Source organism: Lagenorhynchus albirostris, chromosome 2 (genome assembly GCF_949774975.1).
Source record: "Lagenorhynchus albirostris chromosome 2, mLagAlb1.1, whole genome shotgun sequence".
Taxonomy (NCBI): domain Eukaryota; kingdom Metazoa; phylum Chordata; class Mammalia; order Artiodactyla; family Delphinidae; genus Lagenorhynchus; species Lagenorhynchus albirostris.
The window spans coordinates 99081815-99370172 of record NC_083096.1 but is presented as its reverse complement, the minus strand read 5'-3'; the positions used below and the strand labels follow the sequence as shown (position 1 = coordinate 99370172).

The window sequence follows — 288358 nt, the reverse complement described above, 5'->3', positions numbered from 1 at the left end:
CCAGACTGCTGTCCTTTTTGATTGTGAGCCAACAATATGCATGACAGTGTTTGGGGTTTTGGTGGTAACTGATGAAATATGGTAGCTTGTGAGATAGATTCTGGATGATATGAAGAGTTTAATCTTTAATCTTTCTGGATAAATCAAACAGCGTAATCCAGGATATTAGTAACTCACTCAGAATAAATTAGGTGCTTTATCTGTTCCACATTGCTTATCTATACTTACTTATTATATTTTCCCTACTGGCTTATTTTCTATAGTCCCATTAAAATGCAAGTCCTAAGAAAGAGAGAGCTCTGTATTCTGTGCAGGCATACTTTCAGCCTACCTGGTACATAACAGTTGCTCAATAAATACATTTTGAATAGTTGAGTGAATGTCATCTTGCTGTCTATTGAGTCCATCCATTTTAAAGTGTATTGAGTTACAGATGTAGAAAATAAACGTATGGTTACCAGGGGGTAAGTGGGGGAGGCATAACTTGGAAGATTGGGATTGACATATACACACTACTATATATAAAATAGATAGCTAATAAGGACCTACTGTATAGCACAGGGAACTCTACTCAATACACTGTAATGGCCTATATGGGAAAAGAATCTAAAAAAGAGTGGATATATGTATATGTATAACAGATTTACTTTTCTGGACACCTGAAACTAACACAACATTGTAAATCCATTACACCTCCAATACAAATTTTTAAAAAAATCAAGTGTACTGAGTTAAGAATCAATAAAATTGGCAAGAACTGAGCCTGCTTTCTCAAGAGGATGTTACCTGGAACGGTAGCTACAAATTTACCTCAGAACAGTCCCTCCCTTGTCACTGTAGAACACAGTGAGTTAAAATAAATGTCAGAAGCACTAAATTATCTCATTTGCTGCTTCTGTCAGGTAGTGCCCAAGTTAACCTGAGTTTGAGGCTGTGAACTACAAGGTCACGTTGCTTAAGGTCCAAAATAAAAAAGGGAAAGTGGTCCAGCAATGGCAGAAATGTAGAAAGAGAAAAGGTGCTGATTAGAAAAGCCAAAGTCAGGAGCCACAGACACTCATGTGCTTTGGATGATTGGAGGGGTATTTGGGACACTGAAGAAAATTACCAGTTCATCAAAGGAAGCGATGAGATGCGAGTTTAACTGCTTGGTTGCAGCAGCTTCCAAGAGAGGTGGCCGGTATGTACCTCCTCACTGTCATTAGAAAGCAGTAACACAGGCCTTCCCAGGCAGCCTTGCTAGGGATCATTCCTCTTCTTAAAAATTCCTGCTTCTTCCAGAGCGATGCAGCTCTCTGTTGGAGTCCTGGTCCAGTCATCTGTGAAATGCTCCAATCCCTTCTACAATGTTCCCAGTGTCCAAACACCAGCAGTGCTTAATTTTTAAGAAAGCCAAATTCATCTTTGTATAGTTCTGATTGTTAAAAAGTGTTCCTTTGTTTTAATATTTGTTTCTGTATGTTTTATCTTTGGTTTTAATTCTATTCCTTAGGGACTTGTTACTGCTTTACATGACTGGGTTCTCAAAATATTTACAAGCAGTCATTATTCCCCGGACTAATCAGGGTAATTAGCGGTCATTTCAGATAAACCCTGAAATCTCAGTGGCTTAACACTGAGGCTTATTTCTTTCTCATGTGGGTCAAAATGTCTTTCTGAACCTAGTAATTATGCTTTCTGGAACATGGGGCCTTCTGCATCACTTTGCCAGAGGAAAAGAGATTTGGAAACAGTAAAGAAACCAAAGTGACACACATCATTCAATCCACTGACCTGAATTAGTTGTGACCATAACCTAACTGCAAGGGATGCTGGGAAATTTAGGAGAGCACAAGGATATTTGGTCAACTCTGTGTTATCTGCTACATGCTACTCCTAGTTTTTTAAACTTTTCAACTAGCTAAATTTCCCAGAGTCTTTAATTCTTTTCTTTTTTTTTTTCCTTTCAATTATTTCTTATAGGACAGATTTCGAAGTAACCTAATCACCCACAACCTCTAAGGTCAACCATATCATTCACCAGCTGTGCTACACTCTCTGTGTGGTAATTTTTTTCTGTCCACCATTGTATCCAGACACCTTTCCAGCAGATATCTTCCACCTGCCCCATCTAGAACTCATCTCTACTAGGGTTTCTGACTCAGACAAAGGAATCACAACCAACTAGGTGATTTCAACCTACGAATGTTGCAAATAACTAAGCTTCCAATTTGGGTTTAAACAGGACACCTGGATAGATGTGTATTCATCTTTCTCTCAGCTAAAATGTGACCTTATTTTATACTTCATTTTATTTCTATCTGGAGTTCTAGGTATACAATAAACATTAATTTTTAAAAAGCAGGTACAGTGTGACATATAAATAAAACAAAATTTGAAATCATCATAATTACCAAGCACATCTACTGTCTCTCAGATGATCTATCCAGTAATTCCCCAATCTTACAACACTGCTTTGGAATATATTTACAGTTGACTGTCTTTACTTACCAGCAAGAGAAAAATAACAATAATATGGATTAAGTGAATGAAGGGGCCCCCAACAGTGATTTTGCTTGGAGGAAAATTTTCATGTGATTGTCTCTTTAAGCTCTAATCTGGCAAGAAAAAATATTCAAAATAATGAATTATTTTCATCCTGGGAAGATAGACTAAAAGTGTACATATTTGAAAGTAAGTGAAGCACATTTGTTATAAGAAACACCGCAAATAGCACAGGTGTCTTTTTGACATGTATAGGGAAAGAAAACAAAGGTTTATTCTGATCCCCAGAGCTCAAGGTGGAAAGTGCCAACAGCTAACGAGAAGATTGTTGACTCCACCTTTACTACAAATATGGGGCTTTCTTGCTCATAGCTGGAGTGTCAATGTTGATATATTTGTAGGAGAATACCTGCTAAAATTGCAAAGCATAAATATGGCATGCAAACAAAGCAGCCTTTTTACACACATACCTGCAGATGAGGTACATTCACCATCTGCCCGAAGTGAAGCCACGTCCTGCTTGCATAGTTAGAGCTGATCACTCTGGCACAGAAATGAATATCTCAGTGGGAGCCAAGTACCACCACAGAGTTGAAATTCTTGTTAAATTAAGATTATCCAACCCCACTGAGGAGGATAATCCATTTACATATTTACACTCCAAGCTCTTAATTTTCCAGACAGGTCTTAGTAAGAAGGACAGAGTTTTGTACAAGAAAACAAGGAAATTAAACATTTATTGTATTCCTTTCTTTTTTCCACCTAAATTGTGTAATAAATAACAGAACGAAATGGGTACTAATATTCCTAACAGCCTTCAATTTCCAAAGAATTTCAATTTGAAAATTTAAGCTTCACGAGGGCAAGCACCTGGACAGCTTTGGTCTTTGTTAGAGTCTTACCACATACAAAGAAAGTGTTCAGTAAATATTCACAGAGTGAATATATGAATGAATGGTTTATGTTGATTCCACTTTACTTTTTGTCTCCTACAGACCTCTAGCACTCAATCGCTAATTTTATGATACTTATATTCTAGTTAAGACTAGGTTTATAAGGCCAACATTATGTTTCATAATCAGTAGAATACTAGAAATTATTTTAATTTTGAAATATCTATAAGGTCAGTTACAAAAGCCTACACATTTTTGTTTAGATGAATTTTTGATAATACTAAACTTTTCAAAGTGCCTCTGCATTTGATGTCTTAAGAAAACATGTTCAAGGAAAATGTTACTATTCTTTTGTTACTGATTCATATTCTGGCTGTTGACAAAATAATAATCCAACATCATAATTCAAAACATGTATTCAAAACATTTCCATAGATTTTTAAAGATTATAAAGAGAATTTAGCTAATAGGATCTCCTTTGATGTTCACAGGGCTCTGGCTTTCATTGCAATATTTACTTTTAGGGACTTGAGAAGACAGGAATGTGGCATCTGTAGTTATAGGTACTGACTGAAGAAAAGTTCCAATTCTGCACATACAACTCAGCATTTTGAATTCTGTCTGCCTAAATGTTCATCATGCTGGCGGGTCCGCATCAGTGATTTGGTAGCTAATTGACATGAACTTTGTACCTTTCTTTGATTTAAGTATTAGAAAAGGAGATTCAAATCTCTTAGCTATGAAAATAAAGAGTAGTCTTCTTTGAAAAGTTATACTTAACTGAAAATGGTAATCTAGGAGATTATTCAAGAACATGTAGAAGTGTATAGGATATAATGTTAAGGGGAACATATGTTATATAAAAATATAGATGCAAATAGATAAGGATTGGAAGCTAATGTGCAAGAATTAAAATAGCTAGTTAGGGCTCAGGGCTATAGGTAACTATTTTTCCTTTTACACAGTTATATTCAAAAGTGTTGCTGCATTATCATTTTTCTTTTTAAAAGGTAAGACAATACATTCTGGTATCATTATAGGACAAAAAGATTACTCTGGAAATGTGAACACACAGCCTGGGATTACTTTATAGGGATAGGTATGATGTCTTTGGAATTGCTACAGTATTCTGTGTTCTTAGTATAGGCCTTCAGTTCATACTACATTTATCTTCTTATTAAAAAACAAATATTCTTCATTCATGTTATGATAAACTATTAAATCCAGGAGTGTCTAATTTTTAACAGTTCTAAACAAAAATAAGCTATGGATTATAGATATTCAGACACACTACAAGCCTAGAAAACAATAGAGAGAAATAATTATTAACAAAAAGGAAAAAGAAATAGTCACACTCATATTTATTAGCCCAAGTAAATACTAAACGATGTTTGAAATTATGTTAAGAATTCTTCCCTAAGTAATATTTTTCATTTTAAAACCTTACATTTTAAAATGTTTATACTCATGATATACTTATTAATTAGTTTCACAGACACAAATTATAATGTTTTGTGGTTATAAACCTTAAATTCATGTGATATAGTGTTCAATGCATACCTACTGCTTATTTGCAAACAAGAAGAAAATTAATAATGGACACATGATTTATTCCATAAGTGGAATAAAACTGTTTTTCCTGAAATTGCATTCTTCTAAAACAGCATGAAATAGCTATAATGGGAAGTAAGTAAAAACTTTACATGTAAAGTGACATTGTTATTTTTTCTGCTTTCTTATCCAGATGCAGATTTTTACCTTTAGGCAATAGTGTAGTCCTGCCATCATCCAGAATATGAGATTGCCCTGAATCTTCATTCTCAAGAAAATTTGCAAATTACCTTTATACCAAAATGATAAATTGTTCCCTCCATCCCAAATCACCAAAGAACATCATACATTAAAATTTCTATGTCAGTTATCAAATGAGGTGTATTATAACCTAATGGCTACACAAGGAATAGTGAGAAAGGACAATTGATTTTGATGTATGACTGCTTAACCTGGAGAAACTAGGTCCTACAAAGGAGAGCTCTTTTGTGAGAAACACACACATACATACACAGCCAGTAAGAAGGAAATGTTATTATTAAATACACAAGGGTGCCAAATCTGCTCATGTATACTAAGCATCAAAATAACATTCTGAGCATAAAAGATTTAGAAAGAAAAAATATTGTGGCTCTAGAATGAGCAGTCAATAATATGACAACTGTAAAAGGCTTACTTTGGAATTCAGAGATCAAAAAGGAGCTGTAGTCTTTGCAGCTCCATTAGGAATTAGACCCAAACTACTTCCTTTTTTATGACAGTATTCAACTGTGCACTTTAGATCTTCCCAACAGAAAGCCTAATGAGCCCTGTGGAGGCCACACTACCTGCCAAGAAAATAATCCATCCTCCAAAAGCCCCGGCAACAATATTCTTCAATGCTCAGAAAAAGTGCTGAAATGTCATTCAAAAGGCTTTCTACAATCCTCCCTGGCAATCCTGGAGAATCTAATGAGTGAAAAGCCAAAGTACACCAAAGAATCATCATCTCCAAATTTAGAAGAAAAAAAACCAAGTTACGTAAGTCAGAAAATTAATGACTGACTGTCAAAAATGACCTTCTTGGAGTATCCAATGATGACTGTCACGGCTTCTCAAATTACCCGGTAGAAAGGCCCAGGAACTGAGGAGAAACCACAGAGCAGAGATTCACTGCCCTGCTAATGTGCAACCTGTCCCTAACATTTTTATTTCCATTTCATTTTGGAGATATATTTTAAGACTAAATAATTCTTAGGCCAGTGAGCGAGCAAATCTGGTAACGAATGTTACAAAGGAAAGAATTGTCTTTCTTCTTTATTTTTCCTACCTTTCTCTTCCGTCTTTTTATATCTCTCATTGGTTGTTTTTTATTTTTCCCTCTCTCATAAAACATCAACATAACTTTTATTTTTATATTAAAAATAAATAGAATGCTCTCTGGGGCATTTATAAATCAATATTTCTGGAGCTTCCTCCTCTGTGTGGGACCTGCAAAGCATGGGATGGACCTACAGTCACTTCCGTTTCTCCTCCAGTCTCTGCTCAACTTCCCCCCCTTTAAATTAAAGTCTGCTCTTTGCTTAAAAAGAAAAAAAAAAGGAAATCAATTATTTTTGAACCTGAGGTAGGTATTTTCCTGTAGATTGCTAGAAAAAAAATGGGCATGCCACCATGAGTAAGGCACCATATCTGCCCTCAAAGAGCTTGCATTATAGTACAGTAATGTACTATACAGACGAGTACAACTACAAATACATGCTAAGGATGCTAAATGCAACAGCAAAGACCTAAATAATACCTAAAGTGTATACCAAATTTAGTCTTGGAGAATTGAGGAATCTTTCTGGAGAAAATTAAACTGAGATCTGAAAAAGGAGCAGGAGTTGACCACTGAATGTGCACTCTTTGATTCTACAGTAAAGAATTTAGAAGATCAGAGTTGTGATTTCAAATGACAATTCACTTAAGCTCCTTGTGTCTTGATTTTTCTCTTCTCTGAAACTAGTTTTGCCATCCTAATAGGATTATTTTGAGGATAAGGATGTCTGAGACCAACAAACTAAAAATGGGTACTCAGTGACAAAATGTTACTATATATTTTACTAATTATAAAAGCTTATATGGTGTAGTAGGCAACCATTAAGATGGTCCCAAAAGATTCCCACTTCCTGGTATTTACTCCCTCTTATCCTGAAGCATGGCCTGGATTAATTGACTCATTTGTAAAGATAGAATATGGCAGAAATGATGGGATGTCATTTCCAAAATCAAGTGATAAAAAGACTGGGACTTCTGTATTGGGGCTTGGCTCTCTCTCTCAGACCCCCACTTGAGTCCCTGACCTTGAGGGAAGCCAGCTGCCATGTGGTGAGGCAGCTCAATGAAGAGGCCCATGTGACAGGGAACGAAGCTCTGAAAATACCATGTAAGTGAGTTTGGAAAGGGGTGTCCCCACCCATTTGAACTCACCCAGCTGAACCTTCAGAAGACACCTCAGCTCTGGCCAACAGCTATCTCCTCAGAGACCTTGAACCAGATTCAACCTGCTAAACTGTGCCTGGTTTCCTGACATTCTTGTAAAACACCTTGGGATTTCCAGTGAAATGCTGGAGAGGCCATGGGCTAGAAGAAAAGAACATGACCAGAATTAAGGGATTCATCATAGGATTAAAGGCAAAACTAAAATAGTTCCTCCCTAATAAAGTATAAAGTGAGCCTCCATTTGATCAAGGTAATCTGGCAATAATTTAACTGCATTCTCAGACAAATCTCAAAACTATTTGTTTAACAAATAGTTGTATAACCGAACTCACAATTTTCACAAGTATCATCATCTACAGTGTCCAATCTAAAATTTTAGAAAATGTAAACATGGGGCTTCCCTGGTGGTGCAGTGGTTGAGAGTCCGCCTGTCAATGCAGGAGATATGGGTTCGTGCCCCAGTCTGGGAAGATCCCACATGCCACAGAGCAGCTGGGCCCGTGAGCCATGGCCACTGAGCCTGCGTGTCCGGAGCCTGTGCTTCGCAATGGGAGAGGCCACAGCAGTGAGAGGCCCGTGTACCACAAAAAAAAAAAAAAAAAAGAAGAAGGCAAAATAACAAAAGCTATAAGAATTTGTCACTAGCAGACCCACAATACAACAAATGCCAAAGGAAATTCTTCAGACTGAAGCAAATGACACCAGGTGGAAATCTGGAGCCACAGGAATGAGTGGAGAGTACCAGAAGGGGTAAATTTGAAAGACTAATATTCTTTAGTTTTGTACATCTTTTAAAAGCAGTTAAATGCAAAAATAATAATACATTATGGGTTTATAACATATACAGATGTAAAATATGTGGTGAGAGTAGCACTAAAATGAGAGAGGTTAAAAGAAATTATACTCTTAAAGTTCTTACATTGTAAATGAACTGCTACAATATTAGGTTATAATATGTTAAGGATATCTACTGAAATCCTTAGAACAACCACTTAAAAATATGAGGACAGTTAAAAAGCCAATAGAGTGAAGAGAATAAAATGAAATTTTAAAAGTCTATTTACAATAACAAAAAAGTCAGGAAAATAGGAAGAAAAAGAGAAGTGAGGGGACAAATAGAAAACAAATATCAGCAGTTTCTAAATATAAAGTCACATTGTATGGAAATGGAGCAAACACTTCACTTAATAAGCACAGATAATTAGACTGGATATAAAAGCAAGATCCAATTATATAAAGTATTTACAGAAAAATAAGTGAATTTAACAAGGTCAGTATAAAATCAGTTAGATTCTTGTACTTAGTACAAATGAATTATAAAATAAAATCAAGCAATGCATTTTCAACGCTACCAAAAAGTATAACTTATTAGGAATAAATTTAATTTAAAAATCTTCAAGATCTCTACAATGAAAACTACAAAACATTGCCAAGAGACATTAAAGAAAATTTAAATGAATGGAATAATACATTTATCATAACCATGGATTAGAAGACTTAATATGGTTAAGTTGTCAGTTATTCTTAAGTTGATCTACAGATTCAATGCCAAACACTTAAAAATCAAAGCAGGATTTTTTAAAGAACAAACAGAGTATGGGCTCCTAAAATTTGTATGAAAATGCACAGACCCTAAACCAAAACAATCTTAAAAATCAAAAATGAAGTTGGAGGACATATGCTCTTTGATTTCAAGACTTCCCATAAAAAGATAGTAATAAAATCATTGTAGTATTAGTTTAATGATAAAATAAAACAAATAAGTATATAAGTAAATAAACAATTAAATTAATGAATGTGACAGCAAAGAGATTTCAGAAACAGACCCGCTCATATAGGTTATTTACAAAGTTGCCAAGGTAATTCATTGGGGAAGGATAGTCTTTACAACAAATATTGTTGGAACAACTAGATATAAATAAGGAAAAAATTGACCTTGACCCATATTTCACACCATCCACAAAAATTAATTCAGAATGTATCATATACCTAAACATAAAAGCAAAATCTATACAACTTCAAGAAGACTATATTAGATAATTTGTTCTTGACTTTGATGCAAAGATTTTTTATGCTCCAAAAATCACTAATTTGCTTTTATAAAATTAAAGACTTCTGCTCTATACAGTCACTATTTAGAAAATGAAAGATAGCCTTGAGATTGAGAGGAAATATTCTATCTGACATAATGTCAGTATCCAGCATATATAAAAAACGTTTACAATTCAATAATAAAAAGACTAGAAATCAACAGAGTGAATGAAAAACTTGAACAGAGCCTTTACAAAAATAAGTTATGTGAATGACAAATATGCACGTGAAAACATGCTAAATATCATTACCCCTAAGGTAATGTAAATTAAAATGAAAATCAAATACCATACACACACATTAGAATGTCTAAAATAAAAATGATTGACAATAACAGATTTTGGCAAATATGTGGAACAACTGAAACTCTCACACATCACTGGTGGTAGATAAAATAACACTACCACTTGAGAAAACGTTTGGCCATTTCTTATAAAATTAAACAAACACCTACTTTATGAACTAGAAATTTCATTTCTAGATATTTTTCCAAGAGAAATCAAAACATGTCTACAAAAAAACAAGTATACAAATACTCATGGCAGTGCTATTCATAATATTAAAGAAACTAGAAACAATCCAAATAGCAATTTATAGAAAAATGGATAAACTGTGGTATATTCAAAAGGTGTAATACAGCACACCAATAAAAAGGAATGAACTACTGGTACTCTCCACATTTTGGGTGAATGAATCTCAAAATATTGTGTTGATTGAATGAAGTCAGACACAAAAGGATTCTACAGGTGTGTGTCAGAAAATTCTATATGAGGTCTTACCAATCAAATGGAGACAAGTAAGAATATAATGCTGAAATATTCAAGTGGTGTATTATAGATACATGGTCTTTAAACTGGGAGAGACCTTATCTTCAAGTCCTTTTTTCTTCTTCTCCTCCCCCTTCCCCTCCCCTTCCTCCTTCTTCTTCTTTTTATAATGAATGAAGACATTTAGAAAAGTAAAGGTTTGGATGACTTGGCCAAAGTCACTTAGCCCACACTAAATAACTAAAAAAATTAGACACGTACTAAGTACTAAGCTCTGGTGATAAAAATTATGGGACTTCCCTGGTGGTCCAGTGGTTAAGACTCTGTGCTCCCACTGCAGCGGGCACAGGTTCAATCCCTGGTCAAGGAACTCAGATCCCACATGCCATGCAGAGTGGCCAGAAAAAAAAAGCAGCGGTTACATTTGAGGATGGGAGTGGCTTTACTGGAAAAGGGTAGGAAGGTATTATCTAGGGTGATGGAAATATTCTGCATCATGCTTGGAGGTAGTGATTACAAGCATATAATACATTTATTAAAACTCAACAGAAAAAAAACTCAACAGACTGCAGACTTAAAATTGTGTATTTCATTGTATGTAAATTATACCTCAATTTTAAAAAAAAGGAATCAAAACTATGAACTTGTTGAAAATAAACATTTGTTTTTGTGTTAAAGAAAAGGTTGACCTATGAGGAGCTATTTACAATAAAATATTTCACTTGAAAAAAAAAGGTTGAAATTTGCAACATAATACTGTTAATCTCTGTGGAATTGTTTTATGCAATTTTTGTTCACTTTTTTCTGTATATCTTCTGTGTTCTCAATTCTTTTTTTAAAATAAAAGTGCATTTATTTTTATTATCAGCCAAAAATCATTAAATATTGTGAAAAACTTAGGAGTATTTATTAAAATTGTTTCTCTTGTGCAAAAGCTTGATTGGAATATCATAAATGCTAATGCTTATGAGTGTGAAAGAGTTAAGACTAGAAAAGACCAGAAATAAATCAAAGGATTAAAAAATACAAGTGTGCATTAATATATTTAGAAGGTACATATATGATCAGCTGGGACCTTGAATTTGCCAACGTGGAGACTAAAACCCACAGCTATAAAAAGCTATCATTAAATTATCTTCCAAGATCAAATGAGAGAATGAGTTGCAAAGTAAAAATCTGGATCAAAATTCAGTGTTATTTTTTAACTGAGAATCATGAATCATGGCAGTTTATAAAAGATGTGTCCTGATTCTAGGTGAGAAGTGCATTAGCCAGACACTATTGACATTTTCCCTCAGAGAATGAGGACATGGCAAGGGATATGTTCTGTTGACAACAACGAGTATTCAAAAATTCTGACCTTTGCTAATCAAAATTGAGTTCCACCTGAATTTGTGGACCTGGAAATCAATGAGAGCAAATGTTTCTCAGCTTCTAATTGGATCTCCTTTTAAGGAAATACCATCGGGCAAAACAAATATTTGGTGTAATTTATGTACAGGAGCAGTATATTTTTACATGACTTGAGAAAAGCACATTATACTGAAAAGCACTTAGACATTTAAAAATACATAGGATTTTAGTAACACCATGCATACCAACTTGACAGTTTGTAACTGGGCTTTGTTCCCCTTTATAGCCGCCTTTTTTCTTGTTGCTGTTGTTTGGTTTTGCTCAATGTGGTATGCTCTCTGAGCCAGTATGGACTTCGTAGACATGTGTCAGAAAATTCTAAATGAAATCTTGTCAACAAAACTGAGAGAAGAATAGAATGCTGAAATATTCAACTGATATATTATAGAATCATAAAGTATCCAAATCAGAGGGACATTGTAGGTCTGTCTTCAAATCCAATCTTCTTACTTTTTCCAGTGAAGAGAAGTGAATGGTTTGTCCAAAATCACATAGCCAGAGAACCAAGAGTAGAATCTTGGTCTCTTTGACACCCAGTTCATATTCATTCAAGAAATAAAATAACAGTTAATTTAAAAACCTTGCCTTTTGGGAATGCCTTACAGTTTAAAAAGCATTTTTTAAATTTATGTAACCCTTTCAGGTAGAAGGGATATAATGATCTTATTTTATAGAGAAATTTAGGCTCAGATTCTTTCTAAATAAGTTCACTGGGAGATCCAGTGCATAGACTCAGGTTAATATTTAATTTGTCCACTTAATAATTAACATGGATGAGGCATCATGTTAGGTAAGTAGTTTCACCCCTTGCTACATATCAGAATCACCTGAGAATGTTTTAAATCTTACCCATACCCTGGCCACACCCCTCAAGAGTCAGATTTAGGATGGTAAACAATATTATTACAAAGATCCCCAAATGATTCTATGTGGAACCAGATTGAGAGCCACCGTGCTATAAGAAAAAAGTACGTTTGTTTATTTGATAGATTTTTATTGAATGCTTGTTATGTGCAAAGCATTGTTTTAATTGCTAAACATGCAATAGTGAATACCACAAAAATATCTGTCCTCATTGTATTTACATTCTAGTGATAGAGACAAATAAAAAACAAATAGAATATTGAAGATGGTGATAAATGAAATGGAAAACAAGCAAAAAAACAAAAGCAAAGGAGAGGAATAGAAAAGGAGATAGATATTGCTATTTTAAATAGAATAGAATTTAAGCAAAGACCTGAAGGAGATGAGTTTGAGGAGAGAGGTGGGGAGGGAGATGCTATTTTTGAATGGAGCTTTCTGGAGAGAAAGAAAAGCAAATGCAAAAGCTTTGAGGCAGGAGTGTGCCTGCTGCACTCTAGGAACAGTAAGATGGCTGTGAAAGCTGATTTAGCGAGGGCAAAGGTGATAGGAGATGAGGTAGGAAGAGGGAGCAGATCATGTAGGACTTGGAGGTCATTGTACAGAATTTGGATTTTATATGAGAAAGATGGAAATCCAATGGAGTATTTTGAGCAGGAGTGTGACAAGGTCTGATTTTCATTTTAAAAGGATTACTGTGTATAGAAAAGATGGTAAGGTGGCCAAGACAGAAATTGAAGGTCCAACAGAAAGCTTTACAGTGATCCAAGTGAGATATATTGTGATTAGACCACAATTATAACAGTGAAGGCATTGAGAAATAATCGGATTCTGGATATATTTTGAAGTTAGAACAAACAGAATTGACACTTTGGATGTGTGGGATTAGATAATGTTATTAGCCCAGATGACTGCAAGTTTTTGGTCTGAAGGACTGGGATTTCAGAGCACCTAATAAGACTTCAAAACACATGAAACAAAATCTGATGAAACTGAAATGAGAAATAGACAAATTCACAGTTACAGACGGAGACTTCTTAACAATAACTGATGAGCAAGTAGACTAAAAAAAATCAGTGAGGATATAGAAGACTTGAGCAACAGGGCCCAATTAATATTTATAGAACATTATAGCAACAACTGCAGGAGACCAACTCTTTTCTAATGCACATAGACTGTTCACCAAAATAGACCATAAAATAAGTATAAATAAGTTTCAATAGAACACCGTATGACCCAGCAATCCCACTACTGGGCATATACCCTGAGAAAACCATAATTCAAAAAGAGTCATGTACCACAATGTTCATTGCAGCTCTATTTACAGTAGCCAGGACATGGAAGCAACCTAGGTGTCTGACAGATGAATGGAAAAAGAAGATGTGGCACATATGTACAACGGAATATTAGCCATAAAAAGAAATGAAACTGAGTTATTTGTAGTGAGGTGGATGGATCTAGAGTCTGTCATACAGAGTGAAGTAAATCAGAAAGAGAAAAACAAATATCGTATGCTAACACGTACATATGGAATCTAAAAAAAAAAAAAAAAAAAAGTGGTTCTGATGAACCTAAGGGCAGGATAGGAACAAAAATGCAGACGTAGAGAATGGACTTGAGGACACGGGGAAGGGGAAGGGGAAGCTGGGACAAAGTGAGAGTAGCATTGACATATATACACTACCAAATGTAAAACAGATAGCTAGTGGGAAGCAGCCTCATAGCACAGGGAGATCAGCTCTGTGCTTTGTGACCACCTAGAGGGGTGGGATAGGGAGGGTGGGAGGGAGATGCAAGAGGGAGGAGATATGGCGATATAGGTATATGTATAGCTGATTCACTTTGTTATAAAGCAGAAACTAACACACCATTGTAAAGCAATTATACTCCAATAAAGATGTTAAAAAAAATTCAAGTGATTTAAATCTTAAACAGGCTGTGTTTTTTTTGACTTCCATAGAATTAAATTAAAATCAGTAATGGTAAGGCATCTAGAAAATCCCCTAAATATTTGGAAATTAAAGAACTAACATAAATAATTTATGGTTAACTACTATAACTTCCTCCATTAGAAATATGTACAAAATTTCTTATCAATATTAGAAATTAAATCCAACAATATTTATAAGAGGTAATACATTACAAAAAAGTGAATTTTATTCCAGGAATGCAAGGTTAGATTACATTAAAAAACTTATTAGTGTATTTTACCATATTAACAGAACAAATGGGAAATACCTTATAATCATTTCAATAGATACAGAATAATAATTTTGAAAAATTCAACACATATTCATGATTTTTAAAACATTCCCTGCAAGTTAGGCATAGAAAGAAATTTTCTTAATCTGGTAAAGGACATCTATGGAAACTCTACAACTAATATTATACTTAATGGAGAACTAGAAAATTATTTCCCCTCAAAATCAGGAAAATGCACTTTCATATACTGGGGATCCTTAGCCAACAAAAAGCCTCAAAAAAGAAATACAACCATAAAGATTAAAAAGGAATCAGTAGTGCTATCTTTATTCACAGGCAGTATGATTGATTATATAGACAATCCTAAACTGTATTTTAGACACACACACATGCACACGTGCATACACATACCCAAATACACACACTGACTAGAACAAAAAGTGGGGTCAGTTTACAAAAATACATTTTATTTCTATATACTAGCAGTAATTAATTAGAAAATGAAATGTAAAAACACCATCTGCAATAGTATCTAACAACAAAGAATACATAGGAATAATCTTAATGAAAGTAATGCAAATTTTATACACTGGAAACTACAAAACATTGCTGTGAGAAATTAAAGACTTAGATGGAAAGATATTGTGTTCATGGAATAAAAGACTTGATACTGTTTAGAAGGTCTCCCAACTGATCCACTGATTCACTATAACTCCAAACAAAATCCCCAAATTATTCTTTATAGAATTTGAGATATTCTAAACTTTATATGAAAATAAATAGGACTTAGAGTAGCCAAAAGAATCTTGGAAAAGAATAAATTTGGAAGACTCAGGCTGTATGACTTTAAAAAGTTTACTGTAGATCTTAAGTAATTTTAAGTGATAAAACCTTGTCAGGTAAAACTTTTCTGGAGTGCCACACACTACTGTAATAACCAAGGTATCAACTCTACTGAGAACACATACTATCTAGCTACAGTAAAACAGACGGTATGATTCCACTTACAGAAGTTCTTGAACAGGCAAAATTAATCTATATGATAACAGAAATCAAAATAGTGTTTACCTATGGTGGGTAGGCTGTGACCAGAAGTGGGCAAAGGTAACTTCCTGGAGTGATAGAAATATTTCATATCATCATTGGCCTCTTGTTATATGGATGTCTCATTTGTCATATCCTCATCAAATTTTATATATAAATCACTGTATATAAATTTTAACCCAGTTAAAATAAAAGATTAATATGAAGATCATAATTTAAAAGAATATATCTTTACATTTGTTGTCCAAAAAATATGCAGACAAATTTGGCAATAAATACATTTTGGTAAGTTATATATTATATATGTAATATATATTATATATTACTTTATTGATATTCGTGACAAGCAAAATCTTTTCATTCAAATTTCCAAAAGTTATATGAAGATTAAATCCAAGAAAGAAAAACAGGGCATGATGAAAAAAATGTTGATATATCCCACCTATTGTCTTTATATCTTTGTAAATTGCCTTAAATCTTTTCAGGAAAAGATGTCTCTGGTTACAAATGCTACATAACAAATTACTCTAAAACTTTCTTATTAAAACAACCATTTTCTTTTTGGTCATAATTTTGTGGGTCATGAATTTGAGGACGACTCATCTGGGCAATCCTTGCTTGGGGTGTCTGATGTGGTTGCAGTCAGATGTGGGCTGGGATTGCAATCACCTGAGGGATTGCCTGGGCTTGATGTCCAATACAGTTCACTCATATGAAAGTGAATTGCTGGCTATTTGCTGGGACCCCACCGGGCTGCCAGCCAGCAAGTCTACAGTGGCCTCTCCAGCATGGTGGTCTAAAGGTAATAGGACTTTTTATATGGCTGCTCAAATCTCCAAGCACGAGTGTACCAGTGAACATAACAGAAGCTGTGTTACCTTTTCTGATTCAGCCTTGGATGTCATGCAGAGTCACTTTGGCATTCTACTAGTTACAAATGAGGCACAATCTTACCCAGATTCAAGGAGAGATGACACAGAGCACAATCCTCCACAGGACCTGTGTCAAAAGATTTCCATTCATTTTTTAAAAACAGCCACAGATGAAAAGAAAATAAATTAATAAAACAAATTTATTGTTTTGTTTTGACATAAAGAGTTAAGATCTATTGAGATTCAGCACATTCTAACCTGAGTGGACAGTACTTTTGAGAGATTTAAATTTTATGTAGAACTTGAGATCAATATTGTTTGTATTCATATAATCTCTCTTAATAGTTTTACCTAATCAATATCCCTATCAATTCAGTAGTAGGAGATGTGTGGTCAGGATTTGGAAGGAATGAACACAAATACGTCCTTTTTGATTCAACAACTTCTTAGGGATGGGAGTATAAATTACTTTTTAGTTCATTTATATAGGAGCAGGATTAAGTAAAAAACATAGAATTATTAAGCATTCTTAAGTTCAGAGGACTTGAGGGAGATTCTTTTTTATTCATTCATATATACACTCATGATGAATTCATTCATCAGTCACCTTTACTTCCTTTTTCTAGGGAGCAAGCAGTTGCCTAAACTGGAATGGCAAGACTCTAGTTCCATGAACTAGAAAGGGATATCAAGGCTCTTTTGTAGGAAAGAATCTAGCTCTGAGGCAGGGCTGGTGATCACTAAGGATGCCTATGATGGGACAAAGGGCCCAATCATTTAGTGCCTACAAGTCAAGCTTAAGAGAAAAAGCTGAGCAAATTTTTTTTTGGCTCTGAAAAAATCCATTTCATCTCATAACTGGACATGGGCTGAGTGCCAGTAGAGACGATGAATGCTACAGATGTGTAGTTTTCATTCAATTTATTTGCTTCAGCCTCTTAAAACATGTTGAATTGGGAAAGGGGGTGGGATCTATAAGCTTAGTCTTTATCTTGAAATTCACCACTGATTTAGGAATGAGGCCTGGGAAAATGCTTATTTAAGAGCATTTGGCTTCCTTCATTCACGCTGAATTGTGTAATAGAATAACAATTTATTTGTTCAGTTCTCTTGGTTCTGACATAATGCATTGGGTAAATATAAAACCATATTACTCGAGCGTGCAAAAAAAATTGATATCACCTCAGTTATTCTCAGAATAATTTTTTAAGCATGTCTCCAGATATAGTTGTAAACTAATGGCTTATACACTGGAAATATGTAGGAAAATTGTTACTTTATGCTTGTGTGCAAAAATAAATGAGACGTCATATAAGCCAATCAATCAGCTCTGTAAAGCATCATCTGTTCTCAGTAATAAGTGGTTTCCTCTCAACATTAGGTTAATTTTACTTGCTCTGATCAAAAAAGTTTCTCTTGAATCCAAACCACAGAATGATATATGGGACTAGAGGCTATGTACAATAATATCATCTTGCTGCTCTGCCCACTTTTTAAGTTGTATTTCAGGTACCATATGCTTTCATTTATTTTTTTCTTTTTCTTTTTAAAATTTTTTTAAAGGAAAATAATAATTTTTTATTAACTGACCCTGAAAAAATGGATATTTATGAATTGCCTGACAAAGAAATCAAATTGTTTTTTTTAACATCTTTATTGGAGTATAATTGCTTTACAATGGTGTGTTAGTTTCTGCTTTATACCAAAGTGAATCAGTTATACATATACATACGTTCCCGTATCTCTTCCCTCTCGCGTCTTCCTCCCTCCCACCCTCCCTATCCCACCCCTCTAGGTCGTCACAAAGCACCGAGCTAATCTCCTTCTGCTATGCGGCTGCTTCCCACTAGCTATCTATATTATGTTTGGTAGTGTATATATGTCCATGACACTCTCTCACTTTGTCACAGATTACCCTCCCCCCCCCACTTTCTCACAGCTTACACTTCCCCCTCCCCATATCCTCAAGTCCATTCTCTAGTAGGTTTGTGCCTTTATTCCCGTCTTGCCCCTAGGTTCTTCATGACCTTTTTTTTTTTTCTTAAATTCCATATATATGTCTTAGCATATGGTATTTGTTTTTCTCTTTCTGACTTACTTCACTCTGTATGACAGACTCTAGGTCCATCCACCTCAGTACATATAACTCGATTTCGTTTCTTTTTATGGTGAGTAATATTCCATTGTATATATGTGCCACATCTTCTTTATCCATTCATCTGTTGATGGACAGTTACGTTGCTTCCATGTCCTGGCTATTGTAAATAGAGCTGCAGTGAACATTTTGGTACATGACTCCTTTTGAATTATGGTTTTCTCAGGGTATATGCCCAGTAGTGGGATTGCTGGGTCGTATGGTAGTTCTATTTTTAGTTTTTTAAGGAACCTCCATACTGTTCTCCATAGTGGCTGTATCAATTTACATTCCCACCAACAGTGCAAGAGTGTTCTCTTTTCTCCACACCCTCTCCAGCATTTATTGTTTGTAGATTATTTCAATTAATTTTTTTTTTTTTTTTTTGCGGTACACAGGCCTCTCACTATTGTGGCCTCTACCGTTGCAGAGCACAGGCTCCAGATGCACAGGCTCAGCAGCCATGGCTCATGGGCCCAGCTGCTCCGCGGCATGTGGGGTCTTCCCAGACCGGGACACGAACCCATGTCCCCTGCATAGGCAGGCAGATTCCCAACCACTGCACCACCAGGGAAGCCCATTTGTAGATTTTTTGATGATGGCCATTCTGACCAGTGTGAGATGATATTTCATTGTAGTTTTGATTTGCATTTCTCTAAGGATTAATGATGTTGAACATTCTTTCATGTGTTTGTTGGCAATTTGTATATCTTCTTTGAAGAAATGTCTATTTAGGTCTCCTGCCCATTTTTGGATTGGGTTGTCTGTTTTTTTGATATTGAGCTGCATGAACTGCTTGTAAATTTTGGAGATTAATCCTTTGTCAGTTGCTTCATTTACAAATATTTTCTCCCATTCTGACAGTTGTCTTTTCATCTTGTTTATGGTTTCCTTTGCTCTGCAAATCTTTTAAGTTTCATTAGGTCCCATTTGTTTATTTTTGTTTTTATTTCCATTTCTCTAGGAGGTGGATCAAAAGGATCTTGCTGTGATTTATGTCATAGAGTGTTCTGCCTATGGTTTCCTCTAAGAGTTTAGAGTATCTGGCCTTACATTCAGGTCTTTAATCCATTTTGAGTTTATTTTTGTGTATGGTGTTAGGGTGTGTCCTAATTTCATACTTTTACATGTACCTGTCCAGTTTTCCCAGCACCACTTATTGAAGAGGCTGTCTTTTCTCCATTGTATATTCCTGCCTCCTTTATCAAAGATAAGGTGACCATATGTGCATGGGTTTATCTCTGGGCTTTCTATCCTGTTCCATTGATCTATATTTCTGTTTTTGTGCCAACACCATACAGTCTTGATGACTGTAGCTTTGTAGTATAGTCTGAATTCAGAGAGCCTGATTCCTCCAGCTCCATTTTTCGTTCTCAACATTTATTTGGCTATTCGGGGTCTTTTGTTTTTCCATACAAATTGTGAATTTTTTTTGTTCTAGTTCTGTGAAAAATGCCAGTGATAGTTTGATAGGGATTGCATTGATTCTGTAGATTGCTTTGGGTAGTAGAGTCATCTTCACAATGTTAACTCTTCAAATCCAAGAATATGGTATATCTCTCCATCTATCTGTATCATCTTTAATTTCTTTCATCAGTGTCTTATAATTTTCTGCATACAGGTCATTTGTCTCCTTAGGTAGGTTTATTCCTAGATATTTTATTCTTTTTGTTGCAATGGTAAATGGGAGTGTTTTCTTAATTTCACTTTCAGATTTTTCATCATTAGTGTATAGGAATGCCAGAGATTTCTGTGCATTAATTTTGTATCCTGCTACTTTACCAAATTCATTGATTAGCTCTAGTAGTTTTCTGATAACATCTTTAGGATTCTCTATGTACAGTAACATGTCATCTGCAAACAGTGACAGCTTTACTTCCTCTTTTCCAATTGGATTCCTTTTATTTCTTTTTCTTCTCTGATTACTGTGGCTATAACTTCCAAAACTATGTTGAATAAGAGTGGTGAGAGTGGGCAACCATGTCTTGTTCCTGATCTTAGTGAAAATGGTTTCAGTTTTTCACCATTGAGGATGATGTTGGCTGTGGGTTTGTCATATATGGACTTTATTATGTTGAGGAAAGTTCCCTCTATGCCTACTTTCTTGAGGGTTTTTATCATTAATTGGTGTTGAATTTTGTCAAAAGCTTTCTCTGCATCTATTGAGATGATCATATGGTTTTTCTCCTTCAATTTGTTAATATAGTGTATCACATTGATTGATTTGAGTATATTGAAGAATCCTTGCATTCCTGGAATAAACCCCACTTGATCATGGTGTATGATCCTTTTCATGTGCTCTTGGATTCTGTTTGCTAGTATTTTGTTGAGGATTTTTACATCTATGTTCATCAGTGATATTGGCCTGTGGTTTTCTTTCTTTGTGACATCTTTGTCTGGGTTTGGTGTCAGGGTGATGGTGGCCTCATAGAATGAGTTTGGGAGTGTTCCTCCCTCTTTTATATTTTGGAAGAGTTTGAGAAGGATAGGTGTTAGCTGTTCTCTAAATGTTTGATAGAATTCACCTGTGAAGCCACCTGGTCCTGGGCTTTTTTTTGTTGGAAGATTTTTAATCACACTTTCAATTTCAGTGCTTGTGATTGGTCTGTTCATATTTTCTATTTCTTCCTGGTTCAGTCTCGGCAGGTTGTGCATTTCTAAGAATTTGTCCATTTCTTCCAGGTTGTCCAATTTATTGGCATAGGGTTGCTTGTAGTAATCTCTCATGATCCTTTGTATTTCTGCAGTGTCAGTTGTTACTTCTCCTTTTTCATTTCTGATTCTATTGTTTTAGTCTTCTCCCTTTTTTCCTTGATTAGTCTGGCTAATGGTTTATCAATTTTGTTTATCTTCTCTAAGAACAAGCTTTTAATTTTATTGATCTTTGTTACAGTTTCCTTCATTTCTTTTTCCTTTATTTCAGATCTGATCTTTATGATTTCTTTCCTTCTGCTAACTTTAGGGTTTTTTTGTTCTCCTTTCTCTAATTGCTTTAGGTGCAAGGTTAGGTTGTTTATTTGAGATGTTTCCTGTTTCTTAAGGTAGGATTGTATTGTTATAAACTTCCCTCTTAGAACTGCTTTTGCTGCATCCCATAGGTTTTGGGTCATCATGTCTCCGTTGTCATTTGTTTGTAGGTATTTTTTGATTTCCTCTTTGATCTTCAGCATTCTCTTGGTTATTCAGTAGTGTATTGTTTAGCCTCCCTGTGTTTGTATTTTTTACAGATATTTTCCTGTAATTGATATCTAGTCTCATAGCTTTGTGGTCGGAAAAGATACTTGATATGATTTCAATTTTCTTAATTTTACCAAGGCTTGATTTGTGACCCAAGATATGATCTATCCTGGTGAATGTTCTATGAGCACTTGAGAAGAATGTGTATTCTGTTGTTTTGGATGGAATGTCCTATAAATATCAACTAAGTCCATCTTGTTTAATGTATCATTTAAAGCTTGTGTTTCCTTATTTATTTTCATTTTGGATGATCTGTCCATTGGTGAATGTGGGGTGTTAAAGTCCCCTACTATGATTGTGTTCCTGTTGATTTCCCCTTTCATGGCTGTTAGTATTTGCCTTACGTATTGAGGTGCTCCTATGTTGGGTGCATAAATATTTATAATTGTTATATCTTCTTCTTGGATCAATCCCTTGATCATCAGGTAGTATCTTTCTTTGTCTCTTGTAATAGTCTTTATTTTAAAGTCTATTTTGTCTGATATGAGTATTGCTACTCCAGCTTTCTTTTGATTTCCATTTGCATGGAATATCTTTTTCCATCCCCTCACTTTCAGTCTTTATGTGTCCCTAGGTCTGAAGTGGGTCTCTTGTAGACAGCATATATATGAGTCTTGTTTTTGTATCCATTCAGCGAGTGTGTGTCTTTTGGTGGGAACATTTAATCTATTTACATTTAAGGTAATTATGGATATGTATATTCCTATTACCATTTTCTTGTTTTGGGTTTGTTATTGTAGGTCTTTTCCTTCTCTTGTGTTTCCTGCCTAGAGAAGTTCCTTTAGCATTTGTTGTAAAGCTGGTTTGGTGGTGCTGAATTCTCTTAGCTTTTGCTTGTCTGTAAATGTTTTAATTTCTCTGTCGAATAAGAATGAGATCCTTGCTGGGTAGGGTAATCTTGGTTGTACGTTTTTCTCCTTCATCACTTTAAATATGTCCTGCCACTCCCTTCTGGCTTGCAGAGTTTCTGCTGAAAGATCAGCTGTTAACCTTATGGGGATTCCCTTGTGTGTTATTTGCTGTTTTTCCCTTGCTGCTTTTAATATGTTTTCTTTGTAATTAATTTTTGATAGTTTGATTAATATGTTTCTTGGTGTGTTTCTCCTTGGATTTATCCTGTGTGGGACTCTCTCTGCTTCCTGGACTTGATTAACTATTTCCTTTCCCATATTAGGGAAGTTTTCAACCATAATCTCTTCAAATATTTTCTCAGTCTCTTTCTTTTTCTCTTCTTCTTCTGGGATCCCTATAATTCGAATGTTGGTGCATTTAATGTTGTCCCAGAGGTCTCTGAGACTGTCCTCAGTTCTTTTCATTCTTTTTTCTTTATTCTGCTCTGCAGTAGTTATTTCCACTATTTTATCTTCCAGGTCACTTATCCGTTCTTCTACCTCAGTTATTCTGCTATTGACCCCTTCTAGAGAATTTTTAATTTCATTTATTATGTTGTTCATCATTGTTTGTTTGCTCTTTAGTTCTTTGAGGTTCTTGTTAAACGTTTCTTGTATTTTCTCTATTCTATTTCCAAGATTTTGGATCATCTTTACGATCATTATTCTGAATTCTTTTTCAGGTAGACTGCCTATTTCCTCTTCACTTATTAGTTCTGGTGGGTTTTTACCTTGCTCCTTCATCTGCTCTGTGTTTTTCTGTGTTCTCATTTTATTTAACTTACTGGGTTTGGGGTCTCCTTTTCACAGGCTGCAGGTTCGTAGTTTCTGTTGTTTTTGGTGTCTGTCCCCAGTGGCTAAGGTTGGTTCACTGGGTTGTGTAGGCTTCCTGGTGGAGGGGACTAGTGCCTGTGTTCTGGTGGATGAGGCTGGATATTGTCTTTCTGGTGGGCAGGTCCACATCTGGTGGTGTGTTTTGGGGTTTCTGTGGACTTATTATGATTTTAGGCAGCCTCTCTGCTAATAGATGGGGCTGTGTTCCTGTCTTGCTAGTTGTTTGGCATAGGGTGTTCAGCACTGTAGCTTGCTGGTTGTTGAGTGAAACTGGGTCTTGGCATTGAGATCGAGATCTCTGGGAGATTTTCGCCGTTTGATATTATGTGGAGCTGGGAGGTCTCTTGTGGACCAGTGTCTTGAGCTTAGCTCTCCCACCTCAGAGGCACAGCCCTGATGCCTGGCTGGAGCACCAAGAGCCTTTCATCCACACAGTTTAGAATAAAAGGGAGAAAAAAATAGAAGAAAAGAAAGAAAGAAAGAAAGAAAGAAAGAAAGAAAGAAAGAAAGAAAGAAAGAAAGAAAGAAAGAAAGAAAGAAAGAAAGAAAGAAAGAAGATAAAATAAAAGTAAAATAATGTTATTAAAATAAAAAATAATTATTAAGAAAACAATTTTAAAAAGTAAAAAAAAGAAAAACAAAAATGGACGGACAGAACCCTAGGACAAATGATGAAAGCAAAGCTATACAGACAAAATCACACACAGAAGCATACACATACACACTCACAAAAAGAGAAAAAGGGGGAAAAATAATATATCTTGCTCCCAAAGTCCACCTCCTCAATTTCGGATGATTCGTTGTCTATTCAGGTATTCCACAGATGCAGGGTACATCAAGTTGAATGTGGAGATTTAATCCGCTGCTCCTGAGACTGCTGGGAGAAATTTCCCTTTCTCTTCTTTCTTCCCACAGCTCCCGGGGTTCAGCTTAGCATTTGGCCCTGCCTCTGCGTGTTGGTCGCCTGAGGGCGTCTGTTCTTCGCTCAGACACTACGAGGTTAAAGGAGCAGCTGATTCTGGGGCTTTGGCTCACTCAGGCCGGCGGGAGGGAGGGGTATGGGTGCAGGGCGAGCCTGCTGCGGCAGATGCCAGTGTGACATTACAACAGCCTGAGGCGCCGTGTGTTCTCCCGGGGAAGTTGTCCCTGGATCATGGGACCCTGGCGGTGGCGGGCAGCACAGCTTCCCAGGAGGGGAGGTGTGGATAGTGACCTGTGCTCGCACACAGGCTTCTTGGTGGCGGCAGCAGCAGCCTTCACGTCTCATGCCCGTCTCTTGAGCTCCTTTAAGTGGTGCTCTGAATCCCCTCTCCTCGCGCACCAGGAAACAAAGAGGCAAGAAAAAGTCTCTTGTCTCTTCTCCAGGACTCCCTCCCGGCTAGCCGTGGTACACTAACCCCTTCAGGCTGTGTTCACGCTGCCAGTCCTCTCCCTGCGCTCTGACCAAAGCCCAAGCCTCTGCTCCCAGCCCCCGCCCGCCCCGGCGGGTGAGCGGACAAGCCTCTAGGGCTGGTGAGTGCTGGTCGGCACTGGTCCTCTGTGCGGGAATCTCTCCGCTTTGCCCTCTGCACCCCTGTTGCTGCGCTCTCCTCCGTGACTCCGAAGCTTCCCCCCACCACCCCTCGTCTCTGCCAGTGAAGGGGCTTCCTAGTGTGTGGAAACATTTCCTCCTTCACAGCTCCCTCCCACTGGTGCAGGTCCCGTCCCTATCCTTTTGTCTCTGTTTTTTCTTTTTTCTTTGGCCCTACCCAGGTACATGGAGAGTTTCTTGCCTTTTGGGAGGTCTGAGGTCTTCTGCCAGTGTTCAATAGGTGTTCTATAGGAACAATTCCACATGTAGATGTATTTCTGACGTATCTGTGGGGAGGAAGTTGATCTCCGCACCTTACTTTTCCGCCATCTTGAAGCTCCTCACCATATGCTTTTAAAAGGCCCTGCTTTAGTGATTACTTTGCTACCAGTTGATTTTTCTTCTCTTCATTTCTGGACCATAAATGTGGTGTCTCTGGAAAACCTCAGATGGCTGGGACCAACCCTAGCATGAATGAGGTGCCACTTCCCTCTTAATGTCATTGAACTGGAAGGCTCAGCATTAGAATAACGAAATAAAGAGGCTCAGAATACTGGAGCGAAAAAAAGATAAGAGTAATTCAACTTAAAGCCTTTGTTTTACCTCTCAGGTCATGGAGGCCAAGAGTGCATACAGTTTTTTCTGAAGTCACACATCCTATGTCTCCAGATCATCAATCAATCCCTTTTCCATTGAACTCTTCTGTTATAAAATATTAAAGCAATTTGGAAAGTCAGTACTATAAAGTGTGATGACCATGAAATATTAGATTCATTTTTTGTATTACTTTTGGTTACTAACCCCCAGGAAGAAAATATTTTGAATATTTGGAACTCTTGGGATAAATTACCAGTTAAAGCTCTCATGATGGTGATAATAGCTTTTGTGTATTTTGTGTCCCCTTTTATTGCTGGACAGAGGAATCATTCTCAGACCTTAAGTTTTCCTCCTTGTCATTTAACTATCATGTAGATTTTCCCTGTTGATAAAAGGTCTTCTTTTCCCTGCCATGGATATGGTAGCCTTTCATTAGATGTCCAGGCCCATTTAGATAAGCTCCTGTTCTATTGCCTGGACCTGTATCTTCCTAAATACATAAGCCTTTAGTTGCATCAGAGACAAAGAGCATTAAACAAATTGGAATTATCTCTTTTGACCTAACAAATAGAAGAGCTAGCCATTTGATGCAACTTATAAAACATTATCTCTAATAAGCAACTTTCTCATTATAATTATTTTGATATGCTAATTCTCATGTATTACTAGCTACCTTTTTGTACTAAATTATAGGGCTCATATTTTTCTTTGATGAAATTTGATGGAATATTTAGATAGCTTTAGAATGTACATATATTAAGGAGGCCTACCATTACCACACAGAAGTTTCATGTGTTCTTTGAGTATAATTTGACCCCTAGCCTTAATATTGCTCATAAAATTAGACACCCTTTTTAAAACCATTACTCAAAAAAATAACATTTTAAAGAATACAAGTGAGAAAACACTTCAGCCTTAACAAGTATATGCCACACTGTGATTTCATCACTTGTTAAGGATATTTAAAAAGAAACAACTTTATATTGTTAAATTATGTAATTTAAAAAATTTACTCATGAAATAAGAGTAAACTCTACCCTTCTGCTGTGACATAATTTTTAGTAAGATAATGCAATGAATTATTTTCAAATTGAATCCAAATCTAAGTCCTCTAAGCAAAGCATTTTCTGTTGACTCCCTTTAATATGGAAGAGCTGGCTCACAGATAAATTAATGTCGGTTGGTGCACATTTCCCTTTGGATAACATTTTTTTTCCCATCCTGAGACCAGCCATAAGCCATTTGCTTGGGTTTATTAGTTCTTAGAAAATGCTGTAACAAACTGGAAGGTTTGTAATATATTGGCACACCATGCATTGCATCTCAATGAATGGCATTCTCAGCACTGGAATTTGGAGTCTCTTATTGTGCAACAAAGATATGTATAGTAGTACTGCTGACCTAGCTAGTTTTGGGAAAAGATACTCTGAAAAGCTAAGTGCTGCTAACTGAATGCTACCTTTGTTTTAATGATATTTATTCAGAAAGATAATGAAAAGTAGAAAACTCAGTCATACCTGGTAAGATCAGACCCAACACACATAGGGATTCATATGTATTATTGAAAAATGGTTGCACTGAGTAATTATATTCTGTCTCATTTATAGCCTCAAACTTCCGGGGTGAGCAGAAATAAATTATGTCAAAAATCTTCAACTATAAACTTAAATTCTTTCTTTAGAATACCACTCTGGAATTCTATAATTTTTATCACATTCCTGAAATAGGGTTTAATAGTATTCTCCTCACTTTTATTTCTCTCTTGCCTCTACCACCAAGTAGGATTTTCTACTGTTGATTATACAAGAGACTGTGGATTTAAAAGTGGCTCAGAACTCCAGAGTTCTAATTAGGAGCCTTGAGAATAGCTGGTTTCACACCCAGACTATACTCTATATCTCTTCTCCATTCTGGACTCACTCCACTCTGTCATTGTGTATAGCTATATGTCTGTGACAGATATAGCTAAGCTATATCTTCCATTTTCATAGCATGAGTTGTTGCTGGGAGTTTTACTGAGCCAGAGACTACATTTCCTAGACTTTTTGCAACCAGGTTAAATGATTTTCATCAGTGGAATGGGAACTGAAGTGGGAGGTCACTTTTGGACCCAGGTTTTTTTAAAAGCAGTTACGCCTTTTCCAATGTCTCTCACACTCTCTCACTTTCCCCTTCTGCTGGTTGCAGGACGACAACACAGAAGTCCTAAGGGAATCCAGGACCACAGGCGAAGGAACCTGGTTCTCTGAATCACTGCATAAAGGAATGTCACATTTACCAAACAAGAACAGCCACCTTGGACTTTTGCATGAATAGGAAATGAACCTCTATTGAGGTTACTCATGGAAATTTGGTGATTTATTTTTTACAGCAGTGAACATTTCCTAACTATAATAGTTTTATATGCTTCTATGAATTTACAAAGAAGTAAAACTGGCTTGTTTATTTTTGAAACTTCTATTTCCAACTCCCACTCAGTGTCTAGCACAGTGTTTTCATATTCAATGAGTAGCAATGAAACTCTCTTTTACTGAGTTCTTGCTATGTGGGCATCACTATGCCGAGAGATTTTCATTCATTATCATAATCATCTTAACATCATATTACAAAATCATTACAAGGAAATATGAAAAAATGTAATGTCTCCATGGACACAGAGAAATCATAAAGCTTGCTCAAGGTCACACAGTAAAATTTTAAACCCATAATATCTAATTTCAAAACATATTTTTTATACTAAACTGTTAAATCTTTTCAAATTTCATTTATTGAGGGCTTTCTCTGGGCCATCTTTATATTTTGCATGAATCATCTCATCTAACTCTCCAACAAGCATATGTGAAATGTAATAACAGAAGAGGTAAGACTATTTTATAGCTTTTGTGCACTTAAGTATCTTTCAAGCACTTGCCCTGTGCACAGTTTTATGGTATGTGAAATCCAAAGAAAGTAAGTTTATTTACTATTTTACAGAGTGGTTAGATAGCCAAATGCTGATATAACCACAACTGAAGAATTTAAGCAAGTCATAGTGGAACTTTAAAATCAAGAAAGCCTGTAACTTGGATATGGAAGACTTAACTAGAAAGATATTTTATTAGTTTGCTAGGGCTTAAACAACTGGATGGCTTAAATCTCAGAAACATATTGTCTCACAACCCTGGAGGCTATAAATCTGAGATTAAGGTGTCAGCATGGTTGGTTCCTTCTGAGGGTTGTGAGAGAGAATCGGTTCCATGCCTCTCACCCAGCTTCTATTCGTTGACTGGCAATTTTGACATGCCTTGGCTTGTAGAAGCCTCACCTTAATCTTTGCCTTTATCTTCACATGGTGTTCTCCCTATGTGCATATCTATCTCCTAATTTCCTCTTTTTATAAGGACTTTAATCATATTGAATTAGAGCCCACCCTCATTTTAATTTGATTACCTTTCTAAAGACCCTATGTCCAAATAGGTCACATTCTGAAGTACTTGGAGATAGGACTTCAACATACAGATCTTGGGAGGACACAATTCAAACCATAACAGATATTCATGCATATACTTAATGAGCCCATGACCACTAAACATCTACGGGGTGCCAGAAACTGCTTTGTGGGGCTGGGGGGAGAGTAAGCAATAAACAAAACAGATAAGGTCCCTGCTCTAATGGCATGTGGTCTCACTTGTACCTGCCTAGTCCAAAGTTCCTTCTGCTGTATCCTACTGGACTCCTTATGAATTTTCTTGATAAATTATTTTAACATTTTAATCCCATATTTTAAGTAGCTAAAAGGTACATATATCTCCCATTTTTCATACCCTGTGCAATAAGTAAACACTTCAGCTGTATTTAATAAATGAATTTATTCCACCTGGGGATAAAATTTGGATGTTAGAAAAACTATTGTTTTTTTTTTTTTTTATGTCCCCAGCACGACCTTCAGTGAATTATTTCTGGCTGTGTATTAAATGACATAACATACAACACTGTAAGCAAATTAATTGTTATTCAACATAACATTGCTTTGCATTAATTTTGCATTTCTAAGCTATTAAAATGCTTTATACACTCTAGGCCTATACTTCTGAAGTTAAGGAATTTGCAAAATGATATACCAATGGCCTTCTAAAATGTTTTTACCACATCTGCTCTTTCCAGTGCAGGGAAACTGGCAGGATTCAGGGAAGGAGATCCTCATGGACAAGAGCTAACAGGAATCAATGCACAGTCTGAAAAGATAAGTGTGGCTTAGGAGTTCTCCTAGAAGAAATTAGGCAACAGCCCTTTAAGATATGAAGTACACAATATAACATTTCCATATCAAGAATATCTGCCAATTTCTTGAGTAAAGAAAAATTAGAAAAAAAAAAGTCATCTTTCTACTCAGATGGCCTCCTGGACCAGTGAGACTCAGAACTATTCTGTTGGCATCTGGGTAGCATCTACTGAGCGACAGGTGTGTTATCCAATGTGGGGGGCAGAGCAGTTCTGAAGAACTGGAACATTCTTGGAAACTGGTTCCCAGCTTGCATTTGTTCTTCTTTTTGGAACATCTTCCCCTACTCCCATCTTCCATTAACCAGGCTAATTTTCTTAGCTGCGGCTGAAAATTTGAGTTACCACCTTTGAGAAATTCTCCTTGATGTCCCCAATTTCACATTAGTGTCTCATGCTCTCTGCCCCCCTGACACAGTACTTACCCCTATAACAGCCCCCACCAGTTTAAGGGTAAATGCCAACCCGCTAATGTGTCTCTTCCACTACACAATGAACTTCCTGAGGCTAAGGATTACATCCTTTTCTCTGCTGTAGATCTGATGCCTGAAATTTAGAGATGCTCAACATGTATTTGTCAAAAGGAAAAGTTAGAATGATAAATATTATATCCAGCTCTTTTTCTAAGAACATATTGTTTAATTTAAGCTAGAAAAAACACAGCATAAAATGAAGAAGCATGTGGATACACAGTATTCATAATTAAATAAGGGATTTTCTGTTGCTGCTCTGTCATTTATAGTTGGATGATATTTGAGAAGTCAATCTTGCTGAAACTTAGCCTCTTCATGAATTAAAAAAAAATAGTCTCATCCACCTCCCAGTGGTGTTGTGAGGATCACCTGAGACATATACGTGAAGCATTTTGTAAAAGTATCAGGTTTGTTATTATTACTAAAAAAATCAGTGTCATAAGTCAGAGTGCATAAGGTTCACTTATGGAAAGAACAAGTACCCAAAGATCCTCAAATTTGCTTTATTGCCAGGAATGCTTTTGGTAAATTTTTCTCTGTATCATTGTCAACAAACGTTTATGGAACTTGTCCTGGAAACCTCATTTGCATTTCTGTGAAAGTGTGGGAGGACTGGCATCATCAAAAGTGTTTCTTAGTTAAATGATAAGTCATTTGAATTCCTTCATTTAGTGGATTGCAACCTTAGGAGTGCGTTTGTTCAGAGTAGAAGCTTGGTGTGCTTACACAAGGCTCAGAGAGGCTTTTGTAAGATAAAGTAGTGAAATCAACCATTGTTTTGACTTCTTTTTGTTTTTCATTCCTATGGCACAATATTAGTTTACTATTTTAGTTTCCTCTTGCTGCTGTAACAAATTATCACCAATTTAGTGGCTTAAAATAACACAAATTTATACTCTTACAAATCTGGAGGGTCAGAAGAATAATATTAAAGTGTCACCAGGGCTGTGTTCCTTCTGGAGGTGTCACTGGGGAATCATTTTCCTTTTTCAGCTTCTAGAATCTGCTTGCATTCTTTGGATCATGGTCTCTTCCTTGTCACACTCCAACCTCTTGTTTCCACTGTCGTTATCTCCTACATCTCATTTGACCTTCTCTCCTCTGCCTCATAAACTCCCTTGTGATTATATTGGGCCCACTTGGATAACCCAGGATAAACCTCCTCATTTTAAGATTCTTAATTTAATCACATCTGTACTCTTTTTTTGTCATGTAAGGAAATAAATTCATAGGGTCTGGAGATTTGAACCTCTTTAGTCCAATGGACATCTTTGAGAGGCCATTCTGTTTACCATGATATCCAAAACCTTTTCTCTTTTTGAACTACTGCTTTTAGTAGCATTGGAGTCACTGTTTTCTGGGATTATAAGTGATGAATTTATAACTTGTATTAGGTATCTTGATCAGGTTGTATTAGATAGCTCTAGTTGCTGTGTAACAAATAACTTCACAATTTGCTGCTTAGATTAACATAAACACACTACTATATATAAAACAGATAACCAACAAAGACATACTGTATAGTGCAGGGAACTATACACAATATTTTGAAATAACCTATAAGGGAAATGAATCTGAAAAATATATATATACATATGTGTAACTGAATCACTTTGCTGTACACCTGAAACTAGCACAACATTGTAAATCAACTATACTTCAACTAAAAAATTCCCCCGGACTTCCCTTGTGGTCCAGCGGTTAAGACTTCACCTCCCAATGCAGGCAGTGCAGGTTTGATCCTTGGTCGGGAAGCTAAGATCCCACATACCTCATGGGCAAAAAAAACAAAACATAAAACAGAAGCAATATTGTAACAAATTCAATAAAGACTTTAAAAATGGTCCACATAAAACAAAAAAAGTCTTTAAAAAAAAATTCCAATTATTCCCCTCCCTTCGGGGAGAAGGTGTTTTTAGAGTACAAGCCCTTCCTTCCCCATTCCTTGATCAATGAATAAAGCTTCTGCTTGCATACAGAAAAACAATTGCTACTTAAAACAACAAGATGTATTATCTCACACAGTTTCTATGGGTCAGGACTACAGTAGTGGCTTAGCTGCGTGGTCTGGCTCAGGTACATTCTTAAGGTTTCAGATGTCCTCTGGTGCTGCAGTCATCTTCAGATTTCACTGGGCTGCAGCAGGTGCTTCCAAGGTCCCAAGGACACTCACAGACACAGATGGCAAGCTGGTGCTGGCTATTGGAGGGAGGCTTCAGTTCGCCACCAAACGGATTTCTAAATAGACTTGTTGAGTGTTCTGACATGGCAGTTGACTTCCCCTAGGGAGAGTAATCCAAGAAAGAGCAAGGTGAAAACCGCAGTGTTTTATGAACTCCCTTTGGAAGCACACACTGTAAGTTCCGCACTGTCTAATTGGTCACCCAGGCCAGCCTTGAATCATTGTGGGAGGGGACTACACAAGGGCAGAAATACCAGGAGGGAAGGATCTTTGAGACCTTCTTGGAGCTTGGCTACCACGTAGGTGGTACCTATGTACTAAATAGGTGTACACAAGTGAGTGTTCTCTTGGTGTGATTAAATGTTAACCACCTGTGAGACTGAAGTAGGTCTCTTTATTAAATCAGCTATATATATAGTCTCCCAAGATGAATCAAGAAAATGATGAGTTTTTTCTCAGACACGAGTAAGAGGTCGGGCATATAGCAGCATCAATGTTGGAATGCCAATATTGTGACTTGAATTTCAAGGATCTTATCTCTAATCCAAGCCACGTTAGAAAAGAAAATTTACTGTACAATCCACTACAAGTTATTTCACTTCATTTCATCAGATAAACGTTAGGAATCAATTCCTGACTGTTGTCTAATAGTCTAGCACGTTAACTCCTAAGAACAGTTTTCCTCTGCTGAAAAACCAATCTGAAAAGAAGAAATGTATGTAGAATTCTGAGAGAGATGAGCATCTGGCCATCGACAGTTTTTCTTCTTTAATATAGTCTTCTGACATTTTCCCAGCTTGAAAGTTTTACCTCTCAGAACACTCTTTGGTTGACTTCAGGATCTGCCACATCCCACTTAGTGTGCTACAGAGTATTAACAAATTACATGCTTTGCTTTTATATTTAGTGTTTTCTGACAGTATAGTTTTACTACCTTCTGCTTCTAACTGTAGCCAAATGAGCTTTAAACTATCTCATCATCTCTTCATTTATCCTCCTCCTCCAAAAGGCAGAGAGAAGGAGAAGTGAAGGGAATATGGGGAGGAAGGAGGAGAGAGAGAGAGAAAAAAAAAAGAAAGAGAGAAAAACCTCTGTCTCATCACGTGGAAACTAATTTTATCATCAATAGGCGTGAGATCTTCAACATTGTCAGCGGTTTGGGGGTTACTTGAGACAGCCAGAGATGCAGCAGTAACACTTTCTTGTAGCACCAAAGGAAGTGTCAAGATAGAGCAGACACTTCAGCAGCCAGAAAAGCAGATTTAGCGACAGCCACTCTCTCCTAAGCTATTTCTGGATAACAGGATAGTTCTACCATTAAGAACAAATTTGAAACCAGAATCTCTTCTGAAGACAATTCTTTCCTGTGTGTCTCTTTTGGGGGCTGTCTTCTCTCCTGCGCCTGTAATACATCAGGTATTAGAGGTGAGACAGGAATCCTGCTTGCTCCTACTGGTCCTTATGGACCTTTCTCTTTCCTCTCTAAACCAACAGAAAACACCCAATGCAGCCCATCTACTAACCCCTCTGCCAAACCAACACCTCCTTATTCCTTGAAGAAGTTAGATCCGGGCTGACTGTCTCTCTCTCCAACACTACTCCTGTCCTAACAGTGGATGATTTCAATATTCACTTACGCTATTTTTCCAAACCTCTAAAATCTCAGTTTAGCTGCCCTCCTCCAGTGATGACATTTTTCTCCTAAACTACCTCATACACCATTTCCACTGCTAGTACCAATACTGAAATCCCTTCGTAACTTAAACCCAAGTATCCTGTCTCTTAGCTCTTCTGCTCACTCTTAGCTCTTCTGCTCACTCATACTATTGCTCTGATTACTGTTTCAATCCCCCTTTCAGAGTTAAAATCCATTGATTCTACCACCTCTTTACTTATTCTTATGTCCTTCCTTCCTGAAATTCCATTGTCAATCAGTATAATCATTTCTTTGAAGATGCCTTTACCTTTCTTATATTTATTTGGCAAAACCCCAATCCTGGTTAAATCTAAATCTCTGCCTACCTTATCCCTGTACCTGCTCAGGTGAAAATGTCTGGGGGAAAGCAAGTAACCACAATGACTGGTCTCACTTAAGCCCACAATCAATAACTTTAATTGGGCTTTTAACATTTCTCAACAGTAATACTATATTTTTTGCTCGATTAATTTTCCATTTCTCGTAAATGACTACTTTATACTTCTTCCTTCACACTTCTAATCTCTAACACCTTCTTCACCTCTCTGAGGAAGCAATCAGAAAAGGATCTGTCAAGTTCTTGCCATTTATATATGCTCTGTATTTCCTCATATTACAATAGAAGAATTGCTTGTGCTCTGAGGTAAGTCCAACCTCTCTCATTTGTGCTAGATCCTATCACCTTTTGCTCATTCAACCAATTCTCTCCTTTTATGTCCAAGTTGATAGTGATTTTCTTTTTATCAGATTTTCTTCATTGGTATACAAAAACGCTATCCTTTCTTCCTTCTTAAAAATTCATCTCTTAACCCAACCTCCCTTTCAGTCACTATTCTACTTTTTTTTTCTTGTCTGAGAAAAGTCCTACTGAAAATAGTTGTCTCTGCGCACTGGTTTACTCTCTGTACTGAATTCACTCTAGTCAGGCTTTCACTCCCACCATTCCACTACAGCTAGTCTTCTCCAGGTCATCAGCTGACTTGCTTGTTCTAAACAAAGCGTCCATCTACAGCTCTCATCTTAACTTAACCTACACGTAGAAGTTTGTAGATTTGATCATTCTTTTCTCCTTGAAACACTTTCACTGGGTTTCCAGAGCATCATAATCTTGCTTTTCCTGCTACCCCTCAGTTTCCTTTGATGACTCTTTCTTTCTCATCTCCCTGGCCACTTAATGTTGGAGAGCCTCAGGGATAAGTCTTACTCACTCTGTAAGTATAGACTGTTGAATTTATTTCAGGTATAAATTATACATATAAATATATATAATCAGGTATATATAAAATGTATATCCTAGCTCCAATCTCTCCCGTGAATAACAGACTCATATATCCAACAGTCTACTGGACATCTCTTGAATAGATAATAAATCTCTGTGGTCACAACTCAGTTCATACTATTTCTCTTCAAAACCTGTTTCTCTTTTAATTTTCTTCATTTTAGTTAATGGCAGCTCCATCTTTTTGCCAAAATTTTCAGATCAATCCTTCTTGACTTCTCTCTTTTTTTTTTCAAACTTCATATTTACTTATCCGCAAATCCTATTGCGTGTAACTTCAATCATATTCAGAATCTGACCGATTCTCACACTCTATTACCACACTCATCTATGCCTTCATCTCTCACCTGGATAAATGTAATAACCACCAAACTGGTCTCCTTTTTTCTTTCCTTGCCCTCTCCCCCTTGTCTATTCTTCACAGCAGAGGGACGCAAAATATTTTCTAATTTCCATTACAAGTTATTCTTTCATCCATAGGTTATTTAGAAGTGTGTTATTCAAGTTTTATTTATTAGAAGATTTTCCACTTTTCTAAATTGATTTCTACTTTTAATTCCATTGTGTTAAAGAAACATGCTCTGTGTGAGCTCTATCTTTTAAATTTATTAAAACTCATTTTTACTGCCAAGCATATGGTCTGTTTTAGTCAATGTCCCATGTACACTTGAAAGCAATGTATTTTCTGCAGTTGTTCAGCATAGTGCACTACAAATGTCATTTAGGTAAAGCTGGTTAATAGTGTTCTTCTAATCTTCTATATGTTTACTGAATTTTCTGCCAGTTCCCACTATAAATTACTGAGGAAAAAGTATGAAAATATCCAAGTGTTATTTGTGGACTTACCTATTGTTTTCTTTTCATTTTTTCTCCATTTTTCCAAGCACTTTGAAATGTGTTATTTGGTTAAATATATTTAAGTCATTATAACTTCCTAATGAATTGACACTTTTTGTCATTAAGAATTCTCCCTCTTTATCTCTGTTAAAAATCCTATCTTTGAACCATAAAGCACATCTGCTTTGTCTAATATCTATATAGCCACGCTGCCTTTTTAAAAAATTAGTGTTTGCATGCTATATAATTTCCTGTCCTTTTTCTTTCAATGTATATGTGTCCTTATATTTAAAATAGATCCCTTGTAAATAGCATTTAGTTGGTTCTGGCAATCACTGTCTTTTAAATAGAGTGGTTTAGTCTGCTTAGGTTTATTGTAGTTACTGATATGATTGTGTCTAAGCTTACTGTCTTGCTCTTTGTTTTGCATATGTCCCATATGTTCTTTGTTATTTTGAAGGGAAATTTAAAAAATAATTTTTGTTTTGTTTTGTTTTTGTTTTTGTTTTCTTTCTGCGGTACGCGGGCCTTTCACCGCTGCGGCCTCTCCCATTGCGGAGCCCAGGCTCCGGACGCGCAGGTCCAGCGGCCATGGCCCACAGGCCCAGCCGCTCTGCAGCATGTGAGATCCTCCCAGACCGGGGCATGAACCCGTGTCCCCTGCATCGGCAGGCGGACTCCCAACCACTGCACCACCAGGGAAGCCAAAAAAATAATTTTTTATATTTGCCCTCATATTTGTCACCTTCAGTGTTCTTCATTACTACAGGTCCAGACTTCTATCTGGAAACATTTCTCTTCAACCTGAGAACCTCCTTTGTACTTCTGTAGTGTGGGTTTCCCACTGTTGAACTTACTAAACACTTATTTGTCTGAAATGTCTTCGTTTTGCTTTCAGTTTTGGATAGACATTTTTTATTGGACATATGATTCTGAATTAAAAGGATTTTCTTTTCTAAATGTTAAAAAAAGTCATTACATGCTCTCTCGGCTTCCACTTCTTTCTGATGAGAAGACAGCCGTCATTTTTATTATTCTACTGTTAATGTGTGTTTTGCCCCTTACTGGTTTTAAGATTTTTCTCTTTGTCTTTGGTATGCTTCAATTTTCACTTTTATGTGCCTCAGTGTGGTCTTTATATTTCTTCATTCTCTTGGAATTTGCTGAATTATTTTCTTCTGTGGATTAATAATTTTAATCAAATTTGAAAAATGTTTGGTCACTATCTTTTCAAATATTTTGTATTTTGTTCCATTTTCTCTCTTCACTCTTGTATGCTAGTTGCATGTATCTTCAACTGTTTGACATTAGCTCAGGTGATAATGGAAACTTTGGCCCGCATTTTTTATTCTTTCATTTTTCTTCTCTGTAAGTCAGATTAGATAACTCCTATGATCTGAATTTGAGATTACTAAAATTTTTTCTGCTTTTTTCAAGTCTGTTTAAGCATCTCAATAAATTCTTTGTTTCAGACAGATTTTCTTTTCAGTCCTAAAGTTTTCATTTGATCTTTTTCTAGAGTTTCAACTTTTTGCTAAAATTCTCCATCTGTTCATACCTTTTGTCCATATTTTCCACTAAATTATTCAACATGCTGATAATAGCTCTTTTAAGTCCCTCACTGCTAATTCCAACCTTTGAATTATTTATGGGTCTTCTATCAGCCAACTTTCTGTTGAGATAGGTCTCTTGCCTCATCTTCTTCCATATCTAGTAATTTTATTATATGCTGAACATTGTGAATGATAATTGGAGAGCTTCTGGATTACATCATTTTCCTCTAAAGAGGGGATTTTGTCCCGATGAATAGTTAAATTTTTGGCAGGTTACTTTGATCTCATTTGCTCTTGGTTTTAGCATGTTACAAGAGTAAGGATCTTAGGCTGCCGTTCTAACTCCTAAGGCATTGGCTTTCTAAATTCTCATCTGGATGCTCAAGTCATTCGTCGAGGTCTCTCCATGTGGCTGGGTGGGGATGCCAATGTTTCCCCAGAACTGTGAGGACTTGGAAACCTCTGTCCACTTCTTAGTCCCCCAGCAGCTCTTTTTGGCTTATCCTCACATATTCATGTCCCACACATGCACAACTTAGAATTTAGCCAACAACATGAGGTGAATATTTTTATGCTAATTTCTCAGACTTATTTTCAGTCGTTTCCTCTCTCCAGGGTCCTGCCCTAACAATTCCAGATGTCTTAAAATCCCCAAAGTCTAACATTCATTTCTTTTACCCACTTACTTTTTCCTATATCCAGCTATATAGCTCCTTTTGCTTGTTCAATCTTCTGAGAAATAATTTGGAAATCTCTCCCAGGCAGAAAACCAGCATGAATGGAAAATTTACCTCATAAGCTTCCCTTCTGTCAAGGATCACAGCCTTGTACTGTCCATTTTTCAACATTTGAAAACAGTTACAATTTTTTTTCCCCAGTATTAACAGTTTTTTATTACATAAGGGTAAGTCTAATACTAACTTCTCAGTTAGGAACTGAACCATAATTTTGTTATTTTAAAACATTTTCAGCAGAGTATTTTCCCTATGGAAAAAAATTGAAATAGCACACACTTTTCAGTCTTAGGAAAATGTGCTGCAGATATTATGAATAATTAATATAGTGAAATCACATTTTAAGTGCTGATAGTGGTAGTAATGGTGGTGGTTGTGGTGGTGATTGTGTTGTGTGTTTTTAGAGGGTAAGTTCTAAAGTTGACATATAAGACAACTACTGCATATACCCCAACTTATCACTGAAAACCACTTGGAACAGAGATTTACATACCACCTTTCAGAAAGTTCAACAGATAGATGGCCAGCTTCTTTGAGCACCAGGTGAAGAAGTTGGCTATATTAAAGCAAAACTTGTATCTTTAAGCACTAGATCACATTTAGTGCTTATACTAGGAGAAGAGACTGATGCTGACTAAAGAAACATCAGATCCACATATACTCTCTGTGGAATGTATTCTTTGAATGAAGTGGTACACTTGGTTTTCTCCATCTTTTTTCCTATAGGATAGTAAATTGTATTCTCTCTCTCCTGTTTTCTGTCACTGTCTCTGTCCCCCTCTCTCTGTCTCTCACTCAAACACATGTCTAGTGGTATTTTTCACAAGTTTAATATGTGGATTGGTCTTCCCCAGAGTTTATGGCCAGAGGGCTGGATAGCTAAGTGGTTTATAACACAGAGCTACCTGTAGTTCCTCTATAGGGCTGATTAGTTTATTTTCTTTGGTTGCCTGACCACAGACATCATTTTGACCCTCATAGTTATAGTCAGTTGGTTTTGCATGAGATCTGTAGAAAATCTATCATGACCAAAAGAATAATCCAATGCATGTATTATGTTAAAGGTCTTCACTTGTGGAAGATGTTGTGCCAGTCTATTAGCTATTTTGCATATTATGTCATTAATTCTTTCTGGTTGGCACAGCTAGCCATCTCTGTCTCAATTTGCCTTAAGTAATTGGAGAGGAAAATAACTAAAAAAATAAGAAGTAATTTGAGAATAATTTCTTCTGTCAATTCTTTTAAGTTTATCAGCATTAATTTTTTAAATTTAGTAGCTAATGATGGTTATTCTTTTCTTTTACAACTTTATTAACATAAAATTGAAGTATAAAACAAGTACACAGGTAGAATGTGTACAACTTGATATGTTTTAACATATGCATACCCTTGTGAAACCACCATCACAATAAAGTGAATGTATCCATCATACCCCAAAGTTTCCTCGTGTCCCTTTGAAATCCATCCCTCATCATCTCCTATCCCCAAGAAACCACTGATTTACTTTCTGTCACTATAGATTAGTTTGCATTTTCTAGAAGTTTATATAAATGAAATAATAAAGTGTACTATTTCTACTTGGCTTCTTTCACTGAGCATAATGATTTTCTGATTTATTTATGTTGCTGCATCTGTCAATAATTCTTTCCTTTTTTTAATTCCTGAGTTATTTTCCATTGTATGGCTCTACCACAATTTGTTTAATTATTTAATTGCTGATAAACCTTTAGATTGTATCCAATTTTTGGCTATTACAAACAAAACTTCTATGAATATTCATGTACAAATACTGGAATGGACATACATTTTTATTTTTCTTGGGTAAATAGCTAGGAATGGAATTGCTGGGTGTATAGTGAATGCATTTTAACTTTTTTACAAAACTGCCAAGACCTGTACTGAAGCCATGGTGACATTTTATATTCTCAGCACTGATGAATGAGAGTTTTACTTACTCCACATACCCAGCAGCATATGATATGGTCAGACTTTTAATTATTTTATCATTTTAGCCATATTAATGGGTGTGTAGTGGTATCTCATTGTGGTTTTAATTTGCATTTTAATAACACCTAAAGATGTTAGACCTTTCTACCCATACTTATTTGCAATTCATTTATATTCTTGTGTGAACTGCCTGTTCAAATATTTTGCCCATATTTAATTGGTTTGTCTTTGTATTATATTGAGCTCTAAGGGGTCCTTTTGTATTTTGCATGTAAGTCCTTTGTCTCAAATGTATGTTTCAAGTATTTTTTTCTCAGTCCCTGGATTGTCCCTTCATTTTCTTAATGGCATCTTTCAAGCAGGGCAAAACAGTTGATTTGACTTACTTAAAATTACCTGGCTTATAAATGTTACATCTGGAATTTGAACTCAAGTCTTTTCATTTCCCCAATCCTACCTCTTAGCCATTGTGCTATGTTGCTAAAGAGTATTGCAATAATTCATTTATTTAGATTGAAATATTTTAATGAATGGCCACAATTTTGTAGTGTCAGTTCTTGAGTAGTGGACCTATGTAAGTGAACAACACATGGTTCCTGTCCACCTTATGATCCCAGAAAAATGTGAGAAAAAACCCTCAAATTTAGAAATGTATGTTGTATGCTGTATTAAAGGTATATAGCACAGACAAGGCAGGGATTTACTAACTGGGGTTGTAGAGAAAATTATCAAATAGAGCTGATGTTTGATCAGAGTCTGAAAGGTACAATGGGTCTGGAGAGCAGAATAGGATGATCAAGGATGTGCCATTTCCATACCATGTACACAGTGTGAACATGGCAAAGTCAGAGAGGGTTGAAAGCAAGTGGTCACTGCAGAATTGGGACTAAATGTTAGATTGTTTGGGAGAAAACCAAAAGATGCCATTTTAAATATATATTAGGATCTGATAATATTGAATGCTCTGATACATAGACTTATAGATAATTAGCTATGAATATTTATCTGATTATGGTAAAACCATGGTCTTAGAATATTTATTCAGGTAGCAGTGTGCATGATTGGAAACATGGGGATGAGACTTGAGTTCAGGAAACAGTTGGAAACCCATTGTAATGGAAAAAGCGAAACTAAACTGATAGGAATTGATTTGGTGAAGAGGAAGGGCTGGATTTATGAGTTAATTTTAATGTCTAATCAACAGTTCAGGTATGGAATATATACCATGCTGTTTGAGTACAGAGAATGGACCAAATTAAACACAATACATTAGATTACTAGCTAAGGAAAAGCCCTGAAGGAAAAAAAAAAAAAACACTCCACACATTAGGCAATTGAGAATCATTATTATTTGATGATATGACTGAGCTATATCAAATGCCAGCAACCTAGAAAGAAAGCAAGATCTGTAATAAAGAATAAACATAGAAAACCCCAATTTAAAAAATTAATATATGACCCAGAAGAAAGACAAGGTTATTTTAATATTCAGTGCTGTCAATACTGCCTAAGGTGTTTACATGAGCTAGAAGAAAAGACTGTAATCTCTATTAATCAAGGGTGCCCGATGACACGTTGCTTGCTCCACACAGTCTGGTAGAATAACGTATCCGAACACAGATGGTCAAAGTCTTGGAGAGCCAAAGGCTGCCTGTGTCTAAGTGGAGTACCCAGAGAGAATCAATAGCTTAGAGTTTTGAACCAACTGCCAGCATGTTTCATTGGGTGCACAGACATACTTATGTAGCCTAAAGTGGTTTATAAACTAAAATGAGTAATTTTCTCATAAAAATCCAGATTTCTGGCTTCTCTTGAAATATTAGAAGATCCAGAGGCTCAGGGTCAACAGCAACATTTGTCAGGAGCTGCATGTTGCAGCCACCAACCCTGTATCTGGGCATGCACCCGCATTTATACAATGTAAACATATTCACAGAAAGACCAGCGATCATTCATTTTTATTATCTCTCTGGCCTTGTGGGCATTTGAGTGTGCAGTCCCTGATTTAAGTTGCAAGTGAAGACTCAAGGGCTAGAGTATTTCATAACTGGATCCAATAAGACCCCTAAGGAAGGCTAAAGGAGTCGGGATTGTTCATTTTGAAAAAATATAATAAAATGTTTCCAGAAATATCTTCAGCATGAAGGCTGACACCTAGAAGGAGGCTCTCAATTGTATTAGATTAAATAGATTTTCTAATGAAGACCTATCTAAAGAAAAATTATCAAGTGGCCAAATTTTATTTTGAGTCAAAAAAACCACCTTTCCCATTGTCCTTTTTTGTCTCTTCAGCATTGGAGTATATCACCAGATTCTTTGGTCTTCATTAACATCTTCTGTAAAATATGTGTGCATGTTTATGTATTTATATTTATGAAACATCTTCTAAAATATTCTCAGTAGCTAAAGAGAATAGAATTTTACAACTATCTCTGGCTTTAACTGCTAGGGTACTATCAAAGTTTTGGGTTTTAGATTCATTTATTCTTTCAGCAAATATTTATTTAGCTCCTGGGGATAAAGCAGTTTCAAGGTTCCTTCTTTCTTAGAGCTTAAATCCCAGTGGGAAGACAGATAATAGATAAATAATAATAGTAAAGAAATACATGATTTTGCATTTTGATAAGAGCTATGATGAATAAAAGCATTATTGGAATGGAAAGTGGCATGGCTGTGAAAGTCGCTATAGAAAGGCAGGTCAGGGAAGGACTCTCTGAAGAGTGACATTTGAATTAAAACCGAGTTATGAGGAGTCAGCCTGGGGTTGTCATTTTCTGGACAGTAGACACAGAAAATGTAAAGGCAAGAAGGCTCTTGACATGTTCTCGAGGCAGAGACAAGGCCAACAAGGAAGAGAGTGGCAGATGATTATGACTGAGGTGCATTTCTCATGTCTGTAAGTTCCTTGTGATTCTAAATCACTTACTGTAAAATAGGGAAAATAACATCTCTTTCACTGGGTTGTATAAGGATTAAATATAATCATGGATAAAATATTAATATGTTGGGGTCATTTCTGAAGGATTGTGGAACTTCCTAGGAGAAAGGAATAAGTAAACAAGCTTCATCCAGCAACAAACACCTCCTTCATAGAAGAGACAGGTTTCTGAGCACAGAGCAGGTGCACGTCAAATTCAGTCCCCTATCCAATTCATGTCTGACTACTGTGGACTATGTGGAATTAAGGTGCTCTTTGGTGACAGGACAGGGTGAACTGGAAGTAAAAAGTTATAAGTGCTATTTACTTTCATTTAAAACCCTTTAAGATATTGGAACACAAGCAAAAGTTTTTGGGGGTCCACATGAGAAAGTAAAAATCTAACACTTCTTGAGAGTTCTGTCTATTTCTACAGAGAACACAGCTGGCTTTAGTGCTTTAGCTTCAGTGGCAACACACCTCTCATGAGATGGCAATCCCCATGGAAAGAGTCGAGAAGTCGAGTGGATGAGATAGTTCCTGGAAGATGTGGCACTCCTTAGCAGACGCTGCTGTAGTGCCTGGAAAATAAGTGGTGCCCAGAGGGAATGGTGGTAATAGGCTGAAGAAGCACAGATGTCCATAGGGACATAGAGATGTCTGGTGATGCCAGAGCCACCTAAAGAGCAGTATGGTACCCAGAAGATGCTGTGGTGGCAATATCCAGCATTACAGCATGATGTTGTAGCCAGACTATCCTGGCAAAAGAGGAAAGCAGAGAGGCAGAGAAAAAAAAGACAGAAGTGATATTGTGTAATAGAGTAACTGACTGGTAGCATGTGTGAAATACAATCTGAAGATTTACCGAGAAACTTGGGAGTTGGATAGCCAGGGACTGGGGATCTGAATGTAAGAACAAGAGACAGGAAAATGCGTGTGTAACACTTAATACTGTGCCAGACATATAGTAAATATCCATATAGAGTTGCCAGATGAAATACAGGATGCCCAGTTAACTTAGAATCTCAGATGAACAGTGAATAATTTTTTAGTATAAGTGTGTCCCAAATATTGCATTGGGGATACTTATACTAAAAATTATCCATTGTTTGTCTCAGACTCAAAGGTAGCTGGGCATCTGTATTTTAGTTTGCCAAATCTGGCAACCTTATGCCCATAAAACTTCATTTGTTTTTATGGTGCCCTATAGCTTAATTAATTGCCCCTTACTATTTGGAAGCCATTTTCTGCAAACTTCCCAGCAGGTTTATTGTAGTTGGGTTTTAAATTATTTACTTAAAACACAGTGCCACCTAGCTGGGACTTGCTATTTAACTATTTCATACCCATTACATGTAAGTTTCATCCAAGCAGCCACAGTATGCGCTATGTCGCAAGATTCAGTATATTTTATTACCTATTGGGAAGAACTCCTTTTATCTAATGGGCATTTTTTCTTGACATTTTCCCCCCTCTAATCAGACTGCCAGCATCTCTTAAATACTTAAGATGTACTCAAGCTGAGAGCTTAGTTTTGAAGGAACGAGGCAGTGAATTACTGTTTGAGGTGGAAGAAGTCATTAGAGGGAAAAGAATTTTGGCAGGGAGGGGGAACCGTGGTAAGGGACTCCAGGCAGGCTGGATTGTGAAGAAATTAAAAGAGGGACATGTGGAAGGAAGCTTAAAACTCAATTTAGTCTATCACTTATATACAGAATCTAAAAAAAATGATACAAATAAATTTGTTTACAAAACAGAAATAGACTCACAGATGTAGAAAAGAAACTTATGGTTACCAAAGGGAAAAGAGTCAGAAGGGGTAAATTAGGAGTTTGGGATTAACAGATACACACTACTATATATAAAATATATAAAGAACAGGGACCTACTGTATAGCACATGGAACTATATTCAATATTTTGTAGTAATGTATAATGGAAAAGAATCTGAAAAATATATGTGTATATATATATATATATGCATCACTTTGTTGTACACCTGAAACACTGTAAATCAACTATACTTCACTAAAAAAAACCCTTAATTTAGTCTCCTTCAGAATTTTGTCTATATTCAGCCCTGGCTATATTCAGGATATACTGAATATATATACATATATATATAAGTATATATATATATAAATATATATATATAAATATACTCAGGATATATATATATATATATATATATATTTGTCTATATTCAGGATATACTGGCTTTGATACTCTGGCTCTAGAAACAAATTTTCCCCTTCCAGAGCAGACACAACATCATTAGAGTAAATCACAGTTCTCACAGATTCCTTTTTTTTTTTTTTGCGGTACGCGGGCCTGTCACTGTTGTGGCCTCTCTCGTTGCGGAGCACGGGCTCCAGACATACAGGCTCAGCGGCCAGGGCTCACGGGCCCAGCCGCTCCGCGGCATGTGGGATCTTCGCGGACCGGGGCACGAACCCGTGTCCCCTGCATCGGCAGGCGGACTCTCAACTACTGCGCCACCAGGGAAGCCCTCTCACAGATTCTTGTTCCTTTGGTGGGGAGGAGACAGATCCCCCTGATTCCTAGCCCTGAGTGGATTGCTCCTTCCATGTTCACTCTAGGTTGCAGAGTTAAGCTGCTTCTGAAGCTGCATACAGTCTCAGGGAGAGCAAATTCAGCGACGGATTAGCAATACCTGCCATGAAAAATGGGAGTTTGGGAGATACGGAATGGCAAAATGGACCAGGAGTGATTTAGCGTAATGCTACCTTTAGGAATGTTTTGGTTTGTATGTTTAGGGCAAGAATAGCAAGAGCCAGGCAAGTTCCCAGGCCAATGTCCGGGACACTCTTGGTAGATCTTGGAGTGGTCTTATCACATGGAGAGAAGCAAATGGGAGTGAGAGCTGGCAGCCCAGGGCTGCGAGGAGCTGCGTTGAAATTTGGCTCCTTCTATACAGCCTTGAGAAGATCCCCCATTCCATGCGTAAGTCTCTAGGCTTGCAGAGGGTTGGTTAACCCATCCACTGTTATCCGTGTAGGTGGATGGAAATCACACGAATAGAGTCCTATTAAGGCATGCTAGAAATAGAAGCCTCAAGGGGCCACAGGTGCCAAATAAGGCACATTTCCCTGCAATTCGCCCCTCAGCAATCGTGCCAGACATTGCTAATCAATCACTGGACTCTTTTCCACTGGAAGCCCGGAAGCAGCTTCACTATCAGTCTTAACTGAGCAACCCAGGCAGCAATTTTTAATATTGATTGGAAACTAATTTGACATTTCCGGTCAGAGACCAGATTCTGAGACAGCACAATTCCACTCTGCTATGGGACTAAAACAAAGATTGGGAAAGGGTGACGGTCAAAGATAAGGATACAAGAAGTCAGGACACAGGTCATCTCCTGAGCTTCATGACTCTGCTCTCAGTGTGTCTCTGAGACCCTTGAAAATGGAGCACTTTGAACAAAGTGCCTAAAAGTGAAGACACTTTTGGTTCTTGGTTTTTGGTTTTGGTTCTTGTTATATTATGTGGTATTTTGATTTTGTCAGTTTGGGATTAGTTAATATTTAACTATTAAAAAGGTCTTTCCCCTTCCAGGTGATGGCATTAGTTGAAAACCAAAAAAAAAAAGAGAAAATTTGAATAATTTCTGTACAACTATGCATTGTGTTTGAATGGTTTTCAAAATTCCTGCCATATAAATTGACTTTTTGTTTAGACTATTTTACTTGCAGGCTGTGGCATATATCTGACTTACATCACAGTTTATTTAATATCCTCTGCCTTTCACAGTCATCAGCAAGATTTTAAAGCAGATATTGATTTATACGATGTAAATGCCAAGGCTTTTTATATTACCCTCTCCACCCTCCAAAACTTCCCTCCCCTTGTCCCTGTACACCAGTTTCTGACTTGTTTTCACAAATGCTGACTATATTGACTCTGTAGAATGTGCTTCTTACGCTGATAGGCAGACCTGATTGCTTAAAATGAGCACCGCATTGATCTCTTAAAAAAGGGGCACACGGGCTTCCCTGGTGGCGCAGTGGTTGAGAGACCGCCTGCCGATGCAGGGGACACGGGTTTGTGCCCCGTTCCGGGAGGATCCCACATGCCGCGGAGCGGCTGGGCCCGTGAGCCATGGCCGCTGAGCCTGCGCATCCGGAGCCGCAACGAGAGAGGCCACAACAGTGAGAGGCCCGCGAACCAAAAAAAAAAAGGCCCACTTTTTGATCTACTTTTGTCAGGCTCTGTCTGCTTTTAGCCTAGTGGCTAAGAGCAGAGAATCTAACTTGGGTTTGAGTTTCAGCTTTATACCTTGTTATCTGTGTCACCTCGAGTAAGTTATTAACTATAAGTGTTATACTTTCCTTATATGTAAAATGAGGGATAATAATATTAATGATAAACGTGATTTGTAGGGATCACATGGGCTTGTACATGCACAGTCCTGGCACATAGTGAGAGATCAATAAATGTTAGCCATTTTATGGTTATTATCTTCTCCATCCCCTCCTCAAAGATAGTTTAACCTTCTTATTCTCCCCCCAACCCCACCACCTATATTCTCTGCTCCTTTCCATTCCCTAAAACTAATCTAGATCTAGACAAGAGATATTTAAGTGGATTCAACATAGACTCTTAGGAATAGCGATCCACTCCTCCCTCCTTCCCCTCTTTCTCCCCTTTTCTCCCTTCCTCTCCCTTGCTTCTTTCTTTTCTTCCTTTCAAAAAACATTTCGTAAGGGTCTTTTAGGAACTATGTACTGTCATAGGTGTAGAGGATAAATGATAATAAAAAGTTGTCTTCTCTTATGAGGAACCAATGAATTAACACTTCTGAAGCGCTTTAGGATAGCCTGACATATAGATGCTCTCTAAGCGTTTGTTAAATAAACCTAGGTTTCTGCTTCATCCCAATGTCTGATCTTAATCTTCTATTTCCACTGGTAATCAGATCCTTATTTGATCCTCATGTTTTCATGCCTGTTGTGATGACAAGTCTATTTTATACTCTGATCACATCAGGACTGAGGTTTGCCTTTATATTTTTCTTTGGAGGCAGGGCAGTGGGGAGGAGAAGAACGTCAGAGGCTCAGCCCCACTACTGCACCCAGCTCAGTGGTTTCTGAACCAATGCCCTGCTTGTAGATATATTCAATGGCAGCTGCCTGTTGGATCTGCACTAGCAACTTGGACGCTGTTCTGTGCTCTTTAATATGTGTTGCTCCACTCTGGGCTCTTCTGAGACAGACTAACATACTGTATTACCTCTTGTTTTCTATTCCCCTGCTATTTTCAGGTATTGTATTATTACCTACCAGATTGGCCTTCCATTTAGGACCAGCAGTGGCCACCATGCCTGCTACCTCCCAGCCCCATCCTTCAGTCAGATCTATCCCATTACAGCCTACCCAGTAGTTCTGATCTTTTAAAGAAGCATGAGGCTTATTTCTCTTCTGTATTCCTCTTTGTCATCAAATATCTCTAGCTCTTAATTAATATATAAAAATATTTATAAAGAGGCTGCCAAGTAGATGTTAGGCATATTTATGAATAACTAGTAACAACCAATAGATGAAGTTGAAGTCTTGATAGTAAAGAATGTGGACTTTCTCTGTGTCTGTCTCTGACTGTGACTTTCAGGTAGTTCAGCAAAAAGAAGATGCACTGACTAATCTTGACAACAGTTGTTTTTTTTTCAATAAGCATTATTTTAAAGTAAACTTTATTTCAAAATATTTAGGTTTACAGAAACTTTGTGAAGATGGTACAAGAGAATTCCTATATACCCACAGCCAGTTTCCCCTATTATTAGCATCTTACGTTTCTATGGCACAATTTTCACAGTTAATGAACCAACAGTCTTTCATTATTAACTGAAGTCCATACTTTATTCTAATTTTCTTAGTTTTTACCTAATGTCCTTGTTCTGTTCTGGATCCCATCCAGGATATCATATTGCATTTACTTGTCGTATCTCCTTAGACTCCACTTGTCTGTGATTATTTTTCAGACTTGCCTCGTTCTGGATGATCTTGATAGCTTTGAGAGTACTGATCAGGTATTTTGTAGAATATCTCTCAGTGGAGATTTGTTTGATATTTTTCTCCTAGTTAGACTGGGTTTATGGGTTTTGGGAAGGTCACAGAGGTAAAGTGCCATTCTCATCACATTATATCAAGGATACATACTATAAACATGATTTATGACTATTGATATTAATTGTGATCACCTGGCTGAGGTAGTAATTGACAGATTTCTTCACTGTGAAATCATTCCTTTTCCTCTCTTTCCATACTGACTCTTTGGATGGAAGTCGCCAAGCTCAGTCCCCACTTAAAGAGTAGAGAGGTATGTTCCATCTCCCTGAGGGCTAAGTATCTACCTAAATTATTAACACTTATGCTGCACAGATTTGTCTATTCTCTCCCATGTACTTATCCAATCATTTATTTATATAAACATGGGATCATTGGTATTTATTTTGTACTTTGGGTTATAATCCAATGCTACTTTATTTATTTGATTGCACAAATTGTTCCAGCTTTGGTCACTGGGAGCTCTTTTAGTAGACCCCTGTTTTTCTTCAACACACCTCCATCACTCTGTGTGTGTGTGATCATTTCCTTTCTTTCCGGCACTACAAGATGATGTCCCAGGCTCATCTTTCCTGCCCCAGTCCTAGAATCAGCCATTTTCCTGAGATGCCCTGCTTCCTCTCACTGAAGAATGATATTAAAACCAAGATGTAGGCACTGAGTGTGCTTGTTGCTATTGGAGTGTCATTGCTTATAGGCCAGTCTCTTTAGCTGCTGTGAAGTCAGAGGGAGGTTTAGATTAATTTGAGCAGTTGCAATGAAGACATGCATGGATTATATGCCAGTTGGCAGTGGAGTGAATGGGAGATAAGAAATTTTCGGTAACAAGTAAAAAAATGGTAGAGGGGAAGTGCTGGCTTGAGGTGGAACCTGGATGGTGACCATCCAAAGGATCCTGGGAATGTTTGTATCTAAAGGCAAGGATCCAATGACAATGAAAGAAGAAATTCAAGACACAGCACAGGGCAGATAATTGATTAAAGAAGCTAGATTATTCTATCTGGAAAATATCAGTAAGGTAGCAATATTTTGTCATGGTTTTCATCAATATTTTCCAGGGAAACACAACAGATTAAAAATGTCAAAAGCGGGACTTCCCTGGTGGCACAGTTGTTAAGAATTCGCCTGCCAATGCAGGGGGCACGGGTTCAAGCCCTGGTCCAGTAAGATCCCACATGCCACGGAGCAACTGAGTCCATGCGCCACAACTACCGAAGCCCACGCACTTAAAGCTTGTGCCCTGCAACAAGAGAAGCCACCACAGTGAGAAGCCCGCGCACCACAATGAAGAGTAGCCCCTGCTCACCACAGCTATAGAAAGCCCACGTGCAACAATGAAGACCCAACACAGCCAAAAGTAAATAAATAAATAAATTTATATAAAAAATGTCAGATGCCATTACTCATAAACTATTGAATAATTGTTTCTACCTTCATTTTTTCTTCTTCTTTTTGGTAATCAACTTTAAGAGATATTTCAAATACATGAGATGGTAACATTTATATGGTACATTTTAGCTCCTCAGAACACAGTCACATTATGTCTCCCATTTTACCCTCAGAACCATCCCATGAGATAGGATAAATATTATTCATCTCCTTTTGAGAGACATGGACATATATACACTACCAAATGTAAGGTAGATAGCTAGTGGGAAGCAGCCACATAGCACAGGGATATCAGCTCTGGTGCTTTGTGACCACCCGGAGGGGTGGGATAGGGAGGGTGAGAGGGAGGGAGATGCAAGAGGGAAAAGGTATGGGAACATATGTATATGTATAACTGATTCACTTTGTTATAAAGCAGAAACTAACACCCCATTGTAAAGCAATTATACCCCAATAAAGATGTTAAAAAAATTATTTATCTCCTTTTTACAAATAAGTAAATTGAGGGATTGAGTTTAAGTAGCTAGCTCAAGGTCATTCTTTTAGCAGTGGAAATAAAACTAAAAGTTGGGTTTCTGTACTGTTCAGCTTGTATTCTTCCCACTGCTTACCCCAGGGTTTCTCAACCTGGGCACTAATGACATTTTGGGCCAGATAATTCTTTGTTGTGGGAGCTGTCCTGTACATAGTAGAATGTTTATCCACATCCCTGGTCTCTAGTCCCTGGATGCCAGTAGCACACTCCCCTCCCCCAAGTTGTGACCATTTCTCTAGACATTGTCAAACATTCTCTGGGGACAAAATTGACCTCCTGTTAGAGAACTACTGGCCTTAGTTAATAATCTGCTTTTAAGCAATAGACATTTCTTTCCCCCCCAAACCTCAACAATTAAGATCTCAAATATCTTAAAATTTAAAATCCACATTTTATTGTAATATATTAGAAATAAGCTCTGGGTGATTGCATCATTCACCAAATTTAAGAATTATATTTGTTTAATATATAGGACATCATTTACAATAGTAATTTAATATAGAAATAATAAAAATGCTAATTTGAGGATTATAAATTAGGAAAGGGTAACATTTGGTCAGATTAGAGCACATACGTGTTAGGATTTCATTCAAGATTAGATCCATGGAGTGCGGAGGCATTGTTCTCCATGGCCCTTTTAATTATAATTTTGAATTCATTATATAAGAGGGAAGAACAAATTACTTTACCCTTTGTATTCTATTGCTTTTGCTACAAGTTAATTGCTAAAGGGATGTGGCCTATAAGCTTAAATTATACATAATGGCCCATCTCTGGGAACACTGTCTCCAATGCAATGAACATTAAGCTAAAATACCTTTGTTTAGCTCACAGGAAGCCTCCTGACCAGGCACACCTGTGAATGACAGCAGTAAGGAAGAAATTAACACATCCCTTCCAGAGTCTGACTGGAAGCAGGACTTTACCCCCTCCCTTTTTAGTATAATAGAAGCCTGAATTCTAACTCAGGGAAGATGATTCTTTGGGACACTAGTCCACCATCTTCTTGGCCTGCTGGCTTTCCAAACGAAGTCTCTATTCCTTGTCCCAGCAACTCCTCTCTCGATTTATTGGCCTGTCGCGCAGCAAGCAGTACAAGCCTGGACTCAGTAACAATTACATAAACAATACTACTGTGAAAGTGCTTGTTAAACATTTGCTAAAGGTAACAAAGTGACTGAAATATATTTTTTAACTGCTAAGAATTTGCTCATTCTAGACTTCACTTTTCTCTGTTCTCTTTAATCTTATGCATTTACATATATGATTTTTACATCACAGTAATTACAGGGTATAATTTGCATCTTTTTTAACTTAAAATTATATCATAAACATTTTTCCTGTTGCTTACATAATGTGTATAATTATCATTTTAATGACTACATAATATTCTATATAGTTGCTAAGCCATAATCCATCTAAGCATTCCCCTATTGCTATATATTCAGGTTGTTTTTGATATCACAAATAATACTGCAACAATCATCTTTGTGATTATTAAATTATATTACTTTTGGAGACAGATTCACAGGAATGAAATTATGGAGTCAGGGTTATGAGCATTTTAGTGGATCATGAAATATATTGCCAAATTGCTCTCCAAAGGGATTTACACTGCCAGCAGAAATATATGCTTGTATCAGTTATATTACATCCTTGCCAGAATTAGGCATTTTAATCCTTTTTTCTATGTTGTATAATTTAATAGGCACAAAATTCACTTTGTCCTCTGTTGTTGATGCTAATGATCTAGGGTGTTGGGGAAAGGAAAGAAACATTTTCTGGGTGCCTACACTTGCTATGCACCATGCTAGGAAATTTATACTCATTGCCTGAAATATTGACCCTAGCACTGTCTCCCCACTCCAGTGTTTCTCAATAGCCCTCGTCTGCTTCACTTTCCTTTGTAACACTTATAAATACCTGAAATTATATTACACATTTACATTCTTCTTTATTTTACCAATTCCTCCAATAAAATGAAAACTTGCTGGACAGAGGGGTTTTGTCTTGTGTGTTATTATCTGGGATAGTACTTGACACACAGTAGAGTCTGTATAAACATTGTTGAATGAAAATATGAAAGGTTTAATTAATTAGTCTCAGTTCATAATCATGTCACTTCTATTGGCTTGCCATTAAGACTGTTTAGAGATATATGGTGCTGTCTTGTCCTTTCTGGATACAGTCTGTTGCATTAAAATATGGTCAAGCATGGTCTATCTGCTTTGGTCAATGAAAGGTGAGCAGAAGTGATGTATGTCTTAGTGGGGTAGACTGTTTAAGAGCCAGGCACGCTCATCACTGTTTTTTCTTCCCCTCTGCCAGAGTTAATGCCTAAGTTCCAAATAGTGTCTTCTCTGCCAGCCTAGGTCTCAAATTTAGGAGGGCTATGAAATAGATTAGAGCCTCCAAGTAATCCTTGGTAGATATACTGTGTGAACAGGAAATAAACAATAATTACTTTGGGCTGATATTTGAGGGCTGACTGTTACTGTAGTAAAATCTAGTGTAACCTAACTAATGCAGAGTTTAGTATGTATACATAGTGTGGTCTGAATCACAGGGCTGGCAGTGGAGAGGCCAAGATTCAAACCTGGTTCTGCCTGTGTCTTTTCCAGTAGCCCAGAGTACTATAGATAGTAAATAGGTGTATTATTTTGTTACGGCTGTGTACTACAAACTGGGTGGCATAAACAAGAACAATTTATTGTTTTACAGTTCTGGGGGCTAGAAATCTGAAATCAAGATGTCTGCAAAGTTGGTTCCTTCTGAAGGCTGTGAGGAAGAATTTGTTCCATGCCTTTCGCCAGCTTCTGTCTGTTTGCTGGCAGTTTTTGGAGTTCCCTGGCAAGTAGAAGCATCACCTCAGTCTCTGCTTTCATCTTGTTTTTCTTTTTATTGAAGTATAGTTGGTTTAGCTCTCTGCTTTCATCTTAACATAGCATTCTCCCTATGTGTGTTTGGCCGTGTCCAAATTTCCCCCTCCTATAAGGACACCAGTCTTATTGGATTGGGTACCCATTCTACTCCAGTTTGACCTCATCTTAACTAATGATATCTACAACTACTCTATTTCCAAATAAAGTCACATTCTGATATGCTTGAGGCTAGGACTTCAACATATTAATTTTAGAGGGACACAATTCAAAAATAAATGCCGTGAGCTTATGTAAGGGTATAAATAGTGTATAACAATTCTATGACTACATCTAGATTAACCTGGATTGAAGATAATTTTCCTTACTATTGCTTCTGTTATCCTTACAATGTTCCTGGAAATCTGTTGAATTAGAAAGAGTCAGCAATAATGAAAAAAAATGGGAGATGAGAAATTGCAATATTATCTTTGTAAAATATATATTGTCAAAGTGAAGAGCGTTAGTCTCAATTGATGATGGTCCACCTGTTATGTCCATATGTCTTTAGCATTTCAAAATTAGGACCAAGTATTCAGAATAAATATAAAGGCATCTAAAATGGTAGGGACGTGATCCCAGATATTGTCACCATATGTATAATGAATTTCCCATTTACAAAATACCAAGTCTATATCATTTGGCTTATCTGGTATAACATACAAGTTGATTTCCTAGCACAAAGCACCATATCACAGATAAAGCAAGCTAGCCAAGAGAGCTTGAAAGTTTCGTAGCATTGAAGTTTTACTTTCAGTCATTGCAATTTATGTTCTCAAAAGTTGAAATTTCATTTATAATAAAAATGTATTAATATTGAACCATATGCTAAAAGAATTTTCTAAGAGAGCAAACATAATGATCTGACATCTGAGTTCTTACAGATTATGACTTAGGATAACATCCAGAAATCTCATGTTGTACTTCTTCACTTTTAGCAGTGAGAAAAAAAATACCCTAATTTAAGATGTACTTATCTACATCACATATATAATCACGGCCCCACTTTTGATGATTGGTGGCACAGCAAATAAGTCAGAGTAACAATAGTGAAAAAAGCCCTCACGTTTTATTTCATAAGAGAGTTGAGTCCACTTTAGTCTAATGGACTTAATTTTACATATAATAGCACTATGATTATCTGTGTTCTGTTGGCATTCTTCAGTTCTTCTGTAGGACACGGCTGCAGGAGATGAAATTTTAAGGCAGTGGATAGCTGTTAGGACCTAAATTGTGTTCTGCCCAAAATTCATATGTTGAAGCCCTAATCTCCAATGTGACTGTATTTGGAGATAGGATCTTTGGGGAGATAATTAAGGTTAAATGAGGTCATAAGAGTGGGGCCTAACCTGATAGAACTGATGTCTTTGTGAGAAGAGGAAGAGATATCAGATCTCCCTCTTTCCCTATGTGTGCACAAAGGGAAGGCCATATGAAGACACAGTGAGAAGGCAGCTGTCTACAACCCAGGAAGAGAGGCCTCACCAGACACCAGTCTTGCTGGCATCTTGATCTTGAACTTCCAGGCTCCAGAACTGTGAGAATATACATTTCTGTGGTTTAAGCCACGCAGCCTGTGGTATTCTGTTATGGCAGCCTGAGCTGACAATACAATAGCAGAATGAAAATGGGTGAGAAGGTTGCTAAGAGAGATAAATTCAAGAAATAATGAGAATTAACAGCAGAGTGCAGAGAAAGCCATAAGAAGGTGAATAGGGAAAAAATATCAACAATCATAGCTTCTGAACTTCTTTAGCTCAAGGGAACAAAGTCCTCTATATAGCTCTTTATAACTCCCAAGAGCTTTACTTTATTAGAGCAACAAAAATGATTCATGTTCGAAAGGCTGGGTGGGAAAATGCTGGGTGGGTTAAATTACGTATGTGAGCTAGAATGTGCACAATATAATTTAGAAAAATTACCTAAATTATCAAGCTTGAGTTATTTGGAAAAAAAATCACTTTTCTTGGTCTCTCTTCTACTCCTTCTACTGAGGAGTCTGAATAGCTGAGATAGCACTCTAATACAAATACGTTTCTATCCACTGATGTGACCAGTATTTCTTAATTTGGTCATATAAAAATAAGTGACTCCCTTTCCCATTGGATCTCTATAATCACAATAAAAAGAAATCTAAGGGGAAAGGGGGTGGGAGAGGGATAAATTAGGAGATTGCTATTAATTTATACACACTACCATATATAAAACATATAACCAACAATGACCTACTTATAGCACAGGGAACTATACTCAATGTTGTGTAATAACCTATAAGGGAAAAGATTCTGAAAAAGAATATATATATATTTATATATACATATACATATATGTATATGCATAACTGAATTGCTATGCTGTACCCCTGAAACTAACACTATGTTGTAAATCAACTATATTTCAATAAGAAAAGTAAAAAAGTTAAAAAAAGAGACCTAATAATGAACAATTATGAGATTACAAAGTTCTTATGTATTAATAAAGTATAGATAACATTTCTTTTAAAAAGAAAACTTTGTGGGCTTCCCTGGTGGTGCAGTGGTTGAGAGTCCGCCTGCCGATGCAGGGGACATGGGTTCGTGCCCCGGTCCGGGAATATCCCACATGCCGCGGAGCGGCTGGGCCCGTGAGCCATGGTCGCTGAGCCTGCGCGTCCAGAGCCTGTGCTCCACAACGGGAGAGGCCACAACAGTGAGAGGCCCACGTACCGCAAAAAAAAAAAAAAAAAGAAAACTTTGTGTTATATATATATTAGGAATTTTAGATATATCTCTTTCTCTGTTTATATACAGGTCTCTATTTAGGTCTCTCTATATAGACAGTTGTAGATATATGTGTGTGTGTATATATATACATAGATAGATAGATAGATAGGCAGTCTTTGTACAGTAGTGTGGGACCATAAAACATAAAATGACCATGCAAACTGAATCAATGCAAAAAGATCTTAATAAGCGATGGGGAATATTACAGTTAATCTGCTACCTTTATTTTTTGGTCAAAACATTAAAAGCTCCCTTACTGTCAATTTTAAATATGTAGGGAAGTGAAAAAATTAGCAAAACTAGTATTTATTTAGTACACTGTAATTTAAAATGATGGAAACATTTTGAATTACATGTTTTATTTCTTTGTAAAAAATTTATCCATAGCGGCCTGAACAGTGCTTGCTGCTTTCTTCCTGTCATATAACTTACTGCATAGAGTGATTATTTTCTCTCTGCCTTGGCTAATTGTCATGCTCCTTTCTACATTTACCAATAATTTATCCCTTGAACTTTCAATGCTGTGAAAATATCTCCAAGAGTTCCTTTAATGTGATGTTTTTGGTCAGAATCACTTCTCTGGGACACCTTCATTTTCATCACAATCTCATTATTTTTGTCAATAAACTCACTTTTACTCAATTTCTCTGGCTGCACTCAACATTCCCATGGTCAGCTATATCTTCTTTTATGCCATTTATGTTTGATTTGAATTTCCTTTTCAGCGTTATCACCTTTTCTTCTTTACTGCCCTTCCGTCTTTATTGGCCAGTTTCCTCTTTGACTTATGTATTTTTGAAAATCTCATGGATTTGTCACTGGGACATAAGGGGTCAACACAACTGCATGCTTTGATGTCTGTGTGTGAACAGAATAACACACGTGCAGTGAACACTGACAGACTTCAAAAAAGTGATATGATTTGTCACCAATCATTATGTGCATGTGTTATTTACCTAGTAATTTATGAACTGAAGAGTTAGCAGAAACATGGTACTTTGTGCAAATACTCAGTTACACCACGGCAAATAAAATTTGAACACTGTTGTTGGCGAAGTGGTGTTATTTACTTGAACCATGTGTTTTATATAGTTTGGGCTGCTATAACAGAATACCGTAGACTGGGTAACAGCAGACATTTATTTCTCACTAGCCTAGAGGCTGTGAAGTCCAAGATCAAGGTGGCTGCAGACCTGGTATCTGAGGAGAGCCATCTTCCTGGTTTGTGGACAGCTGTCTTCTCGTATCCTCACATGGTGGAGAGCAGCAAGAGAGAGCAAGCTCTCTTATAAGGCCACTAACATCAAGAGGGCTCCACCCTTGTGATCTAATTACTTCCCGAAGTCTCCATCTCCCAATACCATCAAGTTGGGGATTCAGGTTTTTATATATGAATTTTGGGGGGACACGAATATTAAGTCCGTAGCACCATGGTAACAAGTTTTAAACATCAGAGTTGCACAAAGCAAGTGCGTGCACGCACACACACATGCACACACGCAAGCACACAATTAATGTATCAGAATATGTTCTTATATTTCAATTAGTCTCTTTCTTTTTTTCAGGTTTTATTCTTTTGCTTCAATCTCTTCCCTACTCTTTTTGCTCAGATGTTTTTTCTCCTTCTCTCTCTTTCTTATGTGCCTACAGGAGAAGAGCTAGGAAGGCTTTCTGGGAGAACCTAGGAGGGCTTCAGCAAGCTCCCCATGGCTCTAAGTACTGGGTGGACAGTTCTCTAGTCAGTTTATTTCAAAGGCATTTTGGGGGTTTGGCTGGAGATTGGGGAGGTGCATTCTGGGTCAGATACAATGAGCTTGCTCTCTATTGTCATTTGTGAGTTTCTCACGCTTATCAGAATAAATCCGTGCTCAGCACATTGAGGAACTCAGTTCAGTTAGGCTCCACTTGAACATTTTTAAGGTCTAGCTGCAGGAAGTCTATGGTAGATTGAATGCACAAATGGCCCTTGTTCTCCACCCATCTTTGTGTCCACCCCTCTGCAATGTGCCTTTGCAGCTCCTCCCTCACTCCTTGGAAAATGGCTGGCCTTGGGACTTGCCTTGGCCCATCTCAACTGAATGAGATGAAATTGATAATGTGCCAGAGCCTTGCATGTTTCTGCTCTAACTTGGCCCCTATGTGAAGCAGCTTAGCTAGTCTGAAGGAGAGACCACGCAGAGAAAATTTCAGTTGTCCCAAGTGAAGCCATCCTAGATTAGCCTACATCCAGATGATCCCCATACATTGGAGAACGTCCAGCCAAGATCAACAGAGCTGTCAACTTGGTCACGGATGCATGAATGAACCCAGCTCAGACTAGAAAAATGGCTCGGCTAAACCATAGATTTGTGAGAATAGTATTTGCTTATTATTATGGCATTTGACTTTTTTTTAAAGCTCAGCAATAAATAGTACAGTGTCATTTATAGAGGCAAAGGTTTTTAAAATTAACTTTAGCTGTTGCTGTAATCTATAAAAATGTCTTTTGCTTAGTCCCAAGAGTAGGTAGTTGATAAACTCCAAGCCAATTCTACCACCTTAACTTTAAACAGACCTCTTAGGGCACCATCAGTGTCAGAGCTGCTGATCTATCCAACCTGGAGGAGTAGGGACCATGTCTCTCTTTCTAACCACTGTTTAGTCGACACACTGCAAATTATCTGGTGTACAGAATCTCTGTATAATATTTGCTGAATGAGTGAAGGCCTAAAGGCCTTTTTGAGTAAGAACAATATCTCTAGGGAAATTTGATTAATACTCAAAATGTATCAGTATTTTGGAAAGTTTTTCTTTTTCTTTTTTAAATATCAAATTTAAAATACACCTCTTTTCTTCAATTTTAAAATACACCTTTTTTAAATATCAATTTTAAAATGCACCTCTTGTTTTCCTCCTGGGAAGAAAAAAAACTTTTTCCCCTTTTCTACAAGTGATAGTATTTCAGTGCAAAATGAAAATGGAAATGAATTTATAAATGCAGTAATATGAAGGTCAACAGGCCAAAGGATGGTGTAAGAATCACCCTCGTTAATATTGGCATCTTTGAGACGTAAACTATCAGTTTTTGTCTGATTGTTGGAGGTGGTTTCATGCCCACTCATCTGTATTTCTTTTTGTCTGGAGGTCCTTGTGAGCAAGTCCACAGATTTGAAAATGGCAGTGTGAGTTTAGAATTTAGATCCTATAATCCATTCATGGCTCACAATCTTGGGGTGGTGAGAGCAAACTTAATTTTTACTACACCTTGATCATGTCCTGAGGCTCTATCAGACCAAGAACCAACTATGATCTAAAGTGAAGGAGACAGGAAAGAAGAATTTGAATACTTTTATTTTTACTTCTTGGAAGAGAATCATTCATTTAAAATCTGGAATAAATTTCCTTAATTGATATTCTTAAAGAATCATAACTCACAAAACTCAGAAAGACCATGCCTGCCAAATATGAGATCAATGTTTGTAAGGTGTAAATAGAACCATTTGGTATATGTCCAGGGAAACTTTTTAGAGTATAAAATAAAAATTTAATAAATGGTACCCTAGAGGCAGGAACAAGTGATACTGAGCATGGCCGCGTGGGGCTCCTAGGCACAAAACCTTTCTGTGTCCCCCGTTTCTTTGATGACAGGAAACAGCCTTCATTCAGCCTCCATGACCTTCCCTGAGTTCCAAGGGGTAGATCCAAGCAGTTGTTAATTAGCGAAGGGAGGGGATGCGAGACCAGGGAGAAACAAACAGTCGAGCAGCCTTGGGGCAAGGTCCTGTTTCCCCATTAACGGATACACACAACAATATCTTTGAACTATTTTGCAGATACTGAAACCCCCTCCAGGTGGGAGAAGTTAACGATTAACGATGGTATGCTGCACACAAGCATGTAGACCCCAGACCAGTTGGACCTGAAGTTGATGATGCTGACTCCTACTTACCTACCCACGAACCCATTAGAAGAATATCCATGAGCTGATCACACCCTTTTTGAACAATTACTATAAAACTTCTCACTGGGCTTCCCTGGTAGCGCTGTGGTTGAGAGTCCGCCTGCCGATGCAGGGGACACGGGTTCGTGCCCTGGTCCAGGAAGATCCCACATGCCGCGGAGCAGCTGGGCTTGTGAGCCATGGCCGCTGAGCCTGCGCGGCCGGAGCCTGTGCTCCACAACGGGAGAGGCCACAACAGTGAGGGGCCCGCGTACCGCAAAATAAAACAAAACAAACAAACAAAACTTCTATCTTCTCCAAGGGGGGGCACATAATTTTTCGAGGCAGGAGCCCACTGTGTCCCCTTTGCCTGGCAAAGTAATAAAGCTACTCTTTTCTACTTCACCCAAAACTCTGTCTCCAAGATTTGATTCAGCAACTGTGTACAGAGAAGCTGAGCTTTCGGCATCACAAGGTCATTTACAACTAGTCTTTAGCATCTTGCTCATACATAGGAGGCAGATTATGTAGTAGATTGTGTACCTGCTCAGTATCCCATATTGTCTCCAGGGGGTTGTGATTTGTAAATAAGGAAGTTGGTGAGATCCCAGGATGGCCCATGGGATGCAGAGGGTCTTTTAGCTGCCCAAAGAACTGGTCCAATCTGAACCACTGTGATCCCCTTCCAAACATTCTCCAGTCGCTCTGGCAATCTGACTTCCATCAGCATAGCCAGCATTCTTTATTCCTCTACCCCCAAGAAAGAATTAATACCTGGGGAAAAAAAATCAAACTTAGTTTTTTTAATTTAGTTTTTAAATTTTATTTGAAAAATACAATACACAGCAGAGAATTATTTCCTCCCCTACTGCTCTTTCACAAAGGAAACTGTATGGTAAATGGAACTGAGATATTTGGCTAGGATAGATCCTGAGAAAAGAGAGGCCCAGTTAGAAGTGGAATAGACAAAGTCTGTCAAAGAAGGTTCACCTCTCTTTTAACATAAAAGATCCTTTTAGATAATCTTAGGAATCAGATAAAACATGTGCAGAATTTCTGCCATGCAAACAGAGACTACTGAAATTTTCAGGCTGACCAATTTATACTGACCTGGGCCCCAAGTAACTAGAATAAAAAGATGTTTTCATCAGAAAGACATGTGTTTGCCTGCTTTCACTAGACTACCTATGTACATATTTACAAATGAATATTTTCTTAAATGAGTTTTATCATTATTCTCAGTAACGGCATCATGGTTAAGGGCTCTTTGCTGACTTTTTGCCTTATGCATGTGTATCCTTTTTATCCTTCTGAATTTCCTTCATGGCAGGATCATTCACTGCACAATCTTGGGTCCATGACATTTAAATATTACAGATGCCCTTACTCTGATCCTGGTTTAAATGTGGATTTCTGAGGAATTTATAACTCCTGCATTCAGACCAGGTTTAACCAGGTACAGAGATACATTTATATATAATATATAGCTAAGGCTTCCAACAAGAAAAATGTGACTAATTGATTCCTTGAAGACTGATGCTAGAACCAAGAGAACAGATCTCTTTAAGTCTTACTTGTAATCCTGCCTCCTAAGATATTATGATCATTCCCTCCACTTTCATTGCCAGTAAGTGAATTCCCCATCACTGTTATTGCCTAAAAAGTCTTTAATGAGGGTCAAAGGCATTCCAAGCTTTTTTTGTGTTCTAAATTTCTACCGGAACTGAATTTTCTAGAGAAGTCTGAAAGGTAGAAACGTGAATTTTCTGTTTGTTTTTCTGGCCCTACTAAAAGTGCTTTAACTCCCACGGTGATGAAAAAGAGTAAGTAACATCTAATTTGGGAGTAATGGACAAGTCTTTGGTTATATTTATTTTCTGATTTCTGTTAAAATCACAGAGAAAATTAAAAGTTTATTTCCTTTAGCTCTATCAAGGTTGGGAAGAATCTTCTCAGTCAATTAACCACTTCTCATATAAGACAAAGCTACTCTGCGTAGCTTTGAAAATCACAAAGTTATTGTTGAGCAGTACATTGAATGGTTTTCTCAGAGTCCAATTTATTTTCCTTATATTATGATTTTCATCCTTAATTCCACATGCTCAGTGTAAGGGAAGTCCCTCAGGGCCTCTCCTGAGGGGTGGGGTTAGGGCATGGGGGTGAGGGTTGCAGGACAGACATCTGATTTAGGTTTTGACTTTACAAAAGACCTCACATCTAGACTCTTGACGTTATTTTTAAATAGGATTATAAATTGGCTAGTATATTGTTGTGCTTTGAAAAGTGTTCGTTCTTCTTAAAACACAAATGTTTAAAATACAGCATAACTTTATAACTTTATTTTGGCATGTCTTCATTTTTTGAAGTGTAGATAGTTGCCCAGACTTCGTTGACCTCTGAAAGGCCTCGATGTGTCCAAAATGATATGGCAGCTGTGGCATATTTAAAAAGAATACTAGGGTCAGAAAATCTAAATTTAAACTTCAACTGCCTCTTACTAGTTGTGTGGAATTGGGCACATTACTTAACCTGCGTTGTCTTTATTTTTCTCATCTGTAACACTAAAGCCAATCTCTTAATGTTTACCCAGGGTTACTGTGAAGATTAAATGAACTAATAAATGAAAATGTACTTTGTAAACTATGACGTACTACACATACGCAAAGTAAAATACATTAACTACATTTCTTACTTTTATATAATTTAAACTGAGCTGTCAGGGTGTGGTTCTTTGCCATTTAAATTATCTGGAAACTTGACTAGTAAAAGAATGGAGCCTTAGACCACTCTTGAGACCATTATCAGTGGAAAAATGCTCAATAAATAGGTATCATTGCTAAGGATTTAGTCACTTTGACTCTCCTAAACACTGCCTGAATTCAAAAACTACAAGTCAACAATTAAACCACAACTGTCAGGAACAAAAATCCAAATAAATAATTTTTAATTATGATACATTACTTATTACAGTAAAAATTGGCATTTTCCCCTTCAAAAGCAGAAGCACCAGTCTTAGAATTTATAGTATGAATGGTATTTTAAGTGAAATATAGCATAATATTATGTGCAAACATTATTTTAGTACAGAACATACTTTCTAAAAGTAAAGTAATTTCACACACTGAAATCTGTTAGAATGGAAATAAGTCATGCTGAATAATGAAATAAAAACCCCCATGACTTTCAAAGTCCACTTCAAATGAAACATGGTGTGCTGCCGAATAGAAGATACATGAAAAATTAAAAAGCTTGACTAGCTCAAAATAGAAGGACTTCTTACACAAATACGACTCGCGTAGAGGTTTCTTTTCACATGGTCTCAGTGATTCTGTGAGAAACTGAAGTGAATGTTTTATTTCAGAATTAATTTTTGTTCATTGGTCATCATTTTTTATTGAACCTACTCTGTGTGAGGCTTTGTCATAGGTGCTGGGGAGACAGAGAAGAAAGACACAGTCCTGCCCTTGAGGAGCTCACAGTCTAGTGGGGGAAACAGATAAGTTGACACTGATTTTTAAATTATAAAAATGATTAGACAACTTGATAAACGTTTTTGTCATCAAACACACTTTGGGTGTTATGAATGGATGGTGAAAAGGGACGATGTCCAATGCAGTGAAAGACCATCTGCTTCAATATCATGTGACTTCTGCGAAGGCAGTGATGTGGTTCTGCAAAAAGAAAAGAATTACAAAGTCAGAGCCCTGGGAAAACTGGCTTTGTAAAAGATTCAGTGCTTTTACAAATAATCATTAGCCTCATATAAAGCTGTAGCCCAGGTATGTTTAAACTGCAAAAGCATACAGCATTATTTAAATGAGTTGTACATATTATTACATAAATTTGGCTGCTAATTATATATTTTATTCAATATTATTAATTAACCAAATAGAGTAAAATGTTATACCTGCCTTATTCAAAATTAACACTGAAATTTGGAGAGATAAAAATGGCAATGCCAGGCATGTTAATATTCTGTTCAGTGTTAATGGAATTTTAATGCTGCATGTTGAAGTTTCAGACTAATTGCTCCCTGTGAGACAGATGGCATAGAAGGAGTGGTGAAATGTTCAGACTGAAATGGCATTTGCTAGTTGACAAAGATCTCCTTTAAACATTTCATTTTTGATGCATGAATCCAGACTACAGACTGCAATCTCTGTTGTTTACCTCAACCAGAAAATTCTTTAAGGAGGTTTTAAATTTTTTTTTGTTGTTGTTTGTTTAAGCAACTGAATTGTGTACAAAGGAACCCTGCGGAATGGCTAATATTTAAATGGTTTCAGACATGCAACAGGCCATACCATGGCTGCTGAAATACTGCAGTGGAAAATCGACATGACATAATTAATCATGCCACATATAGGTCATGTCAAGAGCTAACTTAAGTGACAGCCCCAACCACTAACAGCAGCATTATGGAAGGGTTTTACCATCAAATTACCTGTTTGGAATGTTTTTCATAGTAGCTTGGACTCTTTATAAGTCAAAGACATCATAAATAGAATTTCACATAATGAATGCACGCCATGAGATTTCTTCCATGTATGTGTAGCTCTTTTCAAGTTAAGGTGTTTTAAATAGCTAAAACATTTTCTGAATGTATGTGAATAAGTTAAAATTCATTTTCACTGAATTGAGGCATATTAAACACTAGAAGCATATTACTAACCACAGCTTAAGGCATTATTTTCTAGGTGTGACCCACTTAAGCCTAGAGAAAAACAATATCAGTAAGAATCAGTAGTGAGCAGAGCATGTGGACCCTTTTACTAACTGCTTGACAAGACCTTGGGTACTTTAATTTCCCATTTAAAAAAATTCATGATGAAAATGTTGGCAAATTCAACAGTTCATCTCTAAGTTTTCTTGAGTTTTCCTTCCAAAAGCACAAGCATGACTTTAGGACAAAAAATGTTTGTCAGAGTTATATAATGCACTATGATTGAGTAAAAGCCATAAGAACTGTGGAAACAGTACATCATAGTTTTATTTCCAGTGGCCCCATGGGGACTTGAAATCTGTGAACAATTTGATATACAGTGTTTCAGTACAAAACTGACAGGAGTGCACTCCTCTGGACAGGACCTAGCACATAGTAATTTCTGGAAAGATGTTAAGATATAAATTGAAGATTAATCGGTCAGTGGCAAATGGAGGGTTGGGAAAGGGTGAAGACATGACAGTAAAAAGAAAGGAAAGGAGATTAAAACAAAGGAGAGGGCTTCTCTGGTGGCGCAGTGGTTGAGAGTCCACCTGCCGATGCAGGGGACACGGGTTCGTGCCCTGGTCTGGGAAGATCCCACATTCTGCGGAGCGGCTGGGCCCGTGAGCCATGGCTGCTGAGCCTGCACATCAGGAGCCTGTGCTCCACAACGGGAGAGGCCACAACAGTGAGAGGCCCGCGTACCGCAAACACACACACACACACACACACACACATACACACACACACACACACACACACACACACACAAAACAAGGGAGAGAAAATGGATGCTGTTCCAAAGGCCACTGGCCTAGGTATCAGTGTTCCCTTAACCTAAATAATAAAGTGTCCACAAGGCTCATTAAATTTGCTGAAGATGATCCAAAGTGAAGGGGACAGCCATCACTTTGGAAGATAGAACTGAAATGTTAAAAGACCTTAATAAAGCAAAGAAAGTATCAGAAACAAATCACTGATAATCAGTGCAAGGGAGAACACAAGCAGAGTAAGAAAAACCAAGGGATAGGTACAAGCTGGAGAGAGTGACAAAGAATGTGCAATGACTGACTGCAGGGAGAGCACATAAATTATCATCTAAACCTGGACATAGTGGGGGAGAAAAGGCATGCTAATCATGACAGGCTTAAACTGGGGCTGTCCCAAATAGGGACACGAGGTCACCTTAGAAATGAGACATTGAATGGATAACTGTAAGTGTGCTATTGAGAACCAGGAAATCCTGGATTCAGTCTTGCCATTTAAAAGCACGTTTTGTGGCTTCCCTGGTGGCGCAGTGGTTGAGAGTCTGCCTGCCGATGCAGGGGACACGGGTTCGTGACCCGGTCTGGGAAGATGCCACATGCCGCGGAGCGGCTGCGCCCGTCAGCCATGTCTGCTGAGCCTGCGCGTCCGGAGGCTACGGCATAGGCCACAACAGTGAGAGGCCCGCGTACCGCAAAAAAATAAAAATAAATAAAATAAAAGCACGTTTTGGTGACCACTAGATCTTCCTTTCACTGCCCATAAATTCTGAAGGATATTACCCCTTTTTTTATGCTAAGTCATTACCAGGTTAAACTTCAAGGGTAAACAGTTTGTTTCCAGACTGACTCCACTTTTAGATCCCAGAGCTCTGGGGAAATGCCTGCTTTTTCCAATTAGTACCCTTTCACTTTCACATCACAATTAAGCTCTAATCTCTGAGTTGATTTTTTCTATTTGACTGGAATTAGAAGGGTTCTACTTGGGGCTAATCATTTAAAGATTGTCATTAGGTAAACAGAGGAAAATAAATAACAAAGTGACTATGCAAAAGGAAGAGAAAATAAAGGGGAAATTTAATAACAGTTTCCAAGTACATTAAAGGAGTATACAGAGAGCACAGGGGCCATCTGTTTATTAATTTCACTAAGAGCAAATAAACCCACACCACAGACTGAAAGGGATGGACCTTATATCTCAGTATGCTTTAAGAAATAAGATGAATTCTCGTCTAGCACAGGAGAAGTTTTTCCCTGAAAGAATCTAGAGAAAGGGCAAACTAATTACTTAAAGTCCTTACCATCTATAAGACTCTATGATTCTATATTATAACAATTACATGCATGTAAATACATGATTTGAAATATTCAAATGGTATAATTCCTATGCAGGAAGTTATGACATTGCTCACTTCATCAGCATTTTTCTCAGTAATATTTAAAAAAACAGAATTGCACTTAATATTTTCAGATCACCTGTCTTGAGGAATGGACTCCCTATGAGGCAAACTAGGTGACAAGGATTTTCCCCTTTTAATCCAGCTGAATTCTTAATATGCAATACTAAATCTTATTAGTAGATGATAGTGCAAACACTCAGCAGGCAAACCAAAAACTCATGCATAGAAGCTTAATTCAGAGTCACAAGAAGAAAGTGGTCATATAAATCATCAGTGCAATTATACATACAGAGGATTAGAGTGGAGATAACAAAGCTTGTGTCCAAAGAGTTGAAGATTAGAATATGCTACATCCATTAGAAAGTGTTCATTCAAGTCCACAGCAAATCAGTGAGCAAAATACTGAATCCAGTCCTTGAGTGCAGAGGTCCCATGGAAAAACAAGCGCTTGTTTCTGAAAAGTAGTTTTGGATTCTTAAATTTGATAAACTCTAAGTCTCTAGCATATCAATTTTTGAAGCCTTAAGTTCTATGTGAAAATTTCTGTTTTCCTATTTATTCTATACCCCCAGTTGTATAAATTATGCTTTGGAATTTTCAAAAGTTACTTAAAACAAAATTGTCATTTACTTATGACATGAAAATTTGGTGATGACTTGCCACCTGACAAGATCTGCCACCCGCCATTTCTCTTTGAGAAAACAGAGGGAGATGCAAAATGAGTACCTCAGGGAAGAAAACAAAAAATAGTCACTACTATTAAGGGCTATTTCATTGAAGAACGCTAATTTCCCATTAATGAGTGAAAAAAATCAGTGAAAAAACAAAATATATTTGAATAAATATATACAAAATTTTATATTGAATAAAAATAACAATAACAACCCAAACAATCTAGTATCTAGATCCTTTTTCGTTGTAATGGAAACCTGCACAAAAGGACACGGTTTCTGTATTCGGCTTAGCTTTGAAACCAATTCCAACACCAGTGCGCTCTAGCGCACATACGTTTATTGCCTTAATTGAAGGTGTTCACAGCGGCTGATTCCCATTATCCAGCTGAAGAGCCTTGCAAGACAGCCTTTAAAGGACCTTCCCTGTGAATTTTCTTCTTGACCACTCTCAATAGGTTGGATTTGGGACACCTACAAAATGTGTTTTATATATTATTTCAGTGTTTATTTAAATATTGACTGACTTACTTGGATAAAGTGCTAGTCTATTTAAAGTTCTACGCTGTTATATTGCTGGACCAAATGCTGAGGTTAAATGTTGTTCCAGTTTCTTTCTTTCTGGATGATTATAAACAGCTTTTGTTTTTTAACAGGAGGTTATCAGCAATCAGCTTTTATGCTAAACTTAAGCATAAAATGGGATCTGTGCATATGATGGCTAACTCAATGATTTGTGTACTCAGCTCTATTGGTAAGGAAGCTGGGTGGCACAGTGGACTCTGCAGTCAGGTAGTGTGAATGCCAAGTGTTTGAAGGCGGGCTCCGTACCAACTGAAATTTTCACAAGCAATTTAACCTTTCAGAGACTTAGCTTTCTCATTTGTGAAATGGAAATAATAATACCTATTTGAATAGATTTTTATTAAGATTAAATGAGATGATATGAACAAAGGTCCTTGTCTCTACTCAAACATATCATTATATCGATAGTTGTCTGTAAAAGCCAGAGAAACAAGATAAAAAAGTAAAAGAAAAGAAAGAAAAAGACAGAGGATGAAGTCAAGAAGATTTTTATAATTGGTTGGAATTTCACAATGCTATAGTCTACAATTCTAATATCCAAACAAACTTTAAAACCCAAATGTTTCTGGTAAAATTGGTGCAAATTCATTTGGTGGTAAAAAACAAACCTGAATAGCTGTGAGGCAATTTGTACTCTGTTATGCTGTGGAAATATCCATCTTTGATTACAAAGTGATGCCCAAGATCCTGCTTGTGTAACAGAATACACAGTACTTTTCCCTAAAATATAAAATATTTTAATCCTGAAAAACACCTAGCACTAATGATTTAGGATAAGGAATCATGGCCCTATAATAATCAACAATTATTACAGACACAACCTACATTTTATCAGGGGAAGGTGGATGGATGTCATACTCCCAAATATTGGCTATCTTTATTTTGCATTTGCTTCCTTCCTTCCTTCACTGTGTCTCTTGATGAAGGCAAAATGGGTAGGAGAACAGAGAAGGAAGAAAAGCAGTAGCATATGAAGTGTGTGCTCTTAGACTCTACTTTGTCACATTGTTTTCCTCCTGGTAGGTTGTGAACTTGGTGAGTATTTTAGAAAAGAGAAATGATGTTAGGTCCATATTAGAAGAAATTATTAGAGAACTTCAAACTTGAGACTATGAAACGTTGTAAAGTTCATCTAAGCAATTTCTTGTTTTAAAAAGTTGGGGATGTGAAGACATAAAAGATAAATGTGATAGAACCAGAGTTCTCTCAGGAAAGATGACTTTTGGGGAACTATTTCTTTTTTTTATAGTGGTTCTGTTTCAATTCAGAGTTTTATATTAGTTCAGAGTTTTGTTTCTTCGCAGGAATTTCCTTTTACACCAGTCTGAGAACCACTGCCAAAAGGTACAGAAAAGTGATTAGTCAGCAATGTGAGCACTGCCACGTATATACAATCAATTCTTAAAATATTATTTATCTGGTTAAAAAGAGCATTGCCTAAAAAAGCAGTAATCCTGAATGGTTCTCCAAAAAAAAAAAAATCTCTGTGTTTAAATACTTCTGGGAACAGCTGCACATTATTTCCCTTGCTTAGAACTTCATGGGGCATAAGGTATTGAGAAGATGTGTAATAAACTCTTGGGTTTCACTGTAACTCAATGTTTCCCAATGCACCGACATGAAACTCCATGTAAGTCTATTAATACTAATGTGTTTATGGTCCTTAGTGGATGTGGGTATCCCTGGACTCTATCTAAAGTTTCTTAACTTCCCTAACTCTAAGGACCTGTCTAACATACCTTTAGCCCATATTCACAACTATGTTCTCAACCATCAACTCAATGTACCTCCTGGCCTACCTCCCTCATACTACAAAGTTTCTTTGGCCATTTTAGAAATTTCCCAACCAATAATTGTGCATCTGCTCCAGCTCATCTTGCTTCTTTTCAATTCTATTTCTATTACATTCATTCTGGACCCCATTTGAACTCTCTTTAATGGCATCCTCAAGTCTCTTGCCCCAGTGCTCTTACCTCACTTGCCAAATAAAACCTTGGTGCAAGCTGGTTCCTCTATCTGGAATATTTTTCTCTCCTTCTCCCATGGCCACCAGTCCTTCAGATCTCTGCTTAGAGGATGTTGTAAGCATCGCTAAGTTTGGATGGGTCCCCGTTTATGTGCTCCTCTAGCATAGCTATCATCACCCTGTTCTGAATTTGCTTATAAAATTATTTATAAAATCTATAAAAGTACAGACTCATGAGACTGTAAACTCATGAGTCCTGGGAAAGGTACCATAGTGCTGCTTATTTGATATTTGTTACATATTTCATATATTACAAACCTAGTAACAAATAAAATTTTACTATACATAACAAATGATGGTAAAAAATGTAACTCACCCATAAATTGTACCCATGCCTTCTTTTACACTAGTATTTTAATCTAACTAATGGCTTCTTATTTAATTTCTCTTTAACTTTTTAAAACGCATTATATTTGCTAAATAAGCAGCCCAATGCTACTTGACAGAGAAGAATCAGAGGATGTGGGTAATGAATCAAGTGCATGATAAGTTCTTGTATAACCAGGAGCTGATTAGAACTCTTTATTTAAAAACTTGCCTATTTTCAGAAAGAGGTACCAGTCAATAAAAATCTGGATGAGCTACATCAAGAGTAATTTCAGAACCATTCAAACCCATAAGGGCCATTAGGCATGACACAGATACTTCAGAAAAATTTTGTAAAGGTAAACATATTGAATATATTTACCATACAAACCAACAATCCCATTCCTACGTATTTATCCAAGAGATTGAAAAATATACATTTTCACAAAAACCTGTGCATGAATTTTTATATCAGCTTTATTCATAATTGGGAAAAACTGGAAACAGCCCAAATATCCTTCAATTGGTAAATGGATTTTAAAAAATGGTGGTACATCCTATACAACAGAATACCACTCAGCAATAAAAAAGGAAAAAAAGAAACCAGGTAACAACATGAATGAATTTCAAATGCATTATGCAAGGTGAAAGAAGACTCAAAAGGCTACATACTATATGAATCCATTTATATGACATCCTGGAAAAGGTAAAACTATAGGAACAGAAAAAAGATAGTGGTTGCCAGGGGTTGGGGGCTAAAGGAGGGGTTGGCTACCATTTTAGGGTGATAGAAATGTTCTATAACTTGATTGTGGTTATGATTACATGATGCTAGGCATTTGTCAAAACTCATAAAACTATATGCTAAAAAGGGAATTTTATAGGATGTAAATTATGCCTTTAATAAACCCCAATTAAAAAAAGGAGTACCATTAAGCCACTCTATGAATTAAGTCTAAGGACCAAGTGATGACTAGAATTTGATTTGTCAGTTATTGAACTATTGTTTCAATATTTGTTTCAGTCACAAAAAGTGAAATACAAAATAAATGTATGGGAAGGTATTCAAAAGATGCAAATTAAAATGAGGTACTTCATTTATTTTTGACCTATAAGATTGGTGAAGATTTTTAAGAACAATATTCTCCATTCTTGGTTTGATGTGAATCAAACCAAAAACCTTAAGAGTACTCATCCTCTTTTTTTCCAGCATTTCCACTTCTATAAATGTATCTTAAATAAGTTATTAATTGAACTTACAAATATATCTATTTTAGAGATGTTTACCCTAGTATTGTTTATAATTGTGGGAAATTGGAAGTGGAAGCAATCCTTTGCCTAACAAAGGTAATGATTAATTTATATGGATTAAAGCTTTTCAATGTAATTCTATGTGTACAGCACAGTGATTATGATCTGGAGCTCTGCAGTGATAAACATGGAATATAAATAAAAAATGGAAAAAACAGTTCTGTATTCCAATTTCAGAATGCAGGTTATGTGACCTTGGGCAAATTACTTAACCTCTTTAAGTCTCCTCTGTAAAATCGGAATAACAAGCTACACTCAAATGATTTCTGTAAAAACTAAAATGGCATTTTATGTGTGATGTTCTTTGCATAATTCTGGACACATATTAGGTTCTCACTGAAGATTAGCTTTTACAGTTATGCTTGATATGATGATATATTCATTGAGCTGTGAGCATACTCATGATATACTGTTACATGGGCAAAAGCTGGCTACAGAAGGGAGCATCCAGGGACGTCCTGTACCACACACAAACTCAGACACATACTCATGGGGTCTCGAAGGCTATTTTAAGAAAATATGTCCAGTGATTACTGTGGTAGGATATGGATATTTCCTATTCATTACTGTTTTGCTTACCCAGATTTTCAAATTTTAAATAATGTACATAAGTTACTTGTTGCTCCTTTAACAGAAACGACAAACAACGAAAACTAAATGTGGTTGTTTCATAAGACTGGGAATGGGGTCATTGTTTATTTTCCTAGTTTTAGTCAAATAAAACTGTATTTTCTCTACCAAAAATGTTCATAGTGTCATGGTGCTCTGGACTGATTTTGAAGGCTGCCATAGCTTCAAAAGCGTCTCTAGGACAGTCTACCAAAAGGGAACCAATCTGAGAGAAGAGGGGGATGAATGGGTGGAAGAAGTTTTCCATGTGTAACTAACGATGTGTGCACTGAGAATGATTTTTTTAATCCGTCATTGTCTTATTCTGTCCTTAACTAATGACTGCACGAATCATATAATTTAAAAATGCAGTCATCAACTCTATATTTATTCATAAAATGAGATGAGAGAGCTTGTTTATATTCAAAAGTAATGTACTGAAAAGACGCTTTTATAAAAGGCCTACTAGATACGACTGAACAAAAAAATCTGGCTTTTATTCTTTGTATAGTATATTATGATTTATAAATAGTGTGGAGAAATAAATAATGAATATATGTAAGTACAAATAGGAAAAATGACATATGGCAAAGTAATATCAGTATATGTTAATTTTTCTAACCTAAAACGTTGATGCCTGGTTGGAATTTTTAAGCTTCCATTTTCAATTGCCTTTTTTAAGCAATATTAAATTTAACAAATGAGAACAGAGTACGGCATGTAAACATTGATTCACTTCAAATATTTTTCATAAGTGCTCAAAGCTTAGATTGAAGAAAAAGGCCTAAAATATAAAGATATTTTGTTCCACTAACTATTCCAATATCTGATCACTAATACAGTTGTTTTGACAGGTCCTATGTAACATTTACATTACAGTTCAGCAGCTCTGTTAAACAAAGATTTGCATTATAGAAAAGTAACTGAATCTTAAATAGATTGCCATTGTTATTCAAGCACAACATTTTGAAACCTCAAAAGAATTTATCACAGAGAGCACCGTAACGTATAATCATATTTGTCTTGGCAAGAAACCACAGGATTGTTTTGCTGTTGCTATGACACTAATGTATGCAACATTTTATACTATAAGGTTTTCTGCCACGTGTGCTATGTATGACATAGACGATCTGTATAAATTTTTAAATCCGTGAAACATATCTATAAGGGTATCCTATCCTGCAATAAAATGAAAATCCTATTAAGGGAATCATTATTGTTACAGGAGGGAACTAACTTGTGTTAAGCACCTACCACGTGCCAAGAAGCTCATTTGGGATCTGTTAATCCCAATAATCACTCCATAAGGAAAACATTATTATATCTATCTTTTTGGAAAAGGAGAAGAGGAATAATTTGTCTAACCCCACCTAGTTCTAATGTAGACAAACCAAGCTTCAGACTCAGGACTGCCAGCTGCAGAAGCTTGTCTCTCCAACCTCCACCCCACCCCCACTCTGCCTAAATTTCAGCTCAGGCTTCACCTTGATTTCTGTGATTTTATAATCTGCAAAACAGTCAATGTAAATGTTAATGCATGGGCTTTCCTGGGTCACCGTGAATTCCCTTAGAATTTTCCTATCCATATAGTTTTCCTTCGCAGTTGCCATGGGAATTAAACAAACCATGGTAATTTCTATCTGTATTAGTACACACTCCTTACGCCATTTCTAGATTTTTCGAACTGCCATCACTGGTTACCACTTTCACTCAGGTGATGCTTCTGTTAATCAGGAAGTGCTTTCATACAACGAAGCTTCTTGAGTAGTACAGGTTAGTGAAAAGTCCCTGACCTGATGTACAAAGCTGTCACCTTGTAAATTATTCCTAGCATTACCTTCCCTTCCTTGTTGTTGGCAAGAGGGAATTACCTTTGGTTTAAATGATTAGGTCACATAAACCTAAGAAAAAATGCTTAGGCTTAGATGGAAAAAAAATATTTTTTCTCAAAAAGCATTGCCTATACCTGGCCCTATCCACTAAGTGAGTTCTCAAAGTGATCTCCAATGAGCCAGCCATAAGTGGCTACAGTGGCCTGTTCTATTTGCCTTAATAAAACTATGTAGATTATCAACTCCTCTCAGATTTATTGGAAATATTCCATTTTCTATCAAATCCCATCTATCCTTACATTTATTTTTAAATATTTTTGTTCCCTTGCTAGATAGTGAGTGTCTCTTTCTTTAGATTTGCTGTTTGGTACCAGTTAAAATTGATAATGCATAAGCACACATCATGTGTATGTGCTTACCTATGCAAATCTGAACAGCAGCATTCTGCCTTAGAGAGAGAACAAGCAGAGGGCAAGAGGGAAAAAACAAAAGCACTTAGTGTTTTGTTTCTGGGATGAATGCAGCTTGACCCAGGAGGATCCCTGGAAGGAAGGAAGTCCAGGTGCTCCTTTTCTGTTAGTTATGGCCAAGAGAAATGTCTGAAGAGAGGACAGGAAAACTCCATAGATGAAAGGTCAGCAGGTTTCTTGAGGTGGGTAGGGTGGAGGGATAGTTTTCTTAGTGACACCCGGGTCAGCAGTTAGCCCTTTTTCACTGTAAAGTACTGGTATGGTTAGATAACCCCTGCATATAGACTGAATGCTTGTGTGCCCCCAAATTCATATGTTGAAACCTAATCCCCAACATGATATCAGGAAATGGGGCTTTTGGGAGGTGATCAGCTCATAAGGGCAGAGTCTTTTATGAATGGGATAAGTACTCTTATAAAGACCCTAGAGAACTCCCTCACCCCTGCTGCCATGTGAAGACACAGGGAGAAGATGGCCATCTATGAACCAGGAAGTGAGCCCTCACCAGAGACTGAATCTGCCAGTGCCTTAATCTTAGACATCCTAGCCTCCAGGATGGTGAGAAATAAATTTCTGTTATTTATAAGCCACCAGTCTACAGTATTTTGTTATAGCAGCCTGAATGGAGTAATACAACTCCTCTGATCAGAATCAGCACCCGACCAAGAGAGACTTTGCCAAATGATGCCTGGTCAGTCAATATGGCATAACATGGCTGTACTGAGGTCTAGTCCATGTAATCTTTATCATTTATCTGGATTTTTACAGCAGCCTCTCAGATTGGTTTTTGTTTGATTTTGTTTTGCTGCAGTGTTGCTCTCCTTCAATTTATTCTCCATTCTGAACACGCCACTTCCTTCCTTACACTCCTTCACGGCTCCCCTTTGCTTACAGGGTAAGAACCAACTTCCCAGTGTTGCGTAAAAGACCCTTCACAAATTTTCATCAAACATGACAGAGAGTACTTTTCCATATACTTCATTTTCATTTGCATTTGATCTCTAATGATGTGCTTATTCATGAACTTTGCCCAGTTTTCAATTAGGATGTTTTATATATCACAGACATTAACCCATTGGCAAGTGTGTAGTTTACATCTTACACTTCGTCATTGGCCTTTTTAAACTGTTTAAACTACTCTTGATAAATTTTATTTTAAAAAATGCTTGAACCTAAATTTTTCTAGTCAGTAACGCAAGAATGAAGCAGTAATATTGAGTCCCTCCTTTATAAAATCTACAAATTATCATACTTTGACAATTTTATTAGCATTATCTAAGATTTGTCTCATTTTGTCATTGCTGTATTAATTAATTTTGTTATAGATCTTCTCTCTAAATGAATTTTATAATTTTGCCCTGTTTCTGTCACTGCATTTACCACAGTCAATTCTAATTAAGTCTATATTTAAATGGTTTCCATTTTTCCTGCCAACTCATTCATAATATGACTTTTCAATTTGAGAGCTCTAGATATTGGTGTTTTGCTCAGTTAACTGGTAAATATCTTCTGGTACGAGCAAGTATCTTCTTTCATGAGTAATATAGTTCCTGAATTCTTAAGCATGTGGTGCTTTATGATTATCTTACCACTTAAATGACCTTTTGGGTGCGAATAGAATTCGTATGTCACCACCTTTTTCATGGAAACTCGGAAGACATTACTCCATTTTATTCTGGCATCTAATCCTATAGAGGGAGAAGTCTGAGGCTAACATGCTGTTAGTCTTGGGTGGTATATTAGTTTTGTGTGTATTAGTTTTCAGTAGGCACACTCTATTTTAACCTCAAAAGCTCAGTTGGCTTCCAACAACAATGTGTATATATACCTCCTCATACTACATGTTGGTGGTCAGGTTCTACGGATCTGCCCCAAGCTACAGGTTGGGTGTTGGTCTGCTTCCCATGACTTCCCATTCTGGGACTCAGGATGTCAGAACAGCCCGTATCTGGAACACAGCCTTCTCCTGGAAGAAGGCTCAAGAGCAACAGGGTGGGCAGAAGCTCATGATGGTTCTACAAGTTTCTGGTTGATGGGTTATCTATCAGGTTCACTCACATGTTATTGATCAAGTCCAAAATAACTGGAGCAGGAAGGATACTCTGCGTATAGAAGAGGGTAGTTAATAATTGGGAACAACAATACCATCTACCACAATATTTATAGAATTCTTTCTTCAGTACTGAAATTTGAAAATTTCACTGAGAAATATCTAAATTCTGGTATATATTTTAATTTTCCCTTGTATCCTGTTAACCCTTGGAGCCTAAAGATTCAGATATTTATTTGGAAGGAAAATTTACTTATAGTATTTCTCTGAATATTGCTATAGCTTCATTTGTCCTCTTCTTTAGCATCTACAGTGATTCACATGTTACATTTCTGTGGTATATCCTTCATATCTATTATTTTTACTCAGATCAATTTTATTCTCTTGTTCTTGTACTATGAATTCTGAAACCTGTCCTTAACATAACTGATTTCACTTTCTCCATTGTGGATTTTGTTCTTTATGGTTTCTAGTATTGGTTTTAATCTTGCCATGACATTCTTTTCTTACATTAGTTTCCTAATTGTTCCAGCTATCTTTCATCTCTCATTTCACATATTTTCTTTAATTTCCTTGACAGTAGAAAGCAGATATTATCTACAATGAATTTAATTATCTTGGAATCTTTTTTTCCCTCAAAAACGTATTCTATCTCTTAAAATATGTCTCTCTTCTGTGTCAAGAAATCGTTTTAAAGGATTTAAGTAATTGTCCTGATTATTTATACTTGAATCAGAATAGATTTAGCTCAGTTTATCTTCCTAAACTGAGTGGGAGAAGATTCAAAGACCCCTGAACTGTTTTCTTGAATAGTCAGGGACTCCTTCACCTAGATCTTGAGCTGAAGAGCTGGTGAATGTAGTTTTATAATATCATTTTGATGATTTACCAGCCTGACAGGAGTGGGAGAAGAAGCTGAGGCCATGGACATTTCCAGGAAGGTCACTTTATTTCTATATGAAACTATATAGAAGCTATAATGAAACTATTGCTATGTCTGCTGAAATATCAGGACTGCTATTCTGTTCAGCTTAAACGCTACTACAGGAAGATGGCATAGTCCTTGGAGGCAGCTTATTTATTTTTTTACCCATTTTATGGTACCCATTCAGTTCAGGAAAGGGTTCTTTCATCTGGCACGTGCCCATATTAATGAGAAGCCTGATCAGAGGAAAGCTTCTTGCCTGAAGGCTTTCTTTTGGTGTGTACTTGCCTATCTGCTAACCCTGCTTCAACATGGTGTTGGTCCAAGGTGCTGAATTGTGCTCTAAATAAGTCTTCTCATTCTCTTAAAGGTCTTTCTTATCTCTTGTCCTCACTCTGAAATTTTGGAGCTATTACTGGGATCGTACAGGATTTTAGCCACTTCTGCAACATTGAACTTCTTTACTGGCAAAGAAAAATTTCAATTGTCCTTTGGTGACATCCATCAAACTGGAACTATTTATACTATATCTAGTAGAAATGCCTATAATTTTACTCTATCTTGTTTTCTCTCTGTGACACAGCTATTAAGATATTAACTCCTACTTTGCCCTTGCTAATATAGGAGAGTAAAGCTAATGAATATGTAAATGTTTCCATCTTCATTTCCTAGAAGGAGAGGCAGACTTTTGGTTTTTGGCCTCCTGAGAGTAATTAATGGTGTCTTTGTGTTTTTGGAGACCTCCTGAAGCCAGCACCCCTGAAGATTCTGTTTGGGATGCATGGGCCCTTGAAGGCAGGAGCCAGAAAAGGATAAGTTTGAAGGGGAGGAGTGGTGTGACTTGGCTCCCTGAGGCCTTTGGTCGGTGGGATTTTGTGGCTCCTGAAAATGAGAGGCACCTACACACAGCTCGTGTCAGGGCCCCAGGACAGATAGGACCTGAAATGGAGATGACTGCAGGTGTGCCAAGGACAGCTGGACCCTGGGCGTGATGCATAAAGGCATGCGAGCTACAACCAATTTGGCAGAGAAAAATAAACCAAACACTCTCAAAAGGTTTGTGGGAGTCATAAGGAAGGGACACAGGAATTTAAATTATTCCAGGGAAATTTTTCCAAGGGACTTTGCTCAATCAGAACATATCAACAGTCAATACAAGGAAGCATAACCAAAACCTCCTCAGAGAGCAGCTGAAGAAAACTGAATAATTTTAAAACACTGTAATTATTTTAGTTACACAATTTTTCATAAATATAGCCTCATTACAGGAAGATAAAGAGAAAATGAGAGAGAAAAGGAAGAAAGGAAGGAAGGAAGGAAGGGAGGGAGGGAGGGGAGGAAAGGGAGGAAGACAGACAGGAGAGAGAGAATCAGGTCCACTATGTCAGTTGCTCTCAGACTGGTGTCTGTGGGTACCCTGCCCCCTTCTCTCTCTCATCTATATGCTCTTTTCTTTCCTACTAGAGAGAAATATCTTGTGTGGTGTTTCGCACAACTGGCTTCATCATACACAGACACATTTTATACATATCAACTTACAAAAATTTTACAACATACTAGAAAACTTTCCACATCTTGATTTACCTCATCCATTTTAACTGTGGAATAGTAATAATAATTATAATTCGTAATGATTAAGGGCTTCAGAGGTGCCAGACACTGCCCTAAAATGCTTGACTATTATCTTATTGAACTCTTACGACTATCATTCTATGAACCGTTCTATGAAGGAGAAAACTGAGTCACAGAACATTTAGGTAAGCTGACCAAGATCAAAATTGTCCATAACTGCCAGCTAGTCTACCTCTAGAAACTGTAAGCAGAAGTACCACACTATAATGTACTGGATCCCATTGTAGGAATGTATCACAACTGATTTAATAATTCATGACAGATATACATTTAGATCTTTCATGATTTGATATTACAAACGGCTGTAATAAAGTTACTGGTAACTTAAATAAGTGGGCATTGAGATATGATGGGCTACTTTCCACAGATGATTAATTCTTTTCATAAAACCAAATGTAATGAATGTTCAGATTTATTTAGCCTTCAGAAAAATCATGACTTTTCCTCAAACTGTGGTAATTAACTATATGACAAACTCCCTATAATTAAGGGGTAAATTGCTGGCATTTTATAAGCAAGAACGTTTGCATGCTGTAATTACTCTGTAGTGTACCATCTATCAAACATGTACTTTGAACATGAGGTTATATAAGTACATAACTTCCAAAAGAAACCCTTTGCCTTCTCCATGTAAAACTGACAACCAGAAAATGATAGTTTGGCATAATAATGCTAAAACACTAGGCCATGTCTGTGGACCACACTTTAACACTGGGCCTCCTTTCTCTCCTCAGAGGGCCAGCTTTAAGGATTTAATGTCATTCTCCAACTATCGGTTATTAAGATCAACTTACTGGGGAGCGATTTGCATTCACTTGTTTCCCACTGTGAACTATGATGAAAAGCAATATATTCACTCCAAACATTCCTTATCACAGAAAGAAGAGAAAGCTACTGTGGGCTTCCCTGAAGTGATGGTCTTCTTCCCTTTCTGGCTGATGAGCTCAAATACATGTCCTCTCACCCGCAGAGCTCCCGGCGGAAACTCCTGAGACCCATGCTCTTCCTGTGGTCTATGTGAGTGAGGGCAGCAGACCACAAACTGCGCAGACAGCGTTGTGCCTTGCAGACAGGGATGGAGAGAGCGGAGAGGGAAGTTGGAGCTCAGCGGGGTGAGCGTAAATGTGCTAGGTGTGTGAAGGGGAGAATCAAATTAGATTCCAATCATCTTTATTGCCTGACTACTGGAGTGAAGACAAGGCACATGAATTTGTCATAAACAAAAATATTAATGAAAGAAAGAAGTTAATAAACACGGATCTCTTGCAATCTATGGATTCTAATAGAATATTTTTGCTTTTACCACCTAACATCTTAAAAGTCACTATAAATAAAAATGAATTTGCATAAAATCAAGAACAGAAATATTTTAATAACTTAATATACATAATGATGTAATGGTATATAAGAATATCTGGCAATGCTAGTAGACCACTAAAGAACCGTTATGCAAATAAATATGCTAAAAAGCAGAAGACTGTGTTTTTGTTCAAGTTAATATATTGAGAGCTATATAAAATAAAGACTCTATTTTTTACCCTAACCATTTTCTTCAAAGTATGTTTAAGATCTCTTCCTAAATTCTACTGTTTTCTATATTTAATTTAAAATTAAACAAGATTGAATTTTATATGTATTATTCACTTATATATTTTATCCCATAGGCATGTGTCTTGGATTACTATGTTGTATAATTTTTCTTTGCTGTTTATCAGTGATATGGACTTTTGCAAACTGCTTAACTACTTGGAAGTTCAGTTTTCTTAACTGTATAATGAGGAAATTTATTATAAGAGGGCATCAACTAACCACTGTAGAAAAAAGATGAAAACAATCCAATGACTCAAAGAGAAAAGAAATTTATTTGTTTTTCAGAACCATCTAGGGTATGTATGTGGACTGCTCCATGAGCTCATCCAGAACCTACGCTGTCAAGGAGAGGAGGTCGTCTTTAAAACTTAAAGACTATTCCAGTCATTTACCTTTTCCATTTGGCGAGAAGGAGTACAGAATGTCCAGGACAAGAGTTTTCAAAGAGATGACCCAGAGGTTGTTGCACCTACCCTTCTGCTCACATTGTATTGGTCTAAACTTGGTTGCATGGTCACACCTAACTGCAAGGGAAGCTGGGAAAAAGACTACAGCTGGGCAGCTGTGAGTGTAGCTAAAATTGGAGTGGGAAATTTCAGTAACTAAAAGGAAGAAGGGGAGAAGGAATACTGGTCAACTATTAGCAGTCTTTGCCACTAATAATACTCAGCTGTAAAAATTGTTGTAAAGAACAAAATTCTACTTGTAGAGCACAGAAGTGTTTTTGTGGAAGCAATCAGCATAGTATTTGACACATTCTGAATGATCACTAAATGCCCATTGCTATTTTATTACCATCATCATCATCATCATCATCATCATCTACTGTCTCTATCCTCATCTAAATGCTTGAATTCCTTCCGCAGTATCATGGATAAGTGATTATTTAGCTATTCTTGAATCCCTATAGTAAAAAGAAATTTCATTGCTTTTAAGGTGGGAATTCCACTTTCAGAAAGTTGTTACTACTTACCAGACATTATTTATCTTTCTGCACTTTCATTTCTTTCATCCTAATTGTGATCTCTGAGGCCCCACAGAACAAATCGCATCCCTCTGCCATACAGCAGTACTTCAGATATTTATGGGAAGATATTGCTTCTTTCTTGAGTTTTCTCTTCCTATAAACTAACCATTTTTGTTCCTTCCAGTCTCTTATAATCCATGATTTTGAGTCCACTCACCATCTTAGACACATCTATTTGCTCACTTAACAAATATTTATTGTCAACTTTTCTATTTTATCAATATTCACCTTTAAACCATGTTGCCAAGGGCAGTACACAGTACACCAAGTTGGTCTGAGCAAAGCAAACCGTCAAACCCCTCATTCAGGATATCATTTTCCCTAAGTGGGACTTAAAACCATATTAACTTCTGGAAGACATATCGTGCTGTTGACCCAAGTTGAATGGTAGACTTCTATACTCTCTGAGCCTTTTTCATTTGTGCACTTAACCTAGACGTACCCTACCCTACAGGAACTTTTTTAAAAAGTCCAAATACAAAACACTTCCTTTATTTCTAGTTAATTGTTAGTTGTATCTTTGTTGTACTCTTCCAAGAATTTTTATTCTTTCATCCAATGTATTAATTATCCCTCACAGACTCAGACCATCTAAACCGCCAATTAGCATGTAACTGAACTCTTCATTTAAGATATTGATCAAAATCTGGACGTGGACAGGGCTGAGGAGAAGCCATTAGTAACCCTCTGAGCAGTCATTTAGAGTCTCAAGGAAAGTTATTGTTATCTACCTGCTTCTCTGTTCATTGCTATGCCCAATGAGGCCTTGACCTGCCATTCAAAGTGCTACCCAGTCAGGCTCCCTTCAGCCCAAGCTGACCCCCAGTTCCCCCCCTGAGCAGGAGAGCATGACTGGTGATTCCCTGCTGCCAGAACTTTATACACTGAGGTTCAACAAATATTTACCGAGTCCTGATTGTGTGCCAGTTGTTACACTAAGCAGTTTCTCATATAAGTGAGACATGGAAGAAATGGAATATATGCTATGAAAAACTGCTTATATTCTCAAGTAAAACTATCTTATTATTTTGCCCATGTGTGGGACCACTGTATAACATTCCTATCTTGAAGCTATGGCAACTTACAGAACGCATCCCAGGTACAGACTCAGCATTTAGCGTGAGGGATTTGAAGAAATATTTTCCACGTGATATGCATTTTTCTAAGATGCTGTATTCAGTGACTAAATTCTTGCTAAATACCACATGAGACTCTGAGCTTGTTTTAGTAAATCAAAAATGACTGTGTAGGAACTCTCAAGAGTAATTATTCATTTGCTCTAACAATCACATTTAGAATTTAAATTATGAATCACCTGTACAGATGTTACCTTTTCCAAAGGACTTTCTACTCGAGGAATGCTGATCATTGGCATCTGTGCCATATTATCTGTGTGTATATGCTCATTTTCTGGTTGTCTTCCTTTGAAATTATTTACCACACACACGACCTAAAATTTTGGGAAAAAATACAGTTAAAGCAAAGCCATGCTCCTTATAACTATGACCCTTGTGGATAGCCTGATAAATCTAATCACAGTAATAAAGTATTGGAATTACTTAAATATTACATGTCTATACCTTTACATCCAGATTTATTCTGTGTAAATTTTAATGGTTAATCCAGTGCAAGCATGTTCAAGAACATTCATCAATTAATATGTAGCTCAGTTAATAAGGACAATTTTATTATTCCAAAATTTTCATTAAATTAGCTTATAGTCAATGCTCAAATCAATCCAAATATAAGATCATAACCCTATAAAAATTCATAGCAAGCTAACCTTTCCTTATTGTGGCTAAAAATTCATAGCAAGCTAACCTTTCCTATTGTGGCTAATAAATGCTAATTATTTCCCATTGCTTTAAGATCATTACATTCATAATAAACCTTCTACAATTGGCACTTTCTAATTTAGTAGCATCCTTTAATTAACCTAAGTTATTGTCTGTTATTGTATCCCACGTATATTTGGCATTTCGACAATAGCTTACTACTGCTACCACTGAAATAGAAGAACTTCTACATAAAGGAAACTGGCCCTTGTTTCAATTATCCCACTTATATCCCATAAGTGACAGAATTTGAATTAAACCAGAAGTTCTCATATTCTAGTGTGCATAAAATAAAGTTCTGGCACTTTTAAAAATGCACATTCCGAAGCCCTCTCCTAAAAATTCTGATTTCACAGATGAAGGATAAGGCCTAGGAGTTGCCACTTTTAAAAGGCATTCCTGGTCTTCCCTGGTGGCGCAGTGGTTGAGAGTCCGCCTGCCGATGCAGGGGACACGGGTTCGTTCCCCGGTCCGGGAGGATCCCACATACCGCGGAGCCGCTGGGCCCCTGAGCCATGGCCGCTGAGCCTGCGCGTCCGGAGCCTGTGCTCCGCAACGGGAGAGGCCAAAACAGTGAGAGGCCCGCGTACAGCAAAAAAAAAAAAAAAAAAAAAAAAAAAAAATGTAGGTGAGTCAAACTTTAAGAAATAGTGATTTATTCCTGTCTTACCCCTAGGTTCTTCATGACATTTGTTTTTCTTAAATTCCATATATATGTGTTAGCAAAGGGTATTTGTCTTTCTCTTTCTGACTAAGACAGGAATAAAGACACAGACCTATTAGAGAATGGACTTGAGGATATGGGGAGGGGGAAAGGTAAGCTGTGACAAAGTGAGAGAGAGGCATGGACATATATACACTACCAAACGTAAGGTAGCTAGCTAGTGGGAAGCGGCCGCATAGCACAGGGAGATCAGCTCATGCTTTGTGACCGCCTGGAGGGGTGGGATAGGGAGGGTGGGAGGGAGGGAGACGCAAGAGGGAAGAGATATGGGAACATATGTATATGTATAACTGATTCACTTTGTTATAAAGCAGAAACTAACACACCATTGTAAAGCAATTATACTCCAATAAAGATGTAAAAAAAAAAGTAATAGTGATGTAAACAATTCAGGAAAATTATTTGCTATTATTTGCTTATATTGAACTAATGGGTAAGCTATTCTTGAGTCTTCTTTTTCTGGGTTTTATATTCTATTATCAAACCAAAATATAGAACTTACTTGCAATTTATAACCTAACATTTATTTAAAAAAATAAATGCTTAATATACAAGTATAAATTTACACTGTATATTTTTCACAAATCCTCCATTGGAAAGCCTCTCCTTTAGTAGGGCTCATTACTGAATATTTTCAAAGGCCAATTAGATCTTGGTTACTCTCCAGTTTTTAAATAAAATTTTCAAATCTACAAAATAACACATACTCTGAGACTTTATCTCAGAAAAAAAATTTCCTTGCAAATTGCTATATACTTATTATCCTTCCACTTCCTTGAATAATTACAGATCAGAAGCATAGATCAAAGCCTGATTATTTGATACCTCAGCTTCATCACTGCCATCAAGATGCTTAAAGTAAGGGATGGCAAAGGCTTAGAGATGGGTACTTGATAATCCTTCTATCAAATGTTGACCCTGCAAAGGACTAATAGATAGTGTTGTGCCTGTAATGGGCAGATAGTATATATTTTTGATTTTGCAGGCATACAATCTCTGCAGCAAGTACTCAGCTCTGCCATTTTGGCGTGAAAGCAGCCAGAGGCAATTCATATAGGAATAGGCATATCAGTGTCCCAATACAACTTATCACACGGCTATATTTAAAATGGATAACCAACAAGGACCTACTGTATAGAACAGGAAACTCTGCTCAATAATCTGTAACAACCTAATTGGGAAAAGAATTTGAAAAAGAATAGATACATGCATATGTATAACTGAATCACTTTGCTGTACACCTGAAACTATCACAACATTGTTAATCAACTATACTCCAATATAAAATAAAAAGTTTAAAAAAAAATAAGCAGCAGGCCAGATTTTGCCTATGGGCTGTAGTTTGCCAACTGACTACTGCCAAGAGCACAAAGAATATAATCAAGAATTTTAGCCAACAACAACATAACAAACAGCAGTTTCATACCCATTTCATGACATATATACACACACATGCACATTTCCCTTTTCATTAATATTATAAATTAATGGAAAATCGGCAGATGAAAAACATTGCTACAAATTCTTCTGAATTAAAATTTGCTAAAATAACTATGTACATAGACAAAAGGAAGTCACTAGATGAAGAAACATTCATCTAGAGTTAATATGGGCTACTGAAATTAGTTTAATTGCTTTTAACTCTATTTAGGTTTGGAAAACTCTTTGAAAGGTATTATCAGTTATCTCTTTACCTTAATTGAGGGTCAGGACAACACCCCATTGAAGCAGCTAAGAATTCACATGTGAAATATTTAAATGCCTAACACAGAGTAGATTTTCATTAAAGCATCTATTAACATAATGATTACTCTTCATTACTGTTATTATTTAAATCATAAGGAAGGAAATTACCAAATCTTCCCTAGAATCATATTCAAATATTTAGTAAGTCTTGTAACGTTCACAAGCACGAAACTGATATCCTATTAGAAAAATACTCAAAGAAAAGCAATTGACCTGTTTTTTTGATCCTGAGTCTGTAAGTTCTTGAACAGTCCTCTAGGTCTCAGTCTTCTCAATTTGAAAGTGAAGAGTTTGCAATAGATTAGCAAGTTAGCTCCATTTCTTTGTTTGGCAAAGGTATGAAAAATTCAACAAATGTTCAAAATAAAACCCAAGATGCGCCCATCTCCTGGCCCTACTCCAAAACTTGGATCTTTTTCTGGACTCTCTCAGGGAAAGGCAATACCCCTCACATTCCCATTCCCCTAATGCAGTTGCACGAGGCTGAAAACTTGGACACCTCTTATACTCAACCAGTCACTCAATTTGCTCAATTTTCCTTCCTAAAGATTTTGATTTCTTAAATCTGCTTTGTTCTATCTCCGACACCGACTCCATCGACTAAGCAATCACCACCGCTTGCCTGAATTCCTGCATGGCTTTCTAAAGTCTCCCTAAATCCAATCTTGTCTCCCTCTGATCCCTTCCTACAAAGAAGTGAGAATGGTCTTTCCAAAATGCAAATTGTATCATGTCAACCTTCTTAAAACCACTTTGTGGCTTGGCTTCTCATTTCTCTTCAAGTGTAAACTCTGGCCCACCTTTCAACCTTCCTTCTTGGTTATCTAAACACCTTCTGCTCCCTTTCACTGCCTTTTGCTCGGAATACTCATCTCCACTGTCTTTGGGCACCATATCTTATTCATCTGTGGTATCACCATCTCCCCTCCACTTCCTTACTAGTCTTCCTTGACCCCAGGCTGTTTTTGTTTGTTTGTTTGCTGGCAAGGACCTGTGATTCTTTTCATCCAAGCACCTATCTCTATATGAAATTATACATCTGTTAGCATAGTGTTTTTTTTTTTTTTTTTTTTTTTGCGGTACATGGGCCTCTCACTGTTGTGTTGTGGCCTCTCCCGTTGCGGAGCACAGGCTCCGGACGCGCAGGCTCAACGGCCATGGCTCATGGGCCCAGCCGCTCCACGGCACGTGAGATCCTCCCGGATCGGGGCACGAACCCGCGTCCCCTGCATCGGCAGGCGGACTCCCAACCACTGAGCCACCAGGAAAGCCCTAACATAGTGTTTTGGTTGATGTGATTCTCTTTCAAGGTTGTCAGCTCCATGGTAGCAGACATGTTTTTTTTTCTGATCACTATTGTATTCTCAGTGCCACCGTGAATGAACAGATTAATGAATGAGCATGTATGTATCCAGCCTAAAAATTCTCAAATTTTCTAACGTTCCTGTACAATTTAAAGTGATTTTCTTTTGAAACATTCTATTTTTACATTAGTGGTTTCCATGAGTGTAATTCTACGCTCTCTTCCAAAAAATGACACTCCTAAGTCACCGTTACACATAGATTTTTGTTTCCTTTATCCGGTAGTGATAATAAATTAATCGGATCCATCTGTGATCATTTTCTCTCTTGCTTGTGGCAAATAAAACATCTCTGTTGTATGGGGCTATGTGCATAGGCTTTGGGGTCAAACAGGCCTGGGGCTTAATCCCGGGCTCTTTCATTTACTAACTTTGTGAGTCCAGGCAAGTTACTTAATATAACGAGACCTGTTTCTCTTATCTGAAAACTGAGGACAATAATAATTACATCACAACATGCTGTTATGAGGATTAATTGAGTTAATATAGTAAAGAGTATTCAAATAGTTCCTATTTTTATTATTATGATATCACATATGTCAACCCAACCAGCTTTTGCTTTGGCTCAGTAAACTTGGACTTTTCTGCTGGACACTAATATGCATCTTTGTTGTAAGTGCTTTGAGGCACACATTTTTATAAAACAATACTAGTCAATCTACACCTATTGTTCAACTAGTATTTGCTTTGTATTTTCCTAAGCTTGGGGATTGTGTTCTCTAACTTTGAAGAAAAGGCACGTGAGATAAGAATAATAAATTTACTACAGAAGGTAGTTACTCGTTAGACTGTAACAGGACTGACTTCAAGTGCAGTGGAAATTCAGGAAAAATGGGAGAACCATGTAATCAGGGACACTTCCTGGGGAAGCTGGGATTTGTCTAAGAAAAATCTCAAGTGCATAAAGGATTTGAATACAGTCATCAAAGGTGAAGACCATGATACCTAGAGCCTTCTCTGTACCACACACTCGACTGCCTTTATTATATATGTGATTTCCCTTAACCCTCAAAAGAGCTCTGGAAAGTAAATAAAACAGTTCATTCATTCATTCATCAAATATTTCCTGAGAACCTCCTATGTACCAGACCCAATACTGAGAATACACAGTGATGAAAACAAATAAACACCTTCTCTGTGAGTGGCTTACATTCCAGTGGGTTTGATAGCAAAAAACAAAACCAAAAATATTATATGTGGTATATTAAAAGTTGAATTACGCAGTGGAGAAAAGTGAATAGGAAATGAGAAAAGGAGTCCTTGGGGAGGGGTAATCACTTTAAATACAGTTCAGGGGAGGCCTCACTATTTTAGGGATGATGAGGGGCTAAGTGACTTGTATGATGTCACACATCCAGCAAAAGTGGCAAAAAGAAAAAGTGGCAACAGAAGGATTCAACCTAGGTTTGTCTGACTCCCACTCCTGTTTTGCTCTCTAAACTATACAGAGGAGTGGGTGTTCCAGCTGAGGCAACGCACAGGCCGGACAGAGCCTGTCTGTGTAAGACAGGAAGAAAACTGACTGGATTCCAAGTGCAGGAGTTCCACTGCAACGAGGGAAACATAAACTTGGCCGGGAAGAGTGAAACCAGACTATGGAGGATCCCAGAAGTTCAATGGAAGTGTCTGATTTAATGCAGCAGGAAAGAGGGTTTTGTTTGTTTGTTTTGCTTTGTTATTGGCAATGAATTATGGTATCATGTGTATGAAGCAGAATGTGAGGTATGTGGAGGAGAGTCTGAAGTGAGCAGGCAGCTAGGAACCCGTTGATATAATAGAGGTAAGAAGTTTTGATCTCTAAAATCGAGAGGCTATGGTCAGAACAGTGCAGAAATACGACATGGGAGAAAGACTCTGGTGGAAATGAACTGGAACTAGATCAGTCACTGGGTGTGGGGGTGAAGGAGGAGAGTGGGTCAAAGGCAAACGCTAGACACCAGGTGTGGGTGATGGGGGATGTGAATGCCTTCAACCGACACACAGAGTCTTGGAGTAGGTTACTGTTAATTTTATTTTGGAATCATTTTAGTGATCTGCACACACTGAAGGATCACTGGAAACACCCTAGCATATTGTAAACCAGAGCTGCAGTCACTGCTTGAAATAAATATTCTACTTAGTTGCCCAAGTGAGAAATCCGAGAATCATCATAGATTGCTTCCTGCTTCATCCTCGTCATCTCCAATGTTCCATCAAGCTCCAAAACATTCCACCTCCCAAATACCTCCCGATAGCCTCCCCTCTCTCTGTGCCCTCAGAGGCCCGATTTGTGCCATCTTATTTCCCTGGTTCTGCCTAACTTGTCTCCTCTATCTTCACCTGGAGCTTTATTTTCCAGAAAACATATTTTCCCCAAAGCACAAATCTTATCAGAAAGTAAAAGGACTGACAGGAAACAAACTCTCACTTACAAAAATTATTTCAGTCATCCATGTGGCCATGCCCTGAATATACACACCATTTTGTTTAACCTTTATAAATCCTTATAATAATCCCTTAAGGAGGCTGTTTATAGCCTCCTTTAAAGAGGAAGAAACTGAGGGTTGCTTAACGGCACAAACTGAGTAGATAAAGAAGCTGGGATTCAGATTCAATCAGGCTGTTTTTCTGTTTCAACTCACTTGGACCCTGACAGAGGCTCCCAAAACACCTACGTTTTTAAACAAAAGTCTATGTTATTGTCATAACATACAAGGCCTTTCAGGGTATTCCCCTGTGTGCTCTTCCACTCCCCTTTCTCGTCACTCGCGCTGGAGGTCTGGTACCATTTCCGGGGGCCATGTTCTCTCAGATGCACATGGCGCCTTGGGCCTAGACTATAGGAGAGGCTTCATACATACTTATTTTATGAAGCATTTCGTACTGCCTCTGTGCTCTGTGCTCTTTGCCCCTCATTCCTTATGCCCCAGGCTAGACCTACCTGCTTTACAAACCTTTCAAGTTTATAAATTATCTCCTCTTTCTGATTTGTCCCTAATCCCAACAGGGTAGATGTCTTGAGTATATGTACCTCTACCATTACATTTACCCGCTATAGAACTCTTTGTGTCCACCTTGTCCCACCTGACTGCGATCTACTTGAGTACCTGGATTGTATCTTTTTCGTGTATTTATTCCCAGCACCAAGCACAGTGCCTGGACTAGAATAGGGTCTCAGTAAATGTTTGTTTCATGAAGGAAGAGAGGGAGGGAACGTTTATGGGAATAACCTGACTATTCCTCCCTGACCCCGGAAACAAATTCCCACAGCAGACAGGTCATGCTTATCTGAGCCTCCTTGCAGCCCCAGTTCTTGACACCTTGCCTGGCACCTGTAGGCACTCACATTCATAAACAGTTGGGAATGAATGTATAAAAGCTTGTTTAGCCATTACGTGGTTAAAGCATTTTCACATGACCTTTTTATAAGGTCATTTTCCTGGGTGCATGGGAATGTCTGAAGGGGCCTGTGGAATGTTCTAAATATGTGCAGAAGGAGGGTCTTGAACCCAAGGGGTATCCAGAGCCCAACTCATCATTCACCACATGGTTCTCAGATAAGGAAGCGACAGGGAAGACATGAGGGCTCTAGATTTCACAACGCAGGGTGTCACGACATTCACTGGCAGTAAAGGGAAGATCGAAACAGCCACAGGAGGATAAGACGAAGCCTGATGAGATGCTAGCAAAGATGTTCTGGACCTGCAGAGCTGAAACGCAGTTACATCTGACAGCAGTGTTTTAAAACTTTGACTTTTGGTATGCTCTTTGCCCTGCCTATGATTATTTTCTTAGGATTTATGTAAGATGCTTTTTGTTTTGTTCTATTTTATAAAAAGTTAACCTGTTTCAATTGTGATAAGTGACAGCAAGGGAAAGGTTTTGGCCCAAGCGTGGGTGGGCCCCAGTTTTCCTGAGGCTACAGGATATCTCTGGGAAACGGAGTGGGGTGAGCCTAAGTCTCTCAGGACTTTGGACATCAGAGGGAGTGACATCAGCAAGAAAAGCAGCACAGGGTCTAGAGAGGGATCAGGGGATAGTCACCACTTTACCGCAGGAAGTTCTAGAAGAAATAACCTCCTAAAATGCCTGACACATAGATAGTGCCCAAAGCTTTGGTAGAAGAAAGGTTCATATAAGTTTTTGCTTACTGCTTATGAACTAGTGAAAATAAACTGAAGAAGGAAAGTTACTCTGGAGAAACAATTTAAATAAAATTAAAATAAAGTGTTTCTTATAATGTGTCAATGCAAAAATATGGGTTTATTTTTGTTTTTTTTTTAATTATTTATTTATTTTAGCTGTGTTGGGTCTTCGTTTCTGTGCGAGGGCTTTCTCTAGTTGTGGCAAGAGGGGGCCACTCTTCATCGCGGTGCGCGGGCCTCTCACTATCGCGGCCTCTCCTATTGCGGAGCACAGGCTCCAGACGTGCAGGCTCAGTCGTTGTGGCTCACGGGCCTAGTTGCTCTGCGGCATGTGGGATCCTCCCAGACCAGGGCTCGAACCCGTGTCTCCTGCATTAGCAGGCAGATTCTCAACCACTGTGCCACCAGGGAAGCCCGAAAAATATGTTTTGATTTATACAGTAGTCTACACATTTTTTCCATCTGGGTAATATATCCATACTTATAATGGATTGATTAATTCTACAGCCAGACTGAAGTATATTTTCCAACAACTAAAACCTATAGACATATTCCAAGGGGATTTTATCATAAGAGTAGAGATGACTTCATCAGAAGTCACTACGTATGCTCTTCACTCCTTGGCAAAATCTGATTTGCGCGACGTTGTCTTGGAAACTATCCCTGGGTTTTTAGTCACTGCAGGGAACCGGTTCATCTCACAAGTGAGGTTCACCTGTTATCAGGTGCTGAGACTTGGCGGCTCACTAAGAGTACTGCGCAGAGGCACCAGGGCACTTTGGGATGGTCTACATAGTCCAGGATGCAAAGTGCCATGAGGAAACTTTTAAAATATTCAAACAACCCAGATTTAAAAACCATCTGGGGAGGCATGAGTGTTTTTAGCCCCGTTCCATTTTACATGAAAATATTTTGTTCACCTTTAAATGTAGAATATATTGGGTTGGCCAAAAAGTTCGTTCAGGTTTCCCGTAAGATGTTACGAAAAACCCGAACGAACATTTTGGTCAACCCAATGTGTTTTCTTCACCCCCAAACCTGACTTTGGGCAGAATAAACGAGGGAGCAGGAAGAAACGAATGACTTAAAACATAAATATTTCTATTTGCTATACCACCTTTTGACAACTAAACCCAGTGATTCACACCTGTATTTTCTAATAGGTGGTTATACACGTTGATTAAGAAACAAATTATATTTAAAGAAATTTGTACTTACCAGAAATACTGCTATAGATATTCCAACCAGAAAGCCTGCTATCACATCGGACCAATGATTTCGATATTCTGCTACTCTGTTGAGCCCAGTAAGAAAGGCCAAACACATTAAGCCCAGGCAAAGAACGGGCTTAGCAAGTCTTGTTCCTTTGGCTTTGATTGTGTTGGTAATGTACATCTGAAATAGTAAATGAAAAACATGACTTTCCATGAACGTATTTCCTTGATATACACCTCATATATGTGTCTGTACATATATATATTTATTGACATAGATATGCGTATATAGTTCAAATAATTAACTGAAGTTTATGAATTTTTTGAAAGAAGTTTCTTAAAAGTAGAGTTTAAAAGTAGTGATTAGTTCATTTTACTTACCTTATATTGACTAATGGCGAATTCTTATGTACTAGTAATTATCTAAGATACTGAGTGCAGACATTCCAAGTGACTTTTTTTTAACTTTTAATGTACTTATTCTTGTTTCACCTGAATTTACATTTTAGATCAATACTATTAGAAGGGGAAAACTGATGAATGAATGTTTTTAATGTTTACATTTTTGTATACCATATGGAGAGGATGCATACTTTATAAAAATTAGAAGTTGTGAGTATAGTTATAAAAAACAAAATGGAGTGGATTTCCACTAAACAGATACTACTTTGAAAAAAGAATTTAAAGTTCAATACAGTGCCAAGGTTTGCTTTTATGCTGTTACCTGAAATTGTGAAATTACTTTGTTTTAACCAAATTTTATCAACCAGCATTAGGACAACAAAAAAAAATTAACGATGATGTGGGAAATGTGTCAGCTAAAGCCAAAACAAAACAATTAGTAAACACCTACATTTTTGGCATCTTCACATATGCTAATGAAGAACAATTAAGTGTCAGCTGATTGCACAGAATGAAATGCCTTCAAGTTGTGAGCCACCATGCTCAAAAAACCCAGTCTTTCCCCCAATCTGATTTATTCTATAGCTCAATTGCTCATAACTTAAACCATGTGTTCCTATATAAGTGAATCTGTTGACTGTGAAGGAAATGTGTCAGTTATTATTTCAAGTCACTAGTAAAGTAACTATTAAAGAGATGGCTTTGACAGTGCAATCAGTTTTTATGATATTAATGTCAGAATCTGATACGGATAATATAATCAGAAAAATACTTAGAAATGTATGTAACCACTTGCCTATTGTCCTCAGTTGAATAAAAAATACATTTGCCTAAGAGATTAAACCAAAATCAGCACTTATGCTTTTAGTTCATGGCAGCCATTTTAGAATGCTATGAAATTCAGTAATTATCTTTTCTCTTTTTTTTTTTTTCTGGGCAAGTTTGCAGCCCTGTTAACTGCCAGTACACACTGTATGAATATTTAAACAGTTCATGTTATACAAGGCTTCTACCTAGCCAAGTTCTAGCTCTTTGCAATCTATCCCTGGTCCTGATACTCTAGGGGAAAAAAAAGCTGGATTATCTCCATTTTGGGCCTATGACCTTCAGAGCTATGTCTGTGTATTCTAAGCCTGTGCTTGAAAGAGCTAAATAATCTCAGTTAAGAAGAATAAGTATACATGAGAGGGAAATAGGAGATGAGAAAGAGAAAATGGTGCTTTTGCCATTCTGAGGGAATATATTAAAGAGTTTTGCCCACATGAGTAACAAGGCAAGAATATCACACCACTTCAGGTGTCCAGTGACGTACCTAATAGAGTAATTCCTTATTTGACTCGTGCATATAAACAGGGAGTGAAATTTGAGCTGCTTGTGGGATTTTCTGTAACACAGCTATGCGGCTGATTACTAACTTCTTACCTTTGCATTTCTTCACATCTGTCAGAACGCTAAAGACATCCTATCCTTATTAAAACAAAATGAACGTGAAATGATAACTGAAAAGTATTAATACCGCTAATACTTATTATAGCTATGATTTAATGAGCGATGGCTGTTCAAGGCAATGTTCTAAGCATTTTACTTTACTTATTAAATCCTCAAAATAACCATATTAGTAAGAAATCATCATTATCTGCATTTTATAGATGAAAAAATTGACTCAAGACAAAGCTTACTATGAAGAATATACAACTTAACTATTGGGGGTGGCACTTTTGAGAAGGAGAGATGTCAATGGGAAGTAGGGGTAAAGCACTTTGGTGCCTTTAACCTTTGTTTCTTTCTTGATTGATTTCTTGCCTAGAGAAAATGGCATAAGCTAAGTATCAGTGAATGCAAGGGAAATGAAATGAAAAATACAGGAAAGAAGGCCACCATAGTACATAGCAGTGAGGCTACATCTATACTCTACTATTAGGAAGAAGTAGGAAGTAGTATATATGTGGTTTGTGTGGGAAATCTCCTACAGAATCTGTATGGCTTTGGAAAACATTTGCCTTCTCCTTCAACCCCAGAGGCCATCACAGATAGAGCTCAGCCCTAACTTATCCAAATTGTGTAAGCCTATAGTAATCTGTGACCTTGGGTTACAATCCTCTGAAGTGTCTCTTGAATTTGAGTTTATTCCTAAGATGCTCTATGACTTAAGCATTGTTTATAAAGCGTCCCAAGACACAGTCTGGCCACTATGCAAACTCATGAAAAGGCTTTTATATTAGGAATAGCCTGGGATTTGGCTCTTCCCCCACCAGATCCCCACTTAATGTCCAGAACCAGAATAGAAGGTAATTGAATTTTAAGCGTTATGGGAGAAGGACGACATTTCTTCAAATAATTTCAACTTTAAAGTGGGTCACTATAGTGCTTTATAATGCACAGATTTTTCTGTACCATAATCAGTTGACATGGATGTCACAAAAGAAAAATTTGAGTTTGCACTTATATGTACTAGGAAACTTTTTGGTACTTATGAATGTAAGTGCCTTTTAACCAGTCTAATTGTGTTATCCTTACAGAAGGTCTATTATACCTAATTTGCAGAAGAGGAAATTATAGCATGAGAATCTATTAAGCAAGTTGGACACAGGACAGGAATTGATTATTTATGCTCTCTTGGTTTTTAATTCACTTATGAAACCATCTAGGTTAACCAGATGTCAAAATGTAGCTAAAATAAAACACAAACAGAAGGGTGTATAATCTGAGCAGGATGGTATCTGCTCAGTCCTCAAGGGTCAGTGAATGCTCACTACCTCATAGGCCAAGCCATTTAGCCATTATTAGGCAGTTCTTATTCATCAATCCCATGAGTATCTATTAGCCCCAAGATACAGAGGTTAAAACCAGTCATTTGCTACCTGCTAACAGCGAGGTGTATATTCTTCTACACATTTTTTTCCTTGCTTATACAATATATACAATAATTGACACACATATAAAGGGCTTTTGCTTACTTGTTTGCTTTTACTAAAATATAATCTCAATGCCCATGTAGTAAAGTGAATGGACTCACTTGTGAGAATATTAATCTATCTCTTGGGTAAATGAGAAAGCACTGTACAATTTTAAAACAATACTATTATAAAATAAAAACACAAATGTTTGTGTTTGTTAATTACTTACTATACACCTGAAACTGTTATTCAAAGAGGAGGAATCTAGGTTAGATCCGGAAGGATGAGTACGAGTTCCCGGCAAAGGGGAAATGGGGGTAAAAGGTGTCCTAGACCCAGGGAGAGCATCCGTAACCCTGCTATGCGCTCCCCAAGCACCTGCGTCGTCCTCTCCCAGAACACTTACCACAATGTGTGGTTTATACTCATTTGGGCTGTTCCCTTCACTACAGTGAGGACACAGAAGGCAAATCTGGAGTCTGCACTGTAAGCCCTGAGCTTAGCACTTTGCCTGAAACACAGTAAGCACTCAAAAGACTTACTAGACTTACTAAATAAAAGAACGAATAAATGAAAAATGCAAAGGCACAAGAGAAAGAGTATAGAGTATTTTCTTCATAGCATTTGTCACTATTTAAAATCATGTTCCCCATTTCTATGTAGGTATATCTGTTGCCTCCACGAGAATATTCCATTAGAATAAAACCTCTGTCCATTCACCATTCTACCTGAAATGCATAGAACTCCTTTTATGTAGTAGGTATTCAAAAATGTTGAATTAATGAATGCATGAATGGCATGCTTGGGGAAAAGTGAATTTTTGAACTCTTTTATTGTCAGAAAGTACACATCGCTATCAGAAATTGTCTTGCATATGCATGTGTTTAGTTGCTATTGTCTTTCTCCTCCTTGTCTATCTCATATTGCCTGGATCAAAACCTGGTACAGGGTAGGCACCTGTGATAGAAAGAATATTAGCCCCTAACAATGCCGAAGCTCTAATCCTAGGAACTTGTGAATACGTCACCAAATCACATGAGTCTTTAAAAGTGGATAACCTTCCCTAACTGTAGTCAGAGAGATCTGAAGATGCTATGCTGCCGTCTTTGATGATGGAGGAAGGGAGCAACCAACCAAGGAATTCAGATAGCCTCTGGGAGCTGGAAAAAGCAGGGAATGAATTCTCCCTAGAGCCTCTTGAAGGGATGCAGCCAGGCTGAAACCTTGATTTTAGCCCAGTGAGACCATGCTGGACTTCAGATCTATGGAACTCTAGGATAATAAACTTGGGTTGTTTTAAGTCCCTAAGTTTGTGGTATTTTGTCATGGTGTCAAAAGAAAACTATGATAATCAATCAATATCTGCTTCATGCGTGAATGAATGAATGGACTGGAATTTGTAAAAATGATCCATAAGGGATAACTGTGGCATAGTGATTAGGTTACCTGCTCTGGAACCAATGAGATTTGGGTTTGAGTCCTGGCTCTGTCACTTACTTAAGCAAGTTATTCAACCTATCTAAGCCTTGAACTCCTTATGTATAAAATGATTGGTTTTTTTTTTTGATATTAAGCTGTATGAGCTGTTTGCATATTTTGGAAGTTAGTCCCTTGTCTGTAGCATCGTTTGTAAATATTTTCTCCCATTCCTTAGGCTGTCTTTTCATTTTGTTTATGGTTTCCTTTGCTGTGCAAAAGCTTTTAAGTTTAATTAGGTCCCATTTGTTTATTTTGGTATTTATTTCCATCACTCTAGGAGACTGCTCCAAAAAAATATTGCTGTGATTTATGTCAAAGAGTGTTCTGCCTATGTTTTCCTCTAGGAGTTTTATAGTATCCAGTCTTACATTTAGGTCTTTAATCCATTTTGAGTTTGGTGTTAGAGAATGGTAGCCATCCAGTTTTCCCAGCACTACTTATTGAAGAGACTGTCTTTCCTCCATTGTATATTCTTGCCTTCTTTGTCATAGATTAATTGACCATAATGTGTGGGTTTATTCGGATTGCACCCTATAGTCTTACTCATGAATCTACAATTCATAATCAGGTTAGGATGGATTCTTTAAACTGATTTCCAGGTTTTGACTACTTTGATTCATATATCCTAAGAAGCAATAGGTTTTTTTGGTTTTGTTTTTTTAATAACCACATAGCATTACTACTGGTCATATTGTTTGTAGTCCTCACATGGACTGACGTCCCACCAAGTTCTTCTTATCTTGGATTCCTGGGGTTATTTTTAAAAAATCAAATTTCTTAATTGTTTTCAAAATAGCATTCCACCTTGTTAAAACCCTTTTGGCCTTTGAGGTTGACATCTATCAAATTAGTCCCATTTCTCTCAGCTTCTTCTTAGCACCATACAGATCACCAATAACAAGGCAGTGTCAAGGGTAGAATTCCATGGCACTCCACTGGAGATTTATTTGCAAATTGGTACAGAGACATTGAACAAAATTTGGAGTGTACATTTATTAAGCCAGGTGTGCAGTGTCCTGAAAGTCTTATTATTATATCCATACTTATCCGTGATCATAAATTTGCCAAACTGCAATGTAAATGTATTTGATAGGGTATGTAATAGAATTGTGATGAGAGGTAATGCAGTGGTAGAAAGACCATGGACTTTGTACCAGATTTGTGTCCACATAATTCAGACCTTTCAGGGCTGTGTTGGGGAAGCACAATAAACAGTGGTATATTGAAGCCATAAATTTTATGTACTAAACCTAGATTGTATAGAGCATGCAGCTACTTTTTTTTCCCCTAACTGACCTAAACTTCATCATGGGCATCCATCCTGCACTGAAGAGGAACAGAATGAGGGAGAGAGAAAGTCTGCCACCTTCCCCTCCTATATGTTGGTGGTACCACCCTGTTTATACTATATCCTGTGTACTCTTTATTATTACCTTGTAATAAAATACACAGATCTTCAAATTTTGCTTTTGGTATGTAAAGGTAGCTTTGGAATTTAGAAATTCCTGTTCTCTTTTGACAAAGAGAGATTTGACTACTGAAGCCAAACATTGTCTTCCTTTTCTAATTGGTACTGGCCCATCTCTCTTTTTCTTTTTCCAGTTTTACTGAGGTATAATTGACAAATTTAAAAAATCGATATACTTAAGGTATGCAACTTGCTGTTTTTATATATGTGTACATTGTGATCACCATAATCAAGCTAATTTAATGTAACCATTACATCACATAGTTACCATTTTGTGTGTATGTGTACATTTAAGATCTACCTACTCTCTTAGCAAATTTCAAGTACACAATACAGTGTAGTTACATTGCTATACATTATATCTGTGTGGTATGTATAGATATAATACTATTCAGGATTAAAAAAGAAGGAAGTCCTGCCATTTGAGACAACACGGATCAACCTGAAGGACATTATGCTAAGTGAAATATGCCAGGCGAGGAAAGACAAATACTGCAAGATCTCGCTTATATGTGCAATCTAAAATAGTCAACCCCATACAAGCAGAGAGTAGAGTGGGGGCTGCCAGAAGCTAGCAGACAGGGAAACGGGGAGATAGATGTTGGCCTTTCTCTTATGGCATGTCCTTCTCTGAGACACTGAATAACAGATGAGAAATCCTAGAGTTACGTTGCCCAATATGGTAGATACTAGCTAGAGCTACTGAGCACTGGAAACATAGACAGTGGGACCAAGGGACTGCATTTTTAATATTAGTTAATTTCAGTTTTTAAAACAGGTACTTGCTTTGATTATTAGAAAACTTTTAAACATGTTTGGAACAAACTGGGTATGTGTTTCTACTTTTACACTGTAAATTTTATGAAACCTAAATAGAGATCAAATACTCGAGATGAAAATGTAGTATCAGAACTGAGCTGAATTGCAAAAGACAAATAGACACTGGATTTTGAAAACTTTGCAAAAAGGGGAATGCAAAATATCTCAATTTTTATATTGACACATATTGAAATGTTAAAATTTAGACATACTTGGTTAAATAAAATATATTTTAAAACTTGAACCTTTGTTTTTGCTTTTGAAAAATATGACTTCGAAAATTAATAATCATATATGTGGTTCATTTTATATTTCTACTAGATATTGCAGACATAGACAAGAGCATATGATTCAAGGGAAATGAAAAATATATCAGTTAATATTCAAAAATATTGTTCCTATTTCAGCATTTATTGCTATTTTATTATTTTTATTTATTATATTGGTTGGAGTTGTGTACTGAACCTAAAACCATTTTTTAGGGCACTCGTGTTCTGTAAGACAATAGTTAGCTATATCTTTTAACTATATCTAACTTTTACATCTATTAATATATTACTATTTCAAGCAGCACATAAAGTAATAAAATGATTTTATGGAATTATCTTTAATTTTCAGAGTTAAACTATCACAGTCTATTTTTTCAGGTTCTGATTATTAACACAGCTTTTTTTTTTTTTTTTTTGCAGTATGTGGGCCTCTCCTGTTGCGGAGCATAGGCTCCGGACGCGCAGGCTCAGCGGCCATGGCTCACGGGCCCAGCCGCTCCGCGGCATGTGGGATCTTCCCAGACCGGGGCACGAACCCGCGTCAGCTGCATCGGCAGGCGGACTCTCAACCACTGCGCCACCAGGGAAGCCCTAAAACAGCTTTTTAAAAAACATTTTGCTTCTAAAAGTTAATCGTTTTGTATTTTATTGATATTTTATTTTTTTTAACATCTTATTGGAGTATGATTGTTTTACAATGTTGTGTTAGTTTCTGCTGTATAACAAAGTGAATCAGCTAAACATATACATATATCCCCATATCCCCTCCATCTTGCGTCTCCCTCCCACCCTCCCTATCCCACCCCTCTAGGTGGTCACAAAGCACTGAGCTGATCTCCCTGTGCTATGTAGTTGCTTCCCACTAGCTATCTATTTTACATTTGGGAGTGTATATATGTCAGTGCTACTTTCTCACTTCGTCACACCTTACCCTTCCCCCTCCCTGTGTCCTCAAGCCCATTCTCTACGTCTGTGCCTTTATTCCTGTCCTGCCCCTAGGTTCATCAGAACCACTTTTTTTTTTTGGTTCCATATATATGTGTTAGCATACAGCATTTGTTTTTCTTTTTCTGACTTATTCCACTCTGTATGACAGTCTCTAGGTCCATCCACCTCACTACAAATAACTCAATTTCATTTCTTTTTATGGCTGAGTAATATTCCATTGTATATATGTGCCACATCTTTATCCATTCATCTGTCGGACATATAGGTTGCTTCCATTTCCTAGCTATTGTAAATAGTGCTGCAATGAACATAGTGGTACATGTATCTTTTTGAATTATGGTTTTCTCAGGGTATATGCCCAGGAGTGGGATTGCTGGGTCCTATGGTAGTTCTATTTTTAGTTTTTTAAGGAACCTCCATACTGTTCTCCATAGTGGTTGTATAAATTTACTTTCCCAACAAACAGTGCAAGAGGGTTCCCTTTTCTCCACATCCTCTCCAGCATTTATTGTTTATAGATTTGTTGAAGATGGCCATTCTGACCGGTGTGAGGTGATACCTTATTGTAGTTTTGATTTGCATTTCTCTAATGATTAGTGATGTGGACCATCCTTTCATGTGTTTATTGGGAATCTGTATATCTTCTTTAGAGAAATGTCTATTTAGCTCCTCTGACCATTTTTGAATTGGGTTGAATGTTTTTTTTGATATTGAGCTGCATGAGCTGCTTGTATACTGTCGAGATTAATCCTTTGTCACTTGCTTCGTTTGCAAATATTTTTGCCAATTCTGAGGGTTATCTTTTCACTTTGTTTATGGTTTCCTTTGCTGTGCAAAAGCTTTTAAGTTTCATTAGGTCCCATTTATTTTTGTTTTTATTTCCATTTCTCTAGGAGGTAGGTCAAAAAGGTTCTTGCTGTGATTTATGTCAAAGAGTATTCTTCCTATGTTTTCCTCTAAGAGTTTGATAGTGTCTGGCCTTACATTTAGGTCTTTAATCCATTTTGAGTTTATTTTGTGTATGGTGTTAGGAAGTGTTCTAATTTCATTCTTTCACATGTAGTTGTGCAGTTTTCCCAGCACCACTTATTGAAGAGGCTGTCTTTTCTCCATTGTATATTCTTGCCTCCTTTATCAAAGATAAGGTGACCATACGTGCGTGGGTTTATCTCTGGGCTTTCTATCCTGTTCCATTGATCTATCTTTCTGTTTTTGTGCCAGTACCATATTGTCTTGATTACTGTAGCTTTGTAGTAGAGTCTGAAGTCTGGGAGCCTGACTCCTCCAGCTCCGTTTTTTTTCTTTCTCAAGATTGCTTTGGCTATTCAGGGTCTTTTTTGTTTCCATACAAATTGTGAAATTTTTTGTTCTAGTTCTATGAAAAATGCCAGTAGTAGTTTGATAGGGATTGCATTGAATCTGTAGGTTGCTTTGGGTAAAATAGTCATGTTCACAATTTTACTCTTCCAATCCAAGAACATGGTATGTCTCTCCATCTGTTTGTATCATCTTTAGTTTTTTTCATCAGTGTCTTATAGTTTTCTGCATACAGGACTTTGTCCCCTTAGGTAGGTTTATTTCTAGGCATTTTATTATTTTTGTTGCAATGGTAAATGGAAGTGTTTCCTTAATTTCTCTTTCAGATTTTTCATCATTAGTGTATAGGAATGCAAGAGATTTCTGTGCATTAATTTTGTATCCTGCTACTTTACCACATTCATTGATTAGCTCTAGTAGTTTTCTGGTAGTATCTTTAGGATTCTCTATGTACAGTATCATGTCATCTGCAAACAGTGACAGCTTTACTTCTTCTTTTCCAATTTGGATTCCTTTTCTTTCTTTTTCTTCTCTGATTGCTGTGACTAAAACTTCCAAAACTATGTTGAATAACAGTGGTGAGAGTGGGCAACCTTGTCTTGTTCCTATCTCAGAGGAAACGGTTTCAGTTTCTCACCAGTAAGAACAATGTTGGCTGTGGGTTTGTCATATATGGCCTTTATTATGCTAATTCCCCTATGCCTACTTTCTGGAGAGTTTTTATCATAAATGGGTGTTGAAATTTGTCAAAAGCTTTTTCTACATCTATGGAGATGATCAGATGGTTTTTATGCTTCAATTTGTTAATATGGTGTATCACATTGATTGATTTGCATATATTGAAGAATCCTTGCATTCCTGGGATAAACCCCAGTTGATCATGGTGTATGAACCTTTAAATGTGCTGTTGGATTCTGTTTGCCAGTATTTTGTTGAGGATTTTTGCATCTATATTCATCAGTGATATTGGCCTGCAGTTTTCTCTTTTTGAGACATCTTTGTCTGGTTTTGGTATCAGGGTAATGATGGCCTCGTAGAATGAGTTTGGGAGTGTTCCTCCTTCTGCTATATTTTGGAAGAGTTTGAGAAGGAGAGGTGCTAGCTCTTTTCTAAATGTTTGCTAGAAATAGCCTGTAAAGCCACCTGGTCCTGGGCTTTTGTTTGTTGGAAGATTTTTAATCACAGTTTCAACTTCAGTGCTTGTGATTGGTCTCTATATTTTCTATTTCTTCCTGGTTCAGTCTCAGAAGGTTGTGCTTTTCTAAGAACTTGTCCATTTCTTCCAGGCTGTCCATTTTATGGGCATATAGTTGCTTGTAGTCATCCCTCATGATTCTTTGTATTTCTGTAGGGTCAGTTGTTACTTCTCCTTTTTCATTTCTAATTCTGTTGATTTGAGTCTTCTCCCTTTTTTTCTTGATGAGTCTGGCTAGTGGTTTCTCAATTTTGTTTATCTTCTCAAAGAACCAGCTTTTAGTTTTATTGCTCTTTACTATTGTTTCCTTCATTTCTTTTTCATTTATTTCAGATCTGATCTTTATGATTTCTTTCCTTCTGCTAACTTTGGGGTTTTTGTGTTCTTCTTTCTCTAATTGCTTGAGGTGTAAGGTTAGGTTGTTTATTTGAGATTTTTCTTTTTTCTTGAGGTAGGATTGTATTGCTATAAACTTCCATCTTAGAACTGCTTTTGCTACATCCCATCATTTTGGGTCATCGTGTTTTCATTGTCATTTGTGTCTAGGTATTTGATTTCCTCTTTGGTATCTTCAGTGGTCTCTTGGTTATTCAGTAGCATACTGTTTAGCCTCCACGGGTTTGTATTTTTTACAGTTTTTTTTCCTCTAATTGATATCTAGTCTCATAGCGTTGTGGTCAGAAAAGATACTTGATATGACTTCAATTTTCTTAAATATACCAAGGCTTGATTTGTGGCCCAAGTTATGATCTATCCTGGAGAATGTTCCATGAGCACTTGAGAAGAAAGTGTATTCTGTTGTTTTGGGATGGAATGTCCTATAAATATCAATTAAATCTATCTGGTCTGTCGTGTCATTTAAAGCTTGTATTTCCTTATTTATTTTCATTTTGGATGATCTGTACATTGGTGAAAGTGGAGTGTTAAAGTCCCCTACTATGATTGTGTTACTGTCGATTTTCCCTTTCATGGCTGTTAGCATTTGCCTTATGTATTGAGGTGCTCCTATGTTGGGTGCATAAATATTTACAATTGTTATATCTACTTCTTGGATTGATCCCTTGATCATTATGTAGTGCCCTTCTTTGTCTCCTGTAATAGTCTTTACTTTAAGTCTATTTTGTCTGATATGTGAATTGCTATTCCAGCTTTCTTTTGATTTCCATTTGCATGGAATATCTTTTTCCATCGCCTCACTTTCAGCTGTATTTGTCCCTAGGTCTGAAGTGGGTCTCTTGTAGACAACATATATACAGGTCTTGTTTTGTATCCATTCAGCCAGTCTATGTCTTTTGGTTGGAGCATTTAATCCATTCACATTTAAGGTAATTATCGATACATATGTTCCTACTACCATTTTCTTCACTGTTTTGGGTTTGTTATTGTAGGTCTTTTCCTTTTCTTGGGTTTCCTGCCTAGAAGTTCCTTTAGCACTTGTTGTAAAGCTGGTTTGGTGGCGCTGAATTCTCTTAGCTTTTGCTTATCTGTAAAGGTTTTAATTTCTCCATCGAATATGAATGAGATCCTTGCTGGGTAGAGTAATCTTGGTTGTAGGTTTTTCCCTTTCATCACTTTAAATATGTCCTGCCACTCCCTTCTGGCTTGTAGAGTTTCTGCTGAAAGATCAGCTGTTAACCTTATGGGGATTCCCTTTTATGTTTTTTGTTGCTTTTCCCTTGCTGCTTTTAATATTTTTTCTTTGTATTTAATTTTTGATAGTTTGATTAATATGTGTCTTGGTGTGTTTCTCCTTGGATTTAACTGTATGGGACTCTCTGTGCTTCCTGGACTTGATTGACTATTTCTGTCCCACGTTAGGGAAGTTTTCAACTATAATCTCTTGAAATATTTTCTCAGACCCTTTCTTTTGCTCTTTTTCTTCTGGGACCCCTATAATTCGAATGTTGGTATGTTTACTGTTGTCCCAGAGGTCTCTAGACTGTCCTCAATTCTTTTCATTCTTTTTTCTTTATTCTGCTCTGCAGTAGTTATTTCCACTATTTTATCTTCCAGGTCACTTATATGTTCTTCTGCCTCTGTTATTCTGCTATTGATTCCTTCTAGAGAATTTTTAATTTCATTTATTGTGTTGTTCATCATTGTTTGTTTGCTCTTTAGTTCTTCTAGGTCCCTATTAAATGTTTCTTGTATTTTCTCCATTCTGTTTCCATGATTTCGGGTCATCCTTACTATCATTACTCTGAATTCTTTTTTCAGGTAGACTGTCTATTTCCTCTGCATTCGTTTGGTCTGGTGGCATTTTACCTTGCTCCTTCATCTACTGCATATTTTTCTGTCTTCTCATTTTGCTTAACTTACTGTGTTTGGGGTCTCCTTTTCGCAGGCTACAGGTTCGTAGTTCCCATTGTTTTTGTTGTCTGCCCCCAGTGGGTAAGGCTGGTTCAGTGGCTTGTGGAGGCTTCCTGGTGGAGGGGACTGGTGCCTGTGTTCTTGTGGGTGGGGTCGTATCTTGTCCTTCTGGTGGTGTATTTTGGTGTGTCTGTGATCTTATTATGATTTTAGGCAGCCTCTCTGCTAATGGGTGGGATTGTGTTCCTGTCTTGCTAGTTGTTTGGCATGGACCATCGAGCACTGGAGTTGCTGGCCTTTAGGTGGAGGTGGTCCTTAGCATTGAGATGGAGGTCTCTGGGAGAGCTCTCGCCGATTGATATTACGTGGGGCCGGGAGGTTTCTGGCAGTCCAATGTCCTGAACTTGGCCTCTCCCACCTCAGAGGCTCAGGCCTGACACTAGGGTGGAGCACCAAGACCCTGTCAGCCACATGGGTCAGAAGAAAAGGGAGAAAAAAAAGACAGAAAAAAAAAAAATAAATAAAATAAAATAATTAAAATTTAAAAAAATTTTAAATTAGTAAAATAAAAAAGTAATTGTGGGGCTTCCCTGGTGGCGCAGTGGTTGAGAGTCTGCCTGACGATGCAGGGGACACGGGTTCATGACCTGGTCTGGGAAGATCCCACATGCCATGGAGCGGCTAGGCCTGTGAGCCATGGCCGCTGAGCCTGCGCGTCCGGAGCCTGTGCTCCGCAATGGGAGAGGTCACAACAGTGAGAGGCCCGCGTACCACCAAAAAAAAAAAAAAAAAAAAAGGAATTGTGGGGATTTAATCCGCTGCTCCTGAGTTTACATGGAGAGATTTCTCTTTCCCTTCTTTGTTCGCACAGCTCCTGGGGTTCAGCTTTGGTTTTGGCCCCACCTCTGTGTGTAGGCTGCCCTTAGACTTCTGCTCCGCCCAGACAGGACGGGGTTAAAACAGTGGCTTATTAGGGGGCTCTGGCTCACTCATGCCGGGGGGAGGAAGGGGTACAGTAGTTATAACTGGTATGCGGGGCGAGCCTGCGGCGGCAGAGGCCAGCGTGAGTTTGCACCAGCCTGAGGCGCGACGTGTGCTCTCCCAGGGAAGTTATCTCTGGATCACGGGACCCTGTAAGTGGCAGGCTGCATAGGCTCCTGGGAGTGGAGGTGTGGCTAGTGACCTGTGCTCGGACACAGGCTTCTTGGTGGCTGCAGCAGCAGCCTTAGCATCTCATGCCCATTTCTTGTATCTGAGCTGATAGCCATGGCTCGCGCCTGTCTCTGGAGCTCACTTAGGTGGTGCTCTGAATCCCCTCTCCTCGAGCATCTGGAAACAATGGTCTCTTGCTTCTTTGGCAGCTCCAGACCTTTTCCCGGACTCTCTCCCAGCTAGCTGTGGCACAGTAGCTCCCTTCAGGCTGTGTTCACGCAGCCAACCCCAGTCCTCTCCCTGGGATCTGACCTCCGAAGCCCAAGCCTCAGATCCCAGCCCCCATCTGTCCCAGTGGGTGAGCAGACAAGCCTCTGAGGCTAGTAAGTGCTGGTTGGCACCGAACCTCTGTGTGGGAATCTCTCCGCTTTGCCCTCTGCTCTCCTGTCACTGCGCTCTCCTCTGTGGCTCCAAAGCATCCCCCCTGCCCACGCCCCGTTTCCACCAGTGAAGGGGCTTCCTAGTGGGCAGAAACTTTTCCTCCTTCACAGCTCCCTCCCAGAGGTGCATGTCCTGTCCCTATTCTTTTGTCTCCGTTTTTTCTTCTTCTTTTGCCCTACCCAGGTATGTGGGGATTTTCTTGCCTTTCGGGAGGTCTGAGGTCTTCTGCCAGCATTCAGTAGTTGTTCTGTAGGAGTTGTTCCACAAGTAGATGTATTTCTGATGTATTTGTGGGGAGGAAGGTGATCTCCACGTCTTACTCCTCCGTCAACTTGAAGGTCCCACTGATACCCTTTAAATACTTGGTGGATTCCTTATTTAGTCGGTGTAAACCAGGAGGAAAAGCTGAACTTTAGGAGTTTAGTAACCTGGGCTAAAATGTCAGTCTACCACCGATTATTTCTGTGACCTTAGACAGATTACTTAACTTCCCTGAATCTTAGTTAGATCAGTTTTTAAATGAAAATGACAATAACAGTCTGTAGGATTTAGCACAGTTATCTTACAAGGAGTGTAAGTTTTATTACTGTCACAAGGCACCATGAAGATTTTTGTTTGTTCTGTGCCAGGAAAAAACCTAAAGGATTAAAATGATATATTTGGATTAAAACTACATTTGCTGGGAGAAATAATAAATTGAATCGCCTATCTTATGTGCATGGGAATAAAGGTCCTTAAACATATTGCATTTGAAAAACCAAGGGTGGCCATCCATTTTCTTTACAATATACTTAATGGGTCCCTAACAAAAGATCACATAATCACAGACACAAAATTTATCGTGTAGTTGATGTCCCTGAATGGGTAACGCTAGGGAGTCACAAATGTGATGTAAATTAACAACAAGTTCAGTGTTCAGGACCAGCTGGTACACACAGTTAGGATCAGAATACGCTCAGTGACTCAGCTGCCCCCAGCACAATGGCCGACTGATGGTTTGGCTGTGAATAGCAGCCCCTTCATCACTGACACATTTACTTTATCCTTGTAATGCAGCCGTGGCTGGTTTTACATGGAGGCCATTTCTCTCCAGTATGACCCCCATGATAAATATATTGTACACACGGCACTTCGTCCATCAGCCAGAAGAACAAAAACTCCTTTACTTGACATTTTCTCTGTCATCTATAAAAACATTTCCATCATCTAACAGCTGTTTCCATTCACCAGATAAAATAGTAAGATAATATTTAGATAAAGATAGGCTTCTGTCTTATTTCTGATTGGGATACAAGGAAAAGAAAGCTATGTGACATGTGAGGAGTTACATGCAAGCAAAAGGAATTTGATGCCTGTGATTGTGAGAATTCCATCATCTCTAAGATTTAAAATTCTCTAACTGGTAAGTAAGAAAGTGAAATTAATATGTCAAAGACCAACCTAGAGACCTTTAAATACAACAAAACGTGCACTAGACTGTTAGATGAATTGAGGAATTCGTTTTGGTTTAACTTAAAGGCAAATGAAGAAAGTAGAACCTACTAAACTATTAAAATATGCAAATAAGAAATTTAAGTTTAATATCAGGGATAAGGGGCTTCCCTGGTGGCACAGTGGTTGAGAGTCCGCCTGCCGATGCAGGGGACATGGGTTCGAGCCCCGGTCTGGGAAGATCCCACATGCCGCGGAGCGGCTGGCCCCGTGAGCCATGGCCGCTGAGCCTGCGCGTCCGGAGCCTGTGCTCCGCAACGGGAGAGCCCACAACAGTGAGAGGCCTGCGTACCGCAAAAAGGAAAAAGGAAAAAAAAAAAAATCAGGGATAAGAAGTTAGTGGTAAAAATGGTAAAAGCACATCTCAAATATCTCTGACAAATCCTCAAAACTGTTTAAATTTGTGGTTAAATCTTAGGACTCACAATGTTTCTCAGATTTTCCTTAGCTAAGGAAAGAAGCTATAATTAATGGATAAGTGATTATCCAAATACAGGATCGCTGTATGATATGCACTATGTATAATAATCTATATATCATATGAATTATAAAAAATTAAAGACTAAGAACTGGAGTACAGATCTTGAGATACTCTCTTAAATTATACAATAATAGGAAAAGACTCATAAGACTTAAAAAGAAAATGTAATAATGCAATAAGGAAAAGAAATGTGTGAAGAGAAGGCATGCTCCCCTGGCCTCCCCCAACCCCACACAGAGTCTCATAGTTACTGGGAGTATATAATAAAAGACAGTATATATATGTTTGCAATTAGCAACAAAGTACTTTACCCATTTCACACAAATAATAAATATTAAATATAACAGTGTGAGATTTCAAGGGATATCTTAAAATCTGAGAGTGTGCTTTCAGGATATTGCTGACCTCATTGCTAACCCTCATCTGTGGCTAAATCACAGGGGGATAAGTTTTCCTCTATGGTCCCAAGGGTCTTAGGAGGTGCCTTTTGTTCCCCCATCTCATGTCTTGAGACTTCTCTCCTCCCACCCCTCAATTTTCATTCAACTAAAAGCCGCCTAGATTCATTTCCATTGTGCCCCCATCCGATCTCCAACTCTCACCTCACTCCTCCTCAAGAAGAAGGATTAAATGGAGAGGATGAACCCTATGAGTGGCCTCTCTTCTCCCATATCCCCACCAGCTTTCATCCCGTACCTCAAGAAGGTCTAGGCCTAGGGCACATGAGTGGCTAGATGTTAAAAGATCCCTCTCTCCTTGATGCCTGCCCTGCACCTCAAATCATGTTCCCAGTCTCTGGTCCAGCTGTTGTGGGGAGTGAACTCGTTCTCGTTTTGCTACTAGGCATTTTGTTCATAACAATTATGAAAAGACATCATTTTTGTATTGAAACAATATATGTTTTTCTTCTTTGCTAGCTTATGAGGGATAGAAATATCCTTTCCTCTTTGTCACCTCAGTGGCTAACACGGTGTGTGGCTCACTCTCAATAACTAATTAATCACAATAAAAGTTAAGATCACCTGAATGCTTACTATTGTCAAGGACTATACTACATGCAGTACTTGTGTCAATCATGTAATCCAAATAATTCCACGACTTTGGTACTTAACAGCAGAGGTAACTAAGATACAGAAAGGTTAAGACTTAGGTTAAGGTTAAGTAGCCCGTGGACTTATGGCTAACAGTGATGAAGCAGGGCTCCAAATTCAAGCAGTTAGGTGCCAAGTCCATGCTCTGACCACCACCATGCCATATGCAGTAGCCTCTACCTCTGTCTTGGAGGAGGGCACGGCTTGAGGGGTCCTTCAAGCAGAGGTGAGAGCATGCACAAAGGAGAAACTGGAGGAACTGAAAATCAGTGTGTCAGACTGAAGGTTTGGTTGGTGGGGTGTGGGCGAGGGCTGGGAGGTGACCGCAGAGAGGGGAGTGGCGGGAAATCAGTCTGGAGCGACAGGGATCATGTTTCCAAAGGCTCTGTATGTTGATGGACCTAGAGGATATCATGCTTAGTGAAATAAGCCAGAGAAAGACAAATACTGTATGATATCATTTATATGTGGAATCTAAAACATAAAACAAACAAATGTATATAGTGAGACAGAAACAGACTCATAGACACAGAAAACTAACTAGTGGTTACCAGTGGGGAGAGGGAAATGGGGAGGGGCAAGATAGGTATATGGGATTAAGAGATACAAATGACTATGTAATAAACAACAAGGATATACTGTATAGCACAGGGAATTACAGCCATTATCCTGTAATGACTTTTAATGGAGTATAACCTGTAAAAATATTGAATCACTATGCTGTACACCTGAAACTAAATATTATAAATCTACTATACTTCATTAAAAAATTAGCATATGCTTGTTCACAACAACAAAGAAATAAAAATGGCTTTAAAAAGAAAAATAAACAACAAAAAAAACACAAAGGCTTTGTGTGTCAGGTGAAGGAGTTTGGAGTTTTATTAAAAGGAAAATGGAAAGCCATTAAAGGGACATCAGGAGATGATAGGACAAGATCTGAGTTTTAAAATATCACTTTGGCTGAAGGGGTTCTAGGTGTTGGACCGTCATATCCTGAACTAGAGTAATGGCTGTAATTAAGAACAGATTAAATAAATATTTAGGAAGTTGAACTGGTAAGATGTGGTGGTTAACTGGATGTGTGTGTGTGTGTGTGTGTGTGTGTGTGCACGTGCATTCATGTGGATGAGTGTGAACTGAGTGCAGGTCAGTGGGGATAGAAAGTAAGGTGAATGAGGAGTAAAGCATAATTAGTCCCAGGCCTCAACACAAGGTTCCAGTGAGGAAATCTATATTCCTACCTAAACAGACAATTATGTTCACACATTCACCAAGAATCAAAACATTCTACCTGTTTCATCATGGAAGCGTTGTACTTCATGGTAGTCCTATAGCATTATTAGTAATATCCATTAAGTATATAACATTAAGTATATAACATTAATTAAGGCTTTTGAAGGCTGAGCTAGGTACCAAAACTCCAGGTAAGACATGCTTGCCATCAGGTAAAGTTTCAACAAATAAGTTAAAATACCAGACTGGAACTCAAGGAGAGAGACAGCACCAGACATCAACCATGGCAGCACCTTAATCTTGGACTTATAGCCTGCAAACTGTGATAAAATCAGTTCCTGTTGTTTAAGCCACCCAGTCTGTGCAATTTTATTACGGCAGCCCTAGCAAATTAATAGAACCCTCCCCCTCCCAGCTACATCCAAGTATTAAGCACCATGAGATTAAGGGCTGAATGCCTTTGTCTTTGAATCCTTAGAACATCATGGGTGAGCAATATTTTTTTGATAAATTAATGAATACATAACTGAATCAATTGTTATTGTCAGTGTTTGGGGAAATAAACCAACTAATAATTGTTTCATTGTTTAAATCTAAATTTCTTCTTTAAAATGTGGTACAAGTGCTGCAAATTCATATAAAAATATAGTGAATCAAGATTATTTTACTTTGAGCCCTTTTAGACATTTCTTGTCAGACACTAAGATAATTGATGGCATTGAATATTACTGAAAAGCTGAATCTAGACCTGTGAGTTTAAAGGAAAAGACAAAGGTCACTGCTAAAGAAAAACCTTGGGAATTGTGTGACCGTGAAGTCTACACAAGTCAACAGTGTGATAAAGCAAGCAAGCAGAGAAACCAACACAAATGAACAAAAACTACTGCCATCTTAGGTTTATGTGCACTGGATCAGTTTGGAAGGTTCTTGTGTAAATATGAGATCTTTGACATCCCTTAGTATTTATATTTGTAAAGCATTTTACGGTCATAGAATTATAGAATTGCAAAATAAGGAAGTTTACAGAAAATCCAGATGTTTCTAAATCATATTTCATGAATTCTTAGGAAATTCAAAGAGGGGCTTCTAGATCATTCATGAGGAAGTGTGATGAGAGGATTACATGGTTATATGTTACCAGGACTGGTTATTTAAATTGCAGGGTCCAGTGCAAAGTGAAAATGCGAGACCTCTTGTGGAAAAATCATTAGGAATGTCAAGAGCAGAGCATCAAAACCAACCACGGGGCCCTCCTGGGCATGGGCCCCCGTGTGACAGCACAGGTTACACACCCAACGAAACTGGCCCTGCATGTTATGATTTCCATTTTAGAGAGTCACTTGGAAAACTACGTGAAGAATAAATGGATTACAATGGGCAGGAGGAGAGGCTATTAGGAAAATTTTATTGGTAATCCAGGCATGCTACGATGAGGGCCTAAACCATGTTTGTAGGTGGGATGAAGAGAAGTTTTTCATGCTGAAGTAATACCTCCAATGACTGTTCAACTTTACTATTTAATTTTCCCTATTTTAATTATATTTGTAAATAACCCCAAAGCTATCATCTTAATACCATAGACCTTCATGAAATGAAAATACCCACTAAGAAAACTTTATGGAATAAAGAAAATGAATTACAGAATGAGTTTAAAAGACCCTGTGATTCTATGTTAAAAATGGCCCAAGTGAATTAGTGGGTGTCACCGTAAGTTAGTTAAACCTAATAGCTGTGAATATATGAGCACACTGGGGCCATTAAGAACACTTAAGTGTAAGAAGTATGCCTGATTTACGTGCAGTGGCTATCTTTAGCATTCTGGTAAGTGCACTGTGATTTCTGGCTCACCCTAAGAAACCAACCAGGCTGAAACACCGTATTATACCATTGGCACATGGGAGTCAAAACTACGCTCCTGGGAAACTACAGAGACATTAGCCACCCAGAACAAAGGGCCCCAGGTAAGGGACCTGGATGGAATTCTACACTGTCAGCACTCCAGGTGTGCACCTTAGTTTACTGGCTGTACCGGGGAGGAAGCGCAAGGGAGTGGCTCAGAAAGTACACTTGGGGCGCATTCTGGATTCAGACTCTGGCTCCAGCATACACCGGCTGTGTGACGCTGGGCAAGTTATTAAATTTCTCTGAGTCTCAGTTTTTTCGTCTTTAATTTGGGAATTATAATATATCCATGGCTTACAAGTGTGAGGACTGAACAAGCTAATCTATGGAAAGCACTTAGCACAGTACTGGCGCACACAGTAAAAGCATGTCACTTATTATTCAGCTATTCACACAAATATGTTGGACCCCTTTTTAGGGAAAGTAAGAGTCAAAAGGGCCTTAAGTTTTAGGGCTTTTTTGAGTGTATAAGAAGTATTGTAAAGCTGACTGCTGAAGGGTCCAAGGGGGTGCTGTACCGGGTGCTGAGGCTGTGGTCATCACCCGTCACAGCTCAGCTGCGGACAGGGACCCTACCAGCCAGCATCCCTGTGAATCCAACTCAGCTGCTTTCACGTCCCCAGGCAGTGACAAGTAACTAGGATCACTGAAGGGTGTAAAAAGGACCTCCCCACCCTCAGGATGTGCATGGACCCACTGCAGGCACCATGTCCAATTACGAGATTGATTAAAGGCTTACCCAGTTGAGATGAGAGTGGCAAAGAGACTCCACGGGAGGGCCTTTGGGGGAAATATATAAACGCCAAGGTGTATGCCCATTTCCTCTCTTGGCTCTAATAAAAGTGCCATAGGAAGTGTAAATAAATTATTTAAGGAATTAGGAGGAGTTTCAAGATGGCAGAAGAGTAAGACATGGAGATCACCTTCCTCCCCACAAATACATCAGAAATACATCTACATGTAGAACAACTCCTACAGAACACCTACTGAACGCTGGCAGAAGACCTCAGACCTCCCAAAAGGCAAGAAACTCCCCACGTACCTCGGTAGGGCAAAAGAAAAAACAGAGACAAAAGAATAGGGACGGGACCTGCACCTCTGGCAGGGAGATGTGAAAGAGGAAAGGTTTCCACACAGTAGGAAGCCACTTCGCGGGTGGAGACTGCGGGTGGCGGCAGGGGGAAGCTTCGGAGCCATGGAGGAGAGCGTAGAAACTGGGGTGCAGAGGGCAAAGCAGAGAGATTCCCGCACAGAGGATCGGTGCCGACCAGCACTCACCAGCCCGAGACGCTTGTCTGCTCACCCGCCGGGACGGGTGGGGGCTGGGAGCTGAGGCTCGGGCTTCGGAGGTCAGATCCCAGGGAGAGGACTGGGGTTGGCTGCGTGAACACACTCTGAAGGGGGCTAGTACGCCATAGCTGGCCGGGAGAGAGCCCGGGAAAAGGTCTAGAACTGCCAAAGAAGCAAGAGGCTTTTTCTTGCCTCTTTGTTTCAGGGTGCATGAGGTGAGGGGATTAAGAGCACCGCCTAAACAAGCTCCAGAGATGGGCACAAGCCATGGCTATCAGTGCAGACCCCAGAGACGGGCATGAGACGCTAGGGCTGCTGCTGCCGCCACCAAGAAGTCTGTGTGCAAGCACAGGTCACTACCCACACCTCCACTCCCAGGAGCCTGTGCAAGCTGCCACTGCCAGGGTGCAGTGATCCAGGGACAACTTCCCCGGGGGAACACACAGAGCACCTCAGGCCGGTGCAACATCGTCCTGGCCTCTGCGGCCACAGGCTTGCCCCTCATTCCGTACCCCTCCTCCCTCCGGCCTGAGTGAGCCAGAGACCCCGAATCAGCTGCTACTTTAACCCCATCCTGGCTGAGCCAAGAACAGACGTCCTCAGGGGACCTACAAGCAGAGGCGGGGCCAAATCCAAAGCTGAACTCCAGGAGTTGTGAGAACAAAGAAGAGAAAGGGAAATCTCTCCCAGCAGCCTCAGGAGCAGCGGATTAAATCTCACAATCAACTTGATGTACCCTGCGTCTGTGGAATACCTGAATAGACAACAAATCATCCCAAACTGAGGCAGTGGACTTTGGGAGCAACGATATATAATTTTTTTTTCCTTTTTCTCTTTTTGTGAGTGTGTATGCGTATGCTTCTGTGTGTGATTTTGTATGTATAGCTTTGCTTTTACCATTTGTCCTAGGTTTCTGTCTCTCCGTTTTTTGTTTTGTTTTTGTTTTTTCCAAACTATAGATTTTAGTGCTTATCATTGGTGGATTTGTTTTTTGATTTGGTTGCACTTTCGTTTTTTAAATACTTTTTAAATTTTTGTTTATTTTTAATAATTATTTTTAATTTTTAATTTTAATAACTTTATTCTATATTACTTTATTTTATTTTCCTTTTTGCTTTCTTTCTTTCTATCTTTCTCCCTTTTATTCTGAGCTGTGTGGATGACAGGGTCTTGGTGCTCTGGCCAGGCGTCAGGCCTGTGCCTGTGAGGTGGGAGAGCTGAGTCTGGGACATTAGTCCAACAGAGACGTCCCAGCCCCACATAATATCAAACGGCAAAGATCTCCCAGAGATCTCCATCTCAACACCAAGACCCACTCCACTCAATGACCAACAAGCTACACTGCTGGACACCCTATGCCAAACAACTAGCAAGACAGGAACACAACCCAGGCCATTAGCAGAGAGGCTGCCTAAAATCATAATAAGTCCACAAACACCCCAAAACACACCACCAGACGTGGACCTGCCCACCAGAAAGACAAGATCCAGCCTCATCTGCCAGAACACAGGCACTAGTCCCCTCCACCAGGAAGCCTACACAACCCACTGAACCAATCTTAGCCACTGGGGGACAGACACCAAAAAAAAAACAGGAACTACGAACCTGCACCCTGAGAAAATGAGACCCCCAAACAGAGTAAGTTTAGAAAAATGAGAAGACAGAGAAACACATAGCAGATGAAGGAGCAAGGAAAAACCCACCAGACCGAACAAATGAGGAGGAAATAGGCAGTCTACCTGAAAAAGAATTCAGAATAATGATAGTAAAGATGATCCAACAACTTGGAAATAGAATGGAGAAAATACAAGAAATCTTTAACAAGGATCTAGAAGAAATAAAGAGCAAACAAACAATGATGAACAGCACAATAAATGATATTGAAAATTCTCTAGAAGAGATCAATAGCAGAATAACTGAGGCAGAAGAAGGGATAGGTGACCTGGAAGATACAATAGTGGAAATAATAACTGCAGAGTAGAATAAAGAAAAAAGAATGAAAAGAATTGAGTAAAGTCTCAGAGACCTCTGGGACAACATTAAACACACCAACATTCGAATTATAGGGGTCCCAGAAGAAGTAGAGAAAAAGAAAGAGACTGAGAAAATATCTGAAGAGATTACAGTTGAAAACTTCCCATATATGGGAAAGGAAATAGTAATAAAAGCCAGGAAGCACAGAGAGTCCCATACAGGATAAATCCAAGGAGAAACATGCCAACACATATATTAATCAAACTATCAAAAATTAAATACAAAGAAAAAGTATTAAAAGCATCAAGGGAAAAGCAACAAATAACAAACAAGGGAATCCCCATAAGGTTAACAGCTGATCTCTCAGCAGAAACTCTACAAGCCAGAAGGGAGTGGCAGGACATATTTAAAGTGATGAAAGGGATAAACCTACAACCAAGATTACCCTACCCAGCAAGGATCTCATTCTTATTCGACAGAGAAATTAAAACATTTACAGACAAGCAAAAGCTAAGAGAATTCAGCACCACCAAACCAGCTTTACAACAAATGCTAAAGGAACTTCTCTAGGCAGGAAACCCAAGAGAAGGAAAAGACCTACAATAAAAAACCCAAAACAATTAAGAAAATGCTAAAAGGAACATACATATCGATAACTACCTTAAATGTAAATGGATTAAATGCTCCAACCAAAAGATATAGACTGGCTGAACGGATACAAAAATAAGACCTGTATATATGCTGTCTACAAGAGACCCACTTCAGACCTAGGGACACATACAGACTGAAAGTGAGGGGATGGAGAAAGACATTCCATGCAAATGGAAATCAAAAGAGAGTTGGAGAAGCAATTCTGATATCAGACAAAATAGACTTGAAGACAAAGACTATTACAAGAGACAAAGAAGGGCACTACATAATGATCAAGGGATCAATCCAAGAAGAAGATAAAACAACTGTAAATATTTATGCACCCAACATAGGAGCACCTCAATACATAAGACAAATACTAACAGCCATAAAAGGGGAAATCAACAGTAACACAATCATAGTAGGGGACTTTAACACCTCACTTTCACCAATGGACAGATCATCCAAAATGAAAATAAATAAGGAAACACAAGGATTAAATAACATAATAGACCAGATAGATTTAATTGATATTTATAGGACATCCCATCTAAAAATGACAGAATACACTTTCTTTCAAGTGCTCATGGAACATTCTCCAGGATAGATTATGACTTGGGCCACATATCAAGCCTTGGTAAATTTAAGAAAATTGAAATCATATAAAGTATATTTTCTGACCAAAACACTATGAGACTAGATATCAATTACAGGAAAAAAACTAAAAAATACAAACACATGGAGGTTAAACAACACAGTACTTAATAACGAATAGATCACTGAAAAAATCAAAGAGGAAATCAAAATATACCTACAAACAAATGACAATGAAAACATGACAACCCAAAACTTATGTGATGCAGCAAAAGAAGTTCTAAAACGGAAGTTTATAGCAATACAATCCTACCTTAACAAACAAGAAACAGCTCAAATAAACAACCTAACCTTACACCTAAAGCAATTAGAGAAAGAAGAACAAAAAACCCCAAAGTTAGCAGAAGGAAAGAAATCATAAAGATCAGATCAGAAATAAATGAAAAAGAAATGAAGGACACAATAGCAAAGATCAATAAAACTAAAAGCTGGTTCTTTGAAAAGATAAACAAAATTGATAAATCATTAGCCAGACTCATCAAGAAAAAAGGGAGAAGACTCAAATCAATTGAATTAGAAATGAAAAGGAGGATTAACAACTGACACTGCAGAAATACAAAGGATCATGAGAGATTACTACAAGCAACTATATGCCAATAAAGTGGACAACCTGGAAGAAATGGACAAATTCTTAGAAAAGCACAACCTTCTAAGACAGAACCAGGAAGAAACAGAAAATATAAACAGACCAATCACAAGCACTGAAGTTGAAACTGTGATTAAAACTCTTCCAACAAACAAAAGCTCAGGACCAGATGGCTTCACAGGCGAATTTTATCAAACATTTAGAGAAGAGCTCACAGCTCTCTGTCTCAAACTCTTCCAAAATACAGCAGAGGGAGGAACACTCTCAAACTCATTCTACGAGGCCACCATCACCCTGATACCAAAACCAGACAAAGATGTCACAGGGAAAGAAAACTATAGGCTAATATCACTGATGAACACAGATGCAAAAATCCTCAACAAAATAGTAGCAAACAGAATCCAACAGCACATTAAATGGATCATACACGATGATCAAGTGGGGTTTATCCCAGGAATGCAAGGATCCTTCAATATACGCAAATCAATCAATGTGATACACCATATTAACAAAGTGAAGAATATAAACCACATGATCATCTCAATAGATGCACAGAAAGCTTCCGACAAAATTCAACACCCATTTATGATAAAAACCCTCCAGAAAGTAGGCATAGAGGGAACTTACCTCAACATAATAAAGGTCATATATGACATACCCACAGCCAACATCGTCCTCAATGGTGAAAAATTGAAACCATTTCCACTAAGATCAGGAACAAGACAAGGTTTCCCACTCTCACCATTATTCAATATAGTCTTGGAAATTTTAGCCACAGCAATCAGAGAAGAAAAAACAGGAAAAGGAATACAAATCAGAAAAGAAGAAATAAAGCTCTCACTGTTTGCAGATGACGTGATACTATACATAGAGAATCCTAAAGATGCTACCAGAAAACTACTAGAGCTAATCAATGAATGCGGTAAAGTGGCAGGATACAAAATTAATGTACAGAAATCTCTTTCATTCCTATACACTAATGATGAAAAATCTGAAAGAGAAATTAAGGAAACACTCCCATTTTCCATTGCAAAAATAAGAATAAAATACCTAGGAATAAACTTACCTAAGGAGACAAAAAACCTGTATGCAGGTACAAAACAGTGATGAAAGAAACTAAAGATGATATAAACAGATGGAGTGATATACCATGTTCTTGGATTGGAAGAATCAACATTGTGAAAATGACTATACTACACAAAGCAATCTCCAAATTGAATGCAATCCCTATCAAGCTACCACTGGCATTTTTCACAGAACTAGAACAAGAAATTTCACAATTTGTATGGAAACACAAAAGACCCCGAATAGCCAAAGCAATCTTGAGAAAGAAAAACGGAGCTCGAGGAATCAGGCTCCCTGAATTCAGACTACACTACAAAGCTACAATAATCAAGACAGTATGGTACTGGCACAAAAACAGAACTGTAGGGCTTCCCTGGTGGTGCAGTGTTTGAGTCCGCCTGCCGATGCAGGGGACACGGGTTTGTGCCCCCGTCCAGAAAGATCCCACATGCCGCGGAGCAGCTGGGCCCGTGAGCCATGGCCACTGAGCCTGCGTGTCCGGAGCCTGTGCTCTGCAATGGGAGAGGACACAACAGTGAGAGGCCCACATACAGCAAAAAAAAAAAAAAAAAAAAAAAAAAAACAGAACTGTAGACCATAGGAACTGGATAGAAAGCCCAGAGATAAACCCACGCACATATGGTCACCACTTTTTTCAGAATGGAGGCAAGAATATACAATGGAGAAAAAACAGCCTCTTCAATAAGTGGTGCTGGGAAAACTGGACAGGTACATGTAAAAGAAGGAAATTAGAACATTCCCTAACACCATACACAAAAATAAACTGAAAATGGATTAAAGACCTAAATGTAAGGTCAGACTCTTAGAGGAAAACATAGGCAGAACACTCTATGACATAAATCACAGCAAGATTCTTTTTGACCTACCTCCTAGAGAAATGGAAATTAAAGAAAAATTTTAAAATGGGACCTAATGAAACTTAAAAGCTTTTGCACAGCAAAGGAAACCATAAACAAAACGAAAAGACAATCCTCAGAATGGGTGAAAATATTTGCAAATGAAGCAACTGACAAAGGATTAATCTCCAAAATTAACAAGCTGTTCATGCAGCTCAATATCAAAAAAACAAACAACCCAATCCAAAAATGGGCAGAAGACCTAAATAGACATTTCTCCAAAGAAGATATACAGACTGCCAACAAACACATGAAGGAACGCTCAACATCATTAATCATTAGAGAAATGCATAAAAACTACAATGAGCGGCTTCCCTCGTGGCGCAGTGGTTGAGAGTCCACCTGCTGATGCAGGGGACATGGGTTCGTGCCCCGGTCCAGGAAGATCCCACATGCCACGGAGCGGCTAGGCGCGTGAGCCATGGCTGCTGAGCCTGCACGTCCGGAGCCTGTGCTCCGCAACGGGAGAGGCCACAACAGTGAGAGGCTCTTGCACCGCAAAAAAAAAAAAAAAAAAAGAAAAACTACAATGAGATATCTCACACCAGTCAGAATGGCCATCATCAAAAAATCTACAAACAATAAATGCTGGAGAGGGTGTGGAGAAAAGGGAATCCTCTGGCACTGTTGGTGGGAATGTAAATTGATACAGCCACTATGGAGAACAGTATGGAGGTTCCTTAAATAACTAACAGTAGAACTACCATACGACCCAGCAATCCCACTACTGGGCATATACTGTAAGAAAACCATAATTCAAAAAGAGTCATGTACCACAATGTTCACTGCAGCTCTATTTACAATAGGCAGGACATGGAAGCATTCTAAGTGTCCATTGACAGATGAATGGATAAAGAAGATGTGGCACATATATACAATGGAATATTACTCAGCCATATAAAGAAACGAAATTGAGTTATTTGTGAGGTGAGGTGGATGGACCTAGAGTCTGTCATACAAGACCTAGAGTCTTGTCTGAAGTAAGTCAGAAAGAGAAAAACAAGTACAGTATGCTAACACATATATATGGAATCTAAAAAAAAAAAAAAATGGTCATGAAGAACCTAGGGGTAGGATGGGAATAAAGATGCAGACCTAATAGAGAATGGACTTGAGGACATGGGGAGGGGGAAGGGTAAGCTGGGACAAAGTGAGAGAGTGGCATGGACATATATACACTACCAAATGTAAAATAGATAGCTACTGGGAAGCAGCGGCATAGCACAGGGAGACCAGCTCAGTGCTTTGTGACCATCTACAGGGATGGGATAGGGAGGGTGGGAGGGAGGAAGACGCAAGAGGGAAGAGATATGGGGATATATGTATATGTATAGCTGATTCACTTTGTTATAAAGCAGAAACTAACACACCATTGTAAAGCAATTATACTCCAATAAAGATGTTAGAAAAAAGAGTCTGTACCAACAAATGAAATAAAATTTAAACTTAAAAAAAAAAAAAGGAATTTGACCTGTTTATTCAGAAGGATCAATCCACTGCTTTGTATAGGAACAACCTCTGAGTATCATTTTCTAGATCACTATAATTAGAGATTATAGATTTATTAGGGGGCAAGAGGAAAACATCTATTTAAACTTCGTAGTTACAAATAATGAGCATTTAAAATAGGGTGTAGTTGTTTGAACCAATCAACATATGTTTCTAGTCTGTATTATACTCATGCTACTGCTGGCATTGTGGTGGCTATAAAGAAATGGTCTCTAACCTCAGTGAATTTATAATCTACTGGAGGCAGAAATACATAAATAATAAAACAACTGGGAGAACCTTTACCCTTTTAAAGTGCTAATTTACCAAGGCCTTCCCAGATCAGAACATGAGTGGTGGCATACTAAGGGCAGAGTGGGAACAGCAGTCTGCCCCAGGTGCAGGTAATAAAGGGAATACAATAATAAAACCAACTGTCTAACTGCTTTCTATAATTGCCAGGCAATTCTAAACAATGTCAGTGAATAGGGACTTCTGCCCCCCAGGATCTTTTGTTGGTTGTGGCAGATTGTATTCTTCAAAGATGGCTGCAACAGTCCCGCCATCCCCTTGCTCCCTTGCCATTCCCTCATTTAGTGAAGTCAAATTCTCCTCCCTTTGAATCTGGGCAGTCTTATGACTTGCTTGTAAACAACAAAATGCAGCAGGTGTGACACTATGAACTCATAAAAGCCAATGAACTTCTGCTTTGTTCACTGGAACACTCGTGCTTGGAGTCTTGTAGGAAACCTGACCATCTGGGGCACCCATGCTCTGAGGAAGCCAAGACCTATGGAAAAGTCATATATAAGTAGCCCTAGGCTTCAAGTCCTCCCAGCCCTGATGCAGCATCTGAATGAACAATCCTTCAGATGATTCCATGCCCTAGATATCAAGGCGCCCTTGGAGCCAGCCTTTGAGTCTTGTCAACTGAGGCCAAAAACATCATGTAGAAGAGACAAGACAGCCATGCTGCGTCTTTTTTTAATATCTGACCTACAGAATCTGTGAGCACAGTAAATTGTTTTATTCCAAGTCTGGGATGGTTTGTTAAGGAGCAATAGTAAGTGGAACATTGGTTTACGCTGAAATAATTGATGCTGTTACTGATGAGTGTTAATATATATATTTATATATATATGTATATATGATCTTCAAATCAGCACATTTTGACTACATAATCTCTAATAAATATTGTATTGTACATGGAAGTTAACTTGAACTCCCAGCTATACTTTCGACTTCTGGCATGTGGACTCAGCCACACATACTCATCTGGAGAGTAAGTCTGTAACGGTTGGGAACCATTCAAGCACACTTTGGTCATGGAGTGTCTCAAACCCCTACGGTGCCACATTTAAACAGTAGATTTGAGAGGGAAAAAAAAATGAAGCTTAGTAACTGTAAAGATGAAGAAAAAGACCTTGAATTATTTTGATTCTGCCAATCTACGTGACTACTTGGAGTTTTGATGTTTAACTTAATGAAATGATGTAATGAAATAATAAGATACTTCAGCATAATAAAATCATAAAATAATGGAAAAGCAGAGTATAGTGTTTTTATTGGGTAAGTGCAAACTTTAGTTCATACATGAAACACTTTACCAAATTTTAATGCCTTTAAAATTAAAACACTCTTATTTATCTTAAACCTGAAAAAATGAATCAATAAAATAATGATTATTACTGTTATCATATAACTATTACTGAAAGTAATTTTTCCATTTAAAGGAAGGGATGCTAAAGAATGATGTGCTTTGGTGTCAAATAGGCTAGGTGTGCCACTGAAGACGGGTAGAGTAATTTCAATTAAAAAGATGTGACTAAACTTCAAAAAGGAGATCAACCTTGCTCTAGGTTATAAAGGTAAAGAGCGTGTTTCTTTTTACTACAAAATGTTTGAACCCCCTTCCTTACAGTACACCTCCCATATGGGAAGCACAGACTCTATCCCACCAATAAAGCCAACAAGAGCTGGACAGTGCCTTCCTCAAAGCCCTGGCAAGCCAGCTGCTGGCACGTGACCCACACTCAATCAGATGTACCTGCAGGCCTGCAAGTGACACAGAGAAGCGGATAAAGTGAAATATTCATTCCACCGGGAGCTGCAGTGGAAGCCGTGCTCGTAGAGGCATGGCAAGAGGGTGGCAATGTGGTGAACGGGTCCTGTGGTCACAGCAGTGTATCCTCACCAAGCCCTTCCTGTGGTCAGATTCTGGCTGAGTTCTGGCTGCTCAGGTTCCATCGATTCCTGCTCATTCCCTGAACCTAGTTTTTCAGCCGGTCCTTTCACCTCATTTGGGCTAAATCAGCCAGATTCACTTTCTATTATGTGTAGTAGAGAACTTTGGCTGATACATGAAAAGGTGACTAGAATTTTGATTAGGTGAATATGGAGGTAGGAGGTACTGCAGATACTGTAGGTTGAGAGAGAACAGCAAAAGTAAAAGTATTAAAGTGGAAAAAAATACTGTGGTCAGTAACTGTGGTGATGATCTAGTGTGAACTGAGTTCACGTGACCTGGGAACCGAGCTCATGAAAGAGGGTGTTATGAACTTAGGGAGGTGTCTTAGCTCAAGCTGCCATAATAAAATACCATAGACTGGATGACTTAAACAACATATTTATTTTCTCACAGCTCTGAAGGCTGGAAGTCTGAGATCAGGGACCAGTATGGTTGGGTTCTGCTGAGAGTCTTCTTCCTGGTTTACAGAAAGCTGCCTTATTTTGGTGTCCTCACATGGCTGAGAGAGAGAGCAAGCTCTCTGATGTTTTTTCTTATAAGGGCACTAATCCCATCATAAGGACCTCATCTAAACCTAATTAACCCCCAAAGGTCCCACTTCCAAATGCCATCAATTGGAAGTCGGGGCTTCAATATATTAATATGAATTTTGCAGGAGACACAATTCAGTCTATAGCAGAAGGGAAGACAGGACAAAGAGGCTCTCGTATATCACGTGTAGGAGTGTGACCCTTGAGGGGTTGGTGAGGGGAGACTACGAAAAGCTTTTGTGCAAAGACAGACTTGCTTACACTCATGCTTTAGGAGTGTTACTCTAGTGGCACAGGGTAAAGTGGATGGGGTAAGTGAAGAACTTTCTTAGGAAACTGTTTTGGGAGGCTCCTGCAATAGTCAAGGCAAGTGATTTAAAGGACCCATGTTCAAGCAGAAGTGTGGGGGGCAGGGTGGAGAAGAAGAGTCTGGATTTGAGAGATTTCACATGTGGAACCAACGTAATTCATCAGACATCTGACGTGGGGGTGTGGAAGTAGGAGGAGTTGAGGAAGACACAGGTTTCACTTGGGTAACTGGGAGGGTAGGAATGCCAATAATCAAATCAGAAGATACAAAAGCAGTAGCTAGTTTGGAGCAATGGCAAGGTCATGATTTTCATTTTTGAAATGCTGAGTTTAAGGAGCTGATGAAACACAACATATTTATGTGCAAGTTAGGAATAAACTCTGGAGTTCAGGAGAGAGGATAAGGCCAGGGAAGGAGTTTGAGGGTTCACTTCAAAAGACATGGCAATGGCGATGAATGAGATCACCCTTGGGAGGGATAACAGAGGGAAGAAAAGGAGGTCAAGAACAGAAACCTGGTAAATGCTGGTAGGTGGTTTTCTGACATTGCAGTAAAGCACTTAATGAGACAGAAGGCCAATTTGGAAAATATAATGTTTTCAAAGGTTAAAAAGAGAGAAAAGTTCAGATAGGAGGGGGTGATCAGGAGTCTCAGTGATGTTGAAATGGTCAGAAAGACAAGGATCTGAAGAGGCTTCTGATTAAGACCTCTGGTGGATGAAATCTGAAGAGTGGTTTAGGTAGAGTGTATGCGGGGTGGAGAAGGACAAAACCCATACTGTAACTAGTTTAGAAGGTGAGGAAGTATAAACTAGTCTTTCTAGAAGCTTCTTTCAGAAATGGGATGGTAGTTCAAATTAATGGATGGTTTCTGTGTGATTGCTGGTTTTATTTTTTGGTGGTGGAAACTTTAGCATGTCTAAGGAAATCATATTTCCCTCCATTGTACGTAGCTAATGGCACACATCCCTATATATAGAAAGAGGCCTGATTAGTATGTTTGAGGAAGGAAAGGAAGCAGTAAATAAACTGTATGTAAAACACTTCGCACAGTGAGCGCTCAGTAATAATTATTTTTATACTCTAAACTTCTATATTATTATAAAAGAATTTCTATTTGTTATTTGAAGTCCTTTGTTCTTCCAAGATTTTCTTTAAATGGCATAAACAAATGAAAGGCTCAAAGCAGACTGTGTTCATAGGAAAAGGTGATGTCTTTTGTAATACAGTGGAGGATGTGACAGGAAATCTGGATTTAAACTATATCGTCAGTTTAGGAGGAGCTTGATGACTGAAATTACGGTGTTATCATTTTTTTCCTATACATTAAGGCAATTCAAATGCAAATATATTTGACACAGGGAGGATCACAGAAGATAATACATCACACTACTAAGCCCTTATCTTATTAGATCCTCTCTGAGTTAGAACTAGATAAAAGCTGTGTGGCAGCCACAGAGGTAAGTTGCTCTGATCTCCCCTCAGAAAAGATCAAGCTCTGCTGCTGTTAGGAGAGCAGTGAGCTGAGAATCTCCACCTGTAAAGCATTTGGATTCTCCACAGTGTTTGAAAAGAGGCCACAATCTTCCTGGCCAGACCCCCACCAGCGACTAAGAATGGCAGGGGACCTAAGGCTTGGCCATTTATGCCCAATGTGGGGCTCTTCTAATGGACCACCTCTGCTCAAGACTGGCTGAGACTCTCCCTATCCAACCTTGCTACTTTCCTCTAACTTTTGAAAGGACTGCCTCCCCTCCAAGCTGCCAATAAATCTCGTCCACTTCTTGGAGGATCCTAACTAACGGAGTTGGTACCAGGGCTGGTCTAAGAAAGCAGGTGATAAGACAGGGTTTGGGAACAAATCCTGGCCGGAAATAAGGACCCAGTTCTATGTGGTGTGTGGGGCACAGACAGTCTGCCAGATAGCAATGCAATTGCTAAAAGCCATCAGTAGTGGCTTGGGAGAATGCTCCGGTAGGAGTAGGGTAACCAATTCATCCTGGTTTACACAAACTTTCCCGATTTTACCACTGAAAGTCTGAAGTCTGATAGTTGGTCACACTAGGTGGGAGGAAGATGCTAACCAGGTTGATGATCCGGTTGAGAAATCGGGGAAACGCTGCCTTCAGGGATAATAAAACTGGCTGACTCTTATTAAGTCGTGTTGGTGCCCTACAGAGAGAAAATGAAAAGCTGAGGGTAGTTAACAAACAAATGAAAACTGAGTGTGTCGGCCAGAGAGCCTCTTTGGTAACTTAGAAAGAGGCTGTTTATTCTGCAGTGCGAGGGTAGAAAAAGCTGAAGGCCTAATTTACGACTTACTAGCTAAGAGTCAGGGGGCCTTCAAAGATGACTGAGTGCTCAGCTAAGGCAGGTCTATGGTGCCAAGGTCAGGACCCTGGTTTGGAAAATCTAAGACCTTAACACAAAGGATGGGGACATCTGGCTGGATGTGCCTGAAGACTTTGGTTCACGAAGACTCCTCTAAACCCTCCGAGCCTCAGACGCGGCCCACCTCTACCTACAAAGTGCTGGTACTCCCCCAGTCCACCCATGCCAGGACGCATGATTGTGGCGGAATGAGAAGTCTCTGTCCCCCAGTGCCAGGGGACCCCTCATGATCTGCCCCCACCTCCCCTCCTGGCTGCCAGGCAAATAACTAGGACTCAGTTGCCCAGGATGTGATGAACCTGATGAGAAGCAGATAGATTTCACCCCCAAAGAGCTGCAAGAATTAGCCAGTACACACTGGCTGGAGCCAGGACAGACCTACAGGGCTGGATTTTGAGGGGGCTTTATCAAGGAAGATGAAACCGAAACACGGTAAGGGAGTGTTTGTTGACACCAGGACACGTTCCCTGGGGATGTAGGATTTAACACTCTTGCAAGGCCCCAGGGGACAGTACAAGCACCTTGCTGGGCTGGCCCCTGAAAGCCTAGAGCAAATGGTTCCTTTCTCTTAATGAAGCTGGCATGCCTGAATTGCCTTGGCAGTTGGTGGGGGAACAAATGAAAAGTCTCAGAGAAGTGGGTGTTGCTGGAATGGACATACAACATGATCTCAAAGGCGCACCAGAGTATTGTGTACCATGGGAGGACCTAGGAGCTATTCCTTGAGGCATCAAGAGTGTGCTAAGTGGGAGGGGCACCAGCGTGATACAGAAGTTCAGTGGCGCTTCTCCTGTGCAGGCCAGGGTTGATGGTAGGAGAGCCTATCACAGAGCTGGGTTCCTTGATATCTATGCAGATGATGAGGAGCCTGAAGAAAGAGAAGCCAATTATTATTATGGGTGCTTAACCATCAGAAGAGGGGTGGGGTGGGAGGGAGTGTCTCAATTATCATAATAATGCAGAAGGCCTGAGTGACAGCCAAGCAGACTTGACCAGCAGCAAGTTTCAAAGATGATTTATAGCTCATAGTCTTCCCTAGGGGCAAAACAGATGGGGAGCCAATGAGACTACTTAATATATAATCACAAGAAAGCAAGAATGCAGAGCTGAGAGTGGATGCTGCAATAAAAACTTTTACTCCTTTGTGCAGTTATCAGACCTGAATCAAACTCATTGACTGAAGAGGCAGCTGGTCTCCAGAGGGAAGGACCTGCAAAACTATAGAAAGTATACATTGTAATGATTTTCCCAGTCCTGCCCCAAAAGGACCTGTGACCATTCATTCAGGTGACTACACTAGGGAAAAGAGAATATCCAGATATTCTGAGGACTATTGGACATAGGATCCCAATGGACATTGTTACCTGGACACCTGAATTAACATCATCATGGCCTCATGGTAGAGTAGGGTCACATAGGGACTAAATAAATGAGTCCAGGCCAAAGTCTGGCTCACAGTGGATGTACTAGGTCTGAGAGCACACCTAGTGGTCATTTTCCCCTGGGCAGTTGGAGTATTGGGTAATTCAGTTGGAAGCTTATGAAACTATATTCTCCCAGTCCTGCCAAGATAATAAATAAAAAATAATATTGCATTAGGAAAGGGAAGATGGTGAGGATTTAATGCCACCGATTAGGATCTTAAGAATGCAGGGGTGGTAGGTCTCCTCTTCTCCATTTAATTCACCGGTCTGGACAGATCCTGGAGAATGAATGTAGACTACTGAATCTTCAACCAAGTAGTGGTGACCACTGATTTGTTAAATGTGTTCTTTTCTATCTCATTCAAGAAAGAGGATGAGAAACAGTTCACATTCACATGGAACGAGCAACTCCTTACATCACAGTTTATGTCAGTGCTATGTTAACTCTCCTACTCTTTGCCACATCATAGTCTGAAGTGAGGTGGACATTCTGAACATCTCCCAGACCACCATACTGATCCTTACAGCCAAGACATCATTCTGATCAGGCAAGATAAACAAGAGGTGGTTAGCACACTGGAGCCTTGGGAAGACACATTCCACACTTATGAATACAGTTCTGGCCCGTAACATCAAAGTAATATTGCCTACCACAGAGGCCTAATCAGCATTAAGCATGGCCAGTGGTAGTTAGGTTATTATGTCGCCAATTATTGTACATTGTAAAGAAGTTGAAGATAACTTAGAAATTGTCATTTTAAAAGCAATTGAAGTTCTTTTAACATCTCAAACAATGTGCAGAACACAGATATTCAAAATTAAGGTTCATAAGAATAAAATACGTATTCGCTTAAAATCAAAGTACAATTAAAGTCCAGTAATAATGACCATTTGTGTAACTTTTAGTGTTTGAGCTACCTGGCTGCCTGGAAAATAGGACACAAAACAGGAACTTATGGAATGCATACTTTTTTGACTTTTTTGACAACTTTCCTAATTCATATTGTGGAACATTTCAATTAAAATCAACTGAGTAGTTTTCTTCACCTACTATATGTAAGGTACTGGACTCTGAAGATAACTCAGAATGTAGCTGCCTTCTGTTCACTGGGGCACATCTCAGGAGGTAGTGCAATGTAAGAGACCAAATACTGGCTTTGGAGTCACACCGACCTGGGTCACAGTACCAGCTCTAACAAAAACTAGCTGAATACCTTTAATCACGTTAATTAGCCTCTTGTATCCTCAGCTTTGTTACCTTTAAAATGAAGACAGCCAAACTCATTCCAGCCATTGTGAAGATTAAGGCATAGAGAGTACTTCATATGATGCTAGACAGTTACTTTTTAACAAATGGAAGCTGGGGAACAGGAGGATGGAATACAGAAACAGTTATGAAATACAAAAATTGGGCCCAGGGACTTGGCTCCGTTTAGCCATAGCATCTAAGTAAGCTGGTGGTGGTGTATAAACCCTGAGGTGCACAGCAGAGCATTGGCTCTAGGTCTAGGTCTGACTCCTATTCCTGTGCTCTAAGAGAAAATGCTTAGGGATCCCTCAGCTGCTTGAATCTATACATTCATATCATCTGACTCTGGTCTCATCAGCACTAGGGCTTTCAATCTTAAGGAAACCAGCTGAATTTAAATCCCTATCGTTTCATGTCTGAGATTGACAACCTTAAAATATTCCCTAAGCTTTTAGCTTCTTTCCTTTTTAACTCCCTCTTTACTCTCTATCAGGCCATTTTAAACTTCAGGAGGAGTTGATATCAGTATGTACAGGCTGGATGCATTCTAAGTACTCAAAATATATTTAATGAAACTGAAGTAAATAAAATCATTCTAAAGAACTGCTTCTGTAACGTTATTTTACTCTGTATTGCTTATTAACTCAAGCATATGGCCTCAGGTTGGTTTACAAGGTCTTTCTGATTTATTTATTCCCGCTAATCCTTAAACCTCACAATCCCCCCCACAACACACACACACACCATATACTCCTAATGTGAGCTTCCCCACCTTAGTCCATCCTAATTGTGTCTGCTGTTTCTTGCTCCTGGCCTTTGCTCTCCCTGTCCCCTTACCTGGAATGCCTCTTCTTTACCTATTCAAATCATATTCATCTCCAAGACCCATCCCAAGGACCACTTACTTCTGAAGCTCTCCCCATGGTGCTTGTCAGAAGTGATCTCTTCCCTCCTGGACACTCAGTGGCTCCCACTGTCATTACCTGCTACACTAACAATCATATTTCACTTAGAGCTTTATTATGTGCCATCCTCAGGACAAACTTCTCCAGTAGGCACAGTGATACTTCTAGGGCCCAAGATACTTCTAGGGACCCATGAAACTTCTAGGGACCCATGAAACTGTCTTAATATCTTTTAAAATCAGAAGGAAAAAGTGAATATTAAAGAAAATGTTGAATGTATATTATTTACAAATTTGTTTTTATAGTAATGAGGTCATTTTGTTTTAATGGCAGAAGTGGCCAGTGAAGGCACATGTAAGTGCCTAGGGCCTACAAAAGTCATAATGCAGCCCTGGCTATCTTATATTATATTGCCCAATGATAGTAAGTCCCCTTTTCCTAATTAGAATGTGCAAGTGCCGCCAGCAATCCCCAAGCTGGAGTTTGCTAACACCTAAGAAACCCCAGATGTATGAATGGAATGCCACGACATATTTTTCAATATTTCAACGAACCTAACAGAACAGTATATTTACCCATAATAAGCCCACACGCACTAAGTAAAATGTCAGTAACTCTTTGCTTTTGGCTGGAACTATATTAAGTCAGTTGGCGACACTGGTGATCTCATGCTGCTGAGTGGTTCTGATATGTTGTGGAACGCACAGGAATTTTTGTGATGTGACCAGAAAACCAGATGCCACTACAAAGCCACAGGTCAATCACCGAATACCCAGATATAAGTGTCACTTACAGAAGCCAGGTAAGATTAAGGTGAAGAGGCAGAGTAGCCATGTGTCTTTAATCATTTACTGCTTGTTATTTAATAATTGTATGTGTGCAGTTTTAATAACTGTATTGTGCAGTTTCAAAGCAGCATATTATAGTTTTATTATTATGGACCATTGTTTAATATCTGGGCCTAAGTTGCGAAGGGAAAGTGTTCATGTGTTAATAGAAAATTTAAAGACATGGAGTTCATGTGTGTTAATAGAAAACTTAAAGACATGGAGTTCATGGAGGAGTGGGGGAGAGGGGAAAGGTAAACTATAAAAGGGGTCTGTGGTAGTGAAAATACTGGAACCCCATGGGTGCTTTGCGGATACCTTTCGTACCTTCCCCACCCGTTACCAATAACACACCGCTGAAGGCTGACGGCAGAACCGTCAGTCGGCTCATATCAGTGGTTGTGGCACAGGTAGTCAAGTAATAGCACAGCAGCCACATTATGAGTGGGTGCTCGGTCAATACTTTTTGATATATTATCTAGTAGAATAAAATTTGCTCATTTGAAATCTAGAGCACAGGGACCTTATACATTTCAGTGTTAAATGACTCCCGAGCAGAGAAGATTTAGAGGAATGGCTTTCTGAGGGCAGCCACGTCTCACCAGCCAGTGAAGACCAATTTGTGAAGGCAGCCCAGAGCTTTTCTTTTTACCCACCCCAACCCTTCTTCTCCAAACACAGTCCCCGACCAGTCAGTCTCATGGAGCCAACTGCTGCAAGTAATAGGCATGCTCCACCAAGTTCCTGTACCCCAGAATGAAGCCCTGCTCGTGCCCCTGTGCAGAATTAGGTGAAACATCACAAAAGGAGGGGTAGACACACCAGTGGGCTGTGTTTATTTAACTCTGGTCTTGGCAGCCTGCAAGCAGTCATTGCTGCACGTGGGACCTTATAAAAGATGGCCGTGTGGGAAGTGACAGTAGGATGATACGAATGATCTGCCGACACGAGGAGGAAGAAGAGAAGAAAATGATATTTTAGAGCTTTCTACTAATATTCTGGGAAAAGACTGTAGTAAATTGTTTAATGTCCACAAATTCCTCCTTTCCCAGCATATTCACTCTTTATAATCTGACTTTGCTGTGCCTCCCATCTCTAGGTGGAGACTGTTTCTCCATCCCCATCAATTTGGGCTGGCCTTGTGATGTGCTTGGATCAAGAGAATACAGAGATGGGGATGTTGAACAAGTTTTGGAGCCTATGCCTCAGGATGCCTTACAGCTTGGACCTCTGCCCTTTTGGTAGGCTGCGCTAAGATTCTGTCAGGGAAAACAACCTGTGAGAAAGGCCTCTTGAGAATGTGAGAGCCCAGCTATTGGGGCTGTCCCAGCTCAGTCCACCCCCAGCTGACTGGTCAGCTGAATGCCACCCACGAGAGAAGCAAAGAGGATTGACTACCAAGAAAACCACAGGTCAGCCTACAGAGTCCTGAGGATAATAAATTCTTGTTTTGAGGTTAAGGGTGGTTTGTTACGTGGCAACAGACAGTGGGAAAAGACTAATATTCAATAAATGTAGCTGACCCTTCCCATTTTTAAAAAAGATTTTCAGGTGGCGCAGTGGTTGAGAGTCCGCCTGCTGATGCAGGGAACGCGGGGAACGCAGGTTCGTGCCCCGGTCCGGGAAGATTCCACAGGTCGCGGAGCGGCTGGGCGGGCGAGCCGTGGCCGCTGGGCCTGCGCGTCTGGAGCCTGTGCTCTGCAACGGGAGAGGCCACAACAGTGAGAGGCCCGTGTACCGCAAAAAAAAAAAAAAAAAAAAGATTTTCAGAAAATCTAAGGCCAGAATTGGAAGTGACCTAAAGAGACCATTCTACGACTTTTTGTTTCAATGGTTTATGAGGTTAACTGGAAAGTCACCAAATATTATGTCTCATTCTCAACTCTGGAGTTCATTTGACTTTAATCAAAAAAAGCTTTATCCATTTTCTATGAAAAGAAATACCACACAGCTAAATTTAAATATTATTCTAATGCAACTTAACACTGAATTATAAATTTAATGGTTGAGGGTTAAATAACCTTTAGAATTTTTTCCTGGGAAACCGACAGCATTTGCAAAAATAGGCATAGGATTTTCTTTTTTCCTGAAAGTTCTCAGTAAAGCAAAAGAGAACAACTCTGTGATCAAATTATCTCCAAAGCCTTAATTAAAGTCAGATGCTAAGGGAGAGTTCAAGTTCCTTGATTTTATTTACTAATCCACAAAGAGAAGCAGCAGGAAAATATTCTTCAGTTCTTATCACATAGTTCCTCCTAGGGTTCATTTATTTTTATTTATGTGTTTACATACATTTATAACACCTTCACCACATTAAACAAATCTCTCTCCCTAAATATAGCAATAAGCCTATTTCCACAGAGAATACTTAGTATATGGCTGTCTTCCCCTATTTACCTACACGTCAAAATTCTGGCAAGTGTTTCTTGAGACTGTATTAATTTGAAACACCCCAACATTTCTCTTATATAGTTTCCCCAAGGTGTCTCCAGTGAAGCTGAGAAGAAATATATGTACAGGTTCAAACAGAACAGCAAATCCTGACTACTCCCTCCATCTGCAGTAGGAGTTATATTCAGAGTTGCCATGGCAGCTGCCCACACTTACACACACAAAGGGGTGGTGGAGAAGAGAGAAAAGCAGTTAGCAGAGAACAGAATCTATTGTTAAAGAGACAGCGGTACCCTTCAATGTAATTACAAGCAGGAATGCTGACTTTTAGTCTGAATCACTGTTTAACGATAGAAGAATTCCGAATGCTGGAGTGTTATTAATTTTTTTTCTCTAAACATATCTACCATCTGAACCTTTGGTTTTAACTTTTATGTATGCTGAAATTATGTAGGAACAGGAGGGAACTCAGCTAACCACACACATATTAGGGCTAATATGATTTAATGATTCCCTCTCTGGAACACTTAGAATCATTGTAGCCAGGAAAAAGTGTGGTTCTGTGGATCGGGGCAAGTTACTTCACCTTCTGAGTGTCCTCATCTGTAAAATGTGCATAATAACAGTATATACTTCATGAAGTTGTTATGAGGATTCAATAAATTAATACAAATAATAAGTTATTACAATAATAATAATGATAAATAAAGAACAAATTTTAAAACACATAAATAAGAACTAGTAATGTATTAAATAAATTAGTAAAAGTAAAGCACTCATGCCTGGCATATAGCAAATGCTCAATAAATGTTTGCTAATAATAATAATAATTATTATTAAAACATCTCCAAAGGTTTATTACAGATTAGAACAGTATGGCTTATAATTCAGAAGCAGTTTAAATAAATGTCTTTAAGTAAGTTGCTAAAAAAAAAAAAAAAGAAGTTGCTAAAACAAATGCCAGCAGACACACCATTTTGGCAGAATAAAAAGACCAAGTATCTCACTATACTAACACTTTCACCACCATTGGCACACCCTGATTACACAGTAAAATCTAACATCTATATCAGTGCTAAGATAACCATGTCACAGTATTTGGGGTCAGAGAGTATTCTAAAATTTGTCTAAAGTCATTGGCTTGATCACATGTGTATATGCAGATACATTTACAACTCATACCCAGATACAAATACAAACATCAGATTTAGATGTGATGACAATGGTTGAAAAGTATTTTATGGCTCCTGATTCACTCAAGTTTTAAATCTTCATATTAAGGCTGAATGTTCCATATTCTAGGAGAGGTGGAACACGCAGTCAAGCAATTTAGTGAATAGGAAAGAATACGCATGGCTTAGAAGATTTCATATAAAGTCTACACACCTTCAAGTGTGTAGCGGAAATCAGGAGAAATTAGAGGAACACAGTTGGGAGCAGAGTGAGCGTAAGAAGGAAACTGTAACTGGAAAATTGTACAGAAGTCAGAAGAGAAAATGGATAGGATGGGATTTGATCCTTAACTCTATAAAAATTTTCTTGATGGGATTTTTTTAAAAGTCCAGGTAGTGAAAAGTAATAAAGAGGAGATTGGTTCAAGATGGCGGAGTAGAAGGACATGCTCTCACTCCCTCTTGGTAGAGCACCGTAATCACAACTAACTGCTGAACAGTCATCGACAGGAAGACACTGGAACTCACCAAAAAAGATACCCACATCCAAAGACAAAGGAGAAGCCACAATGAGATGGCAGGAGAGGTGTAGTCACAATAAAATCAAATCCCATAACTGCTGGGTGGGTGACTCACAAACTGGAGAACACTTTTACCACAGAAGTCCACTCACTGGAGTGAAGGTTCTGAGCCCCACGTCAGGCTTCCCAACCTGGGGGACCGGCAACGGGAGGAGGAATTCCTAGAGAATCAGACCTTGAAGGCTACTGGGATTTGATTGCAGGACTTCGACAGGACTGGGGGAAACAGAGACTCCACTCTTGGAGGGCACACACAAAGTAGTGTGTGCATCGGGACCCAGGAGAAGAAGCAGTGACCCCATAGGAGACTGAACCAGACCTACCTGCTAGTGTTGGAGGGTATCCTGCAGAGGCGGGGGCTGGCTGTGTCGCACCATGAGGACAAGGACACTGGCAGCAGAAGTTCCGGGAAGTATTCCTTGGCGTGAGCCCTCCCAGAGTCGGCCATTAGCCCCACCAAAGAGCAGGATAGGCTCCAGTGCTGGGCCGCCTCAGGCCAAACAACCAAAAGGGAGGGAACCCAGCCCCACCCATCAGCAGACAAGCAGATTAAAGTTTTATTTAGTTCTGCCCACCAGAGCAACAGCCAGCTCTACCCACCACCAGTCCCTCCCATCAGGAAACATGCACAAGCCTCTTAGATAGCCTCAATCCTGCAGCCTGTGGAACAAAAACCACATTCACAGAAAGATAGACAAAATGAAAAGGCAGAGGGCGATGTATCAGATGGAGGAACAAGATAAGGTCTCAGAAAAACAACTGAATGAAGTGGAGATAGGCAATCTTACAGAAAAACAATTCAGAATAATGATAGAGAAGATGATCCAGGACCTCAGAAAAAGAATGGAGGCAAATATTGAGAAGATACAAAAAGTGTTTAACAAAGACCTAGAAGAATTAAAGAACAAACACCTAGAAGAATTAAAGAACAAACAAACAGAGATGAACAATACAATAATTGAAATACAATAATTGAAATTGATTCCTAGAAGGAATCAATAGCAGAATAACTGAGGCAGAAGAACGGATAAGTGACCTGGAAGACAGAATGGTGGAATTCACTGCTGTGGAACAGAATAAAGAAAAAAGAATAAAAAGAAATGAAGACAGCCTAAGAGACCGCTGAGACAACATTAAATGCAACATTTGCATTATAGGGGTCCCAGAAGGAGAAGACAGAGAGAAAGGACCCCAGAAAATATTTGAAGAGATTATAGACGAAAACTTCCTTGACACGGGAAAGGAAATAGTTAGCCAAGTCCAGGAAGCGCAGAGAGTCCCAGGCAGGATAAACCCAAGGAGCAACATGCCAAGACGCATAGTAATCTAACTGACAAAAATTAAAAAGAAAGAAAAATTATTGAAAGCAACAAGGGAAAAATGACAAATAACAAACAACGGAACTCCCATAAGGTTAACAGCTGATTTCTCAGCAGAAACTCTACAAGCCAGAAGGGAGTGGCAGGACATATTTAAAGTGATGAAAGGGAAAAACCTACAACCAAGATTACTCTACCCAGCAAGGATCTCATCCAGATTTGACGGAGAAATCAAAAGCTTTACTGACAAGCAAAAGCTAAGAGAATTCAGCACCACCAAATGAGCTCTCCAACAAATGCTAAAGGAACTTCTCTAAGTGGGAAACACAAGAGCAGAATAGGACCTACAAAAAAACTCAGAACAATTAAGAAAATGGTCATAGGAACATACATAGTGATAATTACCTTAAACATGAATGGATTAAATGCTCCAACAAAAAGACACAGGCTGGCTGAATGAATACAGAAACTAAACCCATATATATGCTGTCTACAAGAGACCCACTTCAGACCTAGGGACACATACAGACTGAAAGTGAGGGGATGGAAAAAGATATTCCATGCAAATGGAAATCAAAAGAAAGCTGGAGTAGCAATACTCATATCAGATAAAATAGACTTTAAAATAAAGAATGTTACAAGAGACAAGGAAGGACACTACATAATGATCAAGGGATCAATCCAAAAAGAAGATATAACAATTGTAAATATATATGCACCCAACACAGGAGCAACTCAATACATAAGGCAACTGCTAACAGCTATAAAAGAGGAAATTGATAGTAACACAATAATAGTGGGGGACTTTAACACCTCATTTACACCAATGGACAGATCATCGAAACAGAAAATTAATAAGGAAACACAAGCTATAAATGACACAATAGACCAGCTAGATTTAATTGATATTTATAGGACATTCCACCCAAAAACAGCAGATTATACTTTCTTCATGGGACATTCTCCAGGATAGATCACATCTTGGGTCACAAATCAAACCACACTAAATTTAAGAAAATTGAAATCATATCAAGCGTGTTTTCTGACCACAACACAATGAGATTAGAAATCAATTACAGGGAAAAAAAGTTAAAAAACACAAACACATGGAGGCTAAACAATACGTTACTAAATAACCAAGAGATCACTGAAGAAATCAGAGGAAATCAAAAAATACCTAGAGACAAATTACAATGATGATTCAAAACCTATGGGATGCAGCAAAAGCAGTTCTAAGAGGGAAGTTTATAGTAATGCAAGCCTACCTCAAGAAACAAGAAAAATCTCAAATAAACAATCTAACCTTACACCTAAAGGAACTAGAGAACAAAGAACAAACAAAACCCAAACTTAGCAGAAGGAAAGAAATCATAAAGATCAGAGCAGAAATAAATGAAAAAGAAATGAAGGAAACAATAGCAAAGATCAATAAAACTAAAAGCTGGTTCTTTGAGAAGATAAACAAAATTGAGAAACCATTAGCCAGATGCATTAAGAAAAAGAGGGAGAAGACTCAAACCAATAAAATTAGAAATGAAAAAGGAGAAGTTACAACACACACTGCAGAAATACAAACCACCCTGAGACTACTACAAGCGACTCTATGCCAATAAAATGGACAACCTGGAAGAAACAGACAAATTCTTAGAAAGGTATAACCTTCCAAGACTGAACCAGGAAGAAATAGAAAATATGAACAGACCAATCATAAGTAATGAAACGGAAACAGTGATTAAAGATCTTCCAAGAAACAAAAGTCCAGGACCAGATGGCTTCACGGGTGAATTCTATTAAACATTTAGAGAAGAGCTAACACCCATCCTTCTCAAACTCTTCCATAAAATTGCAGAGTAAAGAACACTCCCAAACTCATTCTATGATGCCACCATCACCCTGATACCAAAACCAGACAAAGATACTACAAAAAAATGAAATTACGGACCAATATCACTGATGAATATAGATGCAAAAATCCTCAACAAAATACTAGCAAACAGAATCCAACAACACATTAAAAGGATCATACACAATGATCAAGTGGGATTTATCCCAGGGATGCAAGGATTCTTCAATATATGCAAATCAATCAATGTGATACACAATATTACCAAATTGAAGAATGAAAACCATCTGATCATCTCAATAGTTGCAGAAAAAGATTTTGACAAAATTCAACACCCATTTATGATAATAACTCTCCAGAAAGTGGGCAGAGAGGGAACCTACCTCAACATAATAAAGGCCATATATAACAAACCCACAGCAAACATCATTCTCAATGGTGAAAAACTGAAAGCATTTCCTCTAAGATCAGGAACAAGACAAGGATGTCTCACCACGATTATTCAACATAGCTTTGGAAGTCCTAGCCACGGCAATCAGAGAAGAAAAAACAATAAAAGGAATACAAATTAGAAAAGAAGAAGTAAAACTGTCACTGTTTGCAGATGACATGATACTATACATAGAGAACCCTAAAAATGCCACCAGAAAACTACTAGAGCTAATCGATGAATTTGGTAAAGTTGCAGGATACAAAATTAACACACAGAAATATCTTGCTTTTCTATACACTAATGATGAGAAATTAAGGAAACACTCCCATCTACCATTGCAACAAAAATAATAAAATATCTAGGAACAAACCTACCTAGGGAGACAAATGACCTGTATGCAGAAAACTACAAGACACTGATGAAAGAAATTAAAGATGATACCAACAGATGGAGAGATATACCATGTTCTTGGATTGGAAGAATCAATATTGTGAAAATGATTATACTACCCAAAGCAATCTACACATTCAATTCAATCCCTATGAACTTACCAGTGGCATTTTTTACAGAGTAGAATAGAAAGTCTTAAAATTTGTATGGAGACACAAAAGACCCCAAATAGCCAAAGCAGCCCTGAGGGAAAAAACAGAGGTGGAGGAATCAGACTCCCTGACTTGAGACTATACTACAAAGCTACAGTAATCAAGACAATATGGTACTGGCACAAAAACAGAAATATAGATCAGTGGAACAGGATAGAAAGTGCGGAGATAAACCCATGCACCTATGTCAACTAATCTATGACAAAGGAGGCAAGGATATACAACGGAGAAAAGACGGTCTCTTTTCCCAGTGGTGCTGGGAAAACTAGACAGGTACATGTAAAAGAATGAAATTACAACACTCCCTCACACCATACACTAAAATAAACTGAAAATGGATTAGAGACCTAAATGTAAGACCAGACACTATAAAACTCTTGGAGGGAAACACAGGAAGAACACTCTTTGACATAAATCACAGCAATATCTTTTTTGATCCACCTCCTAGAGTAATAGAAATAAAAATAAAAATAAACAAATGGAACCTAATGATACCTAAAAGCTTTTTCACAGCAAAGGAAACCATAAACAAGACAAAAAGACAATACTCAGAATGTGAGAAAATATTTGCAAACGAATCAACAAAGGATTAATCTCCAAAACATATAAACAGCACATGCAGCTCAATATTAAAAAAACAAACAACCCAATCAAAAAATGGGCAGAAGACATAAATAGACATTTCTCCAAAGAGGACATACAGATGGCCAAGGAGCACATGAAAAGCTGCTCAACATCAATAATTATTAGAGAAGTGCCAATCAAAACTACAATGAGGTATCACCTCACACCGGTTAGAATGGGCATCATCAGAAAATCTACAAACAACAAATGCTGGAGAGGGTGAGGAGAAAAGGGAACCCTCTTGCACTGTTGGAGGGAATGTAAATTGATCCAGCCACTATGGAGAACAGTATGGAAGTTCCTTATAAAACTAAAAATACAATTACCATATGACACAGCAATCCCACTACTGGGCATATACCCTGAGAAAACCATAATTCAAAAAGACATATGCACCCCAATGTTCATTGCAGCGCTATTTACAATAGCCAGGTCATGGAAGCAACATAAATGCCCATCAACAGACGAATGGATAAAGACAATGTGGTATATATGTACAATGGAATATTACTCAGCCATAAAAAGGAATGAAAGTGGGTCATTTGTAGAGACGTGGATGGATCTAGAGACTGTCATATGGAGTGAAGCAAGTCAGAAAGAGAAAAACAAGTATCATATACTAACGCAGGACCTAGGAAAACGGTACAGATGAACCGGTTTGCAGGGCAGAAATAGAGACACAGATGTAGAGAACAAAAGTATGGACACCAAGGGGGGAAAGCGGTGGGGGGTGGGCGTGGTGGTGGGATGAATTGGGAGACTGGGATTGACATGTATACACTGATGTGTATAAAATGGATGACTAATAAGAACCTGCTGTATATTTTTTAAAAAAATTAAATTAAATTTAAAAAAAAAGTGGTAGATTAGCTTGGATTAAAAACTTATTTAAAATGTTAAAATGCACACACCCTGGGCTTCCCTGGTGGCGCAGTGGTTGGGAGTCTGCCTGCCGATGCAGGGGACACGGGTTCGTGCCCCGGTCCGGGGGGATGCCACGTGCCGCGCAGCGGCTGGGCCCGTGAGCCATGGCCGCTGAGCCTGTGTGTCCGGAGACTGTGCTCCGCGGTGGGATAGGCCGCGGCAGTGGGAGGCCCGCGTACCGCAAAAACAAACAAACAACAACAAAAAAAATGCACACACCCTTATGACCTCCAAAATTACCGTGCCATCGTGAATGTTATGTATGATGCCATAGTTCCTCTCTTAAATTGTCCTTTCTTTAGTAACCTTTATTTCCAATCTCAAGTAGAGGTGTCACAGCAGATATTCTCTCTTTTAGAGATAAACTGACAAGATTGCATCAGGAGCGTTAGAAACATTTCCATAATCAAATAGCTCGTTGAAGGTAAAAATAATTCTGCGTTTTTTCAAGTAATCAGAAATTATCAAATTTGGTTTCAAATTGGTCCTGAGGTCTCATCAATGAGCTGAAATCAGAAGTAGTTATTGGCATTGTTGGACAGGAGAACTCCGAAAGGAAAAATTTTCTGCACTTTTTATTGTAGCTATGGAAAAGCCTTCAAAGCATACTTTTGGGAGTTCAACCTTATAGCTGGCAAGGCACATTCTGGTGATAGAGGGAAAGACTGATGGATATAAATACTGGGGTGAAGAGCTGCCTGCCAAGGCTGCCCTTCTTTGTACTCCTGCCTGTCATTAATGCATTCAGCTTTGACCACTTACTTCCACCTAAATGTCCTAAGATAGCAGCACTTAGGGCCTGGCTCCTACCACTAAAATGATGGCAAATACTCAAGAATAAAGAAAATATATATGATTTTTAAGGGCATTTTGGTTAGTTCTATGAGAAAATATTAAAACACTCATTGAGATATTAAGATGATATAGTTACCAATAACAAAAGAACTTTCTGGAAGAAGAGTGCCTCTTTCCCCGCCTTCACCAGAGTACATTAGAACTTGAGTAGGTGGCTAAGAGGCCTGGGTAGTTCTCTTAATTGCACTATTACAAGTTTATGGCAACTGCTATAGGACAAATTTGTTTCCATTAAGCCTTATTTAATAATAAAGACAAACATATTCTCAAATGGAAATGCTAATGGCTATATTTTTTAATACAACCAAATACCCGCACATAATCTCACGAGAGTCAACTGACTTAATTTTATTCACAGTACAAACAGCTATCATTAAAAATAAATTAAATGTCCTGCAGAAAGCTGTTACTGTGACTTCCATTATGGCAGGGAGAAATAATTTCTGCTTTGGGAGAATTACCAAAAAGACAAACTAAGAATGGTTTCTAACTCTTACTTACTGTCAGATACATAGCTGCATAGACACTGAGAGCCGCTTCTTTGGATGGAAATGTTTTCCTTGCTCTCATGATGAGATCCGGGTTGCCCGTGCAGGCCTCTTCCCCACTGATGAACTGCGTATACTGCTGACACCCAAGTGCCGTGTAGTTGGGTTTACACAGGGCGAGAAAATGTGGAGCCAGGTTTCCTGTAACTACTTGTCCAGCATTTACAAAGATGTCTGTAGCAAACAGTCCAAACGTATAAATTCCTGAGGAAGAAAACACACCATTTTAACTTTTTGGTTTATTGTGGTTAATTTACAATACACCAAGATGGAAATATTTTAGAAACTATAAAATAGTTCCTACATACATATATATATATATATATATATATATATATATATATATATATATATATATATACGGTTCCTTCCATTTCACTCCCTCCAGCTCCTCCCTTTGCTTTCTGAAGTAGTGGGAGTGTTAAATTATTTAACATATTGAGCTGTCTACCACTGGCTACATTTTTATGCACGACAGGTTTATAAGACATATGATAAAAGAAGAAAATATATTCTAAGGCTGTGTTTGGATAATGAGATTTTTTAAATGGAGATGTGTTTCCCTTGAGAGGGTTCAGTCTATCACCTTCTGCTAATGTTAGTAATCTTTATTTTTTCCCTATTTTTGCATTTTTTTTTAATCTTACTAACATTAAGTAGAGCAGTCATCTCCCTTTGATTATGCCTCTTAAGCTCATTCAAACTGATATTAACTCAGCTGGAGGTGCCAATTAGCAGCAAAATCCAATGCCATCAGTCTTCATTTAAATACCATGGAAAATCTTAAGTAAAGCAGAATGTTTTCAGATTAATCTCTATATCGCCATCAGAAACACATTTTTTAAAGTTACATAACAGCTAAGTCCCGCCTTATCTTTTATGGCTTGAGTTTCAATTTATCAAATTTGGGACAATTTAGTAAATAATAAGGCAATTACATTATAATGTTTAAATTATCTTCGCAGTAGTAAAATTTATTTACTTTGTTTACCTGAAGGTATAAAATTAAGTACATAAATTTTTCCCCTTTTGTAAGGAACACGCCAATTTACTCAAATACCAAAAATATTTTCTAAATTCAATGTCATTGGTCATTATCGCCAAAACTTATCTTTCTACTTAGATAGGATAGGCAAAATAAATTCTTTGGCATCATTGTCAATAAACTTACAGATACAATCCGCAAAGATGTGGTATCTATGTAAAGAAATCCGTTCTTTTATAATTTTGGGTAATAAATCCATCAGGACATTTTAAAACTATGCCAAAATAATACTTCCCAAACAGTCGGCTCATTAAAAAGTCATAAAATTCTATTATGATAATTAGATGCTTTTTTTTCTTTGTCATATATTTCTGGATTGTTTGTTTCCTAAGCCTTTACATAATTATTGGCAGTTGTGTTGCAACTCACCAGGCTCAAATAATTTTCCAGGATTAGATACATGACTATCCTTTTCATTTTCAAAATATTATGTAACATTATGCAAGGTTCTTGCACCCAAACCTGCACATAGCAAAACTCTATGTGCATACAAACCACCATGAACCAAAGACCTTAGTTCTCTATTGAAAAAACTTACAAGGAAGCAATGAAAAGCTTTCTTTACATCTTACCAGTATTCCATGAGCCATACAAGTAAATGATACTCAAATCAGAAATCTGGCATAAGCAAAGAAATGGAAAAGAACAAAGCTCAATAAAATGTTACCACCTATACTCTCTCTTTCCAAATCTCATGGTCTAGCATGGCAATATAAATGGCAAGTCTTCACCTCTTTTCTCTTGAAACCTAGGCTAAGAAGTACTCATTTTATTTAACCAAACCATTCTTTTTATCTGGTACAATAAGTTTTCCTGTTTAAAATACAGAGGAATGTGTGATAAGGATATGGAAATGTCTCTTGATACTTGTAACGTTCCCAAATGTGCTTTAGAATTAAAATAGTGCATCAGGCCCAAGGCCAATATTGAAGTTAACTACAAAGATACTTATTAAAGTGAGATCTCATGAGTGTATCCACTGTGCTGACCTCCAGAATAAAGTCGCTATGAAGAGTGATGTCTTATTATGCAGTAATGCTTTGCGCACAAGCTTCCATTTTATTTTAACAAACTAGAAAGATCCAAATCATGATAAACAAGGAAATAAGAAACAAACCAAAGCACTCCTAAATATTTTATAAAATCATATAAGAAGTAAGAAACATGCAGAGACTTAAAAGCACACTTTACTGTGTGCCGTTCAGGCGGACTTCGTTTTACTGAGGTTCGCTTTATTGGGCTTCGCAGAGAGTGCATTTTTTTTACAAATGGAAGGTTTGTGGCAACCCTGTGTTGAGCAACACTATTGGCACCATTTTTCCAATAACATTTGCTCACTCTGTGTGTCTATGTCACATTTCAGTAATTCTCCCAATATTTCAAAGTTTTTCATTATGATTATATTTGTTATTGGTGATCTGTGATCAGTGATCTTTGATGTTACTATGGTAATTGTTTTGGGGCAGCACAAACTGCACCCATACCAGGCAGTGAATTTAACTGATAAATGTGTGTACTCTGACTGCTCCACCAACCAGCCGTTCCCCTATATTTCTCTCCCTCTCCTCAGGACCCCCTATTCCCTAAGACACAACATTATTGAAATTAGGCCATTAAAAATCCTACAATAGCCTCTAAGTGTACGAGTGAAAGGAAGAGTCAAACATCTCACTCTTAATCAAAAGCTAGAAATGATGAAGCTTAGTCGGAAGCTGAGATAGGCTGAAAGCTAGGTCTCTTGTGCTAAACAGTCAGTCAAGTTGCAAACGCAAAGGAAAAGTTCTTAAAGGATGATAAGAAAGCGGAACAGCCTTACTGCTGATATGCAGCAAGTTTTAGTGGTCTGGATAGAAGATCAAACCAGCCATAATATTCCCTTAAACCAAAGCCTAATCCAGAGCAAGGCCCTAACTCTCTTCAATTCTATAAAAGTTGAGAGAGGGCTTCCCTGGTGGCGCAGTGATTGAGAGTCCGCCTGCCGATGCATGGGACACGGGTTCGTGCCCTGGTCCGGGAGGATCCCATATGCCGCAGAGCGGCTGGGCCCGTGAGCCATGGCCGCTGAGCCTGCACGTCCAGAGCCTGTGCTCCGCAACGGGAGAGGCCACAACAGTGAGGCCCGCGTACCGCAAAAAAAAAAAAAAAAAAAAAAAAGTTAAGAGAGGTGAGGAAGCTACAGAAGAAAAGTTTGAAGCTAGCAGGGGATGATTCATGAGGTTTAAGGAAATAAGTCATCTCCATATCAGGAAAGTAGAAAGTGAAGCAGCAACTGCTCATATAGAAGTTGCAGCAAGCTATCCAGAAGATCTAGCTAAGATCATTACTGAAGGTATCTACACTAAACAACAAGTTTTCAACGTAGACAAAACAACCTGCTATTGGAAGAAGATGCCATCAAGGACTTTCAGATCTAAGGAGAAGAAAATGCCTGGCTCTAAAGCTTCAAAAGACAGGCTGACTCTCTTCCTTGGGGCTTATGCAGCTGGTGATTTTAAGGTGAAGCCAATGCTCACTTACTATTCTGTAAAGCCTAAGGCCCTTAAGAGTTATGCTAAATATACTCTGCCTTTTCTCAATAAATGGAACAACAAAGCCTGGATGACAGCATTATCTGTTTACAACATGATTTACTAAATATTTTAAGCCCACTGTTGAGACCTATTGCTCAGAAAAAAAATTCCTTTCAAAATATTACTGCTCATTGACAACGCACCTGGCCACCCAAGAGCTCTGATGGAGATGTACAATGAGATTAATGTTGTTTTCATGCCTGCTGACACAACATTCATTCTGCAGGTCATGAGGAGTAATTCTGATTTTCAAGTCTCATTATTTAAGAAATACATTTCATAAGTCTGTAGCTGCCATAGATAGGGGTTCCTCTGATGGATCTGGGCAAAGTTAACTGAAAACCTTCTGGAGAGGATTCACCATTCTAGATGCCATTAAGAACATTCATGATTCATGGGAAGAGGTCAAAATATTAACATTAAACAGGAGCTTGAAAGAAGGTGATTCAATCATGGATGACTTGGAGGGGTTCAAGACTTCAGTGGAGGAGGTCACTGAAGATGTGGTAGAAATAGGAAAAGAATTAGAAATAGAAGTGGAGCTTGAAGATGTGACTGAATCACTGCAATCTCATGATAAAACTTGAATGGATGAGGATTTGCTTCTGTGGATGAGGAAAGAAAGTGGTTTCTTGAGATGGAATCTAATCCTGGTGAAGGTGTTGTGAAGACTGTTGAAATGACAACAAAGGATTTAGAATCTTTCATAAACTTAGTTGATAAAGCAGCAGCAAGGTTTGAGAGGATTGACTACCATTCCTAAAGAAGCTCTACCATGGGTAAAAAGCTATCAAACAGCATTGCATGCTACAAAGAAATCATTCGTAAAAGGAAGACTCAATCACTGTGGCTAACTTCATTGTTGTCCTATTTTAAGAAGTTTCCACAGCCACCCCAACCTTCAGATGCTACCACCCTGATCAGTCAGCAGCCGTCAACGTTCAGGCAAGACCCTCCACCAGCAAAAAGATTACAACTCATTAAAGGCTCAGGTGATGATTAGCATTTTTTAGTGATTTTAATTTTTAAAAGTATTTTTAATTAAGGTATGTATTTTTTTAAGACATAATGCTATTGCACACTTAACAGACTACAATAGAGTGTAAACGTAACTTCTATATGCACTGGGAAACCAAAAACTTCATGTGACTTGCTTTATTGCCATATTCGCTTTATCGTAGTGGTCTAGAACTGAGCTCAAATATCTTGGAGGTATGCCTGTATATTCTTTAGAAATATGTGCGTAAATGAATAAAAATATTTTACTTAAGTAGGCATAATATAATTTAACAATATTTAGGAAAGTTCAACTTCATCAAAATACTTTAGTTCTGAGTATATTATTGCTTATTTTGTTATTAAATGTTTCTCATGCAAAGATTAAATGGGTCAAGAACACAGTATTGATGCATGTGAAAAATATAACTTTTAAAGTTTCATATAAAAGCTATCCCTTCCACAGTATAAATGAGGGCTGTGGGGATGTATAAGTTGACTGCAATAAAATGAACAGTCTTAGATATGAAGACCTTTCGGCTCCAGAGAGATTTAAAGGCATGATGACATTTGATTAGTCTTTAGTGGGTTTATATATAGATTAGGTGAGCTGTGCATAATATCTCCAAAGTCTTCATCTTGTTCCCATCAATATGAGAAATATATTGAAGGGTTACAGTATCCGTAATCTTAATACTGATCAGAATTTATCTTAAATGTTATTTAGTATATTTAGATGCACTTTTTCTTATTTGATAAAGCCAGGAAATAATAATCTATATTAAGTTTTATTGTTTCAGTTAAAAAAAACCTGTCTTGGCCACGTGTCTTTTGAATTGAGATGATTTTCAGTAATTCGTCAATGTTCATATCATTAGTGCTAGAATTTGAGATTTAAAGGATCAGTAAATCTTGTCCCCTAATAAAATCACCAATTTTTGTAAAAAATGGCTTTTGTACCATTTTTTGGTAAAAAAAAAAAAAACACCCCAGAAGTAGTTCATGGAGTGCTACTTATGATAATTAACAAATACAGCATTTCTTTTATTTGTCCAGCTATTTTGCTTGTCCTTCATGATATTCGATAACCAACCTAGATTATCATTTCTACCTAAGCGTTGTTTCTGAAATTTAATAAACATAGTAAATCATTTCTTTAAATTACACAATTTTTAGTTTCTTTTAGAATTTAAATATCCAAGTGTGGTGGGATTTGTTTTCCTTAAAATAATATGGAAATGACACCACGAAATGGAGTTTTGCAAAACAGGAGAGAAAATAGTATGCAGTATTTATTTTTAAAAACCAAGTTGAAACATTTCAAAGAAAATATAATCTAATATTCGAATACAGTTAATATGCTGGTCATTTTAAAGGTTGGCTTATACATAAACATTGTTTCAGCAACAATAAAAACAATTCAATGAACACATACCAAGAAATCGCACAGTTCTCCTCACCAGTGGGTTTATATAGCAACAGTCTCCAGTTAAAATAGTTTTCTCCTGGTTTTCAAAATCCCTTGTGGCCAGTTGTAGGCAAAACACAGCAGTTTCTCCAACTATTATCTTCCAAGGAAATAAAAGATTAAAGACCATTAGAATTTAACCAGTATAAATGTAGAATATTTTAATTTTTAAAAAAGGACTTCCTTTGAGTGGTAATAATCTCAATATAAACCTGAACCATATTTGGGTAACCAGACCCTTTTTTTTTTTTTTTGCGGTACGCGGGTCTCTCCCGTTGCGGAGCACAGGCTCCGGATGCGCAGGCTCAGCGTCCATGGCTCACGGGCCCAGCCGCTCCGCGGCATGTGGGATCTTCCTGGACCAGGGCACGAACCCGTGTCCCCTGCATAGGCAGGCGGACTCCCAACCACTGCGCCACCAGGGAAGCCCCAGACCCTTTTATTATAACCTTATCCCTATATATATAAAACCCGTATTTCCCTCGATTCAAAAAAGTATTAAACTGATAAATTATGAATAAAAACAGACTATAACATTTTTGCTTTCTAAAAGACTTCATTAGAAGTGAAATATATGAAAGATGCACTCATTTTTTATCTGTAATTGAATTTCAAGTTTCATTTTTAAGTGATTATGTCTCATTTAAATTTGACTCTGCATATCAGAACAAATCTCAATGAAAATAATCTTGGGACTTCCCTGGTCGTCCAGTGGTTAAGACTCCACACTCCCAATGCAGGGGGCCCTGGTTCGATCCCTGGTCAAGGAACTAGATCCCACATGCTTCAACTAAGAACCCGCAAGCTGCAACTAAAAGATTCCGCATGCCGCAACTAAAGATCCCGCACGGCGCAACGAAGATCCCACATGCCGCAACGAAGGCCCGGTGCAACAAATAAAAAATAACTAAATAAATATTTTTTAAAAAAAAAAGAATGCTTTTATTTAAAAAAAAGAAAAGAATCTTGAAAGGATCTGATATAAATATACTAATATAAAATTATATTAAAACTTTTATAACAAGAAAATATAATCAAAATAGTATCATTATTCTATTTTGGGACATCATTAAGAATTGTAATCACTAATATAGTCTTTATACTTTAGTATACATATGTCATTTTAATCGTCATAAAAACTACATGAAACAGAGAATATTATCATACCTCTTTGACAAGGGAAAAAAAACAAGACTTGGAACTCAAATGAATTGTCAAAGGCCACAGAGCTAGTGAGGAGAAAAATTAGGTTCTGATACAGATTCTTTACTCAACTATGTGATTTATGAAAGGACCTGGCTACCTTCCACTGGTGTTTATACCATTTCATTAGTTTTTATACATGGTCTTTAAAATCACCCATCAGGGTATTAGAACAAGTGTCATGTGTCATAATACCATTTTACAGATGAGGAAATGAAAGCTTGAGGAGGTTAAATAATTTGCTCCCCATAAGGCCAGTCAGAAGCCAAGCAGAAATTTCTGACTCAGCCCTAGATCTTCTGACTCTATTTAACACCACAACCACACTAGAAATAAGATTATGAGAAAAGAAACCAGAGCCAATAGCATGTCTCCTAATTTGTCATTGTTTAGGTTAGTTTTTAGGTCATCTTATCAAGGTTAAATAACGCACTATATAGGGAGTCCCTGACATCCACTGAAGAAGTGATTTTGGGGTCTTTGTGAAAAGATATACCTACGATTACCAGATATTCAAAATTATGGGTGGGAGGTAGAGAAGGAGATCACAGGAGACTAATTTTATCCCAATATGTGCAACAGATTATGAGGCATCTCTTAATTTTTATCCTTCCTTCTACCTCCTTTTCCTCTACTATATTTCTTCTTCCCAGTATGTGAGGGTTCAAAGTTTAACCAGAAGATGTTGAACTGAATTACTTTAAAGGAATCTAGTCTTGCCTATCTGGTAAGGTAGAATTGAATTAGGAAAGGCTAGAGTCTATAGCTTTCCAAATCCTCCTGAAATTTTTAACTTTGGCAAAGTCGAGCAGGTCAGCATAAACAGGCACAACAGGTATTTTTTTATGGGTTCATCAGCTGCCACCAGGGTCCTAGGAGAAACTGACAAATAGACAAGCTGTGTGCCTGACACCTTCTTATCGCCCATTCTGAATCACTCTTTCCTTCCTCACCCTACCTTCCTCTCTGCTGCTCCTTAAAAGAAGTTACTTTCTGAGTTCTCAGTTCCAACTTCGTCCAGGTCTGTTTTACCCCAGAATGTTCCAAATTCTAACATTCTATCATCCACTCCACATCATGAGCTGACTGATGCCCCCCGATTCTGCCCTCTGAGCCTTCTCTTCCCCACAGCAGGTATCATAGGGTCTCCACTCCCGGGTTGGCTCCACCCCACAGTACACTGAACCCACAACTCAGTCTGTTAACACACTAAACCCCCTAGACTGTAGTAGATACCCAAGAATTCTTACTGAATGCATGAATGAGTCCCATCCTCAATAGATCGGAAGATCTTAGCCTGCCTCTGACCTTTTACCTGACACCTAATAACCATCTTTTTCTGCCTTGTTCTTGTGAGGAAGGCTCTACCTTCTACCCTAGTTCCTCTAAGCAGATCCTGTATGTTTACTCTCTGACTTGGTTACCCATTTACTTACCAGACTAAAAGCTGCTTTGTCCGGGATACTCTTCCCAGTTTTCCTAATGCTGACCTCTCACTTGTCTGTATCCCTGCAAATTGCATGTTTCTGAGCTTCCTGTTTGTGTCTTGAGCATATCTGTCAACACACTGTCTCAGTCAATATTATTTGGTTGCTACTAAAAGAATCCCACTCAAACTGGATTAAGAAGAATAGGGAATTTATTCTAAGGTTGGTGGGTTATCTCAGAACCTAGTGTGAAAGGGCACAGGATTAGGTTGAGGGGATGGAAATTTCTCAGGAGTCCAGGCAACGACTCTCTCAGTCTCATTCTTCTTCTCTGGAGTCGTGCTGTCTCTCATCTCAGCTTGTCTCTGGATGCCTGACTCATTCTTGTCTTTCTGCAGCCGCTTCTACTGCTTCCTAGTGTACACAAGGGCTCCAGCAGTCTCCAAGAGCCCTGCTTCAACATGTCAGCTCAGTTCAAGGAAAATTCGACAAATTAGATTTACTGAACCCCCATTCAAAATTCCCAGAAGGTTCAGCTTGAGACAGGTGTCTCTTTGGTCCAATTAACCAAGGTTAAGAAGGTGTGATATGGTGTATGAAAACTGCCTGGTGGGTAGAAAGGTTAGTTCTCAAAAAAAGAGAGTTGCCGTGATGTCTACTTCAAACTCCCATCCATTATATCTTGCTGGACCTCCTCCGTGCTAGTTCTTGCCCTTCGACTAGCACTTTCTACCATGTTCTCTGGATACTGGCTTCTGTCTGCCTACCTGGACTTCATCTCATCAAATTCATGTGCCTAGGCCCTAGTGTCTGCTTTCCTTCAGTGGGTATGTCTGCTTCCCATGCTCTAGTTCTCCCTCCCTCACTGTGACATCTGTGGAACGCCTCATCCAAATCATATTCTTTCTTAACTTCCCTCATCCCAACTTCCTAAGTCAAAACTCCCATTGCTACACCTCTCAGATAAATTCAAGTAATGAAAATAACACAATTCTTATTACGATGAATACCTAGATGCCTCTGAGTTAAGGACACTGCACTGATGTTTAAGGAAGGGTTTATAATCTAGTTGGGCGGACACAAGGTGAGATAATTAATAATGGTGCAAGGTTGTAAATGCTGAGTTTTGACTGGTTTGGACAATAAGTGCCAGGAGAACATTTAGGAAGTGTCACTTAGTCACTGAGGCCACCTATGGTGGCCATGAAATGTGCCACTAGGATCTCCTGCTCTGGGCAGGCTTTTGGTCTGATGTTCCCAGTTGTCACTCCTCTGGATCAAATACTGAATCCCTGCTGAGGCCACACTTCCTGTAGGCTCCTCCTGGCAATGGCTAGGCATGGTGGGGGGATTCAGGTGAGTCTATTCCTCTAAGATGTGGGATAAAGACTCCCCACGATTCTGGCCTTTCTTGGAGCTGTGCTGTACTCTGAGGTGCTTCCTACCCAATCCTCCTTCCTTCCCCCTCTCCTTCACAGAGCTCAGCCCTCCATCATAGTCTGAAGGTTCTCCTTGCCTTCTCTGGTTTACCACCCTGCAACTTTTAGCTTTTACAAGTGTTTCCCTTGACAAATATATGGTATATATCTAATCACATTTGGTACCTGCTTCTAGAAGAACCCAAATTAACATGGCATCAAAGAAAGACAGGGGGTGATTCTTACTACGGTTCAAGGAAGGATAGTTCTTAGACAGATGTAGAGGATTTGGATGGAAGCCCTATGGGGAAGACAGTATTAGGAGAGGAAAGGAGATAGCCTTTCTCCTTGTAGCTCTCAACTTGACCTGAACATAAGGCTAAAGTGGACTGAGTTTGCCTTGGAGGTAGACGCTCTGGTCAGTGAACTGCACACCTAAATTCTATGTTCCCTGATTTTATCAGGTTCTTTTTCTCTTGACTTGTCAGAAGCCCTCCCTAGAGGATTTCATTCCTCCTAAGGCTTTACCAACCCCTGCTACTGTAACAAGTCCTAAATATTTCTCTCTCCCCTGAGCTCCAGATGCAGGTCTCCAACCACCTATCAAATAGCAACATCTCAACATGCTCAGACCTACATACTGAAGCCTCAAAGCCTTCCCATCCAAAGTGAAATTCCAGTCTCCCACCCTAAACCTCCTGTCCAACTTGGACACACAGGCTAAAACTCTCACACCCTTATACACCATGCTGAAACCTTCATTTCCCTCCTCTGCCTCTATCAACTGCTAACTTCTATTGCTCTTATATTTTAATATTCTTGTATTGCTCTTATATTCTGAGAACTCACCTCTGTGCTTGCATTTTCCCTGCTCAAATTGTATGCAATCCAAACTTCCTGTTTACAATTTCCAGTGTGTCTTCATAGCCAATGGAGTAACAGGAATTGTTGTAAGAGACTGTTTACAGGTGAACCCAAATCCATCTTTTTCAGCTTCCCTTACAAGCCTCCAGACACGCTATGCTCTAGTCACAGCTAAACATTTTCATTCCCCAACATACCAGGCATTCCCATACATTCTGGCTTGTATACTTGGTCCACGCTTATGATAGGCAATGGTAGGCAGTTCTGTTCTTAAGACATGATTTACATACTGCGTACTCTACTGCAACTCTATTCCTGGTACAACCCATCCCTCCCTCCCTCTCTGTGTTCCAACAGCACTTTGTATATTTATTATGGTACTTTACGTATGCTTTTACAAGTATCAGTAACATCTGTCTCCTCCACTTAATTGAGAGCTTCTCTGAGACAGGGATTGTATAATGTTATCTTTATATTTCCATATTAAAACACCGTGATGGCAATAAATATGAATGGCCACATGAATGAATGAAATCGAGCTCAATCTACCCTTAATAGATAAGGACACCAACCCAGAGAGAAATAAAGAAGTCAAACATGGTTGTTACTGGCACAACCAGAATCTGAATCCAAATTTAGAGCTATTTTGACCACAGCCTTCACCTAGGAATGTGTAAGCTTTTCCTCTAATTTTCCCAGGTTAAGCCAGGTCAGCCCCCTGATCCCTACTGTCGGTCCTCAATGTTCAGGTTACATCCTGGAGTCCCACCATACTCCTAGCATTTCTACGGTTTTAAGGGAAAGGTGCTGGGGCACAAAGCACTTGTATAACTCCTGGAATCTCCAGATATAAGAGAACTGAGTATAGAAAAAGACTTTCCTGATCCTTTTGACACACACACACCAGTCTTCCCACAAAGACCAAAAAAGCTTCACACCACCCTTTCTAACTCTGCCATTATTATTTTGAGGTTCTCTTTCCAGTAAAATTTCTTCATATTTCTACTGCAGGCATTAGGTTCTGACGTGTAACTGAGGACCTGGTGCTTTGGGCATTTCTCACCATTGTCAAGAAGGAGTTCTTAATCTGGAGTCACTGGCTGCCATTGTCAGTAGATTCCCAAAGCAGCCCTTTGGGAAAGAGCATAATTGGTTGCTTTCTGTCCTGAGAGTGGGAGACAGGGAAACATGACAGGACAAGGGCATGGAAGCCATAGATGGAGATGCTAAAACTTCGTAGTTTTCCTTGATAAAATTCCCTTTCTCTGTGAACTTATAAATGAAAGCCGTTTCCAGAGAGAGTTGAGATGATGAACAGTGTTAACTGTGACCCACCAAGAGGAAGCACGGCCCCTCCTCCTGCCTGCCACAGGCTGCAGCGGGCTACAGAGAATGAGAAAGGAGTAGAACATCGGGAAGGACACCTGTGGCTCTGGCGGGGAGAATCAACCCACTTCCCATGGGCCAGGAGTTCATTGGGGGTATTCCTCCCCCACCTCAGCAAAAGCTCCCCATTCACTGGGAAATAAAAGAAAAAAAAAAAAAGACTCTACTGGTAGAGGGGGTGTAGGCTGCCACAGTAAGAACACAGCAGTCAACCCTCACTTCATTCCTTGCATCTGCCTTCCAGCTCCCCTCATCTGGGCTCACTAACCTCATCCCACCATCACGCCTCCCTGCTAAGAGAGGGGAAGGCCCCTGTTCCCCCAGTTCCATTGGAAGCCCTCAAGCAACCTCCCTGGAAGGTTGCTGTCATTCGTGGTCCATGACAGTATATCTGGAATGTGATAAGATGCCCACCAAGGGCTCAGGAGCTGATACTGAAGGGCTGTCACTGCTCCACAGAGCTGTGTCTGAGCAACTGTGCTGTTCCTTGAGTCACAGTCCCCTCCCCACTGCACCCTGACAGTCTACCTCCTTGGAGGAAACAGTTGTGTTCCTGAACTTCACCCAGCCTGTAAATGGAAGCCCTACAGTCCACTGACCAACCAAAATGAAGTCCTATATGCTCCCTATGATACACCACCCTCAGAGTCACTCCATCATGCTTTACTGAACTCAGTGTTGACATTATGAAGCTGCTTGAACCCTACCTTGCTTATTGAGCTGGACCTATACAGTCCCCCTTCCTAAATGACCCATCAATGCCTCCATCTCATCTTTGAACACAGATCTGGTATCCAGTTCTGTTTCTTATCTTTTACTATGTTCGCCAGTGAGTAAAAAGCTCCACGTGACTGATGAAAGCAACCTACAAAAATACAGGTATGAATCATAAATCACTAAGTATAAATTTCCCTGTTATGAGCACATAATGTTGCTCTCACACCTCAGCTTCCAGGGGCTGACCCTCTGTTATCCCTACTTCTTCATGACAAAATACAGAAGTAAGTTTTTTCCAGGATGATAACATCATAGTAGACTTTCATCAAATGTCAAACTCCAAATAGCTTTATGTTTTCACTTATAAAAACCCAATTAGAAATTCCTCTCCCCTTCAGCTGGTGGTCACTCAAACATATCCATGCTTCATTGGTTTGAAATAGCACAGGAAAAATATTTCAGATGGTACTACAGCAGCAGAAATCATGCAATCAGTGTGGTGGTACTGGGCATGTGTCTCACACATTTCAAATATATGTCAAATAATAATAACAACTTTAAATCATAAAAGTTTAGTAATGGCACACAGTTAAGTTTGAAAATGTAGAAGGGTACTGGGTTTATATGTAAGTTCCTATCAACCACATTTTGCATTCTTGGTTATTATACAGACATATATAGAGACAGAGCTCATTTCCCATCTAGCCAAGGAAAGTTCTAAGCTATACTAAGAGGTAAAAAGCTACACTGGGTACTATCTCATTAATTTTGTGTCATGATACAGAGAAACAGGTTTCTTCTGTGTATATATGGATTTCACTCTCTCTAAGTAAGGCAGTTGTTAACATCTTGGAACAGTTTCTGAGTGAAATTGAGGTTAGGAGAGAGGAGAATTAATTGAACTAAAATAGTAATATAGTTAGTGAAGAAGTAGTTGCACAATCCCTCCCAGCAATTCAGAAACTATGGCTATGTCTTGCTATATAACCTGTTTATGTTTCATAATTTGACCACCAAAAACTTGTATTCTCACTTTCATACTATAAAGTAGCTGTGGGAAGTGACTACATAGGTTGGACCAACATTCCCTGCACACCCACCTCTAGGTGATTTACACCAAAGGACGAATTACCTATGGTAGTTTCAGACCAAAAAGGCAAAAAATCAGATGACTTCTCCATGTTCTCTCCCTGCATCTGTTAACTGGACGCAGAGAGATTTCTGGGTCCCTCAGCTGTTGGTGCCACAAGACGGAAGGAGTCAAGGTCCCTGAATCAGCAGCCCTGCGCTGGACTGTTACGTGAGTGAAAAACTCTAGTGTATGAAGCCAGTGAAATGTGGCGGTTTATTTGTTAGAGCAGCTAGAACTTGCTAATTTACCTGTTTTTCATAAAAAGGGAATAAGTCTCAGGCTCGAGTATTCAGCAGAAAATAACTGGCTATAATAAAAAAACATTGGTTTTCACTATATTTAATTTATGGTTACCCTCTATTTATCAAGTGATACCAGTGTTCCATTTACAGTAATAATACAAGTTTTCTTTTATAATAACTTGTTAGCAAAGTAGATTGATTTAAAGAAAAAATAAATGATAGTTGAGGGGATATGCAGTCATGATAGAAATCATGAAGGTAATTTACCCTGAGAGGTAAATTTGGGAAACATTTAACATATAATAAAAGCTAACTTAAAGCTTCTGCACAGCAAAAGAAACAATCAACAAAATGAAAATGCAACCTATGGAATGGGAGAAAATATATGCAAATATGCATCTGATAAGGGGTTAATATTCAAAACATATAAAGAACTCACACATCTCAACAGCAAAAAAGTCAACCCAATTAAAAACTAGGCAAAGGAACTGAATAGACAGTTTTCCAAAGAAGATTTACAAATGCCAACAGGTACATGAAAAGGTGCTCCATATCACTAATTATCAGGGAATGTAAAGCAAAACCACAATGAGATATCACCTCACACTTGTGAGAATGGCTATCATCAAAAATATGAGATAGCAAGTGTATGAGAGGGTATGGAGAAAAGGGAACCTTGTGCACTGTTGGTAGAAATGCAAAGTGGTACAACTACTATGGAAAACAGTATGGAGGTTTCTCAAAAAATAGAACTACCATATAATCAGCAATCCCACTTCTGAGGGGTATTTATCCAAAGGAACTGAAATCAGGATATAGAAGTTAACCTGCACTCCTATGTTCAGTGTGGCATTATTCACAATATCTAAGACATGGAAACAACCTTAGTGTCCAGTTATAGATGAACTGATAAAGAAGATGTGGGTGTGTGTGTGTGTGTGTGTGTGTGTGTGTGTGTGTGTGTATACAGAATGGAGTTCAACCATGAGAAAGAAGGAAATCCTAGTTTGTGACACCTTTATGAACCCCGAGTGCATTATGCTAAGTGAAATAAATCAGACAGAGGAAGACAAATACTGCATGGTATCACTTATATATGAAATCTAAAGAAAAGAAAAAAAGAAAGTCAAACTCATAGAAACAGAGAGTAGAATGGTGGTTTGGTTACCAGAGACTGGGAGGTTGGGGAAATGGAGAGATACTGGTCAAAGGGCACAAACTTCCAGTTATCAGATTAACATCTTCTGGGGGTCTAACGTACAGCATGGTGACTATCGTTAAAAATACTGTATTATATACTTGAAGGGTGCTGAAAGAGTAGATCTTAAATATTCTCACCACACACACAAAAATGTGTAATCATGGGATGGGTTGGAGGTGTCAGCTAGGGCTATAGTGGTGATCATTTTGCAATATAAAATGTATCAAACCAACACGCTGTACACCTTAAACTTACACAATGTTCTATTTCAATTATATCTCAATAAAGGTGGGGGAAAAAAGATTTCAAAAACACATAGCATGTACGACGTTTTAGGGACTATTCTCAGTGCTTTGCAAATATTTACCAATTTAATATTTAAAACAACCCTATGAGGTAGGTACTGTTATTGAAATCCAGTCACAGATGAAGACGATGAAGCACACAAAAAGTGTCTAGGATTGGATATAGAGTGAGGAACCAACCTCTCAACCCAAGACAGCCCACCTCCTGAGCCCATGCTCTTAATCTTTACATGTTAAGAGCAGTGGTTAAGATGTGGGTGTGTGACAACAAGGAGGCCCTAATACCTTAGGGAGAGGACAGATTTAGTGCCACAGTGGGTCAAAGGTAGCTTAGATAGAAGGCTAGGAGGCCAAGAACTAGATTTGTTCCTGTGAAATAAGGTTTGTAGTCTTTAAAAAGAGACTCCTGTTAAAATGCAGATAGCAGGGGATAAGAGACACATGAAAGCTGTCAAACCACCCAATGGATGCGACAATCTTATTAAATCATTTTTAATTGAGAAACCGGAGGAAAGGGATATGGTTTTTTTTTTTTGAGAGTGCTTGATGGGTGGTGATTCCCAGATACGGTCCCCACACAAGCAGCATCAGCAGCATCTGGGAACTTGATGGAAATGCAACTCGGGCCTCACCCCAGTCCTACTGATTCGGCAACTCTGGGCACAGGTTCCAGCCGTTAGTGTTTTAATAAGCCCTCAAGCTCTCTACAGGCTATTTCAAGGCGTCTAAAACTCCTGATTACCGCATGTTTTAAATTTGTCAGGGACATTTTATAAAAGGGGTTTCTAGATATTTATTTGAACAAATAATTATTAGGTACTTGTACTGTGCAAAGAGCTATTCTAGGCATTGTAGTGAAGGGTGGGATTGTAAAAGAGGTTAAATGAAGCCTAAAATGAAAAGAAATCCAATGCTCTCACTTTCCAGATGTTTTACATGAGACTTGGAGAGATGAAGTACCCTGACAGGTCACCTAATGTTCAGCACCCCAGCAGGTCATGCTCATTCTCTGGCTCAGAGTCTACTCACCGCACTTCTCACTATGGCTGAAATGCAGGAGGACATCAGAGAAACATCCAACTTCCCTGCCACTACAGTCACATACACAAGTAATAGTAGTGAATGAACAAAGAAGGGGTGAGATAAGGAGTAAGTGCTGACTGAGGACTTGAGTATGCGAGTGAGCAAACACCCTTGCAGAAAGGGATCCAGTCTAAGCAGTGTGGTCAGTATTAACTCTCTAGGGCCTGAGGACCAGAGAGCAGAGGATGGAGAAATACTACCTGGAATATTTGCTCCAAGCCCGGGAAAGGCATGCCTGTGTCTCCAAGGCAGTACAGTGAACATGGGCTCGAGAACCTGACTGCCTGGAATTGAGTCCTGCCTTTACCTCTTCTTAGCTGAATGACCTTAGATAAGTCACATAACTTCTCCTTGCCTCAGTGACTTCACCTATTAAAAAATAGATGATAGAAATAATGCATCGTGGGCTGTGGTAAAGATTAAATGAGTTAACTGTTACAAAATTCTCAGAATAGGAGCTAGCACAGAGTAAGTACTCTGCACATTTTAGCTATCATTAGATGACCTTGAAGAATCTGTCCAGCTCAGATCTGTGATGGGTTAGTGTTTGTGGTAAGGGAATCTGGGATGCCTGGAATAGCATAATGAAGTGGTTTGATAAGTTGCAATAGTATGAAAGTCCTGCCATTAATCTTGGGGTGCATACGTGTGTTGTGTTGGGGGGTTGGGAGAGCAGCATGAGGATGCAGTAAAAGGAAACACGGTCTGCCTAACAAGACACAAATTTACATGCTATGCTCATTCTTGTTTGTTTTTTTTTAATGACTAGACGCTTGTGAAAACCATTAAAAAAAACTTCTTTCCTATTTAAAATAATAGCTGCTAATTAAACTTTACATGATATCCATACTTTGCCCAACCATTCATATAAGTGTAGTGAACATAAGCTATGAGAAAAATGAATTATAAGAGCACTGTAATATAAATTCATTTTGCATACTTGTAGTGTTTTTCAGAAAATTTAACATATAGGGTCAAATTCTGCATGTTCACAAATCTGTAGGCCATTACGGTTATAGTGTACCTGTCATTCCTCAAAAGAGCTAGCCTATAATTAATAAAAACTAGTATACAGGTTATTAGCTTGCTTTCAAGCTCTTCTAAAATACATGTTTGAATTAATTTCCCCTGTTCTTATCAACAATAAAAAAGCAACATGAGAAAATTTATTCTTTGGGACCTGGAGATAACAGAGTTTTTAGAAATGAGCCTTTGAAGCACAAGCAGTAATTAAATGTCCCTATGTCAGTGCTTCTAAAACTAAGTTCAACAGGATGTAAAGTAATTTTTTTGTTGTTTTCTTGTTTGTTTGGGGTTTTTTTTAGGGAGGTTGGGAGGAGACTCCCAGATCAAAAAAAATCAGCTGAAAGCTGCAAACTCTAACCCCTCCTGGAGACTCACAGTGCACATTAGCACATCAAGATTCATAATTTCCAGCTACCCTATGATGGTATTATTCTACTGTCTCCATTTTATGGATGAGGACACTAAGGTGCAGAGAGGTTATCTGACTTATCTAAGGTCATTCAGGTAATAAGTCAGGAAGTCAGGACCCACTCAGCTCCATGCAGTCCAGTTCTGGAGTTCAACTTGACATTGTAAAGTTGTATTATCTTGCTTTATTTTAGGAAGAAAAGTCTGGTAGCTAAAGCTTTCTTGCCTGAACTTTCTGCATTTAAAAGTGCAATTTCCTCCCAATTAGCTTTCCTACATAACCCAAAGCATGACAATCTGTTAAAGAAAACTGTTAGCTTTCCGAAATTGATGTGATCTTAGCAATTTATCTTCTAGGGACAATCCTGGTAGAGTTGTATCCCAGAAACACTAGGCAGAGTAAGTAAAAGCAAAGTCGTTTTTTTTTTTTTTTAAGAAGAGAAAAATTCACATTTAGGAAGGATTAGCTAGTATAGCTATTTATGATAATTGGATAAAAGAATTAGGGCTCTTTAGAAAAAGTAAAGCTGAGAAATGCTAACTTTATAAAGCAATGATGAACTCATTCACCACTTCCCTAGTTATTAGGAAGAGGAGAGAAGAATGTCTAAAACAAAAGAGACCAAGTAATAAGTCACACGAGAGAGAAAAATATTACTCTGAAAAATGACACAGGTGGGAAATAAAGAGGTTTTTAAGTAGTGTTTTGAGATGTATCTGTGTAGCAGAAAAGCACCCAGGGAAGGATAGTGGGATTTACCTGACCTTTTCAATCGATGGCTAAGAAAGAATGACATTTCTTCTCTATAGTACAGACGAGTTATATGTTCCCTTACTGGACTTCCTTGGAATGCCTGCTGGCAACTGAATCTGGGGAGAATAATCTCAGGACCTGAGCCAATGTAGTAACTCTTCATTACTGTCTTTAGTGGACAGTAATTTTTTTTTTTTTTTTTTTTTTTTTTTGCTAGTTTGAAGAATCTACACTGCTGTTTGGTTAAGATTTCTCCTGGACCAAAATACAAGTTTCTGTTGTACAACAGGACTGAATGATTAGTGGTCACCTTCAAGTGCCTTACCCGCATTAAGGGAATATGCATTCAACAGACTAAACTCTGATACTCTGAGTAACACTCTCTTTTCATGAAAATAGGCTTTTGAGGTGACAGCTCTGCCTGGGAAAGCAGAAATAGTATTCTCTGCAATTTCAAATTCATCATACAGATCTTTCCCTTGAGGGCATCTTCTTCTGGTTTTCTTGGCTTTCATTTCTCTCATCTTTAAATAGACTGCCAGGACAAATGTCTTTTAAGGCCATTCATTTTTACTGAAAAAAAAAAAAAAGACTAGACGTTTGAAGGACTTTATTTTTAAAATACTTTCTCAGGAAAAATAAATGTTGATTACACAGGAAATGCTTCTACTTTACCAAGTCATTAAAAATGCTGATGAGAATGTACAAAGACTAGCATGATTGAAACCCAAAAATAAATGAATGAGATGAATCTTGGAACATAAGCTCATTTTGCAGTCTGGGCTCACTTGTATTTGGTATACGTGTAACTTTCCAGCTTACTGCTCCCAGCTTATTAGGAAAAGGTACAACTAGAACTTAAATGTGAAACCCTAACAGTTCTGATTCCACTGAATTTATTAAGCAAGCCAATGTAAGGTTTTCCAATATATAAGAGGAAATACATTTTAGAAAACTGATTATTTATCCCAAATGCCCTTAATTTAAGCTTATGACACATACATACTTACTATATAAATTCATAAATACACCCTCTTTGCTGTCATCTTAAAAAGCGATATATAGCACTTACCATGGACCGGGTGCTGTTCTAAACACTTTACGTATATCAATTTGACATGGTCCTCACAACTACCCTACCTTACCCTAGGTATTATTATCCCTTTTTACAGATAAGGAAACTGTGGCACAAAAAGCTTTAGTAATTTTCCTAAGGTCTCATAGCTAATGGCAGACCTGAGATTCAAATCTAGGCAGTGTAACTCCAATTTTAATATTATATTCATCATTAAAGATTTTTGCAGGAGTGTAGTCAAAGCGCTTTATAAAATCCATATTAACCTACTTTATCACTCAATGTCAAACTTGACATTGTAATATTTTTTATTATTTAGCTTGATTTTAGGAAGAAAAGTCTAGCAAAGTTTTTCACCTGAACTTCAGCACTTATGAATATTATTTCCCTCAATTAGCTTTTCTGAATAAAGTACAAATACTGGAATCTGTTTTTAAAAAAAAAGCTAGATGAGGCTTATAGATAAGATGTTCTAATGAACAGTTAAGTGCATTCAAATGAAGAGTACAGTCTGTATGGGTAGGCAGAGTGCAGTGGGGCTGGGAATATTAATTTCTGCAATGTCTTCCCAGCCTCCTGCATCTTATTTTTAGAATCAGCCTGTTACCCCGAAATGTCATTTGAAGTACTGGTGATGGCGCAGTTTGGTGGGATGTTCAGATAATATTAGCAGGAAGTTTATTTTAAAAACTTTGAATAGATACGTTCGGTAGCTTACTTCTTTCTGCTCGTGGACGCCGCCGAGTAAGCATCGTTGACGTCTCTCCCCACCCTCCACTGCCGTTATGTCTAAGTCAGAGTCACCCAAAGAGCCCGAACAGCTGCGGAAGCTCTTCATCGGAGGTTTGAGCTTTGAAACAACCGATGAGAGTCTGAGGAGCCATTTTGAGCAGTGGGGAACGCTCACAGATTGTGTGGTAATGAGGGATCCAAACACCAAACGCTCCAGAGGCTTCGGGTTTGTCACATATGCCACTGTGGAGGAGGTGGATGCGGCCATGAATGCAAGGCCACACAAGGTGGATGGAAGAGTTGTGGAACCAAAGAGGGCCGTCTCAAGAGAAGATTCTCAAAGACCTGGTGCCCACTTAACTGTGAAAAAGATTTTTGTTGGTGGCATTAAAGAAGACACTGAAGAACATCATCTAAGAGATTATTTTGAACAGTATGGGAAAATTGAAGTGATTGAAATCATGACTGACCGAGGCAGTGGCAAAAAGAGAGGCTTTGCTTTTGTAACCTTTGATGATCATGACTCTGTAGACAAGATTGTCATTCAGAAATACCACACTGTGAATGGCCACAACTGTGAAGTAAGGAAAGCCCTATCTAAGCAAGAGATGGCTAGTGCTTCATCCAGCCAAAGAGGTCGAAGTGGTTCTGGAAACTTTGGTGGTGGTCGTGGAGGTGGTTTTGGTGGGAATGACAACTTTGGTCGTGGAGGAAACTTCAGCGGTCGAGGTGGCTTTGGTGGCAGCCGCGGTGGTGGTGGATATGGTGGCAGTGGGGATGGCTATAATGGATTCGGTAATGATGGAAGCAATTTTGGAGGTGGTGGAAGCTACAACGATTTTGGCAGTTACAACAATCAGTCTTCAAATTTTGGACCCATGAAAGGAGGAAACTTTGGAGGCAGAAGTTCTGGCCCCTATGGTGGTGGAGGCCAATACTTTGCCAAACCCCGAAACCAAGGTGGCTATGGTGGTTCCAGCAGCAGCAGTAGCTATGGCAGTGGCAGGAGGTTTTGATTACTGCCAGGAAACAAAGCTTAGCAGGAGAGGAGAGCCAGAGAAGTGACAGGGAAGCTACAGGTTACAACAGATTTGTGAACTCAGCCAAGCACAGTGGTGGCAGGGCCTAGCTGCTACAAAGAAGACATGTTTTAGACAATACTCATGTGTATGGGCAAAAAAACTCGAGGACTGTATTTGTGACTAATTGTATAACAGGTTATTTTAGTTTCTGTTCTGTGGAAAGTGTAAAGCATTCCAACAAAGGGTTTTAATGTAGATTTTTTTTTTTTTGCACCCATGCTGTTGATTGCTAAATGTAATAGTCTGATCGTGACGCTGAATAAATGTGTCTTTTTTAAAAAAAAAAAAAAAAAAAACTTTGAATAAAAATTATATATTCATATTATTTCTCAAAAGAATAATGACTATATATCTATTTGCAGGAGTTTAATAGAACAGTAGAAGCCTATAGGACTGATGTAAAAATGTTTCTATTCATTCAACTTATTAAGGGAAAAAAAAGTCTGACTTTGAAGTCCACTATCTCTTCCATACACAGCTTACTCAGTTTCTATGCTATTTTCCTACCACCATTCCCCACTGAGATTCAGATTAACTTTGACATATATTTGAACATACATGCAAATAGGCTGCCCTTAGATAAGAATCCCTGACTTTTACACTTGGGAGGAATTCGATCTTATCCAGACCCTTTACCCTTCAGAAAACTTGTTCAAATATCCAAGCCAGGCATCATCTTAGATTCTGCCTCTCTCCTGAGTCCTACTGCAGGCTGTCAAAATATTTAGAGTCATTACATCTCAGCACTTAACAAGAGTGTTTCTGAAAACATAAAATGCCAGCCTGAAGCCCTCTGGCACCAAGGTCCAGAATTCTGAGCAGCAATATCCAATGAAGGGTTTAGAAGCAGTTTTCCTCTGTTCTGTCCTTTGTTTCATTCAGAAATAAAACGAGTCTTTCTGATCCCTTTTATTGCATGGAATATTTTCAGGTTAATAGTGCTGGCTCCATCTCCTGTTGACCCAGAGGGTACTGGCTCCCTAGGGTCTCCTCACTGGGACCATCTGTGTGGCAGACTGGTCACAACACTTCAGAAGGTTGAACGAGCCCCCATTTACAGAGTACAGTACTAACTACTGTGCAAGGAACACAAGAACTGCTCCAAATTCTCTGGCTTCCACCACTGATTTACCCACAGAGGATCTTGGGAGGTGCTGGGCTTGAACAGACCCTGGGTGGAAAGAACAAGAGTCCTCTCGTGGGTATGAGAAGAGGATTCTCGTTCAGCAGCCTCTCTTTCCAACTCCTCTTGATGCTGCAGGACATTTCAAAATCATAATGTTTTGACCTATTGTTGATTACATTTCATAGTTGGCAGGCATTTTGAGAATTCTGCAATTCAGTGCCAAAAGGTAAACTTGTTAACAGAGAGTTGATATCCTATGAGTATTTGAATCCTATGAATATAGCACTCAAATACTCAGAAAAACATTCCCTCAAAAAGCAACAGGAAATAATTCTACTTAATGAGCAATTCTGAGCACAGTGTTCTGGCCAGCAGTTTTAGATAGCTATTAAAATCTCAATCAAGTTTTCTTTCAAAGTCTTAATTCTAATCTCTCCATACGAACTTAAGCAAAACAGTGTTGAAATGAACCTGCTATGTGCAGTACTGATCATTTTAAAGGTTTATTTAAGATCAGTATTTATAATTCATTACAGCATTAGAATATTCAAGTGAATTACAATTCTTCATATCTTGAAATAAAACTAAAACCTTATTTAATAAACATTGACTGAACCCAAACTTACATGAAGCAGATACTGTTGCTTGCCTAACTAGTGGTAACTAACCCTCTTCCTCACAGAGCCTTGATTTTGCTTTGCTCAACCTTCCCTAATGGCCACGATCTTCAAGGGAATCAGGGCCACCTCAACCTCAGGGGATGAATGATTTGTCAAGTCCTGACGGCCTCATCTGTGACTAGTTTAGGCTGGGCATGTAATGAAATTCTGCCCAAGGAGGGATGAGGTGACTTCTGCTGGGAATGGGTGCTTCTGTAACAGGGATTCTTGCTTAGAGACTCACAGAAAAAATATTCTTCTTCTAGACATCATCACATTTGCATGTGATTTCTAGAACAAGGCTGGCCACTGGGCAATTGTGAGCGGAGGTAGCAAGATTAGAGTAGACGCATAGTATATCAGAATGGAAAGAGAAGAGAAACCTGGATCTTTTTTTTTTTTAAAATAATTCAATGATTTTTTAAAACCACTTATCTACAAATATTAATGTACGCCTCATAAATAAGCATTACCAAAACTATTTCATCCATGCAGTATGAACAATATACAATGAGAAACAGATTGATTATATTCAGGAATGCAGTGATAATAGTCTAGTAACACAATTTACTAAATTTAAATATTAAAACATACAATCATTTCCAAGGATGTTGAAAAAGCATTTAATAAAAGGAGCAACCTGGATTTTTAATCCACTGTTCAGGTACTAAATTAGTCATTTTTGAGCCATCCTAACTTGGCACCCTCTGTTATGTGATACAATAAATTTTCCTTACTGTTAAATGGTTAAGTCAGAGTTTTCTGTTATTTACAAATGAAAGTAATCTAATCAATACAAAAAATAAGGTCTTGAACTTGTAATTTACTATGAAGGATTTAAAATATACAAATAACTACATTTAAAAACAACTACAATACCATGTTGGCAAATGTAGGGGCTGAAAATAGGAAGGGAATACATTAAATTGGTGATGGTAGGGTGGAGAGTGAGAAAGTAAATCTCATGAACGTTAGTTTTTTTTTTTTTTTTTAATATGGCACATGGCTTAAAAGGATAGGGCTATGTTTACCACAAGCAAAGTTAAATAGAGTGCAGACTGAGGAATAAGACAGAGAGAAGGAACAGGAAAAAGAGCTTTATAGGTAGGGTGACCATATAATCTATCATTCAAATTACTACACTTTTGAGTGTGAAATGGGAGCTGAGTAATACTATTATCGAGACAATAGGAATAAACCGGGACTGATCCAGACAAACCAAGACATGTGGTTACCACAGTTACAGGGCAAAAGGAGAATATAAATAAAGTCTCAGAGGAGGGAAAGTATAGGATACCCTTGAGAAACAGTAAGGGGGCCAATCTGGCTGGAATGCAGACTAGATATGGGGGCCTAATGGGAGATTATCTTAGGACCATGATGTAAATGCCTTGAGATCTAAGTGAGAAGCTGGTACTTAATTTTGTTCACAGTCAGAGGCTATAACATTTCTGGGCAGGGGAGTAGTGTGATCAGACCTGTGCTTGAGGAAAAATCAATCTGGAAGCAGAAGAGACTACAGAGAGGGGTGAAAAGCCAGGTTAAGTTAGCTGTTGCAGTAATCCTTCCAGGTAATGAGCCAGGCTTAGAGCCGTGGGGAAGCAAAGGGGCACATGCAAATCATGAGGAGAGGAGAGCAGAGGAAAGAAAAGCTTAAGGGTACCTTTTGAGATCACCTACAACTGGGGAGTGGGAAACAAAGAGACGAGCAACAAAGGACACAGAGCAGGAGTGTCAGTGAGATGGAAGAAAACGATCACGTCAAGGAAACCAGGAGGAGATAATGTCAGGGGGGTGGGGGTGGGGGGTCCTTGATCAGCTGTGTCCGGTGTTGCAAAGAAGTGGAGGAATTTAACGTCCAAACAAGAAGGTTGGTAGTGGTGACCTCCAAGAAAGGGTTTGGTGGTGATGAAAGCAGAAAACTTTTTCACATTGCCTTTGCCTTTCACAAAACCTTGTTAGCTGAATCAACACAGCAATTCCCCAAACAGTCTAATCGTAAATGACCTGACAATGGGTTCAATTTAAATAATGAAATCAATTTGGTGAGGAGTTGAAGGTGGGACTCTGAAATGGATGACAGTGTTTCACCCTAGTTCATTCTTAGCTCTGTACCTCCCCTCGCCCACCCTCTTCACAAAACCAGGGTCATGTGAGTATATTTCTTTCCCCTTTGTCCCCAAAGTTTAAGCTGAGCTCTCCCTGATCTCTGAAAACTCAGACTTTAGGCAGGAGAGAACTACACAACTATAGCACAGGCTCTGTGATTCAATATCAAGTCTCTACTGCTAATTCAGGTTGAACACTCCTGCCTATATTTGATAACGAGATTTATGCCTTGTTCCTGAAATGCAATTTCTACTTCGTGCCTGATTTTTGCTGGATGAGCCCAGTTCCTGAGTCTCTGCCTTGGTCACCTATTTAGCACCCCAGTGCCGCTATGGATGAGACTTTCAGTCCCCCTCTGTCTTCCAAGTAGTGGAGTTCTTCTGCTTAACCATACATGGTGACTAAAGCCCTATTCTCTAACTTAGCAACAGGTTTTCCCCACACCCACCAGCTCCTAGATTCCTGGGAGATGTGTTCTGCCCAATACCAGCACACGCCACTACTCCCCATAGGCCTCCCTGATGCAGACTTTCCTATAATTCCTATCTATCTTCTGTAAGTCCTCTTTCCATAGCTCATGTTCTGCTGCAAGACCAGATGCCCAGAGCACCCTTGGGGTAGTCTACCCTTCTGTGTCCATTCTTCAATTGCTCCCATGCCCCAGCTCTTCCACTGGGTCACAGAATGGCTCTCTGCCTCAGCTGTCCTGACACACGGCATTAGGTGTTTGTATCCAATCTCATCTTTGCAAAGAGCATCCTGGCAAGTGGGAACACTTGTAAATTGGCACTAGAGGAAAACAGATTCTGCAATGTGCCCCTCCATTAACAAAAATCATGGCACGTGATTCATGTACTTGGAGATGTACAGGAACCAGTGAGAAGCTCCGATCCACACACACAGATGAACTGAACGCTGCAACAGTATATTTTTTGCCAGTATTTGCAGTATGAATAAAGTTGTCAACAATGAGATTTTGGTGGCAATACTTGTAAAAGTACCAATATAACCCAGTGTAATTTCAAATAGTAAAGTATTCACTTCTTTTGATATCTATGCAGACTGATTTGATGGCTCTAATAATTGAGCACAAACATGAACATAAGCTTCTCTGGATAGGGGTATTTGCTTGGAGAAAGGATTGGCTGGAACCCAGGAACATTAACATAATTAGCACCTTCAATAAAAGTAAAGGAAAAGAGAAACACTTCCCCATTTCCAAGACATCTGGGCCCAAACTCTATCACACCAACAAAGATTAAGTAATATGTCCTCTTGAGGGTAGTGAAGGACATCATATGTTAATATTTGTAGTTTTCTTTACACAATTTTCCCACTACATTGTGAGAGCCTTTTCATTGTTTAACCTCCATGCCCAGCAAGTGGTCTGGCACTAAGTGTTGTATGAACAAATGAATGAATGAAACAAAGAAAGAAAAGATACATATGACAGAACTGCAGTCTTTAGGGCACTTGCTGCCACCATGTGTGCTGATGATAAGACAAAATCTTATTATTTAAAAAAAAGCAAGAATGTCTTAATGATGCCTTGAATAACCTTTCTCCACATACTTCAACATATACAAAGAACGGGCAAAAGGAAGAGGTGACTGGGGGAGAATCCACACACAGCAATGAATTTTTTCCTCCCACAGCAAGATTCACGGAAGGGAAATCTGTAATATGTCCAGATCCAAGTTTAAGATTCAGAAGTGTTTTAATATTTTCACATCTTTCTCTATTTCTTAACCTTGATGAAAAAGAGTATTTTATTTTTAAAAAGTGTTTTAAAAATCATATTCGAAACAGTTACAGTAAACCAAGTCTTTGTTAATTTGAGAACACTTCTTTAAAAATCTACTCAGGTGTGTCTTCTGAAGCACAACTCAAAATGGTATATATCGGGCTTCCCTGGTGGCGCAGTGGTTGAGAGTCCGCCTGCCGATGCAGGGGACACAGGTTCGTGTCCCGGTCCAGGAAGATCCCACATGCCGCGGAGTGGCTGGGCCCGTGAGCCATGGCCGCTGAGTCTGTGCGTCCGGAGCCTGTGCTCCGCAACGGGAGAGACCACAACCGTGAGAGGCCCGCGTACCGCAAAATAAAAGAAAAAAGGTATATATCAATTCAAAAGTATCCCCTAAAAGCAGAGGAAGAATAGGCTAGGAAACCGCTAAGTTTCTTTAAGATAACAAGAAAAAAATGTCCTGTCCAATACAGTTGTCAATAGCCCTGGGCACTTACTTGGCTATTAAGCACTCATAAGGTGGCTGGTCCAAACTGAGATGTGCTGTAAGTGTAAAACACACACTGAATTTCAAAGACTTAGTACAAAAAGCAATGGAAAATAACTTACAAATAAATTTTTGTATTGATTACCTAGTGAAATAATATTTTAGATGTACAGGGTTAAGTAATACATATATTATTAAAATTAATTTCACCTGTTTTTAATTTTTTTAATTAAAAAAGTGGCTACTAGAAAATTGTAAAATATGGTTTGTATTATATTTCTATTAGATATCACGGGGCTACATTCTATTTTTACATCCCCTGGTCCATCATAATTGCAGATGGCTCGGGAGGCCCTGGGTTTTCAGAGGAGCCAGAGCAGAGGGAAGAGCTGCCAGTGGGTCGCGGAAATAGATTTTTAGGCATTTACTTAGTGTGCACATCTGCTTGATTCTCTAAGGCAGAAATATAAAACTAAATATGAGGAGAGCTTTTAGGAAACTTTTCATCATGTCTCTTTATTACAGTGTTTTGGTCTTCAAAAGATAAAGTGCTCTATGATAGACACCCTACCAAACAACTGAGCATACATTTGAGGATGGATTAAATAAATACACATGAAACTCTACTGTATTGGATGGTTATTTTAATCAACTGTCCTGACATTTGTCATGTTCCTGAATTAGATGCAGCTCTGACGTGTCAATCACATCTGAGGTCTAACCTGCAACAATCAATTCACCATCCATTATTCCTACATGGTCTAACTAAAACAACAAACAGATCAGAGAGGAATCAACTCACAAAATTTGTACCTTGTTGTTGTTTTTTTTTCCTATCTTCCTTCCTGAAAGCAATGTTATTATTGTTTCTATAGACATGTGCTAATGTATCTAGAATTTCTAACTTGGCTTTTCTTGACTATGAATTTTTGCCAATCAACTAGGATTCTTGAGTAAACTTTTTATAGATACCATCTATTTAAATGCAGCAAACTCAATAAATGCTTCTAAGTGAACCAGCTCCTCCCCTTATCTAGTTCCTCATCTTGGCATTATTTAAGTATACCTTTTTCCTGGTATGTTTTTAATCCAGTTTCCCTATGAGTGGCTAATACGTGTGGATATTTGCTAGGGAGCGATGGCTTATACTCTGGTCAGAAACTGGCCTCTTCCATAGAGGAGGCTCTTATGGAACATTCACATCATATATGTTACATACTTAGACTACAGTAGACAGAGCTTTTGGAAAGTACCTATTAAATAAGCCAGTAACCAAAGATAACAAAGATGAAAAGGAGACAGTGGAATAGTAAGAATGTAACTCTCTCAAAATGCTCATGCAAAACTACCTCTGGTGTTATAGCTATGCTATAGATCATGAATGTAACTTTAGACAAAAGTTGTAAAATCTTTTGACAGTTCCAAACTTTTGTCTGCCAAAAGCCAAAGGAGAAAAGCAGGAATGAGTTTTAATTCCTCTAAGGTCTACAATGGTTGAGTCTCAACTACGATTCCTGACTCCTTTACTTATCTATTATCAGAACTTTGCCCAGTTCCTGGCACAGAGAAGGCAAAATATGAATGTTTGCTGTAAAAAGGAAGGAAGAAAGAGAGGAAAGGAGGAAGGGAGGGAGGAAGGAAGAGAGATATAGGAAGAATGAAAAGAAGCTTGGCTCAGTTGAATCACAAACTGAATACCTGCTACCTGAATGAATGATGTTAACTATAACAATGGTAGGATCTCACTGAGACACTTGTGGACCTGACACCATAGCCATGCCCCGGTGTCAATGTTTCATCACCCATCCATCCACATATTCACATACAGACAATCTGTATGGCTCAGAATTTACGCCTTTGCCAATACTTCAACATACTAAAAAATCTTTACTCATATCACATATCCAGTAGCAAGACAGCTTCCTTCTTTATGGTACTATGAGAATCCACAAGCCCTCACATTTACATTTTTATCGTATCTACTTATCTGGGATCCTGCATCAATCAAGAATAATTTGGGAAAAGCAGAATTGACAAAAGGAGATATAAAAAGACAGTTAAACACAAGAGATGATCCCAGATCATACTCTGGGAAGAGACTAATACCCCCCTTTTTTTTCACCTCCATCCTATTTAATATTCTTACAGTTAAGCTGTTTTCTCCTAATTCAAAATACCCACGAGACATAAGTTCTTCTGGTTGTTTAGTTCAACTCAATATTGTCTTGATTCACTCATTGAATATGTTCACACCTTTAAACCCACCTCATCTTACTTTATAAGGGCTACAGTTTCAATAGGCATTTCAGCTGCCTGATTTTCATATGGAATTTTTACCCTATCCTCTAAACCTCTTCCCTCCATCAGTGATAGTTATCGTTGCATTTGGAATTGTTTCAATTGCACATAAATTAGTGCTCTCTTCTCTTGGTTCTAACTCTCTCCTTCTACAAACTCCCTAATACAATCAAATGGACTAAATGAAAGAAGCTCACTCCCTCTTTTCAAAGCTCCCCCTGGAGCCCCTCAATACATCCCTTGCATGTCACTGGAGGGTGCTGGAAAAAGAATGGGTTTTGAGGGCTTCCCTGGTGGCGCAGTGGTTGAGAGTCCATCTGCCGATGCGGGGGACACGGGTTCGTGCCCCGGTCTGGGAAGATCCCACATGCCGCGGAGCGGCTGGGCCCGTGAGCCATGGTCGCTGAGCCTGCGAGGCGTCCGGAGCCTGTGCTTCGCAACGGGAGAGGCCACAGCAGTGAGAGGCCCGCGTACCGCAAAAAAAAAAAAAAAAAAAAATGGGTTTTGGAGCCAGGAAGATCTTCTGGTTTCAAACTGCTTAACTTCATGCAAGTTACTTAACATTTTTTGAGTCTCAGTTTCTTCTTTTGCAAAAGGGTGATAATACAAAATGATAGAACCTTTGTGAAAATTAACTTACACCCCCCACCACCAAATTAACATGTTCCAAGGCACTAGCTTCTGTACAATGAGCATGTGCTATAAGAAAACTGAGAGTCAATGAGGTCAGGTTACCGGCCCCACATTACACTGATTAAGTAGTAGATCCGGGATCCAATCTGCAGATCACAAATTAACATGTTCCAAGGCACTAGCTTCTGTACAATGAGCATGTGCTATAAGAAAACTGAGAGTCAATGAGGTCAGGTTACCGGCCCCATATTACACTGATTTAGTAGTAGATCCGGGATCCAAGCCCCGGTATGTCTAATCTAAATCTACCTCAATAAATACTAGTTCTCTTTCCCTTCCATCCAAATCCAAACAAGCATGTCCCTCACGGAAGCATCCTGTCCTTAGTAGCTAAAATGCCATGTTCTCAGAGAAGCCTTCTTTATAGCCTGAGTTCAAACTGATTATTCTCTTCACTGGGCTACCACAGTTCACTCGATATTCATTCAGACATCACACAGTGGCTGAATGCTTCCCAAGCCCCAGTTGCTCTTCTAGTAAAGGGATGAGTTTTTGAAACGTTAAGGTTATTTCTGCATGAGCCTGGATCCTTGACTAGACTGTGAACTTCCAGAGGTCAGGAAAGCCCTTCTCATTTATCCTCATACCAGCTGTCCTTTTCTCTACTTTCTGCAAAGCATCAGCTCGGTGCTTTGTGACCGCCTGGAGGGGTGGGAAAGGGAGGGTGGGAGGGAGGGAGGGAGATGCAAGAGGGAAGAGATATGGGAACATATGTATATGTATAACTGATTCACTTTGTTATAAAGCAGAAACTAACACACAATTGTAAAGCAATTATACCCCAATAAAGATGTTTAAAAAACCAAAAAACAAAGGTTTAAACACACCAGGGACAGGTTCTAATCTAAACCCTGCCACTGTTTTGACTGCATGACTGTGAGAAAATATTAATTTTCTGAGCCTTCGTTTTATCACCTCTAAGTGATTAGACTATCCATGTCACATGATTGTTGTGAACCATCTATCTGTGAACCACTATCTGTGAAGGATAGCATTTTATGCAAATGTAAGGGGTGATGAGGTTGCTATTGTTGATGTCTCATTGTTACTATTTAATACGTGAATGCTAGAATCAATGTTCTACAGATCACTTGTGTACTAGCAGCTGGAAGGTCTGAAGTTTGGTTCCATATCAAGGCTTTCTGAATTCTATTACCTCACATCTGTTGTTGAGCCTCGGCTCAGAATCAACTTCTGAGCCTCTGATCGCTGCCTGCTGGGAAGGGTTCCTGGTCTCCACTGCTGGAGATCCTAATTTGGGCTGCCAAGCCCCGGTGCCCCGGGCTGTGTGCCTGAGACCTTGTCTCAGCAGCCTGTTCTGTCCTTTGTCTCCTCTGGACTTGCCTATTCTGACCAGCCTGCCTTGTCTCACTCACATGTGCCTTGCTCCACTTCACCACCTCTTTGCTTCCCTGGTGCTGCCCTGCTCTGTCCTACTTCTCAGCGTTCCAGTTCCAGAATGCCATCTTTTCGGTAAGCCTGGATCAGCACGGGTCTCTAATGACCAAGCGATCCTCTGTTAGAACTGCCTGCAAGAAGCCTGCCTGCCTACAATCCAAGCTGCCATCCTTGCCTTGGCTATCTCAGTCCTAAATGTACCACCAGCTCCCCCAGCCTCTGTAGTCAAACCCATATCAGGCATCAGGGCTGCTTTAGATCCCTTTTCTTTTGGGGAAACAAAAACAAACACACACACACATATACACACACACGCACACACACACACACACCAAAATCTTGTGGTCTTTCTGAACCTCCCATCTCTTTTGTCCTATGCCCAGCTTTTCCAGACTTGGCCAGCTTATATATTGCCAAAGCGCTGCTTTGTTCTCGCCATGCCATTAACCTGACTGCTTTTGCGTGCTTCGTTTGCAACCTTTAATGTGTTTCCTCTTTACAAATCCCTTTAAGTTCTCCCTTCCAAGCAGATGAAGCTGAGACACTAGCACACTCACCTCATAAAATTTATGCAAATCCAATTAATCCAATCAAAGCTTGTTTGTGTAAAAGCCTGTCTTATGTGCTCTTTAAAGTCATTCCCCATGAATGGAAATCTTAATTAGATGACTAAATTTAGAAGGATAGAGCATCTTGCAAGAAAACCAAGCACATTCAATCCTTAATGCCATAAACTGGAAAATCTGAGTTTCACCTACCAAGAATGATACAGTTCCATTACACATAAATTTTAACCCGTGCTTTCTAAAAGAATTGCACACTCATGTCCTCACATTTCTAGAGCAACATGTAGATGCATATTTTTCACTTTAGTATCCAATTTAAAATGAGAAGACTGAAGACATTTACTACACAGGTGAGCACACCTGTTATGTAATTTATAAAATGCAAGTCAAAATGACCTAATTATAGAAGCAAAACACAGCAATAGTAACAAAAATATACTAACCAATTTAAATTTTAAATGTGCATACCTACATAAGCTTTCATAATTATACAAATATGGATATTTTAGCATTGTCCATGTTGCAAATACTGATTTAAAATCATGTAATATATGTGTCAGGGGGGTTAACTTCTCAGTAGCTATCTAACAGTTTATTTCACAATGGTATGTTTATTTAAAACAAGGAAAATATAAGTTCTCTGGAACACACTTGCCAGCCAAGACCCGTGTGATGAATATTGCCGTAAAACTCTGAAAAGTACTCTAATGTTTCTCCTTTAGTTTACTAAATAAAAATCAGTCACAGAAATAAACTTACTTTGTAAGACAGGTAGATTTAGATGTCCCATTTTGCAGACAGATCAAGTGAGCCTAAGAGGTTAGACTGTGTATCACAGGTTTACCTCTTCAAGCAGATAAGGGAATCTGGACTTCAAACTCTGAGTATTACTGTAATGTACTTTTTACTAAACATCCTTATGTTCTGAACCTAACTGCCTCTGTGTTAGACACCTTTCCATTCCAGACATTCTTGGAGTTTCATCAAACAAGAAGGTTTCTCCAGCCTAAATGACTTTGTGTTTGTTCTTTGCTTGGAACACCCTTGCGTCACGTCCCTGACTAGCTAACATCACCTGCTCTCAGAACTCTCTTTCATTCCCTTCTTCGCTTTCCCTCACCCCAGCCCACTCACTGTCAGTTATCACGATTAGTATATTTTAACTCTTCACACACATGGGACTGAGTTCCTTGAGGACAGGAATCCTTTCTTCCATTTGAATGTGTAGAATCGCTTACACACACAAAGCCTTGTCCGGGGAGGACTGGTAAATGTTTTCTCAAGAATACATGAAGAAATGAATTACTGAATACCAGGTCATTGTGCTTTAATGTGATTGTTAGGAGACCATTTCATGTGCACCCATTTGATTCAGAGAGGAACTAATTTGCACTTGTTTGATATTTTACTCTAATTGGGAAATCCTGAATTTCAATGAAAAGTATCCATAAACAGTAAAATCCTAATTTCATTTTCCTGGTTCCTCCTGAAGTTAATTGAAGTTGTAAGTGATTTGCCTGCCCCAGCAGCACTGAATCTTTCTTTACTCATTAATGTCATTCTCTAAAGCACCACTAATTTTTATCACTCTCCAAGGAAAGAAACTCTCCTCAAAAATAGTTCCATGTATTGAGTCAAATGTTTCAACTGTTAATCTATGGTTACTAATGAAAATGTATACAGTATGATTCAGAGACCCTGAGTGACAATAAAATCATGACTCATCTCATTCAGAAACCCTGTCAGCCATCTGAATTCTCCTTCAGAACACCAAAAAAGTCTTCCAGTTTACCATACGTGCAAATTTCACACGTAAAATGTACTGGTGGTTTAATTTACAAAACAGAATGGAAGATGATATGCTCTTTAAATCAACCAATTTGTTTTGAGAAAAATAAAGTATTGAAATAAAGAAAATGTCACAGTTGATGAAGAAAGAGCATGTGCTACATAAAAGCTTAAGTAGTGACAATTTAAGTTACAAAAGTATGTGCAACGGACAATTAAAGACATGGGGAATGAAATAGTGGTTACAAAAGCAAAACTTGATGATGTTAAAGATTTTTAAAACAAAATGATAGGTGTTTGAAATATTCTTCATATCAAGTAAATAAGATTTATTTTTAACTACATTCCACATAACTTTAAGTAAATGAAAAAAATGAAGTGAGTGTACATGGGGAAAATATTTGAAATCAGGGATCACTGGCAAATAAAGTAAAATATTAAAGATGGGTTTTGGAAAAATAATTTGGACTTTACGATTTAAGTATCTGTGAATGGGTAAAATTATAAATAATTTTAATTTATGCTTCTCTAATTCTCTTCTAAAATATACAAATAATTACTTATATCTACTATTTGAAAGGCACTCTATTAGGCATTATGTGATGAGCAAGAGTCAAAGATATACGAGACATATTTGCTGTTCTATAAGCATTTATAATCTTTTGACGGCCATAGTATTTAAATGTAATTAACGATAATGCATAGCCATGCAGTATACTACATTGTACATGCTACATACAATTGAAGCATTTTAATAGTCATTTGATTCCAAGAGGGCAAATACAGTTACAAGAGGTTGCCTGGAGTTCTGTCTTAAGGACTGAAAGCCCAGATCAGTCTCAGCTGGTGAGAAAATGCCACAGTCTCTTAGCAATGTCTGCTGTGGCCATGGGAGCAGAACGGTGTACATCATCATACAGGGCTTCTGCCTACTTGACGAAAAGTTTAAGCTACTCCCTTTACAGATGAGATAACTAACCACAAGGTGACTGGATATTGATCCCAAGGCTAATGTATTAAGAAAAATTTTGTATGCAAAAGTCCTGCTCTATTTGCGAGGGGTGAGAGTACACCTGAGACACATCATTGAGTGCTGGTGCCACCCCTTAAAAACATAGGACATCCGAAGTAAAGTCAGATGTGAGTGGCCAAAAGGGTAAAATGGACTCAAATCCGTGCTATGTCAAGATGAAGACTTTAAGTCCCAAGAAAGGAAGATTCAGAGAGAAACCATCTAGGTGGTTCCAGATGGCTTCAAAAGGTGAGAGAGACCACTGAGCAGAAGACAGGGAGACAGACTTTCACTGTCATATAGAGCGTCCTAATAGTCAGACTTGGTTCATGCACAGAAAGAGCTGCTCCGGGGGCCATGAGCCAGTTTTCTGCCCTGGGTGAGGTTCAAACACTTTCAAACCAATTATCTAATGATACAGCGGCGGGAAAGCTACTTGACTTTCTCAAGGTCTCAAAGGTTGAAAGCAGCAGAGCAAGGAGGACAGCTCAGGTCACCTGCCTGTGAGTCCAGTGAGTCACTGCTCCTTTTATTTATTTATTTTAATTTCAGATTATCATGAAACCTGCGAATACAAAATTTATTACCAATTCTCTGCATTCACTATTTCCATAAAAGAGTACATTATTGCTACTGATTTTTTTTTTTTTTTTTTTGCGGTACCCGGGCCTCTCACTGTTGTGGCCTCTCCCGTTGCGGAGCACAGGCTCTGGACGCGCAGGCTCAGCGGCCATGGCTCACGGGCCCAGCCGCTCCGCGGCATGTGGGATCTTCCCAGACCGGGGCACGAACCCGTGTCCCCTGCATCGGCAGGTGAACTCTCAACCACTGCGCCACCAGGGAAGCCCTGATCCTTTTCTTTTGTCTTGCTTTCTCTCCAGCTCCCCATCTCACACCTGCAACAACTCCTGTTTTATGGAAAGTATATAAGGGGAAAGACTTATATTAAAAAAAAAAAAAGGAGTTTATAGGAAAGATAGATTAATATTGACTAGACACATCAAGGAAAGAATTATGAAAGAGGTATGATTGAAGTTGCCCAGATTAAAGAATAGAGATCATTTAATAGATGGAAACAAACAGCAGAGAGAATTACAGAGAGCAGAGAGCTGCACTTTCTCAGGTCACTGCTGTTTCGCAGGAAATGGCACCACAGGATTGAACCAAGTTTTGAGAATGTCTCTAAGTTCCTTCAAAAAAAAGAGAAGACTTCAAAACATATAAATATATAATTGCCTATCCTTTTCTCTGAAATATATTTATACCAATAGTTTTTCAATGCCTCTAACTAGTTGCCAAACTTATGCCAAACTAGTATGCCAAATGTAGTAACTATGTCTTGAATGCAATAGATAGGCTATATATCAATTATATGTAGTGTGATCATTTTACTGTGTTACGTAAAAATCACATTAAAAGAACTTAAAGTCTGGGATGTATGGATGGGAGATTGAAAGGCAGAGGAAGGCCAAAATCGGTATTTCTTCACTACTTCCTTCCTCCCTCCTCAGGCAACACCTCTAACAAGAGCTCTCCTCCATACTTTTAGCTCCCGTGAAACACATCATTTTAGGTTCCAACTTCTGCCCCAAGCTCTGCTAACCCCATCTCCTTCCTTTGTCTCTCCAGCCCTGGCAGTTGTAGTAGTGGCTTTCTGCAATTGCATAAACTCTGGGTGGCCTCACCATTTCCTGTTCAGCTTCTCAACTTTCCCATCACCTGTGTAATCAACTCCCTAATTATATTCCCTCAGTTTTAAATTTAAAAAAAAGAACTTAAAGGTCTGCATATTAAAAATGGTTAGGTTTTTATGATATCCACTTGTGGCAAGTTTCAAATGTAGTTTTACTTTTTGTCTGAAAAGATTTGATGTCAGCAACATAAAAGAAGGCATCATAGAACCAAGTGATTAGGGAATTAAATGCTCTCTTTCCTTATCTGTTACTATGTCTTCACTATCACAGATTAACTAATTGTAAATACAATATTCAGGAAAATGTTTTCAATCAGCACTACAGTGTCATAAGGAAAAAGCTATCATAATAATCACATACTCTTCATCTCTATCTCCCAACTAATATTGCTATGCAGAACGATTTGCTGCAGGCGGCCTTAACCTCTCCAGGAGATGACAAAAAAATCGGTACTGGAGAAAAGAACCATCTCTGTGTTATTAAAAGCTCATATGGAGACATTCTGCCCAGGCATGTCACTTCCTTGCTGTGGGGTCATGGGCTAGTTGCTTAATCTTTCTGTGCCTCAGTGTTCTCATCTGTAAATTGAGATAACAATAGTGCCTACCTCTAATGCTGTGAGGATTAAATTAGTTAGTAAGTGTAAAGTACAACAAGGACTGATGTATACCAAGTGCCCATACATGTCAGCAATTGGTGTAATTTCTCATTAGCTGCATGGCCTTGGGCAAGTCATTTAATCTCTCTGGCCATTCATTTGGAAATTAAGAGATGAAACTAAATGATCTCTAAGGCCTCTTTCATGACTAAAAAGTCCCAGCTACAAAGAAGCATAATCTCTCTCACAGGGGATTCACAAATCTTTTCCAAAAATGGAGTGGCAGAAAATGCCTGACAGTGTGGCTTGAATAAAGTGTCTACTGGATCCCTCTATCTGTATTCTAGACTGAGCCCCAGGAAAAAGGAAAAGGAGACCCCCCAAGGAACCATGTGATGGAGCCAGCAAGAAAAAGAAACAAAGGTCTCTTTGTGAAAGACCAAAAGGGTTGTCACGTAGTTTTGACTAAGTCTCTTCATTCATTTTAGTAACTGAGTAAACCCCACACTGGAAAGGCACGTGTGAAGGAAGAGGTCATTGCCACCAACCCAAAGATAGTGTTTTGTTTTTTGACTGGAAATGTCAGGAGCTCATTTTAAATTACAAGATGAGGCCCCAGGTGCACTGCCTTTATCCAAGACTGCTCAATTTTTCTGTTTGGGAGAACATGGCATTCTGCTTTGATGAGATCTCTGGAAATACAAGATGCTTCTCAGTGTCAAGAGTGCTTCTGTGCACCCCAGTGTGAGAAAAAGCTAAATCTGAAATCTCGATGAAAAAATCTCGATAGAAAAGTACAGTTTCTGCTGGCACTACTGAGAGCACCCTTTCAAAAAAGGGATCATTATGCTAGAAACACAATACACAATTTCCTCAACATAGCAGGGCTGGTTATATCAACACAAATCCTTAGAGAAGAAATGCCGTAAGTTATTTTGGTAATATGCAGATATGTCAGGACTACATTTGTATTTAACCGCCCCATGATTTCATGAGTGTTTTACTTCCTGACACTGCTTTGAAAGATTTGGAAAAGGGGAAGATCGGCTCTAATTCTGGTTTTGGGATTTGGAGCAAGTCAGGTAACTTCTGTAAGCCTTATTTTCAAGGTATGCTACACATGGAAGGTACTCAACAAATATTTGCTCAGGGAAAGAAGGAGTGAGGAAGGGAGGGAGAGAGGAAGTCCGATAGTCACAAGCATTTTATCAGAAAGGTCACATTCCAAAGAGGCTGCTGTAAGTCTTTTTGCTATCATATGTTAATTAACAACTAAATTAGCAATTGTAGGTATAAAATGATTTTTTACTGATGAAAGTAGTGACTTTTAGTTAGCATGATCAGTGCTAAAATGGACTCTTAATTGGTGAAATTCAAGCTATTGAACTGGATTGACTCAAATAGTTTGGAGATACTTCCTACCCTTGAATGATCAGGGTATAAGACTCCAGGGAGGCCTGTAACCCATATCCCAGTGACTTGTTCTCAATGGATAGGAAGGTTTCTGCTTGAAGCATGTCAGTCTGAGGACACAGAATCACACCTTGGCTATGCTGAACCTTTTATACAGGGTTTATACACTTAAAACGCATCAAAGGACAGAGAGCTGCCAATTCATTAAACTTACAGAATAGGCTGTATGGAATATTTTGCCTATTTTAATGAATGGTTATTAAGTAACTGTGTGCTCAGCAGAATTTGGTCATTATAACCTCATCATCACAAACTTCGATTAGTCCCTGGATAAGTTATCCACCAAAAATAACCAAAGAGTTGGGCATGATGAGTCAGATTACAAAACCCTGATTTTGAGATGCTCAAGTCTAGTGATAGAAACATGAATACAATTAAATACAACATAAAGCACAATATAAGATTATTTTAATGCCATAATGTGCTAAAGCCACAAAGGAATCGTAGAGGAGAATGCAGCTACCTCATATGGGAAAAGGATCTACTTAGAGGAGTTGGTGCTAGGTCTGAAAGGATATAGCAGAATGTTTCAGAAATATTATTTTTCCTGAGGGGAAGGGTGGGAGAACACTATAAAGGTTAGAAGCAAGGGAAATAAAAGTGAGTTCATACAAAAAATTACAAATGTATTAAATACCAAACACACACACACACACACACACACACACACACACACACGCTTCCACTCACACATGTTCTCTCAGAGAGAAACGTCCACCAAGACTGTCTGTAAAGTTTTAAATGCACCTGAACTGGAAAAAGAATCTCTAGGATTCTGTTTTTACCAAAAAAAATGGTGATTTTACTGACAGTGGTTCTCAAACTACATCTGTCATAATAAGACTAAAAAAGTAAGCAGCCTGCTGAGTGAAAACTGGCATTCTCAGAAATAGTTTAAATAGTACTGAATATAGCACTCCATTTCACATATTTTACAATATCTCCCATCAAAACGATAGTCTTATGATTTTCCAAAGTCTGTTTAAAAGCTCTTCCTCTTCCTAGGTTAAGATCTCTGACATCAGAACTTGCCTCCTCGAACTGTATGGATGGGAATGTTGAGCTGGGAGAAGCAAGTTCTATTGGCTATTCCACTGGTTTTAGGAACCAATGAAGTTTTGTCTTTGAACACAGATTTTATTTTATTTTTTAAATTTTTATTGGAGTATAGTTAATTTACAATGTTGTGTTAGTTTCAGGTGTGCAGCAAAGTTAATCAGCTATACATATACATATTGAACACAGATTTTAAATTCCCCTTTTCATGTCTGGTTGTAATTGAGCCTATACATTTACAAGCATAAGGACGCTGTAAAGAGCACAATGATACATAATCAATATGCTTTAACTCTCCTCTGCCTTCTAGGAATGCCACCATTCAGGCTATGAATCAAATTAGTGGGCAATGGCAGGTAGCCAAGGGAGCATTGGATTTGAAGTAATAGATTCAGGTCCTAGATGTGGCATTTACCCAGTGGAGGAATTGCGTAAGCTCCCTAGATGTGTTAGTTACCACACATAGTACCTGGAATAGTTAATATGAAGAGTAAATGGTTTACCACATCCATTCCACAGAAATGATTAAGGACACCTGATGTCCTTTTGCTGCGTAGCACCAATAAATGTTACTGGCATTTATGTTAAAAGAGCAGCTATCACTTAATGCATGCTTATGTTTAATTCTTAAAAGATAATGTTAAGTATCATCTCAATTTACAGACAAGAAAGCTGAGGCTTGGAGATATAATTTCATGCATAGTGTTTGAACTCCTGAAGCGCAGTGACTATGCCTCCCTCATTATACAAGTCAAGTAATAGCACTGTGCCTAGCACAGAGTAGATCCATTATCATCATTCCAAACTTTTACAAATAATGACTTTTGGGTACCGTACAAATTTAAAAATGAATATGATACAATGCACACTTAACAGATGGTATCAACATTGCTCCCTGGAAACACTATTTCTTTCAAATTACACAAATGAATGGGATGATTCTTTATAATAATCTTGACAGTAAGAGCTTATTGAAACATTTTGAAAAACGGCATTGAGTATTGGAGTAATAGTCTGTAATAATTAGTTAGGCCATTTCATACTGTTGTCTTTTTATTTTTGCTCTTCTTTCTACAAGAAAATTAAAAAAGAAGTATAAAACCCTTTTCCGTTTTTCTACTCCACAGAGTAAGTGTATTCAGCTGGCAAAGCCATGCTATAAGCAGTCTAACCATCTCCAATGACCAAGCAGCTACACCCATGTAATCTGCTCACATTATGTTTTCCACATATGCATGAAGCGACTTATTGTCTCCAAGGTGCATTTACATCCGTTTGATTCTCAAGAACAGTTCCAAAAGGTAGGAAAGGCAGGAAGGAATAAGTCAACATTTTTCAGATAAGGTAACTGGTGCAGAGAAGCAACAGGGATGATGAGTGACAGGGGATGGAGGGGGAGAAGGGGAGAGGAAAAGGAAGAAGGGACGTGGGAGGAGAAGAGGCAGAAGGGAGGGGGAGAGGCAGGGAAAAGGAAGGGAAAGGAAACACAAGCTGGTTTTCAGGTTCCTGGGCCTTTGCTTCCCCTTACCCCCATCACAATCTCCTAATCAGTTTGCAAAGGGGAGGGGATAAATGAAAAAAGAAAGACCATCAAAGGAATGCAGGGAGGAGAAGGGAAAGAGGGAGGGTGAACATGAATGAATGAATATGAATGAGAATATCTAAGTAAAGCAAGGGCCGAAGAGACCTAAGGAGGAGTTTAAACAGATCCATGAATCCTCAAAGAGTAGTTCTTAACTTTTAGGAATCTTGGGCATTTCTGACAATCCGATACAGCCATGGAGGCTCTCACTAGAAAAATGTGTACATACACACACACATACATACATATGTACATACGGTATTTTATAATATAATTTCAGTGTGTTCACTGCTCCCCCCCCCCCAAATCTAGTGCTAGGTCCCATTTTAAGAAACATGTCTTAGAGACAGAGGTCCCCTCAGCTCTCCGTGCACTGCAGTTTGCAGATCTAGAACCAGAGGGTGGTTCCACAGAAAAGCAGGTGCCTGAAGCCCTGTGCCAATGTGTGCCACAGAGATAAGAAACGCGGCTGCAGATCAGAACAGAAAAATCTCTGAATCCCTCCCGCTGCCACCAACCTCTCCATAACATTTTGAGCTTAATAGGAAACAAAACAATTTCCTACACTACACATTGAAACCACTGTCTACACTAGAACACAAAGTTTCCCATCAAACCAGAAAAAAATGAAATTGAAGATAAAAGTTTTGAGAACAATTTAACCCTTCTAGTATTGAATCCCTATGACTAAATATCTCTAAAGATTTGTTTAATGTGTAAGGATAAAGGTACATAATAAAAGAACTAAATGCACAGGCTCTGACGATTCTAGCACTGTCATTGTGGGACTCTGGACTGGTCATCTCACCTTTTTACATCCAAATCTCCTTCGTAAGTTTATTGTGAAGATTAATTATACTAATGGACTGAAAAAAATTAATACAAGTCTGACATCTAATCTCACTAAACATCCTATTTCTCATTTATAAAGTGGGCTTAATGATAGTGCCTACGTTTTAAGACAGTACTATCATGGTGAGCATTAAATGAAGTAACACATTAAATGTACATTACACAGTGTCTGGTACATAGGAAATATTAGCTAGTGTTAGCCCGCTGAAGAAATGGAGGAGTCGTCAAAGGCAGAAATCACTGACTTGACTGGAAGAACAGAGTTCTAATTGAGTTTTAGTGTTCTTGCTACTCAGACTCCCCAATTTTTGTGGGTGATGAATTGAACTAGGTGGCTTCTGTTCACCTCAAATATTTTATCAGCCCTGGAACCCACTAACAAAGGTATTTTGCTAGGTGCCTTAAATAGGTTGTCTTTTTTTTATTATTATTTCATTTATTTATTTATTTATTTTTGGCTGTGTTGGGTCTTCGTTTCTGTGCGAGGGCTTTCTCTAGTTGCGGCGAGTGGGGGGCCACTCTTCATCGCAGCGCGCGGGCCTCTCACTATCGCGGCCTCTCTCGTTGCGGAGCACAGGCTCCAGACGCACAGGCTCCAGACGCACAGGCTCAGTAATTGTGGCTCACGGGCTTAGCTGCTCTGCGGCATGTGGGATCTTCCCAGACCAGGGCTCGAACCCGTGTCCCCTGCATTGGCGGGCAGATTCTTAACCACTGCACCACCGGGGAAGCCCAAATAGGTTGTCTTGATGAATTATCCCAACCTTGGGAGGACTAACAGTAGCTAACACATATTCAGCTGGGCACTACTCTGGTACTTAAATGTCAACTCATTTTATACTCATAGGATTCCAGGAGTGGAGATGGGTGGAGATAGTAGTGGGCACCCAAGGCAAGGTTCAAGGAAGGAGAGGTCTATGGGAGAGCTTTAGGCTTTGATTTAACAAGATGGACCTCTGGATATAAGATGCAACATCCTTGGTATAGCGGCAGTAGCTCCATGCCTCAGTCTCGGAACCTAGAGGGAGCTTCCTGGGGATGCAGGCATAAACAATCAGAGATGCTCCCTAACCCTCAGTGCTGGTCTTCTCTGTCTTGATTCTGACTCTATGAAGAGGGATGGTCTAGCTTTGTCTCCTTCAAATCATCTGTGTTGCTCAGAGATCTAAGGTACAATAGGGGCTAGTGGCCACTGTATCCAAATTTGGGGGGCAGAAACCATTGTCATCACCAGGTCTTTTAATCAATGAAAAACAAAGATCACTAATTAAATTTATATCTGTAAATTCTGTAGGTAGTGCTTGGGTGAGTGCATATAGATCAAACTGAACAGTACCTGTTTTCAAAGAGTTTATAAACCATGTCATCTTTGTAAATGAGCCCAAATTACAGGTGTTTTCTGAAAACACAATTAAAATAGTAATATTTCACAACACAAAATAGACTCAGGGATTTAGAGTGTAAAATTATCTTACACAGATATTTTAATAGAAGAGCCCTACACTACTGTCCCCAAAATGTCCTAAAACACCACCTATCAGACAAGTCCCTACTCAATTCCCAATAAATGGAGAAAAACTCAGCCTGACATTCCAGGACTCAGCAATGAGACCCTAGTCTTCCTCTTCTGCCATATACCCCTGCATTCCCCACACACCACTCTTAGAAACAAGACAGACCAACCACTGTTTCAAGAGTACAGACTGCATTTTCTGCTACCAAGCAGTCACTCATGTTCACACTGCTGCTTTCTGTGATGTCCTGACTCAAACTCCATTTCGGCCTCTCCTTCAAGTCACATCTCAAAAGCCACCCTTTTCTTCATGAAGTCTTTCCTCTCCTCTCCAAATAAAAATGATCTTGTCCTCTTTGAACCACCAGAGGTCTTTGCGGTATATATACATATATGTAAATATGTATGTACATAAACTTTTATTATGGTGATTTACATTATGACTTTTGGCATGATTACCTAATTTCCCAAATTACTGTAAACTCTTAAGGATTAGTGACCATGGTTTACTTCTGAAATTACCTTTATAACCCCCACTCTGGCTGATATGCTGCTTGCAACACAGGAATTCAATAAGCATTTACTGAATTACTATTTTACTAATAGTGTTAATGAAATAGTGATCTCTTATGGAGTATCAACTATGGGCAAAGGATGATATTTATATATTATATCTCATTTAATATTCAAAATCCTGTGACTTAGAAAATTAAGGATCAAGGACCTATAAATTAGTTGTTCAAGGTTACACAGCAAGCAGAATCCCCAACTCTTACCATAACAGCAGGATGCACTTTGAATCTGAATCCAAACTTGTCAGACTCCAAACATGTGCCCCAAGTCAACACTATATAAAAGTGATAAAATTTAAAGAATATTTTCCTTTTAATTTTTAGATAAATAAATTTGGCAAATTTGAAACAAAACCACAGATTGTGGCAGTGAGGACAGCTACTTTTCAAAATTAACTTTAAGGATTAGAATGAGTTTTGAAGATTAAAAATATATATAATGAAGAATCTGTATCACTACAGTCCAAGAAATGTAAAAGATGGGGAAAGAGACCATTTGAGGCATTTATTTAGAAGAATGATTTATGAGTAAGCTGAATTTGCATATTGTAATAGAAAGGCGCAGGTTTGGGAGCGTGACACAGTAGGGTTAAAATTCTGGGTGTAATGTTTTTAGCCTTGGTCCTCGGGCAAGTTACTTAACCTTCCTAAACCTCAGTTTTGCCAAAGGGTAGGTGACAGTAATAATAACTGCTTTCATAGATAATGCAAGTATTAGATAGGTATAGGGTATATAACCCAACAAATGATGGGTACTACTAACATTACTATTAATAATATTGTTTTCATGCAAAGTGACTGTGCTAAGCCAGTGTTCTTGAGAAGAATGGAAAAGCAGGGCTGCCATTACTGTTCCCAAACTTTCACATTATGAGAGTGTAATATTGGGAAGAGCAGAAGCAGAAACAAAGGCCAGCAGCACAGCTAGCCTGAATATCCAACATTTCCTTCTCTTCAGACTGACTCCCAAATTCTCTCTCTTGTAACTAATGAACTGAAAATCGAAACATGGAAATCACGTTGGATCCTCCCTTTTAAAATCTCTCAAGAATATTCTAGATCCCCACCCAAGCAGCCTTTCTCATCTTCTTTCAGAGAACATGTTTTTTGGAAGTAGGACAAGCAGTATGGCATTTGGCATCAGTCTCACAGGCATCAAACACCACACCCACCATTTTTGTTTTCAGGTGCTTCTAGTTTATTATCTGATCCTCAGGGTCCTCAAATGTTAACTGGAGAGACGATCTCCTGGAAGGGATGCTCTGAGAAGTATACGTGGCCATGACTATTCAGTGCCCAGCACAAAGCAGGTGCTCAATAATGACTAATTAATTCCCTTTCCCCTCTGTGGTTCCCCCTAAGTGGAGAATAATCAAATTCTTTGGGAAAATATGTTATGTCTCTAAATGGCACCTGCCACCATGGATGGATGGTTAGGATCTGAAAAGTGCTATCTCATTTAAATAAGCCACAGAATCGTAATCACCAAGGGATGAGTTACAGACATTACTGATTATGGCTGTACCCAAACCAGTGTCCTGAAAGTGACAGGCTTTTTTCTTAAAAGAAAAAAAAAAAAAAATCCTTGAAAAATCCCTGAGCTATTCAGTCTCCTAGAAAACATGTGTCTGGAAACTCAACATCTGCAGAAAGCAAAAGGGCCCAAGAATGACCAATTTATTTTTTTCTCTTACAGCTTTCCAAATAGAGGACAGAGAACACAAACATGAAGCTGGATTTGGGGTGTCTGATATATTTTAGCAAATTACAACTGAAAAAAAACAAAACAAAACATTTTCTGGTGCAAGGTCTAACACTTTTCAAAACAGTATTCTTGGAGCCGTATTTGACGTCAACTATCACGGTACCTGTGATAAAGTTACTTTGAAGTTATCAAGAAGTTCCTTGGTTTGTGGAATTCCATTATGTGTGTTAGGAACTTTTCATTATTTTGTGAATTATTAACTCATTTCCTCTAAAATCAAAGAAAACATGAATATCCAAACCTAACAGATAAAACAGATATTCTTAACATTCATTATTGCAATTTACACATTCAACCACTGGGGAAAAAAGTCCCTTTCCTTTCCCTCTTCATTTTTACTTTCTTATTAGTTATCTGTTGAGAGAGAGAGAAAGAGAGAGAGAGAGAGAGAGACAAGATGAGCTGTACCACAAGAAGGGAACCTCCAATACTTTGACAGTATTAAAGGAACCATAATAATTATTTTCTGAAAAAACACCACCAATTCTCCTACCTATAACTTTGCACCACATTCACATACGTAAATTATTATACGATTATCATTCTAATAATTACATATGTATATCTGTGTATATATATGCGTGCATGTGCCCGTATAGACACACACACAATCCAAAAGGCATTCTCAGAAAAGCTCTATGAGAAAAGGACTTAAGCCGCCCAGGGAATGGAAGAGCGTTTAAATAAATCCTGTAATTTAGGCACAGCTCCTGCTTTTCAGCAAGCACTGCTACTGGAGCCTCTTCATTTAGGAGAGGTCTCATGTTCTTTTTTAGATATCTGTTCCCTGGTCAGCTTAGTCTAATTGGCACTTCCTTTCGAAAGGGAAGGAGGCGGTAAAAAGGGAATTTGCGCCCCGATTCTGGAAGCAGAAGTCCCTTCCACACCCCAGCAGTTGATCGCCGTCTCCCTCCCGCTGGCCCCGCTGCTGCTCGTCTTCTAGTCGCAATGTGAGAGCTGGCAGCCAGCGGAGCAAGGCCACAAGTAGATGAAGTCAAGATTCAACCGGATAACTCACCTCCTCCCCAGCCCCGACTCCCACCCATTACCGTCTACAGCCCCCTTCCCTCCCATCCCCCTCCGTATCACGCTAAGTTGCAGCCACCGCGGGGGGTAGCGGGGGTGCGGGGGCGGCAGGTGGGGAGAGCTGGGGGCTTCCTTCGGACCCATACCGACGCGCCCTAGAAGAATGTCCTCTGGGGAAGGGTCTGCCGCCAACTTGGAGGAACTTAGAAGGCAAAGGCTGCCGCGCCCCGACCTCAGCGGGGCCTCAACCCTGAAGGCGAGGGGCGGAAAAGGGCAGTCGGGGCGAGGGCGGGCACCCCCGGGCTTACCACGAGCACGGGGACCCCGGCGGCCAGCGAGTAGAGGAGCACGGGGGGCACGGCGCTGCTGTCCTCCGGGCCCGGGTAGGGCTTGCGGTAGGCGCTGTCGTGGCAGAAGAAGCCCTGCACGTTCACAGTGAACGTGTCCGTGTATTCGAAATAGTACGCCAGCATCACCGTCCCTGCCATGATCACCATCTGGAAATAGAGCATGCTGCTGGTGAGCGCCGCGGGCAGCCGGGGCATGCACGCCTCCCGGGCCGGGCCGAGCCGAGCGGGCGGCGGACGGGCCCCCTCCCGGGTCCGCCGAGGCAGCCACCGGGGGCGCGGCGGCGGGGGCGGCGGGAGGACGAGGCGCGGGAGGCAGGATGGAGCCGCCGGAGGAAGAGGCGGAGGCAGGTCCGGGTTTCGAGGCGCCGGCTGGCTGCGGAGGAGGTGGCTACCCCCGGACGAACCCCCGCTCCCCTCCCCGCCCCCTGCCCGCCGCAAGCACCGCCCGCCCGGGCGCGGGGTCGCGCGGGAGGGCGGGGAGTCCCGGGCGGCGGGTCGCGGCCAGGCGAGACACCGTTCGCTATGCAGCTGCGCGGGGCCGAGCCCCCAGGCCCGCCCGGAGGAGAGGCGGACCGGGCGGCGGCGGCTGGGACAGCGGCACCTGTACCCCTCGGAGGGCGGACGCAGTGGAGCAGGCGAAGCTCCTCACAGGGGTAAAAACCAAAAAGGGGGGGGAGGGGAAGCAGTAGAGAAGGAGCTTCTAGAAACTCCCTTCTGAGGCAGCAGCTGGGTGTTTTAGGAAACCCGCGCAACGCCTGGGAAAATGGTGCGCGGACGCGTCTTCGGAGCGCAACCCCGTAAAGCGCCAAGTGCCGATTCCGCGCAGCGACTTTCAGCCGGCGCCTCTTTGGATTCCTTAACCCCGTGCGGGACACACGCCCAGCGCGAGTTTCTAGGCGCAATGAGAAACATCATCCCAGAGGATTTTAGATTCTGAGTTTTTTTGCTTCCCGCTCCAGCTTCCTAGGGCTTTGTATGTAAAAACAGAAATCATAGCTCGGGAGTTCCCGAAGCATCATGTCTTGTACAACGGCCCCTTCCTCGTTCACGTAGTCTCCTCTGGCTCATCTTCTCAGTTTCCCTTTATTAGCTGCTTGTGAGACGAGGCACTGCAGATTCCTGGGACCCAGCAGTGGCAGCCCCTAGGGAAGGGAAAAGGGCCATTTGCCTCACCTCGCTATTCCCTGAGTTCCCAGGTACTGCCGGGATTCCCCAGGGGTCAAGTGAAAGGAGAGGGAGACAGAGGGCTCACACCACAGGCATACAAAACACACCCATACGTTGGGCAGGCACGCGTGTGCGTGGGTATGTAAGTAGCTGTGCAACTGCATGTATGTAAGGAGCCCGTTTCGTGATGCCATATGGGTCCCTGCCTGCAAGATTAGGCAGCCGACTGAGGGGGCTTAGGGAGGGGTGGAGCTTAGTGGAACCTGACACTGCTTACCTTTCACTCCGGAGAGCAGGTAGGAAGCCTGTATGCAAGGCGAGGGGATGAAAATACTCCTAGAGCCCTGCCCTTCTCATTACAACGTGGAATTACCTTAGGAGATTTGTAGAATATTCATGTTAATGGGTTGTAGCCTGATGATTTTTAGAGGTGGGCCTTTATCATCAGGAAAAAACACTTTTAAGCTAAAAAAGGCCTTTTAAATTTGGCAAGTGATTGGTGGTTTAGGGATGAGATAATAATGGCAGTGTGACTTTCTTTAATGTAGAATTATTTTACCCTCCATGTTATTACAGACATCATTTAATAACTAATTACTTAGTGCTTACCAGGAAAACAACACCGAAAAACCTATGTAATAAGCAATTTGGGGCAGTGGGAGCAAACTGTTCCTAAATGGACAAGCAAGACTTATCATACGATGAAAATATAACTACTACAAAGATACATGGTCTAGTGCTACATTCAGAAAATCATTCTAAGACTGTAAGAGTGTTTAAACTGCAAATCTGGTTCTAAATCCTGTTTAATAGAATTTTTGGAAGAATGGTGTTAATTTAAAAGGATAGTTTTAAAATGTAACTTTGGATTAAGGAGAGTCTAACGTAGGTAATGTATTCAAACTGATGAAAACGTGCATTACTTTTGAAATTAAAATGCACTGTAATGCACTGTTCCGGTGTTATGTGTGCCTAGTACTGTTCGTGTAACAAAGCCGGGTCCTCGTCTGTCCTGTTCACTGCTCTGTCCTCAGCATGAGCAGTGTATGGTATACTGTAGATATTTAATCTTTGAATGAATTAAGGAACTTACTCCTCTAAGAACAACAGGGAAGTGTTTTCACGTATAAAATTTACATCGAGGTTAGGGAATCCCAATCTTTATGTCCCCAGATAAACCTAGCCTGTATACTTATTTGGCACACAGGGCAATGTTAGAGCAACGACTCTGGTACTGCCTCAGTTCAAATCTCAGCCCCGCCACTTACCAGTTCTGGGAACCTGGGCAAAATGCTTAACCTCTTCCTGCCTTGGTTTCATCACCGGTAAAATAGGGATGATACTCGTAACTACCTTACAAGGTTGTTATGAGGATTATTTATGCTCATTTCATTATGTCTGGCACATTGTGTTTAAATTCTATAAAGTTTAACCTTTAGTCATACATGTATCTAGCCTGTCTTAACCCAGGTCATTCTAACACCCATCACCAGTCACTTCCTTCTCTTTTTATTGCTTACAAAATGATTCTGGGGCTTCCCTGGTGGCGCAGTGGTTGAGAGTCCGCCTGCCGATGCAGGGGACACGGGTTCGTACCCCGGTCCGGGAAGATCCCACGTGCCGCAGAGCGGCTGGGCCTGTGCGCCATGGCCGCTGAGCCTGCGCGTCCGGAGCCTGTGCTCCGCAACGGGATAGGCCACAACAGTGAGAGGCCCGCGTACCGCAAAGAAAAACAAAAACAAAAACAAAATGATTCTGGATGTATCCATATTTCTGTATATATTTTTCTGTAGATTTGTGCACATTCTATCTTCTCTTTCAGATGGTATCCACCTCAAGAATAAGATATTATTTTCCTTCAGAATTCTCAATATCCCCATGATTTGTTCATTTTAGATGGTCAAAAAGTGTTGTTGACCGACTCATGGTCGACTAACCATCCAATGCTGAAATTCAAGGTTAATAATCTTAACTCACATTATAAAGATATCAACATTAAATTAAACTTCCATGAATATTTGAACAGCTTGGTTATACATAGAAATGGTGTGAGGTGGATGAAAGAGCATGAGCAATATGCCTTTGGGCTGGTTACTTTACTTTCCTGAGCCTGAGCTTCTTTGGGGACAAAATGAACTCATTTTCTTACCTCTGGGCTTTGTACCAAGTAAGTACCAAAGAAGGTACTTATTTAGGGCGTTTCTTCATTTTATTTTCCTGTGAATCATGTAAGCTAATTCTTTTCCAAAATACGTTTTTCAACTTCAAAGAATCCTTTGGAACCCTGCCTCAATTCTTTTTTTTTTTTTGCGGTACGCAGGCCTCTCACTGTTGTGGCCTCTCCCGTTGCGGAGCACAGGCTCCGGACGCGCAGGCTCAGCGGCCATGGCTCCCGGGCCCAGCCGCTCCGCGGCATGTGGGATCCTCCCGGACCAGGGCACGAACCCGTGTCCCCTGCATCGGCAGGCAGACTCCCAACCACTGCGCCACCAGGGAAGCCCCTGCCTCAATTCTTAATGTAACTATCTGTTTCTAGATTAAAAAAAGCACTACTCATATTTAATCTTTTGGAATCTTGCCCAAATTCTTAATTTAATTTAATTCTTAGGCATATCATTGTGCTTTCAAATGTATTGTAGCCGTCAGTCTTTCTTAACAAAACACTGTCCTGTCCAAATTCTCCCCATGTCAGCTCCTACCAAAGTGAGTAATGTAGGTCAAAAGTGCGGTATTTATAACTTTTATTTTCCAACTTCCAGTGATTCATATTGTATTTATCTGTGCATGACTTAACAACCACTCCATCCCACCATGTTTCTCCACCTATAAAACATGAATACTGGACAGATCTTGGGGGAATCATTTATCAGTTCCAATACCTCCCATCTACCCACCCCAATACTCATGCTCCAGTAAGAACTAGTAAGGTGCTAGACTGGCATAAAAAGATGTAGTCCTTGTCTGTATGGTTTATAACTTTTCTTCTATAGGTAGAAGACAAATGTACAAAAAGGCAAGGTGGAGGGGACCTTTAGGTTGGTAGCAAGTGCAAAGACCATTTGAATAATCCTTGGGAAGCCAAGCATTGAATATTTGTGGATAGCTAGATGACTGAATGTATTCTTCTTCTTTAAGTTTGAGAACCTAATGTGCCTGCTAAAACGGAACAGGAGATGGACCTGACTCCTCAGGATTATGACCAGTTGGGTTCCGTACAACAAATCTATGAATACCGAGAGCCAGATTGAGATTCTCTGCTCAGGTTCAGGGATTTGGACCTCATTAGTTTATAGACAGAATGTTTTTGGCAGAGATACCTGAGCATTTCCAAGGACCAAAGGAGATATGGAATTATAAACAATGGTTTCCATGTGTTTCAGGTAACTGAGAGGTAAACCCAGGCATTTTCCTGAAATTTTCTCATTCCATGTGCAAAAACAGAGATAAATAACATTACTTTCTATGCATAGCTGAGATGGTGAGATAAATAATGTTACTTTCAGTTCATAGATGAGATGGTAAGGTATGAATTTAGAAGGCTTTACATAAATGGACTAGGGAAGCTCTCCAAAAGAAGAATAGAGTCCTTCTTTTAAAAACAACAACAAAAATCCGTATTCATAATGCTGAACCTGCACTAGAGATGTTTAAGGAGATTCACATGTGTGACAAGTTACAGGACTTTGTACTAATGAGGAACGTTAAATATTAACATATATTGGTAGAAGATCTCATGGGAATAGGTTTGGGAAAAAAAGGCTTTATATAGGCCAGATAGCTGTGTTCAGAATAAGTAATTCATTCTAATACTTATTGAGCTGCAAAAGACAATATCTCAACAGATCTTTATTGACCTGGATCTAGAAAATCAACAATTGCACTAGTTTACTAACTTCCAAACAATTTGATATAGAGAACACCCCTGAAGCTTGAATAAGAAATAAGATGTAGGGCTGGTTAAGTAATGTTGTACTTAAACACATTCATACAAACTCAAAGAGACAATATCCTCATACGAAAACTAAAGAGAGATAGGAGCATTTGGGATTACACCTTTGACCTCTTTATTTTGGATGTCATAGCATACTGCATCCTCACAGGGTGATTTTCAGTGCTTAATTTAGGAGGTAACTGCTTTCTCAAGAAAACAGGAAAGAAAAACAGCTAGAATAGTAATTTGTATGTCTGCCTTTGAGGTTCCAGCTGTAATGGGATGTTTATCTCAAAGGCCAGATGCTTCTGACCTGAATAAGTGGTACTTATCTTCCTCTAGAACCATGAAGATATCTTTAAAGTGCCTTACTCTGTGACTGTATTACAGCTATTCTATTCTTCTATATTTCCAGTATTTTAAATTTTCACTTTCAAAACAGTTATCACAAATGAAGCACATATTTTATTAGAAAACCTAGTTATATTTCACTGAAGGTATAGGTGTGAAATTGATTGACCAGGTAAAAGAACCCAAATTTATTAAATATTAAAGCAGGGAAAGAACAGAAAAATTTAACTAGCATGCTATCTTTTAAGATTATTGTTATTATCCTATATTAAAAATTTAAATTATTAAGTTAGGGAAAGTTAATTGGGACATGCTGCTACTACTTAAGCTGTGTGGCCGTGACAATCACTTAGCCTCTCTGAATCTAGTCTGCTCATCTGTAAAACTGGGTTAGTGAATCTTTACAAAGACATCGAATGACTTATATTTATAAAATGTTTCATAAATATTAAAGCACTGGACAAATCTACATTAGAAAGCATCCTAATTAGGAGGAGAGAATACCTCATCTGAGTGGGTCCTGGATTTTCTCCCCAGCACTGAGTTTCAGTTCCCCAAAGCTCAGATTAATTGCTTCCTGCTCTGTTGCCATGTCTGTGAATATGGAATTGTTTACCATATGTTTCAGTGATAAAAAAAAATTGTTTTGTTAAGTATAAATCTATGAATCCATAACATCAGGGGAAGTTTCAAAATATTCAATTTCCCTAAGAATACCTTTAAACAATTGTTAAGGATAAGAACATAAGAGTGTGTCAGTTAAGTATGATGGGTAAGCCTGAGGACTGGGGATTACAGAACTGACTTCATATCTTTACTCTGTAGATTCATAACTGAGGGACCTTGGCCCAAGTCATTTTAATTTCTGTAGTGTCCTAAAATGAGGATAATGTTGCCTACTTCACTAAGATGTGATATAGAACCTTGGCCATTCACCACAATAAGTGATCATTACGGTTATTGTTACTCTTCTGGTATAATTAATCCTGCCACTGCTGGATCAGCAAAACTTTTATTGATCCATTTGGAAAAGTGCCTGCATAAAATTCTGCTGAACTGTCTTTGTAACTTCATGTTACTTGAAGACACCTGAAAGTTGTTATGTGAGCTATGATAAATGAGAACCGTCCTACTAAACAAAATCACAAATCCTGCTAACACCTTGAGAAACAGTTTCTTTAGCAGCAGTATGGAGCCTGTGACGCCAACTATGCTGATGACAGCTGCAGGTCCTTTGTCAAAGATTCAGCTTGTGAATGCCAATCAGCGTTTGTTTGGCTGTCCTTCAATGCACTAGGTAATGATTGAAGCAAAGATACAACAGAAATTAGACACTCAGAATGGTTCCTTATGTTCACACATGGACCATGATCAACTATTAGTACTATTAGTTTAAAATCAGATGATTTTGGGGCTTCCCTGGTGGCGCAGTGGTTGAGCGTCCGCCTGCCGATGCAGGGGACACGGGTTCGTGCCCCGGTACGGGAAAATCCCACATGCCGCAGAGCCGTTGGGCCCGTGAGCCATGGCCGCTGAACCTGCGCGTCCGGAGCCTGTGCTCCCCAACGGGAGAGGCCACAACAGTGAGAGGCCCAAGTACCGAAAAAAAAAAAAAATCCGATGATTTTTGGAATGCTATTTTAGTGAGAGCACAAAGGCTTCTGGCATGATGAATTTCTGCCCTAAATTTCATCATTCTTGAATGTGTTCATAAATTACTGAGCTTTTTCCACCTACAAGTTTACATCTATAAGCATGGAAAGTAATTTTTTGGCCACGTAAAGAAATAATGCCTTAATTGCTGAATTAATTGGAAGCTAGTAAGTAGCAGAAAAATTGCCATTAAAGTATAATTATTTATAGATTGTATCACTTTGAAGGAAAGTGGGGGAAGTATTTGGAAGAGAAACATCACTGTGCATATTGTTTTGTTACTCTTGTGATTATCACCCTTTGTTATTAAATCGGGTGTGATTAATCATATTTCATTATTTATCAATTATGTTATTATAATCAATGCTTCAATGTGTAATGGGGCCTTTAATGTACTTGATAAGGATAAAATATTTTACCTTGTTTTCCACTTACTGATGACTTGCTTTAATACTTCTTTTGTCTCATACAGATCGCCAATAAAAATAGAAGAACATGAATAGTAAAATCTTAATTAACTTTAGAAAGGCTCATGAAATAGGGTATCCTGGGGAACTACTGCTTTTATTAATAGAAACCCTCTAACGTTCTTTGTCAGAACTCTTAAATTAGTAATCAAATTGTGCTGAATGTACTACATTTTTCTTTGATGATCTGACATAGGGGTCATTATTTGGAAGCTCAGCTCTTACTGTTTATTATTGTAGTGATTCTAGATGTAGGAGATTGATTTTTGTAAGTGCTGATGGTAGGATAAACTCTGGACATTTTGCGAAAAAAATGCCTGAAATATATTTTTATTTATTTGAAACCACAATACTGTTTATTGAGTGACTACTATATGCTAAAATATTTCTAAGAATCTCTGATTCTTAAAACTACACTCCCCCCACTCCATTTACTGAAGAGATATGACAACATCAGTCTTCCAAAAAGTAGTATGCAGAATACTACCACTTACTTGAGGGTGCCAGTCTATGTGGAGTCCAGTTTGAGTAAATCAGGTTTTTACTAATCAAGATACCTATTTGTAATTCTACAGGAGCATAAAACATAAGCTGCTCCGAAATAACACAGAGTTTTCATTTTAGTGTTTAGTGGACCTGTAAATGAGACCATAGGCTTGAGGAGTAGATGCCCTATGTCCTTTTAATATTGGATAATCCAGCTTAGCTACTGAACCAGGAGTGAAAATTTTGGGAGGATTGGGGATTGACACCTATATCAGTCTGCCTGGGTGGCCATAACAAAATACCATAGACTGGGTGGCTTTAAACAACAGAAATTTTTGTTTTTACATTTCTGGAGGCCAGAAGTTCAAGATCAAGGTGCCATCAGGGTTGGTTTTTTGTGAAACCTCTCTATCTGGTTTGTAGACAGTGCCTTCTCACTGTATCTTCATGTGGCCTTTCCTCTGCCCTCGCATGGAGAGGTAGCTCTTCCTCTTCTCACAAAGACACCAATCCTAGCAGATTAGGGTCCCAGCCTTATGACCTCATTTAACCTTAGTTATCTCCCTTTTAGAGGTCCTGTCTCCAAATACAGTCACACTGGAGGTTAGAGCTTCAACATATTAGTGGTGAGAGGACATAATGCAGTCTGTAAGAGCAACCCACTGCTCTCCCAATTCAATATATTAGAATGCTTCATTAGGTTGAACCGTATGAAATTGGCAACTGCAAGTGGATCAACCTATACAAGATCAATTGCTATACAAGATCAAATAAGCTTGATTGCTGAAATATCCAGGTGATTATTTCATAAATTGTAACGTTAGGAAAAAATAAGTTATATTTCCTCACTGTTTAATGATGTCTGTGCCTCCCAATCTGATGGATTTCCAGTTGAACTCTTTAAAGTTAAGTTTGAGACCAAGTAAATTTTTACTACCTCATTGTAAAAGTCAGAAAACATGAGTTAAAATTGATTCAATGGTACATAACTTTAACGATCTACTTGGCAATACAACTGCTCTGAAACCCTCCTCAACATGATTTTCAGACGATAAATGTTGGTGTCTGAAGGACAGTCTTACTCAGTTGTACAGCCGGAAGTATAAAATGAATATAATATGGGAGTCTGGGCTAAGCACACACATATTTTTTACCTTTGGGTCAGAAATTTAATTGCTGCTTCTTGCTCATATTGATAAGGAAGCCAAATGCTACGCTCCAGGAATTGCAACAAATCAATTACTGACAGGTAATGGAGTCCAGTATCAAGTGAGATAAGAGTGCTTAGAAATCAACTTCATCAGAGGGCTTTATCAATGCTCTCTGAATCACCCAAGCCTCCTTTGTATTTAAATATTGCCCCCTTCTCTCCACCTGGCTATGTATGACTGCAAGATGAGGAGCAGATAAAATATGCATCTTGGGCTTCCCTGGTGGCACAGTGGTTGAGAGTCCGCCTGCCGATGCAGGGGACACGGGTTCGTGCCCCGGGCCGGGAAGATCCCACATGCCGCGGAGCGGCTGGGCCCGTGAGCCATGGCCGCTGAGCCTGTGAGGCGTCCGGAGCCTGTGCTCCGCAACGGGAGAGGCCAGAGCAGTGAGAGGCCTGCATACTGCAAAAAAAAAAATATATATATATATATATATATATTCTGTTATATATCTCATCAGACTACATGGACCCCCAGTTCTGCTGGTGCTGCTCAAAACAAGTTTACCAGATTCCGGTCCTCTAGAAAATTATTCCATAAGATAACCTTGTACTAGAAAAGCATGCAAACTAGTGGTTTGCATTTGTTTAGAGACATGTTTATTAAGAATTTATGCTCTGCAAAGGTCTGTACAGGCATAGTAAGAATAGATTACCTCCCATCTGCTCACAAAACATTACAATAAGGTCAATATTATGACCTTATTGGATCCATTACAATAAGGTCAATATTATGAGTTTCCACACCTGAAAATCAGGAAGACAAAAATTTCTAAAAATATATACTATGCTACCTTAACTTAGTGGCAGATGGGAGGTAATACAGACACGTTTGACTATTTACTATGTGCCAGACACTTCACATGTTTCAATTGTATGTAGTTAATTCTAGAACCCTGCAATATTAAGTACCATTACCTCCCACTTTGCCAAATCTGAATCTCAGAGATACTTTCCTACTGGCCCATGATTAATAAGTAGCAGAACTGGTGTTTGAACCTAGATCTGGCCAGTTCCCAAGAAATTTCTATTGCATCATGTTGACAGTTTTTAATATGTTGTACCAATTCTACAAATACCATTTATATTTAATATAAATATATTAAAAGATATACTTGAATAGATTAACAAGCTGTGGTATATCCATATTAAGGAATACTACACAACAATAGAAAGGAATAAAACTCCATAACTTGGGTGAACCTCAGAGACTTTATGCTGAGTGAAGGAAGCCAGTTTCAAAAGGTTATATACTGTACAATTCGATTTTTATGTCATTCTGGAAAAGACACATCTACAGTGATAGAGTACCGAACAGTGGTTGCCACAGGCTAGGAGTGGATGTGTGGGTGACTGTAAAGAAATAGCACAAGGGAATTCTTTGGGTGATGGAGCTGTTCTGCATCCCAATTGTGGTGACAATGATCTGAAATATACATAGGTTATAATTCATTGAACTGTACATAAGACATCAATAAAAAATTAAAAAGGAAATATTTAAAGTGTGGAAAATTATAAGAAAGACATCATCATACTAATAAAACTTTTGATATCTTTGTAGTTTTGTTCTTACACATAAAGGTGACATGTTTTGTGAGAGTTTTTAATCCCATACAGAAAGGTATAAATTATGACTTAGCTGTATTTGAAAGATGATAAAATATGATGTTTAGAAATAATGAAGACTGATATGTACCTGCAACAGTCTTTTGGAATATATTTTCTTATATATATACACATATATATGTCCTAAGGAATATTGTGAACATTTCAGACAAGAATTCAGCGTATTAATGTAAACATCCCATCCAATATCTGAGAAGAATGTAGATAGGGTTCTTCTGCCAGAGTTCCTTCTCATGGTAGCAGCTGGCAGAAATAGGCACCCTGTCCCGATGATTAAGGAAAAGCATACCAATTCCCATGAAGAACTAGAGAACTAGGAAAGAGACATTGGAAAAAAACACATTTGTGCCAACTGAGCCTAGAAAATGGAGTTGAAAGGAGGCTGGGGCTGGTGGAAGGAGAGTGCCAGAATTTAATCTGGTCATATCAGAATTTCTCTGGCCACATCCACTGACCATGTCCATGTGCCATACCTAAATGTAACAGCTTAGTCAGGATTGACTTAGGAACTTGCATCACTGAAGGTTAGTGACAGGCTGGAGGAGAACTGGCCCTTTAAATGGTTCTTCTGTAGCTTCAAGAGGTTATTGAGCTTTCCCAAGATGTCAGACATGTTATTAAATGAGTTAATGTCAGAGAAAAGTGTGTACTATAAATTGTAAGGTACCACAGAAGTGTTACTTATTATTAACCTTAAAACTGGGAGACTGACTCAATGGAGTATATTAAGCTAGAGGAGGAACATCTGTAAGGTAACCAAGATACCAAATGCTCAGCCTTTGAAATTTTTAAATGTGCATTTCTGGTGGGCACAATCCATATGTGCCTGTGCATTGTGCAAATATTCATACTGCACATTAATAAATACATATAAATGAGCTGAAAATTGTGAATTACTCAGTAAAACCACAGCAGCCCATCTTGATGAGATTACCCTTTCAGAAAAATGCATTAAAATGCAAATATGTTAAATAAATCAAATTTGGGAGGTCAAATTTTCTGGGAAAGTGCAGTCTGTTAGCAATATTGCATCTCTACAGGATTTCCATCTGAATTGTACTAATGATGTGCAGACTGGGAGTGCAATGAAAGAAAAATTTCTAAGACTGTGGGCTTCAGCTTTAGCAGATGTTGTATGTTCTGATAACTGAATCAAAAGGAGATGGATAAAAACCTTTGTGTGCTCTTCTCAGCCCCATGAGGGCTGAATCCATGGTTTACCTTTCTGTTATATCTCCACTGCCTAAAACATTTCCTAGCACCTGGTATGTACTTAATAAATAGTTGTTGAATGCATGGATGATAAATAAGGAGTAGAAGAGAGTGGTAGATGTACAAATTGAAGAGAAAGGATGAGTACGAGAGACATTTTGAAAGAAAAGCAATAGGAAGAAAGGAGACTCATGAATTAAAGATGATGCCAAAGTTTTTTGTCTGGATGACTGGGAGTGGTATTGCCATTGGCTATAATGGAGAAGAACATGGGGTAGAGGCAGGTGAGTAAGTTTCACATTGTAAAGTTAGGCATACATCAAACTCAGAGACAGAATTATCTACATAAAGATGATGATTAACATAAGAATGAAGAATACCTCACACTCCGTGTATATATAGTTCCGTATTTCCTTATGGAAAAACCTGCACTAGAGTAACACTCATGATGTGTCTTAATCACTTCTCCCCAAGAGGGAGCAGTGATTTATTTGACTGGGAGTGCAGTGACATTCACTAGTTCACATTTTTCCACTGGGTAAATCTTATCTATTTAAAGCCTGAAAGATCTGGAGATTCATTTCCCCCTTTTTGTGGGAAGCAACAATTCTGGGTAAGTATGTCTGCCCTACAAAGCCAATTTGTTTCCTTGAATAGATTCCTTCAAGCTCTGAGCTTAGGATAAGTGGAGAGACAAAGAATATTAGCATCCCTTTTTGGCCGTGGATCTATAGAAACAGTTAATATCCAATTGCTGATCTCCCACATTCAGTTTTTCACTTGGTTCAAAATTATGCAGTAGAATCAAGTGATACTGTATATTATCCTCCTACAGGCCCAATATTCTGGAAAGTTTTAGAAAGAAAAGTATACGAGTAAAGAAAAATAGAGCAGCCAGTGCAACAGGGAATTAATGGTTGAAAATGTTTGAAGATATCAAGGATTTCCCAGTGTCAAGTAGATCTTGGAGGGAGAGTTCACAAAGGATGCGTGAGGAACACAGATCAAATCTGTCGTGCAGATGTGGGGCATGAGGACAGAGTCTGAGCCACTAAATGTGGTGATTAGGTACCTGGTCACGTGTACAATTTTATTCGACATGAAATGGTCAAGAGGAAGCCAGGATTCAGAAGGCAGTAAGGAAACAGAGGCATTGGGTCCAGATTATTTGTTCTTGTAGTTTAAGAATCAGTAATGTGAGGGGAATAGAATAGTGGCTGGAGGAGGTCACAAGGTAAAAACTTTTTTGTTCTGTTCTGTTTTCCCAAGAAAGGAACAATCAGCGCACACATTTGATGGCTGAGAACCAATAGAAGTATGAGTGAATAAGGAAGCCGGAGGGGAAGAACTTGTTTTTGATTTTGAAAGAGACAGAAAAGAGTGAGAAGGTGAGATGGGCAATAGGGTCAGCCTTCATGGAGCCATCTTCCTTCACTGAGATGGATGGAAAACAAAACAGAATAGGGAAGTGGATGAGGTCCTCTACCAAGGGGAAGTTGAGAGAAAAGAGCCAGTGAGAAAATCTATCAATCAAAACATGATGTTCTCAAGAGGGTTGATGGCTCTCACTTTATCTAAAAACAAGCGAGGTCTCTTCTTTAATTTAGCTCCGGTATCAAAGACTCTCTTTTAGATTATAGAGTAAGTGAGAAGTGTACTAAAATAGAACACAGTAACCCAATTGAAAAAAGCAGAGGTTTAGAAGAATATATTTATATGAAGGGAGCTGGGCGTCCCAATCTGGAAACCCATACTACCATGGGAACAAAGCTTAATCTTGAAGTCAAAAGGCAGACCTTAAGATTCCTGCATCCAAGAAACATGGCCCCCACTCCCTTGACTCTTTTTTATCCCACCAACACCCCTTTCTTCCCTTTCCCCTTGGGAAAAAGTAGCAAGGACACACTTTTATTTTTCTCTTTTATCAGCTAAAATATCTCATGAATATGACTCCTTTTTAATGAATCCTATATCAGAGCAGCTGAAGTTGTGTCAAACCTACTGATTGATCCAGTCCCATGTTTTGAGGCTGAACTAAGTCATGGGACACATTCAATCAGCCTAGCATGGGAAAAACAAAAAACAGAAAATTAACCCCATGAGGTTTTTCACGTGGTCTAGCACTTGTTAGTGAAAATCAGTAATATGTTATGTCCCTCCCTCTTTTTATGAGAAAGATGAAAACATTTCAAAATGTGGAGTAAAGCAGTTTTGTATTAAACACAAAAGACAAAAGCAATGTGGTCGATGGCAAGATTGGTTACATATAAAATCATTATGTTGCAGTGATTTTCTTCAGGTAACTTGAAGCTGAGAAAAACAGGTTTATTAATTATCAATTTTCATTTGTTCCCTTTTAAAAAATGAGAACCAAGAGGAATAAGATAATTCAACAGTTTCCCTTGAATCAGCAAGTTTTTATCAATGGAAAATAAACTTTTTAACATGAAAGCAGGAATAAAATGAGTTATAGAAAGGTGCTAGCTACTTTCAGGCTGTGATAATAAAAAGAAGTCCAACTTATGTCTTTTATGTGCAAGGCATTGTACTAGCTGCCTAATTTTTTTGCATTATTATTAAGAAACATTTCAAACATTCAGAAAAATTTATATATATAAAATTACAAACTTATGGATTTAAAAGTGTTTGATGTGTTTCAAACCATTAGGTTGTTAATCTTATTTATACTCCGGTTATCCTATTTTGGGCCAGAGAGTGTCTTCAAAATGATTTCCTGGGTCTTTTGGATAGGTAGTTTCCTTGCTTTTGGTATGATAAGGTGTTCCAGAATTAACTTGTACATGTTTTTCCCCAGACCTAGAACCAGCTATTTTTCCAAAATAGTTTGGTTCCTGTTAGGGGAAAATGGTATTTACAGACCAAAATCTGATCAATAAGGGTTTGTCTATTGCTACCAGGTTGGTCTTCATTTCTAGGTCTTTTCAATGGATAGAGCTAACTTTTTTTTTTAGAGAAGACACACCATGAGCTCATACTGACATTTCAATTCGAAGTCAGGAATACAAGATTTGTACTTAACCTCTTTGGTTTCATATCTGTACTTCTTTTTCCAGTTCTGAAATTCCTTCACTTACATAACCTCATGTACCTCACACTCAACAAATTCAGAATTAAAGCCATGACTGCCTCCCATCTTATCCACACCTGATTTCCCTTCTCATTCCCTATTCCAGTGAAAAGCAATGCTTTGCACCCATCAGGTATCACACTGGAACCTTGGAAGTTATTTCATTGTTTACTGTCTCTTGCACACAATAAGTCAGGTCCAAGTGCAATAGATTAGACCTGCTCTCTCTGAAATCCTCTCTCTCTTCCATTCCTTCAGCCACCATCTTAGTTCAAGCCTCATGGTTTCTTATCTGTTTCATGAAATAGACATGCCCTACCTCTCGATGTGTGCCTGTCAGATCTCTTCTCCACATTCCTTTCAGAATGAATCTCCCAACATGGGAACAAATCATGTCACTTCCTTGCTTAAATAAGAATCTTTAATGCCATCTCCTCTTGGTATGCTCTCCATCCCTCTACCATCTTTTAAGACTGCAGACCTCTGTATGCTATACAAGCCCTTCCTGGTCCCTCTTCTTTTACCTGTTTCTGCCCATGACACATACTTCCATGTATGCCTACTGAATTATAATCCTTCAGCAGCCTTCCCTGATAACTGCCATGGGGATTAAGACCCTTGATGGGTGTCCACATAGTTTTTTATGTTTATCTCGTATTCCATTCATTTTACTTTCTATAGTTACTGATTTTGTGGTCTCATTTTTCTACTATATTCTGTGCTCCTTTAGGGCAGAGACTGTATAGTTAAGAACCAATCTTTTGTGTTAAACACATTTCGGCTTACATTCTAGCTTTGTCTTTTCCTAGCTGTGCAATTTGGGGCAAGTTAACCTCCTCTCTGAACCTTGGATTCCTCATCTGTAACCTTTATGTGGCTGTTGTGGGGATTAAATGAGGCAATGCCTGTCGAGTGTTTGATATAACTCCTAGCTCATTAGAGCTTTCAATAAATATGAGCAGTTACTACTATCATCTATGTCAATAGAGGATGAATGAAGGTAAAATGAGGACAAGGTTGGCCTCCAAGGGAGGCAGTCTTACCACCAAAGGCAGTACTGATGCGAGAAGAACAGAACTCAGGGGCCACTGGGGACAGAGATTGCAGGTTCAGCAAGAGACTCCCCTAATTAGTCGAGGAGTGACATCTAAACCAGACCCAAGAGGCAACTCTCAATTGAGGCTGTCAGGAGATAGCTGAGAAGCTAGGTACAGAAAAGTAGGACGCACAAGAGAACGTTCTCAGAAAAGTGCTTTCTATACAGCTCTTCTGGGTTGGGAGATTTGAAGTTACACGGCTCCTTTAAGGAGAGGTGTTAAAAGTAGATGCCTGGTATTAAATGTGGAGTTTTGTCTCCCCAAAATGATATGTTGACATCCTAATCCCAAGTACCTAATTTAGAAATAGCATCTTTACAGAGGTAATCAAGTTAAGATGAAGTCATTAGAGTGGGCTTTAATCCAGTATGACTGGTATCCTTATAAAAAGGGGAAATTTGGACAGAGAGAGAGACACGTGCAGGGGGAAGATGATGTAAAGACACCTGAGGAGAAGACAGCCATGTAACTGGAGTAATACATCCCCAAGCTAAATAATGAGTAATACATTCCTCAAGGCTTGCCATCAAACACCAGGTGCTAGAAGAGGCAAGGGAGGATTCTCCCATGGATCCATCAGAGACAGCATGGCCTTGCCAACACCTGGACTTCAGAGCTGTAGGCTCCAAAACTGTGAGACAATAAATTTCTATTGTTTCAAGTTACCTAGTTTTGGGTGCTTTGCTGCAGCAGTCCTACTAAGCAAATACATCTGATGATATAAAATAACAGCCAGGTCTTTTGAACTCTGCATTAGACACTGTGCTAAGCACTTTTCACGAGTTTTCACATTCAATCCTCACAGTTCTATGGATCGGGCACAACATGTCCATTTTATAAATGATCACACTGAGGTTTAGTGAGGTTAAGCAACTTACCTGAGATAAATGGCAGAGCCTAAATCTGAACCTGCTCATACCTGCCTAAGAGCTCATGCTCTCATCACTACATAACTCTCCACTCCATGCATACAATAACACACTGGAGCTTTACAGTAAATACAGAGCGACACCTGAGTTCAAGGGTATTGTCATCTTGATAAAGGACAAGTGTCATCTGTGTCTGTATGCCATCTTCCTGCAGCTGTGGTACCATGGAAAAGAATAGAGTTAGATGGTCTGGGCTCAAGCCTAATTTTGATTAGAATAGATGTTTTGTTTGGGGCAGATATTTAACCTCTCAATTTCCTCTTATGCAAAAAAAAGCCTCCTGATGCTCCAATTTCTCCTTTTATCTCTTTGTAGTTATTTATTCATTTGTTCATTCAACAAATGTATCCTAAGCAACCACTATACACCAATGAACAAGGTGAGGCATTGGGATTCCAAAAGGGAAAAGACAGACTCTGCCTTTTAGAACTTCCAGTCCCCATTTCAGCACTTCTGTTACAGTATTGTGGTTTCTGTATATGTCAGTTATCCTGGGTGGACATTAGGATGAGTCAGATTTTTTTTCACTCTTTCCTCAATCTGTATAGAAATTAAGAGTATGATTAGGAAAAGACAGATCTGGGTTTGAATCTTGGATCCCCACATATTGTTTATGTGACATTTGGCAGGTTACTCTCTACACTTAAATTTTCTCATTTGTAAAATGAGAATAACAATACTTATCTCGTCATTTTGAGGATTAAATGAATAAGGTGTGCAAAGCAAATAGTTGAATGCTTGGCAAATCAATAGGCTTAATGAATCTGGTATTATTAATCATTTGGTACATTTTCTGGAACATAACAAATACTCTAATGATGAATAAATTTATGAAATAAAATAATATAATGAAAGCATTTTATCAACAAGCATTTTATCAGGTTATAAAATGTAATGTATTTCCTATAAAATCTGCATATGTACTTAATCATTCCATTACCACCTTTTTCCCAAAGGATAAAATTGGAAAATGGTTTGAAAGGCTGATAAATTTTAATTTTCTGGAAATATTGGTGACAAAAACAAACTGTCAATATTTGTTCCACAAGTCAGGAAAGGCAACTAAATATGAGTAGCTGGTGCATTGAGAGCTAACTTGTATGCAAGATAAATTCAGGGTTATCTCACTGACTTGAATCAGCTGCATAGTTAAAAATTAGTCTGACTCATAATTTCGACGGATTAACATAAATAACGACAATAAAATACAAAATGGATCAGATTGTTCGAAATAGGCATTGCTGTTTATTTACTTCTAACTTGACTATCTCTAAAAGTCTAAAATAAATCTGTCAAAGGCCAGCCTGAATGATAACCTCTTCCAGAAATCATTTACAACCACTGGCCTAGAGTAAGCACCAATCTGTTTTTCTTTTATTCCTTTCACCATATGCCACATTGAAGCAATTATTTGAGCATGGGTCTTATTCTTTTTGTTGTTGGACTCTATAGTCCTTGCAGGAAAAAATAAATCTATATGTCAGTACCTTCGCTTCTCATAGCACTTAATGTAGTGCTTTGCATAGAAGCAAAATCTGTTACATGAATGAATTTAGAAAATCTAGAAATGAATACTTGAATGAATAAATTAATAGTTGCATTTCTGAGTCTTTATTCAGAAATACTTGTCATAAACATTACCAACATTTTGAATGTATGATATTTCCAAATTTCAGAAAAATTGGTTAATGTATTGCAGTGAGGCCTACATGCCACCATTCACTCACTCATTCTGTCAGCATTGTTTGTTGACTACCGATTATATACTAGGTATTATACAAGGTAATGAAGATCTGTTCTTCACCTACCAAGAGAATGTTCTTTCTAAGGCAAAGTCTACTATGTTTCACCACTATCTTTCAGAAACGTTGAAAAATTTTTAGCATGACACAAATATATCTGCCTACATCTCTCAACTTATACTTTGCTTTGTGGACCCCTTGCCCTCGTAAATCTATTCTCTAGCCTCGGAAGTCCTTGCAATTTCTCACCATTATATAAACTCTTATGTCTGTGCTTGTCCAGACCTTTCTTATCCATTCTGTAATAATCTCTATTCAGTATTTAAGACTCATCTCAAAGTCACCTACTCTTGGCAATCTACCTGGGCAAGCAGAGTCATCCTGACATCGCTTTATGAAATTTCTCTTTACATCACTTATTTGTTTCTGTCATCACATTTAATGTAATCTGTCATTATTGTTGATTTACTAGTGACTCTTTTCTACTGGATTGTAATTTCCTTGATAGGAGGCTATATGTCTCACTTATTCCTATGTGCTCAGTACCAGGAAAATCAGAGGTACTCAATAAATACTCTATGAATGGGGGGAAAAAAGCAAAGGACACTTTAAAACTAGTCATTTATTATAATTACCAAATTCTCCATTCTAATGATCATATGTTGCCTAAAATATGTTAATAATAATAGTACGTATATTTATATAGTGCTTTATTCTTTCCAAAATGCTTTTGAACTGGTTTAAACTGAAAATTTGTATTTTAAAAAAAAGTATATACACACATTGCTTATTCAGTTCAGGGTGAGCTAGTTTTAAGAGCACTTGTGATTTGTAATTTTCCTCCTTCCAGGCACCTGATGGGACAGCACTCTCCATCCCTTTGAGGTTGTGCATAGACGTGTGACATGCTTTAGTCAAAGCATTGTGAAGGTAAGTTGAGCGGGCCGCTTCCAGCTGGAAGTCTTTGGAAGACACAGTTGTTTGCCATCGACATGAAACCATATTGGCTTGTACGCCCCACCCCACAAAGACAAAAAGGAACAGAGCTCACCACTGACCTGAGATGAATATGTTGCAGGAATAAGGAAGACAAAACAAACAAAAAAATCCAAACCTTTTGTCACTGAAAGCCACTGAGATTTTAAAGGATTTTTTTTGGGGGGGAGGGGTGTAACCACAACATATTTTAGTCTATCTTCAATAATACTCAGAGTATGTTCACATATGAGAATTACACAATGGTATTTTCCTATATAATTTACTCTCATTCCCAGTCATTATTTAATCTTCGGAAAGATTAAGAACAGTATTATAGTGTGATGATCATGCTGGTTCTGCCTGTATCTTTAGCAGGAATGCCTAGGGAAGGAAATTCAGACCATCAGCATCAAAATCATACGTTTTGGTGAGAAAAGGAGAATAGCTGAGAGTGGTGAGGAAGAAGATAAGTGTGTTTGTTTTGGAAGAGGTTTACATCAGAAAAGAGTCGGTGCCTAAGGCCTCACTGGCTTGTTACTCATACTGTTGTATCTTTATCAGAAGATAGGGAGAAGGGGTAACTATATTAATACGTAATGCAATAAATCTGACTATCTTCAGATCAGAGGACACATTATTTTCAAGTACGGACTGCGCAGCTTTCATTAGTGCCATGGGGTCCAAAAGGGACCATCGGACGAGGACCCCTGCTCTCTGGGTTCCTTGGGAGATCTTTGGATCATGGATTTCAGAACTCTTTGAGTCAGGTTCAAAATTTATTCAAACTTGTTTCCCCAACATTTGCATGTAATTGGTGTACAAAATATTTTCTTGAAGATGTTAATTGGTTCAAGTGGACTCAAATTATTCACAAATAGATGTTCCAAGGAGAAGGGGAAAAAGGTAAGTTGACTAATTATTTATGTGTATGTACAGATTATATACTGGAGGCACACCTATTCACACAGACACACATAATTAAAATAGCCCCGAAGTCTTGGAAAGTTTGAATTCAGAGACCTTAATAGCTGGTCAAATTCTCGCACTGATTAAAAGCATTATATATATTCCCTTAAAGGGGACAAACAACAAACTAACTTCAACAAACTAACTTGCATCAACATTTGTTGTGTTTTAAACAACTATTATTTCATTCCATGCTTTGTGTGTACTTATGATACTAAAACTTTTCTGAGATGTCATGGTACATGTTCCTTACTCTCTATAAAACTCAATATATCCCAACATGATTTTCTCATACAACTAAAGCATTCACTACAGGCATCCTTTAAATAGTAAGCTCCTGAAGAATTTAAATGCTGACAGTTCATCAACTAATTGACAGAATCTTGAAGGGCAAAGAGAGGATGAAGGTGTTATGAAGGACTGCCAATTGCAAATCAATCAGAAATGCATATAAAATAGCTCTTCTAATGTGAGTCAATGTTATTAGATTTGCCCTTATTTGATTTGCATATAACTTTTCAGAAATTTACCTAATGAATAAAAGACACATATGCATAAAATTAATTCCAAAGTTCAGTGCTTGTATGCTCTGCCTCCAGGTTGCAAATTTCTCAAATTAATTTCTAAATTTGCTAAAACAAGTTTTTAGTCAAATGAGAGTAACCTTTCTTTCACAAAATTAGTTGCATGAACACATGAAAACACTTATGCATTTCCAACCTCTGAAAATTCCTTTGCCACACCGGATCGTCCAGCTTCTGTGCTGAAACCTTTCATATCTACCTTTCCTATTTTTCCCTGCTCTTCAGACTTACCTTTCCAACTCCAAACAGAGCACATTCACTAATCCTTAGACTCAATATAGAATGTATTCTTTCAAAATGAATTTATAGAACACCTACTTTGTAGGTACTGTGTTAAGTGTGGGAAGACAATACTAACCAAATAAAATTTTACTAATATTATTTAGGTTCCAACCTAAAACTAATTCCAAACTACCTCCATTGGATAAAAACTCTTCAATTGTTCCCATCACTTAAAAAACATTCTACGTTGTATTCTCTGGAATCATTATTTTAGTTTTATCTTACTCCTGATTATTTTATTATTTATTTATTTATTTATTCATTTATAATTGAAGTATAGTTGATTTACAATGTTGTTAGTTTGAAGTGTACAGCAAAGTGATTCAGTTATATATATATATATTTTTTTTTTCAGATTCTTTTCCCTTGCAGGTTATTGCAAAATATTGCATATAGTTCCCTGTACTATACATTAGGTCCTTGTTGGTTATCTATTTTATATATGGTAGTGAATATAGGTCAGTCCAAACTAATTTATCCCTCCCCCCTTTTCCCCTTTGGTAACCATAAATTTGTTTTCTATATCTGTAGGTCTATTTCTGTTTTGTAAATAAGTTCATTTGTATCATTTTTTTAGATTCCACATATAAGTGATATCATATGATATTTGTCTTTCTCTGTCTGCCTTTATATATATATATATATATATATATACACACACACACACACACCCCATATCTTCTTTATACATTCATCTGTTGAGGGACACTTGGGTCTTGGCTATTGTAAATAGTGCTGCAGTGAACATTGCAGTGCATGTACCTTTTCAAATTATAGTTTTCTCCAGATATATGCCCAGGAGTAGGCATTTTTTATATTCAGTCTGCTCCTAAGGATCACTTTCTTCAGGATTTTTGCAATATTTACTCATTGATTTATCAAAAAAAAGTTTATTGAGCACATATCATGTGTCAAGCACTGTTCTAGGCTGTGGAAATACAATACTGAAAAAACAAAAAGATTACCTATTGTAGAGATGAGAGAGACAATAAATAAAAATAAAATGGTTAGGAAAACTAAGAAAAAGCAGTGCGTGAAGAGGATTAGGGAGTATCATTGTGGATGGGTTAATTTTAATAACCAAGGAAGATCATCTGTTGCTCTTTATATAACATAGAGTATTCCTGGCCCCTTATCATCTCATGCTTTAATTAGTACAATCTGTGGTCTCCCTGACATCACATCTCAACTTTCTGTTCATCTTTTTTAAACTTTCCAGGCTATTCTTCAGAAGACACTGAGCGTAATTATCACATCACACTTTTTAAAAAATGACTTTCAATGAATTCTCTGCTGAACATATCAATTCCATGATTTTTATCATTGTCTGATCCTCCTTAAGTTATCTCAAGCAACTTCCAACTCCGCCCTGATGTCAACTTCCAAGTTTTATCATCTTTCTATATCCTAGGTTCATACAGTTCCCTGTCATGGAATTCTCTACCCTCTTCTTTTCAATATCTTTTCTTCCCTACACTTAAGCTTCAACTCAAGGCTCACTTTTCTCTGGATGTTTTTCTGTCTAACCTAGTATTTGCAGATAGCCCTTTTCTCCAAAATGCTATAATAAGATGAGTGAAAACCAACAATTTAGTTCTTCATTCTATCCCAACTTATATCACTCTCTGATTATTACATATTATTCTCCAGTCCTCCTCTTCTCATAGGGTTCTTAAAATTGACAAACAACAGTGCTCATCATGGGATATTTTGTCCTCTCAAGCAGGCATAAAGTTTTCTCATTCTCTTTTATATATCCCTCATCGTTTACGTCAAAGGCTCCATAAGAACAGTCTTTTGATTGTATGTTTGTTGATTTTTTTTTAAGACAGAAATACTGGAATCTCTTTCTTAGGTTTATAGGTCACTAACCTGCCTTTTCTAATTAAACCTTGAAGCCCTACTTGAAATATTCTACACTGTGTCGATTGCATATATCACTATCTATATCCAGTGAATAATATGGTTTCCCACATCAGAAGTTTCCACGAAATAATGAAGCTGCAAAAATGTAAACCCAGAGAACATTTACATTATTTATTTTTATTTGCTGTGGGAACTTCCTTTAATCCTAGAGTGCCTTCTATAATGTATACTTGGTTTTAAATTATAACACACTATAGTTTGTATCAAAATCCATCCATTACCTTCTTGTGCCAAAAATCCTGAAATAATTATTTTTAATTTTGTATGGAACATTTTGATGATATTTTGTCATCCTTGATACTCAATCTATTCTTTCCTGACACCCCAGCACGTGGTAAGTCTGTGGGCCGCTATCTGCCTGTCACCCCTTCACTTTCTGAGAAAGATGAGGCAAGTCCATCTTCATCTGGCCCAGCCTTCTGTAACCACAGAGACTAAAGAATCTAAACAAGGAGGTGCCCTCTAACTGGGTACATGTGTCATGTTTTATGTAACTAATCTGTTCTTGAGTGAATTCTCTTTGCCTAATTTTCAAGACGAACACAAATGAAAAGCTGTATTATTTTTATTGTTTTCTACTGCTTCAGCCTAATAATATCACATATAGCATGTTTCACAGAAGCACACAGTTTAAATCGTTTTAGGGCTTTGCCTAGGGAGATGTTGTATGCTTCTTTTCCAAGTCCACTGCCAAAGCTTCAGAATCTCCCCTTTGTTCTGGGTAATATACACAGAAAGAGAGAAAAAACTGATCCTCTGCTTTATTTAGGTTAAATCCTGACAGGCATGATTAAAAAAATTCTTCCATTTTGTATGTCAGTATTTGTGCCCAACTTAATTTAATTATTGCATTTGAGTTTCAAAAAGGGAAAAAAAATACAAATACTTACAAAGCATATCTTTGTTATTGCAAATCCTGTTTATTCTAATTCTATGTGAAGTGCACTGGTCTATACTAATTAAAAGAATGTGAGTGACCTATCTCAATCATGTCTAACCTGCATCAAGCATTTTGCCTAGAACATAAATCCTTGAAAGGTAAATGCCAAATGAATAAATAAATGAATGAATGAGTGCTAGTTTTGTTTAAATTTAATGTTTCTATATTAATGGCTTTTTAGATTGTTTTTTTCAAGTATATACCAGTCATTAATGACCATACTTGAAATCGGGGGAATATTTTGAAGCATTTTACCACTAGCAAACTTTAAATAAATTATGAGTTTTCAGGTAACATATGTACATTTTAGAACCCAAGGCTATGTCTGGGTTAACAATAAAAGGAGCAAAGGTGATCAAACCATGAAATAATAAGTTGTCTTAATGTCCATATCAACTAAGCACTTAGATTTTTGTATCAATCAGACCAAGGTGAAATTTTTCACTTAGCAGGATAATTTTATGCCCATTAAAATAATTATCCTGATTTGGTCAAATTGAGTTAGCTCCTATATATACTTTCTACTACTTTACTTCTACTCTGCTTATGTAGCTTTGCCTAGGATTCCCTTATCCCATCTCTCTGTACACAAATCCTATCTACCTTTAATAACAGTTTCAATGGCATTTCTTCTATGAAGGATTTCAATAACTCTCAACTGAAATAACTGTTTTCTTCATAAGATTTAACTATTTGGTTATGATACTTAGCATAATGACCACTAACTTAAAATGCAGAAAGCCTGTTTCATTTCAATGTGTACTGACTGAATGGTCAAGAGTAGGTCACTATACCTTCATGTACCTCACTATACTGATCTGACAAAGAGGAATACTAGTACTAGTAGCAGATACAATTCTTTTTGTTTATTACATGATTTTCTTTTTACGGGCCCATAGAAAAACAACATTTCCCAACTTCTTTTGGATTTGCATTCAGGTCGTATAACTGGTTCTGATTAGGAAAATGTAAGCAGCAGAAATGACTTGTATTGAAGAAATAAAACAAACTATTGAATAACCTAAAAGAAACAGACTCACAGATATAGAGAACAAACTAGTGGTTACCAGTGGGGAGAGGGAAGGAGTAGAGGCAAGTTAGAGGTAGGGGATTAATAGGTACAAACTACTATGTATAAAATAAATAAGCTGTCAATACAAGGATATATTGTACAGCACAGAGAATATAGCCAATGTCTTATAATAAGTATAAATGGAGTACAGCCTTTGAAAATTGTGAATCACTATGTAGTACATCTGAAACTTGCTTAATATTGTATGGCAACTATACCGCAATAAAGAACAAAAAAGAAAAGAAATGACTTGTGTTGAGATGGAGGGAGCTATCAACATTTGACCTCATTCTGTGCCTTCCCAAGTAGCCATGTGTTGAGGTGGAGGGAGTTGGATTGAGGTTTAGGACTGGTAACCGTGGTCAAAGATTTTACTGCCTCTGATCCATGCTTGAAGGAGAGCCCTTGCTGACCAACATGGCACTTTGCATGAGTGAGAAAAACTCTGGCTGAATATGTCACCAGAATTCCATGGTTAATTCATAATCATGAATAGCTTTCCTCATGTTGACATCTACTCTCTGCTACCTAACCTACCTTTCCTCATGTTGACATCTACTCTCTGCTACCTAACCTCACCTACCTAGAGGTGAGGATCCAGTGAAGAAGAACACTTTTCAAGCATATACTATATGCCAAGTATTATGCTAATTGTTTACCTATATGAATTAATGTAATAATATAGTAAAAATATTCTGGAAATTATAAATATTAATTATATAAAAGGATTAATCCTTTGTTCGGGCACGTGTCTTTCCCTTTTACTGATCTGTAGATTCTTTAAGAATGTCTTGGAATGTAACTTATTTATCAGAGGCAGTATTGAACAGTATTTAAGAATGTGGGCTTTAGGGCTTCCCTGGTGGCGCAGTGGTTGAGAGTCCGCCTGTCGATGCAGGGAACACAGGTTCGTGCCCGGGGCCGGGAGGATCCCACATGCCGCGGAGCGGCTGGGCCCGTGAGCCATGGCCGCTGAGCCTGCGCGTCCGGAGCCTGCGCGTCTGGAGCCTGTGCTCCGCAACAGGAAAGGCCAAAACAGTGAGACGCCCGCGTACCGCGGAAAAACAAACAAACAAACAAACAAACAATGTGGGCTTTAGACTCAAATCTTATCCATACCACTTACTAGCTGCATGACTTTGTATAAGTTACCTAATATTTACGTGTCATGTTTACTTATCTGTCAAACACAATGAATAATACTACCTACCTCACTGAATTTTTGTGGGGCATGAACTACTTGATGTACATAAAGTGCTTAGAAAACTTAAGGCTTCAGAATATTTAACTGTTATTATTTTCCACTTGTTCTTCCCAGAATTCAGCAGTATTCTGGGAAAGTGAATAGATGATAAGGCAATGTTTTCTCATCTCTGCTGTAATGAATTTTCTTGGATTATAATATAACTTTACATATCACGCCTGTAGTCAAATTTACTATACTTTCTTTCCCACATCATTTTATATTCTGTGCTTTTAGCTTAAATTTTTATACTAAGAATTTTCCTTTAAGAAATATATTTTTCATGCCATGTGGACGCATATATGGCATGCATTGACCTAAACAAAGATCCACATATGCCTGCTGAGTTGGTGGAGACAGAGAAGGCTGCTCTCAGACATCTATTTGCATAAACTGATTTGAATGAGCCAGAGTTTGAGGCAACGGAAGTGGGCAGTGCGGTGTCCTTTTCCCAGAGCAATGCTACAACATAAATAAATCCTAGTCCCGTGGAGAGGAACGAGGCACAGACACAAGGAGATGCTTTCATGAGCGACATTGTGAGAATAAAGCACTCGCAGTGTTGAGACAGATATGCCTTCACTTTTGATTCAGGAGCCCAACATTTATAGTTCGATTTCTAATTAATGCTTGGTTGATAAAATTGATGTTTCCACAGAGGCAAATTTACTCCTATACTATTAAAAATGTAAAGCACTACTGTATAAATTTTATGCAATAATGATTTTATTTATGCTTTTTTAAGGAGCCAGTATTTGGTCTATAATTATAAATATCAGCTTGAACAAAGAGTATATATTTTTGTTGAATGATTCTTTCAATTCTATTGTGCTTTACAATTTTCAAAAGTTATATATATATATATATATATGTTTTAATTTTATCTATAATTAAGCTTATTTGGCTTGAACATCTTGTGATAGAATCTGAACTCAATAATTTTGGTTTAACTACAATTTATTCAGTTTTTCATTGATTCATTCATTCATTCAGTCAGTCAGTCATCAGTTATCTATCGAGCAACTACCACATGCTGGGTACTGTGCAAGGCCCTGGGTGTATACTGTAGAGCAATATAGACGTTTCTGTTCCCATGAAGTCTACAGTGTAATAAGAGACACATACAATCAACAAGTAGATATGTCATTGTGAATGCAAAAAGTATTACAGAGAAAATGAATAAAATTGTTTGACAGAGAATACAATGAGAACAATTACTTTACTTTGGGTGGTCAGGGAGAGCCTCTCTGAAGAAGAGTCATTTAAACTGAGACCTGAAAGTGAGAAGAATCCAGCCTTGCATGGTCTGGAAAAGAGCATTCTAGGTGGTTGGATGACCACCAGAAAAAGTTCCAGTGAAGTTATAAACACTGGATGGTAGGTAGTGAGAGAGAGAGTGGTATTAGCTGGGCTAAAGCATAAAGAACATTATAATTTATGGAAAGGCGATGAATTTTTTCCTAAATGCAATGGGAAGACATTGAAAGGTTTTACACAGATATGAATTGATTTGTGTTTAAAATAAATCACAGTGGCTGTTTACCAAAAAAGGTTTGAAAGCTGGAAGACCGTATGAAACCTGTTGCCATAAGCCAGAGAATTAGACCAGGGTTGTGACAATAAGTAGGGAGAGAAGTTCATAGATTAGAGAGTTATTTAGAAGTAAAGTCAATAAGATTCAGTGATGGATTTAATATGAGGACAGAAAACATAGAGAGGGAAAAGAGATGCCCAGGGTGATTTCCATGCATTGTGGAAATAGACATTGTGCCCCTGGATGGATGGCATAACCCCACGCAGAGATGAACAAGGCAGGGAGAGGGACGCCAGTGAGGAAAGATTCTATATGTAAAGTCCAGCTTCTCTCATGTCTGGATCTTCATACATTCACGTTGGAGTTTTAGCAGCATCACTTCCTGAACCGTAGCTAATTTGAAAGCAAGGGATGCACATCTAGAAAATTATAAGAAAGATCTTGTAAGGCAGAATTCTACTTTTTTTCCTCATCAGTTTGTTCCAACCTTTATTATATGTGTAAGAATTAGAAATATAAAGGCCTCGGGGAGGGAATATGGGCGCATGAGTAGAAAGTCATAGAAAATCAGTGGCATAAAAATAATTAAATATGAAAAAAAATTAAAGCTTGGATTGTTTAAAAAACTTACGTCAATAAATAAAACATTTCAGTTCAAGTTTTCATATACTTCATCAAGCTTTACTCTCTCCAGAAATATTTCTAAAAATAAAAATTTCAATATCTCACTGAGCCAAAACAGTGTGTTTTTCCAGCTTTTCATGCCCAATCATTTAGGCAACTCCATTATTTCATGGTATTTAAGTGTGCTTTCATTAATGAACGTAGAGGAAAGTAAAGGCAAATGGGAATATAGTTCTTGTCAAGTAGTTAATTCAACTGCCATTTCTATAGATCCACGTTTCAAAGGTGTATAAACGATGCTTACATTTGAGCTGTTAACTTAATTAAATTTCCAACAAATAGCATAGTTTGAACTAAATGTTAGAAAAGCAAACTCAACTGTAAAGTTACAGGGAGAGCCTTTATTTGGGGGGGTCAGGAATGAGGTTTGTGAATGGTAACTATGTTCAACAGTTTTAATCTCTTTAGATTCATTTCCAAATCTGTAAAATGAGGATAATATAACCCTAATCTCAGAATTGTTATAAGAATTAAAACAGATAATGTCCACAAAACACAGATGTATTGTTGGGCATCATTGGTTGCTCTGAAGAAGATATATTATGTATATGGACCAGAAGATATATATGTATTACATACAGTGCAAACAAGTTATAATAAATTACATAAAGGAAGATAAAACATGTGATATTACTATTTAGCCAACAAATATTTATTGAGAGCAGTTACTTGAAAGATACAGTCTGGATGCTGGAAATAGAGAAGTGGAAAAAAAATCTCTCATGTAGATTATATTCTAGCAGGAAAAGCTGTTGCTCAACAAATACCTATGCAATATTTAGGTACTGATAAATGCTATGCAGAAAAATAATGCAGAGGGAGAAAGGTAGAGACATAATACAGAGTGTTTAAGTGAGGCCTCTCTGTTAAGAAGTGGCATTGGAGCAGAGACTAAAGGAAGTGAGAGGCAAATGTGTGGGTATGTGGGGGGAGGAAAGCTTCTCAGGTGAGGGAACAGCGAGTACCAAGGTCTGAGGCAGGAGTGTGCCCGGTGCGCTCAAGGATCTCCAAGTAGGACACTGTGGCTGGGGCAGAATAATTGAGATGAGGTGAGGTCAGAATGAGAAATTAGCAGCAAATGACATCATAGAGTTAGTGGAGGGCAAGATCATGGGAGCTTTGCCGACCATGTTGCAGATTTGAATTTAATTCTGAGTTTGATGCAAAATCCTTAGTGGATTTTGGGCAGAAGCGTATCATGATCTAACTAACTTATGTTTTAAGAGTATCACTCAGAGTGCAGGGCTGGGGACACTTATGGGAGCAGGAAGACTAGCTGGGAGGCTGAAGCGCTAGTTCAGGTGAGAAATGATGGTTCTTTAGAAGAGGGTGAAGGTGGTGAAAAGTTGTTGGAATTTGGATGTCTTTGGAAGGTAAAGCCAACTGATTTTCTGATGAATCTCTTGGATTCAAGAGAGAATAAAAGGACAAATGGAGAGTGTGAGGATGGACAACTTATTTGAGGACTTTTGCTGTAAAGAGGGACAGAAAACTAGAGTAGTAGTTGGAAGGGGAAGTGGGGTGAAGAAAGGTTTTTTTTTCTTAACATGGAAGATATTGTAACTGTTTTTATGCTGATAAAAATTATCCAATAAAAGAGGATAAAAATGGCCATCCAGGAGAGAAAGGATCAACTGCAGGAATAATGCCCTAGGGTGAGTGAGAGGAATGGAATTTTGTGCACAAAGGAAGAGTTTGTTCAGATATAGAGGTACCATTAGTTTACCATTGTCATGGAAATAAAGACTGGTGGTATGAGTACAGATGCAAGTAAATTGGTAAATTTGGTAGGAAGAGCATGCGTTGCCCATATTTTCTCAATGACAAAAAAATCAAGGAAATCAAATGGGAGAAGGATGGGGTATTGGAGTTTTAAGAGAGAGAGAAAATGTGAAACATTTACCTAAGAGACTAAGAAAGTTAATGAAGTGAGGAAATGTGATAGAATTGCTGGTAACTTGAGGTCAGTGTAGATGAATTTAAAATTATATTGATCAGCATTGCTGTCTTTCTTCTGACCAAGTTCAGATGCTTGGAGGAAGATAAAAGTCCATTAATTGAATTTAATCAGGGTTGGGGTGTTCACAAGTAATTACACTGGAGAGATACTAATTCCAGATACTAGAGAAATCAAAGATGGTTTCTTGGCAGGAAACGGGTTTGAGGTGGATCCTGAGTTTATATAGGCCTTGAGTAGCCAAAATGTTTGAACAGTCTCTCCAAATAGAAGAAAATTATGGAAAAATAAGTCTTAAGTGGGTAAAGAATAACACAGATTATCAAATAATGTGGTCTTATTAGTCTGTATATTATGTAGAGCTATTTTAATGGAGTGGAGAGGAATGAGTGGTAGTGAAAAGGAGGGAAAGGGGAGAAAACTATACCTTCAGAAGGGACCAGGTTTTGGTGACCTTTGCCTTCTGTCTTATGTAACACACGAAAAAATCATGAACTTTGATGACAGAAACTCTTTTGGTTGTACCTCTTAGACACCGATAACTCAGACATTTTTCTGGGATTGAAAAACCTGCACCAAACTTAAGAACTAAACTAAAATTGACAAAGGCAAAAAAAAATATCTTTATCTGTTTGGGCAAGATTTTAATATTCAGATTTCTCTGAAGGAAACAAAATAAATCAATGGAAAATAAGATTGATTTAGCAACCATATAATCAAAAATAAATTTCAGTGTGTTTATTTTTCTTCTACTTCATTTTTGAAAATAAGTGCTTTCTTTACTTTCTCTATCTGATACTGTGGAGGACAGAAATAATATTAGCTTATGCCTTATAATAAATCAAAATGATATCATTATTCATCTCTCCTTGCCCCACCCCTCTACCCTCACCCTATTCCATTAAAGGAATTAAAGGGATATAGAAAGCAAAAGGTTCCCTCCTAAATTTTCAAAACTTGTCAAATTTATATCCCTAAAAGATTTAACATAGGAAGACTATATTTGGTTTTGATTTATTAGGATCTATATTTCCCTTAAAAAGATGAATAATGCTCCCAAGTACAGAAGATGAGATGACCAGGATTGCACTGGGTGTCCTCAATTTTTTTTTTTCATTCTAACATCTTATAACCATGGGTAATTAAATCAGCATAATCAATAGCTCATGAATAAGCCACCATCAATAGCTTCATTTTAATGTTCTTTGCATGAGTTTTTTTTCTATTAGGTGCTTATAGTTCATAATTTTTTGCCATTAAGTTGTGAGAAAAAATGTAAATTGTATTTCTTTATAAATGATTTTCTCTAAAAATTTCTTCTAAATGGTGTGGAAAGAATATCATGACTAAAACACACAAGAATTATTGCCCAAATATCATAGTGTTGCCACTGTAACAGCATAGTAATATACAACTCATAAGGAATATACTTTGGTGCTTAAATGTTTGTCCTTTTGTATTTGTCCAGAGAAATCTAAGCTATACAATGTATATTTCATAAGTCAGGCACTATGTTGAACGTTTACATTGTTATTTAATTTGTACAACATCAATATACGGTGTTACTATTCAGTATTATCTATGAAGAAATTCAGCCTCAGAGAAATACAGTATTTTCCCAATATCGCATAGATTCTTAAGCAAATAGTTACATAGATAGGTAAAATAATGCCTACATGAGCTATTGCCAATTATGCAGCTCATAATGCTTACATGAACTATTGCAAATTTAGGGAGAACACTTTAGGGAAAAAGAAATGATTACACATATTGAAAAGATATATCATAAACTGTGACTAGATATTTACTGTTTACTTACGGAGTGTGTTATAAAATGACTTTCAACTTCAGAAACTTAACCAGCTCAATGCCAGCATCCCTTTTAAATGGAAGAGTCTATCATCTCTGATGTTTGTATAATGATTTTGATTTTAGAATCTATCTTGACTGAGTAGAAGAAATTATCATATGAAAAGCTTGTCTTCCAGACATTTGTGCCCTCTATAGAAGTAGTAAAGGGAGGCACCAGGGTGACAGCAATCTGTAGGAGGAAGACAATATAGTCAACTATAGATGGCATGACTAGAAATCTCCTTCTTAAGGAATTTGATGTGTTGATAGTGATTTGGGACTCTTTAAGGGTTTATCACTTGGAATATTGGCAAGAGTTCAAGTCAAAGGAGAGTCAACAGTCCTAAGATTATACATATGAGGTCCCAGAAACAGACCAGTATTCTAATACTGTTTTAAAAGAAATCATTTCCATCACTTTTATTGATTCTGTGACACCAGGACTCATAAGAAGTCTACATATTCTACATCTGTTAGATGAAGACAAGGGAGGCTATTCTGATGGAATTCCATTAGAAGGATTTTTGTTATTAAGCTAGATTTTAGGACTGCTTGATTTAAATGCCCTCACACAGGAAATTAGGAATCAATTGCTGTACTGAAGAATATTTATGACATAGAGGACATTATGCTTCTGAAATTTTTAATATGTTTTAATTTTTTAATTTACTTTATATTCCTTGAGTTTGCTTTGTTATTCTTTTTAAAGTTCTTGAGCTGAATTGCTAGTTTATATCTTCTTTAATAATGAAGAGATCTAAGACTAAAATGATATTTTCTCTGAGAAATGGTTTTTTCCATAATTTTTTAATTTATTAATTTTAGAAAATTTTAAACGTATACAGAAGTAAGACAGTGTAATAAACTCCCATGTGGGTCTATTACCCAGCTGCAAATATATCAACTGATGACCAGTCTTCTTTCATTTATAGGTCTTCAGCTAGATCTTTCACCATTGGATTATTTTGAAGAAAATCTTAGACATCATATCATTTCATCTATAAGTACCTCTAAAATATAAGCATTCTTATATAACTTGATATGTCTTTTAAGTATCTTATACTCTACAAATCTCTCTCTCTCTCTCTCTCTCTCTCTCTCTCTCTCTCTCTCTCCATCTTTTTATTAAAGAAACCTGACTTTTTCCTCTATTATTCTATAGTTTCCCAAGACTGGATTTTGATGATTATTTTCCTTAGGTATCATTTATCATATTTTTTGTCCCTTATTTCCCTGTAAACTGGTCCTTATCAGAGCAGATTTGATTTCAATCAAAGGTGGAATTATGTATAATACTTCCATCAAGAAACACATAATGTTGATTGTCCTTTTGTCATATTAGCAGCCATTGTTGATCATTGCCTGGATTGTTTACATTAGATTTGCATTAGGGTTGCAGAATAGTGATTTTCACTTTTATCATTCCTTTTACATTTATTAGCTTCAAAATTTCCATAAGGAGAAATATTCACTCATCAATTATTTGTTTTATTCTGAGCTGTAGATCTTATGTGAAGGACAAGATAAATAATTGATTACTTTCTTTTTTACATTTTTCAAAACAGTGAGTTTGTTTCCTAGTACCTTCATAGTTATCCAAGGATTTTTTTTTTTTTAATTTGCTTGGGTGGAGTGGGGAAAGCACTTACCCTTATGAACTCGTAGATTTAAATATATTTGATGTATTTCAACCCAGAGCACATATTACTGTTTTTCAAGATGCTCACCTTTGTCCAGTGGAAATCTTTTCATGTTTGTTCTGGAGTCATTTTTACATGAACCCAGTACACCATGAAAACTTTCTTACTTTCTTTTATGAAAGATGTTCTGGACTCATATTGTACATGTCTACATTTCCTGACCCAGAACTGAAATCAGCTGTCTTCAGTGAGTTCTGGCTCCTTTTGGCCGAAAATAACATCCAGAGAACACAATCACAGCTCTGAGGTCATAGCTCATAAGCTTTAATAGAAGCTTCTTGTCATTATTTTCTAAATAGCTATAATTGCAACTTTAATTTCTTCTTTGACCTAAGGGATACATTTTAAAATTTTCTAAGTAGTAAATGTTTTTGATAATTATCTCCTTACCCTTTGTGTTATTATTTTCTTGATCAAAGAAAATCACCTGTACAACTTTTGCTTTTTATAGTTTAATGAGTTTTTGTTGACCTAACATAATATTTGAAAATATTTCATCAGCTCCAGAAGAGAAAGTATTGTATCTTTTGTATGTTGCTTAAGTTTATTATATATCACTTAAACACACTTATATCTGTATTACTTAGATCCTGATACTTTGCAATTTGTCCACCTGGAAAGCTGTGTATTACGTAAGGACCTAAAATAAAAGGAACTCAGATAAGTTAGAAGTAAGTTTATTTCTCTCCTTTGTAATAGTCCAAGCATAAGCAATCAAGGCAAACATGCAGGTCCTTTCATCCTGCCATTCTGCCATTTCTAGGAAGTTGTTCTCGTCCACATGGAAGATGGCTCACCACCATGTTCACATCTCAGCCAGCTGGAAAGGGAATGGGGGCATAGGGGCAGATATACCTCTTCCTACTAAGGACATGACTTAGAAGTTACATACACAAATTCTGCTCACATCCTTTGGATCAGAATGTGGTACATAGCCACACTAAGATGCAAGGGAGTCTGGGAAAAGGAATGCTTATTTTAGGTAGCTCTGTTAAAATACCCTTATTTCAAAAGAAGATGAGAAGTGATATTGGGTCAGGGGTGTCAATTAGCAGTTCTAGTATAGCCCGAAATATGCTTTATTGAAATTGAAATCACAATTTCTCCAATATATTTATAGGTTTGGTCTCTTTCATTAATCCTGGCTTTTGAAGTATAATGTTTCCCTTTGATCTAGATATAGGCTTTATTTCTAATTAGGTAAGTTTTCTTCATTACATCTGGACTCTTCTGTCCTACATGTATGGTCATTTTCTTCAAGCCCACTCATTTCCTTAGGATCTAAATCTGTTTAGTTTGGATTACAAGCATGCAAATATATAATTACAAAGCACATGTTTCTTATTAGTGGAAGGATTTGAGCTGGATGATTACTATGGCTGAGAAGAGAATCTCTAATTTTTGGTGGAAACTTAGACAGATGACCTCTAAGATTCTTCTTAACTCTAGGAATCTCTGATACTATAAGATGTTCATAAGATGTTGAACTTATTTTCTCTTTTGTGCACCTCACACGGATCTTATGGACTCTATGAAACCAAAGTAAGATACGGGTATGTTATTTGTAGGGAAATGTATGCCTACATGGATCTTACCATCTTGAATGAGTTTCTTCCTTACTGAAGTTTTTATGAATCTCCTGAATCTTTATAAGCAGAGTCCCCTAGAGTCACCGTTCTATCTCTTTCCCAAGGTGGTATCTCATGAACATATGACTGGGTGTCTCTTATTGCCAGGAGGTTTCAATAGGTACTTATTTATTCATATTTGGTTGTGTCCTTACTGTGTGCCAGACTCTGTTGTAAAACAAAGGTGAAAAAGACTTGGATGTGCCCTCATGAATCTTATAGTCTAAATACCATGATATGGGCATATGATTAGAAAGTTTCTCTTGAAAATATTTTAGCTCTGTGTACATACATATATAATACATACAGCTGTGGACAGTAGAAAAAGGTTGATTCTCATAAAGTCTTTAAAGTTAGCTACCAGTGAAGTAAGAAGTCATGTTTACATAGACCAGTGTTAATATCAGTTCAGCCTATTGAAAAAGTGGAAACTCCCAAGATATCTTGAGCTACTGATTAAATAACTGAACAACTAATAAATCAGTCTAGAAATTTTGGGTGGAAATAAGACAGAGTAGTTTTTTAAAATTCCTTTATATTGACATAGAATTATAGAATCCTACAGGAGTCCAGTAGCCTAACACGTATCTAATGTACACATGTATCACCAGATTTTTCCCTTCACTGTTTTGGGAAAAAAATTATGTAACAGTACTAAAGTACTTTCATAAAATCAGAGGCCAGCTTTCAAACTGAGTGCAAGTATTAGTTCTATAAATCATGTGTTTGTATTTTTGTAATATTTAAGTGGTGATTTGCAAACCACTTTGTGAGGTTTAGTGCAAAAGAAATTTATTGAGACAAAATGTGCTAAATCTTAACGAAAAACTTAGTCAAGCACTCACAGTCCATGCCCAACGGGCATGCAACCTAATTAGACTGATTGGCCTAATGCAGTCCTAAGAACTCATCCTACATTAACCACTCAGTTAACCACATTTTAAAACTGGGCCAACAACGTTAAAATCTCATAGGGTTCATTACGCCTTAGTGCAAACCGGGCATCTCTAAAATCGCAAATGACCTGAGAAGATAAAGAGTACTGGCAACAAATTTACATTATAATGCTGACCCAGACACCTGCCAAAGGATATGTCTCTATTACGCTTGTTTGTATCAACTTCCCCATCAGCCTCAATCCAATGTTTTTATAGCTACTTGTTGGTGGTAGATCTGCTTTATGAGCTGTGACTTAAGATCATCTATCCTACATACCTCGCTAAGCTAGGTCAATTTTTAAATGGAAAGTTACCAATGACTATGAAAAATATTTTTGACACAAGCTGGGAATATAAGGTTTGTATTATACCTGACATGTATACATAGGTGTCTGCCACACTAAACAGGAAACATTAAAAGTAGGATGGAGAGATGTATCAGCTGGCACTGAGCCCTGGATCAAGAACTATCTAAATAAGTCTACCTTGAAGAGAACACAGCTACAGAGAGCATCCCTCCTGCTCTCCTTCTGGAGTCTTTAGGCAGAATGAGAGTCTTAGATAAAACTCCTAAGGCACTTAACTCTTACATGCCATGAAAAAGACCTGGAAGGTACCACATGTCCTCAGAGTGAAGTAGATGTGGAGATGTAGAAGTAGTTGGGCATCCAGCTACGGTACCTCCCAGAGGTTCCATAGAGGTCTGGCAGGGATTAAATGTACTATAGCCGAGCACGACCAAGTACAGAACCCTGCAGCCACACATAGGACCTTTTAGCGCTTGTAAGCGAAGGAAAGATTGAGTCAGGAGCAGAGGATCTCTGGGTCCTGATCAAACCAAAAAGATGCAACAAATTCCCCAATCACAGACATTAGCACAGTATGCCAGCAGGGCATACAGGGACCTGTGTGCAGACCTGTCCCTCCCATCCTCTCAATCACCATGGGTTATGTAGCCCTTTACATCTCACAACTTGAGACCATTTTGGACATATCAGGACAAGGACAGAGAATCTGGAAGATGGAGAATTTGCTTGAGTAAGACTATTATCTAAAAAAAAGTTTAAGTTATTGGATCGATGTAAGTTACTGGATTAAGATAAATTATATTTTCCCTACTCGCCAGCATTGTTGGAGAGGGTGGCAGGAAGGTGGTTTCAAAGAAAGATTACATCAGTTATCGGACATAAGGTATATATGGGTGTAAACTTGGGACTTATTTGCAAATATCTACACTAAGTGCGCAATTAAGTAGTCATGCCTTTGTTACCAATTGCCATGGTGGACTTTGGCCATGTTAGGATGGTCAGGAGTCCTTGTTTGGGAGTGTCCCTATGCAGTCTGCCTGTGCCCCATGGCTTTTGTGGGAGAGCTGAATCTGAAGTGAGCATGGGCTGTGTCTTCTCCTGGGATGCACTGGTGGCTGCTGCCTTGGTGAGAGGTAAGCCTGGCAAGCCGGAGGGAAAAGAGCCAAAGCCCTGTGAATTCTGGGGCTTCTCCCAGGATCAATGGCTGTTGCCTTGCTCTCATGGGGTAAGGCTGGGGCCCAAGGGGCTGGAGCAGGAGCCCTGAAGGAGTTGGGCTTCTCCTGGCAGCCATGGCAGTCTCTCTTTTGTTGGGGGCATGTGTGGGGCCCAAGGCGCTGGAGCAGCTCTCCTGAGCTGGCTTCACTTTTCCTTGGGGCAAACGATGGTGGTCTCCACCTTAGCAGGGAGCAGTGTCAGAGCAAGATGGACGAGCAGGAGGCTGGTGTGGCTTTGGAAGGTGTACTGGGGAGGTTTTGGCAGGCCAGCTGGAGCATCAGGCAGCTTTCAATCTGCTGCCTCTGCACTGGGACTGGGAATAAGCTAGTCCATGCATGTGCTCTTCAAGAGTGGAGGCTCCGTTTCTTACAGCCCTCAGGTAAGCCCACTAGTTTTCAAACTAGTCACGGGGGCTTATCTTCCCAGTGCCAGACCCCATAGCTGGGATGCCTAATATGGGGCTCGTATCTCTCTCACTTCTTAGGGAGGATCCCCAAGCCTGTGAAATCCCCCTTCTCTTCTGGGTCCCCGCTTAGGGGTGTGGGTCCCAACTAGATTAATTCTCCTTCCATCCTACCAGACTCTGTGTGGTTCTTTCCTCATAGCCTTGGTTGTAGAAGAGCTGTTCTGCTAGTCTTCAGGTAATTCTCAGTGAGAGTTGCCATATATGTAATTGTAGCTTTGATGTGTTTGTGGGCTCCCTGAGTTGAGCTCAGGGTCTTCCTAGTCTGCCATCTTGACGCCCCTCCACCAATGATATATTATTAAGGGAAAAAATACATTCTAACACATTAGTGGGCACTAGTATAATGGATACCCCACTTTATAATTTTAAGGTATGTGTGTTCACATGAACAGAAAAATCCCTGAGAGGTTCCCATGACAATGTTAACAGTAATGTCTCTTGGAAGTGGAGTAACCAGTGATTTTCATTTACTTTTCCCTGTATAAGTATTGTATAAAATAGTTGCAATGACATGCTTTGTATTTATACTTTTAAAAAACCACCCAAGCTATTTCTTAGGAAAAAAATCCTTAACGTTTATATATAACACTGTGAGTAAATGATCAAACACCATTATTATAAACCATACAAGGGGCATAATCACCACAAGTTCTGTATTAATAGGCATGCTCTTCTTCCATGCTGTAAGACAGAGAGAAATATGATGTGAATGAATCAACAAGTTCTCCTTCCACTGTGATTGTGAGGGTCCTGAACTGGACATTATTGGAGAACACAATTATTCCCTTTTTCCTTAACTCTGTAGAAGGAAGAAGATTTTGTAACACTCTTGAGAAAGGAGCAGCACTTACTGATTTTATTAATGAGAGTAACTTATATGAAATCACTTAGTCTCTACAGCAACTCAGTTAGGGACTTTGGACCCTTGACCACAAGAAAGCATTGCCTTTCTCCAGCACGGCAGTACATATTTTCTGATACTATCTCTAACCCTTCATTTGCTCTTCTCTATTGGAGGATAAGTGATGTAACTGGCTGGTGAGGTGAGGAACTTTTTTACGGATAGATGTATCCTATTTAAATGTGGATAATAGGTAATTCATCTCTCTTCTCTCTCTCGCTTTCTCTCTCTCTTTTAGTTTAACCCTAATTTTGTAAACTTCGGGAGATATCTTCACCTCATGAATCCTTAAAATAGTCCTTGGTAACTAGGAAATAAACATGCCTACCTTTAAACTCTTGGCGTAGGATCTGGCCCCCCATAAGTACTCAATAAAGGTTAGGTTGCTATAATTAATATTATGGTTGTTGCTTTAGAGAAGGAAAGACAGTCATTTAAGAAGTGAGTAAAATTTTAAAAGCTCAGCTGGTTCTCACTGAAAGAGCAGGGGAACAACAGAGAGAAATAGAACCCTGAAGGCAAATGGAAACCTGTGGGAAAAAGAGACAGCAGGAAGCAGTGTTTGGGATGCTTGGAAGAAACATAAGGGATTCAACTTCTACCAACTCTAACACTCTGGGAATGCAGAATTGGACAAAGTGCACACAGGAAAGATATATTTATCCTCTGTTAATCCACAAAGGGCACAAACGTTGGAAAAATCAATGGCAACTTTCAGTCAATAATATACTGAAGGAAAATCTCCAGCCGAGGCAAATATGAAGGTGAGGGAAAGATCCCACTAAGACACAGGATTCTTAGGCCCAAGGAATTCCAAAAGAAGAGGATGCAACAGAAAATGACACGCTGCTAAAAATGCCTTTCGATATTTCTGAGGTTGAAGAAATCCAAACACAGAGCAGAAGATTGACATTGTGGAGAATGTGATGCAATGAACTCTGGAGTGTTGGCTCTTTTAAAATGTAGGGTACCCAGCTCTCAAGGAGGAGGGGAGGTTGTATCCTCAGGCGGCATGCTCATTCCTCAGCATCCACATGCCAGAATCATGCTGGAAGAGAACGACTCAAGGGAGATATGGAAGTGAAAAGTTGTGAAATGAACATAAAGTGAAAGATGAGAGCTTCAAATAAGGCCTGGAGGCTGAAGAGGCTATCACAGTAAATTTGTAATTTTTGGAAAATGTAGGAACATATGAAATGTGAGAAACAGTGTCATCATTAACCTCTTAATGGAAGCATTCTCATAACTGAATTTAAGTTCATGGTGTAAGGACTCAAAATAAACTGGCCTAGACTATCAGGCATTCTGGCAAGACAAATCAAATCTACTCTATTTTTTTTTTTTCTGCTATGGTTCAGTGCTGACAGTTGCACTGTGACATTATGTATGGGGATAACTGCTGTGGGAGGATTGAAATTATTTTGTCTCTTTCAAATTGTATGAGTGAAGGCTGCAGCTGAAATCATCTTACATGTCCTATAGACCCTGGATTCTTTGTCTGATAACACATCACACATGAGTGTGAATTAAAATTGGAGTCATTAAATTTTGAAGTTGTTGGAGAGGCTACACCTATTCCCATAGGAAAAGGCCAGCCTGCTCCTAAAAGGACCCTGATTGCATGTGATTGAAATCCTTCTTGCTGAAAATAGAAGGGAAAACATTGAAGAGGCAAGATTTTGGACTTTTGATTTCCTGGAAGTTTCATTAACTTGAATCAGATTTTGCTTCTGGTCTTTCATTTCTCTCTAGGAATACAATACTGAGAAGAATTTCATGTTGTGCAAGTGTGTGATATAGTTTGAAGTTAAACTGTATTATTGGCAGTACTTTTGCTTTTATATGCACTTTTTGTATAGTTTCTAATAAGAAGCATTTGACAATGTAGTAGGGCATAATTTGAGGTTAGAACTTGAACAGGGAATGAGTTTTTGGCCATGAGTACATTGTACCCTGTGAGTTACATCAATCAATGGCTTATTCTAAGCTTTGTCAGAACTTTCTGAGTTCAAAAGCTGAACTGTTCACTACTGACCCAGAAGGAGGCCCAGAGGGGCAGTGGTGGGCCATGGGGCACCTCTAATACTCTGCTAATTCCTCCTCTGAAGAGGTATAGTCACAACCCTGGACGACCATAGGCTTGGTTATTAAACACACACAGTTAAATAAGCACAAAGTTTGGGAGTACTGGGGAAGAGAACTCATTCCCTGACTTCCTTCTCCTTTTCTCCTTGGAGAGAGCATGGCACGTCGCATATTTCACACATAGGAGCAGAGGTAAAATATCTGATTGGTGAGATCTAGGGGAGCTTAACATCTGTGAGCCACACTTACTGTGAGGCAGTGTCACTTTGTTGAAATACTGCTGCATTGCTAAGTAATCACCACCAATTCTCAAGTGCTGAGGGCCTGACCACCTTGCACTCCCACCCTTGTGGTCACCAAATTGAAAAGTGTCCTGGTGAGCCCAGCCTGCCCTCTGTTCTCTCTAAGCTAGCGTCTCTGCCTGTGAATGAGTGAATACTTCCGTGGGACCGAGGAGACTCCATTCAGGAGGGGCCATAGGAAGTACCATCCTGGCCTCAGATCCAGACTGGGTTCTCAATCCCACTCTATCAATAAAATCGGTATCAATACTTAATTGTGTTCCTTATTTATCCCCTCAATTCTGTTTCTCAGTTAGCTAGAACCAGGAGGAAAGGACGGTGAGCAATTAATAACCAACAATTTTTACAACAAAAATATGTCCATTTTTATTGATATAATTTTATTGATATAGCTACTTCATGGCTCTAAGAATAATTTTCAAAACTTAATCAAAGAGAGGGAACTAAGAAAGAATAAAGAAACTAAGATTAAGACAAGATAAAGAACTGAAAAATGACAGAAATTTTATAATAAGCCCAACCAAACTGACAAACGATTTTTTCCATTTCTGGTTTCAGAGGGGGAGAAATAAAGGCAGTCACTGAATATGTTTAAAATGTATAAATGGGTGCCTATATGGATGAGTGGTTAGAGTTTTGCAGGGGAAGATCTCAATTTTAGAGAAAATTTTAAAAATGTTATCCTATTGTAAATTATCCTCGCTCTGGCCTTGACCTACTCAATATAGGAAAATCCAACCTTTGCAAAATTTCTTCTCCTAGCATTGCATCACATCCTTCCATACTTCCAACTCAACACACCTGGCCACAAATAAGTCGGAGATTCCCCAGGAAGTGTCTTACAAATTGTCAGGAAGAAGACCTAACATACAGCATCCATGCTGCTCTGTTGACGCTGTATGCTCTATGTAATGCTCCACTGACGCAAAAGTCGCCATTCTCAAGAATGCAGAGGCGGATGACCACCACACAGCTACAGTGGTGGTGAGAGTCTTTCCTGCTGCTTTCCTGGGTTCCCAAGACCTCTGAGTGTCCACTCTGAGCCCTTAGTTACAACAAAGGTCTGTGTGGTCCATGAAAGGATGTGGGAGCAGTCTTACTTCCCTCTGAATATTTTTTAACAAATTTTTACTACAATGGTGGAAATTAATGTTGCCTGTGTCACGAAGTCTTACAGCATTTAGCCAAAGAAGTCTTTCTATTTTAATTTATAGGTCCTTGAAGCTAAGCCTAGAATGAAATCATGCATCAACCAAGACTTGTACTGAGTCCCTCCTCCTCTGATGACTAAAATCTTTGTTACTGGATCTAAGCCATTTGCCTGCTTTCTTCTTCTTTGGAATCAACTCTCTATATATAGTTTTTAATCTCTTACTCATAGTTAGGCTTCTTTGAAGCCAACTCATCAATTCATCAGGCATGATCAGATATGCTTGAAGTTCAGCAATGAACACAGTTTATATTCTTTTCCAGAAAGCTTCTCAGTCACTAAGAAACTCTGGCAGATCTATTCTACAACTTATCTAACTATGCCTGAATCCCAGCATCGGGCAGCACAAAGGTAGTAGCTTAATGTGAGCTTCCTGCTACATGGTTTATAATTCTATAGAAACAGAACATAGAATCATGTAGCTTAAAGGGACCCAGGAGACAGCACCTCAATACCTCATTAACTGCTAGCAATATCACATGAAACATGTTTTTATATAGACACATATACATGGGAGTTAAATTGGTTTACTAGGAAATTCTTATTGCTCTTTATTTGCTGAGTCAATGGCTATTCCCACAAGTACAGCTGCAGGTCCAATAGCATAACTGTCAGCTGAACTAATTGGCCATTTGACATAGTGCCGTGATTAGCAGTCTCAGAAACATTAATCACTTTGATTGGCCACTGTGTATAAGGACTGGTTTAATTCTTAAGCTGCTTTAGGAAAATGTTGGTCATAATTCTACCATATGTATGAAAATAGTCTTGAGTTTCTTTGAGTATTGAAGACTTCTCTTTTTCAAACCATTTAAAAATAACTGTCATGGACTTAGAGGATATTATGCTTACTGAAATAAGCCAGACAGAAAGACAAATACTGTGTGTTATCACTTATATATGGAATCTAATAAATAAAACAAGCTAGTGAATATAACAAAGCAAGAAACAAACACAGATATAGAGAAAAAGCTAGTGGTTACCAGTGAGGAGAGGGCAAGGGGTAGGGGCAAGATAAGGGATAGGATATTAAGAGGTACAAACTGCTACGTATAAAATAAATAAGCTACAAGAATATATTGTACAGCATAAGGAATATAGCCAATGTTTTATAATAACTATAAATAGAGTATAATCTTTAAAAATTGTGAATTATTATGTTGTACACCTGAAACATATATTATTGTAAATCAACCATACCTCAATAAAAAAGTAATAAAATTTTTTAAAAAGTAGCTTCTAGGAAAATAATGTCTTTCCATAACCTTTTTCTAAGTAAAATAACTTTTAAAATTTCTGGGAAATTAAGTTCATATATAAAATATAACTTCTTATCAAAGTGGAATAAATACCTAAGTGTTGCTTTGGGATCCTAAACTAGGTGAAAATGGATGGCAAAAGGGGAAACAAACACCACTGAGGCAGAAACAAGTAAAGTTTGTTCCAAGGGAAAAAGAGGATCACAAAGAGAATGGAGGATGAAAATTATTTAAATAAAATAACAATTGAAGATACAAGGGACTTTGAAACCATCTATTGATGAAATTCCTCTCATCAATCTGCAAAATAATGATTAGGGTCTATGGTTACTGTCAGACAATGTGAGATTGCTGAAAATTTAATATTTTTGTATTTCAATGATAAGAAGGCATATGAAGGTGTAAGTGTGAACGCAAGTGTTCTCTTTCACTTGGCAGCATTATCAACTAAAGGAAAGGTATTTGACTTTGGAATGTGGTATCTGAACATAAAAGAAATGAAAAGAGAGTACAAGTCAAAGATTTAAGAAGAGATTTGGAAAATGAGCATACAAAATAAATATATCAAATAAAATAGAAATTGATGCCTCTTACACCCACCAAAGTGGTTCAAAGGAAAATACATAAAATACCAAGTAAAGGAATTGTCAATAAGTGCTAATGGGAGTGTAAATCTGTGTAATTACTTTGGAAAACTGGTACTATCCTCTAAAGCCAAACATATGCATGTCTCATAACTTAGCAATTCTACTCCATGTCTCCAAATATCACACACTAGAATGCTCATAGTAGCACTGCTAGTAATATTCCCAAATGTGGGAAATTACTCACATGTTCATTGACAGGAAAATACTAAATTAACTTTGTTAGGTTCACATAATGGAATAATATGCAGCAGTGAAAATTAAACTACAACTGTATGCAACAATAGGAAAAATGAGAGTGAAAAGACACAAAAGAGTATGTAGATTACAAAACAAAACAAAAAACACTTAACTATCTATGCTGTTAAAAGTCAGTATAGTGGTGCCCTTATAGGAGAGAGGGTGGTAATGACAGGAGGAGGAATGAGGGGGTCTAGGAACACCAGCGTGACCTCCAAACTATAATAAACCTCTTCTATTCTTTCCTCTTTACCACGTTACCATCACCTTTTGCCTAGACTATGAAGACAGCGTTATAACTGGTTTCCTTCTGTTCCTGCTTCCCTTTAAACTATTCTCCACGTCATGGCCAGAGTGATCTTTTAAAATAAAAATCTAATTATGTCACTCTCTTGTTTTAACCCCCTCCTGTGGCTTCTCCTCATCCTCAGAATAAATTCCCAATGTCCAGCAAGTACTGAATGGTCTTGAATGATCTGGTCTCTGCCTGCTTCCTCAACTTCATTGTTTATTATCAAAATGGCCTTCCATCTGCTCCCCAAACATACCTACTTTTTTCCTATCTTTTCACTAGTTATTTGCTCTGACTGAAATGTCCTTTCTTCCTGGACCTTCATATGCTTGGTTCCTTTATGGATTCATACCTCAGTTCAAATCTTACCTCCTTGGAAAGACCATCTCTAAGCCATTGGTTAAATGCAGCTCCATCCTGCCCCAGTCCACCAGCATATTTTTACCATGTCACTTTGTCTTATTTTTTTCACAGTATTTATCACTATCTGAAATCTTGTTAATTTCTGTTTTTCATATTTATTGTCTGTCTTCATTAATAAAATATGGAGTGCATAAAAGCTAAGACTCTGTCTTTTCATCTTGTTTACTGCTTTTCCTCAAGCTCTAAACACAGTGCCTGGCACAAAGGAGGTGCTCAGTAAATAACTGAAAGCCTTGAGGGGCTTCAGGGAGATGGGGCTGAAGGGGTAGAGCTCTCAGAGGTTGTCAGCTGCAGTTAGAGCAGAGAGACCCAGAGGAGACATGGTGCAACAGTGCTCACCAGGCCCAAGGAATGGTGGAACTGGGTGACTGGATTGCTTCCTTCCAATCTTTGATATATTTGCAAGATACAACCTTATGTGGTAGAAAAGGGGGATCATAAACTACTCAGAATACCTAGTTTTTTGTGTATAACTATCCTCAGTTGGACATAAATTGAAGACAAGATTCTGCCTCTTATTTATTCAAAAATATGTATTAAGTACGTACTGTGTGCCAAGCAATGTGATACTGCTAAGTGTACCTTTAGGTATAAATAATGGAGTAATAACCTCTGTCCTCATGGTCCTTATGTCCTTGTTAAAGAAATGGGTACTAAACAAACATGAACCAAACTTACAATTCCAAAAACTATACCCTAGATGTCCTTCAATGGGTGACCGGATAAAAAAACTGTAGTATACCCATATCATGGAATACTAGCCAGTGACATAAAGGAATGAACTATTGATACATAAAACAACCTGGATGACTCTTCAGGGAATTAGGCTGGGTGAACAAAACCAATACTAATAAGTCACATACTGTATGATCTCATTTCTATGACATTCTTGAAATGACAAAATTATAGAAATGAAGAACAGATTAGTGGTTGCCACCTGTCAAAGATAGTGTTGGGGAAATGGAGGTGCTTGTAATATTAAAGGCAACTCAGGGAATCCTTGTGGTGATGGAACTGTTCTGTATATTGACTATATTGATAGTAAAATCCTGGTTGTGATGTTGTACTGGAGCTTTCAAAGACGTTACATTTGGAGGAAACTAGGTGAAGGGTATGAGGCGTCTCTCGGTACTGTTTCTGACAATTGCACATAAACCTCCAATTCTATAAAACAAAAAGTTTAATGTTTTAAAGTAGGACTGGTGTAAAAAAAATACCAAACTCTCCTACAGAGTATTCCAGAGTCCCAGAGTCCAAGAGAGATCATCTACTTAAGGTGTAGCACTGGTTCCTGAGTGCATAGCAGGGAAAGAATAGGTGGGAACAAGTGATATTTAGGGGGGAAGAGGATTGCACATGTTATGGATAAAGAAATTTATATGTGGATTTGGTACACATAAAATGGACAGAATGGGAAGCAAAAAAATATTTGGGGTACATTCTGAGAAAGCAAATATGCTATCATGTATGAATATTTGAAAAAGAAAAAATGACAAAGTGTCTTTTTGAAATGGGAGGCAATAGAAAGGAAAAGGATGAAAAGAATTTACTTACTGTGATTATATGAAATGCATTAGCTGAGGCTTAAAAGGTGAGGAGAAGTTAGCTAGGCTCTAAGGGGACAGAAATCAAGAGAGGACACGTTCAAGTTAGAAGTGTAGCATATGCAAAAGTTGGGGGCTGTGATTGTAGCGTGTATCTGAGGAAATGCTACTAACTGGGCTTGACTGAAGCTGAACATGAACTGTATTTATAGAGGTTACAGAGGCTGCCAGGGCCAAGCCAGAACTGTCTCGTAAACCAAGCTAAGGAGTTGCATGTCTTTCTATCCTGAAAGTGGTAGGGAATTACTGGAGAAATATAAGCCTGTTTGATTATTCCTATCTCCTACCCTCTCCCTTCCTGTTTATTTTCCTTCCTTCTTTCCTTCCTTCCTTCCTCCCCACCCTTCTTCCTTCATTTCCTACTCTTCAGCAATGCACAGAACTAGACAGGGAGAGTACAGAAATAGGATGGTGTCTGCTCTAAGGGCTTATAGTGTATTAGAAAAAAAATGCATTTGCAGTTAGCTTAAAAACTTTTATTGAAGTAAAGTTGATTTACAATGTTATGTTAGTTTCAGGTGTATGGAATTTATATTTGTTTATATTTGGTGACAGAAAAGGAAAAGAAAATAAATTGTATTAAACCCTACAATATTCCAGCCTCTGTGTTTAACATTTTGCATGTATTATCTCATTTCATCCTCACTATTGCTATGTAAAGTAGGAAAATCATGTGCAAGCATATTAATATATTATATAAATGATTTTCATAATTAAAACTGGAATTTTGTCCTTGGAGTATTCAAAAACAGTCTAGACAGCCACCTGTTATGAGTACTGAAATGAAACCCTGAGGGATGCTATAGCCCTTGGCTCAATGAACTTGTCAGCTTCTGTATATTTCAAAAAAAATCTAGACTTCTATAATCAGATGGAAGTAGTGGTGAACTCTTGCACTCTTCTCAAAGGAGTTAAATGTGATAATTTTTTTGAAGGAAGAAACTAATGTTTTATCGCGTCTTCTCACTAAAGATGCCATGCAATTCTCCCTGGGGTGTTGGTGGCTATTCTCATACCAGGGCCAGCTTCCAACGGAATAATTTTATCTGACTTGCCTGAGATTCCTGGGGATTTCACCTGCTTAAGACATTCTTCCCTTCTGATTTCAGTAGTTGCAGAGTTGTGTTAGTCAGATTTATACTTAAGCTTAAATGATGAGGAAAATAATAGCTTAAAGAAATCCAAGGCCCTCTAAATGGCTGCTGGTGCCCCATGCATGGAATTCAGAAAGGAAAGAGTAGTGTCATCAAAAAAAAAAAAAGCCTTGAGCATTTCTAAGACAAGGAAATATTCCCAGGTACACAAATATCATGTCTGCTTTCAGAGACCTGTTTCCTCAGTGGGAAAATTTTGATTCATCTCACTACAAAATGTTTTACTAAATCAGGAATATCATCTTTATGCAATTCTATTCAATCTTGGTTTATGATTAGTTGGTTTTGACTGATGAAAGTCAGTACATCAGAAAATACATCACTAATATAGAGCAGTAGAAATAATTTTGGAATAAGTGTTCCACATCCCTCTGTTCTAGCATAACCTTTGCCTCTACTCAGCTATTTGATCTGAAGCAAGTAGGTAACTTCACCCTGTGACTCTCTGTTTCATTCTCTGAAAATGAGGGAATTAGAAATATGACTTTCAAATTGTGTTTGATGCCTCAGGAACCACTTGGTGCTCAGCTGATCCTGTTTTCTGACGTCTGAGACTCTCTAAGCTCTGAGTCTAGAGCCCACCTGTGAGCGGTCAAGTGCAAAGGCAAGTCTGAGTGGCAATCCCGTTCTGCCTAATGTCTGGGTCATGACTGGAGAGGAGTCCATGCCAGACAATTCCTAATTTATAAAGAAGTCTCTCTAGATTGTGTGGGTTTCTGAAAATGAAATCAGCCAACTGAAGCTCCTTTTCCAGAAGAAAAAAAAAAGGTTAAACAAAAGACTATCAAAGTGATGTCCATGCCTAGTGATGATAAAGGCAGAGACTTTTTTTCTGTCATTCCATATACTGCCTCATTTGGGAAACTTCTCTAGAAACTACTTTGCTATGAGAGGATGAGAAGCCAGATCCTTTACATGTTTGTGAGATCACCTGATCTGAACACATGTTTCAGCCAGAATGGGCTGGTTCCTCAGAAAATCAAATATCATCTAAGCCAGAACTTTTGATCAAAAAATCTGAAGGGAGATGCTACTCAATCTAATTTCTGTAAATCCTAAAATAGAATTTTAAAAGTCTAGCCAGATTCTGAGAGCAGTGAAATTATGCTGTAAGATACGAAAATGGCAGATACATGTCATTAGGCATTTGTCCACACCCATAGAATGTACAACATTAGGAGTGAACCCTGATGTAGGCTGTGGACTTGGGGTGGTAATTATGTGGCCATGCAGACTCATCAATTGTTAACACCTGTACCACTCTAGTGCCAGATGTTGCTAGTGGGTGAAGCTGTGGGGTTGGAGGAGCAAGGCGTACATGGGAACTCTCCTACTTTCTGCTTGATTTGGCTGTGAACCTAAACCTGCTCTAAAAACTTGTTTGTTTCTTTGTTTGTTTATTGTCCAATCATGACTGCTTCTTTATTTGCCAGAAGGAAACTTTTTTCATTAATTGAAAAATTATTTATAGATTACCAACCATACATAGGATGGCAAGATCCAGGAAGGCAGGAGCAAATTCTCTCAACACTGTTTCTATGTGTTAAGGACAGTGTCGGATGTAGAGAAAGCTTGCAAGTGTTTAACTAAGTGGTGAATAAATAACTGCAGGCATATATGAATACAGGCACTGTGATAGGTGTTTGGGATACAATGGAGAACAAGATCTGCAAGTTCTCTGCCAACACTGTCCTTGTAAAACAGATAGGAGCAAGTCAGCTTTGGGTTGTGACCACCAACTTGAATGGGATCAGATTGTGTGTGTGCGTGTGCGTGTGTGTGTTCATGCACACACACACAATGTGGGGACAGAAAATCATATCTGGGACAAGAGTTAGGTTCCTAAATTTTCAGGAGGCAGCACAGATTAAAGGATGAGACACCATGAATTAAGGAAGGCTGGTGATAAGTTCAAAATATCGAGAGGAAATTGCTGAGATGAAGAGTCAAGCTCTTATATCTAAGGCGGCTCAATTCCCTCCTCTTATCTCTTTGTGCTGGGACAGCTTATATTGCTGTCCTGGAAATAGGTAATCTCTGTCTAATGGTGCCAAAGGGAAGACTGTATCTGAATTAGTGCAGGTAACCATAAAACTGTCAGACTGTTGTATCTGTGTGACAGCTTCCCAGGAGGTTGGTCTCAGAGACGTCAAATTCTAATTAAGCAGTGTACACCTATATGGTTCTACTTTGAACAACTTTAAGCACTTATGGCTCAGCTTAAGATTTCATTGCAAAATAATTCCAATTTTTTAAAGTTTGAAAACACTAGATTTGTTGTTTTGTTAGAATTGTTAGAATTCCAGCTCTAATAGGTCATCTAACGCTAACAGATATTAGAAGAGAATCTGATTTCTTTTTTTGTTGTTTCACACAACTGAAACATTCTAGAATGTATTGACCTAACTTGTACCTTACTAGTAAGTTCAAACTCTAAACTTTACCTCGCTGTTCTCCACTATTTTTTCCTGTCAGTGATATTATTAGCTTTATTTTTTAGTTGGGGAAACTAAGACGAAGACTGACTCGGCTGGAAACAGACCAAGTGTCATACCCAGAAAGATTCCCAATTTGTACTAGTTTTAGAACTGTCAGACTCTTTGGAGACAGGAAATATGCCATTTTATTTAGAGAATCTCCACATTTCCTAGCACTGTGCTCTGAATTTAATTCACTTGAAGCAAGCACCAGATAACACCACATTCTCGGAATGGAGTAAATAACATTTACCTGGACGCTCATGGTAAATGATGACAAAAGAATTGCTTAGCTGAATTTCTGTAAAAGCCACAAATACCAACCAAATAATAACTATAACTTAACAGAGAATTTAAATTGTGCATGCTGCTCCAATTTAACATAAAGGCTCAAGAAAATTTATTAAGTCAGTGGTACAAATATGAAATAAAAACTTCTGGAAAAAAATATAGAATTTAGGAATGAGGCCACCCGAGGCATTTCCTAATGTTTGCAAGGATTCCAAGTTGACTGTCCAGTTATATTTGATCACTCACTTATTTAATCATTTGATCATTATTTAAATATATTATGTTTATTAAGTGGTTTTGTCACCAATTAATTTATGTAGTCAAACTCATACACAGACATTTTAGAGTTTGTTAGGTGCTAGGCTGACACTTCTCTCAGCGATTTTATGTTTGAGTCCAGCTCCAATGAAACAAATTGCTGCAATAGTAGGAAGGAAGTCAGAGTCTATGCAACACTTTTCTACACTTACCCAACACCCAGCTCTGAACTGTTCTGGTTCATCCCTCTATTTAATACTGTGTGTCAAGGCACTCTACCAGGCACTTGTCATATAGCCATGAAAAAAAGTATGTTAGAATCTCTGCCTCCCATGAAGCTCACTTTAATGGGGGTGGGGAGTAGAACAAAAAAACAAACAACAAAATTGTATAATGTCAGATAGTAATAAGAATTATGAGGAGAAAATAAAGTAGAATAGGGGTCAAAGAGTGACAAGTGTGGTCGTTTAGAAAGAATAGCAAGTAAAGTCCTTTCTGTGGAGATGGTGTTGTAACAGAGATCCGAACTAAGTGAGTGGATGAGTTATGTGAGTATCTGGGAAAGGAATCCTCAAGTCAGAGAGAACAGCAAGTGCAAAGGCCCTGAAATAGGAGCACTGCTGGCTTGGTAAAGGAACAGCAAAAAGGCCAGTGTGGCAAGATGGAAAGCAATAGGAAATGAAGTCAGAGATGTAGCCAAAAGCAAAAGAATGTAGATCTTTGTAAACCATGGTGAAGATTCTGGATTGTTTTCCCTAAGTCATGCTGAGATGCCATTAAAAGTTTTATCTGGAAGATAACCTGTGCATGTGGGAGATGGGTAGGATGGGCAGGAGACAAACCGGGGACCAGTTATTTAGCTCTTGAGTCATCTGTGGAGAAATGATGGTGACAATGTTGGAGTGGAGATGTGAGAATTGGTTGAATTTGGAATATATTGTTGTCATCATTAGAAACGATGACAAAATAGCTATGGTATCCATGTTTCTGAAGATGAATTTTCTACTTTTGGCTCCGACTTAAGTGAAGCTACTCCTTTTGTCAAAAGGTACAAAATTTATCAGCCCCATTGCTTCAGTGCAGCAGAAACCCCAGCATATAACCTATATAGAGAGCTTATATAAAGGAGCAAATTTCAACAGGGAGACAGAAAAACCCTTTTTGAGGTTTATCAAGTAACAAAGCTAGCTAGCATCTACAGAGCAAAGTGGGGAGAAGCAAAACTTACCTAGTTTTGGGCTACCCTGGTGGCGCAGTGGTTGAGAGTCCGCCTGCCGATGCAGGGGACGCGGGTTCGTGCCCCGGTCCGGGAGGATCCCACATGCCGCGGAGCGGCTGGGCCCGTGAGCCATGGCCGCTGAGCCTGCGCGTCCGGAGCCTGTGCTCCGCAATGGGAGAGGCCACAACAGTGAGAGGCCCGCGTACCGCAAAACTTACCTAGTTTTATCACTCATAAAGGCTCTCACAAATCTGTTAGTCAGTGATCTTAGCTGCAACCAAGAGAAACCTATTCTGATTCATTTACACAGAAAAAGTACTTATGGAAAATATATTGGATTTTCCACAGAATTTTTGGTAAGGCTGGAGAAATAAACTTGTGCAGAAGCAAAGGAAGCTAGGCAGTAGCAAGAACCCTAGCCTGAATCCTATCACAGAGCAGGTCTAGTAAAGACACCACTGCTGCTGCCCCTGGTCGCTAGGTGCTACAGCATGCATGACCGCCACCACTGCCCTGAAGACCTGCACTGGACACTGGATGCTGCCACTGGAACTACTGACATAGCTGCTTTTGGAAACATACTATTTATACTGCTGCCGCTATCACAATCTCCATATCTGCTTCTATCACAATCTTTATATCCACTTCTATCAGTCACCAGCTCCTGTCTGAATGCCTATAGTACTTGATTGTCTGAGCCTAGGTCAATTATCTATACCCATGCTACAAGAGTCTGGCGTAATGAGCATCTAGTCATTTAGCCTTCTAAAATGGGAAACAGGCTCCATCTCCCATAAAGACCAAGACTTGTACACACAGCTTAGGGAGTTCACACAGCATAGGAAGTGGGAAATTCATACTGCACAGGAAAGGAGATCAGATACTAGGAAGACAAAAATATGGAAAAAAATTCTATTATAAGAAGCAGCAAATACAGAAGCTGAGAACAAAAATTGTCTGCCAAAAGTAGTAAGGTATCTTATGCCAGAATATTTTATTCCAGTGCAAGTCTACATAGGAAAATGGTGACAGGGGTTACGCACAAAAAAGCATAAAGAGAACCTAAAAGAAAAGAAATTCATACGAAAAATAACTCCTTTAATTGAGGATTTTGATCAGCTCCTTAAGGAGGAATCAGATATTTGTATATGAATCCCTTTATCTTTTAAAATCCAGTCCAGGGCTGGGATGTGCATGGTACTTGAGACTTCAATTCACCTGTGAACCAGTGCAGACACTGGTAATCAAGAATCTTGTTCTTTCATGTTGAATCCAATTTTTACTTCAGATTTCTTCTCACCGCAATGCTTCAGGCAGCCACTACCAATAGACTGGTGGTGAGGTGGTTGAAATTCATTTTCCATTCTATGTTAAAGTACCTATTTAGTAAAATGCTTATTTTTCCCCAAGAAAGTGGGTTTGATGTCATAGATATACATTGGGGTGACCCCAGCCGATAACTACCATCGAGATTCTTATTGCTTTCAACAGTGTGCAGAAGTAGCTACGTAGCACTCTTTAGACAATTTTATTTAACAAGATTTATTTCTCTCCTTGTTGAAGAGATTGAGCTATCTTTTACACTAGCAAATGCTTCATTGTATTTTTATTAATTATTTGAAATCATAGTACTGTCCCAAATATAAGAACAGGAAGTCTTAGATTTCTTAATGTCTGTAGGGAATACCTCCATCCTCTATACAGTGTCCCACATTTATCTGTATGATACAGCTATAGATATAGACTATACACATATTATATGTGTATGTGTATTTACGTCATATTTCACATTTTGTTATTTATCGACTATGAGTTTTCCTTTTACTCCATTTTTTGATAACTACTTCATTGTAAGAGATTAGCATTAGGAGAAAAATCTTTCCCCACAGATAACCGTTTACAAGCTGCTACCACCTCAAGATAACATGGAATGAATCTCTTTGAGTAAGAGCTCCGAAAGCCAAATACATTGACAGGTTGATAGAGTGCAACGTTTGTATTATCCACAAAAGGCAAACTCTGAACATGTTGATAAAATGTCACAGTAGATTTAGTGATCACTATGAAAAGTTGCAGAGAAATTCAAGGGGGAACTTTTTTATAACAGATCACTAGAATTTTCATGCTACCAATATGAAGGCAAGGTTGTTTGTTAACTAAGTGCAGTTTATTAACTTGAAAAATGATGATCTTAAATCATAAATTGAAAAATAAAAAGTCAGCATTTTTTCAAACTCATTGATTGATAACAGTAGAACTTTATTTATCTTCTTCTTTTTTTTTTTTATAGTGTATAACCCTTGGTCACAGATGGCTGCCACACCTTCATTCATGTCATCTGCATTGAAGGCAAGAGTAATGGGGAAAAGTGATGGGCAAAAAGGTGCACACAAGATTAGTCTAGTTAATATTTTATTATGTGAGAATAGTTTTCTACGCCTCCCACCTGGTACCATATTTCTACATCATTAACCATAACTATGTTACATGGCTATCCATAGCTTCAAGGACACCAAGGCTAAGAAGTTGAGATTTTAGTTGGCACACTGCCACCCAAAAATAAATTAAAGGAGAACATGAGAACTTTAAAAGAAAGCTTTCTGAAAACACAAATAAGATACAGAACAATTCCAACATCCCAAAGATTTCCCACCTGCTGACCCTTTGTAGTCAGACCCTCCCTCATCCTACCTCCCTCAACGTCTGGTACCCAGCCTTTTTTTGAATGCCATATAAATGGAATCATACTGTATGGTATCTACTGAGACTGACTTACTCACTTAACACAATGTCTTTGAGACTTATCCATGTTATTGTATATGTCAATAGTTTTTATGGCTGAGTAGTATTCCACTGTATGGATTCAGGACACTTTATCAATTAAAGATCTGAAACAGAACTATCCCCCATGGTGATGGCCCTGTTCACAGTATCAAGCTGAGTGCTATGTAGTTCCTACAAAAGTTTTTTAATGGGAAATGATAAGGAGATGGACCATGTTTTTTTCTCCATTCATCAATATTCATAAAATTAAGTAACTTATTTAAATTTGTCTGATTAAAAAAAGACAAAGGAAGATTTTGCCTATAATAGCTAATATATAAGTGGATAATCTCATCAGTAGGTGGCATATTAATAAAATATATTTTTGCCTTTATCCAATCAGCTATTTGGATCAGTTTTTAGTTAAAAATAATGTATTTTATAGAAAAATGAATAAAGAAGCAAGGAACACAGATTTAAGTGATGAACATTATGATAATTTAGGCCTAGAGATAATTATTATCCTGAAACAATATTGATATATAATTAATGACATAACTCATTTTCATTCCATCTAAGGACATTCAAGACTGTGTATAGGTGTTTTCATGTAAATTGGCCTAGATTGATTTTCTTTACTCGAAAATTTTAAAATGCTAAAATACTCATATTTTAAAAGGCTTTTTGTGCTTTTTAAAATCATTTTTCAGTTTTATTAGGTAAAATTGATAAATTTGACTGCACATATACAATGTATTGCATATACATAAATACCTACCATATACTGCACATATTTTAAATATATAATTTGGTGAGTTTATTACCCACGAAACCATCACCATAATCAAGATAATGAACAAATCCACGAGCTCAAAGTTTTCTCATGCCCTTTATGCATCACTTCTTCCCCTTGCCACTTCTCTCTCCCATGCTTAGGCAAGGGCTGATGGCTGATGTCCTATATATTATTTCACTATATATTATTTTTCATATTCTAGAAATATATATATATATCATAAAGAATATAGCCTTTTTGGGGAGGTGTGACTTCTTCCACTTCTCATAACTGAGATTCACCTGTGTTGCTGCATTTATAGTTTATTATTGCTGAGGAACCTTAGGTTATATGGATATGCAACTACTTGCTTATCATTCACTTTCTCTCTCCCTCTCTCTCTCTCTCTCCCTCTCTTTTCTTACCAATACTCTGCTCCTAGACTCCCAACTTTATAACCTCAACTCAGGGAAAATCCTGGGCTCTGCTCCTCCTCCCTGATCTGTGGCCTGGAAACTCTCTCCGGCAATCACAGGACTACATTAATTGTTCCCCTGTCTCATGATCATTTCCCTGCACTGCCTAATATCTAATATCTGCAAACTGCTGTTTGATATATTATGTCTACTTCTTAAGTTTTTTCTGGTGGGAGTGTAAATACAGTTCTTGTCCTTCCATCTTAATCTGATGCAAAACCCTGAGCAAGCATTTTAAAAGAAATAGAATATGTATTTTTAAGGTAGTAAATACATCCCCAAATACTTCTAAAAGGACAAAATCCTTTTTTGGAAAAGAAATTGTTACATGGTAAAGCCTTTGACATATTTTCCTAATTTTTAAGGTTCCAGGTACAAATTTGGGGGTTCTCATTCAACTCATGTCTAGAGAACTAAATTGGGATTTCTGTTCCTGTGGAGCCAGTGCTTACCAGAAATTAAGTTGCAGTATGAGGAGTGAGTACTTCTGATACTCAAACAACACATGAGTCAGAATAAAAGATATGTTTATATAAAATTGGCTTTATTACTGAAGAAATTTCCTTGCTAAATCTCAAAATAACCTACAGTTTATTTAGGTTTATTATTTTTTAATTAACAAAAATTAGTCTCAAATCCATGACGTGAACTGACAACTACAGAATACCAGAAGATAATTTACATATTTTAATTTGGTTAATTAGTGTATATCATTAACTACTGCCGTATATTGAATCAAACATTTCATTGAAAGAGTATTTATTAATTATGCAAAGTACGTATCTTATTAAGTAATTAATATGTATTCACTACTGTATTTCATGCAAAAAATACATTAGAACACTATTCTAGGCATTGCTAGGACACACAATATTGGGGCAGGTGGTTCTATCATTAGCAAAGTAATACTAAATATTATTTGCAAATTATAGTATCCATGGGTTTTAACAATTACTATTGTTAGAAGTCCTACAGTGACTTTCTTAAAGGTACGCTGGGCTCAGATTTTCATAGAGGAATGGCTGAGAATAAAAGTCTGCTGAGGAAGCAGTAACACATTCAACACAATTAGGTTTGGACCCTGGGTATGCACCACTCCTGCTCAGTTTTCAGTCGGCTTTCAGTCTTTTCTTTTTATTGCTCCTCTTGTTGCTATAACTGACAACAAATCCTTCATCAGATGTGACTTTGTTTCCAGATCTTTAAATATCAGTTCACTTTCTCCTATCAAATCCTAGGTCTTAGTTAAAGCACTTTGGTTTTAAGCAATAGAACTCAAATCATACAAACTTAAGCCAAAAGGAAAATTAATTATTAAGATATAGATTTTTAAATGTAACCGATAAGCAGAAAGTGCAGCTTGCTTTCACAAAGAAATGGAATCAGAAATTGGAAAGCTACCAGAAAGCAAGGCCACTATATTCTCAGTCTTTCTTTCCTGGCATATCAAATTTCTCTGATTTGCTTTGGAAATACTTGACCACGATTTCCATAATTCTTGGATATGCTTGTCCTCGATTCAGGCAATTTTCAGAGACTAATTTGTATCTCTTAAAATCAATTCCAAATCTCCAATGTCATGAGCTGACAGAATCACCTTGAATCAAATATCAACTGGTCAAAAGAGGAAATTACAGAAAGAAAGTATGGCTTCCTAGGCTCGTCACTATAGGTTCTGCTAGTTTAAATGACTTGACTGTGAGGTTATCTCTTATATTAAATTGCACAGTCCTTGAGTGCAGGAATACTTAGTTTGGGATACTCAAAAAAGACTAGGATGTATAAACAGCACAATAGACCCTTGTAGAATAGATACACATTAACAACTTGTATTATTGAGAACAAATATGTACTAGGTGTAGTGTTAAATACATTATGTAAATGATTTATTTATTCCTAGCAACGATCCTGTGAACAATCCACTTGAATTATTTCCATTTTACAGATGTGGCAACTGAGTCTCAGAGAAAAGTTAAAGTAACTTCCAAAACTTTCATTTTTATTAAGAGATGAATTTGAATCCAAGGATCTGACTCCAAAATATGATTATTCGCTAAACAAAACATTCTGCACCAAGTACTCCTAGGTTTCTCAGGAATCATGAGCATCTCAGCTGAGTGGACTTTCTCTCTATCACACTGCCGGTTCATCATCATTTTTATCAGTATTTAGTAGCCTCAGTTAAAGTACAGTTATTTTTTTTTCTGCTTAAAAATGAGCCAAGTGAGAAAAAAGAAGCATCCATGAGAATGTATACCTACAGCTACTTATACAGGGTTGGACAGATTGCCTTCTTTTGGTGAAGCAGATTTTATAAGATACACCATAATGCCTTTCACAGTATGAAGAAAAGCTTTTGTTTGGAAGGTGTTTTTTATAGTTGCTTTTAATTGACCAATTCTTATAGAGACTTAAAAGGCCAACTCCTCTAAACCTTTCTTATTATTTCTGTAGAAAGTTGGCAGTCTCAACCATCAAACCATCTTGCGATGGATGTAAGAATCACAGCAGAGTGTTACTGAGTGAGGAGCTGGGACTGGATGGAAGGCCTGTGTCTGAAGTTGTCTCAGCACAAGACTCCATAGGAATGAAAAAGCAATAAGCCTGCTGGGGAAGATGTTTTGTGGGGTCCGAATGTTACCTGAAGGGAGTGAATGTAAATTACCAGGTAACCAAAGCAATCGAAATAGTCTGATGAGGAGAGTAGTGTGTACTGCAACAACACTGCTCTTTGTTCCTTTAGAAGTAACTTTTTAAAAAGGTGCTTCTCAAAAGATAAAAGGAAACATGAAAGGGAGAGGTGAAGAATCAGCAGGAGTCACAAAAATTTTTGAGAGCCAACTGAGTTTAAATGCGTCAGATGGAATATGAATGAGATAAATATCCTGTTATTCTATGGTAAATTAGAATAGAAAACATTATCTACTTTTCATGATGAATTTTTGAGATAGTATTCATTCTTGTTACCTAGTAAGTTCTGTAAATACAAATTCAAATACATAAAAGTAGTCTATTGGCAATGTTGCCCCATTTCCTTATTTATTTTGCTTTCACATTCCTCTGTCCTGACAGTTTTGAAGGATTAAAGATATAAAAGGTTTCCCTGGCAAACTTATGGAGACAATTTTTAGTTAAAGCTTAATTTTAAAGAGAAGATTGGGATTTAATATAAGCCATGAAATGAAATATTGACCTAAGTAGTTATTTGCCATTTTGGCGTATATTTTTCCTTCCAAATAATTGTAATCTTTGACTTGCCATGGAAAGGTCTTATATCTGCCTGTACCCCTAAAACCAAGCACAGTACCAGGCGTTAGTAGGTGTCCTGGTCACGTTCCTTGTTGCTGTTGGGTGATTGTGGAGGTGATGATCATCCGTTAATCTACAGTCTCCATGACATTTAGCTACAGTCATTTGCTCATTCCACAGATATAAATTACGTGGGGCTGATGAAACTTGGGCATAAGACTTGTTAAAGAAAAAAATTATTCACAATACTTGTTGAAGAGGGTAAGGAGGACTTTTTATTCAAAGGGGTTGTATCACAATAGGTATAGGAATCACTGCAATGGGAGGTTCTGGCTGAACCCATCCAACAGGATTCTTGCTGAAAGCAAGCCAGGGTGATCAGAGACCACTTGGGAGACAGTAGAGGATGAGGAACCCGCTTGTGTATCGAGGGTGATCAGATATGGAGGATGGGGGAAACTGGTTAAAAGTGAACAGCGCGGAGAAGAACACCAAGTCAAAAGTCAAGCCTAGCTGAAAAAGAGCTCAAGGGAACCTGAGTAGAGTTTGGTCAAGGAAAGAAACTTTGTCAGGTTCAAAACATTAATATTATTTATCAACTTTATCCATGTTGAAACAGAAAAAAAGACGGATGTTTATCAAGCAAAAAATGTATAAAAAATTCAGTTCTCATTAGTCTGTGCTGTAATATTCAGATCACTACCACATGATAAATTCTAAATTCCAGAAAAGAAAAAAAAAGCACATGGGCATTTCATTCATAAGGACGTACAAAGTGTTAAGTAATTAATTAAAAAGTTGTTTTTGAAAGATGATGCTTTTCCAGAAAGAGCCAGAGGCTTGGTTATAAAATTGAAGAAAATAGGGCTTCCCTGGTGGCGCAGTGGTTGAGAGTCCACCTGCCGATGCAGGGGACACGGGTTTGTGCCCCGGTCTGGTAGGATCCCACATGCCGCGGAGCGGCTGGGCCCATGAGCCATGGCCGCTGAGCCTGCGCGTCCGGAGCCTGTGCTCCGCAACGGGAGAGGCCACAACAGTGAGAGGCCCGCGTACCGCAAAAAAAAAAAAAAAAAAAAAATTAAGAAAATAAAGAGATAGCTCTCAAAATAGAGAATGAGTAAAATTTTAAGCAGAAAGCACTCAGGGCTTATACAGAAAATATTTCTCACCACACAAATTACTTAAAACTTGTCCCCTAAGCCTGAACTTTTTGAGTTATGTTTAACTTCTCTCTTCCCTTTTCATATTTAATCATTGAGTGAATATTGATGCTTCTCTGAGAAACATCTTAGGTTGTCACTTCCTCTTCATACTCAATGCCACTTAATAGTTCAGAATTTTATCACCACAAAAGCCTGATTAATAAAATATCTTCCAGTGTGGTCTCCTTTCCTTCTCCAAGCCTTCGTTTTTAAAAAGAAAGCCATTTGGAAAACCACCACCAGTTTAATTTTTTAAAACTCACTTACTCATAAAGTTTCTTTCATTAAAAAAATCCATATTCATTCCTGTTGTCTTTCAGACTGGAAATGAAAATCCATTAAAGCTGGAGTTGCATAGTCTATCAAATTTTAAGATCCACTCTTCCCCAACAGGAATTTTTTTTGACATGTAGTTGATTTACAGTTATAGTTAGTTTCAGGTATATAGCAAAGTGATACATATATGCATATATATATCACTATACATACGGTTCTCTGTGCTATATAGTAGGTCCTTGATGGTTATCTATTTTATATATAGTAGTGTGTATATGTTAATTCCTAATTTATCCCCTCCCTCCTTTCCCCTTTAATAACCATAAATTTGTTTTCTATGTCTATGGGTCTGTTTCTGTTTTGTATGTAAGTTCATTTGTATCATATGTTTTTAGATTCCATATACAAGAGACATATGATATTTGTCTTTCTCTGTCTGGCTTACTTCACTTAGTATGATAATCTCTAGGTCCATCCATGTTGCTGCAAATGGCATTAATTCATTCTTTTTTATGGCTGAGTAATATTCCATTGTGTGTGTGTGTGTGTGTGTGTGTGTGTGTGTGTGTGTGTGTGTGTATATACCACATCTTCTTTATCCATCCATTCGTTTGTTGATGGACACTTACGTTACTTCCATGTCTTGGCTATTGTAAATTGTGCTGTTATGAACATTAGGGTGCATGTATCTTTTTGAATTATGGTTTTCTCTGGATATATGCCCAGGAGTGGGATTGCAAGATCATATGGTAGTTCTATTTTTAGTTTTTTAAGGAACCTCCATACTGTTCTCCATAGTGGCTGTAATAAACCACTTGGATTGTTGTTTGTTAAGCTAGAATGATCTTTCTTCTTCTCTTTCCAGAATAGTTACTATGCACCTTTAAGGAAGACCTTTTCATAAAGGCCTCACAGTCCACTTTCACACAATTTTCACATGCATCTGATCATATTTAAAGTATCATATTATAATTATAAACAACCTGCCCCCTAGAGACTTCTATGTGTAAGAAATACGGTGACTTCTATATTTTGGGCATCTCAAAATTTTTCATCATGTTGGGTTGGGTAGAGTTTGAGTAGTACTTGTGCCCTAACACAGTTATCAATAAATCTGACCTCTACATGCAAAATTTCCAATCAACTTTTTATGTTTTATTCTGATAAGAAATGGAAATTTGATTATGACTAACTATTGAGAAGAATATGGAAGAGAGAGGCCAGAAAAAAACACCAAGAAAGAAAAAGAATTAAGAGCAAGAAAAGGCAATGCAGGAAGCAGAAGACAACTTCAAATATATCATTCTTTACAAAGAAAAAATGTATGAAGAAAATGAGACAAAAAAGGATGACTAAGACAGAGTTCAGTTTTTATAAATTAAATATTTTATAGCTTTTTTTTTTACAAATTCTGTGAGAATGTTCAAAGATAATATCAAGGAAATCTCTCAGAAAATAAGATAAAGAGGTGAATAAAAAACCACAGAAATTATATATATATACACACAGTATGTATATATACTGCGGATTTGAACTGCATGGGCCCACTTATATGCAAATATTTTTCAAGAGTATTTCAGTACTACATGGTCCTGGTTGGTTGAATCCTCTCTCTCTCTCTCTCTCTCTCTCTCTCTCTCTCTCTCTCGCTCACTCTCTCTCTCTATGTATATATATATATATATATATATTTATATTTATTTATATATTTTATTTAATTTTTACATAATTTAATATAAACATAACTCCTCTTTTTCTTCTTTTATCTACATGTGTGTATGATATCTCTTCTATCTCATATATGTATGTTATTCAAGTCCAATAACCAAACCACAGGAGCTCCTGATACAGAAAATAGAAAAAATGATGAGGAGGAAATCAATAAATGCAAGTAATTAGAAAAAAATATATGAACTGAAGGATATTTGTCTTTAAAGTGGAAGGACCCTGCCCAAATGCCCAAACAGTAAATAAAAAATATAGGAACTAAGGTATATAATTATATGATTATATAATTTTGTAATACCAGTAAAAACAAGTTCCTTAAGGCTTCTTGAGATTCGGAATGTCATCTGAATTGAAGAGAAATTTGCAAGCTACAAGAGAGTGAAATAATACTTTATAAATTATGAATGGAATCATTTTAAACATATAATCCTGTATCCAACCGATCTTTAAATCAGATGTACAACAGAGACTAATATGTGTTTCCTATCTGTCCTGAGGTAGGCAGAACAATAGCTCCCCCAAAGATGTTCATGTCCTAATCCCTGGAACCTGTTAATGTGTTACCTTACATAGCAAAGGGAAACTAAGGTTGCAGATGAAGTAAAGTTGACTAATCAGCTAACCTTAAAATAGGGAGATTATCCAGATGGGGCCAGTGTAATCACAAAGGTCCTTAAAAGTAGAAGAGGGAGGCAGAAGAGGAGGTCAGAGTGATGCAGCGTGAGAAGGACTTAACCCGCCATTGCTGGCTTTAAAATGGGGAGGGTCACAAGCCAAGGAGTGCAGGCAGCCACTAGAAACTAGAACAGACAAAGATTCACCTGCAGACCTCTAGAAAGGAATGCAACCCTGTCCATACCTGGTTTTAGCCCAGTGCCATCTAAGTTAGACTCTAATATACAGACTGCAAGATAATACATTTGTATTGTTTTAAGCCACTACATTTGTAGTGATTTGTTACAGAAGCAATAGAAAACTAACTTTTTTGAGAATCTATTGGAAGATTTTCTCCACTAAAACAGGAGAAAAAACTAAGAACAGGAGACCTAGGATGCAGTGAACAGGCAATACAACACAGGAGATGGAAAGAAAGATAATCCCCAAAATGGTGGCAAAGGAAACCTCAAGACAACTGTTTTGGATGAGGCCTAGGGAGCAGATAGACCAGTTTCAAACAAGAGAATGAAAGGTACCTAGAGGGATTAAGAGGGAACAGTAACTGGTAGATTATCTGATAGCTTTGATCATGTAGAAAATTGTAGTAAGACATTTGTAATAGAGAGATTAAATTGTGTGTCAAGAGTTAATCAGAGATTTAAGGAAAACTAAGCAAATAAGATAACGAAGCCATTATTAACTCCAAGGAAAGTGAAGTTATAAAAGAAAGGAAATGAACCAATAGTCCATTACTTTAATAGAATCTAGAAAGCCATAATCATAATGAACATGTTGTGTACAGATTTGTGCCAGAAACTCTGATACATCAGTTATAGTAGAATGGAATGGAGAGAAAGGAGTAGGGAATGTAAAAGATATAAAGTCTTCATTCCCTCAAAGGCAAGTCAATAGATGATGTTTAAAATTTATGAATCAAGACAGCAGTATACACATATTATTTGGTGAAACAGATTAAAAAGTTACTCTGCGGGAGGGAGAGACACAGAATTAGTATACTGCGATTTTTTGTTATAATTATTTAATGCTTTTTAACCTTTTAAACTATGTGAATATGTTTATAGATAAAAAAATAAAATGAATTTAAAAAAGAAACTTTATGGTAAGTTATATGCTAAAATATTAACAGAATTATTTATGAGTGGCAACATTATAAGGAAAATTGAGGCTGCCTGGCATCAGCTGACCCCATCCTCATTCCCTGCTTTCTTTTTCCCCAGAGCACTTATCCGCAACTGATTCTCTAAATATTCTACTCACTTATGTGTTACTTGTTTTCCCAGCTCATTGGAATGTGACACCCATGAGGAAAGAGATATTATCTATTTTTATCACCTCTGTATCCCCAGAGGTGAAAACAATGCTTGCTTCATATAAGGCATTCAGTAAACAGAAATGAATAAATGGAATTTTAAAAACTTTACTATAATATCCATTTTTTAAAACTTCATATTTCTTAATTTAAAATCAGAAAGAAAATGAAAGTAATTTCTACTTTAAAGAAAAATTTTAAATGCTGTCTGGGAAGAAAATAGGGGAGTGAAGTGGTTGGTCAAGCAGGTAGAGGTGGTTTGGTCTCACTACTTTGAGAGACATCAAGGTAGCAGAAACAAAGCACATGGAGCATGAAAACTGCGTCCATGTCTGTGAAAGCACGGGAGTGGAGCTATCCAAAGGAGGGTCAAGGAAACCAGATCAGAGTATCTTTTTATATTCTGACTGTCCAATTAAATATTAGGTGGATGGAGTTGATGAAATAGTGGAGAAGGAGGACCATGCCTGACCTTTTCTTCCTTAGCTATGAATAGTTAAGTAGACTAATGGATGCTATTCCAAACATTTTTTAATCTAATCTCTAGTTTACTCAACTGAGGCGCAAGTTAACGTCACTTAAAGTAAATTGATAGACTAACAATCTCTGTTCATATATTAACATCAGTTAAAATAGTATTTAAAATTAGCTTAAAACAACTAGTCACCATTCCTGCCTTACTCCTTCCATCTCAACTATTAGCAGTCTATTTTCCTGGACTGACTCCACAGGTAATTTAGCAACTGTCCCCAATTCACCCTAAAGCATTTTTTCAGTTCTTAGAATCCTTCTAAAGAACATCCATTGCTCCCCAAACACCAGTACTTTTTCAGTTTCAGGAACAACGTGATTAGGCATTAGAAGTTGTCATTTATCCTTCTGTGCTCCAGTTCTCATGCTCCACCTAATCTGGAAAACTTTCAATAGTGAAAAACTAAGGTCTGTGCCTGCCATTGCCAGCCTTATTTAGCTACCCAGGAACTTCTACTTGTTTAACTTGTAGTCTGACTGAGTTAAATTCTTCCTATTGCCATCCATGCTATTTCTTTTCCAGATCATGAAAGAAAAATTGGTAGAAATAGCATGTTGTATATCTTTTACCCAACTGTAAAGAAAGCATTTTCTCTCATCCATTATTCATCAGTTTATTTATCTTTATGTAAATATTGCTGACACTAAGGCTAAAGTTCTCTGTCATAAATTCTAAACATAGTTACTTTCAGCTTACTTTGTGTATTTACTGGATTTTTTTTTACAAAACCTAGTTTCTTAAAGGAGCTTTACCTCTTGTAGTTCTAGAGCTTTAAAGCATAGTTTCAAATAATTGGAAAGTTTGAAACATTGAAAACCTGTTTGCCAGTTTATTTCATCATTTTCTTTCCTCTAATATCTTTATACCTTTGCCTCCCAAGACATATGATTGGCATGAATCATTTTTAGAAGGATAAGAGAAAACTGCATTGCAGTCATAAAAATAGGATGTTGACTCCAAGAAAGCAATTGTCATGTCTGAGCACTAAGCTATAATCTTATTAAAGCCATCATTGCAAGAAGCACTTATCATTTAGTGTTTCTGGCTTAATTAAACTATTACTTTTATTCATTATAACATGGAAATAATATACATATAATAAAGATGAGGTCACTGTAAAATGTATTTGTGATATCTCTAATGTTGTACAGGTACTTAATAAAAAAGTAAATATATAGCAGTAATTTGGGCTGGCCAAACAGGTTTCAGTTGGGTGTCTCTTTTCCATCGTAGTTGATGCATTATGAGCATGTTTCTTATGCACGCACAATCTAAAAAGGCCAATGTGAGTAATAGTTCATCCATATGCACATTAAATCTCCCATAAACTCTTTCATTGGCTGTGTGATGCAAAAATCTTGGAGATGTACCCTAACTTCCCATCAACCCAACTTCCTTATAATCCTTGATAAATATAATGAAATAAGAGCATGAGATGGAAAAGAAGGTGAGTAAAGAAAAATGAGGTGGAGGAAGCCAAAATAAGTAAGTGGTGATGATGCAGAAAGTGAGGCAGAAGGTCCTGAACTGCATGACATTAGCCTCAAGGCTTGCTGGCTAATTTAGCGTCAGCTATAGCTATATTAATCAACTAAGTGAAGTCAACACATGGAGTTCCAGAGCAAAGCTGACAGGTCCTGGGATAAGGAATAGCTTGTGGAGGGAGGGGTAGATATCAGAAAGTGGAGGTAGACAGAAGGAAATGCATTGATGAGGTAATGAAACTGTAACTCTAGATCTAGAAAGGCATTTGCACGTGACACAAATGTGGAACACATGTTCATAATCACCATGACCATGAAACATTTCAGATGAAAATACACCTGTGACATTACAGATTTCTATAGTTAAAGCTTCAGTGTCTACAGAGGAGGATACATAGAGTAACTTTTAAGGGGTAACATATTTCTTTTGATTAATACATATTCTAAGGTCGAATTTTCAGAATAATCTTACCTCTACAAAGATGAAGCAGGGGAAAATTGTGTAGCTCCTAAACTCTTGGCTTTGATGATTTGGAAACATGTTTGTCTGTTGGGATAAGGAGAAAGAAAAAATGATTTTGAAATCAGCTTGTTCATGGCTATATGCTCTGTGGAAGCTCCATAAATTCTCATTACAAAGCTAACTTTGTCTTTAACAGGAACTGACATCTTGCATCCTGAGTTATTGTTTGGAATGTCAGAAACATCAATATTTTTTCACTTGTATTACACATAGCATCCACAGGGATCCTTCTTTTTTAAATGCTACCTCTGGCTTGAGAGAGATCATCAAACATTTCCACTTCCATCCTGATGCAGGCATAACCCGGTATCTAATGTTAGATTATATCTGTCCCAGAGATAGGCATTATGGCTATGGAAATAGTGCATTGACGTTCACTGGGCACCATGGCCACACCTCCTACTGCAGCTCTGTGCCTGAAAGATACGCCCCTACCCAATTCTACCATAATATTAGACATTTATTTAGATGACCTCTTGTCAGTAAACACTTGTCAATAACATGACAAGGTACCCCTGACCCAAGGAACATGATGAAGGAGGAAGAAGTCCTGAACTTTGATCAGGAGCTCAAATTCCAAGAACGTTCCCTATTATCCTCACCACTTGGCTTGGAAAATTTACAAAATAAAATATTCTCAATGTGAAAACCACCTGATTAGGTAAACATGAGTCAAACAGTGAAAATGTGTATACAGAATTATTATTATTATTATTATTATTTTTTTTTTTTTTTTTTTTTTTTTTTTGCGGTACGCGGGCCTCTCACTGCTGTGGCCCCTCCCGTCGCGGAGCACAGGCTCCGGACGCGCAGGCTCAGCGGTCATGGCTCACGGGCCCAGCCGCTCCGCGGCATGTGGGATCTTCCCGGACCGGGGCACGAACCCGTGTCCCCTGCATCGGCAGGCGGACTCTCAACCACTGCGCCACCAGGGAAGCCCCAGAATTATTAACTAATGTATTTTGTTTATGATCCTTATGAAAAGGTATAAGTAAATAGTTTCAGTTCCTTCAGATAGTCAAGGAGGCAAAATCTTACGGAGTCAAAACCTTAGAGTCTAAATTAAATATTTATTTAGGATTACCATCAGAGAATGACATACAAAAATATGTGTGTGTAAACAACTCATTAAAGACAGAAGAAATATCTGAATTTCTATGTTCATCTGTAGATGAAGCTGAAGTGGTGATAAAGTGTGACTTTTTTTCCCTGTGTTGTGCTATCATGACCAGGCCCAAAAGGTGATGTCCCATATTCTAAGTTCAGATGCTGTTAGAAGTTGGGGTCTACCTCCTATTGAAGGAGCCAAACCATTCCAACCTCTTCCTCTCTCTCCCCATAGTTCAGTAGTTTTCAGTAGAATGCCTTACTTCAGGAGATATTTGGAAATTGTAAATGGGAATTAAGTCATTATAATGAGTTGGACCCTCTCTTGACCTTCAAAGGCAAGGACCAGGGATGCTACATGTTCTTCTGTACCCAGGACAGTTCTATACATAATGAAGAATTGTTCCTGCATTCTGCCCCACTTTCTAATATCCCACTGGCTTACACTCATTTAAAATATGTCAGTAGTAGCTTAGCTGTGATGGTAACAAATACAAGAAGTTATGCGACAATTTAAGAGAAGATTATTATGGATAGGGAAGCTTACATGGAATAAAGGCATTGTTTCACAATTACAAAAATTTTACTTACATGCAGCATCCTGTTCACCAAAGATTGCTTCCTGCTACATTTAGCTTATAAGGTTTTCATTGTATGGATTAAATTATTGGAGATTCATGACATGCAGCGATCTTACTGAAGTTCATTAATATAATTTATTTTAAAATATTTTATTTTACTTCCATCTATCTATCATCCATCTCTATAGATAGATAAAATACATAGTTTAATTTTGAAGATAATGGTAAGAAATCTATGTGATAACAATTATATATTCTAATTATTTTTTTATGTGCACATGTTTTTCTTTTTTTTTTTTTTTTTTTTTTGCGGTACGCGGGCCTCTCACTGTTGTGGCCTCTCCCGTTGCGGGGCACAGGCTCCAGACACTCAGGCTCAGCGGCCATGGCTCACGGGTCCAGCCACTCCACAGCATGTGGGATCTTCGTGGACCGGGGCACGAACCCGCGTCCCCTGTATTGGCAGGTGGACTCTCAACCACTGCGCCACCAGGGAGGCCCTGTGCACATGTTTTCAATTTTACTCTACACCTTCAGCACAGACTAGCCAAGAAATGGTAAGGCTGGGGACAAGTCACTGAAAAGTAGCCTGCACACCCACTGTTTGACAGGGGAAGGATGTTTCATTTTCCCATGGGTGGAGCTGACACGAGAGAAGGGACCTGGGCTTTGGGCTTTCTTGCACCTTGTCAGGCTCGGAAATCCAAGCAGCAAGACAGTGCAGGGAGGGACATCTTTGAGGGGGAGCTGAAGGCATGTGGAAGAGGGAGGAGGGGGTTCTGAGCTTTCTTGCAAAGAACCTTCAAAGAAGCCCTGGGAGAAAAAGTCTGTGAATTAATTCTGCCACAAAAGACTAATCCAAATTGACAATGATGAAAAACAAATTATATGAGATCCCCAAAATTTAGGATGAGAATGAGACAGAGAGAGAGACAGAGAGAGATGCAGAAAAGAGAAGCAGATGGCTAGATGCCATGGTCTTGCTTCAGTTGTGGGTCACGTAGCCCTTAGATGTCTGCACGCTGCAAGCATTATCCCTTCCCTCTCTAAATATAAACTAATATAACCTTTCATGAAATTTAATGTGTACAGTGACTGAGTGATGAAAAAGGAAATGTGGTCTTTATTAAACTAGAGGGAAAATAATGATTAATTCTGCGATGGCATATTGCCAGCATCATTTTCAACCTTTTCCATCTTGGTATAAGTTGCCAGAATCTTCCTTCCAAAATGAAGATGTCATTCTTCAGCTCTTGGTGCCCTCTCTTGGAAACCAGGAGCAAAGGTAAGGACAAACTTTTGATAAATTTATATGCTAATTTGTCATACTCATCATAAAACCAATACATTTCGGTTAAATTTATTTGAAGTCTGTGCACATTATCAATGATTTGGGATTTAAATAAAGTCAGACACTGAGTAGAACTATAATATGAAGCAACAGGTGAGCTAATCAGGAAGGAATGGCCTTTGTACACATGAACACAACGCTTTAGGATCAAAATGTTTTGATCTTTTAAATAAGCCAAGACAACTTTTCTGCTGGTACGTTCAGTTATGTTAAACTATTTTTCAGAAGTGTTTAATGTATTCTATTATATATGTACAAGACGAAGGCCCCAAATTTCCTGTTCGATCTCGAATTACTGTTTGAGAGCCACGGACTCTTTCTTGAGTGCTTCTTGGCACGCACGACATAGATGTAGTGTAGCAGGCTTAGAACATGTCCACAAATTCATTGAGGCTCCTCCTTGCAATAGGTGGAGCTTAATTTCCCTCCCCTGGACTTAGTGACTTGCCTCTAGTGAATGGAATAGAGCAGAAGTGATGGCAGGTGACTTCAGAAATTTGGTCATAAAAAGCACTGTGTCCTCCTGTTGGCTGGCTTGCTCTTAGGTTGCTGGGTCTGGAGCCAGTTAGCTCCATACTGTGAGGAGAGGCCCACGTGGCAGGAACATTAGCCTCCCGCCAAAAGTCAGTGGGTAACTGAGGCCTTCTGCCAATAGCCATGTGAGTAAGGCATCTTGGAAATGGATCTTCCATCCTCAGCCAAACCTTCATGTAACTGCAGCTCCTGCCATGTGCTGACAGCAGCAACGAGAGTGATCCTGAGCCAGAGCTGCCCAACTAAACCACTTCTGGATTCCCTGTCCCCAAAAGCTGGAACGTAATAACCGTGTGTTGTCTTGAGCCGCCAAACTTTGGGGTAATTTTTTACACACTAATAGATAATTACTACAAGTATTAACAGTGATACACGTGTGTATTAGATAACAACAGTGATCATGAGTGGTATGTTGTTTGTTTTTTTGGGGGGGATTGGGGGTTAGTTTCTTTGTAAAGAAATATTATCTATCCTGGAGAAGGGAATACCTAACAGTAAATGTCAACTCATTTTAACTTCTCAGTGGAATAGAATTATAAGAAGCTGTTCTCGGAAATGGTTATTTAGTTTTTGCTCATGATCCACTCACTTATTCACTTTTCAAGAGACACATCGCCATGTCTTCTGCCCTGACCTTTCCACTTTGTTCCCAGATTGGTATCTTGAAGGGAACAACTGGCTGACAAACAGCTGGGTTTGGGATGGGGTCCAATGAGAGATGGAAGGGGGAGTAAATCTCAAGGGAAATAATTCAAGGGAGATGCATATAGGAAACTGGAAGTTTATGGTGTGTTTTTTCTTGATTGAATCGTAGGAAGTTGCCACTTTTGTAGGTCAAAGCTCATTGAATATTAGCAATTTCTTTTGGTTTAATATATCTTCTATGTATTTGGGGTTTTATACATAATATTAAAGTATATAAATATTAATATATAAATTTACATATGTATCTTAAAAACCAATCCTCATTGATTTTATAGCATTTGAAAAAAAATTAAATAGAGCACCCAAAACAAAAAGGAAGGAAAAAAAATTAAAAGACAAGAAGGGAGGGCTTCCCTGGTGGCGCAGTGGTTAAGAATCCACCTGCCAATGCAGGGGACACGGGTTCGAGCCCTTGTCTGGGAAGATCCCACATGCCGCGGAGCAACTGGGCCCGTGACCCACAACTACTGAGCCTGCGCGTCTGGAGCCTATGCTCCGCAACGGGAGAGGCCACGATAGTGAGAGGCCCATGCACCGCGATGAAGAGTGGCCCCGGCTCAACACAACTGGAGAAAGCCTTCGCGCAGAAACGAGGACACAACACAGCCATAAATAAATAAGTAAGTAAATAAATAAATAAAATTATTAAAAAAAAAGACAAGAAGGGAAAAAGGAGGGAAGGGGGAAGGAAAGAATTTGGTTAGTTAATTCCTTGCAGGTGGTGTGGTCTGAGGACTGTGCTTGAGTCCTGGATTTGTCAATCACTGTGTAACATTGTGCAAGCCATTTAGTCCTGTTGATCCTCAGTTTTTTCATCTATTTTATGAGTGTAGTAATAATACCTACCACACAAGTTTGTTTTGAGGATCAAATGAAATATCATGTGAAATACTGTGTATGAAGAAGACTTAATAAGTACTGTCCACTCAAAACAGTCTCAGGATATGGGACCTTGTACTACAGAGCTCAGCTCCTAATCAAACAGATGGATAGTAACCTCTGTCTGTGGAACTATAATTGGGATCTTTGTGATAGGAAAAAGAGGAGATTATATTTTCTAGGTGTTATGAGCAGTGTTTCTCCAAATTCCTATGTTGAAGTCCTAATCTCCAAGTACCTCAGAATGTGACTATATTTGGAGATAGGTCCTTTAAGGAGGTAATTAAGTTAAAATAATGTCATTAGGGTAGAACCTCATACAATATGGCTGGTATTCTTATACGAAAAGGAGATTAGGACACAGACACACACAGAAAGAACATGTGAAGACACAGGGAGAAGAATCGCTGCCAACAACTTAATCTCAGACTTCTAGGCTCCAGAGGTGTGAGAAAATAAATTTCTGTCATATGAGCCACCCAGCTCTAGCAAGCTAATATACTAGGTAAGAGCTACCAAGGTATTAGAGTGGGGTCTCATATGCTACTTTAAATTCAATCATTATTTAGCTATATATATTTGGGACTAACTGGTATCTAAGTAGCAGTTTTGGGGTAAGAAAAGATAATTAGACTTTTTTGGAGGGGATCTTAAGAACAGTTACTAGCTTTATAATCTTGGAAAAATTTTTATATTGCTATAAAACAGATTGAAAAGTTGAAAGAATTATTCAAATGTAATATATTTTGGAAGTTTTTCCCCACTCAGGGGAAATTTAAACATTTTAATATACATGGAAAAAATCTACTCAATTTGAATATGACTTAACTATAGCAAATTTAAATTCTAGAATAATTTTCCTGGTAGGTGCAAATGGAATGCTAATTAATGTTAATATTAGTCTCAGAAAAACATAATTAGGAAGGTAAATCTGTTGTATTTTCTATCCCTGAAACCACATAACACATTCCATTAGAAATGATTTAAAGATAATCAAAAATTTTGCTTAACTTTGCTACATCTATTCATCATTAGTGCAAAAATTAAGAGGGGACTGGACATTATCGCTACTTTTGTAATATTATTGTGTCCTTAAAGTATGTAAATATCTGCAGAAAAATTCAGATTTTTTTAAAGCAAAATTAATATAATTTTCACCAATGCTATTCTATTATTGCCAGAGATCCCCACAATATGATTCTATATTTTATTACCATTTATATATTGTTTTAATACCTTATTCTGTATTAATTGATTTACATTAATTGTCCCCTTGTGCCTCAAGCAGTGCATATATATGAACTCATCCTCTACAAGAAAATACTTCATTGATTATCAATTGCAGCTTCTATTGAAGAATTTCACAAAATGATATTAAAATCTTCCATAATGCCAAGAACCTTGTGTGCCCTAGGGTACTGTCATAATGGGTTGTGTATAATTTCAGGGAATATTTGGTTAGGTTATCTTTTCACCAACCCACAGTAATTTAACTGGTAGCTTACACGCATTTTCCTGAAGAAAGAGAGTGAGAGGAAAAAATAACATGAATATAAAAAAATCTCCTCTTTGTCAAGCTCTAATCTTTACTTTTAAATATTGAGGTTTGTGAGACCTTAAAATAATGGGTGAATATGGCAGCTTTCTGGAAGATGAGGGAGCAGCATGTAAAAAAATAAAAGCTACTGATTTCGTAGCTTGAATGTGTGTTTAAACTGACCATCCTACGAATAGGCAATTCCCTTGTTACCCCATCAGTTTTGAAATTGCTTTATTTAGGATACTTTTCAGATGTGTAATAGAGGACTAAAATCACAGTAGCTTAAAAAAACAAAAATTAATTTCCCACTTAAGTAATAGTCCAGGTGTACATGGTGTGGGGCAGATAAGGCAGCTGCATGGTTTTGAAGATCCAGGTTCCTTCTATCACGTTGCTCTGTCATCCAGGCATTTTCCTCATCTACATAGCCCAATATGGCTCATTTCCACTATGTCTGCTTTCTAGGAAACAGGAAGGAGGAAAGGAGTAGAAGGAGGTGTCCTCTCCCACAGAGGAAATGTGCATATCAATTCAGAATTGACTAGAACACAATAAAAAGGCCACACCTAGGTGCTTAGGAATCTGGGAAATGTGCCCTTCTGAAACTTCTATTTACATATGGAAGAAGTTGGGGGACCAATCATCCCTGTCTGAATAAACAGATGGATTTTTTTTTTTTCTTTGCAGAGCTTAATTCAGAATCTGTGAACCTGGGTTTTCAGCAAATACTATGTTGGAAACTCTAGCCATGTCTTTAGGCTTTGCATAAATTCAGTAGCCCAACCTAAAAAGTGGAATAGTGTTGGTGATGTCCAGCAGTATACAATGGGCACTTTACAGTGACTCAGAGAATCTTACTGTACGTTTCAGAACTGTGGTCGTATATACATGCTGCCACAGCATTTTTTTTCTCAATAGGAACAGAAACTACAAGATAAACTTAGCTACGTCACTTTGTAAAGATAAAAAAAAAGCACTGTATGTTATTACTGATCACTTCAGCTATCTTTTGAACTAAACTGGACAAGTTTTAGCTCTTCTAGCTATTTTAAGCAGTATACTAATCATAGCAGCCTGAATTTATATAGCATAGTTTTGCCATTATTAGAATGGTTCTAATTTCTATTTTATCAATTGAAAAAATTGCTTTATTTTTTCTGAATATAAAAGTATTTACTTCCCTTTATAAATACATGTAAAGAAGAAAGTGAAAATAATTCATAATCTTACAGTTTAAAGATAATTCTTATTAGCATTTTGGTATATATTCTTCCAGGTTTCTTCAATTCATACAGACTATGAACTAATAAGTTTATCACACATTATCTTAAGCATGAATTATTTGGCATCTATGAAATTACTCAGAGTTCTAAGGGAAACTCTACCCAAATTACTTGGGATCCTCAAAACTTGGAGGTGCTCTGGGCTTTCTTGTTTCTCTTCTTCTTATGTGCTATCAGTCTCATCCCTAACCATCATATGGTGGACGTCACCTTGGTTTGGGACGATTAAAACTTTTGTGATTTTGCTTACACATTTGTGATGAATTCCATACAGAAAATCTATGAAAAGCTTTGCTTTCCTCCAACATTCTGATTTTTTTTTTTTTTTTGCGGTACGCGGGCCTCTCACTGTTGTGGCCTTTCCCGTTACAGGCTCCGGACGCGCAGACTCAGCAGCCATGGCTCACGGGCCCAGCCGCTCCGCGGCATGTGGGATCCTCCCGGACCGGGGCACGAACCCGTGCCCCCTGCATCGGCAGGCGGACCCCCAACCACTGCGCCACCAGGGAAGCCCCAACATTCTGATTTTTACTTAACTGAGAACAGGTCTTGTGATGCAGCAACTCTTGATCTTTTCCCTTTTGATCTGAGCTCTTGGTGAGGGGGTGTTCATCTTCTGGCTGAGCTACGGTCCATATATTATCTGTGTGGCTACATTCTCTCCAGTATACTCAAGTAAATGAGCGGAATTTTATTTCTCACCTATTAACAGTAAAGTCAATTGTTCATTAGGAACTCAGTTGAAAACATTGTCTTGAAGCTGATGCTTAGCTAAGTTAATGTTATGATTTTATGCTCACTCTTGTGTAAGTTTCATTTCTCTAATATTATGAAACTTTTTCAATGAAGTATATATATCCTGTTGCCTTTTATCAGCCTTTGTTATTGAAAAACATGGTGTAATTTCATTTCTCACTTCTGTGTAGATAGTCAATTTTATTCTTTTCTCTTCTTGTAAACTTTTAGAATCTTCTCTCTATTCCTGGTTTGAAAAACTTTAGGAGTGTATGCCTAAGTGTGGGCCTTTTTCACTTATATTGCTCGACACTTAATCTTAGGACTTATTTTTTCCTTAACTTTGGTAAAAACTCATATTATTTCTTTGACTAATGTCTCTCCTATCTTTCCCTGGAAATACTTTTTAATGTATGTTTGACTTTATTTGATTTTCCATGTCTCATCACTCTCTTTTATATTTTTTATACTTTTGTCTTTGTGCTTTACATTCTGGGAGATTTTATCATCTCATTTAGCATTTTTGTACTGTAAAAACATCATATTGAGGCAACAAGATACATAAGTTACAATACCCCTTTTTGTCCACATAAATGCTTAAAATTATATGTAACTTTCACGAATAACATCAATTTGTCATCAACAAATTTTAAGTAACTACCTACCACAACTATTTAGTCTCACAATTAGAATTGGTCAAGGACCACTATCAGTGCTGAAAAATAATTGAGAATTTCACGAATGATTTCTAAGTAAATGTAAGTAGACTGAAATAACTTTAAAGTACTAGAAAACTTAAGATGAAATATGAACAACTTAAGTTCACAGTTGAGGTTATAAACTGCAGAACTGAAGCTCCAGGAAGGCAACTCATTGATTAAGAGGAAATTTTGATATGCTTCTCTGGAATACAGAAATAAAAAAGATTGGAGATAAAATAGATAATGTGGAATAGAAAATGGAGATGTACTACATATTATAGATTTTTTTAAAGGAGAAATAGATTAAACTTGAGGCCCCAAAACCCTTTTTAGATGTAGGTATTCCCTGGAGCTTGTATAGAAGTAGGGTCAGTGTTGCTACTTTTTGGAAGAAAGTCTAGCAAACCATTACTCTTTCTTTACACTTCCTTCCATTGCTTACTTACAGGATGTTTTTCAAACTCACAGTTGGTGAGGTGATGCAGGACTGGGGTCACCGCAGCTGCCCGGTATAAGAAGGCCTGGGGAGGACAGCCTAGGACAGCTCACCTTAGATATGGGGGTCAGTGTTCTTTCTTTTCCCTCTGGTGTGTGTGTCCTGGATTCCTTTTTCCTTGCTGTTGGAGTGGTAAGATGCAAGACTTAGGGAAGGCAGAGGAGGCCATTGACTTGTTGGGGATCTATACTCTCAAAGGCAAAAAAATTAACTCTTTAGAAAACTAGAACTACATAGGAGTGAGGGGCCCAAATTTAAGACAGTAGGAGAGTGTTTTAAAGCGTTTCTTTGTCAATATCGTTCCCTATCAACACTGTATCTCTCCTTCGTGAAACTGAAACTTTAGGATGTAGTGGCTGTTTAAGCCCAATTGTGTTTCTTCAGGGTCCTGATTTCCTTTAAGAACTCTTGCTCTCTTAGTTAGCACCTATCATTTCCTTTGTAAGTGCTATTTAAAGATGGACTGAATAGGACAGACCATATTGGCATGAACAGAATGTGATATCTGATTGGTAAATTTTCACTAGAGAGACTGAGATTCTCTGGGAAGAGGGCAGATTTTCCGAGCCTTTTCACTGAAATGGTAGACCAAATTCTATAGGTGTAGAGTTTGGGGGCTTGTGAATTTGTGATTATTTTATTTAGTTTTCCCTTCAACTTAACTTTGTTTAAGAAAAAAATATATTCCTTAGGTAGCAAGAGTTTTGTTCTCCTTTACATGTTCATTTGGAAATTGATAAATTTTACCATTTCTTCCCTCTGGGTTTCTAATAGTCACAGCTATCGTCAGGGATTATTTAATGTCCACCAAAGACCCTAAATTGGGAAATAAAGCAGAATGTCCTCTCAGATGTCTCTCAGTCAAGCCTCACAGGCCACAGAGATTGGCTCTTTTGTCCTGCTAAATTCCAGAGATTGGGGCTTTTGAAGTTTTTAAACCAGAATCAATCTGAGAAATAAGAAAGGTGTACATCAGAGAGACAGTGGATATACCACATGAATCCTGAAAGATTAGTGCAACTATCATGCTCTGTTTGACCCCAAAGGCTTAGAAATTGATGAATTGATATGGGAAAGAATCTGAATCAAGAAAAGCAGAAAAAAAAAATCTTCAAGTAGCCAGTCTAGTGCCATCTACTTCTGCTTGGCAATAACTGCATGAAAATGTACAAGAGCTGAAAATGTACAACAAAAAGCTTCTAATTATTATGCCCATTTCACAAGTAAAGGGAGTGAATTTTAGAGTTACTCACCCAATGTCAAACAATTAGTATTAGAGGTAGTATGCTGATAACAAGGCCCGTGTACTTTTTATTATACCATCACATCTCCTAATTAAAATATAATGTGCTAAGTGTTAGGATGCATGTAGCCCACAGTACTGTGGTTTTGGTTTCAAATAGACTAGGAGGGTAAGTTATGAAATAGATAGCAAGGTCAGTGACTTATAAGTTAAACACTCAGAAAGTATTTTTGTTTCCTAGCGTACTGACTGCCATAAACAGAATGGCAAGGATAATACGTGTAATAAATAAATATATATATATATATATATATATATGGTGTGATATTCAGCAAAGAAAATCATATAATCAAGAGGCTCTTAATGCCCAGTTTTAGAGAGTTGCATAAAGATACAGACGTCTGATGGAATATTTCCCTCCACAGAGATACAGGAAAGGAAGAGAGAAAGGATATAAAATGACTGCTGTGCCCGATGACACAGTATAGTTCTTAGTCTGGCCAGTATAGAGACTTTAAGGTTTGTTAGATTTTTTTTTTTTAATCAAATTCTCCCAGATTAAGCAGGAAACTGTAGAGGGGATGATGAGAGCCCAGAGAACAAGGACCGATTTTGCCAGCATCTGGGAAACCTCATGTAATAGCTGATAGGTCAAGATCACAAATGGAGAAATTCACTCCTGCTTCCACTCCCACGGGATTTCAATTCACTGAGGTTTTAATTTGTTACTGACCCAAGTAAAATGTGCAAGAGACTCTTTTCTTATTCTTTCCTTTGATTTTTTGGCTTTAATTTCCTGTCTTTCTATGAATCATGTATTCACGATGAAATTGGAAGATATGAAAATTCACATCCCCCAAAATGTAATTATTCTGTTCAATAACAATCTCTTAATACGTAAAGGTTTACTTCATTTTCCTATTGGGGTAACCCATCTGGTTCTCCTGGTGAGGGAAAAGCAGTTTGAGCAAAAAGACTCTTCTTGGTCTGAGTAAATGCAAAACATCAAGAGAAAACTCTAGCGGTTAAATGTAACTGACAGTGCAGCTTCCCTTTTTGATCTTTTCCCCGCCCCCCAGTAATCCAATTCATCCTTCCAGGTGTGAATCCTAGCAGTGATCTATAGCTCTTTTCTGATATATAACAAGGAGTTGTTTATAAATTAATTTCCTTCCTTGAGACATAAGCACTCTCAGTCATTGTCTGCTGTCCTTGATTGGGAAGAGTTTTCCTCCTCTTTTAATTTGTTACCCATTGTACTTCTTTTGCCCCTTAATTTAGTTTTCCTTTTATCAGAATCCATTATGTTTCCACAACTTCCACTTCATCTCCCATTCCCTTTTAAACAAACCCCTAAGTGCAAATAACCATGTTTGTTTCTGTAGAATGTAGTGGATACATTAATAGGGTTAAAAAAATTAATAGGTGAGCACATGACCTTTGATTTAGAAGTCTCCTTAAGAACAATCCTTAGAAGCACAGTCAATAAGTAAACATTCTGTAAATATTAGTTGAAAGAAATAAACAAGACATACAAAGACTTGCTTTTCTTATTCCTTTCTGCCCATCTGTGCTCTGTCTTCAAAACTTAACCCCTTCCAAATGCTATTCCGGCAAAACCCACACAGCTGTTTATTTTTTTACTGGACATCCCTTGATAGCCAACGTGATGGAGAAAGGATACATTAGTATTTATCAAGCACCTACCAATGTCAGGCATCATGCTAAGTAATTTTCACATGCTATCCTAAATCTACACGAAGTTTCCCTTTTCAGAGATGACAAAATAGTGACTGAGAATGGTTAAAGTAAGATTTCCTCACTCCGTTAGAATGTAGAAAATCACAAGAGATTATTGCTCCCAGTGGACCAACTTAAAAGATGGATAGACTGCAAAAATTAGAGTTTATAATACCCCACAGAGAGGTGAGGTACACAAAAAAGTTAATGGAGTTAAATTTCAGAGCTTTACAATGTCCTCCTATGTTGCCGGCTGTGTTCACCTTTGGAAACATGGTGGGAGACAATGCATGCCCAACATAAATGGTGAGGTTGCAAAGTAAGGAGAAACTTTTAAAGGTCTCACAGAGGTTGATAAGGCAGATTAGAATCTTGAGGACCTCCAGATGTAGAACAAGTCTGCACCCATCTGCCAATTCTTTTATGGGATCTTCACCAGCACTCAGGGCAAAGGCTGGGAAAATAGCAGGAGAGCTGAAAGAAATCCCACAAAGTTCATGGAGGCTATAGTGTGTGCATGGCAGAGCTCACTAAGGGCTAAGAGCAGAGAAAGAGGTCAGATAGAGAACGCTGAAATTATGAACGCTGGGAGTAGGGCTGGAGTGCAGTGAAAGCTTTCTGATGACCTAAAAAGCAGGACTGTAAAACCGTGAGACATCTCAAGATTTTTATTGGTGCTTAAATCCCAAGTCCTGCTTAAAGGAGAGTCCTAACGGGACTCTGAAATTATTTGGAACCAGTGGTGTTCTGAAATTAAACCAAACTTCAATCCCTTCTAGAATCAGTTCAACTATAAATTATAGGAAGGATCATGACCTTTAATGGGAATAAATATCATTTACTTCAATATCCATTATTCTTTTATACCAATATCCAGAATACAAATTACAAGACAGGCAAAGAAGCACAAAAACATGACCTATCCTCAAAAGAAAGGCTGGTCAGGGACTTCCCTGGTGGTCCAGTGATTAAGACTCTGCACTTCCACTGCAGGGGGTGTGGGTTCGATCCCTGGCTGGGGAACTAAGATCACACATGCTACCATGGCATGACCAAAAATTTTTTTTTTTTAATTTTAAAAAAGAAAAGATGGTCAATAAAAACAGACCCAAAAGTATTCCAGAGATTAGAATTAACAGACAAGAATTTTAAAATAACTGTTATAAACATGTTAACATGTTTAGCAGAAAAGGTGGATAATGAGATAGGAAATTTTAGCAAAAAATTAACAGTGCAAAACTACAAATGACAATTCTAGAACTGAAAAATACAATATTAAAAATGAAAGTCATTTCATGTTCCTAAAAGCTGAAAGGACAATTCAAAAGAAAAGACCTGTGAACTGTAGAAATATCATGGGTTTTATACCCATCAGAAAGTTAAGGTACAAAAAAGTTAAATGAACTAATTTCAGAGCTCCAAAATCTCTTCCTAGAAAGGGAGGAATGCACTGCCACTCTCATCCTAGATAGGCCAAAAGTAAAACTGAATGGTTAATGTGTTTTCCAGAGGTGAGAGTTACTAAATAGAAACTCTGAGATTTTTATTCAGGTCATTCTGACACCAAAGCCTGGGCTCTTTCTATTATAAATCTCTGTATCTCAAATTATACTCACATTTCTTATTAGAGTGCTTTTATTCAGTTACTTCCTACCAGATGTCTCCTAATCTAGATAATAAAATGCCTGTGGGCAAGATCTGTGTCCTCTAAATCAGTTCCATCTTCTGTAATCCCAAATGGAAGTATCTGCGTATAAACATTGCTACATACCTGATGTCAAAGCTAAATGAGGTCTGCACTAAAATCCAATTCCAATGGAGAGGTTGATAGAAAGATGCCAACACAGACACAGATGTTATTTAGAACCTTAGAGGTACACTTTAGCTGGATCTTCAACTAGTCTTATTGATCCTAGACCTTTTCATTTTTGCCCCCAGACTTCAATATTTACTATTCTATTCTATGTCTTTGATGTGATTAAACAAGAATCTCAAAATCGAATGTCTTCTGAGAGGTCAACTAACTGCACCAAGAGGGGTAATCAGGCAATAGAGAGTAATGAGGAAGGCAGAAATGCAAAGAGCTGTAAAGTGATGCCATGCCAAAATATATTCAAATTCAAATGTATTTGTAATAGTCTCCTGACCAAGATTTTAGCCAGATCTGTTCTTTATACTGCCAGTTTGCTGTACAGGATAGAGCACAGTGGTTAAAATCCACTGCACAGACAAAACTGTGGATTTGTAACTGGATTTCAAGTCCCAGCTCTGTCACTGCTGACTTTGGTAACATAGGCCTTGTCATTGACCACTGTTAGCCTTAGATCCCTTTTTAATCAAATCGTAATAATAACAGTACCTACTTCATAGGTCATTAAAAAGATCAAATAATGAGGCGATATGTATAGATTGCTTTGAACAGTGCCTGATGCATAGTGAATTCTCAATAAATATTAGCTATTATTAGAACTAATAATCTTAACCAAGTTTTCCAAAGAGGGTGTACAATTAAGCTTTAAAATTGATTCGTAATGGGATCTATAAAGATTTATTTTAAATTAAATGTTTACTGCGAGGTTACTATTAAGATCTATGCTTGCAGTTATTCACACAAGCATAATGTATATGATCATATATTAAGTAGAATACATAATATATTAACAACAGCGACTTACTAATGACTCATGGTGAGTCCATTATTCAGTAATGGCATCTTTATCTTTTCTGTCATGTTCATGGAGAGCCTGTAATTTCTATATCTTCAGAATTATTTTCCCTTCAAAAGGGTGCCACTCTAGATATATTTCACTGTCATTTAAAAAAATTCTTGATGACTCTGCAGACACTTCTTTATTAAAAACAACTGTAAATATTCAATAAGGAAACACTTAAATGCAATGATAATAAAATTTCTTCTGGAGTGACCATTGAAATGAAAATGAAGCAGGATTGTGGCTCATTTTACATGTTATTTTATCTATTTGTCATGTTAATAAGTTGCTGTTGACAGGGTAAACCTGTTGGCTGCTGTTTCTATTGCTAACAGCCTATTTATATGCACCATATAAATGCTTTATGGGTAAATTACTCATCATATTTTGACTTAGAGTAAAATAAAGATATTGCTTCGCTGAAGGACATCTCCTGTGGTCACAGTCTTTTCATGACTTTTAAAATACAGAATTTAAATCTTGAAAACGTCATAAGACAATATTATTCCTTTTCCTGAAGTGTCTATTGATTTTTGTATTTCTCTATACAATTTCTGTATGCAAAACTTCAATTTGAACATTTGCTATGGTCTCATCACAATATGAATAACAATATTATTAACTTACAATAGGAAATAATATCAATTTATTCAATAGATACTTATTAATGAGCTATTCTGTGCCACACCCTAAGGAGACAGTGTTAAACAAGACTGACATGGTTTCTGACCATGAAGCTTACTATCTAATGGGGAAGACACATATACACACTGCTATATATAAAATAGATAACTAATAAGGACCTGCTGTATAGCACAGGGAACTCTACTCAATACTCTGTAATGACCTATATAGGAAAAGAATCTAAAAAAAGTGGATATATGTATGTGTATAACTGATTCATTTTGCTGTACAGCAGAAACTAACACAACATTGTAAATCACCTATACTCCAATAAATTTTTTTAAATGGAGTATGTAACGAATTACACAAAAAAGTATTTATTTACTTTCCATTGTGATAAATATTAAGCAGAAGCAATTTGCATTTATTGCATTTATTCATTTATAATACATGTTGAAAACCAGGTTATATATCAGGAAATGTACAAGGTGAAAAAACAAAGAATATCCCTCTGTTAAGAAGCCTAACTTGGTGTTTCTAGGAAGAGAGATAAATACATATACAGTAAAATGTCATGAGGGACATAGACCTATAGGTGGTAATACAGCAGCACAGAGGAGAGACTAAGACTCTACCTGGGCAGGTATATGTGCAGGCTTCCCAGAGGAGGTTACATTTAAGGTGAGTATGGCAGAATAAACAGAATATGGCAGACAGAGAAGGTGGGGAAAGAGAATCTGAGTAAAAGATATAATTTTTTTTAAGGAAAAAGGCATTGATGTAAAAAAACCCAATATATTTGGAAAATGTCTTTGCTTCTATCACTTAACATATGTAGAAACTATTGTATGAAATGCAGAAGTAAAAATAAGTGGTCCTTGTCCTTTTGGAGTTCAAAACCTAGAAGTTGAAGAAAAAAGTACAAATAAGTAAATGGTATAAAATGTTTGATTATTGTATTAGAATTCTATGCCAAATCTATAATGTAATCTCAAAAAGAATACCACAAAATGTTTTTTTTAATCTGGGAAAATTAACATATTAATATCTATTAAAACAATGTGGGGAAAAGAACAAGAGAGGAGAATAACCCTATAAATATTTACAAATACATTATTTAACACTTTTGTAATGTAACTAGCTTGAGAGTAGTGATTGAATGGATAATTGCAGGCCCATGAATAAATGTAAATTTAGTAATTGAAGAAATGACACTTTAAGTCAGTAGGAGAAGGTGGTTTTTAAAATAAAAGATGCTTGGAAAAAAGTTAATAGCCTTGGACCCTTACTCTGAGGATGAGTAATACATCTCCTCCATCCTTCTGACTGTTCCCTGATGCTCTAGCCTCTCAGCGCCTTCTCTCCATCAGTAGTGGGCGGGTGGGAACAACAGGGTTTAGCTCTGCCTGTTTCTCTCTCCTTTCTTCTTGGGATTGGCATGTCTGTAGGAAGCATGTCTCTGGTTTACTCTCAAGCGTGCAGTAAACTTGTAATTACTAAGTCCCTCCAGCAGGCATCCATTGTCTGGGTTGGACCTTGTGACTGGAGGGATGAGGCTTTCAAATTTGGGGTGATGGGGGTGGTTGGTGTTTAGTGGTAGAAAACCTGTGGTCTCATAAATAAGCAGTGTTTTGGTACACGGACAGCAATCTGAAAGAGCAAAAAGGTCTGGCATTTAGCTTAAAAAAATTTAAACTTCTAATGTAGGTAGAGTGGGGATCTTCAAGCTTTGCTCATGCTTGACCCAATGCTGACCAGGTGGGGTTTTGACCCAAGCAGGTGACGCCGGTGTATATCACACCATATTTTTCCAGCGTATCCATGGCTATTAATCGCTGCAATCTAAGCCAATAGCCCTGAGACGGGAGACATTAAGCAGCTAAGCCAGGCAGGATTCTGACCTTGCTGGCTCACTGGAAGTTATATCAGGTTTGCCCATAAATGAGTAGCTTCTCTTATAGGAGGGCTTGCAGGCAAGTGATCTTAACCAAACAGCAGGGAGGGCTCTCAGGCCCTTGGCTGCTGCAGCTTGATCCTGAGGTTCCTGACAACAGCTTGGCCTGGCATCAGAGGGGAGGCTGATGTGGGATTCAACAGTTTTGAGGCATTGGTAGGCAGCATTATATTTGCTACTTTTAATTACAAAACAGTTGATGTCCCTGTTCACTAGTGAATTTTTGGCTGTAACTGCCAGTGCTAGGCCTAGAGAGGTGGCATTAGAAAATTGCTCCAAATCCCATTCTACATCCATGGCCCTGTGCGTGGATGAATCTTAGATTAGTGTGACTGGTCCAGAGGCTCCAGAGTCACATCCTGCCGTGTGGTCCCTGACTGGTCCCAAACTGTAACTATGCAAGCTCTAGCCACAGCTTCAGTCTTCCCCAATCTAACTTTTATATAATCTAGTGAGGCATATGGCAGAGGTATTGGCCCTTCTCAGCCCTCAGGGACACGTGTTTCAAAAACATCCAGAGGGGATTTCTCCATTTGACCAAACGCAAAGATGAAGAGAAAACCCGCCTAAGAGATAATTTCGTATGTCTGAGAAAGTCCATGGCAAAAGTCAGCAGCCACAGCCAGACGGCAAAGGACTGCAAATACAGTGTGTAGATGGAACTCGCACTCAATTCACTTTATCCAGATCTCATTGAGACTCTGCTACTGCTGTGATCGAAGCTGAGTACAAAAGGGATCCTGTGTCATAATGCTGCCCTGAAGAGCTTCTTCAGGGACTGGAAACTCACTCACTTTTAAATCTTGAGGATATATTAGCACAGCTAGAAAATCTTTGGACTTCTTTAGTGTAATATCAGTAACTCTTTAGTTACTTAATCACCCATTCCATTAAGGGACTGTCCTAGGATGCTTCTGCTGTGGGAACCGCAATTTCACCCAACATGGAAAACTTTCCCAGCCGAGCCTAAGCAGAATAAGACATTTTTGAGGACGGATCTGAGGCTTTTATTTCTTCGAACATTTTATTAGACAGGAGAATTTGATAACAGCCTTGGATTCATGTTTAGACTTTAACTTTGGACTTAGAAGGAGATTTAAAGTTTCTCCCTGGGAATTTGGTAATTTGACCAGGTTCATAGCAGAAATTTTTCAGCCTCTCTAGGATGTTTTTAGTCATTATTGGAATATCTTAATTTCGTTGCTACATTGGACCAAAAAGATAGTCATAATTTGAAGTAGTACATAAATAAAGAATAAACTTTTGGCTTTGAGCACAGCATTAACTTGGATTCAGTTTAATGAATATCCAGTAATGACTCATTTCAGATCTTCCTGGGTAAAATCTCTGCTGCCTACTAGAAGAATCTGGAGAGGGTCTGCATTTTAATTTGAAGCATGTTGGCTTTATAAAGATGGATGTGTGAGGGAGGAGAAATATCTTTTCTCTCTACCCTTCTAAATTCTCAGCAAGAGAAAAGTCTACAAATTTATTTAACATAAATTTTACGCAACAGGAAGGACTTCATAAGGAAATGAAGAAATCTGAGAACTTTTTTTTAACATTCTTATCTCTGTTTAGTACTCGCTTAATTTTAGAATAGCTTAGAGTTACAAAAAAGTTGCAAAGATCTGTACAGAGTGTACAGAGTGCCGTGGACCCCGACCCAGTACCCCTATTTCCAACACGTTAGTAATTTAGTACATTAGTATGACATGTTTATCCAACTAAGGAACCAAGATGGATACATTATTATTAACTAAAGCCCCCACTTTATTAGAATTTCCCTAGTTTTCCCCTAACATCCTTTTTCTGTCCCAGTCTCCTCTGGGCTGTGACATTTCTCAGACGTCCCTGGGTTTTGATACCTTGAAAGTTTTGAGGAGGACTGGTCAGGTATTTTGTCCCTCAATTTTTTGTCTGTTGGTTTTCTGATGTTTTTCTTATGGAAACCTGAGAATTTTTTTGCTAGCTTTGATGAAGATTGGAGAGTCGTGGAAAAATGGGATAGGACAAAAAGAGGTATCAGTAAATGGGAAAACCGAGCAAGTCCTGTTCCTTCAGATTCCCCTCTGCATCCCTCCGTCTTTGGAGATGAGGATACTCCTTTCCTCTGGGCATAGGAAGGACACCTCTCACATGAGGATCTTATGACCTGCTTCAGGAAAAAGTAAAAAAATCCTCCCTGCACCTGCCATTTCTCAAATTTCTTCGGCTTGAAGTATTCGATATGCCAAGGTGCCATATGTTGGGGTAGCAATCCTGAACCCCGTTAGAAGCAAGGCTTCCTGATAAGCTGCTGACTTCCCTGCTTAACAGTTAAGTCCGGTGTGTGTGTGTGTGTGTGTGTGTCGGGGGTAACTTTCATCTCTAATTTTCTAGTTAAGGAAGAAGGATTGTCCCTAAACATGAATAGCCTCTTGCTTCAACCCCTTGATTCCTCCCCACAAAGGTTAAACTGGGTTGACTGGTACTTTTTTCTCAACGTGGTGGATTTCAACTATCTTAAATTCTAAACTGAGATCCTTTGGTCTTTTTTCCCTCTGCCTCTTGCCCCACTCCCACCCCCACTGGATAAATGATCTGGGTACTAGTGCCCTGCTCTGGAAACAGCATTTCCCTCGGGCGGGCTCTTCCAAAGACTAGATTGGGGAGAAGGAGTAGCAGAGACATTTGGGTCTCATATTCTCCAAAAGCTTTCTCAGTAAGTCTTAGTAGTAAGGACAACTAGCTCTTTTCATAATAATGCAACCTAACAAACACCCTCAAAATCAGTAGCATGAAACAACAGCCATTTAGTGTCTTGCTCACAGATCTGCAGGTAGGCTGGGGAAGGTGCGGTACTTTCTGTGTCACATTCTGGGGCCCAGGCAGGAGGCGCAGTGAATACCTGGGGCATAGCCTTCTCATACTGAACATCAGAAGCTCCCAGAAATGCCAATGGGAGCGCTGTTGTCCATTAAGGACTAAGTTTGGAACTGGACCCTCTCACTCTTACCTATTGGACAAAACAAGTACCATGGCTAGGGCAACATCTGGGGGTCAAGGAAGTACTGTCCTCTACCCCCATAGAGGTCTTGGGTATGGGGAAGAAGTAATGGTCAAACAATAATATATGACACCTGGAAATATCAAGCTATGTCACAGCTTCAGATGCAGCTAATGTGAACAATAGTTCACCAAGAGGCTTGCCTTTTACCTTTCCTCTTCCGTCCACAACCGATGTATAGAGCTCTTTTTTAAAAAGAGCCTTAGTTTAAGAAAGCTTACTTTAAGTGAAAAATGCTAAATAGAAGTAAAATAAATTGTAGACAGAGTACACAATTGAATCCAGAAGACTTTGTATAACATTTCTGTTCTCCTAAATTCTGATAATTCTGCTCTTCCTTTCTGGAGGTCGTTTGTTAGTTTTCTTAAAAGGTAAAAATAAATAAATAATAAATGCTGGTTTCCAACAGCATTTACATTTGTAATCCATTGAATACTTATATCAATCCTATGATATATATATATCACATGTATATAATAATACATAATGTACAATATGTGTGATATGTATTATATCATATAATATACATATAAGGTATTAAGTTTATATATGTTTAAAAATAAAAGAAAACCAAGAAGCCTTAAAAATTTAAATGACTGACCAAAGTCATACAACTAAACTTAAACTCACATCTTTGGACTCTACTCCTATACTTTTTTCCTACCCAGAAATCTTTAGGACAAGCAAATAGATCCAATAACATGCATAAGTTATACACATGAAGATAATTTAACATAGCATTGGCCTTTGTTACTCATAAAGCCTTCCAAAGAATGGAAAATATATTCTGTATTTTCAGTTGTGTTTTTCGCCAAGTTTTGGGTGCTGCGTTTATTGGAAAACAGATTCGTTTTCTAGGGTAATTTTTCTCAGGAAATAGAGAAATAGAAATTTGCACACCTATACTGATTCTTCTACTGATCTCTAACTCTATCTTGATTCCTATTTATATAACCTTACTCCCCCCATACCCAAATCTATACTTATATAATCTATAGTTTTATTTACTGAAAATACTGTGGAGCACCTGGAGCGATAATTGTCTATTCAAAAAAAAACTGCTAGACAAGAAATACAGCTAGAAATGGAATACATGCAGCTCTAAACTTTTTTCAAAAGGGAATTTGTAGAGATATGAGAGTATTTTGGCAACAAAATCAGAAAACCAGGCAGTATCTGAGTCATTTTACTGAAATTTGGGAAATGGCCATTTTTATGGAAGTGTGGTTCCTGTAACATAGACGTCTGTATGGTGGAGGCGAATATTGTAAGATGAGGTGGCAGGAGGAATGCCAATGAGAGGTGAGTGGCTATGGAAAATAACACTTCTAAAATCATCACCAGCTTCTTTTAAAATGAAGGGCAAATAAGGTGACTGTTTGCTTTGTCACAACAGAACTATGTGCAGGTTTTTTTTTTCAACTGTGTCTGAAATAATATTCCTCACTGCTGCATTCTCTAAACCAGAATGATTTAGATGATCCTGAGTTTGGGTATATGTGGCATTTAAGCCAGTCCTGGATCAAAGCTTTTGCACTAAATCAGATTTATGTTGAGGGTAGAAAGAGAAACAACTAAGGAATCCTTTCATTGTTCACTTTTGCAAAACACTGAGCAGTAAAATAAGTATTTACAGGCAAGAAGAAGGAGCAAGGTTTTATAAAGCGTTGTCATACTTTGAAATCTGAATACATTAATCAGCCTCAGCACAATAGCTTATGGCTACTATGTACTTATGATCGTGTCGACAACAATAACGTATCAAGACCATATAGTGCAAGTACTAATATGCTACTTTAAAATTATTGGCTTATATTGTATTTTTATTAAACTGGTAATGTTTTCATAAAGTCTGTAATAAAATGTTCTTTAATCCAGCTTTTTTTCTAGTTTTCTGAGGTAACAGTCCTCCCTAAGCAAGGTTCTTTTCATTACAGATGCATGCATAAAAGAAATCTGGGCCAGGAGAAATTATGTTTCTTACTTGCCTCTATACGGTAAAGAAAACTTTGCATTTGTGAAGTAAAAAGGCAAATTTCAAAATACCTCCTTGTGATTTCTGACACCTCAGTTATTTACAAGCAGTAACAACTATGCCTCATTATCAAGTAAGACAGACCAGAGCCTGGATAATTATGAGAAGTAGATCATAAAAGTTCATTTTAATGTGAATTACATTTTGTCAGCCAACCCTCACTTCCCCTTTTCTTCTTGGATGTAGCAAGAAAGAGGGGGAAGTATTCAGAGCTAAGATGAGTTTCTTGGGTTGGAACGGAGGAAATAGAAAATATAATAGTAAATATTTATATTACAGTTTACAAGTAAAATTTATAGAGCAGTACTGTATTTCACCTAAACTCTAGCACTAACCTTTCAATGGGTTTACTCACTTCTACTCATGACCCCTTGCCATCTAGTCTCCATAGAAATAAGTCATTTTAAGTCACTTCTCAAAACCTTCTGATGGTTTTTCGTATTTTTCATGGTAAAATGCAAAATCCTTGCCACAGCTGATAAGACCCTCCTTTATCTGTCCCCCCATCCTCAGGTCAACTTCCTCTCTTGTACTATTTTCAATCTTTGGTCTTTCTACTTCAGCTACTCTGGTTTTTCTTACAGTAATATTCAATTACACCAAGTGTTCTCCCACTTCAGTATCTTTGTATTTGCTCTTCCTTTGCCTGAAACATTCTTCTCCTAGAAAACTGCATGGCTTGGTCTATCATCTCATTCAAGTCTTTGCTCAAATGCCATTTTTATCAGAGGCCCTCTCTGATCAATACATGTAAAAAGGCACACTCCGTCCACTGCTCTGTCCAGCCAAACCACCTTTACTGTCCTTTGTCTGACAGGCCTTATCATCATTCAGCATGATTTATATGTATTTGTTCATTTTTTTCATTGTCTCTACTTTCCTACTGGGTGAAAGCTTTATAATGGCAGCCTTATAAATCAGGTGTTATTATAAGATCCCTTTTGCAAATAAGAACAATGAAGTTTATAGGGGTTAATAGTTTGGCAAATATTAATCCAGTACATAGCATAACCATAAGTAAGCCCTGATTTTCTGACTCTTGACCCTACTCGCTTTTCTCCCACTTAACCCTAGGTACTTTTCTTGAAAAAGAAAAGCATTGATTAAAAACTGGAGATGGAGGGTGTGATTGGAGGATGCTGTAGGAAAGTTCTTTATATCTCTGTGTCTCTACATCTCCCTGATTAATTTTTGCTCATACTCTTCACTTTGTCTGGAGTTGTATTTCCTCTTTTGCCATCGATTTGAATCCCTGTGTTTTAAAGGCCTATCTCAATCTCTTTCTCCATCATGGAAACTTCTACAACTTTCCTTTTCCTCATGATCTACTGATCATACTGATGAATGATGACTCACAGTAAACTTACTAAAATTAATTCCCTGAATGGAAGGATCACATATTATATATATTTTTAATCCTTACAATCATGAACATATCAAGGTATCAGTTAATATTTATTGAATTAATTTGAATATTTAAAACAATTGGGAGATAAGTTTGTGTATTCAATTACAAATTTCAGCTTAGATCTTAACACTAATTTTATGCTGGTGAGGTTTTCCCATTTGATATAGCAAAAATTAACATATTAAGAAATGTTAAGTATATTCTGAAGAAACATACTATTTTTATATTTAAAAGTTGTGTTAATGAGAACAATTAAAAAAACTGACACTGCAGAAATACAAAGGATCATGAGAGATTACTACAAGCAACTATATGCCAATAAAATGGGCAACCTGAAAGAAACAGACAAATTCTTAGAAATGCACAACCTTCTGAGACTGAACCAGGAAGAAACAGAAAATATAAAGAGACCAATCACAAGCACTGAAATTGAGACTGTGATTAAAAATCTTCCAACAAACAAAAGCCCAGCAGCAGATGGCTTCACAGGCGAAATCTATCAAACATTTAGAGAAGAGCTAACACCTATCCTTCTCAAACTCTTCCAAAATGTAGCAGAGGGGGGAACACTCCCAAACACATTCTACAAGGCCACCATCAACCTGAAAACCAAAACCAGACAAAGTTGTCACAAAGAAAGAAAATTACAGGCCAATATCACTGATGAACACAGATGCAAAAATCCTCAACAAAATACTAGCAAACAGAATCCAACAGCACATTAAAAGAATCATACACCATGATCAAGTGGAGTTTATCCCAGGAATGCAAGGATTTTTCAATATACATAAATCAATCAATGTAATAAACCATATTTACAAACTGAAGGGGAAAAACCATAAGATCATCTCAATAGATGCAGAAAAAGCTTTTGAAAAAATTCAACACCAAATTTATGATAATAACCCTCCAGAAAGTAGGCATAGAGGGTACTTACCTCAACATAATAAAGGCCATATATGACTAAGCCACAGCCAACATCACTCTCAATGGTGAAAAACTAAAACCATTTTCTCTAAGATCAGGAACAAGACAAGGTGGTCCACTGTCACCAATATTATTCAACATAGTTTTGGAAGTTGTAGCCACAGCAATCAGAGAAGAAAAAGAAATAAAAGGAATTCAAATCAGAAGAGAAGAAGTAAAGCTGTCACTGTTTGCAGATGACATGATACTATACATAGAGAATCCTAACGATGCTACCAGAAAACTACTAGAGCTAATCAATGAATGTGGTAAAGTAGCAGGATACAAAATTAATGCACAGAAATCTCTGGCATTCCTATACACTAATGATGAAAAATCTGAAAGGGAAATTAAGGAAACACTCCCATTTACCACTGAAACAAAAAGAATAAAATACCTAGGAATAAACCTACCTAAGGAGACAAAAGACCTGTACGCAGAAAACTATAAGACACTGATGAAAGAAATTAAAGACGATACAAACAGATGGAGAGATATACCATGTTCTTGGATTGGAAGAATCAACATTGTGAAAATGACTCTACTACCCAAAGCAATCTATAGATTCAATGCAATCCCTTTCAAACTACCAATGGTATTTTTCACAGAACTAGAACCAAAAATTTCACAATTTGTATGGAAACACAAAAGACCCAAAATAGCCAA

At 38.1% G+C, this 288358-nt stretch overlaps 1 protein-coding gene and 1 pseudogene across 1 annotated transcript; one reads left to right on the top strand and one right to left on the bottom strand.

Annotated features, from left to right (window-relative positions):
* Positions 1-64946: 64946 nt before the first annotated feature.
* On the bottom strand, positions 64947-193706 carry PLPPR5 (phospholipid phosphatase related 5). The gene is made up of 6 exons (XM_060139523.1): positions 193424-193706; positions 151017-151149; positions 144924-145174; positions 94298-94474; positions 84620-84739; positions 64947-65057 (listed from the first exon to the last, which is right to left on the bottom strand). The coding sequence occupies exons 1-6, from the start codon at positions 193658-193660 to the stop codon at positions 65025-65027; spliced, it is 951 nt and encodes a 316-aa protein (XP_059995506.1). The 5' UTR covers positions 193661-193706; the 3' UTR covers positions 64947-65024.
* LOC132514597 (heterogeneous nuclear ribonucleoprotein A1-like) lies at positions 166005-167384 on the top strand (annotated as a pseudogene).
* Positions 193707-288358: the final 94652 nt, after the last annotated feature.

Coding starts and splice junctions, on each gene's coding strand:
- PLPPR5 (XM_060139523.1), bottom strand. CDS start 193,660: ATGCCCCGGCTGCCCGCGGCGCTCACCAGCAGCATGCTCTATTTCCAG. Junction 151,150..193,423: donor CCGGGGTCCCCGTGCTCGTG/GTAAGCCCGGGG, acceptor TTTCCTTGGAAG/ATAATAGTTGGAGAAACTGC. Junction 84,740..94,297: donor TATCTATAGCAGTATTTCTG/GTAAGTACAAAT, acceptor CCAAAATTTTAG/GTCGTGTGTGTGGTAAATAA.